Source organism: Dreissena polymorpha, chromosome 7 (genome assembly GCF_020536995.1).
Source record: "Dreissena polymorpha isolate Duluth1 chromosome 7, UMN_Dpol_1.0, whole genome shotgun sequence".
Classification (NCBI taxonomy): Eukaryota; Metazoa; Mollusca; class Bivalvia; order Myida; family Dreissenidae; genus Dreissena; species Dreissena polymorpha.
The window spans coordinates 40,040,100-40,288,287 of NC_068361.1; the positions used below are offsets into that span (position 1 = coordinate 40,040,100).

The 248,188-nt window shown below is 34.2% G+C and overlaps 8 protein-coding genes and 1 long non-coding RNA gene across 28 annotated transcripts in view; 4 read left to right on the forward strand and 5 right to left on the reverse strand.

Moving 5' to 3' along the window:
- The window catches only part of LOC127838884 (baculoviral IAP repeat-containing protein 3-like), a 219,464-nt gene extending 211,084 nt beyond the window's left edge, over positions 1 to 8,380 (forward strand). For 2 of the 4 annotated variants that reach the window (XM_052366930.1, XM_052366929.1), the window contains exons 2-12: positions 1,502 to 1,544; positions 2,563 to 2,612; positions 2,765 to 3,366; positions 3,556 to 3,670; positions 4,132 to 4,289; positions 4,472 to 4,541; positions 4,860 to 4,997; positions 6,425 to 6,597; positions 6,867 to 7,035; positions 7,152 to 7,277; positions 7,635 to 8,380. In XM_052366930.1, the coding sequence (XP_052222890.1) occupies positions 1,513 to 1,544; positions 2,563 to 2,612; positions 2,765 to 3,366; positions 3,556 to 3,670; positions 4,132 to 4,289; positions 4,472 to 4,541; positions 4,860 to 4,997; positions 6,425 to 6,597; positions 6,867 to 7,035; positions 7,152 to 7,277; positions 7,635 to 7,642 (1,641 nt within the window). In that variant the 5' untranslated portion in view covers positions 1,502 to 1,512 and the 3' untranslated portion in view covers positions 7,643 to 8,380. Of the gene's footprint in view, positions 1 to 1,118; positions 1,228 to 1,501; positions 1,545 to 2,168; positions 2,325 to 2,562; positions 2,613 to 2,764; positions 3,367 to 3,555; positions 3,671 to 4,131; positions 4,290 to 4,471; positions 4,542 to 4,859; positions 4,998 to 6,424; positions 6,598 to 6,866; positions 7,036 to 7,151; positions 7,278 to 7,634 lie in introns of those variants that run through there. The other 2 variants (XM_052366931.1, XM_052366932.1) reach the window with 2 other exon arrangements.
- A 19,576-nt stretch (positions 8,381 to 27,956) lies between these two features.
- Positions 27,957 to 40,734, reverse strand: LOC127837765 (uncharacterized). 11 transcript variants are annotated; one of them, XM_052365129.1, is made up of 6 exons: positions 38,723 to 38,830; positions 37,799 to 37,868; positions 35,943 to 37,087; positions 32,848 to 32,901; positions 29,877 to 29,960; positions 27,957 to 29,412 (listed from the first exon to the last, which is right to left on the reverse strand). In XM_052365129.1, the coding sequence occupies exons 5-6, from the start codon at positions 29,931 to 29,933 to the stop codon at positions 28,069 to 28,071; spliced, it is 1,401 nt and encodes a 466-aa protein (XP_052221089.1). In that variant the 5' UTR covers positions 29,934 to 29,960; positions 32,848 to 32,901; positions 35,943 to 37,087; positions 37,799 to 37,868; positions 38,723 to 38,830; the 3' UTR covers positions 27,957 to 28,068. The 11 variants fall into 11 exon arrangements, with proteins under 11 accessions (XP_052221089.1, XP_052221090.1, XP_052221088.1 ...); XM_052365130.1 differs by having other exon boundaries at positions 31,828 to 32,901; XM_052365128.1 differs by having other exon boundaries at positions 29,877 to 32,901; positions 35,943 to 36,117; positions 36,946 to 37,087; positions 38,723 to 38,829.
- A 10,126-nt stretch (positions 40,735 to 50,860) lies between these two features.
- On the forward strand, positions 50,861 to 68,843 carry LOC127838289 (deleted in malignant brain tumors 1 protein-like). The gene is made up of 20 exons (XM_052365932.1): positions 50,861 to 50,980; positions 54,520 to 54,561; positions 55,460 to 55,539; positions 55,853 to 55,921; positions 56,585 to 56,720; positions 56,879 to 57,124; positions 57,584 to 57,752; positions 58,169 to 58,290; positions 58,692 to 58,848; positions 59,332 to 59,441; positions 61,202 to 61,342; positions 61,879 to 62,029; positions 62,612 to 62,790; positions 63,391 to 63,535; positions 63,961 to 64,130; positions 65,009 to 65,168; positions 65,456 to 65,619; positions 66,528 to 66,678; positions 67,195 to 67,373; positions 68,686 to 68,843. Coding segments are annotated over exons 1-20 (2,580 nt in total). The 5' UTR covers positions 50,861 to 50,973; the 3' UTR covers positions 68,688 to 68,843.
- Positions 68,844 to 74,045: 5,202 nt separating this feature from the next.
- On the reverse strand, positions 74,046 to 89,723 carry LOC127838497 (interferon-induced protein 44-like). The gene is made up of 7 exons (XM_052366281.1): positions 89,607 to 89,723; positions 81,547 to 82,079; positions 79,805 to 79,884; positions 79,066 to 79,263; positions 78,482 to 78,625; positions 77,427 to 77,598; positions 74,046 to 75,271 (listed from the first exon to the last, which is right to left on the reverse strand). The coding sequence occupies exons 2-7, from the start codon at positions 82,070 to 82,072 to the stop codon at positions 74,925 to 74,927; spliced, it is 1,467 nt and encodes a 488-aa protein (XP_052222241.1). The 5' UTR covers positions 82,073 to 82,079; positions 89,607 to 89,723; the 3' UTR covers positions 74,046 to 74,924.
- Positions 84,138 to 87,011, forward strand: LOC127839654 (uncharacterized protein K02A2.6-like). The gene has a single exon (XM_052368037.1). It carries the CDS (start codon positions 84,138 to 84,140, stop codon positions 87,009 to 87,011), a length of 2,874 nt encoding a protein of 957 aa, XP_052223997.1.
- Positions 89,724 to 91,822: 2,099 nt separating the features above from the next.
- LOC127837406 (exonuclease mut-7 homolog) lies at positions 91,823 to 140,959 on the forward strand. Of its 7 annotated transcripts, none has more exons than XR_008029274.1 (21): positions 91,823 to 91,990; positions 103,246 to 103,419; positions 104,219 to 104,292; positions 105,230 to 106,432; positions 109,373 to 109,426; positions 110,146 to 110,285; positions 110,869 to 110,969; positions 115,591 to 115,664; positions 116,632 to 116,700; positions 119,343 to 119,470; positions 120,026 to 120,248; positions 121,775 to 121,914; positions 124,354 to 124,490; positions 133,023 to 133,132; positions 134,540 to 134,756; positions 135,715 to 135,893; positions 136,378 to 136,536; positions 137,313 to 137,366; positions 138,489 to 138,617; positions 139,495 to 139,653; positions 140,092 to 140,240. XR_008029274.1 is itself a non-coding variant. In XM_052364460.1 (21 exons), exons 1-21 carry the CDS (start codon positions 91,858 to 91,860, stop codon positions 140,444 to 140,446), a joined length of 3,957 nt encoding a protein of 1,318 aa, XP_052220420.1. In that variant the 5' UTR covers positions 91,823 to 91,857; the 3' UTR covers positions 140,447 to 140,959. The 7 variants fall into 7 exon arrangements, 6 of the variants coding, with proteins under 6 accessions (XP_052220420.1, XP_052220422.1, XP_052220424.1 ...); XM_052364460.1 differs by having other exon boundaries at positions 139,550 to 139,653; positions 140,092 to 140,959; XM_052364462.1 differs by lacking the exons at positions 139,495 to 139,653; positions 140,092 to 140,240 and adding an exon at positions 139,279 to 139,354.
- A 310-nt stretch (positions 140,960 to 141,269) lies between these two features.
- Positions 141,270 to 142,851, reverse strand: LOC127837409 (uncharacterized). The gene is made up of 2 exons (XR_008029275.1): positions 142,716 to 142,851; positions 141,270 to 142,495 (listed from the first exon to the last, which is right to left on the reverse strand). It is a non-coding gene; the product is annotated as an uncharacterized LOC127837409 (long non-coding RNA).
- Positions 142,852 to 150,724: 7,873 nt separating this feature from the next.
- Positions 150,725 to 157,942, reverse strand: LOC127839655 (uncharacterized). Its single transcript, XM_052368038.1, has 7 exons — positions 157,748 to 157,942; positions 155,870 to 155,995; positions 154,280 to 154,328; positions 153,984 to 154,012; positions 153,802 to 153,838; positions 153,599 to 153,657; positions 150,725 to 150,771 (listed from the first exon to the last, which is right to left on the reverse strand). Exons 2-7 carry the CDS (start codon positions 155,976 to 155,978, stop codon positions 150,725 to 150,727), a joined length of 330 nt encoding a protein of 109 aa, XP_052223998.1. The 5' UTR covers positions 155,979 to 155,995; positions 157,748 to 157,942.
- A 14,518-nt stretch (positions 157,943 to 172,460) lies between these two features.
- LOC127837408 (uncharacterized) lies at positions 172,461 to 230,450 on the reverse strand. The gene is made up of 4 exons (XM_052364472.1): positions 230,425 to 230,450; positions 225,243 to 225,311; positions 173,592 to 173,683; positions 172,461 to 173,009 (listed from the first exon to the last, which is right to left on the reverse strand). Exons 2-4 carry the CDS (start codon positions 225,308 to 225,310, stop codon positions 172,828 to 172,830), a joined length of 342 nt encoding a protein of 113 aa, XP_052220432.1. The 5' UTR covers position 225,311; positions 230,425 to 230,450; the 3' UTR covers positions 172,461 to 172,827.
- Positions 230,451 to 248,188: the final 17,738 nt, after the last annotated feature.

The window sequence follows — 248,188 nt, forward strand, 5'->3', positions numbered from 1 at the left end:
TGTGCGTGTTAATCATGCGAAACAGTGAAGAATAGTCATGAGCATGACTTTTAATATAATACAAGATTAATCGATTTATGGTATATCAACGGTATTTCCATTTAATATAATAAACTTGTAAGAACAATTCAAATTCCACATGTTCACACACATATTTGTCTAAGAATAACGATAATTATTCTCATTAAATCTTAATGAAGGGAATACATCCTTTAACAATATATATTTATCCGATTACGCTGGTGGAAAGATCGTTCTAAAATTAGATATGATGAAGCAATATTGGGATCCCAGTTAAGCCAGTCTACCTGGGTCAAATCTAGGAATTTCCAATATATCGTTCAATATACTTAAACATGTCAGAAGACTGACGCAATCTTTATTTCTTACGTGTTTCTTTGTTATTAGCGTGTTTTAAATGTCGTTTACGTCATAACGTTAGATATATTCAGCCTTATATTCGTGTTTTTTAAACGAAATTCTTTTGGGGCAATGTTTGTGCCTCCCATATTGTGAGTACTAGTACCTTCGTGTAACGATGCTTAAATGTTAATAGAATAATACTATTGTTACAATGAAAATGACTGTTATATATATACCAATAATTAGTTGTAAGTATAATGTTTGAAGGTCAGTAAAGTTACTCATTAAGTTAGCATTAAGTAAATTAATTATGTTGAATTGTAGTAGTAGAAGTATGAAAAATAGCAGTAGTATTAGTATTTTGTATATGTATCAATCAGTGTATAATCTATGATTATAAAAGCAAAAGCATTGAGTAGAATTTTATAACTCGCAAAGACAATTTAAATCGAGAAAATATAAATACGTTGAAATATATTTCATATTGAATGTAAATTTAATTAATAAAAATTATTAAAAAATGATAACAAATATTTTTTAGTTTTTTAGGAATCGCCGGGTTTAATAAAGCGTTACCGCGCAGTGGAACGTTCAATATTTAGTACGCGCGGTCCATATTTAGCACGCGCGGTCAATAGTAAGTACGCGCGATCAATTTTAAGTACGCGCGGTTAATATTTATTACGCGCGGTCAATATTTAGCACGCGCGGTCAATATTTAGTACGCGCGGTCAATATTTAGAATGCGCGGTCAACATGTAGCACATTCGTTCGTTAGCACAATAGTGAACGGTCCGTATTGCCTTTATCGTATTTTGAGGATTTTAAAGGGTTTTCTAGAAGAAGGATACACGTTTATTTGAGGTATAATGTTTTTTTATGATTATTATTATTATTATTATTATTATTATTATAATTATAATTATAATTATAATTATTTTTATTATTATTATTATAAGTAGTAGTAGTAGTAGTAGAAGTAGTAGTAGTAGTAGTAGTAGTAGTATAAGCAGTAGTTACTCTAGTAGAAGTATGATCGTAGCAGTAGAAGCGGTTGTTGTTGTTGTTGTTGTTATTGTTGTTTTTGTTGTTGTTGTTATATCCATAATGTGTAATCCCATTTTATTTTATTTTTTAGCATCAGGCATAATGACACTGATAGGCTGCTGTACTATTTCAAGGTGTTGTGAAATATTTTTCAATATATTATTGTATGCCAGTCTTTATTCTCTCATTATATTCATAATTCCATTCCAACAATATTATATCGTTATGAATATATATGTAGATATTGGAAGTTTTGAAATGCTGAATAGTGGTAAATGTTAAACAATATTACAACGCAGTAGCAATCTTAACGGATTGCGTCTGATATAATTATTGGAAGTAAAATATGAGAGACATGTATGAAGGAGTTGAATCTGTTAAAATGGATAATATAAGGTAAATATATATGCGGCATGTTAATTCTGTTCATTTACCATAGATCTTCAAAACTCTATATGGATTATTCTTGATTTATGTCTGTCAGTGGCACACATATTTAATTATTTATTAGAAGAAAACTTTTGATCAGCACGTGTACCGTAATTACGTAAGTGTTCGTCTCCGAAAATGTAGATACAAAAATATCGTTATTCGAAAATTTAGAAACACTAAAAATATTGCATTAACGATCGGATACGAGTATGCAATGTGTATAGCGTCAATTGTTTCAACGAATAGCACGTGCTTGTAAAATCAAATACCACGCCGTATAGTATACATATTATGTATGTTTCACTTTAAGTTGTTGGGTGAAACCATTGCCCATTACCGGAATACATGGTATTTACCTAATAACGAAAATGCAATGGTCAATTGCTTAAAGGAATTCGTCTGCCAGGTGTTATAACCTTAATCCGGTTGGAAAAACTCAGGATCGAAGTCTCACCAGATAAACGCCACAGGGCAGAATTCTGGTATAAAAGCATTGATACATAAACTGTCCGAAAATTTAGAGTCATTTATTATTGACGAAAACCCGTATATCCGAAGATTAAGAGTCACGAACAATAATAATTTTGGCTAAAAACATAGGTGTCCAAAAATGTAGAGTGTCCGAAAACTATGAGCAATTACGGTATGTACAATTGTAATCTTATATTACAAATTCAATATTTTCACGTAATTATCACGGGATTTTATTTCTCATTTCAGGAATTCAATGTATATAGGCAAAACTACACCCTGGCAAGGTTCGGTTACAGGTATGAATTGACATGTAAATGCATACACTTTTATAGAACATTTAATGGTTTTTGTAAAAAGGAAGTGCCAAATAGCAATATTGTATATGTTCACATTTTCGAACTTGTATACAGCATTAATTCTAATTAAAATGCATAACTCTCTGTTTCAGTCGTTTCAAGAGATTACTTTGACGACATTCCTGTTTTCAAAATTCAAGTAAGCAGAGGATTTCGCAACAAAAATACTAAAATGACCAGTATGGATACATCAAAGATTTTAGATGGCTTGTATGCTTTTGGTGTCAAATGTGGCTTGAACGCCCCTCCACTGTTGTACGCCAGCAAAATAAACACATATGCAGTGCTTTCACCGCCTTCGTTTTGGAAAAACCTACATTTCACAGAGGACAAACATCTAACAGATACGTTTTTAGCATACAAAAACGAGTATCGGCAATGTTTCTACTGTACAGATGCGGACTTCAGTGCGTTGGAGAAACGCGTTCGTGCTAGTACAATCCCTTTAATAAGGTTTGATGATATATCACAGGCTCATGTAACAGGTGGTTTTAATGAAAGTCAACGGAATGAATTTGTGTTTCCCGGTTCTGAAACGTTAAATCAGCCTCCTTACGGTGACAATACTGTTGGACTTTCCATCCAAGTCACCGATGGAAGAGAGAATGAAACCCCTACACAGCAACACAATGATCTTAGTAGACAAATGCAGTCAGGCGCTGGACAAGAGCAAAATAATAAACATAAATGGAAGGTATGGATTCATCATGTCAATATATTCTAAAGACTTGTCGGTTTCTTAATATTAAACAGTACGTGCATGGTTCATATAAAGATTTTGTTTTTCACGCAAGAAAACGTGTATATTTACATTTTTTATTCAAAGATTTCGTTGTACAATTGCAAATTATTTATTGATATTACATTTTATTTCATTTATTAGACAGCCAAATATCCAGATTTCCAGGATATTAAATACAGATTGGAATCATACCGAGGATGGCCACTGGCAGAACCGAACCCAAGGGCACTATGTGAAGCTGGATTCGTTTTCACCGGTAATACAGTAAATGAAAATTATAAATAAAAAAGAACAGGCTAATTCGTTTAATTGATATCCCCCGCCAATATGCTTCTGGACACAAAATCCGCTATTAACAGATGGTGCCATTTGGCGTGCATCATCCTCTTATCCATATATATACTCATACCAAAATATATACTCATACCAAGTTTCATTGAAATCCGCCAAAGCACTTCCAAGATATGGCTCCGGACGGACGGACGGATGGAAAGACGGCAGGACGGACGGACAACGCCAAAACAATATCCCTCCGCCTATTGCGGGGGATAATAACGTACGGACAACATTGCGCATAAATGAAACGATATATACTAAATAAGCGTGTGTGGCAAATTTTAATGTACCTTTAACTGTACCCGATTTACATTCTGTGCGTTCAATAATTGTCACTAATATGGCATGTTTTGATTAATATATGCATGCTGTTTATTGCAGGTCACAGCTACGACCTCGTGCGGTGTTTCTGCTGCGGCATCGGTCTAAAAGACTTCTCTGACACGGATGATCCAATGCTGGAACACGCAAAAAATTCATCGAACTGTCCGTTTATATTGGACCACTTTGGAAGTTTGGAAGCCTTAGAAAGATATAGGGTAACACTTTCCCACTTTCCGTAGGTTTATCATCTCGGTTTTCATTAAGCATCAGTATTGTATTGCAATAAGTACTCCCATATGACGAAAAACTCATATGACAATTTGTACTTGACAGACATATGCCAGAGTATGTTTCACGAAACATTATATAAATGCAATGTTCTGTACATCCATTTTAGCAAAGAATCGTAACTCAGGATCCTGAAAAGATAAGGCGAAGGCAACGTGACATCTTCCAAAGGCAACTAGGTATTACGCGTTCCAGTTAGCATAATTAGTTACATAATAGAGATATAACTTACATAAGTCGTGAACGGACTGTAGTTAGAATACGTACACAAGGCAGACAATTCCACACAAACAGTGTTAATAATCTGAACAAAGCGTATATAAAACATTACAATTTAAACGCACAATTCTGTATAGTACCAACTGCATTATTAATAAATTTCCATAATTAATGTTTGCTATCATTAATTAATTATTTAAATACCACTGGTTAGAAAACATACAACATTGTACATAAAACACCGTAGTGGCTCATGTATCATAATATAAACGTTCTAGGTCGAGAAGCCGCAAACTACAGAGCAAAGCACGAGTGGTTCCGAACGCTTCAATCCCGCCTAGATACGTACACACACTGGCCTCAACATTTGTCCCAGAGCCCAGAACAATTGGCAGAGGCAGGGATGTTCTACACAGGTAGTAATAGCCTTGCTGTAAATTCGAGAATAATACAGAGTATGTACCACAATTTTGTTGACAGTCAACGCAACACAATATTAATAACAGTATTACAATAATAGTCGAAATATTACATTTTTAGACTATTTAAGATTCTCTTCAAATGTTCAACAGATAATAATAATAATAAGGGGGTATATTGCTTTGCTCATGTCGGTCTGTCGGTCGGTCGGTCTGTCGGTCGGTCGGTCTGTCGGTCTGTCGGTCTACTGCTTATACTACTACTACTACTACTACTACTACTACCAGGTGGTTGTCAGATGATAACTCAAGAACGCTTGGGCCTAGGATCATGAAACTTCATAGGTACATTGATCATGACTCGCAGATGACCCCTGTTGATTTTGAGGTCACTAGGTCAAAGGTCACAGGTGAAGGTCACAGTTACTGGAAATAGGCATTTTTAGGATTTAGTATGGTTCAAACAAGGGAAACAACTACCGTTTATGCATGTTCTTTTTGTTACAGCATTTGCCTCCCTTGTAATATATTTAAATTTTACCAAATGTAAGGCTAACTGCATTTTTGTAATGCATTGTATCAATAACAACCACCACCACCACCACCACCACCACCACCACCACCACCACCACCACCACCACCACCACCACCACCACCACCACCACCACCTACACCACCACCACCACCATCACCACCACCACCACCACCACCACCACCACCACCACCACCACCACAACCACCACCCGTTGTTCACAGTGACAAAAACTTATTCACACAATACAACTTATAGCCCATATAGGGGGGCATGCATGTTTTACAAACAGCCCTTGTTATTGGTAAAACTGTAAGAAACATAAAACAAAAACTCGAAGCAATCGCAATCGAAATTCTAATCGTTAAACTGTGTCACACAAAATGAAATGTGACACTATGTACAACAACCGTTGCAATTTACCAAATGAGAAAAGTGTCGATGATGATCACAATCTTCATCACAACGACGACATACATTGTATGTTGGCCTTCCGTAGTTAAATTTACTTTAATCCTGGTTTGTGTCTAACGATGTAAATCTGTTATGTCCATTTATCAAATGCCGTTGACATTAGTAAAATAAACTTTATTTCATCATTTGATCTTATCGGTCCATGATACCCGTTCCGCTACATAGTATTTCACAAATCTACGTATTTCTTACCTCGTGTTCAAATTTTAAAATGGTTAACGATTTTCCATGTACACGTTTGTTATAAGTATGCGCCCACTAACTCCGTTATGTCATTTGTCTCGGTTATCCTTGGACAGTATCAAACTTCGAACCAATTACTATTAATTGTCAAGTGTTATACAGTTTAAAGAATTACAACCGTTGTGGTTTTGTTTTATATTGCATGTGATATTTACAAATTTTTATTCATTGCAAGGTGTTGATGATCATTGTCGCTGCTTTGCCTGTGACGGTGGCTTAAGAAAATGGGAACCTGGAGATGATCCCTGGATAGAACACTGTCGATGGTTTCCGGCTTGTCCTTATGCAAGAGAAATCAAGGGCGATGAATTTATCAACCTAGTCCAACTCTCTGCCGATCACGCCTTGGTGTGTTTTTTTAATGAAATTATTAGTTACATATTATAGAAAATAAAAAGTTTTATTAAGCTATCATTTGTTTGCCGCCGTTGTTATTTGTTCTGACACGAATTACAGGGCGTTTTTCAGTATTATAAAAACATGTTTAGTTTAGCAAAGAATACAGAAACCGTAACATGTTAAGTTGCACCTCTCTGACGTAACAAAGCACAATGAGGTATACGTGGATTCTTGTTGTTAAATGTGCTAATGCGTTTACTCTTTACTTTTTATTACAGGAAAATGTATCAAATTCTCAAGACGAAGCGAGTGGTGCTATGGCTGCTTTAAAAATTGACGATGCAAATATTGAAATACTAGTGGAACAAAATAAAGACATTCTAGTTAAGGACATGGGGTTTTCTATTTCCGATGTAAAAACCGCAATTTTCGAAGTATTACAACAAGGTACAATAAATACTGATATGGTAATTATATAAATGGATTGTGTTTTGTCTTGGAATAGATTGACATGATAATTTTACAACAATGAAACAACACAGTTACATGTTGAACTGTTACAGGCACCACTATCCCAGATATTGTTGATATAATCACTCGACTGGAGGTTATGAGTGAGAGAAAGCATCTAGAAGAACAATTAAAGCAAACACAAGTACCACTAGATCCGGAAGGTACATTTCCGACAGGTCTGTGATGGACATTAGAAGTTCTGAACGTTGTCGTGTATTCATTGAATTAGTTATACAATTACAGTTAGAAAAAAAAGTATATATATTAAGATATAAGTTCCAGTGTCTGAATGGCATCAATGTCCATGGTTTCAAATTTTTTCGTCATATGACAACACATCCAAGTCTGTCCACATTCTAATCACGTAGCCAGTTTTATTGTAAGCGCTCGTATTGCAAATACTGATTAAAATCACAATTCATGAAACAAAACTATGACACTTTTGATTGATAATATAGTTGTTTTTCTTGATGATTCAATATTTTGTAATGTGTTTAAAAATCGTGGTTGTTATATCACTATGTACTTTGCAGAAAGATAACTGGAAGAAAACCAACGATTGAAGAGCCTGCTGCTGTGCCATTTATGCAACAAAAACCAAGTGAATGCATTGTTTTTACCTTGCACCCATCACAAATACTGTTTGGACTGCACAGAACACAGCGATAAATGTCCAGACTGTAACAGAACTATTAAAGAGAGGATTCGCACATATATGACATGAACCATTATCCTTATTATGATAAGTCAATATATTATGAGAGCTTTTGAGGCATGAAATGACCAGATTTTCGTATTGTACAAGAATCATTTACTTTTTTATAATTAGAAGATTATATATATATATATATATATGTGTGTGTGTGTGTTGTGTGTGTGTGTGTGTGTGTGTGTGTGTGTGTGTGTGTGTGTGTGTGTGTGTGTGTGTGTGTGTGTGTGTGTGTGTGTGTGTGTGTGTGTGTGTGTGTGTGTGTGTGTGTGTGTGTGTGTGTGTGTGTGTGTGTGTGTGTGTGTGTGTGTGTGTGTGTGTGTGTGTGTGTGTGTGTGTGTGTGTGTGTGTGTGTGTGTAAGAACAACATGTGTAACACAATTTTGTTTCATTTTAGATGTCATTTTTACTTACTTTCAGAAAAACGAGTAACACTCGCATGCCCCCCCCCACCCACCTTAAGGTATTGCATTGACCCAAAAGTATGAGCATGATCTTCAAAGTTGGGACAACAGACACGTTTCATAAGTTGATTAACATGTGTGTTAATGATTGTTTTATATTCAAATAAATGTTATAAGGCTATGTTGTGGTTGTTTTTTTGTGTGCAAAATATACACATATATAAATATTGATGTGGTTTTTGTTTAATTTCAATTAACAAGTCACTTAAAAAAATATACATTATACTAAAGGAGTAATGCTATGCATAATAAGAGTTGACTAAAGGGCAATCCGAAAGAAAGAGGTACGGTTCTTGAACATGTACACAACGATTTTGATATATATCGTTTAATAACGTGTGTTTTACTGTATAATATGTCGATATACTTAAAAATAATATTTCCCAAACACAAATTTAAGGTCTTTAGGAGGCTCCGCAGAATAACGATCATTGCACTGTCTTCTCTTTCTTTTTCTATATGCGTCGTATTTAAATCTGAAGATCGGCGATATACCTTCAATTAAACAGAAAGTATCGAGTACCGGTTCTTTGGTTCCAGGCTTCAAATGAAATATTACTTTACAATAACAGGGTGCAGGGTCACGTGACAATTGAACGTTACTGGATGTAAACACAAGGGTATGTGGCGCCTTTCTTCAAATAACTTTCTAAGACAATTTTTCGTAAGAATTTCAACTAATGCAAGACAATTTTATGCTGTGTATGGCAAATTGAAATACATCAAAATGCCTGTATTAAATGAGCCTGTGTTCATGGCCTAATATTCGATGTGTAACGCATTCATATACACGGTTATGATGCACGCATCGTGAAGTTTGGGCACCGAATTCAGACGTATTTAATGATTTATTCTTTAATCTTAAGATATCGGCACACAGTGCAATACAAAACTGTCTTTTATTTGCTAAAGATTTTTGCAAATGTATTTCAATAACTTGAAATATTTGCACACATAAAGTTATTTACGGTGTGTTTACATTCTGTCCAGCCCTTGTGTACATTCCTGTGAACCCTGTTCATCCTGCAACCTGCATAGGCATTCGTTAACTACCATTTGCAAGCAAGCCTTTGCTTGTTTATTACAGATGTATTTAATTCACGAATTAGATGCAGAAATTAACATATCGGTTGTCATTTGTGTGATCAAACATGTTTAATGTCCTATGTTATTTACACAAATAAAATTTACAATTTATTTTTAAAAGTGTTGATCTAAAAGTCAGCAGTTGCAAAAATCTAAACTGTCATTAAATTGTGTATACATGCAAATGATGGTGTAGCGAATACAATCAAATCTACGTCAAGTGAACCTTCAGCTACACCAGCTGAGAGAAACCATAGTGTACAATGCAGTCTTTTATTTATTGCAAAGAACTCCTTGCCACACAACGAGGCAATGGACAAATTTAGTAGACAAGATACACACGTACACATACACAAGCGCACGCACACCCACACACCCGCGCTCGCGCGCACACACGCACACACCTATAAGCATATATAGTTGCAACCTGTGTGATTACCGGGTCGGAAATGAGTTTTAAAAATAAGTATCGAATGAGGATTTCTGTTTTCCTAAAAACGGGACCCCTTTTTTATCATATCAAATCTGGGACCCATTTAGATCATGCACGATTCTGGTTCATAAAACTGTATAAGACATGTTTTAAACGTCTACCCCATACCAGACCTCTGTATAAACATAAACATAATACTCGCATACGGTTTAAAAATATAAATATGTCTCTTTTTGTATGCAGGAGAGCAGTTTAATAAGTGAAAACCAGCAACGTTCATAAATGACATGGTGAACAGCTCCCGCTAAGGAATTTTACGGAGGGTAAAGTCGAGATATAGAGAAAATATTACTATGAAGTAAACGCATATCAATTTCTTGCTGCTATGGCTGGAAAGTGAGCGGCATAAAATAATTAAATAAAAGTAATAAAGGGTATAAAAAGGCGAAAAAATACCTGTTTTGGCACGGACATCGCCAATTTGACTTCCTTTTAGATAATCACGTGATTACCGCCTCTGTAAATGAATTCTTAGATGCAATCTATTTTCATAAATCTCTTCACAGAAGTGTCATCTATGTTTTTCATTTTACAACGTGAAATAACCACTTCTCGTTTTTACTTCTATAACAGCGTTTAGTCGAACTAAAGCTATCGAGTGTTTAGTTCTGTGTAATCACAATCAAATAATGCAAATCATAAAAAGAGCCGCATCCTGTGAAAAATGGGTTTTAAGTCATATGTAGTCAGCGAAGCTCCGGCTTGGCAAACGCGCTGTCTGGTCAGCAGCTACCCCTTCCGCTATAAAGTCATGCAGGGCTTAGTAGTCTTAAAGGACAAGGTAGCTCCTGAGCAGGTGTTTAGAGCTAGTCTAGCCTCACATGTAATAAGATCCATTTTTGCATGACACGGATCAATATAATCGTGTTGCTTGGCCCTTTGATCTCTAATGCATTATTCAGCATAATAATTTGCATATTAACATGGTATTGTTTCCGTTTGTTTTAGGAAAACACATCCCTTAATAAATTTAATCACGAATTCTTACAAAGGCGCGGAACTAAAAATTACATCTTAAACACCATAATTTTGCTATTATAATTAATATAGACAAATGAAACTCCGGAAACAATATCCATAGTAAATATTTATGTTAACATTATAATTTAATTTAACTTTTCGCGATACAATTCAGAATAATAAATACTAAATGCTTGTTATAGTGATTACAAATATCATGTGATGGTCATCCCCTGTATGAATTGCTTTATCTGAGTCAATAGTGGCATAAAAGTACATTTTAACCCTTCATAAAGCTTCAAATTGTTTATATTTCGTTTAAATTGTTTTAAATAACTGTTTCCTATGAGGTAGAATTGGTTTGTTAAATTGAAAAATCATTAGGTCTGAATAAGTCATGTTCACATATTAATTGTATCTTATAAAGCGGTCTTACTCACATTCTATCAATATAAAAACGTTTTATTTTTCATATAATTCCAAAATAATCTTATATATGAACTTTATAGCTCTTTCAGTCGGACTATTTGAAGACATTTTGACACCAACATTAACTGAACAACGCATGTTCGAACAAATGAAGCCTCCATTCCAAGGCAAAAAACATCTTTATTGACAAGTACCCGAACGACTTTATCTTTGTGTGTTACTCGATACTGTTTTAAATTGAGACATGTCTTTGTGCCAATATGTGTTACTAAAATTGATTTTCGTTAATTTGCAAACATCCAAGTATTAAATCATCTAAAATTTCTGCACATGGTCGTGTAGTGTGCTTTGTATCACGAAACTAAAAGAAAACCAAATGCCCTGAAATTGGTGGTAAATAAACATCTCCAAAAATGTCTTATGAGCAGAAATAATTAGTCCAAGTCACTCAAGAAAGTTGACAGCATGTTTTCCTCAGTAAATTTACAGCATTGCACTTTTATTTCTGTGTGCCATCTTATAGAATGACCAGATGAGTAATCCACTTGCATGCTGGGAAATTTGTCGTCTGCTAAAATGTCGTCTGCAGAATTTCTAAAATTAGCATTTTCTTCGATTTTTTTCAAAGAATACTATCAGAATAGCAAACAGTTTGGATCCTGATGAGACGCCTCTTTCTGTGGCGTCTTATCTGGATCCAAACTGTTTGCAAAGGTTTTATTTAATTTTGAATGAACCAATCATCAAACAAACATTATCAATTATTATATATCTCTATTTAAAAAAGGTAAAATACTTTAAGCATTCTCATAAAAGCATTATCATGACGACTATATCATATACATTGTTTTGAATACAATGTATAGCTTAGATACATATCAAATAATTATGCTTTGCTCTAATTTAAAGATTAGTCTTTCCAAATCTTTTTAGATGAATACTTTCATGTGAAGATGGTTTCACCGAAATGGTCGATGAAACGACCAGCGAACAACTTACCGAGTCAATGATCGTTTACGTGGGCATACATTAAAACTTAAATTCAATCATTAAACATGATTAAATTCAATAGAAACTAACATGAACAGAATACACAATTTAAAAAATACGACTGTGAAAGTAAATTTCTAATATCGGGTCGATGAAATCATGAGCACACTAGGTCCATTCGAGGGCCGATACAATATTTCAAAAAGTCATAGCACTATCATTCTATTTTCCCTGGCTGTAAATTAAAATAAACATAGTCCACAAATAATGCCAATCGTTATCACTTTTCTTTGAAAACTGGACGTTTCGGTATAAGAAAAAATGTGACGCATGTGCAAGTGTTATGTTAATGCTGTCCAAAACGAAACTGAAGCAATGTGAGCGTTTTATGATATTTTTACAAAGATAAAACGCTGATAAATACTAACACTAAAATAAAAGTTCAGACCCTTTTCAGAGGAATTGCACGAAAGAAAAATTTAATTCAATTGCAAATATATATTTTATGTACAGCAAAAAAACACTGCATGCACACAAAAGAGGTACACTGTTGGAAAACACAATATTGGCAGATTCGTTTGTGTTGTTCGTTAGCTTGATTATAAGTTGTATGTAACCTGACCGATTTTTACAACGCTATAATTTTTACAAAGAAATCGTTCGGTCACGTTCTACCATTTTTTAAACCCTTGCAAGCTTCATTGTCCAGGTAAACAAATAGAAAGAACATATATGATACTTTTTTATGTGTTTGATTAGTATACACACTATTTTTATTAGACTGTTCAGCATTGTTCTTACTTTTTTGCTGATAAGATGTTTTTGTTCGTACTAATGTGAAAATACTGAGCTCAGGCCGGGAATTGAACCCACGACCTCCAGAGTGGTAGTCAGACACTTACCACGGCCCTAAAGAGCTAGCCCAACAGCAAGGCTGTTGAAAGTGACCTTATTTCACTACACTTATACCCCTTTAATGTTTCAAGGCCCAGACACGCCCGCTACATCATGTCTTGCATCCGCATGGCCATCCCAGAAACCATTAAACAGCTCAGACCCATTCCCGCATTCACTGTTATGTTATTGCCTTGTCGCCATTAATGTGCAACTACTGACCTCAGGCCGGGGATTGAACCCACGACCTCCAGAGTGGTAGCCAGACACTTTAACCACGTCGCTTAAGAGCTAGCCCAACAGCAAGGCTGTTGGAAGTGACCTTATTTTACCACAGTGCTCTCATGATTTGTTCTATTTTTCGTTTCGGATTGTTATTTGTTCAATGTAAACTCTCCGGCTGAATCGTATGTAACTCATTATATGTGTAATACATAGATCAAGTTCGTTTTTATTTTCCAATGTTTTGTATCATTTTACATGCATCTACAATGCCATGCACACTTCTAGTTAAATCGAATTGGTCTCACCATTGTGTAAGTTATGTAGTAAATGTAGTAATTGCAAGATAGAGTATGATATGCTGTTATTTGGTTGTAATAACTCAACTAAATCAATCTTTCCTTAAACGTTCAGTACTGCCTCTTATTGTTTCGGATTCTAAATGCTCATAATGATGGACATCAACATCTTATGTACATCTACGCAACACTACTATAATGCTAAAGGCCTAAGATTACCTTTTTAATAGTTGTGTAACGCTCGTATTTTACGAATTATTTTGTCATTTTTACATTGTGTAAGTTTTTTGTATTGTGTGATTTCAGTTAAACGGGTTTGGTCCGTTATCTTGCTGTCCAATTAAATCCGGCTGAATGATTGAGGCGGTAAATCGTTTATACGACACTTTGACACAAAGTTTGTTCCTCAAAAAAACGAGTCAATGTATCGGAATAGGCGTAAACGTATTCGTTGCAAACTGACATAAAAATAACAATATTTCATCTTTGATACGATTAAAATATTATTTGTTAAAGGGATCTTTTCACGCTTTGGTAAATTGACAAAATTGAAAAAAGTTGTTTCAGATTCGCAAATTTTCGTTTAGGTTATGATATTTGTGAGGAAACAGTAATACTGAACATTTACCATGGTCTAATATAGCCATTATATGCATCTTTTGACGATTTTAAAACCTAAAAATTATAAAGCGTTGCAACGCGAAACGATTGAATAATTTGGAGAGTTCTGTTTTTGTCGTTAAATTTTGTGAAACTACGAAGATTGCTTATATAAGGTATAAAATACGTTAAATATGTGTACTCGGCGGAATAGCTCAGTAGGCTAAAGCGTTTTTACTTCAGGACTCTGCCAGGACTCCAGGGGTCACTGGTTCGAAACCTGCTCCGGGCAATGTTCTTTTCCTTTTTTAAATTGTATTCTTGATTTTTTACTGGAGCTTTTACGATCCAATGTTTACATTTATCAATATAAAGCATTTAATGAATAAGTTAAAAAATGCCAAAATCTGTGAAAAGGCCCCTTTAATTGATTATTCATATTATTGTCTGATTGTGAAAATAAAATGTTGAAATTCAAATCGTATGTATACGTTTTAAACCAAAACTGAATAAATATGTATGTGATATAAATTGCATATATTGGATTAAAGTCGTTTGAAATAGCTAAACTGATGAATATAGTGGAACTCCATTTGATATATCGATACGTTGAGGCTTAGTTTTAAAACGATTTTTCTTCATGAACGAGTATATCATATGCAACGATTCAAATACATACTATACAACTAGAAGGGATCTGAATACGGACAAATGTTTTAAGCACGATCAGAATATCTTACATTGAAGAATTAACCTAAACGTGAAGGGGTTTATGTTGTGTTCGTAAAACTGTTGATACGTAGACCATATCTTCTCAGTATGAACTCTCGAGGTGGATTGAACAGATACAGTGTATACTGTTTACTCCGTTAGACAATAAAAGGCAAATATAATGTTTGATAGTATTTTCTGTTAATAAATGTTCGTGCCCAAGAAAATTGAATGAAGTAAAACTTTTATTTGGACAGGCAATCCTGCTCTAAAGCAGACACGGACCATGAATGATAACAATCGAGAGACGTGTAACTTCATTCTAAGGTAACTGTTTTCTACGTAGCAAAAAAGGACATGTTGTCCAAGATAGAAAATTAAAGTCAATCGTTATTCCAGATATTCAGTAAAAGGTAACATATTGTATGAAAGATAAGTGAACATCAATGTTATTTTTGTAGAATTGTTAGTTCTAGAAAACGGTCTCTTGCGTCAAAAGGAGATTAAGTATTTGTAGTTAGCACGCCTTACGCGAGAAATACATATAAAATTGATGCAATACTACAATTTATTAAATTAATAAACGTTCTTAGGTTGTTTATATTCAAATGCTTCGTTGGTTATAAGTATTTTGCACACAACAAAAACTATTTTAAGTCACATTTACTTCTTGTAGTTAAATATTCATAACGTTCCTTTAAAGAACACATTTTCAAACACTTTACTTGTATTGCTTTTTTACCAAAGGTTAACACTATTTAGTCGTCAAATCGCAATCTGTTCCACATTCAAACAATTGGAAATCACAATAGAAAATGTTTGTTTCAGGTAGAGGGTCTTGCTTTTATAGTCATGTCTAGACCTATAATTAAACCTCAAAAGGCACATGAACAAAAGAGCTATTTATAACATGAATTATTAAACTACAGAAACGTCAGGAACAAATTATTGTTGAGATTGATAAGTTAACAATAAAGGTACAGAAATTATTGGTGTCTAGGTATATATTTTAATAAATGTACTATGAAAACATAATACATGCGTTGCTTGAAACTGGTTGTTAAGGCATTTTAAGTCATGCCATTTTAGTAAAGTAACTTGACAAAGTTATATATCTCTATGCAGTGAATTAAAAAGCAATAATACATGCGTTGTGTATTTATTCGCAAATGTAACTTTTCTTTTATTGAACGTGTGTTGTATTAGTTTGACTAATATTCAATTTAATAATGTATACGTATAGTTTACGTATACTTGTTAAATGTAAATTTATATTGATAAAATTACACCCGAGATGTAAATTCAGCTTTACCCATATAAACATACGTGCATTTGAACTTCGACACCTAAAAAAACTCAGTAGGCAATAGTGTTGATTATCACTTAATGGAATGCAATGTTTGGCTCAACAAGAATATCTATAAATTATTTAAGCGGCACTTCAATTAAAAATGACAAAGCATTATACAAGATACAAAGCTACCATTTTCCTTAAGCTCAGAAGGAATTTTAACTTACAGCATCAATAACAACAAACGACATTCAATCACGTAAGCTAATGTATGCAAAGTAGATAAACATTTCATTAGTTTTGTCAAACACATGTACTCAAATGTACGACATTTGACGGATATGAAATTCATTCTATGCAACTGAAACTCAACCTGGGCAACTGGCCTATAGTAAACCAATTAAATTTTAATGCATTCACTTCTGTATTTTGGCCTCGTATAAAACATTAATGTTTTTACGTAAACATGCTCATTATCAAATCAATACTCCATTTTATGTTGATCAAGTGTTTATTTTAAACAATATTGTGTTTTAGATATGCTTAATTCAGTTACGATTCTTGCGGCGGCGAATAACGATTCTTGATTTGCATTTGAATATACCCTCTTCGGTGAGTATGGTTGGTATTATATGGGTCCAAATACAAAGCATACATTAAAATAATGCATTTGTGAATGTTATTACTTGAAATAATGTGTGCACAAAAAATAACGTGTACATGTGCCTTGGTTTAAAACATTAAGGTATATTCACGCAAAAAATGAGATACTTTTGAATAGTATTACCTCTGGCGTCTGACTAATTTGATGAAAAAGAATTTCGAGGACGTGTGTTGTCTCCTATGTAGTAATATTCCAGATCGACATAAATGCAACAAACTAATAAATATTATGGCGCACTTAGCACTTTAGTGCATCCAACAATGACAATTAGTGGTTTTTCGACAAACAAATGGCGATGAAGTTTACGGTTTACAATGCATATACAAACACAAATGACACAAAAGCATGCGCGTTGTGTGGAAAGTGGCAAATAACGAAACCGATCCGTGTTTTTTGCATTTGCTGTAAGTTAAGGACATTAAACCACTACCAGAACGAAACTTGTTCCGATATGTCAAACTACACTCGTATATTGGAAGGTAAAAATTAATTATTAATATAACAATAAACATTGATAAGAAAAATTTACTCTTCGGGATAAAATAAGAACTTCTTTTGCAAGCTTTACAAGCGTCGTCGACAACCTTTTTTTATCCCGAAGAGTAAAGTATTCGTATAAATGTTTATTGTTAGATTAATAATTAATTTATGTATCGTGAAATCCGCAAAGTGTTTGGTTCTTGTATGTTATTTTCTCCATGGCTTGATCATTATTGTAGCCATGTCCTCTGGTTAACAACCTACATCGGGATGAACAATTTACTGAAATGTTGATTTATTATATAAAGGTAATGATTCGAAAAAACCTGCGCTTTACCTATGCATGATGCAAAATAAGTATTTTTAATTAAATGACTGCTTACTCGTCATTTAAAACTTACTGAAACGAACATTGTGAAACAGATCTCGATTAAATACAGGCATAGCATATTGCTGAACGCTACGTCCTTAATTGCATAACATGACGACATATGTATTTAAGTATTTGCGATCAAAATTAAATGTTCTTAGTTTAAAAAGAACACGAAGGCGAATGGAAGGTTTCAAAAATGCAATGAATGTAGTCATATACATGTTTTTTACTTCAATTATATTCATAACGACCATGTTTAAGCCGATAACGACAGCTTTATTCGTATGAAATGCAGAAACGAGCACTGCGTCATATGAACAAAACTTAACAGACAAGAAATAATAGTTATTTCTATTGTATATAGATACGTTTTCTAGTTAATAATAGGAATAATTGTCAATTGTATAAATCTCTAGTTTTCTTTATGTTCTTTTAACACTTTTCTGGACTTTTTATCATGTTTTTATTACAATATTCCGTTATCACTGGTGCTTTCGCGCTTTTAAAATAAATTATATCTGTTTCGAAAAACGTAACATCGTATTAGTACCGTGTTAACAAGTATTCATAGTTTATTTTTGTCTCTGTAATATAATTTCGCGATTTATATGCTTTTGTTTTACTTGAGACAACAAGTGGAACACATTTGCAAACCTGTTAACATGCCCTTTAATGTGTTCAACAATTTGAAGGATTAAGACTTGTTCACGATGAGATACACATATAAGTAAATTACAAATAATTTCATTAGACGTTTTTAGTATTGTTATCGATACAAAATGAAGCTTTATAATAATAACAAAAAAACGCAATGTACGGTCATATGTTTTCTTTAAATGCTCCATGTAATTTTCTCATTATTTACACATCGTCTTCTTTCTATGTTGATATTTCGTCTATATTGGCTTTGCTGTATGTTATTTTTCGTCTATCAACTATAACTATCGGTAGTGGTAACTGAGTTATATATATATTGAGACACTACCGAGTAATATCCTTAGCAGAATTAATGTCTGGTTTCAGGAGGAGAAATAAAACGCCAAAGATAAGCCATAAGAGATCGAACTTGGACTTACATGCATTGATAATAATAGTGTTATGGGGCGCATTTGTAGCTTTTTAAGCTTTGAATGCGTTGAAAAGCATTTGCGCACGTTTATTATGAACGCGCATATGCGGCGCTACACATCTTAATTGTATGTTTTATGAGAAACAAAACACGTGGTTGTAGCGCTTAACAAAAATTCGTCACACTTAATGTATGTATGAGAGATGTTTGAAGCTCCGACTCGTCATATAATTTATCCTCAGGTACAGAAGAGCGACCACACAAACTTTAATTTACACACACGTGTATTAATTTTAATACAAATTGTGAGTAAAAACAATATATAAAACAAAATACTATTCATCAGGTAACACGACAATTAATAAAGATATTTGAATCGGATTTAATTGAAACTTGAAATAATCGTAATTTGTCAATTGGTTCTGAGAAAATGCGTTTATATATGTACAATTTGAACTGTTATTACGATACTTGAATATTGCGTTGTTTATTCGAACGTATGTAATACTTGTCTTATTATTCACTGGGGTGGGATGAATGGGGGAAAATTATAACTATCTGACAATACAAACTTCAAATTGTGGCTTACAACCAATCAACATCTATATACCAAGTATTAATCGCCACTTCTAGTTCGCAAAACGCTTCACACTATATCCCCGACAGTACAACTTTCAGACAAAAAAGGTGTACGTATGCAATATTTGGAACATGAATACTTTTGTTCGGATACGTTGTCAGTCGATCAGCGGGATATATTGTCTGCTTAATCGTCAACTCAATCTATCACTTCGAACTGAAAATATATGTAAAGTCGAGAATTCCGTTCATTAAATGCTGGTCAAATATAGTAGGGTTGTGTATAAGGAGATTTTTTACTGACTTGCTATATGAGCTAGGTTAAATAGCGACGCAGTAGAAAGTCTGACTTGCAACCGAGAGGTCTCTGATGCAAACCCCATTTTGGTCGTGTTTTTGTTAAGATGGGTTACACGCGAATTATATGTCTGCTTTTTTACCTTGATATATATGTGTTGTTAAAATACGCCTTGTATGAAGTTGAAATGGGTGACAGGATATAATCTAGGAGTGCGTTTCACTAAGCTGCGTACGCAAATAATTTCCGTAAATAATTGAGTATGCAAATCTTGTTCTCAAAAACGCGTTTCACTAAACAGCGTAAATTAACGCAGTGCGTAAATTCTGTCGTAAATTTACGCCAGATATGTACTTCGCGTAAATCAGAAAAATTGGCGTAACGCCGATCTGTCTTGGATGACAGTTTGTTTTACTCGACATCGGGCCCGGGAAGGAATCGAGTCGAGATCGAACAAATATCGGACGATCAACGAATGGTTATCGCCCTGCGATCGCCCGACATCGGATTCACTGTACGTGTATCATAAAGAACATCGTCCGGCCGATGTATATGTCTCTGGGAAATAGCTTTACTGTTGCCGATACACGTTAAATGAATCCAATGGCGGGCGATTGCCGGGCAATACCCGTGCGTTGATCGTCCAATCTTGTTTCGATCTCAACTCGATTCCTTCCCGGGCCCGACGTCGGGTAAAATTTTAAGTGAGACTTAAAATTAATCCGGACGCCGCCCGATGTTACAAATTGGCCCGGTTTCTGTTCGATCATCGGCCGGTCGCCAGCACGATGAGCGGAAAGATACGTCGGCCGCTGATCGGACGGTGATCGGTGTCTATTTGTGACTGAGTAAGCGAAAAGGAAATCGTTGAAAGGTATCGTCTGTCGCCGGAGGGTATTATATAGGAGGTCTTGGCGTGACGTCACAAGAGGGGTTTTCCGTTACTAAAAATAGATTGGTCGTCTCACCTCTCGATCGCGGCCATTTACATATTATCAGAGTAAAGGTCGTCGGTAGACTTAATACTGATAATTTCACAAAATATAACGATAAATACCCGTTTTGTTTCTTAAAGTAAGACTTTTATAAATGCTCTTTCAAACATTATAAAAAATTTTGATTATAATTATAAGTGGTGTGGATGCGATATTGTTTTTTTTGATCAGCGATCGAAATTTAGAGTAAAAGGTGCATTGAATCAGTTATAAAACAAAGCCCTTAAAAATCGCAATACATTACAATCTTCAAATAGTTTCTTTTTTTTACATTTAATGAATTTTCGTTTCGTTTACATTCAATGAAAATATTAATAAAGTTCAACATTCAAATTAAAAACCAAAAACGTGCATCCGGGACCTGCATAATTGCAAATTGAATTGCAATTTCAGTCTAGAAAAAATAATCACATGTTATACTTTTACCACTAGCACCAGTTATAAGCTCCAAAAATGAAAACATACAAACGATAAAGAATAAATACATGTTTTAACACTGTAACTTAAATTTAGCAATGACACTACAAAAAGGGGCTTCAGAAAAAATGATCGATCATCAGTTACTCAAAAGTTTATATGTAAATTATTGTCTGAATTGTCTTTTGTTTTGTGTTGATATGATTAATCTGGGGCTTTGCATGTTCAACCACTTACGCGTCTATTTCATAACGCTTTCCCAGGCTTTTCGTTTGTCCGAACCAGTGAGGGAAACGGACGGATCACCCTCGAGCACGTCAAACTTGTTTTCATACTCGGAAACGAGCGTTTCAAACTCGTTTTTTGACAAAGTCGTTTTTTGCGATATCATGCTTCATGGGTTTGTAACTAATGAATAAACAGTGAAATAAATATTGTATGATATATAGTAAAAAGAGAATGATCAAGTTACTCGACATGTTATGGATTTTATTCGGTAACCTCTACTAGTGGTTTTCAACCAGGCATTGTAAAATATGGATAGATGGTCATCATTGCAGGTGAAGCCTCTTATGGGTACACTTACTCCATTGCCGCTCGGAGCTAAATCAAGTATATAATACATAGCTTGAACTCGACTGTTTTGGACTCATGTTTTATTCGAATTTGTAGCAAATTTACTATTATATTGTAAATACAAAGGCAAATTAACAGTATATTATATGTGTTTCGTCCTTGTGTATTATTTATTTAATCATTGTTTCGATAAAATTGGAAAAATAAATACGTTAACATGTATTCAGCAAAAAAAAAATATAGCTGAATATATGTTGATACTTCATATTTTTAACACGCTGATTAATGTCTATTATCTGATTCCAACAAAATGTAGAGCTAATACCTGTTAATAGTCTAATCATTTTGCAGTTCTATCGTTCTCAAAACAGTATTTCCAGACAGGAAAACACTGGTCAAAATAACATGTTTCAATTGTTCCAAGTATATAATACAGTTCACCTAAATGTCAGTAAACTAATCAGTACACAACTGGTTACAGCGATGTAATTTTTGTTGGAGTCGTTGATTTTCTAATGGTACACCTTACTAAAATCCTGATAGTCCACCATCATTAAGAACAACATTTGGTAAGACTCTATGAATATGGTCTATGCATTGTGAACAGTCGTCAGCTGTCAGGTTTGTCCAAATCTCTATAATTCCATGAACAAGTTGAGCCTTTGTTCTGGGCTTCACTTGTCTCTATAGGATTCAGGTCAGAACTCGATGCCGGTGCAGACATTGTCTTCACTCTATTCTCATTCAACCACTGCATAGTTGATCTACTGTTGTTTTTGTGCGTCATTATCTTTAAAATGAACACAATATATATATATATATATATATATATATATATATATATATATATATATATATATATATATATATATATATATATATATATATATATATCTTTGAGGTAAACCATACCAACAACATACTTGATTTGTACTGCACATGGACACAAAATATTAGCCTAACAATACATAACAATAACTGTACTCAGATGAAATGTTCTTCTGTATCCCTATGACTCATGACTTTGTCAATCGGATGATATAAAATCATTAGCAACACATCTTGTCTCAAAATCATTGAATGTTATTTATTACACACTTATTGTTCCAGGTGTTTATGTATTTTTCGTTCATTGGGCAACAATCGATGTGTACAAACACAAGCAAATTTGATGTATTCATATTCCCCGTTGAATGAAAATATCCTTCAGTCTTAATCTATTAACGGGTACAACTCTGAACAAACCAAATCACCCTGACGAAACTTTCGCAAAAACCACAGAACAATGAGTATACGCATTTTATTTTAGCTTCTTTGAGTTCCATACAACAGCAAAGACACACTCAATTTTAAATTCAAATCAATTAATTGTCCAAAGCTCTAGAGCTGAACCCAATAAAACTTGCAAGTGTTCCACCGCAATATGATATTAAAAAATATTTTAAATGTCATGACATATCATACAAACATTATTTAGAAACAGCTCGTGGCAGAAAAAAATTCAGTTCAATCAATTAAGGGGGCATAACTCTGAAAGTACTAAGTCAATCTGGACACAATGTATGCATGCACCACCACAGTATGATGATACACATTTATTTTTAGTTTCATTAACTTCCATGCAATGGTTACTAAGAAACATCTCTGAACTGACAAAATGCCTTAAATTTCAATTATTTAAGAGGGCATTACTCTGAAGTTACTAAAGCTCTCCAAACTGAACTTGCGCTTGCACAACCGCAGTATGATGATACATATTTTTTAAGTTCTATGCAATAATTACTGAGAAACAGATCTAAACTAAACAATTCCTTAATTGTAATCAACTAAGGAGACATAACATTAGAGTTACCAGGCCAATCACAACGAAATGTAAACTTACACCACCGCAGTATGATAATAGACATATGTGTTTTAGTTTCATGAAATTCCATGCAACTATGTCTAGTTTAACGATAATGATTTTTAGTGTGTTGTTTCATTTTGCATACGATAGTGTCGTATCACTGGTGTTTATATAATCATTTCTAAAATGTTGAACACGTCTAATTGGCTTATGGAAAGGTTCAGATATGTTTACCCACCAAAATAGTATAACAATGCCAGCATAATGTGCATATGTTTTCATTAGTTATTTTATACATTTATAAATTATCATTAAACAAGTATTTGTTTTAATCAATAAAAACACAATTTATAACAGCATCAAACATGAAAAAAATAGATAAAGTTAGTTCATCTATCATGTGACGATGTCATTAAAAACACATCTTATCAATTATTATTTCTTCACAATATATTCAAGTAAAAACATATTACTGTTCTGATATATCAATGTTATTCCGTTACATTATGAATTAATTATTGATGGTAAAACTATGTACCTTATTACTGGCGAAATCCATTTGGATATTTTATGTTGGCAAATGGCAAGAGACTTGATATCAAGATTTACTGGTATGAAAGGGAGTCCATTTTTCCAGTGAAAACACAAAAGCGTATTGGTCCTAGATAACTGATGCCTCCCCGCATGTGAACCTGACATTTAGAATGGAACAATAAGCATCTTGCCTTTTAAAACTATGATTTATTGTGAATAGATAAAGAGAAAGAAGTGAACTTGTTTCTAAGAGTTGTGTCATGCCAAAGTTATAACCCAGACATATGAGATAATACACAATGTTTAATCTTTGACCTCAGTGTGACCATGATCTTTGTTATAGCCACACAGTTCTTTGGCATGACACATCGTCTAATGATTGTGAACATTTAACAAAAAGTTATTTGAAATTCTGCTAATGACACATTTATAAGCTGAACAAGAACTTAATCCTATTTTTCAAACTCCATGTATTACTTTTAGCTTAAAGACGGGGCCATCGTCTTGCGCATGACACATGATCTCATATTGGTGAATATGTGGGCCGAGTAATTTTAAAATCATCCAAGGAATGAAACATAAAAAGCTGGAAAAGAATGGAAACCAATTTTTAAATCACACGCATTGACCTTTGACTAAGCCAAACAATTATTTCATATCACACACCTTCTCACGAGAATGGACATATACGGTAAGTCAATTAAAATTAATCAACTAATGGCATAGTTAGATTCCAGATAAACATAACCGGGACGGAAGGAAAACCATAGGACGGACCGTCACGGGCGCGCATATGCCAGCATTCCATTGTGACAATTATGTTGAGTTCACCGCAAGCGAGCTAAACAAAACTGTTTGCAAACTAAGAAATAGCCTATACAGTGAATTATCTATTCACACCTGGTTTTGAACTGTGAGGTGTTCAAAAAGAATGGCGTGGTGTTAGTGTATGTATCATGATACTAGAAACCAAAATAGTATCTCATAATATCTAAAGCTAATTATGTTGATAGTTTAATATCGATTATTTTATTTTATTAACTGGGAAACGATATATAAATCATAAATAATGTAAACAGGAATTTTTTGTAGAAAATTGTAATGATGATTTACTGATCCTTTGCAAGGCAATTGCTGCTTGCAAAGAACATATGTACATGTTAGTACCTATCAGGCATTCGGTCTGACATCAGGCATTCGGTCTGACAGACTTTGAAAATGTGTCATTTCAACAAAAAATCTGTAAGTCCGACTAGGTAAAAGCAAATACACATGTACTAGAAATGTTCAAAACTAAAATAATAAGACACTGTTTAATGAATTAGTTATATTGTATATAATAATGTATTATGTTTTTAGGCATCTTTATATGAGGACTATGTTCTTCTTTTTAGCAACTAATATATTAGCAACTGCATTTCTTGTCAGTCAATCCCACTGCTAGGCTTTGGTCGTTTGTCAGTCCTGCACAAAAAGTTACACATGTTTTGTTGTACAGAGGTGTCAGCATTATATTATTCACGCTCTCAAAATACTTAAAGAACCATTTGCAAAAGCTACAGGTATTTTTTTTTCATAAACCTTCAACGCATGCTTCGGCTTTGGACAATTCCTTGGAATACTGGCACATGATGAACTTCTCTTATAGAACTGGGAAGATCCGCTTGCTGATATTTCTATTGTCGTCTCATCTGTTATAAATATTCTGAGATAAATAATTTAAGCTTTAGTTATGATATATGCACCAATAAGACAGCAAATAGGCATTTATATAATAGGTATGCAAAGACTTCAATCAAAGCCAATACTCCTTTAAGCATTCAGTTGCTTGCATTTGAAAAACTATAACTATGAACAAACCAAGTCATTCCAAAGAAACTTGTGTGGGAACCAATATGTACAATAATGCACGTGTATATAATTTAAGTCATATTCATATACTTTAATTTTATACATCAGGTGGGAGCAGACACAATTGAGCAAGTGTAATCAATTAAAGACCTCTAGACTAGATCACAACACAACTTAAGAGCACTTTTACAGTTTAATTGTACACATGTATCTTTAAAAATAAAATATTTTCTAACAATACAGGGTAAGCTACCAAGAAACAGCAGCATTGGACAGATGAAATTGCTCAATTTCAATCCATTCAGTGCCATTTCTTCCTTTTAGCTACAAAGTTAATCCTGAAGAAACTTCAATGTGTGTACAAACACATATAAGGTAGTACTATTGATTAATAATTGTTAAATTTTCTTATTAATGGTCAATATTTAAACAGCATTCATATGATCTAGGAGATTAATTACAGTTTGATTTTCGTCTGGAACATATCATCATAAACAATACTCTAATAATAATATAATTTTGAGGAGATTACTAATGCACGGAGTTCGGTATTCACATGGGAATAGGAAATATAAATAACGTTTCCAACCTTGTTAAAGTTGTGATATTAACAATACATGATTGATTGGTTTGACTAGTGGGTTTTTAATGTAATAATTAAAAAGAAGCTATTGTATTTAAAGTAAACAAGTGGTGCTATTTTAAATGATAATTTATTTTAAAAGAAACAATTGTTTACTAAATAATAATTATTGTGGCCATTTATACAATCTATTAGTGTTTAATATGATATTCATATTGTATATTCATTTTTGTTATACAATATATTGTCATGAGATAAATACTGGCACTGATTAAGGGAATTCTTATCAAGTGTGCTTTGTACATAAAGATAAGTATAATATTATATAAAACATAGTTATTATATGCTTATTTTTATCAGCTGTTCATGTTGATTTTTATCCAGAATAGATATCTATTACTGTCATTATTAATACCCATGCTGTTAAAGTATTTATTACTATGAACGTGATAAGTTATTAAAATACTTTTCAATCAAATATAACCACATATTTGTTAGGATATCCAAGTTATTAAGCTAGACTGAGTGTGTAACTGGGTCGATCAGGATTACACTGAGTTTGTTTTCTGGCCCAGTTGACACCGACTATGTCCAACTACTACTAACGTCAAAAGGTATACTATACAAATATGTTAACATTTAAAACATACCTAGAAAAATTACATCTAGGAATTCTTCCATTGTCCGCACCATTTCCAATGCAAAATGCCTCCTCAGAGAATAATTTGTGGCGCTTATAAGTTGACAAAAAGAAGCTTTTTTGTAGGTCCACCCAAGTTTTTTTCCGTATTATTTTAACAGTCGCAATGGACATACTTACACCAAAAACACGTTATTTTTCTGTACAAACAATTTACAAACTCGTAATGTTTTTTAACCCTACTTCTTCGATGGGTGGGGCGCTGTTATTTTTCTAACTCCTCTGTCGTTAATTGTATACGAATTCTCCAATCTCAATCGGTTCGCAGTCACAACTGAATTGTATCAAACAGCAAATAACATCTTTATTTCGGCAGTAAAAAACCCGGAGTTTTGTAAGGCATTTTATAAAAGAATCTTGAGCTAGCGTCTTCTTCTTTTTTTGTTGTTTAACTTACTTCCGCCAAATAATTGATTGCTTTGTAAAAACAATCGAATAAAACATCCAAGGATACATTGCATGCTTAGTAGCTTGATAGTTTATTTATACTTAAGTTCTGCAAAATTTCGAATTTTATGTAAAATATTTATATTAAACGCATATTTTAGAAGAAGGTAATGATAGTCGTCTTTAATGACGTTCGCGATAATAACTCCGCATTTTCATCCCGAAGCATGCGCATTACAAGCAAACGCTTGCATTCGTAACATCGCTTTTCCACACGTACTCATGCGCAGAGAGCTAGCTGTCCTATTCAGCCATAACAATCCCAAACAATCCGTTTTCACCACAAGAATATCCCTAAAAATCACTAGAGTGGATTGTTAGAGATTTGCGGAACAAAATCCCCAACCCTACTGTATTGAACATATACTATGTTCTGTTAACAAACATATAATCGACAATGTACATTTTCAAAGTTCGTCCATTAATACTCTGTATATTAAACGGAAAACCAAATATACAATTGGTAAATCTGGTCCTTCTTCCGAACACTCCAAGACCTCACGCAATATCTCCACCATACGCCTTAATAATCCATTTCGAACGATTGGACCTAACACATTACCACCGATGTGTGGGGTAACACTTTTCAACATTTCTAGCACAATAATCTCCAGTTCGATTCTTCTCGCGTAAAACCAGAACAAAGGCTCCGGGTGGGAGATAATGGTTTGTCGTACCTTTGGCAACCTGCGTATTATATATGGTCCTTCATCAATCATGTCTGTGAGTGTTGCTATCCATGTTCGGTTCTGCATATCGGTCATTGCAGTGGCTGCCATTAGGTTCCTCTCTGGGAGCATATAGTATGGCAGTTGTTTTTGGGACAGTGCAGTTCTTACCTCAAGTAGTGATTCACGCACCCAGAAAAACAGACTCCTCTCATGAAATACTGACTGTGGGTTGTTCTCCGCCAACCATAAGATAATATTTTTCAACATGTACGATGTAATTTCTTTATGTTGTGGTTTGAGTACATGTTTCGCAATCATTTTAAGCAAAACGTATAATTTAAGTTGTGTGTCGTTAAGATTACTCATCAATTCTGTCTCACCTGTGTTGAAACAAATCCTCCATTCAATATGCTTATTTTCGCTATTTTTAAAGCCAACAGGAGTAAGAAATGCTTCCATTGATACGACCTTTTCCACAATATTTGGTGGCGGCCAATGTCGAGATCTTGCTGCCCATTTCTGGAGCAAGCTAGGACAATGGCAACGTAGCGCAGGTACTAATTCAAAGATTGAGTGTCCAAAACTGATTGGCAGTGACGGCCCCGAACGTTGATTAAAAAAGGGTTCTCGAACAAAGAAGTATTGACCCATTCTTAGTATATCTATAATCGCGTCACTGCTTAAAAGAACTCTTCCATATGCATTTTCGCACAATGCTAACAATAGGATTAACGGGAAACCTCGCTCAAGCAGAAGTATGCAGTGTCCCGGGTAACATATCTGTGTATCCATTCTAAACACGGATATGTTTTCTGGAATTGAGTTTACGTCACAACCGGCTTCTAGGCATTCGACATTATTTATCACAAGTAAGACGTCCCTATCACTTTCAAGAAAACGAGAAAGCCCCTCTGCCTTACTTCCGACTGTAATCCATTCGAAAGTGTTAAAGCTCCAAAATTCCTCACAGAGTCTGTCCAACTCCTTATAGCAATCCCGTCGTTTTTGTCTAAGCTCCTGCCCATAACCCAGGGTGTTTAACAAATTGCTCATTTCAACAGATGCATCTTCAATATTCAACTAAAAAGAAGTAAACACACATTAAATGGTGTATGAATAATTAATTATTTTACATATGCAAACAAAAAATTATTTATCTTAAAAAATAAGTCTGTAGTATTGTGATTGCTTACGCACAAAAATGTTAAGAGCTCAGTTATCAAACATATGCTTAATTGACAATTTCATTTTTTTTTCGCTTAATAATGTGTTATATTTTCCAAAATAAGCTCGAAACAAGAACACACAGAGTTATTTCATTTTTTTGTAATTTTAGTGTTTGTTTCACAAATATTAATATATCGTATATAATGTAACATATAGCATGATGTTGTAGGTTTGAGCAATGTCATTAATACTGAAATTGCTTCATTAACCTTCCGCAGTATCGGGAGTCTACAAATCGATGGAAATGGTTTTTAATGGCAGTTTTCATTGAATAACGCATGATGTTTGCTATTGAAAGATAGATGTGTGTTTCTTACCATAATTCGATCGCTGTGTACGAGGTTACAACCCGCCATTATGTCAGTTCTTAGCATTTAAGACTGCTCAGCGCCTTCTGCCATCTGTATGTAACACAATTTATGCACATATTTGAGTGACGAAATATTTTTCGAAGGGTTAGTTGTTATTAATTTTTTCAGTTTACGGTAAACGTATGTCAAATGAATTTACGATAATTAAATAATTCAATGGTCAAATATTTAACTCACAGCGACCGAGCAATGAAACTTATATGTTTACGATAACCACATGCATTTACGTCCAAATATTTTAAAATACTATGACACAAGTATGTAGTCTATATATATATGTCATTTTTGTTTGCATACACTATTATAAGTTTACACGCAACTATTAAATCGTTAAACTGGTTACACATTCCCCCCCCCTTTGAAAATGACATCCCGTCATAGTCATAATGTATATATATCCAGTTGTTAATTCTGTCCATTGTCAACATATTTAACAAATTATTAGAGCTACATAATTCGCACTTAATATTCAAATATTTGTTCACAATACATACAGATAAAACCTGAAAAACAAAAAATCAGTAAATTATTTGATAATGAATACAGATGCAGCAAATATATACTGTTCTATCTGCAACAAATCGACAATTCATTCAAACATTACTGTTTAATACAGCATCGCAATAATAATTAAATTACTCCTCCTTCTCTGAGAGAATTGTGTCATCACAAACATCTCAAATTCATCAAAAAATTACATTGATACAAATTGTCATAGAACTTTACTTCGTGATAGCAATTACTATCGTTCTTGCGATTTCACACTCCATACTCTTAAAAATTCCTGAAGACATTTATACTTCTTAAGCATGAAATATGTTACCAATTGGTCTGTTAATGGAACTTAACATATAAAAATCATCATATTTAGCTGGTAATTTTCTTTGCCGTTCCGATTTTCCTACAGGCTATAGAGGTAATTGTCTTCTCTTTCTTGGCGCTGTAATATTGCAATCTTGTTCTTGAACTGCAGTGTCCTGAGTCATGTTCTGCTCTGCTGTGCCTACTCATGGTTTTGTGGATCCATTCCCAGCCTCTGAGATACCTTCAACCCTTTAATTTTTTTCCTCCGCCTCACCCGTACTCGTATCAGATTCTCCCGCCGGATGGCCATTTTCAATCGCATATTCCTCCCTCTCTGTCACACTCACTTCTTCTCTAGCGGGTATGGACTGACTTTGTACAATATCATTCGAGTCCATTCTTCTGTTGCTACTCCTCTCCTTGAGTCTGTTGGCGTCCCCACATATACTAGTTCTGGGAACATGTTTTTTAAACTCGAACAATCATCATCGACGGTCTATCTGACGGTCTATTTTCTTCATTTATAAATCCACGTCCGGATGCATTCTTATCTATTCTTTAAGAAATCCCCGCTTGCTCAATCACCAACTGTTTACTCTCACTGTTCACATCTTCCTGAGTTTTTACTGGAAATAAATGATTCCTGTGTAAAGTTTTATGTGTTACCATTTTCTAAGCCTTTCAGCCTGAATACCGGGATATTTTCTCGCGATTGTTCTGTTATGACATATAGTTCTTCTTCATTTTTGTCAGCAAGTTTATGTTTTCCTTCACCATGATCCATAACTATAAACAGGACATGATCTCCTTTTTCAACCTTGGCTCCTCTTACTTTAAAGTCATATGAATGTTTTTGCTTTTCCTTTGCCTTCGAAATATACCTTTCTACAATTTCTCTTGTCATTTTTCAAATCTTGAATATATTTCTGACTAGTCTTATTATATGATTGTTCTTGTGATCTGTCAAATTTAGCATTAATGGGTAATTTAGGTTTTCTTCAAAACATCAACTCGAAAGGTGAATATTTAGTTGATTTATGCGGCGTGCAGTTTTTGGAAAATACTAATAAGTGAATATATTTCTGCAAGTTACCTTTCTGTTTGTTTTCCAAAGTTCCAAGCATTTCTAGTAGAGTTCTATTAAACTTTTCTGGTCCGGCATTTCCCTGGGGATGATATACAGATGTATGTGTTTTTTTTTCCATTTTGGTGATATAACATAGCTCTTTGATTAAATTTGATTCAAAATTGATCAGAATTGAGTGCTGTTTGGATACCGTAATGGATAATAAAATTGTTGAAGAAAGCTTTCTGCTGTTGTCTTAGCTGTCCGGTTCCTGGTCGAAATAGCTAGTGTGTACTTTGTAAAGTGGTCTGTAATTACTAATATGCTGTTGTATCCTCCTTTTGATGGTTCCTATGACGGATAATCAAACACACGAACTCTAGTGGGTAGGTTGTGTGTACGTTTACAAGTGGTGCTCTTGTGTTAGTTGCTGTTTTCCTTCTTAAACTTCTGTCACACTTAGACATGTATTGCTCTACTTCTAATGACACTCCGGGCCAAACAGAAATCGTTCTCCGATCAGTTTCAACGTTCGTTTCTTTCCCGGATGTCCAACTACTTAATGAAGACCTATCAAAATATCAGCTTTATACATTTCAGGGATAACTAATTGTTCTATATGTACGCCTTTAACTTGAATATCTCTGAACAAACTACCTCTTTTGATCTTCAAATGTAAAGAATTCTTCTTCATGTTAATGTCTTGTTTTCTATATATTTGTTTGGGAAGCATCTTATCTATTTCTGCTATTCTGCATTTTTTCGACAGTAGGGTCAGATCTCTGTGCTCTCCGAAGTTAACGCATTTCTATATGTGCCAATGGTTGTCCGAAATTGTCCGCTATGTCTATTACATTCAAAGAAAGACATGGCAAAGTCTCAAAATGACATTCAATACATTGAAGGGCATTGCGTATAGCTTAACCTATATTATTATCAATTACTACATGATTGTTAGGGTTTGTATCTTTTCCTTGTGGTTATCTACTTAAAGCATCAGCATCTGTGTTTTTCACGCCTGGTCTGTAACATATATCAAAATCATACTCTGCAAGTGCTGCTGCCCATCTAAGATTCTTTGACCTGTGACATCTAGTTTAGCTGAAGATAAAATATAAGTTAGTGGATTATTATCTGTGAACACTGTAAAATGACAATGTTATAAATATTCTGAAAATGTCTCTTTAATGGCCCACTTCAATATTCAATATTCTAGTTAAAAGGCGGAATAATTCCTTTCTGACTTTTTTAGTTGTCGGCTGGCATATGCTATTACACTTTTCCTTTTGTCATCTTGTTATTTGTAATATATTGCTCCTATTCCTTGTGTTGACGCATCTGCATAAAGTTCTCAAAGGTTTCTCAAAATCAGGATAAACTAAAATGGGTGGAGATGTATGTATTACTTTCAATTTCTTAAAGATAAGCTGGTTTTTGTTTGTCCATGTCCATTCTTTGGCATTTGTCTTTTGTAGTGATTTTTTACCTGTGGGGTGTGGACTTATTTATGTAAGATGTTTAGTAATTTTACTGAAATCTTTAGTAAAACTTCTATAGTAACCTGCAAATGCTAAGAAAGAATGCAGTTCACTAGGTTTATGAGGTGTTGGCCAATATCTTCCCAATCTTCCCGGGATCAGTTTCTACTCATTCGATGCAATCTATGTGAACTTAAGAGTTAACACGTTGTTTTAAATATAGACATTTTTCAGGACACAGTTTAAAGTTACACTCCTGCAAACTAGAAGGAACCAAAGAACTTATTCTAACCGTTCTAAATGTTCGGACACGGTGCGGCTGAAAATAAACAGGTGATCTAAAAAATAACACAAATTTTCATATTAAAATCACCTAAACACTCCTGCATTAGTCTTTGATAAATATCGGGGCTGTTAAGCAAACCAAAAGCCATTGTGTTAAATTCAAAGAAACCGAGTGGTTCCACTGTAAATCCTGTGCATTCATTGTGTTCTTCTTGAAATTCTACTTGGTGATATCCTGCTTTCATATCTACGGTTGTAAAGTACTTGGCCCGTTCTAAGCAGTCAAACATTTATTCTGTTCTTGGTAAGGCAATGAATTATTGATTGTTCTGTCATTTAACATACGGTAGTCCACATAAAGTCTCAGTTTTCCATTCTTCTTTCTTTCTATGACTATGTTGGATGAAAAGGGAGTTTTAGATGGTGTAATGATGTTGCAGGCTAGTAGTTGTTCTATATGTTGTCTCACTTAATTGATCATTCTTGTGTCTCGGAATTCTTGTGTCTCTGTTTAAATGGCCTTTCATCATGCAAATCTTTTTGGTGTTTAATTGAGTTACAGTTTCCAATATCTGTGCCGCTCGTAGAGAAAATAATCCTGTGTTTCATTAACAAATCATTGAAGGCCTGTTTTTGTTCAGAATCTAAAATGTTATCTTCATCAATGCTGAGTTCCTTTACTATATTTTTTCTTTTGATGTCTTGAACTTTTTCCTCTAATCTGTCAACAACTGCTGCTGTAACTTCTACTGGTTTTAACTCACATAGTATAGCCGTTGGTGCCAAACATACTGTGTTGTTAGATAGATTGGTCAATGTGACGGTTAAACTCTTCTTCCCATACATTACTAATGCTGGATTGACTTCTACATTATTGGGTAGACTACTCTCTGCACATTCCTAAATAAGAGCTGATGTGACTGGATAATCCATTTGTTATCTGTGTGGGCTTGTACTGTCACGGTTTCATTTGGTTTTATGATCACTTGATGTGGCACTCCGTTTCTGACGATAGCTATACAGTTGTTGTTGTGCTTTAATTTCCTTTTTATGTATACTATGTTACTAAAACATAAATACCATGGTTTATGAAGATCAGCTTTCTGCAAGAACCTCTATTCCTTTACATTAATTAAGAAGTTCAGATAAAATATTAGTTCCTAAAATAATCGGTGTTCTTGCTTAATAAGATGACTTTTAGATTTTGGAATACCTTTAACAGTGAAATCTACTTCAATGAAGCCTAAGTAGTGCAATGCACATTATACATGTAGAATTTCATTAAACGGCTGTAACTTGATATCTTGAAAGTTTTTGGTATAGAATGAGTTAGAAATCGCACTAACACAGCTGCCTGTATTTAATAGTGCTTGGGTTTCAATGTTGTTGATGGTGACGCGTGCTTCGTTGGATTCACCTACTAATTTGGGACCTCTAGATGAAGTGCCCGCATTTGATCCTAAATAAGAGCACTTAATCTTTTAAATGTATGTTTCCATTCTGCATATCATTGGGGAAGTCTCTTGCAATATGTCCTCAATCACCACGTGCATAACATGGTCCTCTCAAATAATAACTACCCAGTGGTCTGGTAGGTCTATACATTCCTCTTCCTCCCTTTTTTAGTGGTGGTTGTTGAAATCTGCCTCTTCTTTTACCTCTGCCTACATAATAGTTTTGATTGTTCTTTCCTTTCTGAATGTCTTCTATCTCCCTATTCAAATCATGAACCATAGCCGTTAATTCGTTAATTTCTGACTTCTCTTCTTTTTCTGTCTTCTGGGCAACATAGCAGGTCCTTTTCTTGTCTGCTGTTTGAAGATCTTGTTCTAGTCTTCTTAACTTGATCTTCAATCTATCGTAATCATCAATAGTGTCATACTTGTACTGGGCGATGTGTTTCAAGTCTAATTTCAACCCCTGGAATATAACTTGTTTCAAGATCTGATCATATCCTCGTTTGATTGCTTTCAATTATATGGCTCGGGCATAGAGATCTTCTAGTCTTGAAGCATATGGAGTCACTTCTTCTGCGCCTTGGGTACACGAATAAAACTTTCGCATCACAGACTCCTGGGATTCGATGTGACCATTAGTGCTCTCAAGCTTCTTCAGCACTTTGTGAAGAGATGCACCTGGTCCTAATCGGCGTAAAATATCACCTGCTGTACCTTTCATTTAACTTCGAAGTCCCAGCATAATTTGCTTCTCTGTAAATGTTCCTTTTGTCGTAAGTGCTGGTATTTCGTATCTAAAGGCATCCAAGGTTGCTTCACCTTTGTTGTCTTCTCCAGAGAATGATGAAAGTTTCGGGAAATGGTAGGTCCCTATTTCTGGATAACTTTGAAATCCTGGCATTGAATACTTAAATGGACTCACCCTAGGTTTCCTCTCTTCGTCTATTTTCTTTGTCAGTCGTCTCACTGTCTGAGGATCCATGTTTAAATCTTTTAGGGCATCTAGCAGCCTCTGTTCCTTTACTGTTAATGGACGCTCTTGTTCACCTCCACCACTTGATAGTCCAATCTTATACGAGTCATCCTCTTGCTGTGACCTACTAGCCATTATTTGTTAATATAATAACTACACATTAAAACAGACTTTTATATAAAATGATACTTTTATAATCAATACAAAACGGTGACAAATTACCAAAATTATTTTTTGGAAACATGCAAATCCAAAATTGTAAAACAAGTTAGAAATTAAATTAATATTCACACCATTTACAGCACGTAGGAAAACTAATTTAGCAATTCAGCTGCTAAACTGCAAAATAAAACACTTAATGAGTTATAAACTTTCTATACTTCCAGAAAATAACATCTCAAGGTCGAATAGTTGTTGTCAACAATTTCCTGACAAGGTCAAACTTAACGTGTCAACAATGAACTGTCAAGTAACCCCCCCCCCCAACGAAAAATACCAAGTAAGTGTAGCATTCAGCACGATTGAAAATGAACTTGCTGTTAAATAAATATTTGTGTCATTTGAATGCTGGTCACCTCCTCTGGACAATCAACACTTCTGAAATAAAACTAGTTGGCCACTGAAAAGTACTGCAATAACGAAAACAAATAAAATATATCCTGTTTTTTATGTTTTCAATATGATGGAAATATTATGAAGTATTTAAGAATAGTAAAGTTGCTTTAAAGAAACCTCTACCGAGGTATACGTATTAAAATTTCCTTAAAAAAAAGGTATCATGCAATTATTACTATGACTTCCCCAGTATATTTAAACAATTGCATTTATGAACAACGTTTCAAAACAACAACGAATTATTTACAGAACACTAACCACAAAGGATTATTTACAATTTAATAAAGAAATTCAACTGCAATTTAATAAATATTGGCCTTCCATTATTGGTACTCACAAATACAGGTTAAACAGTTTTCTCATGCACTCGGCCACTAGACTACAATGTAAATGTCACATGCTCCACAGTCACTTTGCAGGCACTGATGTTCCACTCGATGAATTTACCACTCGCTCCCAATGATCGCTCGGAATGCCACCTGAAGTATCCACAGTACACTCCAACTGCTCAACTGGCAACCGATGATATACACTTACTTTTAAGCTGTACATCCTCTTAAAAACTAAAAATTGTCCACATTCTTCAACGATTCTCAAAACTTATTTATTAAAATTAATGTTCAGTTCTTTAACTCAGAGAAACTTTAAGAAATGTTATCTCCTAAAATTAACCACGTTGGGAGCCATTTGTGGCTTGTTACTCTGTTATTAATATTATATTCTTAATACAAAATCCATATTTAAAACACCATGTGGGTTCTTACATGTTTAATACGTTTCTCTCTATAATTCATAATAATAAGCATATAATTATTAATCAGTCTTTAAGAACAAATAATGTAACCAAGCGAAGCCAAAGCTTCTCAAAGCCGTCGCAACGTTTCTCGCATAACTGCCACAAAACTGTCTAAGCCTTGAAATAACAATTTACAGATATTCTAAAATGATATTAATAAAGAAAGATTATCAATCACGAAAAAAGATGTTATCATAAATATCTATATAAATATACAGCTGATCACATGCATACCTTGTGGCCGTCAATATATGACATCTGCTATATTGTAGCAAAATATCACGACAACTTATCATAGATCAAACAGGCATTACAATTATAATGCGAAGCATCCAAATAATACAACATACAATTCTGAACATTATTTAGAATTTTTTTCAACAACATAACATACCAATTGTAGATTGGCCTCCTATGACAGCTTATGACTGAACCTGGTCTACAGATAAAACCCAGTGCGGTTACTGCAATATTAATCCATACGTGCATGCAAGTAGTAAAGAAAGTGTAATGACTGTTAAAGCCTCTGATCTTGACATGAAATGCATGTTAAGCAATACATATAGATGCAATTTCAAAGTTTGCAAAATTGTCATTTAATCTATAGCCTAGTGAGCAAGTAATTTATTATTTTTCAAACGGTACGCTTTTAAAACCGAAAGTAGGATTTCTATACGTATACGTCAATTTCGACACACTCGATTATTTTTAAGTATTTAAGCGCATAAAAGACAGGTTTCTTACTTGTAACCACCAGATACCTCCTAATTGGCATAGATAAAATTAAATCTATAGGCTTATTAGCAAGCATTTTATTACTTTTCAAACGGTACTGCTTTTAAACAACCGAAAGTAGGATTTCTATACGTATACGTCCATTTCGACAAACGCGATTATTTTTAAGTTTTCAAGCGCAAAAAAAGACGGATTTGTACCTTGTAACCGCCAGATATATTCTAATTGACATAGATAAAATTCAATATATATCCTAGTTAGCAAGTAATTGATTATTTTTTAAACGTTACCGCTTTTCAAACCGAAAGTAAGATTTCTAAACGTATACTTCCATTCGACAAACGCGATTATTTTTAAGTTTTAAAGCTCACAAAAGACGGATTGCTACCTTGTAACCACCAGACATATTCTAATTGGCATAGATAAATTATGTGTGTTATTTATACTTAAATTTACTATGCCAAATAAGTTGTGTGGCTTTAAACAACCAAATTTGTCAACGTCATACTGACAAAGACACTTCTAAATTGCCTTCTAGCCTAACATCCTAATAAAACATTGACATAGTTAAAATACAACATACCTTAATGGAAACTGAATAAAATTAAAGAATTACTACTGCGACCAATAATGTACGCCTTCTTTTCCGCAAATCTTGATAAACGCTGTGCTTGCTTAATATATACTCAATACAGGGTTACACGCAACTATTCAAATGTTAAACCAGTTACATAATACATATATATTATGTAAAGGATCTTTCATAATGCCCCGCATGAATATTATACGCGATTTATTAACATATATAACATTTCTTACACGTTTATACATATATAATTAGGAAAATTAATATAACGAATTACAAAGTGTGTTTTAATTACACTACTACTACAACTACAACTACTACAACTTCTACTACTACTACTACTAATACTACTACTACTACTACTACTACTACTACTACTTCTACTACTACTACTACTACTACTACTACTACTACTACTACTACTACTACTACTACTACTACTACTACTACTACTACTACTACTACTACTACTACTACTACTACTACTACTACTACTTTTGCTACTGCTGCTGTTGCTGCTGCTACTACTACTACTTTTTCTACTACTACTACTTGTACTACTACTACTACTAACACTTCTACTACTACTACTACTACTACTACTACTACTACTACTACTACTACTTCTACAACTACTTATTCTATTTGTACTACTACTACTACTACTACTACTACTACTACTACTACTACTACTACTACTACTACTACTACTACTACTACTACTACTACTACTACTACTACTGCTGCTACAACTTCTTCTTCTTTTACTACTACTTCTAGTACTACTACTACAATTACTACTACTACTACTACTACTACTACTACTACCACTACTACTACTACTACTACTACTACTACTACTAGTACTACTACTACTACTACTACTACTACTACTACTACTACTACTACTACTTCTACTACTACTACTACTACTACTACTACTACTACTACTACTACTGCTACTACTACTACTACTACTACTACTACTACTACTACTACTGCTACTACTACTACTACTACTACTTCTACTACTACTACTACTACTACTACTACTACTACTATTACTAGTACTACTACTACTACTACCACTATTACTACTACTACTAGTAGTAGTACTACTACTACTACTACTACTACTACTACTACTTCTACTACTACTACTACTACTACTACTACTACTACTACTACTACTACTACTTACTACTACTACTACTACTACTACTACTACTACTAGAACAAAAGAAACACAACTGTCAGTTATTTTGAGAAACAACGAAACGAAACTAAAACAGTATCAACTGCATCTTTTCCTTTATCGAGGATCTTTAGATATATCTTAAAAACTGACAAATATATTAAATTTATATCTGAAACAAAAAAAAAGTATTTACCTGATGAATTCAAATGTAGATTTATCCTTTCAACATTTATAAACGTTCATAGAATTTAGAGTACGAAACGGATTGTCTGGCTGGATTCGGCACCTAAATCAATCGAACTTTTTATATTTTATCATTTAAGTTCAAGTGGTAGCTCTCGACTAAATTCGGAAGTTGCAAAGCCTTATGAAATTAATAATTTGTATAACAAGTCTGTATTTATCGTTTGCACGTTCTTATTTTCAATAATCAATAGTTTAAATTTACTCAAGTCCTACTTCTCTTATCTTGTTTTTCTTGTTTTTCCTGAACCTTGTATAAACGACTGATCGAAAAATGTAATAGGCAAAAGGAAATATTTGAACATTTGAACATGAGTAAGAACAAATAGTGTCATACCGTATCGTTAAATATACATGTCTATAGTTGTGTTATCTATCTTCAAGATCATTTACCACATAAGTCTTTACGATAAATATGTATTGTCATTCGCGGCTTTATATTATCTACTATGATGGCGTTTCAGTGAATATAAATAAAAGTTTTAAAAAGTCGAGATTCGATGTAAATATTTACCATGTTGTACATGTTGCACAAGCATCAAAAGAGTGGCACGTGCCCAAAAATTCAGGAACAGCACAAAGCACAAACTTATACAAAGAAATGAGCAATTTAACAAGAAAGCTGGTCACTTTCATAATGAAAAATACCCCCTTCCGGACGCCGTATTTTTTCAATATCTAGAACGTTGATTTCATGTGGACTCCAACTGAAGTCTAATATAATAGATATATTTACTAATGTGCAGCCCCGTTATCGAAAGTGGGCATGCGAATGGCAGTGCCTCATGTATTTGTATTTTATTAAATACAAGTCCCCTACCACTAATGATATAATGCGCCTGAATAGTGTTCCCGGAGAACACATTTTCTGCAATATATAAGTCGTAATTTGACGTATTGTTACGAACGTCTTCATGGTCCATTACTTTCCAATAGTATTCATTAATTCCGATTTGTTTCATCATAAAATAATAATGTACTGATTTTCGCGTCTTTATTAAGTTACAGCACATATTATTTCGCAATACGCACGCTTTAATGCGTGGAACTTGACAGACGACAGAAGAAAATTCGAGTTCTCACTTAAAAAACGGTTTTACACGGCGTACATGGATATTGAATGATTTACGCTGAAGATGTGTAAAAAGGGACTTATAGCGGCAAATAATATCAGGTGGTTGAAGAAATACTGTATAAATCAGTTCTATAAATGGACATGAGGAAAAATACATATACTGGAATTAAATTCTACCGCGTATAATTGGTAAGGTAATTGTTTTCAAAATTGACGCCATAAGAAATGCATTGCTCACCATTTGCATATTCATAAGTAATGATTATTAACAGTATATGTACACTAATTGTTTACAGTAAACAGGTTTCATGATGATGTCCGACATCGTCTTTAATGTACTATCTACCGGTTTACCGACGTCAATCAAACATAATAGTCGCCAGTTAACCCCGCCCTGCAAAAGCATGCTTGTAACCGATTGGGCGGTGATCTTCACATTTTGCGACTGTAAAGTTACCTGAGAATTTTTCGTGACGCAGATGTGGGACCATACATGACTGGAATGTGGCTTCAATATTCGCTTGCATGTCATGATATCTCGTATCAGTCGATAATCTATTACCGCATATTGCGTTTCAGGCAGCTAAGCGCATAAATAGGTACTATGTGCTCTTTTAAAGTGGAGAATATTGATACATTAGACTGAGTTCAATGCTAAAAAACATATCACTGGATGCCTAAATAATCTAAAGAGAAAGCAGCTATGACGATTAAAATTTAACAAGAAATACAGGGAATACATTATGATGGATGCAAAACAAAACAAAGAGAACAAAACACGGGGGCGGGTGCCAAATATGGAGTTTTACGGAGCTGATGCCTATCGCCTGATGCCTAAAAAGAAGTTATATTGACAGACAATTGAAAGAGAAGCAGACGCCATATATTCGACCTAACACATCTTGTCTACATAACAACAGGAAGCACGTTAACAAAATGTTTAAATTTGATTGACAAAAGCGAATCAGTGCATCATGCAATGTTTGACTTATAGTATGATTAAAAGTGGGATGTGATGTCAAGTCAACATTATAACAAATACTTGTTTTAATAGTGAGCATTTGTCCCCTTAATTGCTTACCTGAGTGAAAGTGATACAAAAAAAATCGTACATTTTCCCCCATGACCTTGCTTTAAAATGCCGAAAACCAGTTTATAATTTGGTGTTCATATTACCAGTAGAAACATATACTCTTTACAATTTTTACGAAGATTGATTTACACATGTACCTCATAGAATGAACAAATAATTTTAAGTTTTTTTTCTATGATTAAAATGTATAAATCACTTGTATCCTCTCTTCATCTTATTTACACTATATCTTGATATCAGGATATATATTAGGAACATTTTTTTTATCAAGAATGATCCATAACATGCACGTTTAGGTTAAAACTATTAAATAAACCTTACATTCCTCTAAAGCCTAATACTTCATTAGTCATTATCGAGTTTGCATATGGGGTAGAAAAAGAAATTGATGTATTGTGTTAGGTCCAATATGAGGGGGCAAACCTGGTCGTTTGGCTGACTACATATCCATTACGCCACAGCAACATTAAAAAGTATAATTGTTGTGATACAATGTCTACCCAAATTCGACAAATAATGTATTTATATAAGAGACCCGATGGGCGCCCATACACGGCACTGTTTATGCAAGACCAAATAATAAAATAACCGTTTATTTATAAGTTGTGTTTCATATTACCTTCTCATACATGACGAATCCTCTAATGGTGTCTCTATCTAAGATGTGTCTGATCATTATCGCTTATTCCAATGCAGAACATAGTCACGTTGAGACAAATCAGGAAAAAGCGTCTTACAGGTTCACAGCTGACATCACATAGATCCTTATCGTGTTTTCATAATACCGCTTTAGGAACACCGTGACGGGGCATAGGTGCAATATTTGTGCATGACAATAAGTGGACGCCTATTGCCCACGCATTACTCAGCTTTGCGAAACATGCGACGCCGATGTTTTGATTGTCACTTGTCAATTTTTATTCTAGATTTTATAATTATAACAATTTCGTTTGAATCTCAATAACAAGTTATAATCATATAATACATTATAAACCTGTTTAATTTTTGTTTAATATATAAATCAGTAACTATTAAATTAGCGAATAAGAATTGTCGTTCTTTACATACTTAACACGCACACAAGAACGTTTGAGTAGTAATGCGCAATCTATGAAATCTAGCATTTCAATTCTCAGTTAAATCTTTGAAATAATCTCCATGTGGTTCTTGATAAGTCTGTTTAAATCATGTGCACCGATAGTATTGCGGCGATCGTGAGACGAATTTACTTTGCAATATATTTGTAGAATGTGATGTACAGTCAGCAATCCTCGATTTGTTTCACTTTATACCCAAACCAGGGCATCCCGTTTTGGTTCTGCAGATTCCATGCACTATGCCGTAAAATCAGGCGTAATAACATAAGCCAATCTAATTTCGTTTGTTAATAGTACTTTTGATAAGCATGCGTCCATTTATGATATCACACCGTAAAAATTAAACAACGTTAATAAATATTTGACTGTGTTGCATTCGTGGTTATATTTTTATAAAAATGTGTTATTACAATTTTCTTTGTAAAATACAAATACGAAACAGCGGCCTCCCACATCCCTATTATTCCATTTGTTAACAACATGAAAAAGATCAAGTGAACAATCATGAACAATTTCATGACTTCTTGTATCCTATACTAAATACAATAAATATCTAATATTCTACCTGGGGAATAATAACATGCAATACATGGTACATGCGAACAATAATATCTATATGCTAGTTTATTTATTTATTGTCAGTTTTATAACAAAATTGTTATAATAAAAATGATGACATAACATTTTAATTTTGGTTTTGGGCAAATAGTGGTTTGTTGATCCAGGTTAAATGTATGAAAACTCATAAATTGTGTATAGGTATATGGAGCATTCATATATTTATTATATATCTAACCAGTTACATTTGTCTTTGCAATATACTCTAGGAAAAGAGAAACAAATCACAAGAAATACAAACTTTACTGTTCATGTGGACTACCCAAACATAAGAACATATTTCCCATGAGATATGAATAAACGTTAGTTTCCTACTCGTATACTGGTATTCATGCTGAATCGGGATTACTGAAACATGTTAATAACAAAAATACGGTTATATCAAACGCGTTCAGAAACATTTTCCCAAAGTAAAGACAACTATTAAATGAAAAACATGTACAACTACTTGAGCAAACTATAATTGTAATATTATTTGCAAATACTTGTAGTGCAGCTAAAACTTCATGATCGTATAATATATATTCAATGACATGAGTCTGTTCATATTTGTTAAACAAAACTGTAACTTTAATATTGTGAATAGATACATTATTAACATAATTGCAGTTTATTCTTCTTTGGCGTTGTAATGTGTTGCTAATAAAAACTTGAAAATGTGCTTTTTTGCAGGCTAAACACTTGGAGTCTTTTCTAACGCAACACTTTTCAAACATATATCTCAGTAATGAATTAAGATTTTGATTTAAAATTGCACATATATATACTCTTTATTTCCACTTCTCAGTGATTTTGAGACATGCAATATAAACAAGCAACAAATATACATTCACATATATGAATATAGAATCAAGTACTATTTACATAAACCATAATTTACATATGAATATTATATATAAAGAGATCCACAAGACGTCTGTTTGTTTTAAAGCACATTACAGTTAATTTTACGTAACACACATATGAATGAAGTTACATATACTCCTGGTTGTCTCGTCATCGAGGGTGTTTGCCGCTGATAGCAACAGTGTCACCATATCATATGAGTTTGTATTGGGTAGAATGTTACACGCTCGTTAGGATTGTCAGTCTATAGTCTATTAATCTTTGACACGAGGCGATGGCATGAGTGTCGCTGTCTAGGGTTATGTGACCACAGTGTCTGCAATTGTTTTCGGAAGGCTGTTCCCGCGTGTTTACTAGGACACGCACAGCTGCCGAGGCTTCCGATGTTTCGCGAGGTGTCCTCGCCGCGTTCCAGATGCGGGTGGCCCTGATGTGAGGATGGACGACACTAAATCGCGCAAATTCTGGGTTCCCTGTGACGCGCACTGTCCACAGCTCCGTGTGATAGTTGCGGATCGCATTGTTTACAATACGTTTCCACATCAGTTTAGGAGGGATAATACTGGAATCGCGATAAACTGAATAATGGTTCAAAAGGCTATACTTTTCCATTACTGAGTAAATGTCTGGTATAAACCCTTGCTGTGATGATTTGCCCCGGATATTAAAAAGCGCAAGTCGGTACTCAAATAGTTGTTTTGTGAGATATTTACTGTTCATACAACAAAGTTTATGGAAGAACATCAGTTTTCTTGAGTCAATTTTTGCAATTATTGGTAGCCAACCGATTAAGCTTAATGACATGTCAGTTCTTGTGCGCGTTGGCAAATTTTGACACATTTTTGCTGCAAATCTCAGAAACCTTTCTAGTGTAAGGACATCATAGTTCGTCAGTGATGCCCAGAGTTCCGAACCGTACAGTGCTGTGGGGATGGATACCTTATCCACGATGTTGGCCATTTTTAGCGGATTAATGTCGAATCTGCTTTCCTTTATTGTCATTAGGAAATACACCGATGATCGACCTTTCCGTATTCGTTCGTCAACTGCGTGTGACGACTTCAGCGATCTGTGAAGCTTTATTCCTACGTGTTTTGTTGATTCTGCGGGGAGCAGTATTTTATTGTAGATTTTAACTGTAGTCTGTGGCAAGACTCTACTCTTTCCACAGACCATATACATGCATTTGTCTTCATTAAGTCTATATCCCCATGTGTTCGCATATCTCGTTACAATATTTAGCTGGCGCTGCAATGATTTAGCACTGCTTGAAATGAGCGTGAGATCGTCTGCTAGGGTTGGATTTCCGGTTTGTAGGTGGCCAACGGTGGTTCCATATCCAGATGACTCCAGATCACACAAAAGCTTGTCTATAAATAGGAGGTACAGCCAAGTTGATAAGACCCCGCCTTGTCTGATTCCCTGTCGCACCGAAAATGGCATTGAAAGTACCCCGTTAACGCAAACTGCGCTTTTTATGTCCGTGTAGCAATATATTAACGTCCGCAGCGTTGTTCCTTTTATTCCAAATTCTAGTAGTTTTAAAAATAATGCGTTGTGAAGGACGTTGTCAAATGCACCGGAAGTGCCCAGCAGTGCCACGTGCGAGGAGGAGTCGTATTCCATATTGGAATATATACATTCCTGTAAGTTGAACGACACGGTGATCGAACCCAGTTCTTTTTGGTAGGCGTTCTGTTGAAGGTTCGGAAATGTTTTCTCATTGTCGATGCACCACTTGCTTATTCTTGAATGGAGAAGTTTTTCAAAGAGTTTGTATAAAACCGGAAGTAGTGTGATAGGGCGATAGCTGCTGCTTTTAGTTTTCGGTTTCCCTTCCTTGAGAATTGGGATGATTATTCCAATCTTGCATCCAGATGGAACATACGTCGCTTGTAACATCAGAGTGAACAGTGTTTTGATGTAATGGAGCAGACAATCCCCGCCATGTATTAGGTGCTCGCTAACTAGTTTGTCGTGTCCAGGTGCTTTTTTCAATTTAAGCGTTTTCACTATTTCCGCAATTTCATTAATTGAAACGTCCTTGGCTAGGCACTTATCTTTCGAAATGTCATTTGATTGCAAGAATATTTGTATTTTATTGTCCAATTCAGCATGAAGATAGGTATTATGAACGTTTGAGTATTTAGGAGTAAACACGTCTTCATAATATGAACTGAAGGTACTTGTAATGTCATTTGGGTTTCGTAGGGTACCACTGCCGCTTTCTATTTCATTTATAGTCTCTTTTGTTTTATTTTGTTTCAAGCGAACCATTCTCCAAAAAGTACGCATGTCCATGCTATCGGCAGCCGTGTTTAGTTCACTGTAGAACAGTTCATTTGTATCGGCTATGGCTTTCTTTTGTAAATTAATAAATTTTCGTTTTGAATCCTTGTATTGTTAAAAGTACGGATTGTTTCTGCCGGGTAACTTTCCATTTTCGATCCAATGTTTTCTCGCTCGGCGTTGTTCATTGTGGGCTTCCTTTACAGAGCTATTCCAATACGGTTGAGCGTTTTTGTTAAATTTGCTTTTTGGCAAAGCTTGAGATGCACTTTTCATACATTTGACTATATGCTCGTACAGATTTTCAATGTCTGTCGAATGTGGTTGTAGCTGGGATGTATTAATGCACGAGAGATATGCTTTTAATAGTTCTTCATAGTTGTTTAAATTCAAACGGGTACATTTATTCCATGCAATTACATCATCACTTTTAATGTCAAAGTTTGTGACAGGTATTTTCAGCACAGTTTTTATAGGGAAGTGGTCCGACACTGAGCAACAGTCTTCGGTTACTATGTTATTGTAGTTTATGATATCAGTTTGCCAATCACCAATTATCACATAGTCCAGTGTTTTCTGCGTTGGTTTAAATGTAAAGTCGCGTTTGCTCATTGTTTTTAAAGCCGTTAATTTGTTTTTGATCAGAAATTCTCGTAATCGTGTGGAACGTTGATCCGTACCTATCGCATTATCACTCGTGATATCGGCATTCATGTCACCGCATATGAGAATGATACCTTCGTTGGAAAACCGATTTACGAGTCCTTGCAAACAATCTATGTATTCAATATACTCTTCAATTTCGTAATTCACAGGCGGCATATATACTGCAAACACAAAGATTGGTAATGATTTTTCAGTACATATTTTCACTCCGCATATATTTTTGTGTTCAGTTAAGCTGATGGTTTTGGTGGAGAAGGACAATGTATTTTTAAATAATATTCCGATTCCCCCTTTGCCGCATCTAGATAGTGGGGTCACTTCCGTTTCGCAGATGGAGTGTGCCGTGTAGTTTGCATGAATTGTTTCAAGGAAGTGTTGAGATTTTTTCATCAGCTTGTGTTCAGTCACGATTGCAATATCTACACTGTGTTTATCAAGGAGGTGGCTGAGGCTGCCTGCCGATATGATGCCGCGGACGTTCCATGTGAGAACATTGCATGAATGAGTTGTCGATTGTATTACAGACATTGTTTGGGTATCGGTGGAGGCAATTGAATGTTTGCGTCATATGCACTATTCTGCATTTTGGTTTCCGTATGGAGTAATGCGTTCCATTTTTGTTCTGAGTACCAGCGTCTACAATAAATGTTTTTCGGCCAGAAGTCTTTTTTCTCTATTCGTTGCCAATCGTTATGATAGAATGATATTTTAGCAGCTGAAGTTCCGCGGTTAGTGTTTATTAATTTGAGTTTCTCGGGTTCAACTCCTTTTTCAGTCAGGAAAGCTTTTATGCCAGCGTAGATCGAATTTTCTGAGATGCCACCAATGTAGTAACGGCGTGCGTGGATTGGGCGAACACTTTGGAATATCGGTTTTCCAGGTTTTCTTTATTGGCGCCACGTGTGTATGGTTTTGAGCTGTGTTCACTATGCATATTGTTATTGTCGACTGCGAGTGGAAAATTGTTCGATACCTTTGGTTTTGTCACAATATTCGTTTGATAAGGTAAAACATTTTCATCTGTTGTATCTTGTACACATAATGTGGTGTATTGGTTATATTGTCTACTGACAATCACAGGTATAGCATGTCCCTTCGGCGGTGATAATTTCACCATATCTGCGTAAGTTTGCTTTTGCTTGTTAGCTTGCGTGTGGTCGCTTTCGAGTGGTATTTGTACTGGACAGGAAATGTTTCGTTCTGCGATATCAGAATGAGTGGTTCCTTCTGTTTTTGACAACGTCGGGGATATGGTTGGCTTCTTATTGAATGAACGTGTATGTTGCTCTATTTCTTGTCGAAGTGTAGCCATTTCATTTTTCAACGTTTGTATTATGTTCACGTGATAAGTCGTTGTACGGTTGGATGCTTCGGCGAGATTTCGGCAGTACTGCTTCATTTCAATCAATTCTAATGATAATTGATTTGTGAGCTCAAGGTCCTTAAGTCGCATTTGTTTCATTTTCCACGATTGTTTGTTGCAAAATAGTGTGCTTAGATTGTAGCGACGCTATTTCCGTTTGCATATGCATTTGAGCCGTGTCGGTCGTACATGTACTCATTTTACTAAGTTGCGTTTGCGTTTTTTTCAGTGTGTCGTTCAGCATTTTTGGGTCATTGTTTTCGATGAATTGTTGGAGAGCATAACATTCGTTTGCATATTTTGTATGGCTTTTCTCTTGATCGGTTGTTCGTCTTTGCATGAGTGATCCGGCAGGACAGAGTGGCAATGTTTGTGCACGTTTGTATAGCATGTTCCTATATGTACATATATCATCATCTTTTTAGTCACACAGTTGCAATAATTTGCCAATGTAGAGCGTTTTTGGGAGATTTGAAAGGACGTTGTCGAGAAGTGTATAGTATTCATGGTTACATACTGTCATTGGTGGCTCGTTGTCCGTTTCATAATCCATTGCGGTTTCCTCGAGATTTGATTGCGTATTATTGATGGGGCATTCTCCGGTAAAATTATTGTAGTTTAACGGGACTTGTTTTAGCTCCGTGAACGATTGTTGCGATAGCGCGTCATAATTATCACAATAATCAGGAAAACATAAAATTAATTAAAAATTTAATATGTCTCGTAAACAATGTCAGGAGCGCCAAATCGCAATCGGCAAGTTGCAAGCTACCTTCTTCATCTCCTGAAGCATTCGATCGTCACGGATGAATGATGTTATCGTTTGCTTGCACAAACTGTAGTCAAATGACCACATGTACAATTTTAAATCAAAATATTTACTCATAACTGAGATATTTAAGTTGGAATAACGCTGCGTTCGAAAAGTCAACAAGTGTATTACAACGCTTTATAATTCCAATTAAATTTCAATTTCATCATTCAAGGTGGGATTTTACACCAGGAAAACATAACATTAATTAGAAAAACAATATGGATCGTATCAATTTTCATGAGTGCTGTGTTGCAAGCCGGTCGGTCATAATTACGTGTAAGTTAATGTGTTTAGTTTTTCACTTATTATTTTACGATGTACGAATTTGAGAATTTAACTTTTTCAGTGAATTTTTTAATTTGTTATGTTTGATATTTTAATGTCGACCAATTGTACATGAAGTATTAGATATGTGCTGAATTAGTCTGAGTCCAAATTGCAACAAAATCGGTTCTAAAATAAGGGAGCTATATTGGTTTGAATACGTGTTGCGTAAGAAAAGTCTCCAAGTGTATGCACCATTTGCTTAGCTAAAAATAGCGACGGCAGATAACCAGATGAACTATATACAGAGATAATGTAGTACTAAACCAATTTGTCAATCGAGAACAATTCTATTAATGGATTTATACAATATTTATAAGTAAACATATCATATGAAATTAAAGCTGAACAGTACATGTATTCCAAAAGTATTTATGCAAGTCCTGCTACATTTTAGCAAACACTATAACATATATTAACTCATGCGTTTGCAATAAGATATATCAAATGTAACATAATGTCAATTAATGCATCACCAACCGTCCGGCAACATAGACGTCTCAATTACAATCTTATCTTGCAGTTGTATGAGAATTGACACATTGTATAAAGACATGATAAAATCGCATGTCGAACACTATTTTTGCTCAGTTGGATTTCGCAAATTGGCTAATTGGCAAATATGAGAGGTATTATTGACGCTCGTTTTGTAGTATACAACCTAAATGTAACAACACGTGTGGACGTAAACGTGCAGTATATGCTAATAGATGAACTAAATAATGTTGATATATATACTTGAATGCATTTAAACTTATAAATATTGAATGTACAGTTACATTGTGCTAATATCATATATAGGAATATTACAATTCTATTATCGGAAGGTGAAGTATTGTTATTATCCGCTACTTTTAAAGACTATTAATCAATTATTTATGCCAAACTTAATAAAACAACATTAAACATGAATATATATGGCATCATCGCATTGGAACGGTCAATGCAAAGTAATGAGAATTTTAAATAGTTTAAAAACATGCTGAAGTAAATAATTCATCCTTAATACTTACAAAACAAAATAAATGTCAATAACCATTCGCAACATAGCATCGCAATAACAAAAAAAAACACGAACATTCCATTTAATTTAAATTTTCTTACTATTTACATGAGCAGTAGAAATACTACAAGTCATGATTAAATGAGTTAAATACAGCTATCAGCCCCTGGGTCAAAAGTTATAGGGGTAAAATGGGGTAAATTGAGGACATTTTCACTCATTTTACTTACAAAATGCGACTCACATGATAATAACTATTGACCCAGGGGTCAGATCAAAATTCCAAAAAGTGCACCGTCGCACATATGCTCATAGCTACAATGTATGTAAGTTTTAAGGTTCTAGTGCGAATAGTGTCCGAGGAGATAGTGGCAGACCAAAATTTCGCTTTAACATAACTTCTTCATTAATTCACCAATTGACTTCAAATTAATACTAAACATCTCTTATGACACCACAGTCTATCTCGACCATCCATGTCCACTTTTCCACCCTAGCGCCATTGATAAAGATAAAGGCAGCTTGGTTCCCGTCCTCTTTCAAATTAATCGAGAGGTTCACGGGTACTTTTTCCCCGTACCCTCAAATTACTTTCGTACCCAAAATTTTTCGTACCCAATTTTTTTTCGTACCCATTTTTTTTCGTACCCAATTTTTTTTCGGACACATTTTTTTCCTATCCCACATTTTTATTCGAACACAATTTTTTTTTCGAACCCAATTTTTTTTCGTACCCAAATTTTGTTTCGTACAAAAAAATTTTCGTACCCAATTTTTTTGTGCACCCAAATTTTTTTTCGTTCCCAAATTTTGTTCTTGCCATTTTTTTCGTACCCAATTTTTTTTCGTACCCAATTTTTGTTTCGTTCCCACATTTTTTGGGCATAATTTTTTCGTACCCAAAATTTGGATACCCAATTTTTTTTCGAACCCAAATTTTCTCCTATCCCACATTTTTATTCGAAAACAATTTTTTTTTCGAACCCAATTTTTTTTCGTACCCAAATTTTGTTTCGTACCAAATTTTTTTCGTACCCAATTTTTTTGTGCACCCAAATTTTTTTTCGTACCCAAATTTTGTTCTTGCCATTTTTTTCGTACCCAATTTTTTTTCGTACCCACATTTTTTGGGCGAAATTTTTTCGTACCCAAAATTTGAGTACCCAAATTTGTGTTCATATCCAATTTTTGTATGACAATACGGGCGATCTCAACTATGCATGGCCCCCCCCCCCCCCATTACCAACCCTGGTGCGCCCAGCCCAAATAGACCACGCCCACCCAACATTGTGTTTTAACATAACTTCTTCATGTATTCACCAACTGACTTCAAATTAACACCGAACATTTCTTATGACAACACGGTCTATCTCGACCATCCATGTCCACTTTCCCACCCCGCAGGGCCATTGATATAGGTAAAGGCAGCTTGGTTCCCGTCCTCTTTCAAATATATCGAGAGGTTAACGGGTAGTACTTCCCCGTACCCCCATTTTTTTTTCGTACACAAATTTTTTTCGTAACCATTTATTTTTGTATTCAAATTTGTTTTCGTACCCACATTTTTGTTCGTACCCAAATTTTTTTCTTACCAAAATTGTTTCGTACCCATATTTTTTTCGTACCGAAATTTTGTTTCGTACCCAATTTTTGTTCGTACTGATTTTTTTTTCGTACCAAAATTCGTTCGTACCCAAAAAAATTTGCGTACTCAAACTTTTTTTCCTACCCAAATTTATTTTTCGTACCCAATTATTTGTTCGTACCCCAATTTTTTTTCGTACCCACATTATTTCGTACCCACATTTTTTGGCATTATTTTTCGTACCCAAAATTGTAGTACCAAAATTTGCTTTCGTACCCAAAATTCCTTATAACAATACGGTCAATCTCAACTATGCATGGCCCCATTACTAAAACTGGTGCGCCCCGCCCACATAGACCATGCCCACCCAAAATTTTGTTTTAACATAACTTCTTCATTTATTCACCAATTGACTTCAAATGAACATGAACATCTCTTATGACAACACGGTCTATCTCGACCATCCATGTTCATATTACCCACCCCAGGGCTGCGCCCACATAGGCCACTTCCACCAAAAATTACCTTTCATCCGTCCTGGCCACTATCTCCTCCTACACTATAAGCACTAGAACCTTGACAATTTAACACATGGCAGCTATGAGCATATGTGCGACAGTGCACTATTTGAAAATTTGATCTGACCCCTGGGTCAAACATGCGGCCGCTGCCGCGCAATTTCTAGTGTTTACACTATTTTGGACACCAGACATATACAAAACAAATCATCGAAATGAAATGCGTAAAATAAACGACGTCATAACTTTTATATATACGCACACTTTACGTATTTCATGTTATCAAAAGTTTAACCGACCATCGCATACTGTCATAACAGTTTTAGAACTCTAAGGATTCAGTCACAAGATTATACAAACGTAGGAAATAATAGAGACTAAGAATTTAAAAAAAAGTCTAACACGCAACGATAATATGGGCTCAATATATAATGCAAAACAATATATCATGCAGTATTGAAAGATAATGCTTACACAAACGGTAATAAAACTCAAAAGATACCGCTGCTACCGACACATTTTGTCAGGAATGTATAAAATTAAAACAACGAACATACTCTGATCTATGAAAACACTCAAAACATGCACATTTCAACATCACATGCCATTTTACGTTTCTGATTTGAACAAAACACGAAGTGGTGGTAACATTGGTCATCGTTGTTTGAAATAAAGATTATTTTTTTTGCAAAGACGAGGAAATCCGGATAAAAACTATTCAGTCTGCTTAATCTTTGTGTAAACGATTCAGTGGTAAAGTTTACAAAACATTTTTTGAAACCAGTATTTCCTTTGGCGTTATAACTTTCGATTAAGAATGTTAACGAAAAAATAATAAAAAATGAAAAAAATAAAATTGTAAAATCATACCAGTAATAAAAAGTGGTTTACATTTCAAACCGTTATTATATCTTTTTATTTATTCACCTCTGTTTTACAATCGTAAAATAAAGGTCATAACCGATGACTCAATTATTTATAAGCTTATCTGAAAATCTTAAATTCAAAAGATGTTTAGGCAAAAGCATGGTACAAGTGAAATTTATTTTATGTCTTTTTCAGTGTTGGCGCCCGCTGTACTTTTTCTGTTTATCGACATAACTGGTAAGATAATACTTTAGCGATTAGTGTGTATTGAAATGCATGGTGAAAAAAGTATAGCGAATAAAAAAAACACAATACAACGTTTAAATTGGATTGATTATAAATTCAAAGTTATTTTCGTAACTTGTATTTCTTACGTACACAAATATTTACATAGAATGCCTATTCTGATTCCCATAATTTGTTCAACAGGTGTGCTTTCAAATGTATGAACATTAAATTTAATAGCATAGCCAATTTCACAACGTCTTAAGTCCGTTGTTACAAGATGAGCTTTATCTCTCTTTTGCTTTTTGTTATGGTGTTTGTATAATACATGTTGTATATAAATGTATACACAATTGTCTGAATCATAAGTGTGTGTTCGCTTATGAAAATAAACATGCTAAGCACTATATTATTCCATTACAACTAATAATATTAAGATGAAACTTGATAGATCTACATAGATCATTCTTTGGTAAGTGTTACACCAAACAATATTTATAAATCATTTAGGGAGTTATTTATCTTAATATTTTCAGTGTTAGTTACCCAATCCCGATAGCAATGTATCGTACAGCTAATAACATGAAAAGTAACACAAGGATTCGGTTTAACTTTGTCATAATGATAAACAACGTCGGCGTACGAAAATCCTAACAGTGTCTTTGGTTTTATGGAGTCATATTCTTCTGTTAATTTTCTTGTGTAAAGCATTAATAAAATGATAGCATTGATTGTAATGAACATTTATATATCGATATCGATCATGGATGTATCTGTTTGTTTAATAGATAACGAAAACTTGTACGTTTACCCAAACTTGGAAAGTAACGAATACACTTTTGAATCAGACCAATACTTAAGAGATATTTCGGCACCTTCCGTGACATATTATTTTAATTGGCTTCCACAGTTGGCTTAGACTGCTTTAGTTGCCAACATGTCAGGGATCCTACACTTTGCCGTTCGAACATCACGTGTTTAGCAAGCCAGGTAAACGTTTGATTTTTTTTGGTTCGTGTTTTGTTTATTTTTTGCCTTTTTCAACAGTATTTCAGGCATATTCATGCGGTCAATTAAACAACTCAGACTTATCCTGGCTAAACTGGTACTAAGTGCATCTAATTATGACATCAACGGGTAATTACCATCACCGAATTAGGAAAGGATTATCGTTGACATGATTTCATGACTTCCTCATAAGTTATTTTTGCCCGACCGGAATCTGGTTTACTTGTAAATCTTTAAATGAACATAATGTAATAAATATTTTTATTTTCTGGTGTATTCACTTTACATCGCCTAGTCTTGCTACCAGCAAAGCAGATCAACGCCATCCGGAATCGTATATGACATGGGCTGTAGGGATGCACAAGTAAGAGCACGTATCAAATATGAACTAAAATTCTGATTAAAGTCTGTGGAAAGCAGTCGTTCAAATAACAAGTATCGTAATATATCAATAATAAACAAAACTAAACATTTTTTCATTTGCATTTCAATGTTATATCAAATCTACACGATTTCATTCACAAAATTTTTCATTTACATAAAATCACCTTATATATTGTGTTGTCTACAGTCTGGAAATATGTGTCGCGTAACCAGACTTCGTCGTCAGTTTCGAATACTGAATGCGCAATTGTAGTCAGTCATTTGAAAACATTACTATTACATATCATGGATTTAGTAACAATATGGATTCAATTTGCAGTCTAAAAGTTGCTTCGTTTGTTGCATAATTAGATTTCGTTCTAAACCGACCGAAAAGTCAATGATATTTATTTTGGATTTAATAGCATACTAAACTAAAGGAATCTATAGTTTTGGTAGTCGTAAAATTTATATCAAATATTACACAATGCATGATTTTGCATTTGATAGATTGTTTTTATACAAAATATTGATAAAAATCGGATGATATAAAATGAATATCAGACCAATGCAAGCTCTTGTTTTGATCGAAGTATCATTAAGAATTAAATAAACAGTTTAATTTATTAACGTGAATTGAAAGATGATTTATTTATTTCTAAAGGTGTGCGCTGCACGTCTTACTGGAAATTTGGTTGGACGATCCGCAGAGAAACGTCAGGATATGATTTGCCATCAGTGCTGTTCAACCACATTTTGTAACACACAGCTGTGTTTAAAACTTAGATCAAACTCATCAAGTAAGAACTCTTAATTTTATAACATTTATTACACGAGTGGGAACCGTAGTACTGATTTAATAATGTATTATTTAAACCATATAGGAAATCAAACTTAACAATCAACAAGCTGAAGCTTAGATTTCATTGACCTAGTTTTGCATTCTTAACTTTGATAGGCAGTGGAAATGACGATGAATTGCTTATAATGGACAACAGCAGTAACCAGGTCATCTTCATGGATATCCGCACACAAAATTTTAAGGCTATCAGTCTGTCGCCAACGTCCGTCAATACTTCAATACAACATTTCGATTACGATCCTGTCTACAGAGACATCTATTGGGCAGACAATGACGAACACAAACTAGTGAGGACATCCGTGGATTCCTTAAGCACGACGGAACTATTAAGATTGTCATATAGTAAGAATACACTTGTGCATGTGATGCTAACTATGGTTTAAGACCTTCGAAAACAAACTCGCTGTTAATTTACTCAACGAAAACTTTCTCATGAACTCTAACCCATGAAACAAAAAAATCATAACTATTCTTGATATGGCTCGTACAATCCATGTTCATAATTTGCAGGCTTTGCTTAGCAATAATGAAACTCCAGACAGAAAAGAAATCTTTCAGGGGAGGAAATCTGTATGATGTTTTTGGAATGTCATTATTCTATGTTGGTATGACAGAAGCTTATTCGAGTCATAATATCTAGGCCAATAATTACCAACACAACATGAAATAAAACATGCGAAATTGTTAAAGATGTCCTGAGTCAAAATCTTGGTATACAAAAGCATTGATGCCGCAAAGCTTAGCTGGTTATATTCATAGCGGAATCTACTTAGCACAAACTGTCTGATGTAACTGTTGTAGCCTCTGTCGTCACAGCAATGGCAATAGATCCGGTATCTCGACTTCTTTTTGTTGGCTCCGATGGAACGGATACTATTGATGTGGTGAGTCTGCCGACATTGAAAAGGTCAACCATTATAGCCACAGATATAAACTATCCAACTGACATAGAGCTGGACATCCGACAGAGGTTTGATCTTGTTTAAAATTACGTAATGCCTTTTGTTATAAACCCGCTTTCACACGGACATGCACATGTTTTGTTGTACAAATATTAAATGAAATGATATGGAAAAAAGAAAAATAGCTTTAATTATTGCACATTTCGTTATACTGTATAATACATTATATTTCAGTTGTGCATGGAAATAATAAGCTAAAATTATAAATTTCATTGTTATACACATTAGTTAAAGGAATTAGGTTTGAACTTATGGTTTAAAAACAAACACTGATACAAGTATCACTAAACTGAATATAAAGTAGGACCGATCTTCGTTGTCGTTGAATATATAGAACACCTTTGATAATATAGAACACCTTTCATATATAATACAGTATGTTGGAAAGTAAATGCCGGCACACAAAACACATTTATAATTGCAGAAAACTGTATTGGAGTGACCGGTATTATAGTAAAATTGAAGTGACAGATTACGATGGAAAAAAGAGGAAGACTGTTTTAGCCGGTCTTTCAAATGTCTATGGACTTGCGTTGGATACAAATAGTAAGACAGCTTTGAAGGTCCATCATAGAAAGACATTTTTGTCAAAATAGTGACATAAAAATTTACGGGCCATGAGCATGAACACCGTTTTTTATCCCTATGAATACACATTCGTTATATAAATTCATGTGTCAATTACTTACAACATACTGAAGCTGCCATATACAATTTTTGCCAGATTTTAGTTCAAGTGTCTGTTTCAAGCATCAGTTTTACGTAAGCTTTTCGAAAGCTTACATACACTTTTGCCCAATGTCATCTATGTTGCTTCTTCTATTTACAACATATACAAAAGCTTTTTATAGTAATGTTTTGGCATAAGTTGTGTCCTTGGAACGATAAAACTCTATGTTGTGTGATTCACAAAAATTATCCAATACCGTAATGTTAAATATTTTCAGACAATTTTATTTACTGGGCCGATGCTAATACCCAAAGAATAGAGAAGGTAAACATTGATGGCTCGCAACGACAGAACGTTACGAAAATAAATGGAACCAACTTTGTGTCGCTGGAGGTGGACAGAAACATGCTTTATTATACTGACAGCAATGCGAAGTAATTCCAACAATTTACAAGAAATTAGCCATATATAACAAGCTATATTAATATTTTAAAAAAAACGAGATTGAGTTTTATAAGTTTGATTAAAAAAAATATAATCTTATTATTTTTAAAGTTAAAATAAAAGTAATGAAATAAGTCATAAAGTGGTATTCACAAACAATAATGATAAAGGATTTTATGTCACACCAGTTGTCTACGTGAGTCATATATTTATTTATACGTAAGTGACAAGTGCACCATTAATTATCATTCATAAGTGTTGTTTATTGGTCTCGACAAAACGTTATAATTCCATGAAAATAAATTTTTAAATGCATGTTTTATCTTTTTTATGCGTCGAAAACAATATTTACAAAATACTGAATACAGTACCAGTTTTAACAAAGAAATACTTAATGAAAATATGTACCAAGCGTTGTTATTAAATATCATGCAAAATAACATTTTAAAAGCGGTTTATTTTGCCAATAACAGGTCTGTCATGGCGGTACCAGTGAGCGGAGGTGCTCCCCATCTCTTCGGAAAGGATGGGATTGGTTCATTGATTGATATTAAAAAGAGTAAGGATATAGCCAGCACATCAGGTAGGCTGTCAATCTAATCTAGTAAATTAAATTCTGTATTTGCATGAAATGACTTTAGGTGCCATTCCGTTGTGTAGAAGCTTATATGGATATAAATACGCGTTCATCCTAAAGGTCATTTCAAGTTCCTAAAGTGTGTCTAAAATAGAAATTTAATATGCAATTGGTGTCAATCCAGAGTTATATAGCAACAGGGATATTCCGTTTCGATTGTACATAGTACTCGTTCTTGTATTTAGTTTTTTAGAGACATGGTACATCATCCATTCTTATAAACACGATTGTGAACAATGTATTCAGTTGAAATCGATTTTTCTTGCTACATGGCTTCGTCAATTTAAATATCCCTAAAAACTGTATTCGTAGGACCCGAAATATATTCTAACTAAAACGTGGTAATCCCTGATCAAGAGCATTTTGCTTAGCTATGTAGATGGCTTACGGGACACTCTATATTATACAATTGTGTGAATGTATTAAGTATACGCTTCAAATTTTAATTAAACTCATTATAAGAATAGCTTACGGTACACTCTACATTATACAATTGTATTAATTTATTAAGTATACGCTTACAATTTTAATTAATTTTATTATACGACTTGAAACAAAATGTGGATAATTTTACACAAGGCACATTTCCTTTGACAGTCTTGGTTAAAACAAATTTCATTTCATGAACACACATGAAAACATGAAAAGAGAAAACAACGTTGGATAACATTTGCGTTAAGTTAATGGATAAGAACGGAAGACATAGAGTATATTTGTTCGATTCGGGTATATCGATTTTAATTCACGAGTAATCATAGAAAACATATTTTTCTATAATCACGATTGAAATAAAATCCATTTTCCACCGAATATAATACATTTTCGTTTTTTTATATCCTTGTTTAACCGTTTATATACATTATTAAAGAGTTAAGCGGGATTATATTGTTTTATAATGACGTCATTTCGTAAAAAAACACGACGTCATTTCATATTAAAACAATGAAAATTATAATTTACACTTTAAATTTTAACTGTTTGGAACAGTAAATTATCAGTTTTAATTCACTTATATTTCTTTATCAAATCGAAAAGCATTAATTAATCAATCTTATAATGATCTCCTCCATTAATAACACTTTGAAAAAATAATGTATATATCAGAGTGGAATGTAAAATTTTTAACGTTTTCAAGTTTAATTAAATTCTGCAAGTTTGTAAATCGAAACGTAATGGGTTTTAGGTTTGAGTAATGGTTGCGCAAATAACAACGGTGGTTGTGACAATATATGCGTTCCTGTGCTTTAGGTTTGAGTAATGGTTGCGCAAATAACAACGGTGGTTGTGACCATATATGCGTTCCTGTGCTTTAGGTTTGAGTAATGGTTGCGCAAATAACAACGGTGGTTGTGACCATATATGCGTTCCTGTGCTTTAGGTTTGAGTAATGGTTGCGCAAATAACAACGGTGGTTGTGACCATATATGCGTTCCTGTGCTTTAGGTTTAAGTAATGGTTGCGCAAATAACAACGGTGGTTGTGACCATATATGCGTTCCTGTGCTTTAGGTTTGAGTAATGGTTGCGCAAATAATAACAACGGTGGTTGTGACCATATATGCGTTCCTGTGCTTTAGGTTTGAGTAATGGTTGCGCAAATTACAACGGTGGTTGTGACCATATATGCGTTCCTGTGCTTTAGGTTTGAGTAATGGTTGCGCAAATAACAACGGTGGTTGTGACCATATAAGCGTTCCTGTGCTTTAGGTTTGAGTAATGGTTGCGCAAATAACAACGGTGGTTGTGACCATATATGCGTTCCTGTGCCGGATACCACCATAATACGATCATGCTTATGTACAGACGGCTACAATCTGTCATCAAATGGCGTGACATGCGTTGGGTTTCGTAAGTACTTCGGACAAAGGCTCTTGAATGATATACAATGCAAGCCGTTTATAGTTAAACAAGAATATATAGGCCCCAAAATACTAATATAATTTAAATATAAAGAATGAAAAGTATGCTTCTTTATAAATTTGCTTATGTCGTAATGATTGATTACACACGTATGACGTCTATTTCTTCATTACTAAAAAGGAAACATTGTTTGTACTTCATAAAAGATAATGTCTGTTGAAATAAGATTGTGTCAAAATATTTCTCACAACTTTGACTATATACTGTTCAACGGTTGTAATTATTGACGTCTATGTTTATGCCGTGCTGTAGGGACTGATTGATCTGTATGCCTATAGAGCTATAATTTCATTAATATTCCATATGTTTATCTGAATGTTCTCACACATATATAGCCATATGTTGTCTAAATTGTTTAATGCGTGACGTCTTGTTTGTTTGTTAATCAAAACATTCAAAGAGTGTTGTTGTTTTTCCATTTATCGAATGTTCTTATTTTAAATATTTTATTTGTTTCATTGTAGCAATGATGGTTCGGCTTGCTGGTTCAGGAATAACATACCAAGGTCGGGTGGAAGTATCGATTGACAACGGAGCGACTTGGGGGACTGTGTGTGACAACTACTTTGACTCTAAAGAAGCAAGTGTTGTTTGCCAATCACTTGGATTGTCCAGGTTTGTGTCTTACAATAATCAGAACTAAGCTCTATTTTTTGACAATCGGCCTGTAAAGGCAATACATTATCACATATATTTTGCACATTTATTTCTAAATTCATCATACTGGTATTGTACTACTACTACTAGTTTTACTACTTCTACTACTACTACTACTACTACTACTATTACTACTACTACTACTACTACTACTACTACTACTACTACTACTACTACTACTACTACTACTACTACTACTACTACTACTACTACTACTACTACTACTACTACTACTACTACTACTACTACTACTACTACTACTACTACTTCTACTACTACTACTACTTCTACTATTACTATATTAATAGTAATAATAATAATAATAATAATAATAATAATAATAATAATAGTAATAATAATAGTAATAATAATAATAATAATAATAATAATAATAATAGTAATAATAGTAATAATAGTAATACTATTACTTTAACTTCTTCTACTACTACTGCTACTACTTAAAATAATGAGTTTCTGCATGTACCATATTGGTAAAATTAATTGCAAAAACTAGATACATATATAAATTTACTTTTTAAGTGTGAACAGTACTGCTACGCTGAATGCGTTCTTTGGTGCTGGTGTGTCCACGCAAGGACAACTAATATATGGTATTAATTGTGGCGGCCACGAAAGTACGTTCGCCGAATGTGGTCATGAAGCATTTGGCAAGCTCAATTGTGGTCACTCAGAGGACGCCGGTGTTATATGTACACGAGGTTTGTGACGTGGTATATTTCCTTTAGTTGTGTGATTGCCAATACAATGTTCCATTTGCAATTTCTAAATTTGCTTTGAATAATCTATCATTAAATTTCTATTGAGATAGTGTATTTTTATTTATCTCATACTTATAGCCACACACTACTCTTATAATTTAAGATATTATTCGTCAGTTTTGTTATTTCCTAAGTTTTCATTTGCAATTTCCAAATTTTCATAATAATTATATTGAAAGAACAGTTCAAATCAACATTCTTTCCAATAATCTATCATGATATTTCTCTAGACATAGTGTATCAATTTCGTTATGAAACAAGGCGTCAACGAAGAACGAAAACCCACTCATACACACAGCGCAATAAAATAACATTATACTCGTGCAAAAAAGAAAATATGTTGTAAAGTCATGAAAGAATCACTTGTAAATATAAATTGTAATATTATTAGTTTATCCATCAACAAACAAGATACTGTTTATCTCATACCTCGTGTATAACATCTTGCAATTAACCTCTCGCTTTTCATTTCGAACGTTTCAACATTCCAAATTGTTATCAATTGACAATTAAGTTTAAAAAAAATGATAATCATTGCAGAGGGCCCGGTAAGACTGGTTAATTCCAATTCCGCTGATCAAGGGAGGGTGGAAGTCTTCATAAATAACGAATGGGGAACGATTTGTGACGACGGATTTGATTGGGTAGAAGCTGGGGTAATTTGTGGAATGCTGGGATATTCAAGGTAGAAAAGATGTTTTTCAAGTCACATAACTTTAAATTTTATATCATTATCCCTAATAGCCTCACATCACTCTTATAATTTGAGTTATTTTGTATTAATTTTTAAGTTAAAATAAACACATGTTTTCAATTATTTATAGTTATACTCATATGAACATCTATCTTGTTTATTCATGCAAAGTAAATAACTCATACAATATGATTGCGTTTCAAGAAAACTTGTTAACCAGCAGATACTAGTGTACTGTCTATTACCACACTGTTTACCTTTTTTTCAACATCACAATCTCGTTAACAAGGTGTTGTTTATACTTCTTGTTTTATTGTAAATATACGTGTGTCATAATATATGTTTCAATACGTAATATTGGGGATAAATACTCACTTTATGCAGTATGTGTATTATGACGATGTCAATTTGTCAAGGAATGGGGCCGTGGCAGTAAGTTTTGGATCAGGGTCAAACTCTCAACCGATCCATTTGGACAATCTTGATTGTGACGGCAATGAGGAGACAATCCTAGAATGCAGGCACAATGTCATTGACAGAACAGACTGCTATCACAAAGAAGACGTGGGAGTTGTTTGCCAATCAGGTACACACAAAACCTAAATTGACTGCGAAAAACGATAATACTTTTTGATTGTTAATTTGTATTGACCTGTGTATATTATAGTTACTTTTATACATTTTATTAAATGTTTGATTAATTTTGTTTCCAATGTTTTAAATGCGTTTTCCTATGCAACGACCAGGGTCTGGGCTTTTATATTTGACATTTGACGAAAGATATTGGTCCTTATCAAAATATGTTCGATGCATGAATATGGAATAAAACGCATTCAACGTCATGTTGCCTCTGTGTCACACTTGAGCTATTGCCATTATAAGATGATCACTGTAACATGTTAGTTCCTGAAGCAGAAGATCCATAGATGTAATACTGTGTACACAAAATGGTTTTGTTTTCCTCACATATAATTATTTAATTTAAATCAAATCATTCCCATAAGATCAAAAGTAAATTGGTTTATATAGACTTATTATGAAAAACATTCTCCTCTAAAAACATTACTATGCAGAGCGGACTAGGGCCATCTTAGCCCTAATGTTGATTTTATAAATCTTCTTAAACATACAAGACCGTGTTTACATGTGCTGTTTTAGAGAAATATATATTAAGGATTATTTAGACAAAAAAATAATTTCCCTTAAACCTAAATATCAGAAGAATGTGAGGCCACATTGGTTTAGCAAATTCTTAATTTTCATTATTTTGAATGGTGGTTCTTTTGCAAAATTCGAGTCACTAAGTTCAGCAATTAATGCACTGATTAAAATTGCATACATTTCATATGTTTACCAAATACCAGTTCATTTTAAAACAATAGCGATAAATCCTGATAAATAAAAAAATTACTTCTTGTAATTTAACTATTTTTAAGTACAACAAATTCAATTAATTCATTTCAGCCTTGCATGCGCAGGTTCGCCTCGTTGGGAATGGATCAACCGAATTGGAAGGCAGAGTCGAGATTTCCCGAGATCACGGGATGTCATGGAGTACTGTATGTGATGACTACTTTGGTAATAATGAAGCCAGGGTGGTATGCAGAATGCTAGGTTTCAGAAGGTAGTAAACAAATGATTCTTTGAAAATAATATGTTGATATGAGGTTTCATGCATTACTCTATGCTACAGACAACATAACTTAAGCATTGATATGTTGGCTCTTATTTTACCTCAGTGCGGCTGTAAGTAAATGGTTGTATTAATTAATTGAATAATAATTAATTCCAATCTTGTAAATAATATTTTTCAAATGCACTTTAAGTTTAATCATTTTACATATTTATCGATATGTATACATTAAAAAAAAACGAAGTAAATCAACGGCACTGTGTTTGAACGAATTTTAGTGACGTTGCTGGTTACTGGACTAGTTCGTATTACGGACCAGGTTCTGCATATTCGTCGATCCTTAATTATGACTGTGCCGGGGATGAAACGTCCCTGTTGAATTGCAAACCGAAAGCCGCGTCCTGTTCGCATTCTGAAGATGCTGGCGTTGTCTGCAACACACGTATGTATTACTGGTATGCCCTCAGTAGGCAGCTAGGTGTTCTGTTATAAATTAATTGGATCAGAACACGAACTTCTCTCCTGACATGATTTCTGGAGTTTTATTGTTTGCTAAAAATAATTTACAATATTATTATATGAACCCCACCCGGTACTTTATAAAGATGGGTAAACTTTGATCGCCATTGACGTCTGTCATCCTGTCAGGCTGTCCATGTTCAATTGCCAACGTCCTAGGTTCGCTGCTAAAATAAATGCTCCGCTTTAAACTTTGATATGCTATAAATATTGATTATCAAATACATTTTGGGTATAATACTTTGTATGAAAGTTCCTCGGGTGATATAATTCGAATACAGCATCAAAGTGTAGTCCACCTCAAATGTTTTATCAAACTATGACCCTGTAATATAAACTTCCCAAGCGTAAAGATCGAAAGGTTAATTTAATAAGTGTTTCGATTTATTAATGTGTGCTGTATTAAAAGATCTGGTAAAGCTTAATAAAATTCGTTTTGTTATGAATAACTGAGCCTGGAGGTGAAATATTAATATAAACATCAATTTGTTGACGTCCACAAAATGTGTTCAAATCGTGCACATAGAGTAAATAGTGGCCAATGAGAAAACTGGTCACGTGCTTGGGGTCACAATGATAAAATAGACATATGTAGCTCAATGTATTAAAAGACATTGCTCTCTGAAACCTCTAGACCGACAGGTTTAATGTTTGCGTTATTCTTAGTAACTATTGTGACAATCTTTGCTAGTACATAAACATTTTCAGTAACTTTATTTACCTCATTTATGTCGTTAATTATGAATCCAAATAGAAACGAATACATCTTTTTACCATATTTAGAACGGATTAAACGCTTATGGTCAACTATTTAAGTAATATTGTTTAAAGGAGAAGTATTGCGCTTGGTTGGTGGAAGTTCGCCTTACGAAGGTCGGGTGGAAATTTCGCTGGATGGTGGCGTAACATGGGGAACCATCTGCAATGACCTATTTGATCCGGCAGATGCAGCGGTTGTCTGCAGTTTTCTCGGTTATCAGAGGTAAATGTTGCTGTAATTTTGTACTTTTCATTTAATTTTGTAAAGCAATTAATCAATTCAGCAAATAAAAATTATAAAAGTTATTTTTAACGCGCGTAACAATACACTTACGTAAGATAATATGCTATCGGTATCATAACACAATTTCATGCCTGTGCGAAATAAAATGAATATGTCATTATATAGCATATTAACGTAAAATAACATGAAGTACTAAAGGTTGATGCATGTAATGATTCTACAGAGAGGCTTCACAATAAAACCGATTTACTTTATGCATACTTGTTTGCTTGCATGTTGGAGTTCCATCGTTTTCAATGAACACGGTGGTATTAATAACGTGATAAACTATATATCTTATTCAAAAATATTCACGCGATAATCTGTTCGCTTTGTAAGGCCAGTCTTTATTTAATTCAAACAAATTGTCTTTCCATTAGCCGTCATTCGACTAGTATTGGAGTTATCATTAAGTAAAATGTGTTCGTATCAACGCATAGTTGCATCACATTCTAGAGTCGGCGCTGTCCCAAAAGCTGATGGCTTCTTTGGTCCAGGCCAGTTGACCCAGGAGATTCTACTCGACGACCTCGATTGCAGAGGCAGCGAGGAATCTCTCATGGATTGCACCCACCCAGCAGTTGGCTACAGCAACTGTAACCACAGCGAAGATGTCGGCGTCATATGTCTTCAATGTATGCCCATAGAGGACCTGAGTATTGCGAGCTCATGGTCAGCTCTTGAAACGCCTTTCGTCTGTTGGTGTTCGGTGTTAGATGGTCAATATTTACCTTGCGAATACCGAACAGGCTATAGTTATTTCCACATGTGTATGAAATTTAATATAATAATTGTCCAAATGATATTTTTAAATAAGGGTATGTGTAACAGATTGTCTATGCTAATTTGAAGAAAAACAAACATGCGTTAGATCACTATATACGTTACTGTGTTAACATTTAACACAGGTTTTTGCATATCAGGACAGGTTCGTTACAGTAGAAAAACCATAATACGTGAAAGTTGTCCTTATATGGCATTTGTACAACTCTGTAAACACTCTCGAAGTCATATTTTATAAAAACGTTTATGCAAATGATGTCTCAGTCTAGTTTAAAAACAGCTTCTGCTAATTTAAGAATTATATATTTTTAAGTCGCCGTTTTCAAGTATGTATTACACATTTAGGCAAAATTAATATGCATGGCCGCAGATGAATACATAAATTATACATAAGAACCTCAGCTGCTCTCATAATTTTCAACAATACACTGAAATAATAACTATGCAAATGTGCTTTTAACGCAGTGGTGAAGCATTTCGCTAATTTAGTTTTCTTCAATGTGCTTCACGTTTTAAATGTCATTATAAAATACGCATAAAATATTTTTCTACTGCTTTATGTTATTTTTCTACTATGTTATAAGACGTTTCACTGTACAATACGGATAGATATATTGTATAGATATCCCGAATTGTACACTTTTAAAGTATATTAAGCTTTTTATTCTATATTCCTTTCTTCAGCATTTTGATTATTTTAATGCTGCAAAAAACAACATAACCTAAACGCTTCCCAGTTAACAGATGCTCTTATTGCATCTATGCTATTTTTAAGACAAGCGCCTGTGTGAATCGATTATTGTACATTCGGATACATTTTCTCGGTAACGGCTTTTCTCGTTAAAAAACAATTGCTTTGTGCACTTGTACTCAACTGTGCAATATGGAAAAAAAACACTTTTTGGATCCGATACCCAAATATATTGGACGGTCATGTGGTACATATGACTAATGGCCATTGGATAAATGCATTGAATATAGAATGCAAATTTCTTTATAGTGGCAAAACAAAATGATATGCTCTCATAGACGACAGTTTTTGAGACCAAATGTTTCTGTGTTGCATCATAAAACATAACACGAGCACACACATAAGTATTTGATAAATGAACTTCATGAGAGTTATATACTAGTTAAAACTTAAAACAACATTTCTTATTGTAGAAACAACAAAACAACCAGACCGCCAACCAGTTTTCCATGACTTACATCAATAGGTGACTGCCACGGCAATTGCATCTGTACGTTAGACAGTGTATTGAAAAGGCAAAATAAATTTTGTATTGATTAAATTACCCGAAATAAATGGAAGCTTACTATTCCTTATGAATTGTTGCTCTTGGTTGGAGTAATTTAACCAAACGTCATTATAAATTAGTGTGCTTGGTTATTTTCTTAAACGAGTGCGGAATGAACTATTCTTGCATGACTGTATTAAATGCATTGTTATAGGCATTTATCCCGCATATGCAGTATTGTTTGCTTATTTATTTCTGTCCACTGGTCAATTTCGCCTAAACACATCTTCAATCTTACAAATTTAATGGCATGTGATTGAATTACTTTTTAATGTTATGAAAACGCATATTTTTGTTACAATTGATGGAAAGGCAATCATCTACTTTTGTTGGTAAATGTAATCAAACGGGTTTAAAGAGAACTACGGATTTTAAATGATAAGCTTTTGCAAAACTAGTTAAACAAACGAACAAACATGTGTTTTCAGTGTATCAAATACTTTTTTAAATGTTTGTATAAAAAAAGAAACCACTAGACTTTCAACTAAGCATACATTAGCTGTAAAATAAGCATTATAAAATGCAACATCGTGCAAAAATGAGCATTCATTTTAACATTTAGTTTAGTTTAAACCTATTTAGCTTGATTGCATCGAAAGCCTTATGCTTATATATACGCTCTCGAATCCGTTTTCTGGGCCTAGAACCAGTACTTGGTGTCTTTTGGGGAAATCTAGAGAACGCTCCCACGGTGGGGATCGAATCCATGACTTCCCGGTCGCTAGGCGGACACCATATCCCTTACACCACGGCGACTGTGATTTTAATATTTGCTGATGTACGTGCTTGTATACTCACTCGAACACATGTGTGACCTAACTGAAAGTTGTGATGTTCTTCATGTTTCAAACACAGTTGCCGTTGGAATAATTTTGGGGATATCTGATAAGGTATTTCGACTTTGCATTTAAAATTTTCTTTAATGAGAGAATAACGGGCTAGAGCCGTTATCAGATACACAAGTGTAAAATAAACAGAATATTGTTTGAAGATGTGCTTTATAAGTAAACACAGCTGACGAAATCGTTATCTTCGCAAGACCGACAGTTTCAATTTAGGGACAATCCAAATTCCTTTCTCTTGTTTATTTCATGAATATACCAGATAGTTATATTTATATATAATACTATGAATAACATATCTTAATTTTATATTAAAATGGTGTTGAAAATTTGTTATGATTTTGTTGAAAACTATTGCTGCTGTAACAAACTTACAATAAATACCTGTGTTCTGTATTGATGCTGTTATCTTTCATGAAAGTTTGTTTTGTGTGAAAGTTAACTACATGTATTCTGAAACATACACATGGTTATTTTGTTCGTCGCAATATTGTTTTCTTGCACAGTATACATATATAATGCAATAAAGTAATTATTTATCATATTGGTTCTGCTTTTTACAAGTCAATTTAGATTATGATGATAGCAAACATTAACGTTGAAAGTTCTTCTTAAACTGGCAGCTAATGCTCGAAATTATATTTGTTTGTATATACAATAAACAAAAGAATGATGTAGTAACGCTTTCATGCCACCAATCGACAACCACGATACACAGCACTGTATTCCTGTTTATGTCAACGGAGGGGGACATACAATAATCGTATAGTAGTTTTTTTGGTTGGAGTAGACGCAGTCATTCATGTTTTAGTACGGGTTATTATTTTACAACAAATAACGTTGTTAATTTCCGGCTTATATGTCTTATCCAAATTCCATCTCACTCGTTCAAAGATTGAGGTCACAATTCGTGGTAAAATATCAGTTTCCTCCACACCGTCTTACTTGTTAGTGGCCATTTCAAAATAAGTTTTAGTATTTGTTCCATTTGACTAGACAGTCGAGACATGAACAACGTCTGTACTAATTGTTAAAAGGTTGCGAATTCTTGTTATATTACAAAATTATTAAGGCATAACATTTATCGACAGCTTAATATTAAAAATGACAGTACAAATTTCAAAAACAATTAACGTGCTCGTCTATCATACACCATACTTCCGGGCAAACGCTCAGTGATTATAGTTTTGCTAGAAACCTTCTCAAATATCCATAAAAAGGTCAAGTGCGAAGGCACAATTCAATGTAAGATAACTTATTTCAAACATTTTGAAATTATTTGATGGGAATTATGCTCATTATGTGTGCAAATACAAAAAAAACAATGATTTAGCTAAAATATTAAGATATGTGTCCAAGGTATCTATGGTAGTCAGTTTCGCTACCCGGATACACATATGCTTCGTTCTGAAATAAAATAAATATTTTGGGTATTTGTCTCCCATATCAGTTTGTTTAGCCTTTCTTATGTTCATTTGATTTGGGTTGTAAATGAAGACATATGATTAGGACCTAATATCCAGATTAATGGAGATTATCTATGCACACAAACTTTCTTTAACTCGGTCATGTTTTATTTTAAAATTTAAAGTGTTCTTGTACATGTTAAAATCATGTATTAATGCATGCTAAAAAATCATCGTCTTGATAAAAACAAAAAACGTTTATGGCCAAAATAACAAATAGTTATATGTTTTTCAAAGATTACACCTAGTGACGTTTTGTTTGCACCAACGTGACACAGATTAGACGTTTGCATATATAAAATATGAAGTTACATATTCTTACCAATATAAACTGCTGGATCAGTATTTGATTCTTATTAAATACAATTACGTGGTCCTTTATAAAAGAATCATGAAAGGTGAGATATAAATTTGGTCGTTAGAGTCGTAAATAGGTTTTTTCTAAGATTTGGACGGATGATCTAGTTTTGGAGGTTTATGAGTCAGATTAAAACTCGGCTCAAACATAGGAAAGATAAGGATTCTGATGGTATTACATCCAGATTTAGTGATGAATGTGGCACTGCTTAAAAGGTTGTTCTAAGATTTGACCTCCTGGCCTAGTAAATGAATGCACATAAGCCAGATTAGAAATTGGTCTAGTCATTGTCCAGATATATATTCTGACACAGTTTCACCAGGATTGAACGTAGATTTTTGCCTCTAGTCTTGTATCTAGATAAAGTTAAAGACTCACACTGTGCACAGCACGCTGCTATGCGTGCGACGCACGACAGATGCCGGACATTGTGTACGGTAAATAAATATATTCTCCTGAAAATTGAATAACATTTCTTGAACAATCGTACAGCTGATTTAATCATGTATCGTGTGCTTATGTTATATTGATTAGAATCTACAGTTTCGTGCATTTAAATTGTGTTTGTACATATTTATGGTGATTTGCACAATAATTTCATTTCGTATGTGGATTTCAAAATGTATTGTAGAGAAAGTTTACAAATCGTACATGTAGTTTATACCTCATAACTGTGACACACATCTAAGTATACCAGCTACTCTAAATTATGCATGTATACTGTATTCTTTAATCGTACATGATGGTCTAAATAATGTATTGTGTACATTTCAGGACCTCAAAACAAGCTATGAATGTGTAAACAGTTCTTTCGATTTGGTTATCGTAGTAATTTTGAATTGTTCCTTTTCAACGTTTTATTCAAGCCATCTCAATGATAATTGTCGTCGTAGTTGTCCATTTGTTGATAATAATACTAAAGAGGATACATTTTACAGTTGAGAATCACTGGACATAAATCAGTAAATTGCTAATTGTATCGCGGTAGTCAGGATAAACATGCATGTTTAAAAGATTTTTCTATGGTAAAATTGAAGTTTGCAAATATCCTAATAAAGAAGAAACAATAATTGCATTATACAGTTATTATGCATGAAGAATATGAGTTTATGATTTGGAAATATACAGATTTATCTCGTTATCATTCTTGAGGATGTAATGTGTGTATTCGGGCTATTTGGTTGGGCACCTGTTGCATGTAATTACACACCTTTGCGCAACCGTAGGATTAAGCAAAATTGGTTCTTTTTATGTCCCAAGATGACAATAAAGACTTTGTTGTGTTTCATTCAGCGTTATCAGTGGCGTAGCTGCTATAAGGCACAGTGGCCCGGGCCTACAATTATTTTTAAAACATGAAAGAAATATAATGAAACGCATTAAAATATTGACCCTGATGGGAATGAGGTGTTAGAAATCTGCATTTTATATTGACATAATACTCAGGCAATGGATTATGTCCGTGTTCAAATGACATATCTTCCAGTTATCAACTCTACTTATTTCTATGTGCATAGATTCTAGCTCGCTTCTTTTCACGTGACTTGCTGTTACAAGTTTACGTAGATCTACATGTAGATCTACTTGTCTCCCTTTCAACACTACAGTAAGTTTTAATCGAGTATCGTTAGATTTTAACGAAACATTCCGAATGATGTTTTTGGCCGCGGAACATTAAAATGGAGCACTTGCCCCCGTACCCGATCCATTGACTGTATCCGGGTCGGTTCGGTCCCTTGATGCCGAACAAAAACGTGCCGTTATAGACATGCAGACAGTATTATTGGAAAGAATGCTCACGGTTTGACTTGTGAATAAGTGGAGTGTTACACTTTTAATTATTTCTCTGTTCCATATTGTTTTAAAATTTAGTTATATGGTATAAAGATAATACAGTAAAATTTAGTTCTCTGACATTGAAATAAATCAGTAAAATATCAAAGAAAAACAGACCAAAGTCTTATATTTTCTTATCTTATTATTTGTCTATATATGCTTTAAATCTCACCACAGACGTTATAGGATTTACAAATTTTCAGGGGGAGGACCCCCGCCCCCTCCATTTTATATATCATAGCCGGGCCTACAGCTAAAAAAAATGCTAGCTACGCCCCCGGTTATTGACCGAAGGTATCTATATAGGCATTTGTTTGTTTCGGTGTTATCGCCCAAAGGTATCGACACAGGCTTGAATTTATTTCAGTGTTATTGGCAAAATATAACTACACAGGCTTTGAGGCTCTTCATTGTTCTTGTCCGCACGCAACTATATATGCAATAGTAGTGTGTTTATTCTATATATATATATATATATATATATATATATATATATATATATATATATATATATATATATATATATATATATATATAGAATAAACACACTACTATTGCATATATATATATATATATATATATATATATATATATATATATATATATATATATATATATATATATATATATATATAAATATATATATATATATATATTGTCCCAATATAAATATATTGGTTTTGGTTTGCCTCACTGTTTTTTCCCACTTCCTAAGAACAATAAATGTTGTTTTGACTGATCTTATTCAATCAATGAGGTACACGTTATATACAATAGCAAATTTATAAAACCACATTTTGTTCAAAAACACACTTCTTAATTATCATAAGAACAATACATTTATTATATTCATATAGACATAGAAAACATCTTTAGACACCTGCCTAAGTAAGTTAAACAAAGAAACGAGCAGAGAAAACTTCAGCTTAAGAATACGAGACAAAATGGCATTTTCAAACGATACATTTTAAGAACAAAGAAGCGGATATTTTAAGTTCAGAAAATAAACACTTCTAAAAAAACAATATACAAAAGAAAAATCTTTAAAAACAATTTCCTCGGTTTCTACGTTGGGGTATGCATTATTGTTTAATAAAATGATCTGCATTGGAATGGTGACCTTAACATATATATGATATGTCGTATCATATGTGTATTCATGTTCATTTCTGCATCACTGTATTTCGAATCGGTAAACGTGTTTATCATTACAAAACTTACACAAATGCATGCATGTGCGAAGCTATATGTAGCGTTAATCATAAATAATAAGAACATTAATAGCAAAAACCACGAATTATTTCTTTAAAAAAAAAGAAAACGCCGTGTAAACCAATAATTATCGATACAATTAATCAATAATATTAAGTTGTCATGGATTGTGGCAACTATTTACATTCATAATACAACTCAAATAAGTTATTTCATTGTAACATATCGTTGACTTTAGTGACATAACTTCACCGTCACCAATACAAAATGAACGTTTAAATATTTTTTGACAACGAAATTATTAAAGTATCTTATTTACTTGTTACAATACCCAGATGTACACATTGATGGCATTTGAACGGAACCAGTTCGAGCAAAGCACTTCACTGGATCATTCTTTCTTGTCATTGCATTTTTCTAGTTGATCTCGGTTGTCCGGCTTTTCGTTGGAAAGATTGCATGCTTTCTGTTTGCCCTGAAGAACCTGCAAGTAATCTTCTGCAAAAAAAAGTAGCTGACGCAGTGCAAGCAATGCTAGAATGCTGATGCTGTCATCCAGCTCCATCTCATTCTCGTAGTTTTTCACCGGAAGTACATGGTTTCTAGGCAACCCAAACAGGTTGGCTGCTTTGTTCACAGCGTCTTCAATTTTCTTGCTGGTGAACACGTTTGAGATTGATCTGGCGACATCCTGACATGCCAGGTCGACTTTGGTGAGGAGAACCGCTAGCGGAATTCCTAAAATCGTAGATAACAAACAACAACATGATGCTTTAGTGCTCTAACAGAACATAACTAGAGCACTGCTGTTTTCTCCGAATGTGAAGTATGAGAAGTTCATATAAATTGAAAAAAACAATATAACATAATTTGCAGAAAAAAAGATAATTGGAAATGTTAAATGTTATTGAGAAGAAAACTCACACATTATTATTTGTCATGTAGTAATTTTATTTTTTATTATGATTTAAATCTTCCTCATTATGTTTATCTCGCATTAGATGAACCAATAACGGTGCATGAAATAAAGCCCACATAAAATCACTAAAACAATTTAGACTTTTGGAATTGACAACCTTGTAAATGAATATTTAATATAATTTATTGACACTCTGTCATCTCATTTATGTGATTTGTTTAACAAAATTCTAAATTCCGGTTATTTTCCGTACAAATGGACGGAAGGTTCTATTATCCCCCTTCATAAACATGTTCCAAATCCGATTTTAATAATAATAGAGACATTACGTTAGTTAGCTGTTTGTCAGAATTATTCACGACTGATCGTGAGTTGTTTTTTGCAAAATATTTTAGATTCAGGTTTTCTACTCGATTACATTGTTTTAATTTTATTACGTTTTTCAGACGACATGGCCATTGTGGGTAATTAACCAGAAGAAATCCAGAACCATTTCGATAATTTATATATATCTTGTAATACCTGAGAAATGACAGTTAATACTGATAAGACAAAGACAATGATTTTTACAAAAAAGGGGCGGACGATTTCGAAATGAAGTGTACATACAATGACCATGCTAAAGAAAATGTTAATGATTTAAACTATTCATGTGTTGTATTTAATTGTACGGTAGTTTTGATTTAAATCAAGGGCATTTAATTGACCAAGCTCTTAAAGCATTCAATGCATGGTTTTGCAAATGTCAAGATTTTGATTTAAAGCCATAAATTCTTTGTCAGCTATATGATGCATTCGTTGGGAAATCTAATTCGTTTACGAAATGTAAGGAATTAGAAAAGATACACGTGAAGTCTTGTTAAAGTTAAAACTAATACATGTAATGCATGTGTTGATGCAAGGAAGATATCTTCTCTTTATACAGAGATATATACGAATCGTACAATATCGGTTTAAAATAGCAGCCTCTGATAACATAATTCTCAAGACTGTATACAATATTTGAGTTTCAGATAACGCCAGAGGCTGCCGAAATAAGATAATGGGGCAATAAAACATCAACAAATAATTGGATGATTACGGGTTCAGTTATTTGAACTTATTTCTTGAACAGTTTTCATGATATTAATATTAACAATTTAAAACCCAATCTTATGTCCAGAATTATAGATTATTATAAACAAAAGTGATACCGTACACTAGAAGATGTTAAACATTTATAGAACATTCAAGTCAAATCTTGAATATGGAATTTACCTCAACTTAGGTCCGAAAAATGTCATATTTCATTTCTGACGAGTAAGATTCACACTCCATGTAGTAGGACTGGTAGATATAATGAAAACTATATTGCTAGACATGCAAGATAATGTCTTTGTTGTAATTCCACAGATATTAAGGACGAATTTCATTTTGTATGTATTTTTCATCATTTAAAAAATATTGCTATGATAATATATATGTTATTAAGTATGTACAATGGGTGCAATCAACCAATAGTTCTGAATTGATAAAACTGTGTTTATTTGTTAAGGAATCGTTGAGTATCGCGTTTCTAAAATCGTATTACGTCATTTACCAATATTCATTGGTTTTGTACATACTCATGTTTGTTGACGTTTTTTTCTGCGCTAATACATGTTGACACCCAGCAAAACCAACCACAAATCACAAAACAAATCATAATGAATATCAAACGTAAGATGTTTAAGAAAAAATCGAACGTTTTTAAAGTAACAAAAATCACGAATGCCAACTAACTACCAACAAATTAACCCGTATGGCGACACCCTGCAATGATGTTAATGGAGGATACTTTGATTTATCAGTAACCTAAAAGTACTCGATTGCAATGCCGTACACTAAAATGAAGATGGAAAAGGGTTTAATTGCAATCGGTAAAGGAATTTATACTCAAACTGGAAAGTGCTTTAGGATCATAGGCAAATCATGTTTAGAACACTTATATTTAACCTTTTTGATTCACAAGTCTCCGAATGTTGCTCATCTTGTCCACCAATTTCGGTGGTATGTCGCTTACAGCTACGGCGTCGATCACAAACACAGCGCAGTGAATCTTTTCGGTAACCCTCGGTTTATACACGAACGAAGAATGATCGGGGCCGAATTGCAAGACAGGGTTAAACTGTCAAAGATAGTTTTAACTTCTAAGGGTTTTGCTAATCATTTAAAAAATAATGTACAACATCTATTTGTGTATGTATACTCATGAACATTTTCTCATGATAACGGAACATAACATTTGGACATCAAATGAAATGCAATATTCACGTGTATCTTTTATACTTCTATAGTCGGCATCACGGATTACTACACGACTTTGAAACGTGGCATTCATTCAGGACAGTAGTAGTGGCCTCGAATCCCAAAGCGGTATTCTAATATAAGCGTTTTCATTCAACCGAATAAATAAAAATTCGAATGATTGGTATTATATACTGATTGACATAGGAGACATAGGAGACACTTTATAGCATTAACTTTGCATTTATGTACGAAATGTACAATATGGCCTGATATGCATATACAAATTGTGTTTTATCATTAATTAATTATAATCGAAACATTCACATATGCGGGACCCATTTGAAATGTGCTTGTCATAAAACATGATAAAGCTACAGAGCCGTATCTATACAAAAACTCCGATTATTATTATTGTTTTGATTCCCGTTGTTTTGGTACTGATTTCTCAAGTTTCAAGGCCCTTTTTGCAATAGCCAATGAATAGTGATTTCATACTACTGCTGAGGTGATTGTCGATTATTGTCGACCAAACTAGTGGCGTCCGAAACTTAGCTGTATATTTGAAAGCGAAGATCGAACAATGACATTAGAATCTTGAAATCAATTGATTGCTTTTCTATTGTGAACAACATGCTATATTTATGAAAACTTCTAAATACAAATGGATAAAATAAATTGAATTTTAACAATAACACAAAATTGAGAATATTTGAATAGGAATAATGTGATCGAATATTCAAATAGTTGTGTAATGCCCTTACCTGATAATAATCTGGGATGTTTCCATTCAGCAAATATCCGCACTCCAGTATGTCAAGACCTTGATTGATCTCTAAACCGCGTGTGTCACAGCAACGGAAATTCAACTTCGCTCCAGAACGGACATTGACTTCATACGGATTGTACTGCAGAACGTACGCGAAAATATTTATGGTATTGAATGAAAACTAACATTTGAACTGAGCGGTGCTGACATGTAAACAATTGGATGAAAATAACAACACTTGAACATAATGGATTTCATATGCATCAATATAAATATTATTGAAATAACAATAACTATTTAATAATTATACTTTCAGTTAGGATCGGGTTTTCGGTAGACGATCGGCTATTGACTGAAAATAAAATACCTCCGTCAAATGCTATGTTCAAAATGTGTCAAATGCGCTTTTAAAATCAATATGTATTCTATATTTGCCATTGCGATGGTCTCTCAAAATCTGGAAAAGTCAAAGATTAATCGTGTTATTATCTGCGATATTATCAATCATTGTTCAAATGCTTCAATTATCAGTCGAGGTCAAAACCATGCATTTGTCTCAATGTTTAACTGCTGAAATACCCCAATCGTGATGCCATTTGAATCGATTCCACACGAGGCACTATGAGAGATACGACCCTTGAACACCGAGTTGATGGTGTTGTAGAAGCTGGACTTGCCCGTCCCCACTGGACCCAGCATCAGGATGCGGACATCTGACAGTCCCATCTCCCCGGGTGGTTTGAACGATACAATACCCTCGGTAAGCGTGTCAAGATACTACAATCAGAACAATGCATAATTGCAAGAACACAAATATATATAACAAAAAACGCATAGCGGGTGCCAACGCTCGGCTGCGGGTGCAGTTTTGAATAAATGAAAGCTTGTCAGAATTTTGTTTAGAGGTCAGTGACCTTGACCTTTGACCTAGTGACCCAAAATGGGTGTGGCGTGTAGAACTCATCAAAGTGCAGCTACATATGAAGTTTTAATGTTGTAGATGGAAGCACTTTCATTTTAGAACCAATGTTCAAAAGGCTGACAAAGGTTAACAAAGTTTTAAGGTTTTAGGACACGACGAGCTGGCTATGACAATACCTCGGGTTTTCTCCGAAAACAGCCGAGCTAATAATAAAATAAGCATTGGTATATTGTCGCTGAATTCTTATTCTGGTGTAAGAAGTGTTGAATGGGCGTGTGATTTTTAACACGAAATATTTTAAAGTATTCTTGTACGTTTTACTTCGTTCCGAAATGCGTTTAATTTTGTTATGTACACAGACAAAAAAGCAATTCATTAAAAAGGGGAGACCCTCACCTTTTTATTCCACTCCAGAGTTTTTCTCCAAAATTGTGGTGGTAGTGGTGTTTGTTGAATAGTCTTTATCCGCTGCCCGTCTGTATATATAATTTATACAAAAACAGAACATTATTTATTTGTAATTAATTAACATCTGATACAATTATAAAAGTATAAACATTGTTATGTTGAAACACGACTATATGTTCTGAATTTAAAGGTACATCATCTTCCAATATCGCTAGACCAGAACGTAAAGTATAATGATGATCTACAAATCATATTACGTTATTGCGTATGCACATTTGTAAAGAAGCGTCATATAATTTATATCAATATAGCAAAAGCTTATGCGCAATACGCCAGTGTAAAGGAAATCGGTTATGATTATATGCTCGTAATAATTGTCACCACGTTTGATGATACTACAATTAAAACTATTTGAGTTAGAGAGCGAACAAGGATACACTGGGTTTTTGATATTTCCTGGGTTATTATAAAGAAGTGCTTCAGGGGATCTGGCGGGTTATCAAACTTGGCCGAGATTATTTTCCCACAAATATTGTCACAAGGTTTCATGATGAAACGATTAAAACTGTTTCAAGAATGTGGCCATTTTTTATAATTCAAGGGACGTTATTAAGAAACCTTCTGAGAAGCTGATGTACCAAAATAACGCTATTATAAATGAAAGTGACTTATACCAGAAATATTTTTTTGAGTAATTATCAATTAAAATTGATTTAATTTTAAATAGTTTCTCTTGTTTTCATATCTTCTAAATAACCGAGTTGATAAGGTGTTATTTTTTATTGCAAAGGAAACTGGTTCAGGGGTTGGTAGGGGTAAGTTTTTTTTCTAAAATTCTATTACTGTTATTATACAGGGACTATTAAGGCTCGATTGGTCATTGTCGGCTAGGGTACTACTTACATGTACCCCGGGTACGGTAAATATACTTAATCGTACCCGGTCGATATTAGACTGTATACGAGTTGTATTCCCGCCCAAAATCCGATGTCATAAAACGCGCTACCGATTATGTTAAACAAACTTTCTTTTCAAAAGCTGCATCAACATGCTTTTTGAGTATGCGTTTCGATAATATAGAGGCCATTTTACAGTAAATTGACATAAATGTGATTATAATTAATTTTTTAAAAAGCCAACAACGACCGATTAAGCGTTAAATTTCCCGGGTACATTTTAGTATATTTTCCGTACCCGGTGTACATGTAAGTACACTTAAGAGTACCCGGGGTTCGTGAAAGTAGTACCCGAGCCGACAATGACCAATCGAGCACTATTAAGCTCTTATGCTCAAACAAAAAAATTAAAATAATTTCTTGACAGTCTTAAAAAATGCAAAGTATAGTAAAACGTTGTGTTCAGACCTGACCGACTCTTATTTGCATTTAGAAATTCATAAAGCAACAACACCCTCAATAAACAATATTTCAACATTGAATATTGATGTATAGATCATTATTTAAAAAACCAATACCCCCCCCCCCCCCCCCACACACACACACACATTTGAGCCGATAACCTTTATAAAAAGAGCTAGAGTCATCTGATTTAAAATCATCGTTCAAACAAAGCATTTGTGTCTGAATTTTTACACTTTGCAAATACACGAGGCGCATGTGCACAAGTAACGCAAATCATCCTAAATAAGTCCAATTGATGTGTTGCTCGATATAAATTGAATGATAATGAGACCATCCAAAGCAATACTCATTTACAGTCTTTCCCCCTACCTGTAATGCCGTATACCTCCAGTTCGGTCACTTGCATGTTGCCATTGTTTATTTTGTCGGGAGTAAGTCCTTGGAAGTCGAAATATTGTGGTTGCATACTGCCGTTCAGAGCAAAATACCCACCAGAGCTGTTTACTGTACCACTGAATGCTGTCAGATCATTTCCACCAAATATTGGTCCGTACGTAGAATTTCCAATCAAGCTATATCCAGTATAGCTACTTTTTATTGGAAACTTGATTGGTTTATCGCTGCCTGAATACCTCAGTTGAAACATGAAAGCGTTCACGTCTGGTATAAAATGGCCGTTGCTGGTCCAGCTCGAACTCGCATAACCCCCATACAATGAGTCGTGTTGGTTGTAGAGAACAGTCACCGTGGGTCCCCGGCTGTCGCACTTCTGATGGAATGCTGTACCGCTACAGCCGTCTCTGGTTATCTTGTAGAGAAGGTTGAAGATTTTGGGCCCCGTTCCAATCCAGGACTCCAGCTGATCCATGTACTTATCTAGCAACTGTCCAGTCATTCTCTTTCTAAGCCAAAGTTAAAAACATACATATTATAAAACCAGTCCTTTAAGTTTGGGCAGTTTATGTTAAAGATTATTTATACGTTTACATGACCGATATTACTTTTGCCTCTTTTAAAATGTTATTGTACATATAATTTATATGACAACATCTGTTACAAATTCGTGTACATTTAAAGATTTAAGCAAGCGTTATTTGATTTTATGAACATCAAAGTAAGTTGACTGTGTGTTTAACTGGGTGTTGTTGGTGGTATTTTCAAAATTGGCATGGCACATATAATCCTACATTTGACAGATACTTAATATAGACATGAAGAGTTGTGTGACGTAAAATTAAGCTCGGTTAGTATCTCTCAATAGCTATTAAAAGAGATCTGTCCGATATGGTGACATAATACGTGCGTTTTTGTTTGAGAGAGCAATCGATGGTTTGAGTAGGAAGCAAGATTGTGAAAGAGTCAATTTGTGATTTTCTAATTTTTTGTCAAGTGAGGTTATAAAAATTTGATTAAGTGTGCATGTGAATGAGCGATTGCACGTTATAAAGTGATACGTGATTTGTATAGCATGATATTGACATACTCGTTTGCAAATTATGATAACAAATTTTCGCGTGATGTTTGAAAAAAATATGTGTTTAAGATCACTATACACAAATATAAAAGATGTATTTATGCACCATTTGTGTCAGTAATTTCTTATTACTCATCATTCGATTATCACAAGATTATATGTCGTAGGGATAAATTAGAACAGCGTTCGTGAGACATATTGAAAGGTATAAAAATGTTTATACATTAAAACTTACAGTAGCATGCACAAAAAAGCTTGTTTATGCTTTACGGTAGCGCACCCGTAATGAGCACCTTTCCAAATATAATATAATGTATTATTTTCTTAATCAGCATCATTTCACTGAACTACATGCACATTTTAGGTAGGCTTTCCGTGCTTTTTAAAAATATATACTGATTTTTTTCAAAACCACCCCACGCTCGGCTTTTGTCTAGTTTATTTGCACCCCTGAGGTATATGAAAGTTCCAGAATTCCTCCAGATTTCCAAATATGGGCATGCCGTTAATGTGTTCAGATGTAGTAAAGGTGTTTAAAGTTTAAACAAGATGAAATACGTATTCAGACATTTATTGTTTATAACTTGTTATCTATGGAAGAGCGCCATGAAATTTAAGTGGTTTCAGCCAAGTAGAAATTGGATTGGTTAAAAACAAAGTGTCATAAAATTCAAAATAGTATCATTTAAGTAACATTTTGAACTTAGTTTGTATAGATCCACTATATACAGCAAAATTACCAAGTAATAGACAGGTTTACCGTTTACTTTTTGAAATAAAAATAAAAATGCAACATGCATGATTCATATTTTCAGCAGTAAATCACCCAATTTAGCAATAACGTTGTTTTAATTTAAAAAAATAAAGAATGTGCATAAAAATTGCAACATATTTAACAATAAACATACCTTATATGCTATATTCAATCAAATTACGTTAGAAAAAAAGAAATAAAACGCGTCGCAAAAAGTATGCGTTGTCGGCAGGATTCGAACCTGCGCGGGAAGATCCCAAAAAATTAAAGTCCATCGCCTTAACCACTCGACTACGGCAACTTTAAAGAATGCATGCTTGAATTAGATATCCATAAGTAAACAGGTAAAAAGACTATTCGATCTTTGAAGAAAATCGCGGGAAATCATTACGGGTGCGCTACCTTCGGATAGTGACAAGTTTTATGGAGATAAGTTGTTGCGTTGTGTTATGTTTCACAAATCTGCAATTCTACGATTGTGGTATAGCTTGCACTGGCCACGCCTACTTGCAGGACACGCCTACGGCATGAATGCCTCTTTGATAGCATGTTCAGAGACAGACTGTTTTGTATGCTTGACGAGTACGGATGTAAATAAAACCAGTATAACCTTCAATGGTGTTTGTTCCTTAAAATGGAGTTCCTTTAATGGTGCTAACTAGTGTATTCTGTAGATGAAACGCTACAATTGGTGACGAGGATATTAAACGTTCAATAACATTGTCTTAAATGATGGAAAAAGAAAACGACTATTTGCCCCGATTCGATGTGCATGGTGAACCGTCGGGATTAGCGGCAAAGTGGAAGCGTTGGTTTCGAGCGTTTGAACTGTATGTTGTCGGGAAAGGAATTAAAGACAATGACCGTAAACATGCATTGTTGCTTCACATGGCTGGCATGGAAGTGCAGGATGTATTCTATACCTTGCCGCAAGGAGAGGGAGCAAACGTTTATGCTAGAGCAGTCGATGCGCTAAGCAAGCATTTCGCGCCACAATCGAATGTTCCTTACGAAAGACATATGTTCCGGAAGTTAGATCAGTCGCCGACAGAATCCGTAGATCAATATATCACACGGTTGCGACAGAAGGCAGAGACGTGTGCATTTGAGAACACAGATGAGCAAATTAGAGATCAGGTGATTGAGAAGTGCATTTCAAGTGAATTAAGACGGAAACTTCTGCAAAAAGGACGGGATTTAACCCTGACAGAATTGCGTTCCATTGCGAGAACTTTAGAAAATGCTGAACATCAGGCAAAATGCATTGAGCAAAGCCCACAGTCGGTAAACACAACAACAAGCCGAACAACAAAAGGTACGTTTGCACGGAAAAATCGTATTCAAAATGACGTTCAATGTTTTAAATGTGGGAAACGTGGTCACATTGCAAAAGACAGCACGTGTCCAGCGCGTGGAAAGCACTGTAATAAGTGTGGCAAGATAGGACATTTTGCGATTAAATGCCGATCGGGTGACAAGTCGAAAAAGAAACCGCCTACTGTGCGTCAAGTTGTGGACACAACTGATGACAAACAGTTCACGTTTACTGTACAAAATAAGTACCAGACAGCAACATCGATAATGGTCGAAATTGGTGGTGTACAAATAAAGGCGATCATTGATTCCGGTTCCAGCTGCAACATTGTGGATAGGAAAACGTGGGAGTTCTTGAAACGAAATGACATAAAATGCAGGGACGAGCCAAGGAAAACAGAACTGTATGCCTATGGATCTAAGGAACCACTGAAGACTGCTGGTGTATTTTGGTCAACGATTGTTTACAAGGGTGTAGCGGTAGATGACGCAGAATTTGTTGTCGTTGAGGGATCTGGACAGTCCTTATTAAGCTGTGATACAGCTATGCGACTTGGCGTACTTAAAATAGTGCGTCAAATGGAAACCCCGGGAATATCGGATGTTGTTAATAATTACAACGAATTATTTACGGGACTTGGAAAACTGAAAGGTTATCAACTTGAAGTGCCCATTGACCAGGCTGTAACACCTGTAGTGCAACCGACCAGACGCGTGCCATATCAGTTACGAGAGAAGTTGGAAGCTAAAATCAAAGAATTACTCGACTCAGATGTCATTGAACCCGTAAGTGGACCGTCGAAGTGGGTGTCCCCTGTCGTCATAATACCAAAGAATGATGGCGACATTCGACTTTGCGTTGACATGAGGCAGGCAAACAGAGCCATACAAAGGACTAGGTATCCAATACCAACAGTGGACGAAGTGTTGCAGGAAATGAATAACAGCAAGTATTTCAGCAAACTGGACATTAAAAACGCGTATCATCAAATTGAACTGTCCCCAGAATCACGAGAAATCACGACGTTTACAACACACAGTGGACTTTTCAGGTATAAACGTTTAATGTTTGGAATAACATGTGCTCCAGAGATGTACCAGATGATTTTGCAACAAACATTGCAAGGCTGTGAGGGTGTTAACAGCATTGCCGATGACATTATTGTCCATACTGCAACGAAAGAACAACATGATAAATGTTTAAATAATGTGCTATGTGTATTGAAAGACAAAGGTTTTACACTTAACAAGGAAAAATGTCAATTTTACATGAATAAGTTAGTGTTTATGGGTCATGAGCTGTCTGAGAGAGGGATAGGGGCAACGCAGGTCAAGGTCGATGCTGTAGTAAACGCGCCTGAGCCGCGAAACGCGAGCGAGGTTCGAAGTTTCCTCGGTTTAGTGAATTTTTGCGCAAGATTCATACCGAATTTGTCTACGATTTCCGCGCCGTTAAATGATCTGTTAAGAAAGAAAACGGTGTTTAAATGGGGTCGGTCTCAACAGGACGCGTTCAAAGAATTAAAAAGAAGGCTAGCATGTGCCGAAACATTGGGGTATTACGATAAAACCGCGCCGACAAAGGTCATAGTCGATGCGAGTCCAGTAGGACTAGGTGCTGTGCTCGTGCAGGTTCAAAATGGGGAAAACCGCGTAATAAGTTTTGCCAGTAAAAGCTTAACTGATGTTGAGAGGAGATACTCACAAACTGAAAAAGAGGGTTTAAGCGTAGTGTGGGCATTAGAGCGTTTTCATCCATGGCTTTATGGTATCGAGTTCGAGCTTCTTACTGACCACAAGCCACTTGAATACATTTACGGACCAAGGTCAAAACCGTGCGCTAGACTTAAGCGATGGGTTCTTAGGCTGCAACCGTACCGATCTACGGTTAAACATGTGAACGGTCGAGACAATATTGCAGACGCACTGTCGCGACTTCCGCTCAAGCACAGTTCTAGGACAATAGATAGTGTAGATGACCACGAATACATTAAATTTGTTGCGCGCGAAGCAACACCCAGTGCTATGACCACTCGAGAAATAGAAGAGGTATCATTTCGTGATGATGAGATAAGCAGATTACGCGAAAGCGTGACGAACGGGACGTGGGATAAACACGAGCAAAATCAGTTCATACATATCAAAGTTGAACTGTGTGTAATTGGTTACTTAGTACTTAGGGGTACGCGAATCGTTGTCCCGCGTGAATTACGCAAACGCGTATTAGACTTAGGTCACATAGGTCATCCGGGAATCGTGTTGATGAAAAGCAACTTGAGGACCAAAGTTTAGTGGCCGGGTATTGATAAGGAAATTGAAAATTACTGTAAAATGTGTTATGGCTGTCAGTTGGTAAGCCAGTCAACAAATCCCGAACCGATGACGAGAACCGAGCTACCAAGTGCCCCATGGCAAGATTTAGCCGCGGACGTATTAGGTCCGTTGCCATCAGGTGATTACATTTTTGTTTGTGTCGACTATTACAGTAGGTATGTAGAGCTTGAGGTCACCAAAGTAATAACTAGCGAAAAACTAGTGTCAATATTAAGGAAATGGTTTTTGACGCATGGCTTGCCATTATCTCTACGTACAGACAATGCTAGTAGTTTTGTTTGCGAGCATTTCGAAAATTATTTGCAGTCTCAAGGAATCGAACACAGGCGAAATACTCCCTTGTGGCCGCAAGCAAATGGGGAGGTTGAACGTCAGAACCGTTCAATACTAAAGAGATTACGCATATCTCAAAGTGAAAATCGTAATTGGCGATTAGACCTCGATGATTACCTGATAATGTATCGAAGCACACCCCATTCAGTAACGGGTATATCACCTGATGAGATGCTGTTCGGTCGTAAGATAAGAACATGTGTTCCTGAAATTAATACGTATAGGCGGGAAGATAGCGAAATACGTGATCGTGATTCCGAGAAAAAGGGGAAAGGGAAAGTATACTCCGACGCGAAACGAAATGCAAAAGAGAGCGAAATTGTACCAGGCGACAAGGTTCTTTTGAAGCAAAATAGAAACAATAAACTCGACACTCCGTTCAGTTCCGATAAGTACACAGTTATAGATAAGAACGGGAATAGCGTGGTTGTACGTGCCGATGATGGTACCGAGTATCGGCGAAATGTAACGCATATGAAAACAAGAGCGCCGCATGACGGAGCAATATACGCCCGATTCGTGTGCCATTGGAGATGATACACTGATGATTGATGTATTTGTTTTGGAAATAAGCAAAAAAAATTTGACCCAGCATGACCCATATTCGGACTTGACCTAGATATCAACTAGATGCAACTACTGACCAAGTTTGGTGAAGATCGGATGAATACAATTTGAATTAGAGTCCGGACAAAGTGGCGCCGTTGAAAATGCACTAATTGACCCTATGACCTAGTTTTTGACCCGGCATGACCCATATTCGAACTTGGCCTATATATCAACTAGATGCAACTGCTGACCAAGTTTGGTGAAGATCGGATGAATACAATTTGAAATAGAGTCCGGACAAAGTGGCCCCTTTGAAAATGCACTTATTGACCCTATGACCTAGTTTTTGACCCGGCATGACCCATATTCGAACTTGGCCTAGATATCAACTAGATGCAACTGCTGACCAAGTTTGGTGAAGATCGGATGAATACAATTTGAATTAGAGTCCGGACAAAGTGATGCCTTCCGCCCGCCGCCCGCCGCCCGCCGCCCGCCCGCCGCCCGCCCGCCCGCCAAGGGGTTTCACATAATACGTCCCGTATTTTATACGGGCGTATAAAAAATGAATGAACAAAATCCTCAGACAGACTCAAATGTAAACAATTCTAAAAGTGAACATTGTCAAATTAATGTATCATCTGCGGGTAAAGACAGACCGATAAGGGTTCGGAAAATGCCCGAGAAATTTAATGATTTCAAACTGGTGTAAATGCACCGCTAAATAGGCATGTAATTTACTGGTGTTCATTCGAGACAACACACGTGGCGCTTATCCCGCGGATGCTAGTAAATTTCTATTAAACTGACATGTGTATCATGCTCCGAGTGTAAAATGGCTTATAAACGGAAATTGATTAACAGCCAGTGTGGTCGCTCATTACTTTCATGTTAACGATAAAAGGGAATTGTGTGAGAACATTGCTAGTACAAGCGGCGTGCTATTTTATTTTCATTGATAAAATGTTTTCATTTGTGATGTTTTTGTTTTGATTAAATTTAGTTTAGATTGTTTCATAAATGCATGGTGTAATTGGTTATCATGAATTGTTTGTAAACGTATGGGTTTATGTTTAGAGTATGTATTTGTTGATCATGCATTATTTGGTTTGAAAAAAAGGAGGGATTGTGGTATAGCTTGCACTGGCCACGCCTACTTGCAGGACACGCCTACGGCATGAATGCCTCTTTGATAGCATGTTCAGAGACAGACTGTTTTGTATGCTTGACGAGTACGGATGTAAATAAAACCAGTATAACCTTCAATGGTGTTTGTTCCTTAAATGGAGTTCCTTTAATGGTGCTAACTAGTGTATTCTGTAGATGAAACACTACAACGATGCATACTATATAATTACAAAATGTATGCTTCGTCCGAATTTTTGCACTGTTCTCCCAAAGACCTTGCTAGAACATAAATTATTTTTAAATACACCCATTTTCCATGGATGCTTCATATATTATCGTCCTAAGCTTAATACATGATAACCATTTTCTGAAAATATTTCAACTGTAATATTTCATAAACAAAAAAGTAAACACGCTACAATTAAGGCGATTTAATACATACAAACATATCATTAATTGCGTATTTGAACATATTCATTCTAACCATATATTAACTTGTATCTAATATTACGAGGTCAAATAAAAGTACTTTAATTTGTTTACCTAATTAACCACAACTAAGACCGTTTAGTTTCGATTTTGTATACATGTGCACCCAGTCACTTCCGTGTTTTCATGCAAAACAGTATTTCAAAGTACTGATGTCACGTTATGGTTACATTACACTAAATCATTGTGTATCCCTCCGTGGCCCATTCGAAAGTAGTGCCTATTTCTAAAGAGTTCCTTTTCTCTTCTTGAATATAAGCTATTTGACAATGTGAGACATGTCTTTTGTGGTTATTTGTAATATCCTGTATGTGTCTGGAGTACTTAGATGCCTTGGATTGGAAGCTAACTTAAAAGATGAACTTTTGAGGGTGTGTTTTCTATTGTGTGGGGCTTTTGTCGAAATTAGGATTCCGAAACACGTTTTTCTACGATGGGTTCATTTGACAGCGATTTACTTTCTTAGAAATTGCGAGACGGTATGTTTTTGATTGCAATTATTGGAAGATGACAGATCCATCTTTAAAATGATACCAGGTTCGGAAAAATTGATACATCGAAAAGGCAAGAAAAATGCTGTGAAAGTTGTCAGTTTTATAATGGGACCCTATGGGAATCGGAATTAGTGTAATATAACCTTATCAAACTCAAAGGGAGTAAGTCGTTTTAAGTATATACTTGTGCATGTATCATTTAACTGCTAAAGCAAGTCTTGATTAAAACGATGTACATTTTATGCGTTAAAAATTTGGCTAATAAAATGCACTGACGAATGGTAATATTTTCATATTATAGGACCTAAATAAGAGTTATTGCCTTTGATGAATGGTAATATTTTAAAGTGACATTATGGGAATTACACTGTTGAATTGAGCTGAACAGAATTTACAGGTCAAAAGAGTTAGTTAAAATGTGGTTACTGACCAATTGTCTGCAACTCATCTTGCTACCAGTTGTTTATAAAAATATATATATTATATTCGATATTTGACATGACTCGATCACCCAGTCCTCTGCGCCGAAATGATCCGTAAAACGAAATAGTGTCTTTGTGTCGTATGAGTGAATCTGCACTAAAACTAAATTAAGATTCACATCGTAAATCGAATCATTTCTTTCGTCAGTTGTCAAAACGAAAGTACGGTTGATATTCAAATGCATTATTTTTCTCTTTCCGGGATATTGTTTTAGTATGTTGATGCTGCATTAACAAATATAAGTGTATATGAAGTGAAAACACCAAAAATAAACAACGGTTGCGATAGACGTACACGTATAAACTGTTAGATGCCCATTATATCACTTAATATTGTAGGACCTAAATAAGAGTTATTGCCTTTGATGAAGCCTCGGCAAACTCGAGTAAACGTTATTATTAACTGTCTATATTTATTTAATAATATTAATATCATTAGATAATGAATATTCCAATATATGACTTTCCCAGAAATTCAAGTTGATTAGAAATTTTAAGGAATAACCCGTGAGTGTATTTTTTAAGTTAAGCGCATTGTTGAGTTTGCGTTGTTGATGACCGTTGGAAATTAATGGAAATTAAAACACAGAGCCGTTTGTTTAAATATATACACGGCTATTAATCACGCGCGCCACCTCTTTTTTGAGATTTTTAATAAATGAGCCAATTCAACTTTTGAGGTGGCGCTCAGGCCCGGATGTTTTGAAATTTTTTGGATAATTTTACAGGGTGATTAGGTTTATATGTTGTTTTGAACATATTTCGCATTGGTTTTAAAATCGGGCAATGTAGTGCGATTCAGCGAAGATTAATTCATCCAAAAATGTACAGAAACATACATTATCAACCCATTTGTGAGAGGTGGCGCGCGTGATTAACGGCCGTGTTTATAGTTACTATGGACATTATGTATGTTCAATCATCCCTAAGATTTAATTGTTTATGATTACCAAAATAAATGTAAGTTGAGCATTGAGAGTGAATGAAAGACACAGAGCGTTTTTCCCTCAAAATGCCCCCCTCCCACGCGGTTTAACGATATATATGGCATTCACACGTGAAAATCTTAGAGATCTGAAAATATGTATTGTTTGTAAATTTTTCTTGATGCATGCAAATCATTGTTATTTTGTAAACTATATAAGCATGGTTTAAAGAAAGAAACATCCGAAAATCAACTTTTAATCGACCATCTATTAGAAGCACACGCAGAGTTGTCGTTCCTTACTCTCACCCGTCGTGCAAGAGTTTTTGTAGAGTTGCTTGTGTGTAACCTATTTCCATTTCGGCTTATTTCCGTTTAAATGCAAGAAAATGTGAAAGTTGGAAATGATCGTTTTCTTTCATTCTATTTTGCTGTCGCTATTTGATTTATATAAAAAAGCTCGTACAAAACGTTCTGAGAATAAAGGCACGCAAGTTTCAGAAGAAAAACTTGACAAATATCAAGCATTTTTGGCAGGTAAATTAAATGCAACATCATATATCGAACGGTAGGGGTTTTACGGACATATCATTTCGGACATTATTCTAGAAGGTAAGGGTGCACTCGGGCTTCCACCTCGAGCCAAACACCAATGTTTTATTGCAGAGTCTACACAAATATGTTGGCAACCTTGATATGAACACAGTTTCACTTTAAGTTCAACAAATGGCAATAATCCAGCTCCCAGGAATAGACCCTCTTCCTCTAGTCAATATTAATTGCCGCCTTAGAGTCTTTTGATGATTTTTGCTTTGGCAGACTCTTGGCGTCAATAGTCCACTCTATCTTTTTAATAGCAAGAGTTTTCCTTCTTTGTCTATATTGATGCGCAAGGAATTTGGTACGCAACATTCAAGCCCCGATATCAGACAGTTAATATCAACGGATTGCAATAATATTTACATACCTGTGTATATAATTCATTTCTCAATAATGTTCCGTAAGAATTATGTAATGACTCTTTCAATTTTGCACGCCTGACCAATTTAAATCAACACACTTCTCACATTTTCCATTCCAATCGCTGTGCCCGCTGTATAACGCAGCCTATTACACGGTAATGCCTTCTTCTGATTGGTTGATATTTAAATATTTCATAACATGGCGAGAGGTCAGTGATTGTATTGTGATTTAAGCAGAAGTTTAACTGAAACAAATTATGCCTTTTAACTTCAATTCGACGCTATTTGAGGTAAAAACGGACTTCTTAACTAAAACTTTATGAGTTGGTAATGTTATTTTGCAATTTTAAGCATATTGATATAATAGTATTGTATTTATTTTTCGTTATGGTTTTTACAGACCGGAGTTTCAGCGTTCAGATTTATTCTGAACGCGAATTATTTCAGCTACTCTTCCTCTGCAGGCTCTGGGTCACTGGGAGTTGCAAAAAACAAGATTTTTTATGAAAATTCTGCCGCATGGATACCAAGTGGCACTTTAATTGGGAAAATGAGCAACATTAACTATTATTAAATGTCGCCGTGGTGTAATGGATATGGTGTCCGCCTTGCGACCGGGAGGTCACGGGTTCGATCCCCACCGTGGGAGCGTTCTTTAGATCTCCCCCAAAGACACCAAGTACTGGTTCTAGGCCCAGGAAACGGACTCGAGAGCGTTTATATAAGCCTAAGGCTTTCGACGCAATCGAGCTAAAATAAATAGGTTTAAACTAACTATTTTCTGTCATAAATTACAGGGTTTTTTCTCCACTTTTTGGGAAGATAGCCCATGGCTTTGGAATTGGGAATTTTATCGGCATTTTCATGAAATTGGGAAAATAAATTCATTAGCCTTTTTTTCACACGAAAAGTCCACTGATTAGGGAAATACTAAATTTGATATAACTCTTTATAATCATTCAAATTAAAAGAACAAAATCATATAATACTTTGTTATATGTAATTGAATTAAAATTGAGATAAAATACGCATAAGACACTTCTTTCTAAAAAAAAATTTTTTTTTTGGAAATTGGGAATTTTTTGCCACATTTTGGGAAAAAAGTATACTTTTTGGGATTGGGAACATAGCCGAATTTCAGCTATAAAATCAGGCCAAAAAAACCTTTGAATTAACACAAACAGGTCATAAATTTATCCTTAATGCTCAAATTAAAACAACTTGCTTGATGCGGTGTGCTCGCAGAATAATATTTAAGTTTTTGCAATGGAAAACACAGAATATTCCAAAATTGAAAATATGCTTATGTGTAAATCATCTATCTCTGGAATCCTGGGCAAATCAACCAATGGTGCTATTTGCTACACCCACTTTCTCCGGAACCTCCGTAAGATAGACGAATCGTCAATTCAAGACTTCTGTTTTCAGTTTCATTTTTTTATCAACTTTTTGTGTTGAGCATACCCAAAAGTATTTTAAATCCACTGGAAAATCCGGTCCTGTGGACTTAGGTAACTTGCAGGACTGGGTTTCATAGGTCCGAAACGTTAACATACACAAATATACAGCGACACGAATTACCCAAATCTACCCAAATCTACATAAATCTTTGTAAAAATCATTATTTTGCATCATGTTTGTGTGTTGGGAACTATTGTTTTGTTTTATGCTTCATCTTTATTCCAGACAATATGTAATTTTTTTCAAAAAAGTACTTTAATAAATATAGGTAACACACCACTTACTTAATGATCTTCCCAAATCTACACCAACCAAAACTAATTCAAGCTACTTTTGTCATAAATTTTGAAACAAATATATTAACCTGTGGTTGCTATAGAATTGTGTCGCAAAGACCAACTAATGTCTTAAAAGTACAGAGTTAGAAAGATAGAGCTAAATCACGGTAAGTAATAAAACAAATAAAAGCCAATAACAGGCTTAACAGTGTACCGAAAGCGCAGTGTCAGTATCAAAAGTGAACTGTTAAATAATCAGATGACCTGTTAAATTTTCAATTAAAGAATAACATTAAAACTTTTTTTATAAATTAATTTTTCATAGACTTTATCATACAAATTCGATCTTAAACGCGCTACATAATTTTAGTTAACGATGTTAGCCTATAAAACAACATGCAACAATGATGACGGGAATCAATTGCGTGACAATAAAAGTATTAATAAAGCAACCAGCGAGCACCTTTGTTGTTACAGATAGGGGTAAAGTTTCGAAAATTGGTACCATTCTAATGGTTTAGTCGTTAAATTTAAATTGAGATAGGGGCGTTTAGCATAGACGTAAAGGGCACGTTTATTAACAACTATTAAAGGCACTCGATTTAGGCTTTCGTCTGATTATTTGATGTTTTGTAAACCAACTTGCAATACTGACTGCTCGCGTAAACATGCAGTCTGCGAAATAAGCGCACGCCCGGCGGCCTGGGCGTGTAAATTATAGCTCGGGCCTATTAAAATTGCCATATCGTACGTCCGTCGGGCCAGTAGAAATTCCGTGTATCAATATTGTTTACATTTTTAAGTGTGATAAACGTCATTATTTTATGAATACTTCGCGAAGATTTCCGAAAGAACTTCGTTCAAGTTCGCCTAAAATAAGAAATTTAAACGCGTTCTGATTGGTCCATACATTCATCTGTTATTTTCGAGTAGTGATCCATTCCACGTGGTGAATAATTTAGACTGGTTGTGTACTATTGGCACATGTCATGCTGATGTGTTTACTGCTGAAGTAAACCAATCGAAGACCGCTGCTTGCATTTCCGGAATAAACAGGTTATTTTGTAACCTTGTGTGTGTGTTTACGTTCCGTAAGTTTATTTCCAAAGTTGTAAGTCCCTAAGCGCGTAAGGCTGCATTATGCTTAAATACGTAGCTGAAGCGAAGCGTGGCAAGAAACTGCAAGCAAGTGAAGTCAATAAAGTCATGGTTGCTTGTTTTACAGGATATGGTTTCTGATGAAGATGATTTCCAGGATGACAGTGATGATGAGATGAACAAAGAAGTTGTTTATCAAAAAAAAAAATAGTTATGATTAATAAAGGACATATTTACCTTGACTTGTTATATTGTGTTGTAATTGTTGTTCCAATTGCAATAGGATTTACAGTTAACATTACCTGAGAACTTGTACTTTTTAATAGATTATCAGATAATGGGTTATCAAAGATGAAACCCATAAGCAGGGTGTATATTTTAACAAATTTACTTTGGGCTAGTAATTTTGCTGCTGGGCTTCTTGTCTTCACCATTCCAGAAGCCCGAAGGGCTAGTGGATAAAATGAACTATCGTGAAGACTGAACATGTGCATAGAAATATAAATTGTATCAAGATTATCACTTTTGTTGAAATCATGATCAGTTAGCGTCGTATTTGCTCTAGCAGAAATTAATATTATAAGTCTTATAGTCGAACTAACTTGCGTAATCAACAATTGAACCGCAACCGTTTAAGCGAGTTTTAATTGACCAGTCGCCAAATTATCGATCTCTCCGCCCACATAGTCACGTGGTCTAGTGATTAGAAAACTCCGACAAGCAGATCGCAATTATAGCGGATTACGTGAGGGAAATTCTATATTTGTAATGATGTATTATGCTCTTTTCTAAAAAATAAGTTATTAAAGCCGCACACTAACCTAAAGTGCTTTGTAAAACGTTAATACAATCATAAAAACTTTAGAGAGAAATGGCGTAATCAAAATAAATGAGTTAACGGCAGACTGACTATCAGAAACGTTTCTTATACATATTATATAGGGAGGTGATGAAAAATCCGTTGTAAAAATGAGCATTTATTTCATATTGATTTTGAACTTGTATTCAACCGTCTGACAGTGAATATATAATTTTGAAAATACTTTTATTAAATGCAAATGACATGTCCATATCATGATGGGTTTTTTGTTTATTAAAAATGTTTAGATCTTTGTTTTATTGTGTTATTTTTAAAAAGACACCGATTTTTTTTATTTGTAACCATAATTTAATACAGGCCTAATTTCGTGGTTTCATTAACAGATAGTCTAATATGCATTTTATTTCATTTATGTTTAATGCGAACCTGTTATATTTCACTATCAAAAAATGAAATGTTGGTATAACGGTGCTGTTCACGAACATTCGAATTGAATACATTTAGCATATTATGCATTTGCTTATTTATAACAAGATAGCCCTTATATGTTAATTGCAATTTTCGCTTTTCTCCCCGTATCAATATATGTTGTATTAGAAATGTTGTTGTTGTATTATAAACCGTACATTTACACTTGAAGTCGCTTTAAGCTGGCTAAGCCGCGTTGAAATCACCATTGTGTTGTTTTTACTTTAGTTAAAACAATATTTAAGTTAACAATTTATAATGATTTCCCTTGTTTATGATCCACAGAAAATAAATATATAATTGGAAAGCATTTAAGTAATTAAATAGTTTTCTTTTCTTGTGTACAGTACCTAACAATGCCTTAATGTTCCTTCATTCTGAGATCCACGCAACATACTGTTATTTATTAATCATCGACAATTACGCTGAGATTAAAAAGCACGTGTGGCAATTATTATGTTGCCCAAACTGCTTAATAATATTGTGCATCAAACGGTATAACACGTTTTATAGAACATACACCTGGTGTGGTTAAACTATTTATTGTGTTTGTTTTCTCATTACTCGTTCATATGTTCAAGAAATAAAGATAAAATAATAACCTTTTATAAAGTATGTTTAGCACCTACAATTTTGAATAATGATCGAACAGTAATGATCATGCATTTGATATAAAATCTGTGTAAACTCTTAAAAATTACGTCCATTCCATATGTACAACACGCTTTGTTTGTCGGACAAAATGGCGGCCAGATAAGCGTTGCTGAGGGGTGTGTGAAAAATCGATATCTGATTGGCTGATCGACAAAATGTGGGCGGAGTTGGCGACTGGTCAATTAAGAGCGAATCATTAAACAAATTAAGTTACAAACCAACACTCGTTAAGTCATTAAGATCATTACATAAACTATTTATTAAAAATTCTTTCAGTTACAGAAACTGGTGACATAAAAACGGACAATAAGCCAGTTCTCATTAAATGGAAAACATATATGTCTGTATACATTTAAACTTTAACACAAATTGTTTTTCTAAGCTGATAATTTGTACGATTACGTATTTGTTTTGTTAATTCACACCAGCCATTGTCCTTTCTCGATAACCAGTTCTAACCTGTGTTGATGTACACTGCGTATACACGTATACATTTTTTGGTTTAATAACACTTTGAATAGTTTGATGTATTGGCCCACAGTCTACAGTTTAAAGAATTAATTATCTAGAACGATTATTTTTAGCGACATAATTGTGAGTTTTTCTCTAAATTTTTTGGCATATTTGGCAAACGACAGGGGAAACCCTTAAAAAAGTAACAGACTCAAATTTGACTTAAAATTGACATTATGATAAATGGAAAAATTAAATGGGAATGAAAATAAACAACATAATACTAAACAATGAAAACTGAATAATCACAATTCACAAAATTCTCACTCAGTATTTTAAAGAAAAAATATTTGTACCTCGAATTATTTAAAAACGATACAATTACTCAATAGAAAATTCCAGAAATATACTGGTATGCAAATTGCAAGTAAAACAAATGTTTTAAGAAACTGATAGTTAAGCTTGACAGTGACTAAAAAATGTTAATAAATATTTACACAAAACGCACATAAATACTGGTAAGAAATTAATGAAGTGCCTTTATGAAAACAAAACACATGTCTGATATCAATTACGTAATGCAACAGACTCCGTTTTAAAAGCGCAAAGCATTTACATGTGTATCAGAATTTAGAAACTTTCATTGACAAAAATGTACGGGTCGCCAAATCATATGACAGAATTAACATAAAAATTTCAACAAACTGGCCAAAAAGATACATAAATCAATGAACAGAAAGTTGAACCTAAATTTGAACGGAAACAAACTGTATGTGCAAGGTTATACATGCCACCTTCCATGGCTTTACACATGGCACAGATTTGTATTCACTAACTTGGCAGTTGGAATTTTTTGCTGAAGCCAAATAGTGCAGCCAAAAGCTGTAAGACCTAGAACAAAATAAAATGTTACTGGCTAAAAAAACATAATTTACACTGGTAGGTAAATAAGACCCTTAATGTGAAAAAATTATAATTTAAGCCAAGATGCATGTCACTGTAACATGTAGAAGTGTTTCACCTATAAGTTTCGTAAGGTAATCGTGCTGTTTGTCAGATTTTGATTATGATATGTCACATCAACATTTACAAAGCTAGTTAATAATTTTCAGGTGTCCTGTCAATAAAAATGGGGGTCCCAATAAATATGCTGTCTGTGTCAAAGTCAATTAGTTAAAAGTATAGTAATCGATTATTTAAGTAAACAATAGCTGAGATTTAACACACACCGATACAATTAAAAATTGTATTTATTTTTATAGTTTAATCTGGCTTACCAGATAATTAGCTATCATATAAACCTCTGTAATCTTTTCTTTCATAGCGACATAAATAGCTCACATTTACGCAAAGTTATCTCAATTCGGGACTTTTCAACTAGCAACAGCGGGTGCACGATTGGTCGATAAATCAACAAGCGAAACAACTCATACATCCTTCAAGAAAATTACGCACTGCAGTTGTCTTTCAGAGTTTCTTGTTGATATTACGAGAACCAATACGTCAAAATGATTGTGCGTTAAATGGGACGCAAATTAACAAATATGACGGGTCCTGACTAGGATTTTATGCGTATTTGACGCAGAATATCGCTTCCCGTAAAACCCTGGGTTTTGAATTTAAGGTGTATGTACACAATTTAGAAAATGCAAAGTGAATTTTTTCAATCCTGTTATTTATCACTTTATTTTTCTTTTCAGAATGATTGTTGTGTTACTTGCTACATGTATTTTTATTACAATTTGCTAACTAAATTTACATAATTTGTTCAATTTCTCTACATTGTTTATCAGCTGATTTAATCATAAGTGTGCAAGATATTATGGCTCAGTAAGCAAAATTGACAAATCACTTGCACTTATTTCTTCGAGTCATGGAGTTGCTTTACGCTTTTCTAGAGCTTGATTGGTTGTTGTAGGCTTGGGTACGCTTAACCCTTTCCCACCCAGAAGCAAAGTTAAAATGGCTATGTGCAAACATCATAAAACCAGAACAGCCTGCAAGTTACTCGCAGTCTGTTCAGGTTTTATGCTGTTTGCTGCTGACGGGTTGGAAATTAAGAGTTTGAAACTTTAATCTAGTAAGAAAGGTCTTTAATTAAATTTAACTTTCTGAGGGACTACACATGTGTCAAAATACGTATCAAAGTGGTAAAGGGTTAAGAAAACTTATGTATCTTTGTCAGCTAATTTTTAGCGAGGCTGTTTTCGGAGAAAACCCGAGCTAGTTTCATAGCCAGCTCGTCCGCTGTCCGCCGTTGGCGTCGTGCTTAAACAGTGTTTTTTATGGCAATTTTGGGGCCGATATTCGGCCCCATTCCCCTCAAAAAAGAGTATATATTTTTCCCCCATTTTGTAAAAAAAATCCCCTCCAGAAGTAAAATTTTTTTTTGAGAAATAACTGTCTCATAATCATGATAAATATATCTAAAATTTATTTCATAAACAACTAACAAAGTATAAAACTATAATTTATATTATTTTGAATTATTATAAAGAGTTATACAGTGGATTTCGCTTAATTGAATAGCCCATTTGTCACGTCCGAATATTCAATTATCCGGAGTATTCAATTATATGGAATCAGTTATATTTTCAAATGTTTTCACTAACCAGGTGTAATCCTCCTGGAAATTGTGCTTTTCATGAATAATCAAAACATCGTTTCTACACGTAAAGCGCGTTTAAAAAAAGTTAATGTTGGAATTTAATATTGAATCCATTATAAATATAATATAAATGTTTTGTTGAATTCCCAAATGAGAATACAAATTTTGTAATCCAAAACACACTTTCTAGCTTTAAATAAAACGTCCACATGTATTTCCTTTGCCCCCAACAAAAAACTAGCGAAAACTATGCAGCAATGTACAATGTCACGCCATACGGTGCGTGTAATGATTTTTCCTATTTTCATTTTATTGCTTACCCAACGCTTATGCTAGCAATATCTATTGCTCATGTATTGTCCTGGTAAAAAGCGCGCGAAAATTAGCGTGGGTGTATATACACTGTCGAAGGAAAACTTTGTAGCGAAGAGAATGCTGTATCTTTGACGCCATGCACTTTCAGGTAGTTTAGTTTTGAAACAGGTAATGTACTGTGTACTGATTTACCGGAAAATCTGGTTAATACTGGATTTAATTTTGGGTATTGTGAAAACATGATCAGCAGTATTAAATAGTTTTTATACGCCCGTATAAAATACGGGACGTATTATGTGAAACCCCTTGGCGGGCGGCGGGCGGCGGGCGGCGGGCGGAAGGCATCACTTTGTCCGGACTCTAATTCAAATTGTATTCATCCGATCTTCACCAAACTTGGTCAGCAGTTGCATCTAGTTGATATCTAGGCCAAGTTCGAATATGGGTCATGCCGGGTCAAAAACTAGGTCATAGGGTCAATAAGTGCATTTTCAAAGGGGCCACTTTGTCCGGACTCTATTTCAAATTGTATTCATCCGATCTTCACCAAACTTGGTCAGCAGTTGCATCTAGTTGATATCTAGGCCAAGTTCGAATATGGGTCATGCCGGGTCAAAAACTAGGTCATAGGGTCAATAAGTGCATTTTCAAAGGGGCCACTTTGTCCGGACTCTATTTCAAATTGTATTCATCCGATCTTCACCAAACTTGGTCAGCAGTTGCATCTAGTTGATATATAGGCCAAGTTCGAATATGGGTCATGCCGGGTCAAAAACTAGGTCATAGGGTCAATTAGTGCATTTTCAACGGCGCCACTTTGTCCGGACTCTAATTCAAATTGTATTCATCCGATCTTCACCAAATTTGGTCAGAAGTTGTGTCTAGATGATATGTAGGTCAAGTTCAAATATGGGTCATGCCGGGTCAAAAACTAGGTCACGAGGTTACTTAGTGCATTTCAAGCATTTAGCATGGTGTCCGCTCTCTAATTGAAGTAGTTTTCATCTGATCTTCACCTAATTTGGTCAGAAGTTGTGTCTAGATGATATGTAGGTCAAGTTCGAACATGGGTCATGCCGGGTCAAAAACGAGGTCACATAGTGCATTTCAAGCATTAAGCATGTTGTCCGCTCTTTAATTGAAGTAGTTTTCATCTGATCTTCACCAAATTTAGTCAGATGTTACATCTAAGTGATATCTAGGTCAAGTTCAAATATGGGTCATGCCGGGTCAATAACTAGGTCTTGAGGACACTTTCAAGCATTGAGCATGGTGTCCAAAACCTTAGAACGGGCGTATCTTGTGACAGTTTGGCACTCTTGTTTCCAAATCAGTAGACTTTTCACATTAATTGCATTTTTCTCCCAAAATGGCCAGGAAATGGCCTGATGTATATATATTGTGTCAATACTTGTTGATAAAATCATTCCATTTTGGTCCATTTTATTGATAAAATAGTGCTCAAATTTGCCATTTTATCGATTTAAAAGATCCCAATTATACTCAAAATGGCTTGGAAAACTGAGACTGTGCATGAAGGCTGAATTGTCTGAAACTAATGTTGAGAAAATCATTGATATATATTTTTATTTTAAGAAAAAGGACAAAGACATTCAGCTGTGAATATTATATTCATACAAACATGTGTATTAATATAATAAATATCAATACATATAAACAAGTGAATTTTTTATTTTCCCCTTTTCCTAAAAAACGACGCATTTTTCCCCTTTGGACGGGCCCCGCCACCATTCCCCTATAAGTGAAAAAAAACCACTGTAAAACCTTAACATTGGCTCTAAAATCAAAGTGCTTCAACCTACAACTTTGAAACTTCATATGCAGATGCACCTTGATGAGTTCTACACGCCACACCCATTTTTGGGTCACTAGGTCAAAGGTCAAGGTCACTGTGACCTCTAATATCAAACTTTAACATAGGCTCTAAAATCAAAGTGCTTCCACCTACAACTTTGAAACTGAATATGTAGTTGCACCTTGATGAGTTCTACATGCCACACCCATTTTTGGGTCACTAGGTTTAAGGTCAAAGTCACTGTGACCTCTAATATAAAACTTTAACAAAAACCTTAACATTGCCTCTAAAATCAAAGTGCTACCACCTACAATTTTGAAACTTCATATGTAGATTCACCTTGATGAGTTCTACACCCCACACCCATTTTGGGTCACTTGGTCAAAGGTCAAGGTCACTGTGACCTCTAAACAAACAAACAAAAACTTTCTGACAAGCATTCACAGTGTGGCACCCGTTATGTGGTGCTCTTGTTTGAAATTACTTATGGTTATATTGTGTCAATATTATGTAAAATGGCCTCTATATTATCAAAACTCCTACTCAAAAAGCATGTTGATTCAGGTTTTGTTCAACAAGGATTTTGTTTCGTATTCCGTAGTGCTTTTTACGACATCGGACTTTAGTCGGGAATATAACTCGGGCACAGTCTAAATTTGCCGGGTATGTGTAAGAATATTTTCTGTACCTGGGTACATTTTCTAGGCTCATAAATTTGGATGCAAATGATTATGGTCCAACGTTAATGCAACTATCTTGTCACACATATTTAATTTTTTTAATCAAAACACTATTGCTTACACTGAATGTGTGCTAATACTTGTTACTAAATATGTTAAAATTGTATTTTTGGTTTCAGAAATAGAAAAATTGCAACAGAAAAGTGTGCATTCTAGCTCATGTTGTCAGAGAACAACCACAAAACGCATCATGTATGAAGACTTCTATTCAGACTCGGACTCTGATGGGTTTGAGGTCACGTCTGGACCAGCATCAGACTACCATGTCATAGCTGTTGCCGTGTCCGCTCCTGGTAACACTGCAGCCATCACTAAGAAGATAATTAATTTTCACATTAATATGGTTGGACACTGGTTGTTGTTGCAATACTGAAAAATAGCTCCAAAAAGTACTTGTATATACAGTTTCCTAAAAGTTACAGGTTCAATTTTCCTAACAACAGTTCTAACAACAATATATCATAACGATTGGATTATTCATTTTAGTTCAACATATACTGCATTCAATCATAAATTTTCATTTATTTAATTTAAAACAATATTAACCCAAGACGTTATTATGTCAATATAATTTTTAATATGATATTTGTACGCAAAAAAGGCACAACTAAATTTCTTTTCCCAATCCAATGAGCATCAGACCCATTCCCAAAGTGGTGGGAAAATACTTCAATGGGCAATAGACTTAATCTTGAGCTAGTAGTAAAAACACTCATATGTACTTCCATACAAAAAACGTTGACCCATTTTATCCACCAATGGTACATGTATTTTAATTCCGATAATAACGGATCATGCAGTATTTGAATTTGAAAGGAATTTTAATGGCTTGGCTTTGTTTGTAAGTGCAGATAAGAGGGTTTTTCCAAAAGCTACCTTATTCTGCAATTCTACAATAATATTAATGATAGCTAAAAATGTTCTACAAATTACATTATTGCCATAATTAACTTTAAGATCTAACAAGTAATGACATAGTTCACTTTGTAATTAAGTAACAAATTAATGCTTAAGGCATACAGTGCTCAATTGTAATTCTTAAAGCTTTTGCAAGCACAAGATGGTAGTATTTTTACTATTGACTCATTTCAGTATCAGCCTCCAGCTTAGCAAGTGGCCCACCAGCCATTGGAAGAGGAATCACCACCACAAATCATCAGACATCTGTGAGTCAATAGAAGTATTAGTTTAGATTGTTTTAGTACATGCTGTCAACTTTCTTTGCCCTGTGGCATTATTCCCACTTGGCCCTTTTAAAGTATATAATAAAACCTTTACCACTTCGATACATATTTTTATGCATTTGAAGTCCCTTAGAAAGTAAATATAATTGAATGTAAGACCTTTCTTACTTAATTCAAGTCTTAAAGGCTTCATTTCCAACCCTTAGATACTGATGGGCAGCAAAAACATCAAACCTGAACAGACAGCAAGTTACTCGCAGGCTGTTCTGGTTTTATGCTGTTTGCAAAAGCCATTTTAACTTAGCTTCTTATGGGGGGAAGGTTTAAGTACCTTAGCACTTCATTCAGCAAGTAGATTACATATATAATTTGATGAAGGTGGAGCTTAAGTTTTAAAAATTGTTATTACCCTATTAGTTACTTTATTAATATTGAGTCTTTACCTGGGTGAGTTTAGGAAAAGGTGTTCAGGGTTAAGGTCATGGTTGCTTATAATAAAAAAAAAATATTGTAGATTGATTTTAACATGCAATCTTCGATGGTATAGCCTCTATATTTTGAAAACATACATCCTTCTGTCTTGTAAAGACACTCAATTCAGTTGATAAATTATAAACTTATGCATACACTTGTAAACACAGATTTGCTTACGCCTTTCCCTCTCTGAAGTGAAAATGGCTATGTGCAAACAACATAAAACCAGAACAGCCTGCAAGTTACAGAGTAACTCGCAGTCTGTTCAGGTTTTATGCTGTTTGCTGCTCATCAATATCTAAGGGGTTGGAAATGAACCCCTTAAAACTTGAATCTAGTAGGAAAGGTCTTTAAATAAATTTATCTTTCTTAGAGACTACTAATGCGTAAAAATACGTATCTTAGTGGTAAAGGGTTACTCTAACCAGCAAGTTACCTGTTACAGACCAATACAGAGACACATCATCCGCTCCAGAGGCAAGGGTTTGGGCGAGGTATGACTGTATCTCAGCCTAATTATCATGGGAATAACACATGGAACCGCGGGGCCTCATCCAGTGCCCATATCAACCAAAGTCAGGATAGTTACAGCAATTGTAACCAAGGTCATGATAGTTATGGTCGTGGTTTGTCACACAAGTTCGGTTCTGGTTCACACGCACACTCACCACAGTACTCAAGCAAACCGTATAAATCACATGGCAGGGGCCTTTCAGTGCAGGCAGAGTCTCTGCATTCCAGGCAAGGCAAGCATGATACATGGACACCTGGTGTGCGAGCAAATCCTGGGCAGTGGCCTGCACAGTCTAGAGGGAGAGGGGTATGGCAGAAAAGTTCACAGAGTCCTCAAACTAAGGCAGAATCTTGTAGCACTTTTGTTGGAGCTCAAACTGTGGACACTGGAGTAGAGATCTGGGCCTCCAGTCAGCAGGAAACTAACCCACGCTCTGTGGTTAACCACTGGGATGATGATGGGACTGATCAGGTATTGACACATTCGGTGGCCAATGATGCCAAAGGTGAGGATAATACTGACAAGATTGATGCCATTTCAGAATGGAAACCAGAGGTGATACCTGGTGTGTATAAGCTGAAGCCAAAGGAAAACAAACCTTTTGAAGCAAAAGTTCTTGTGCCAACGGTCAAACAACAAGTGGATTCTTCCATTAAGGAGTCAGACACAGCAATGTGGGCAGCAAAAATACTGGCCTCAAACCCTGCCCAGCCAAGCTTTGAAAGCATGAAGAAAATCAGTTCACAGCTAGAACACATGTGGCAGGACGATTCAAATAAAGATCGTACCAACATTTCTCGATATCTTTCCCATCAGTTCAGCAATTCTGTCAATCCGTACGTCCTCTTGATTCACATCCTGCAATCAGCAGCTGATACGCATGTTCCCAAGACAACCACCCTGGCCTTTTGGGTCTTCAAAGAATTTGAAAAGTTTTGTAAGCAAAATAATTCAAGACTTTCAGTGGATACGTATGTCAGCAAACAAATGCAAATGGAGATTTTCAACCTGTGTACGGTGAAACATATGACGATGTTTGAGCTGGCAGTACGTTGCTTTGGTCTGTGTTATCCCGGCAACGACCAGTTTCTTCCGGCTGTGAGATCGTTTGTAGAGAACAAGAAATTCAAAGAGGTAAGACCAAATCAAAATCCTACCTTACCTACATCTATTGTTTTGATGACATTCTTGTTAATTAGATTGGAGGTATTTTCAATTATTGTTGATCAAATTTTGTAATAGTTTTATTTTTATATAAACGGTCCTAAATCCTTTCTGTTTGTTTTATTGTATAAAGATTCAAACCATAACATATGTCCAACATCTAAGTGTCACAGTTAACTGACATATTGGAATGATTGATATTGTATTTTTATTTTATGCTGTTAATACATGTACAACAGTTATGCCATTTATAGAGAAATGTCAGTGTAAAAAAATCAAGTGTTATGAACTAGGAAAAATAACAGTGAAAATATGGATAAATGTCCTTGCTCTTATGCAAAATGATATCATTAATTTATTATTATCCCGCGTCAAAGGGCGAAATGATATAGAATTGGCGTTGTCTGTCAGTCTGTCTGTCTGTCAGTACGTCCATCTTTTACAAATTTTTTTTTGGCGGGGGATATGGTTTCAAAGAATTCGCTTGTTCCGTCTAAATTCATTATTTTAACACATAAATATATAAACAAAGGGCAGCAAAGATTAATTTATAAAGAACGTTTATGTTTAGAGATTGATTACCTTTATACACTTTTGATCATAGAAAACAAATGGGCTGCACACTGTGTAAAGGGGGTTTAATGCATGTGCGTAATGTGTTGTACCAGATAAGCTTGTGCACTCTGTTTAGGCTTATCAGGGACGACACTTTTCCCTCTTGTTTTATTATGTTTAAAGGAAGACTGTTCTTAATGAAAATCCAGTTTAGGCTGAAAGTGCCGTCCCTGATTAGCCTGTGTGGACTGAACAGGCTAATCTAGGATGAAACTTTATGCACATGCATTAAACCCCCTTTTCACAGAGGACGGCCCAAATATATTTTCACTAGTGGCTGGGCTGCTCATGAAAATATAAATGTGTTTGATATCTCATTATTGAAATCAATTGACATGACGCCTTATCTATGATTGCTCCGCCCACTTAATCACGTGGCTCAGCGGGTAGCAAACCTAGACAAGCTACATGTAAAACCAAAATGGCTTCATTGCCTTTATACTGCATGTAGATTAATCAATTAATGCGATATTCCGGATTATTTTTATGGACTTTTTGACACCACATGAAACTTGTATAAGGGGTTTGTGTCATTAAGTTATTCTGTGAATGCAAAAAAAAATACGTTTATAGAGAACATCAGCTAATTATAACGGGTTTTTCGGTACATGAATAACGCTCTCAAACGCATGTGCGCTGACCGAAATCGAACCTGTTATTACGCGTGATGTTGGTATTAGCAATAAATAAACACTTCTTCAACGGCATTTACCCATGTTATTTACGTAACATTTCCACTTGTGTATTTGACATGAAATAGCGCTTTAAACTGGGATTTCGGTGAAGTTTTACACGCTTTCTGACACCGAGTGTACCAAAATCCCACCTGTTATTACGTATAAAAGTGATATTAATAATATTAAGCATTGCTTATGGGACATTTATCAATCACTATAATTGAAAGTGCAAGACAGCACAATAAGTTTGGTCATTGTCATATATAAAGTAGCGCTGTATGAAGGGGAATTCAGTAAAGCTACCTGTATCAGACGCTGGCGCAGGTACCGACTTCTCACAAGTTCGGCATTTATTGGTTATATCAGTAATAATAAATCTTATTATGTGGCATTTATCTATTCGATTCTATTAAAATAGAAACATATACCGGTAATCGTTTTCACTTGTTTCTGACACACAAAACTCGATTTATAACGGGGATTTCGTTAAGTTAAGCAAAGTTGGTACCAATCTTCTCCATTATTCTACAAGCACACGTGATATAATTCATACTTAATAATGCGTAGTAATTTCTAGCATAACATTTTTCAGTTTTTTAAATAAATAAATGCTCCATAAGGGTGATCTCGGTAATTCTACACATTGAAGCTTCCACTTGCTCTTGTCAAGACCGCATTTCCGCGTTTGAAATGGTATATATTTAATTAATCTAACTTATGGATACCGAATGTCAGAGTTACATAAAACCTATTTACACCGTTTTTGCCTTATTTCATTTCCGCTTTTTTATCGAACAAATCAAACGAAACTTGTTGAAAAAAATATGAACTAGGCATTCGATCTCAAAGGTGGATTAAAAGCGTTCATTGGTGACATCACATGTCTGCACATGTGTAGATACCGTTATTAATATAATATATCACGTGTCACCTTCTAATAACATGTATAATGGCAATAAAGTGCATTACTATCAGAGTAATAAAACACAGCACGAATAAGGCTTCATGCTGGGTTTTATTTCTCTTGAAGTAATGCAGATGAACCTCGCTTCTGTATATTAATTACCTAGTAACTGATAAAACTATTTTTTTTTTTAAACGTGAAATATTATGTGATAATCAGATCGATAACATAAACTATTTAAATCTGCTAGTATATCCGATAAAAATATATTGTAATTGTCTTTGACAGTGTTGACGTTCAGTTGTTCGTGGTGACGACCGCATGCATTTATACATCTTTTACACTTCTCAAGATCTCTTTTCGGCTTTGGAAACGATATAAATTAAATGTCACCAACTAATCTTTCAGGATATCGATTGTCCGAGTTACATAGTCCCCATCGACACCGTTTAACCATTTTTAATCTACTTTTTTAAAGAGGAAAACAAAGAACTTGATTGACAGGCTGCGTCATGTCAATTATCTACCAAAAGCATAATACATCCCTCTTATTTTTTATTATTATATAAAAGTAATATTTAGAAAATATTTATTATTATTTTTGCCAAGTAGTTATTTATGTTGCCAAAAGATGACAATATTATATTATAAATATTAGTGCAGTGCTTTTTAAACATGATATATCAGTACCTCTGTGTGCTCTTTCTGTTGCAGGCAGCTGTCTGTGTGGGCAGACTTGGGTTACAGCACCATTTTCAAATGCATGAGGTCAGTTATCGAGGAAACAGGAAAACAGGGCTTAATGCATGTGCCTAAAGTCTTGTCCCAGAATAGCCTGGGCTGTTCGAAGTCGGCAAACATGCAGTTTAGGCGGAAAGTTTTGTCCATGATAAACCTGTCTGGACTGCACAGGCTTATCAGGAATGCTTTGTAAAATAAGATTTATGAAAAACTAATAAATTGAGCAGTATTTTCTACTTTAAAGATGTTCATGTCAAATGACCTTAACACCTAAAACAAAACAGTGTGGGTTTTTTCCCTTCAAAATCAGGGCTTGTATATGGTCCCATGCTTAATTGAAAATTAATATATATATAAATATTTCCCAAAGAGAGGTTCCACCCCCACTTATTTTTTTAAATATTTGTTTTAACATTTAGTTCATCTTTCTTCCAGATTTTTAAATTGAACCTTAGTAAAAAAAACATTGAAAACACTTATTCTCAGTTTCTAAACATTTGTTAGCAAAACGACAACACTTATTCTAGGCATAACATGTGATTTTGCCCAATCTGAAAGGACCCGGCCCAAATTTTAAAATGGTGAAAAAAATCACTTCAAAACGAGATATTATACTGTTAAAATTATGGTTGTCAATATATCTTTGTGGAACTATTTTAAATACAAGCCAAGATGTTGTAAAAACACACACACACACACTTATTTGATACACACATCTGAATACCTAAGGTCATATTGTACTGCAGATTGTGTTACCTCTGCTGCTACAAGACAAGGTGAATCTTGTAGAGACGTACGTGTGTGGCTTCCCCGACCACCAGAGGATCCTAGTGCAGTACCTTGACCACCTGTGTGATAGAGAAACTGACCTTGACCTTGTAGTCAGGTAGGTCAATAGTTCAGTACCTTGACCACCTGTGTGATAGAGAGACTGACCTTGACCTTGTAGTCAGGTAGGTCAATAGTTCAGGACCTTGACCACTTGTGTGATAGAGAAACTGACCTTGACCTTGTTTTCAGGTAGGTCATCAGTTCAGCATCTTTGAGATAGGGACTGACCCTCAAGAGGTCAGGGCAAACCTGTATTTTCTATTGTTGAATCTGAATACCTCTTACCTGCACCCAGCAGTCATTTTTCTAAGAATACAATAGATGTTTAATTAATCAAATTCATTCAAGTTTAATCTCTTAGTTTAGTCGGTCTGTTTTTAAGTAATCATCAATTTACTCAACAATTGCACCTCTTTTATGCATGCATGTATATTTACTTTAATGATTTTGCCGTACATAGCCAATATCTTTCATAGAAGACATTTAACCTTACTTAACCCTTTCCTGCTCAGAAGCAATGCAAAACTTGATACTATTAAGAAGGGTCTTTATTTTAATTGGGTTTTCTAAGGGACTGCAAACAGGTCAAAATGCATATCTTAGTGGTGAAAGTTCTCTTGTGTTTTGTGCCTATCCAGATCTGTCAGCCACCTTCCAGGGGTGAGGCCCTCCAGGGCTCAGAGGAAACCCCTCAGCAAGCTGGCTGTCAGGCTCATGAAGTTGTACAAGATACCACAAGGTCAGAAGTGTACAATATTCGTTTTGTTTAGTCTAACTAAGATTGACTCTCGGAAGATTTCATAATCGTCTACTATTAAAAAGAGAAAAATATGTTAGAACGATAGAACTACACTTCAACACCGTTATTTCGAAGTCGTCGGGACCGTTAAAAAAACTTCGGATTAACGATAATTCGAAATAAACATTGTACAGAAGACTTCTTTGATTCTGTTAAAGTAAAACGTTGTGGAATTCGCATGGTTCGGTTACACGCTCACTTAAAAACGTAAACAAGTCAGATAGCAATAAATTCTACTTGTAACAAACGGAGGAATAAAACGATTCTATTTCTAGTTTTTATTTTTCTCTAATTTCAGAACATATAAAATATGACAGAACAGAACAGACAGTTTATTAAGACTTATACAAATGTACATCGTCTAAATACATGAAATATAATACACAATATTGTCATGTGTCTCTATATATCAACGTATGGGTTATAACAAAATGTAATCTTACAATTTGAAACAAAGTATAAATAAAGTATATAAAATATAACGAATAGCACAAAAGATCAGACATACATACATATGAATACATTTTTGGAAATGAATAAACATTTTTTTTAAATAATAAACGATGTCTCTCTGAACACCGGCGTTCGCGCAGACGACAAAGATGTAATTATCGGCTTTTGACGCGCCACGACAGAGGTGTGAAATTACAATCAGTATTTTGCAGTTTTGACTTCGGATTAAAGATTGATAATTAGGTGCGAATTAAAGTGTTGGGACCGACAGAATCACTTTGAGTAAACGATTTCCTCAGTTTAACGAAGTTCGGATTAACAATACAATTTTACATTAAACAAAGAAGAACCAAAATCGGAACCCGAAAAATACTTCGAAATAACAGTGACTTCGGATTATCGGTGTTCGAAATAACGGTGTTGAAGTGTACATTATTACAAGTGAAAAATAAACTGCTGGAGCACATCAGCCATTGGTTTATCACATTTACAGCTGCTTACATACATAGTTTTGAGGAATGCTACAATTTTTATGAATTTAATGCAGCAGGTTTTTTTTTGGCCCGATTTTATAGCCGAAATTCGGCTATGTTCCCAATCCCAAAAAGTATACTTTTTTCCCAAAATGTGGCAAAAAATTCTTAAATTCCAAAAAAAAAAAAAGAAAAAAAAAAAAAAATTTTTTTTTTTTTTTTTTTTTTTTGGAAAGAAGTCTTATGCGTATTTTATCTCAATTTCAATTCAATTACATATAACAAAGTATTATATGATTTTGTTCTTTTAATTTAAATGATTATAAAGAGTTATATCAAATTTAGTATTTCCCTAATCAGTGGACTTTTCATGTGGAAAAAAAGGCTAATGAATTTATTTTCCCAATTTCATGAAAATGCCGATAAAATTCCCAATTCCAAAGCCATGGGCTATCTTCCCAAAAAGTGGAAAAAAAACCCTGATGCAGATAAAAGACAAGTTTACACGTCAGGTTGGACCAACTGTTTAGGATTTTCTGTATTGACCTTCGTCGGTCTAGGACCAACAGAACTGAACAATTTTAGCCCACTGAATATGCCTCAGATACATTTTGTATTATTTTATCTATCTGACTTGTCTAGCCCCTTAAAATGCAAAAGATGCATTCATGAGTATATGGACCGGTGAATGTTTATACGTTGACCACACATGCTTACTGTTATAATTATGGACTGTTTTTACAAGATATTGGCAAATGATGTCACCACCCAGGTTACACACAGCTAAATTGCATTGTACTATAGTAGCTCATATTATACGCCCTTTACCATTGGTAATGGGGGCTATATAGGAGTCAATTTGTCGGTTGGTCAGTCGGTCTGTCCCGAAATTTCATCCGATCTTCACCAAACTTGGTCACAAGTTGTATCTAGATGATGTGTAGGTCAAGTTTGAATATGGGTCATGCCGGGTCAAAAACTAGGTCACTAGGTCACTTAGTGTGTTTTTAACCGAAAGTTTGTCCGGACCATAACTATGTCATTTAACGTTAGAATTAAAGATAACTTGGTACATTTGTTCACCATCATGGGACGGTGTGTCGTGTGAAAAATGTACGTCAATATCTCCAAGGTCAAGGTCACACTTGGAGTTCAAAGGTCAAATGCTTGTCCGGGCCTTAACTTTATCATTTATAGTGAGATTTTCAAATCTTTGGCAAATTTGTTCACCATCATTGGACGGTGTGTGGCGCGAAAGAGTTACGTCAATATCTCCAAGGTCAAGGTCACACATTGAGTTCAAAGATAAAAAATGGCGATAAATGAGCTTGTCTCGCAATAACTATGTCATTCATTGTGAGATATTAAAATCATTAGGCACATTTGTTCAACATCATTGGACGGTGTGTTGCGCAAAAGAATTATGTTAATATATTCAAGGTCAAGGTCGCGCTTTAAGTTCAAAGGTTAAAATGGCCATAAATGATCTTGTCCAAGCCATGACTATGTTGTTCATTGTGAGATTTTACAATCATTTGGCACATTTGTTCACCATCATTGGCTGGTCGGGCGCTCAAAAGAATTACGTCGATATCTCCAAGGTCAAGGTCACACTTTGAGTTTAAAGGTAAAAAATGGCCATAAATGAGCTTGTCCGGGCCATAACTATGTCATTCATTGTGAGATTTTAAAATCATTATGCACATTTGTTCACCATCATTGGACAGTGTGTCGCGCGAAAGAATTACTTTGACATCTCCAAGATCAAGGCCACACTATGAGTTCAAAGGTCAAAAATGGCCGTAAATGATCTTGTCAGGGCCATTTTAACTAGTTTGTCATTCATTGTGAGATTTTAAAAGTACGTGGTTCATTTCTTCACAATCATAGGAAAATGTGTCATGTGAAAGATTTATGTCGATATCTTCAAGGTCAAGGTCACACCTGGAGTTCAAAAGTGAAAATTGACCATAAATGAGCTTGTCCAGGCCATAACTATGTCATTAATTGTGAGATTTTAAAATGACGCTGTACACCAATTTTGTTCACAGTCATTGGACTGCGTGTCATATGAAAGAATTCAAGATTTCAAAGGTCAAAATGGCCATAAATAATAATGGCATAATAATTCTTAAAAATCGCCATTTAGATTCCCTTGTTTTGTGAAGACAGCATGCAATATACAATGTAGTCTGTGTCAATGCGGCAGGTGGGGGTATACGTCACGTCTGTGACAAAGCTCTAGTTGTGTATGGATGTTGTAACTGGTTATTGTTTAAAAATGATTTGTGATTTATCAAAATTACTTTAAAAAGTCTACAATATATACTATACATAGTTTGATATGTGAATATATTTTGGACATAAAAATACTTGAAGAGTTATTCAATCCTTGTCAATGTGTGTGGATACACAATATGAAAACATGCATAGGCACAATTAAGAGAAAAGAACCCCACTTTGTACCCAATGGCATTATAGTGACCAGCCAGCCAGCCCCAATGTGTATATTGATCTCAGCCTTTAGCATTGGTCCATACAATAATATGGGGCCTCCCGGCTTGTCACTATAAGCCATTGCGCCACATTGGGTTTCCTTGTTACTAACACACTATAATTGAGAAGACGGCAGTGCTCCAGCTAGGCCCAAATGGAAGGTCGGGCTGCCCTGCCCATCTGAAACCCCGCCCTGCCCTACTGAAGCCCCGCCCTGCCCTTCAAAAAAATAATATTTGTTTGTGTGTTTTTTTTGGAGACATTATAATGTATAAATCTGTTATTACATTGTTATTAATTTATTCCTTATTGTACATTGTTATTTATTTATTATGCCCCCCTTCAAAGAAGAGGGGGTATATTGCTTTGCACATGTCGGTCGGTCGGTCTGTCAGTCGGTCCGTCCACCAGGTGGTTTCCGGATGATAACTCAAGAACGCTTGGGGCTAGGATCATGAAACTTCATAGGTACATTGATCATGACTTGCAGATGACCCCTATTGATCTTGAGGTCACTAGGTCAAAGGTCAAGGTCACGGTGACCCAAAAAAGTAAAATGGTATCTGGATGATAACTCAAGAACGCATACGCCTAGGATCATGAAACTTCATAGGTAGATTGATCATGACTCGCAGATGACCCCTATTGATTTTGGGGTCACAAGGTCAAAGGTCAAGGTCATGGTGACCCGAAATAGTCAAATGATTTTCGGATGATAACTCAAGAACGCTTTTGCCTAGGATCATGACACTTCATAGGTACATCGATCATGAAACTTCATGGGTAGATTGATCATGACTCGCAGATGACCCCTATTGATTTTCAGGTCACTAGGTCAAAGGTCAAGGTCACAGTGACAAAAATCGTATTCACACAATGGCTGCCACTACAACGGACAGCCCATATGGGGGGCATGCATGTTTTATAAACAGCCCTTGTTCCTCATTGTAGACATTTTTTTTGCATGATTTAATAATGGAAATAATATATCCTAACAATTATTAATAATATAAAATTAATATGCAACAGAGAGCATTCTGAATACGACCACATGCTCGAAAGTGCCCTTTTGACAAAATAGCCTTCCTGCCCTTTTCAAATCCTAGCTGGAGCACTGAGATTGATTACTGGTGTTTCAGATCTGTGTCCCAATATTTTCAAAACTCGAGGTTGCGGTGCACTGAGATATCTGCTACACAAGCGATACATTGAGGTGGGGCTACTGTGAATGGTTGTCTTTTTCATAAGGAAACTATTTGTGCATTCTTTTGATAATGACTTTAGAAAAAAATACTGTCGTTGAGCCACTTATTAAAGCTTTGTTTTGCAAACAGTGTTGTTTCGTTTTGAAGAATAATGCATTGTACTAGTTTGTGTTATACATTTAATGTAAAACAATGTGTTGTTCTTCAAGGCTTGATGTGTCAGATTATCCAGCATCCCTTATTTAACAATCATTATTGAACACTCGGTTAGTATTCTCTATAATCACAACTTCATGTTACATGATTTATTAGGTTGACTTTGAAACCTTTTTGTTTGGAGGCATATCGGAGAACAGTTGTCAAACACCAGGCATATGGTGTTATTAACACTATGAACTGAAGTGCACTGTAAATAACATTAGAGATATACTTTAAAAAGAAATCTTGGCTGCAACATGGCAAACAATAATTTGCCATTTTAATTTTTTCCTATAGTTTGCTCTAAAATCATGCTTTTATGATTAAGGTAGTCCTAGCTGGTGTCTAAGACCTATATCTCTGTTAACAAAGAATATAGAACAACGTTTATCTTTTGGAGCATAGACAATACAACAATAATCCATTTGGTATATTATAACATTTATTGAGTGCACACATATATATATGAGCCTCATTCTGGGGAAAATGGGCATAATGCATGTGTGTAAGGTGTCATCTCAGATGAGCCTGTGCAGTCCACACTGGCTTATCAGGGAAGACACCTTTCATCTAAACTGGTTTTTTGCTAAGAAGATACTTCCTTTATACGAAAAATTCCATAAGAACAAAATAAGTCGTCCCTGATTAGTCTGCCCGGACTGTACAGGCTAATCTGAAATGACACTTTTGCTTATTTTGCTTACTGTGTATGTTCATATATCCCAGTTTCCCCAAATCCCCGCTATTTTGTATGCAAACCTTTATTTTCCATTACAGAAAAGCATGGGCTCTGGCAGCTGGGAGGAGATGATACAGGGAGCAGTGGGAGACCACTCCTATCTCAAGGTATTGACTAGACTCGGGTACGTGTGATGTAGCACCTCTCATTTGGATATTCTGTAGCTTGTGCTGGTCCATCATAAAATCTCCTATTTTACATGGGACCATAAAGACCATGTTTACCATTCGGTCTGAATTTTCTGATCATGTGTACCCATGTGCCTAAATTTCAATGAAATTCCCCTTGGTTGTGTTTGCACTGAAGGGAGGTAGAAATGTGTATAAGCCACATAAAGTTTAAAAGAAGTCGAACCGATTGCCAACTGTGAGCATTTGCCCTGAGCCATAACCAAGGAATGTACCTCTAAGCAAGCTAGTCCAAGGCTGAGTGCTCTGTTGCTGTTACAGGATCAACACACTGTTAACGCAGCAGGCTGTAGCTGAATGTGTTAAAGCCATTTCATAGAAAGATTTATATTTGCAAGATCACTGATAGAATATGTTTATTATCGTAGTTGAATGAAAAGCATAGCACTGAGTAATGCAATAAAAAGTGAAAGTTCCTTCACACAATTGATATCCTGTAATTTTTTGTTTTATTTGGTAAATGCAAAAACGTGCAAGTGTGGTTTTATTTGCTTTTGGGAACTGTATTCAGTAACCTACAGTTTTACTTGATATTAATATCAAATTATATTAAATGGAGAACATATATGGCAAATGTATTATTAAAAATTATTACTCGTGGTAACAGCCTAATTAAGAAACATACAATGTACAAAGGTCATCCTTTCCCCTTCAGACCCCCCGCCATTTTTTTTACATGTGGTCAAAACCTGACACTGTGTCTATTTATACGCCCGTTTTTTTTTAAACGGGACGTATTATAGTTTCACCCTTAACGGGCAGGTGGCATCCACAGTAGTGTCCGCTCTCTAATTCAAATAGTTTTCATCCGATTTTCACCAAACTTGGTCAGAAGTTGTGTCTAGACAATATCTAGGTCAAGTGCGAATATGGGTCATGCTGGGTCAAAAACTAGGTCACGGGGTCACTTAGTGCATTTCTAGGATTAAGCATGGTGTCCGCTCTCTAATTGAAGTAGTTTTCACTTGATCTTCACCAAATTTGGTCAGAAATTGTGTCTTGATAATATGTAGGTCAAGTTCAAATAAGGGTCATGCCGGGTCAAAAACTAGGTCAGAGGTCTTTTAGTGCATTTCAAGCATTTAGCATGGTGTCCGCTCTCTAATTTAAGTAGTTTTCATCTGATATTCACCGAGTTTAGTCAGATATTACGTCTAAATGATATCTAGATCAAGTTCAAATATGGGTCATGCCGGTTCAATAACTAGGTCTCGAGGTCACTTGGTGCATTTCAAGCATTTTGCATGGTGTTCGCTCTCTAATTGAAGTAGTTTTCATCTGAACTTCACCGAATTTAGTCAGTTGTTACGTCTTATTGATATCTAGGTCAAGTTCAAATATGGGTCATGCCGGGTCAATTACTAGGTCTCTAGGTCACCTGGTGCATTTCAAGCATTTAGCATGGTGACCAAAACCTTCGAACGGGCGTATCTTGTGACAGTTTGGCACTCTTGTTAGCTTTTAGTTTTAACAAAACTCGTTCTGATCATTCTGGAGTTTTTAACTATGTGTCATCACAACACTATGTTGTGATATACGATTGACTTGCTATGAGATCTATGAAACAAATTCACTTACTGCAATTCTTTCTATGATCACCTATTTATGCCCCCTTTGCAGAAGAGGGGGTATATTGTTTTGCACATGTCGGTCGGTCCGTCCGTCCACCGAATGGTTTCCGGATGAAACCCAAGAACGCTTACGCCTAGGATCATGAAACTTCATCGGTACATTGATCATGACGCGCAGATGACCCATATGGATTTTTAGGTCACTAGGTCAAAGGTCAGGGTCACAATGACAAAAACCTATTCACACAATGGCTGCCACTACAACTGACGGCCCATATGGGGGCATGCATGTTTTACAAACAGCCCTTGTTATGAAACAAAAGCACTGCAGTCTTTTTTTCTGGATTCATGTTTAATATCACATATTCATGGACAGCAGGTCTTTTTCTGGCAAAATTGGGAAAATTCGTGAGTGCAAATGTTTTCAGGCAAAAAATCCACTGATTTGATTTAAATCTGTTTAATCAGTAATACATGTAAGTATAAATTATACTTGTATAATTTGCTAGATGTAAATGAAATGAAATTGAGATATAATAATCATAAGATACTTTTAAGGGGATTTTTCAAATTGTGAGTCTTAATAAACTTTTTCCGATCATTCTGGAGTTTAACGATGTGTTATCACAACACTAATCTGTGAAACACATTCATGGACAGCAGGTCTTCTCCTGGCAAAGTTGGGAAAATTTGCGACTGTAAATGTTTTCAGGCGAAAATTCCACTGATTCTGGGAAAACTAATTAGATTTAAATCTGTTTAATCAGTAATGAGCATAAATTAAACTTGTATAATTTGCTAGATGTAAATGAAATAAATTTAAGATATAATAATCATGAGACACTTTTAAGGGAATTGATTTTTTGGGGATTTTTGTTCGTTCAAATTTGGAATTTTGATTACCTTTTTGCCTGGGAATGGGTAAGTTTAATGGACTCATACACCAGGAAAGGGCCTGGGTAGTCATATTTTGTGTGGGTTTGTTTCCAGGAGCATCTAGTGGAGCAGCTATGCTTGTATAATGACGTCAGTGAGGCATTGAAGTGGGCGGACTACTACAGTCTAGATGACTCTGTGATACCAGACACTGTCAGAAGTGCCAGGGAGGAAATCAAGAGGTCTCTATTGTGATCTATTTATTTAGATGAAACCTATTTATTTTAGCACAATTCCATCAAAAGCCTAAGGATTATTAAAACGCTTTCGAATCCATTGCTTGGGTAGAACCAATACTTGGTGTCTTTGGGGGAGATAGAAAGACACAGTAGGGATCAAACCATGATATCCCGGTCGATAGGCGGACACAATATCCACTATGCCAAGGTGACCTTTAAAATTTATATTATTTAATTGTTTATTTATTTGATCCTTTCTAAGATGGTGCTACGTGTATAAAAAAGTTGACTATTGTAAGTAAGCCACTTTTCTTTATGCTCTCTAAGTTCAACATTTTTTTATCAGTGTAAGTATTGGTCAGCACATTGTTTGACTTCAGTTTAAGAATTAATGCATATTTTAGAAATGTGAATAGTCTTAAATTACTTTCAGGTTGAGTCTTACTTTGCATTTAATACCACTATTTACATCATTTATCCTTCAGAAAATGTGCTTAAAGCTTATTTAGCATTTGCAGCCTGTATTTATTGAAACTCTTAGTTATTAATTTATCACAGCCGCCCAGAGTCTCAGCAACACCAGAGTCCAACAGTGGGGATAACTGGAACAGCCACTGGTGTTACATGGGGGGTGTCTGGAACAGCCATGGCTGCTACGTTGGAGGTACCTGGAACAGCCAGCAGTGGAACATGGGGTGTTCCTGGAACAGCCAGTGTGTCCGGGGAGGATTGGGACAGTGCCTGCTTCACAGAAGAGGAAATTAAAGCAGCTTATCACCAGGTAGATAGATTTCAAAGATTTACATCTGATAGGCTTTAACCCTTTCCCACTTGGAAGCAAAGTGAAAATGGCTATGTGCAAACAGCATAAAACCAGAATAGCCTGCAAGTATTTTGCAGTCTGTTTAGGTGTTATGCTGTTTGCTGCTCATCAGTATCTAAGGGTTGTACTTGACGCCTTAACTTTAAATCTAATAAGAAAGGTCTTTAATTAAATTAAACTTTCAAAGGGACTTAAAATGCATAAAAATACGTATCTAAGTGGTATAAGTTTAAATGTAAACATTTAATTCCCCAACATTTTTTACAGATGTGGAAATTCAAGAAAATTTGATTGTCCCGCATTTCTCACTACAAACAAAATGGGTTTAACTTATTAATTGTATTGGCTGGATTGTAAATCATTAAGCTTGTTGAGACGCTTTCAAGTCCATTTTCTGGGTAGAATCAGTACTTTGTGCTATTGTGTGAGATCTTTAGAACGTTACCAAAGTGAGGATTGAATTTGGAACCTTCTGATTGCTAGGGAAAATATTGAAATTCATTTGCTCAAGAAGAACTTCTGAATTTAAATGTTTTTGTTGTATACTTTTACAGTAAATAAAAACATTGAGGGATCATAACCATGAAATGAGAATTCATAAGCATAGCCTAAGATATCATAAGTGTAGCCTAAGATATCATAAGTGTAGCCTAAGGTATCATAAGTGTAGCCTAAGATATCATAAGTGTAGCCTAAGATATCATAAGTGTAGCCTAAGATATCATAAGTGTAGCCTAAGGTATCATAAGTGTAGCCTAAGATATCATAAGTGTGGCCTAAGATATCATAAGTGTAGCCTAAGATATCATAAGTGTAGCCTAAGGTAATATAAGTGTAGCCTAAGATATCATAAGTGTAGCCTAAGATATCATAAGTGTAGCCTAAGGTATCATAAGTGTAGCCTAAGGTATCATAAGTGTAGCCTAAGGTATCATAAGTGTAGCCTAAGGTATCATAAGTGTAGCCTAAGATATCATAAGTGTAGCCTAAGATATCATAAGTGTAGCCTAAGATATCATAAGTGTAGCCTAAGATATCATAAGTGTAGCCTAAGGTATCATATGTGTAGCCTAAGGTATCATAAGTGTAGCCTAAGATATCATAAGTGTAGCCTAAGATATCATAAGTGTAACCTAAGGTATCTTTAACATAGCTCATGAAAGAATAAGCACAAGCTAATGAGTCAAACACATAGAAAACATTTCATTACACATTAGAAAAATGTTTTTGCTCATTCTAGCTTCCAATGGGCAATAACAGGATTGTTGTACAAACATTTGTCCTGTTTCAGTTGTCCTATAGTCTAAAGAATCATAAGCTTTGCCTAATGTATCATACATGTAACCTAAGATATGATAAGCATAGCCTAAAGAAGCATAACCATAGCCTTAAGTATCATAAGCACATTAACAAGTAATATTGCTTATTATAGCTTCAAATGGACAATACACAGGTTTTTTGTACAAACAATTGTCCTGTTTCAGTTGTCTATTCCCCTTGAGTCAGTTCACCTGATTGACACTCTAGAGGCCTACTCCCAGTGTCTGGAGCACATAACTCAGCCGGGCAGTGTTGTGGGAATTGACTCGGAATGGAAACCTGCCTTCATGGGGCAGATTCAAAAGTATGCAGTTGCATGAGCTGCATTGTGTATTCATTATAATGTCATTTTGACTAAACTAGTGGACCCACCACCTACAAACTGTGTACTGGTATACTAATTTTAATGAAAAATTGTAAATGACCTAAGGGGCTTCTTGAAGAGTAAATACAAATAAAAAATACTAGAAGTTTGTAATGCTGAATGTAGTAGTTATTGTGTAGATATCTGAAACAATCGTTTACCATTTCAACAGTAAATACAAGGCTATTTGGCTGATGGACACAATTTATTTAAAGTTAGCAGTTTTTAGCTCATCTATTTTTTGAAAAAAAATTATGAGCTATTGTCATCACCTTGGCGTCGGCAATGGCGTCCGGTTAAGTTTTGCGTTTAGGTCCACTTTTCTCAGAAAGTATCAATGCTATTGCATTCAAACTTGGTACACTTACTTACTATCATGAGGGGACTGGGCAGGCAAAGTTAGATAACTCTGGCATGCATTTTGACAGAATTATGTGCCCTTTTTATACTTAGAAAATTGAAAATTTTGGTTAAGTTTTGCGTTTAGGTCCACTTTTCTCAGTGAGTATCAATGCTATTGCATTCAAACTTGTTACACTTACTTACTATCATGAGGGGACTGGGCAGGCAAAGTTAGATAACTCTGGCATGCATTTTGACAGAATTATGTGCCCTTTTTATACTTAGAAAATTGAAAATTTTGGTTAAGTTTTGTGTTTAGGTCCATTTTATTCCTTAAGCATCAAAGCTATTGCTTTCATACTTGCAACACTTACTAACTTTCATAAGGGGACTGTGCAGGCAAAGTAATGTAACTCTGACTGGCATTTTGACAGAATTATGTGCCCTTTTTATACTTAGAAAATTGAAAATTTGATTAAGTTTTGTGTTTAGGTCCACTTTATTCCTACAGTATCAAAGCTATTGCTTTCATACTTGCAACACTTATTAACTATCATAAGGGGACCGTGCAGGCAAAGTTATGTAACTCTGACTGGCATTTGGACGGAATTATGGGCCCTTTATACTTAGAAAGTTGAAAATTTTGTTAAGATTTATGTTTTGGTCCACTTTACCCCTAAAGTTTCATAGATATTGCTTTCATACTTGGAACACTCAAAAACTATCATAAGGGTACAGTAAAAGGACAAGTTGCATAACTCTGGTTGTCATTGTTACGGAACTATGGCCCTTTTTTGACTTAGTAACTTTTAATATATGGTTAAATTTTGTGTTTCGATCCACTTTACTTCTTAAGTATCAAGGCTATTGCTTTCAAACTTCAAATACTTTCATGCTATCATGAGGTTACTGTACCTGGCAAGTTGAATTTTACCTTGACCTTTGAATGACCTTGACTCTCAAGGTCAAATTATTAAATTTTGCTAAAATTGCCTTAACTTCTTTATTTATGATTAGATTTGATTGATACTTTGACGAAACTACTCTTACCTGACATACCACAATAGACTCCACCCAAACCGTCCCCCGTGCCCTCCCCCCCCCTCCCCCCCCACCTCCCCCCTCCCCCCCCCCTATTTTTTTTTTTTTTTTTTAAGATCATCTCACAAATGACCACCACACCCTCACACTATACCCCCCCCCCCACCCCCCCACCCACCCACCCCACCCCCGAATTTTTTTTTTTTAAACGGTTATGTTTGAAATACCGTCCAACCATCGCACCCAAAAAATCCCCCCCCATCGCCCTTCCCCCCACCCCCCCACCCACCCCACCCCCACCCCCCCCCCCCCCCCCCCGCCCCCTATTTTTTTTTTTTTTTTTTTTTTTTTTTTCGCTTTTTTGGAAGATAATGTAATAAATGTCCACAACCCCACACTATACACCCCTCTTCACTCCACCCCTCCCTCTTTGTGATTGAAAATGAGAGTCCCTTCACCTTCAAAAAGAAAATAGATGAGCGGTCTGCACCCGCAAGGCGGTGCTCTTGTTTTACCGTTGTCTCAGCTTGGAATTGTTCTCTAAGTTTGCTGTTTAGCAAAGCAAATTAAATTTGGAATCTGTTGACAATTGGACCATAGTGTCACCAGGTGCAGTTTTCAATGAATATTTAGTGTAATAAAAATAAGACAGACTGTAAAGTATGACATAGATTTTCTGAAGTAGAAATTCTCAAAAATAATAGCCTTATATTCCTAAAATTAGCCTGGTTTTGGGAAATCTGCACTTAATGCATATGCATATTTGTTATCCCAGATTAGCCTGTGAAATCCGCATAGGCTAGTCAGGTACAAAACTTTCCACCAACACTGGAATTTCGTTTTTGTAAAAAAACATCCTTTAAACGAAAAATTCCATAAATGTGGAAAGTCACATCCCTGATTACCCTGTGCAAACTGCACTGGCTAATCTGCGACGACACTTTAAGCACATGCATTAAACCCAGTTTTCGCAGAACAAGGCTGATAAACTTGCAGGGTGGCGCTACTCCAGTTGGCCCTCAGGGACCGGGTCTACCTGCTGGACCTGCTGGCTTTGGACCAGCTGTTCACAGAGGCCACGTGGAGTCAGTTTGCTGCACGCTTCCTCTGCTCTGAACATGTGCTCAAGCTAGGTATGAGATCGTTGTAGTGGATTACAAGGTCGTATTGTGTCTGGCTAGGGATCAGGAGATCACGGGTTTGATCCCCACTGTGTGAGCTGTTTTTTAGAGCTTTCGTAAAATACACCAATTACTTGTTCTTAACCTAAAGCTTTCGATGCAATCAATATGAAATAAATAGGTTTAAACTAAGTTGTTCTCTTGTTTTGTCTGCATTAATTGTTGTAAATTGGTGGTTCAAAATACTTGCACATCTCTCAATTCTTTATTAACCCTTACCCCAATACAAAGCAAAGTGACAATTGCTTTTGCAACCAGCATAAAATCAGAACAGCCTGTGAGTAACTCGTAGTCTGTTCAGGTTTTATGCTGCTTGCTGCTCATCAGTATCTAAAGGCTGGAAATGAAGCCTTTAAAACATGAATCTAGTAAGAAACTTCTTAAATTAAATATAACTTTATTAGGGGCTAAAAATGCATCAAAATATGTATCTAAGTGGGAAAGGGTTTAGTTGATGCTTCTAATATGTCATCACAATTAAGTGAAGTTGTGCAACACAATTTTTATTTATCACGATCCACACATCCCTAAGCTATTTTTTGCCATGAATAACATCTGACAAAGTGGTTTGGTAGTTTTTGTCAAGTTAGTAATTAAGCTTTAGTTTAGTGTGTGTATACTTTATGATGTGCATGCAGGGGCACTGTTTGATTCACTTCTTGTGGCAGTATGGATCTACACTGGTTCAGATGCTTGTAAGTTGGGTTGACCTTGACCTTGCCAAAAAGGTCACGATTCCACAGCATCATCATATACCAATATTTAAAGAAATGGTCATAAGTATCAGATAAGATTCTAATTTTGTCAACATTTATGTTTGTATTTTTGTATAAGGATAGACTCATGAAAGATGAAAAAATAACAGCTTCTCTGGAAAATTGTAATTGTTTTGTTATCTGTACATGTGAAGAGCAAAGCCTCAAGGAATCTTACAAATTGATATGTGTGTACTTTGCAATTGACATTGTGATCTTTCATATTTCTATCAGTATTATAAATACAATTTTAGAGGAGTATATGTCAGTCATTCTTTTTGTTGGTTTGTCTGTCAGTATCACCATCTATAATTAAGGTGAATGAACTATGTCTGCATTTCTCAAGGGATTCAAGGCATGTTTTTCGTGCCCAATTATTTTAACATGTACAGTACAGGCACCGTGTACTTAAACAAAAACGCCTGTCCGCAGTGTTCACTTTTCCCGATGGGTGACATTTTGCTGGGGACGAACACGCTACTGACCGCGGTGTTCAGCCAACACCCGAAATCGCTGCGATTGCACGCTATCGTTATCGGGAACACCCGTGATCATGGCGATGCTGCTCAGCCACCATAAACACCTGTCTGTGAGGGTCATTCACGCGTTTTAAATGTATCTGTACAAAAGAAAATCATTTATTACATGTAGATATTACATGTATGTGCACATGTTTGCTTACTTAAATTCGGACAGTACGTAAAGTCGGTACAAAAATGGCGACAATCACAGCTTCATTGCTTTATCAGTCCTTTTAACCGATTTTAATCGCTTAGAGGTTAAACGACCTTCGATAGCTAATTGCTGTTAATCTGTTGTGTAATCTGTTGTGTAATGTCAATAAAGATGTGAAAACTCGCGAATCAGTGTTATTTCATGTATTTCCTATCAGAGCAGTACGTGTAAGAAAAATAAAAGAAATAAACCAAACAATTTATTTACATGCTAACGCAGTGTAACTGTTAACAGATATTCACTTTCATCTTTACCCGTTATCAGGGAAGCACATTTTTTAGCTCGACTATTATATATGAAATATATATAGTGGAGCTATCCTACTCACCCCGGTGTCGGCGTTAGCGTGAGCGTGCAAATTTGTAAGTTTGTGAACCACCCAAAATATTTTCAATGTCCCTTGACATATTGCTTTAATATTTTGCATACTTCTTAATCAACATGACCCCAACCTATAAACAAGAGCAGACAACTGTATCAAGCATTTTGTAAGCATTATGGCCCTTTTTTCACTTAGAATGTGCATATGTGGACTGTTCTGAGATTTTGGGTCAAAACAGGGTACATGGACGAAATTGACTTATTTACATTTTCAGAAAGCTCCATGTACGGTGCACACGGTAAAATTAAAATTATCAGTTTAAGGTTAAAAGGGCTGATTTAGCAATCCCTATTAAAACACAAAAATAAACATTTCTTGATTTATTTTTATGTCAATAAATTGTTAATACATTTTTAATACGTCTACAACTGCATGAATAAATCAGTAACATATGATGTTATAAAATGATATACTTAATACTTCTCAAGAATTAGAAAACATTATAAACATTTTAAAATGTCTATTGGTTACCATGGAAACACCTTAAATAATTCAAACTATTAAAATTGTGTGTATGCAATGCACTTTTTAACTGTTGTTTGTTTAATAAATGATATATTGAAAAAAACATTCTTCCAAACCTAATGCAGATACAAAGTCTCAGTGTCTATTTCAATAGATAAAGACTCTTGTGGTTATTTGCGCTAAATTCGTTTGCATTAATTTGGATCGGATAGGATTACCTACAACTAGCAAAACAAGAAACCGTCGGAGACGGGCGATGCTCCCTTAAGTTTTTTTTGTCACAATATTGCACTATATATTCAGATAAAAGGAAACGTCTTGAGGGGCATAACTTTGGACAAAATAATACGATGGATGGTTTAGCAACTAAAAAATTTCAAAGGGCCATAACTCTCTAAAATAATCATCTAACCACAACTCACAAATAACATGCGCATCTCCCCAAGGTAGTTAAGATTCCCATAAAGCTTCTTTGAATTCCAGTCAGTAGTTGGGGAGAAATAGCCCGGACAAGAATTGCACTATATGTACAGTTCATAGAAAATTTCAAAGGGCCATAACTCTGTGAAAAATCATCCAACCATAACCGGCTGATAATTTGCACATCTCCTGTTGGTAGTGAAGCTTCCCATAAAGTTTCATTGAATTTCCATAATAAGTTGCTGAGAAATAGCTCAGACAAGAATTGCACTATATGTACAAAGGGCCATAACTCTGTGAAAAATCATCCGACGACAGCCGGCTGATAATATGCACATCTCCTCTTGGTAGTGAAGCTTCCCATAAAGCTTCATTGAATTCTAGTCATTAGTTGCTGAGAAATAGCCCAGGCAAGAATTGCACAATATGTACAGTTAATGGAAAATTTCAAAGGGCCATAACTCTCTGAAAAATCATCCGACCAAAACAGGCTGATAATATGCACATGTCCTCTTGGTAGTAAAGCTTCCCATAAAGTTTCATTGAATGCCGGTCATGAGTTGCTGAGAAATAGCCCGGACAAGAATTGCACTATATGTACAGTTAATGGAAAATTTCAAAGGGCCATAACTCTGTGAAAAATCATCCGACCAGGACCGGCTGATAATATGCACATCTCTTGGTAGTGAAGCCTCCCATAAAGTTTCATTGAACTCCGGTCATTAGTTGCTGAGAAATAGCCCGGACAACAGTTGCACACACACACGCACACACACACGCACGGACAGACAAAGCGGCGACTTTATGCTCCCCCCAAAATAAATTTTGGGGGAGCATACAAATAATTTTAACAAATTAAATGACACAACAAAATATGTTTTACAAACTGCACCATTATATTTCAAAATTTGAATCTACTGTTTTCCAAAAATAATCAGTATATAAAAGACGTGAACGTTAAATATTATGTTTATTTAACCTTGTAAACAAAAAACAAAAAAAGTGTTATTACAAATTGCAATTTAAAATCTCTTAGCAATTCAGATGTAATTGTAATTCAAGTATTATATACATCTTTAAAGAATTAAAACAGATCCCATTTAATTAAGTACATACATAGACAAACATTATTTTCTCAGAGTTGTTCAATGTTCATTTAATTGTACAATTAATTTACACATGGCTATCTTAAAACCTATTAAACGACAATACATTCAGGAATCATCAAATTTTAAGTGTTAGTTGCATGGCAATGAACACAACTTTGTGGTCACCATGGTTACCATTGTAAAAATAAAAAAATGCATACAGTTGTTTTAAGTTGACATATAATATTAGAATGGAATTAAAATGATAAAAACTGCATAAGAAAATGAGTATAGGTAAAATGTCTTATACATTCAAACATATTTCATAAATATGAGTGAGGTCTTGAGGCAGTTAACTCTTAAATCTACAATTGTTGCAGCACTTAATAATAGACTGCTCATGATTTGAAAATATTACAGCAACTAGGTGTACTATGAGTTATTAGTCACATATTGTTGGCATTGCTACATCTGCAAGTGGGATAGACAGGAATAGTTCCTTTTGCACAGCATTCTTATTCTTCCTCTTATAGCACAGGCATTAGGCAGAGAGGCTTAGTTTTTCCTGTTGGATTGTATACAATAGGTTATGAAACTTCTTCCCAAGAAGGTCAAGTATTCCATGACATCTTCTGCACATTGAACCTGTCTTGCTTTTTATCTTCCAGCTGGCATGCCTGATGTTATTCTGTGTACATGTAAAACAAAAATGAGATTTAATCAGTTTTCATGAAATAAAGCAAATTGAGGTCATTAATTTATGCTGCTAAATGGCAACATAAAATTTAAATTGCACTTTAACTTTTATACAGGGACAGACAATGAGTATAGGGGAATTTCCTGATAGGAATTTATCCAAAACAAAACTGTGATTTTTTTAAACAAATTTAGGTGGGAAATATCAATAATTAAGTGATGGAATTTCACAATCAATTACAATAAAACAAAAAAGAACTTCATTTATTAACTTAATGTAAACCAAATATAAGGAACTGGAAAATGTCACGGTCGCCATTTTTATTTTCATTTCAGTTGTAAATATATTGTTTTTTGTAAATATTTCGGACATATAAACATAAAAAGTGAATTTGATTAAAAGAATAACATTTACCTTTTCAAAGACGAGTTAAATCCAACATTATTATTAGCATCGAGCTGATATCGGTATCAGCACCTGTTGAAAAATTGTGTGTGGCTATAAACTAGCCGTGGCCAAGTTCGTTAAAAGAGGAGTAACAAGTCAGCTCATTGAAGTATTTCATGGCCGACTTTGGTAAAAGGGAAGTAATAACTCAGCTCATTATCCCCCGCCATAGGTGGAGGGATATGGTTTTGGCGTTGTCCATCCGTCTTTCCGTCCGTCCGTACGGAGCCATATCTTGGAAGTGCTTTGGCAGATTTCATTGAAACTTGGTATGAGTATATAAATGGATAAAAGGATGATGCAGGCCAAATGGCATTGAACACCATCTGTTAATAATGGAGTTATGGCCCTTTTTATCTTGAAAAAATGCTTTTTAATAAAAGCTTAGAGCTTTATCTCCATTAACACATGAGCCAGAGCCATGAAAATTGCCAAAGTTTTTCTCAATCATCTGGGGTTGCTTCACATTCAACACCCATAATCCTTTGAAATATTGCTTTCATATTTTGCAAACTTCTTTACCAACATGACCCTAATCTATAAACAAGAGCAGAAAACTTTATCAAGCATTTTGTAAGAATTATGGCCCTTTTTCAATTTAGAATATGCATATTATTGATAAAGCTATGTTAAAGTTTGCGTACCACCTCAAATATTGTCAATTTCCCTTGACAAATTGCTTTCATATTTTGAAAACTCTCTACCAACATGGCCCAAATCTATAAACAAGAGCAGACAACTGTATAAAGCATTTTGTAAGAATTAAGGCCCTTGTTTGTCTTAGTAACTGAATATTTTGTTAAATGTTGTGTTTAGATCCACTTGACTTCCTAAGTATCAAAGCTATTGCTTTCAAAGTTCAAATATTTACTTACTATCATGAGGGTACTGTACCTGGCAAGCTTAATTTTACCTTGACCTTTAAATGACCTTGACTCTCAAGGTCAAAAGAATACATTTTAGTTAATTTGCCATAACTTCTTTATTTATGATCAGATTTTATTAATACTTTGACAAAACAACACTTACCTGAATACCACTATTGATTCCACCCAAACAATACCCCATGCCCCAACCCAGAATCCCTGCCACCCTTCCCCAAAAAAAAAAAAATTTTAGCTCGACTTTTATACATGAATTATATATAGTGGAGCTATCCTACTAACATCGGCGTTCCGTTCCGTGCCGTGCCGTTAGCGTGCAAATGTTTAAGTTTTCGTTCTACCCCAATTATTTTCATTGTCCCTTGACATATTGCTTTCATATTTTGCATACTTGTTCACCAACATGACTCCAACCTATAAACAAGAGCAGGCAACTCTATCAAGCATTTTGTCTTAATTATTGCCCCTTTTATACTTAGAATATGCATATTATTGATAAATCTATGTTAAAGTTTGCATACTTCCAAATATTTCCTATATCCTTTGACTATTGCTTTTATATGTTGCAAACTTGTTTACCAACATGACCCCAACCTATAATCAAGAGCAAACCACTGTATCAAGCATTGAAATAATTATGGCCCCTTTTACACTTAGATAGTTGAACATTTTGCTTAAATTGCCATAACTTCTTCATTTATGATCACATTTTATTATTACTTTGACAAAACAACATTCACCTGAATACCACAATGGATTCCACCTAAACAATACCCCACGCCCCTACCCAGAATCCCTTCCCCCGCCCCCCCCCCAACCTCCCCTCCAATTTTTTTTTAAACATCATCTTATAAATTACCCCACCCCACAATATACCCCCTCTCACCCCTCCCCTCTCAACCCCCCCCCCCATTTTTTTTTAAACATCATCTAATAAATTACCACACCCCACATTATACCCCCCTCTCACCCTCCCTACCCCCCCTATGCCCCCCCCAAAAAAATTTTGTTTTCCTTTTTTATTTTTGAAAGATCGTCTAATAAATTATTGAATATGAACAATTTCCACATGATGGCTTACGTTATACTGTCAAGCACTCAAATAGTTGAGCGCGCTGTCCTCTGACAGCTCTTGGTTTTTCCCTTTTTTATTTTTAGCTCGACTATTATATATGAAATATAGATAGTGGAGCTATCCTACTCACCCCGGAGTTGGCGTTAGCGTTAGCGTTCCCGTTAGAGTGCAAATGTTAAAGTTTGCGTACTACCCCAAATATTTCTTTATTTATGATCACAATTGATTCATACTTTGACAAAACAACACTTACCTGACATACCACAATGCACTCCACCCAAACCATCCCTCATGCCCCACCCCAGAATCCCACCCCCCCCCCCCCCAAATTGTTTTTTTTTTTTTCCTTAGTTTTTAAAGATCATCTATTAAATGACCACACACCCACATTATACCCCCCCCCCCCCCCTCTTCATGATGGCTTACGTTATACTGTCAAGCACTCGAATAGTCAAGCGCGCTGTTGTCTGACAGCTCTTGTTGAAAGATCTTCTAATAAATGACTACACCCCACATTATACCCCCTCTCAACCCCCCTCCCTACCCAACCCAAAAAGAATAAAAAAAAATTGAAACATGGTTAAAAAATAAATAAGTATTTATTTACTTTATTTTTTAAGGACCGTCCAAACTTCCTTCCGAAGCTATTTCTATCAAACTTGAAATAAAACTTATTAGTTTGTTTTATGTCTTTTCAAATGTTCAATAGATTGTGGAAAATATACCTGAACTATTACCTTTACCTTATTGAATAATTTGAACAATTTCCCCATGATGGCTTACGTTATACTGTCAAGCACTCAAATAGTCGAGCGCGCTGTCCTTTGACAGCTCTTGTTACATACTGCGTATGATGCAATTCAACATTTTTTGTACATAATGGTATTGCATTCAATCTAAATTTAAATTTGCTCATCCAATTAAAGCGGTGTCCCATTATGCACTGTACTCTACACTTCTGAAAAATGGTGTACAGTAGGCATATGGTTGTGTTTATGAAATTCTTAAACGTTTTTATCATCAAAAATGTTTAAGATTATTTTTTCGTAAGTAATGTTGTAATTATATTGGATAATCGGATAAATGTGAAAATTAGAAAAGCGATATGTTTACAAATTTTGATACGATTCGGTTTATTAGCCACAGTGTTTAAACAAATAAGGTATCAATACAATACGTTTATGTTCAATTATTTTATTTTTAGCGAACACGATGAACACCGCAGTAGATATTATGGGTCTGCGGTGATTCGCGGTGTTCGCGTTATGGCAAACGGCCCCGACGACATTTGATCTGAACACCCAACGTGGGGTTTATATTGGTAAGTGATCTCACTGAGATGAACACCGAGTCTAGTGGCGTTTGTTTAAGTACACGGTGTCTGTACTGTACCCTTGAACAAAGCTGACATTCTTAAGTGTGTCACGTTCTCGTCAAAGCTCTTCTTATTTTGCTATTATTCTAGTTGACTCTGTGACATTGACCTGCTCGGGTTTAACTTTATATTTTACTTTGTTCTACTTATTCTTCCTGCAGGTTACGGTATAGAGTCTGACCTGAAGATGCTGTTGCGCTCGTTTCCATGCCTACAAGAGCCCATGATGAATGTCAAACGCATCGTGAATCTAGAGACACTCGTCAGACAGGTACACACAATCTAAGCTGCTGTTGAATTTCACACAAATCCAGGTTTAGAAAAAAATGTGGAGAACATTTATTCAAAGCAGTAGTGGAGGGATATGCTGAGATTAACTGAGATATTTGAATACATGAATAACTGAGATATTTGAATACATGATTAACTGAGATATTTGAATACATGAATAACTGAGATATTTGAATACATGTATACTTTCTGTCAATAAAGTTCTAGGTTACTTTTTCTAAAATATAAAAATGGTTTCCCCTTAATTACTCTAGAACAAATGCTGGCATTTTAAATGAACTTCTTCCATTGATGCCAGATATCAAGACCTCTCTTTTATTTTATGCTTTCATGTGGTTTATAGAGAAATATCAGTGAATTAAAACTGAGAAATCACTGTTTCAAAACAGTGAAAATTAACAGTGAATATTTTCAATATAATTTTCATTGTTTTACTTTGAAATGACGTAGTTTTTTATGTGATTACGTCTTTATTCTAGCGTAATTGTCCAGTTTGAATACACAAATAATCATTTGAGTTGGATTTGTTTGAATATTGATTTTAATTCACTTGTGATCATAGAAAAAATGTATTATTCGGTCAATGGTAAATTGAATTGACATTCCAGAAAATCCACCAAATATCCTCAATTTAATTGCTCAAGGTTATGTTTAGGTGATTGTCATGGTCACAGTTTCTATAGAAAGAAAAATAGTTGTGTTTTTATATTTTGTCAGGGTATTAAGGTCTTCAAATGAACCTCACATGCATAAGGTATTTTAAAACCTACCTCACAAATATACTTTATAAGGCATTGTTTAAAAGATGAAAACTAATAATCTAACATTGTAAAAGGAGTGATTTTCATTTTTCCACCCACCACAAGTGAATACACGTTAAGAAATAAGACATGGTCTGGATATCAAATACAGTAAAAAACTGTACATAGAAGGCCTGGAATAAACATACAGAAGGATACTGTAAAATTATTTATATTTGGCACAAACTTTGGTGGTTTTTCAAAACTGTCTTTTATTGACTTGCACATAAATGGATTTCTGATTTTTTTTTTAATGGGAAATGTGTGTGTGTCATATTTTGATAGGTTTTAATGGCTATGTGCAAACAGCATAAAACCAGAACAGCCTATGAGTAACTCGCAGTTCATTCAGGTTTTTTGCTGTTTGCTTCTCATCAGTATCTAAGGGTTGAAAATGAAGCCTTAAAAACTTGAATCTAGTAAGAAAGGTCTTTAAGTAAATGTAACTTTCTAAGGGACTATACATGCGTAAAAATACTTATCTAAGTGGTAAAGGGTTAAATATGCGGATATATCAACCCACAAAATCAACAAAAACTAATGTCCGAAGAATGATAATTATTTACAGTATTTAATCCTGCTATCAGTTGAAGCTCAAGGAGTCCCCAGCAGTGTTCCTGGTAGAGAACGATGACAGTGACCTGGTCTACAGACCAGAGCCCGAGGGTCAGGGGGACGGGGAGGGACAGGAGAGGGGACTCAGTGACGTTGTCAAACGTTGCATGGGACGACCACTGGACAAGTCTGAGCAGATGTCCAACTGGGAGCGGCGGCCATTGAGGACTGAGCAAGTCAAATATGCAGGTGAAAATAAGAGTGTTTATTGAGTGACCTTCACATCAACACATTTTATTGAATTGGTTGAGACAGTAGAAAAAAAACACAGTATTTAATATTTTCCAAATATTAGGGTTCCCTGTTGTTGTTTTGATATAATTTTGGTATACAATTAGATGGTGTTTATAACAATAATGTTTGTGCAAAAAGCATCTATGATACATCAATAAACATAATTTACAAATAATAATGTTTTTGCAAATGTTGATAGTATGTACAAAAAAAAACGCATGTAACACTCCTGTGAAAGATAACAAAAATATTTGCTGTATAAGAATAAAACAGTGTGTGACAAGATAACCATATATTGTGATGCTATGTTAACTGTCAAACGGACACATGAGTATTTTGTTTGTGGTCAGAATATGAGTCAGGTGTGTTTTTTTACAGTTGATCTTATTACTCACCACAGCATAAGATAAAATTGAATATTATTCAGTAAAAGCCTATTAATAGCTAGATATTGGGGCTATTATCTGAATATTGGTCAAGTAGTATATTCTGGGGAACATTAAGGGTCCTCACATAATGCAGCCCCATGGGATGTAGGACCTCATAAACTGTAAAATACTCGCACATAATGAACATTTGCAGTGCAGCTAGCATTGAGAACTTGAAATGAATATTTGTAGAATTTAGCCTTGCTTTGGGATAACGTAGCTTAATGCATGTGTGTAAATTATCGTCTCAGATTAGCCTGTGTGAACTGCACAGACTAATCAAAGACAACACTTTCCATTTTTATCGTATTTTTTGTTTCAGAAAGTCTCTTAGTTACAATTGTGTTTAGGCTGAAAGTGTTTTCGCTGATAAGCCTGATGCGGACTGCATAGGCTACTCTTGGACAGCACTTAACACACATGCATTAAGCGCTGTTTTTGAAGAGCGAGGCTAAATGGAATATTAAGTCTTTTCCATTTTCCAGCCCTCGATGCGTATGTCCTACTAGACTTATATGATGTGCTGATCAAGCTGGCCCAGGAACAGGGGGAGGATATTGACCTGGAGCCCAGTATTTCCAAAAAGTGGCTCAGACCCAGCAAAAATGAGAAAAAACGGGCAAAACAGAGGGGTGACCATAGACAGAAACCTGCCAGAAAATTGGTAACATGTTTCTGAGTTTAGTAATGCTACCCTTGTCTTGTGTAGTTTAACATGGTTTAAAAGAGCATTTTGATGGTATCTTTTATCTTAAGAGTTTTTAAACTGAAGTGTATTAAAAATGAATATGTTAATTATCTCAAATGTTTATTATGCAAATATCATTATATGAAATAGATTCTACAAACACATGGCAGCAATGTTTTCAATATATCATGAAATGGTTTACACATTCAAAATTTAATACATATTCAATTTGTTTTAAGAATCAAATGCTATCTCCACTCCAAAAACCAAGTACTGGTTCTACCCAGGAAATGGACTTGAGAACATTTATATAAGCCTTATGGTTTTGCTGCAATCAAGCTTAGATAAAAAGGTTTCAACTTAAGGTTAACTGCCAAATAATTCTACCAGCTTTAAGGATGTCAATCAGATACAACAGTACTGCAATCAACCATCATTTTTCCCATCACTCTCTCTCTAGCCCACCAAGCCACGCCCCTTTTCCGGTCAGCCCTGTTCACCAGGGGATCTACGGGTTGTCGTGGATACCATGCTTCAGGGCCTGGGCAGACAGCTGCGCAGCTGTGGTGTAGATGTTCACATCATGGACCCATATGTTGAACACTCTCAGGCCATAGAGGTACATGTGATCTTAAAAGTAGAATCCTTTTTATATTCTAATATCATGTTTAAGATTTTAAGTCTTTGTTTAAAGCTTAACATTCGGTTGACTTGATATTGGGGAAATTACATAAACAAAATCCAATGAGAAAATGTTTATAACATTATGAATTTATCAGAATATTACTGTTAACACATGTTAAATAAAAGATCAGAAACTCTTTGTCATTTCATTCTATATTTAACCAGGTTTCCCGAAGGAAAAAACTGGTTATTAGATTGGCGAATGTCAGCGGGCGGGCTGGTGGGCAGGCGGAAAAAGCTTTTCCGAGCCATGACTTTGTCGTTCATTGTGAGATTTAAAAATCATTTGGCACATTTGTTCACCATCATTGGACGGTGTGTCGCGTGAAAGAATTACGTCAATATCTCCAAGGTCAAGGTCACACTTTGATTCCAAAGGTCAAAAAATGGCCATACATGAGCTTGTCTGGGCCATAACTATGTCAATCATTGTGAGATTTTATAATCATTTGGCACGTTTGTTCACCATTTTTGGACGGTGTGTCGCAGTAAAAAATTACGTCAATATCTCCAAGGTCAAGGTCACAGTTCGAGTTGAAAACCTGGTTTTGTGACAATTTTGTCCCTTGTTTATGGTTAGAATTCCAAAGGCCCTATTCCTTACAAAATCCAATGCACTGTGGTATGAAATAAATGACGCATTCACTGCTAACATGTCTATGTCAAGTAGTTCCAATAGGTACAGTTCCAACAATACTGTGCTTGATGCAGGTCAGTCACCGTGAGAACAGGGTCATCCTATCAAGTGGCCTTCCCTATCACATGGTAAGACTTGTGAGCAAAATACATTTGAATTTTTGATAACATGAATATGCTTATTACGGAAAATGTAATAAGTATATTGATAAGTGTGTGGAAATTAAGCATCCAGGAAACATCTATAGGGCATGTATGCAAATAACCTGTCAACAATAAAATTTCATATACCCCTGGTAAATTTTAAGCACTGGATTTTAGTACCATTCCAGTTTGAGTGATGATAACTCAAGAACTCTAAGGCCTGGGATCAGGAAAGTTCATAGGTACATTTTCATGACTGGCAGATGACCCCTATTGATTTTCAGGTTACTAGGTCAAAGATCAAGGTCACAGTGACTCGAAACAGTAAAATGGGGTCACAGTGACTCGAAACAGTTAATGGTTTCCGGATGATAACATAAAAACACTTAAGCCTGGGATCAGGAAAGACCGTGGGGACATTGGTCATGACAGACAGATGATCCCTACTGATTTTCAGGACTCTAGGTCAAAGGTCAAGGTCACAGTGACTTGGAACAGTAAAAAAAGTTCCAGATCATAACTCACGAATGCTTAGAACTAGGATCAGGAAAGTTCATAGTGACGCTTAGACTTGCTATCATGAAGTTCATAGGGACATTGGTCATGACCAGCAGATGACCTGTATGGACTTTAAGGTCACTAGGTCAAAGTTCAAGGTCACAGTGACTCGAAACAGTATAATGGTTTCCGGATGATAACTCAAGAACGCTTAAGCCTGGGATCAGGAAAGTTCATAGGGACATAGGTCATGACTGGCAGATGACCCCTATTGATTTTCAGGTCACTAGGTCAAAGTTCAAGCTCACAGTGATTCAAATCGATTCTTCTTTTAATTGCCAATCATACTCTAACATATTCACACAATGGCTGCCACTACAACTGACAGCCCATTTGGGAGGCATGCGTGTTTTATTTTAAACAATCAGCAATAAACACATTTTAATGTGCCATGAATTTTTTCTTATACTTTTTTTACTTTATACTGATAAATGGATATAGTGAATATAGGCTCATGTTTGTAGTCACAATAGCAGCTATTGTTGATTCAGACATTAGCAGTCGATGAAGGCCTAGACATAATGACAATACATTCAGTTTATGTTGTAGATATCAGCCAATGTAGGTCCAGACATGTGTTACAATGTCATGTGTGACAAGGCCAAAGACCAGGTGGTGGAAGTGCTCAACCATTTTAACGTGCAGGTCAAACAGTCGGATATCTTCAGCAGATGCCAGGTTAGTGAAACTAGACGCATGTTCTATTAATGTTTATCTCACTTCTTTTTTTGGAATAAAGTAATAAATTTTATGTTTTGAAATATTGTATATTAATCAAGGTTTATTGCATTCGGATAATTTTTAAATTGACCCATGACAGATTGTAAATTTAAATTTTTACCACATTTGCCCATACTTCAATACATTTTGTAATAAGTGCATAGGAGATTTTGCTGATATATCTACATTTTTAGGAGCCATGTGTTGTGGGCTTTTTCTAATATATATATATACCCTGTTGATCTGCAATGGAATGTGTATGTTACCATTCCATCTGATATATCATTCCTTTAGATCAGCAATGGAAATGTGTATGTTACCATTCCATCTGATATATCATTTCCTTTAGATCTGCAATGGAAATGTGTATGTTACCATTCCATCTGATATATCATTCCTTTAGATCTGCAATGGAAATGTGTATGTTACCATTCCATCTGATATATCATTCCTTTAGATCTGCAATGGAAATGTGTATGCTACCATTCCATCTGATATATCATTCCTTTAGATCTGCAATGGAAATGTGTATGTTACCATTCCATCTGATATATCATTCCTTTAGATCTGCAATGGAAATGTGTATGTTACCATTCCATCTGATATATCATTCCTTTAGATCTGCAATGGAAATGTGTATGCTACCATTCCATCTGATATATCATTCCTTTAGATCTGCAATGGAAATGTGTATGTTACCATTCCATCTGATATATTATTCATTTAGATCTGCAATGGAAATGTGTATGTTACAATTCCATCTGATATATCATTCCTTTAGATCTGCAATGGAAATGTGTATGTTACAATTCCATCTGATATATCATGCGTTTAGATCTGCAATGGAAATGTGTATGTTACCATTCCATCTGATATCTCATTTCATCTAGATCTGCAATGGAAATGTGTATGCTACCATTCCATCTGAGGATATGAAACTGCTGTCTCAAAGGAAACTGCAGATCATCGCCCAGCACTCGGAGGCATTGCACAGGTACTGGGGATGTATTACATTTGGTGGTCAAGAAAATATATGTTAAAATTGTGCTTGTTACTGAATGCTGATTAATTTCAAAATGTGAAAGCATTCATGAATAAATAACCCGTCTAATTTAGGAGAATAATTTAAGTATTCATGAAATACCTAAAATCATATGTTATTGTTTCCTGCTAGATAAATGAAATACATTTTTCAGGTTCAACCTCTGAACCTGAATCGTTTGTAATGCGATTGTAATGATTTGCTAAAAAATATACAAAATTAGAAGTATAAAGATATAAGTATGTTTTCAGTTAGTTATTAAGTGCATTTGGAGAACCAATTGTTGGTTGTTTGAGACACCTCTGTTGTCATATTGTTTGGCTTCATGATGTTTTCAGGGTGATCTTATATCACGTATTTCATATTCAATAAAATTCTCACTTGTTTCAGTTCATCTGAACTAGGGCTGAATGGTGGCCGAGAAGGCTCCTCTACATATGGAGTGGGTAGCCAGTCTAATGATTGCTCTGAGGAGATGGTGTCAAGGTTCATTGAGTACAACATAGACTGGTGCACTGCCACTATTTTGTCAACGTCGGCCTCAGTTCAAACAGAGACTGTGCCTCCCAGTATGTTTGACAAAGTGGAGAAGTTTTTCTGTTGTCAGCAGTGTGGGAAGGTGTTCTGGGAGGGATCCCACTTTGAACGAGTTTGTGATCAGTTTTCACATGTTCTTAAGGCGCAAAAAGATGAAACGACAATTTATGATAAATTGAATGCAAACTTTGGAGTAAATTCTTTGTAGAAACTTTCGTGTCCCAAAGCCAGTTGAAATGAAGACACTTGTTAGTAAAAATTTCTAGTTTTTTAATGAGTGTTACTCGTAAATATCACATTACTTAACATCTAACTATTACAAAACAAATGGACTTGCTTAATGAAATTCAGGGAATTTAGGTGTGCATCAAATATTTGTGCAAGTTTGCAACAGCTGTTTTCTACATTGTACATTATTCATGGATCGATGTAAATTTTAAAATTGTTATGTCATGTTTTAATAGTGTTTGATTGACCACATCAATACATGCTATACTGGTTGTCAAGGACAAAATTTGTAACATACATGCATTACTTTGAAATCTATGATATTTGTCTGTGGTTTTTGAAGATCAATAGTGTTCTTATCATTTCATGCCTTCATTCAATAATGTTTTATTTTCTCTGTGGTTTTAGTTGCATAAACGATGTTTCTTAACATAATAAGTTTTAAGTTTGATTTGAAAGTCATATAATTCTATAAATAAAATGTACAATTATTTTATTGTGTTTATTTCATGTAATTGATGAGTGTATTTAGCCCACATTACATATTAGATAAAACCAGCCTCCTATGTTCAAGGTTAACACCCTTAGTTGATGATTTAGCAAACAAAGTTCATGCCCCTAGGTTGAATAACAAGGTCACACTTAAAATTCAATGCTTTATACACCTTACAGGTTGAACATTTGTGAATAGTTATTGGCCTGTACAGAATGTCTTTACACATGTAGGGATTCAAGCATCCCTTTGGAACAAACGATAATCACCAGCTTAGGTATAAGGCCAAGGTTTAAGTTCAAATGTGAAGTATACTACCAATATGTTTTATTTCATACCAACGTCAATATATACAAAGGAGAGAAATCTTAAAGCGTGTTGTCCTTTATCTTGGCAAGGAACCAATTGCAAAACAGTTAAATACACAGCAAATGTAATAGACAACTCAGAAATACACATTACAATGAATAAAATTGAGATTACCGGGATGGAACCGTCCATGAAGAGCGTAGGGGTTTAAAACGATTTTAAGGAGTTCCATAACCGCTCAATTTTGCTTGAGCTATTCATGAAACGTAAACATGAAATGCATATACTAATTTACATAATACCACTGCAATTTAATTTTAAGCAAAATACACTAGAATACATATCAACTTTATTACCGTTGTCTTTTCAATGGAAACCAGGGCAACACAATTGTAAAATTTTGATGCACAACTTATTGAAGTATCAACCACATCTCGTCTTTGATCAGACCTTATTAGAGACGTAGCATCATATATTTAAACGTTCAACTTCTTTATGCCCTCATTTTATTAATGTTTGAGTGCAAACCTTATATTACAAGGGTAATTCAATAAATCATTTCAATTGACTTACATTGTATAAGTACAGGATAAAAACAAACGGCCCAGATCTGCACTTATTCTACTCGTGACGCCATAAATTTACCGTTAACCAATTTGTTAGAGACAGCCGCAACTTTGGTTAAAAGTTCATAAACAAAGCTACAGAATAATTGTATCTTAAGTAAAAACATGAATGCGGAAGAAAATTGAATCGACCTCGATTTTAAAACAAGGTTATTAGATATGTGTTTCACTTGGTGTGGTAACTGTGTAAGATCAGTACTATTTTATAGAGACATATTCTAAAGTAGCTTCTTTCCAGTAGCATGCTTTTGTAGCACACACATTCACACTTCTTATGTAACACTGTTGGCTTGATACTGAAATAATCTTTTCAGTATTGACCTTTCAAAACATAAATTTGTTAGTCATCCGACAACATTACTTATGCCTGACACATGTTAAATAATACAGTAAGACAGATAGTGGGTGTTGGAATGATTAATCTCAGTCATTACTAGTCAAGTACAGTCACGATATTTGGCGAGGGCATTTACGTTAAGTCAAGAACGTTTACATAATTGTGTTTTCCTCAATGGCTGAAGCTACATTGTCCTCATTGGCTGAAGCTACAATGTCCTCAATGGCTGAAGCTGCATTGTCCATTATCACTGAAGCTGCTTTACTGCAAATACCAAACGCCATGATGTGAGATGTTTTGTTATATATTTTGAGAGTTACATCACACATGATAATAAACGACATATACGTCGAAAAAGTAAACCCATATTCAGTTTCTTACAATAATAGATTTGTATGATTTTCAAAATATTATGTTTACAACTTCATACTTTTGGAACTGAATTAAGTTTCTTTAGAAATTGCCCACCATTTTAGCCCCTTACCTGTTTGCTGACGTAAGCACCTTTCCTGTAAGACAAATTCAGAAAATTGTAAGAAGTATGTAGCAGAAACGTCGTTCAACATCATATCCATTAACTATAAGACCAATGATATGTTTTATAAAAAAAATACTTCTCTTTAAGTGGTTTGAAAAACAAAAGAAACAATTATCGTATCTCGTAATATAATTTATTTTATTTTATTTGAAACGTATAAAGCAATTTTCGACAAATTAAAACTTGATTTATCCTAAACTATCATCGTATGACAAAAGTAAAACGTACATTATTATTAAAGCGATTTTCGAATATCACCTGATTCGTTAATATAATTCGTTTATAAAGAATACATAATAATATAATTTTAAAGAAAGACATTTAAAACTGGAAACAAACTTACATTCTATTAAGCACCAACAAGTAGCAAGCAAGACGATACCATACATTTTTCAAATTTTGAAATGAAAGTCTATATTCCGAATTCTTTTCCGTCTGTTACTTCTTCGAAACTCGCATGTAGTCTAATGAAACACTAACGCATGTTTGACTTATTTAACAGTGTGGAGAGTTATAGCTAGCGTTTTCAAATGATATATTTTCCCTCATTGTCGCTGGAGCAATAGGGTAAATTAAAATAGAACGATTTCAAGTTCTTCGCGTCGTTCAACCGGTTTGAACCTCCAATAATTAACATTGTGATTTCTAAGTACATTTGTTTCCCGTTTGTCCTATACGATTTAAACTGATTTACATGATTTAAAATGTAAAAATCCTTCACACTGGCCATTAATCGTGCTTTAATATTGTATTCTTTAAATGGTCGTGTTAAATATTTTAAAAAGAATATAACCATTTCACTACAAAGCGATTTGTCTCATGGAATCAATTAATTATCAACATTGTACATTATGTTTTAATGTATGACACATGATAACGGCATATATGTGTACAGATTGACAAATTGAGTGTTTCCTTGTGTTCTAGATATATATAGTAATCATGACTAAATTGTTACTAACAATACATATAAAACATCGTCATTTGAAAACAGATAACAAATTAAGAGTTTGTAACGATATGATTCGCAATTTAGTTAACTTATATAATGAAACATCTGGTTCTATATTTGGCAATCTTGATTGCCGAATAGCAAAGACAATAGTTTATTGCTACCCCTGACGTAAAAGATTCAATTTTTCGTAAAAGAAATTTTCTTAATTGGTATATGAAATACTGTCTTCTTTATCAAATTACGAATGATTATTAAAATGCAAAAATACACTAAACTATATATGTATGTTCAAAAGCTTATTTTACGCTTAGCTTTACATGATTCATCTAAGATGACTTGTGATTAAAAACAGACTCATTTTTCTACAAAACTCTTAAGCCGATTTTAAAATGATGAACCTAAGCTCGTTTTGTTCATACATCACTACAGTTCGGAAAGCTTTCATTTTATAAATATTGCCAGCTTTATTTGAAACGTTTATGTAAATTAAACGACCTATACATTATTTCGTTCTACAACAAAAGTAAATTGAGATTTGAATCTTATCAGATTACTTCCGAAGTGGCCCTGGCTGTGTTCCATTATTTAGATCCTTTGACGAGGCTGCAGTTCACGAGTCAGCGATCATACAGCGGACACAATATCGTTAACGCCACCGAGACCAGACGAATGCAAATAGTAAAAAGACATTTCGATAGAAACGATTAAAAACTTAATAACAATTTTTATATTTATAATTTGATGTTTGGCATTATGTCGACTGTTTTTGTTTGGGATTATGTCGACTGTTGATGTTTGGCATTATGTCGACTGTTGATGTTTGGCATTATGTCGACTGTTGATGTTGTTTGTCATTATGTCGACTGTTGATGTTTGGCATTATGTCGACTGTTTGGCGAGGGACAAGCATGACAATTCGTGTACATACACTGGTGAAAGTCAGAAAGATCATACACTGGTGAAAGTCAGAAAGATAATTCCGTCTTGATGTTATAAATTATAATATGCTTCTACTTACACAATAAGTCTAACGAATAGTTTTTAAAGAAATAATCAAATAGCATATTCCACATAAAATAATTAAAAGAATGCTTGATGTACAATAAAACATGATCAACAAAAAATATGTTTCAAATACGCATTTTCTCACATTTTACATGAATTGTTATTATACTTATACTTATCACCATAATCAGCGTCGGTTATACCTCTGGTCTTGGGCTGACTGGTCTTTGTGAGGGTCTTGAGGGTGCGATAGGCCTTTAAAAGCTGCGTGTGGTCAGCTCTGTGTCAATGTCGATAGATTGCTATTGAATCCACTCCTCCATGCCCTCTTTCATCTTCTTCCTGACCTCATGGTTTGCTTTCTGGAATTCCGTCCTAGACTCCTGGCTGGTGTACTGTCCATGCCTCAGCTTTCTTCTCCTATCGCAAAGGTCAATTATCTTGGCGGTTTCCCATGGCTGGCTCTTTCCCAAGAACTTCTTCGGCCAATGGCAGCAGGACGTCTTTGATGTTGTTGGTGCTTATGTCATTGTCTACGATGTTCGGGGCTGCAAACTTACCACCTGGTCGTGTCAGCCCCCCTCATTTCGTTTTGCCCGCCAGTAGAAGTGGTTACTAAGATGTGGTTGGGTCAAGATCCCGGAACCAGAACTTGAAAATTAAATGTCTGGTGAGTACCAGCTGTGCCCCTCCTCCCGAGGGAGCTACAACCAAGAAACACAAAAACATCTCTACCCTGAACACCCCATACACGCCCGATATTATTTACAAGAACATTTTTTTATCAGTTTTTCTTAGAATATGTGAACCAACTTCACAATTTGTTATTTTATCCATTTTTATTCTCTTATTCTCAATGAATGATTTTTTCTTCTAAGTATAAAAAGTAAAAAACACACCTGTAAATTAATATAAGTCGTCATTTTACAAAATCGATTTTTTCCGAGCAAATGCTGATCCAAATATTGCAGTGTGACATATATACAGTCATTGTCACCAAACCAAAGCAATAATTGAATACATAATTATTTATTTGTTTGGATAAAGATCTATCAATATACATGTAATGTAGTATATTGATAGGTCTTTGGTTTGGACAAAAGTCCAAAAGTATGTATAAACCCTGTATGTTCACTTTATTTCTAAAGGTGTTATCATATGTTGATTTTCATCCAGAGTCGGCGTAATGCATGAAACGCTAATGCAAAACTTGCATTTTTGGTCAAACGATTGCTATTCAATGACATGTTTTTGCTACTTCCTTCAATCTTACTCGAGAGTGTGGTCTGCGCCGCGGATTTTCACATATATGTTCAAATCAGTTTTCACAGTCGACTGTAAAATTAAAGTGCTATTATTTCTTATGCAATATGACTTTGTGAGAAGAGTATTGTCTAAATAATTCAATGATAACCTGTTTGAAATCAAATTAAGGAATTCTATTATAAACTAACAAATTAACATGTAAACTATCAATACAAATTGCAATGTTTTACAGGTAAATATAGGCATATATCTTTAAAACAAACACATTTATAAACAGAGATCCAAAATTGCAATTTGTTTTCAAAGCATCATATAAAGTGTTTTGTACACGACTTTAAACATGAAGATATGTATTATACACACACGCAACTCGCGCTTTACACATTTTTTATTTTGATGTATACCTCCTTGTTTGTCAAATTTCATTGAACAAAAAGGCATTCCCTTATTAGAATATTTTATCGCTATTCAGGTTCTTACAAAACCCTACAGTCAAGTGTTCTATGGACGATAAGTACAAACGTGTTTAGTAAACTCTGACCCTGGTTAACCAATGATTTAAATGTATAGTTTAGTGACATACGAAGGTACGTAATTGTATAACTCGAGATATATACTGTTGATACTTACGAACATATATTTATATTAATTTAGCTCTTGTAATATACATCCAAACATACGTTATGTATTTATTTATTTTAATAACATAACACAATTGTCTCTATTTGATAAAATATGAGTATTGTTCTTCGGAGTGGACTTGGAAAATGGAACGATGTCAGAATTTGTGCATAGTTTCGACATTTATGGAATGCAAACTTCCTTAAATTCTCTAAAAACTGGTTACATACATTTTCATGGATCATGAATTGGGGATGTGTCTAAATCATCACTTACAATATTTAAACAAATAAGTGAACAGATCGACATTCACATTTATGAATTTGCTTTCGTATTTTGGGAACGTTTCGACAATTCAGTATAGGAAACACAAAGCATATATTTCCGGCCTAAATTGTTTAAAACATTACTGACAAAACTCTTAAGTCCACCTTCAATCTCACAAGAGTTTAACCTGATAAAAGATAGTGTATCTAAAGCAAAGTATATTTACTTCAATGCAAAATCTTAAATCTATGTTCATACGAAAATCATTGTCTTGATCTCTGTTAAATCGCCTAGTTGTGTAAAATCGTAAATGGGGAACCGTGATATTATATTCAAATAAATGTCAACCTTTGCTTTAATTTGGCTTTCAATACTAAACATAATTTGATGTTTATATTGTACATACTTCTTTATTCGTAAAAGATAGATGATTTATAGAGTTCTGAAACTGATGCCCTGCGAACGGTAACGATGTAATACGCTGTTAAAATGCCGTGATATTACTATCAACTTGGTCTTACAAGCATAGTATATACTGTAATTATACAAGCGTTTAATTATACCCCCATTACCATTGGTAATGGGGGCTATATAGGGGTCACTTTGTCGGTATGTCGGTCGGTCGGTCTGTCGGTCTGTCGGTCTGTCCCGAAATTTCATCCGATCTTTACCAAACATGGTCACAAGTTGTATCTTGATGATGTATATGTCAAGGTTGAATATGGGTCATGCCGGGTCAAAGACTAGATCACGGGGTCACTTAGTGTGTTTTAAACCGAAAGTTTGTCCGGACCATAACTATGTCATTTATCGTTAGATTTTTAAATAACTTGGTACATTTGTTCACCATCATGGGACGGTGTGTCGCGTGAAAAAAGTACGTCGATATCGCCAAGGTCAAGGTCACACTTGGAGTTCAAATGTGAGATTTTAAAATCATTTGGTACATTTGTTCACCATCATTGGACGGTGTGTAGCGCGAAAGAATTACGTTGATATCTCCAAGGTCAAGGTCACACTTTGAGTTCAAAGGTCATAAATGGCCATAAATAAGCTTGTCCGGGCCATAACTATGTCATTCATTGTGAGATTTTAAAATCATTTTGCATATTTGTTCACCATCATTGGACAGTGTGTCACGCGAAAGAATTACGTCGATTTCTCCAACGTCAAGGTCACAATTTGAGTTCAAAGGTCAAATATGGCCATTAATGAGCTTGTCCGGGCCATAACTATGTTGTTCATTGTGAGATTTTAAAATCATTTGGCACATTTGTTTACCATTATTGGACGGTGTGTCGCGCGAAAGAATTACGTCGATATCTGCAACGTCAAGGTCACAATGTGAGTTCAAAGGTCAAAAATGGCCATTAATGATCTTGTCCAGGCCATAACTATGTCATTTATTTTGAGATTTTAAAAATACCTGGTACATTTGTTCACAATCATTGGAATATGTGTCATGCGAAAGAATTATGTCGATAACTCCCAGGTCTAGGTCACACTTGGAGTTCAAAAGTAAAAAAATGGCCATAAATTTGGACGGCATGTCATGCGAAAGAATTCAAGAGTTCAAAGGTCGAAATGGCCATAAATGATGATGGCATTATAATTCTTAAAAATCACCCTAAATTTGATTCTCTTGTTTGTGAAGACAGCATGCAAAATAGTCTGTGTCAATGCGGCACGTGGGGGTATACGTCACGTCTGTGACAAAGCTCTAGTTACAATAAAGGTGTATGCACATAACAAAATATTTCGATCTTATCATGGACAAACTATAGGACCACACAATTGCGCATGCGCAGTAAGATAATATATTCCCAGCGTCATTTATTTGTATTATGTACTCGTTTAAATAGCGTCGAATAGACAACACAGGTTTTAAACATGTACAAGTAGCTGTATCAATCGAAATTTTGTCAATGTTGTTGATGGCGTCATCTGTATTGATCAAGACAACAAAAAACATTTTAAAATGCTAATTTGGATCAGGTGGATTTGGATTGAAGCACCGCACCAGTGCATAATTGTGTAAATAAATCAGTTAGAATAAATTTAAAAAAACAACACATAGGCCTATATACAACATATGCTCTAGAACTGAACATGTGTATGGATATTTTCCTCTTTGTGTATTTTGATCACATATTTGGGCAAACATTTAATGAACTATTTTGTTGAGCCTGCTTGTAAGCAATCACAGTGCTGATATAACGTATGAAGTCAATCATAACGTAGCGATCAGCCCCCGTCTGTGGTAAATTGATGTATTTCTTTAATACGCGAATTTGTATAATCTTCTTTCATAGAGCATATATTTACTTTGTTTTACCATTGTTCGCAGCAAGCATAGTGCGTTCTAACCGATGTTGTATCCAGTTAACATTTATATTTTCAATCGCGCGATCAGTAACCCAAGAATGATAAACTTATTGTTGATTTAAATTTCAAAAGTTTGAATTGTGTTTTCTTTTTTTCTTCTGTTTTTATGTAGAGCACCGCAAAACCGGATGACTGCGATGTTAGAATTATGTGTTTCAGATCATCATCCAGAGTTAGCCCAATTCATACTGATTGATTCTCATACAGAAAGCCCACCTTTCCCCAAATTATTAATTCGTTGTAATTTTTTTCGAACTGTTGTTTTGTGAAATAATTGTTTGTGAACTATATGTTCTTTTGTTGTCAAAATATATGTATCATGTATGTTGTGACATATTCTGATACAGATCTGTTCTGTACGAAAGCTTTTTCAATGATATGTTGAAATAAGTTACAACAAACCGTATGTTGGTTTTGAGAATGGACAATATTATTCTGCACAAGTAAACAGTTAATTTATCAAAGTAGGCAGTAGTGAATTATTTCCTGTACAAATATAATAAAGGTTGAAAATACGCACTTACAAAGCAATAACAAAGTTTAATTAGACGCCTTATCTTTACAGAGTATGGCGACATTATTATTTAAACTTTTCAACGTACATAAAGAATATAGCAACAGGGTATAACTATGCATATTTAATACAATCCGAAATTTTTGATCTGACCACCTTTATTTTATTTCTAGAAATGGTGACAAACACAGAATACGATACGATGAGTACATGCACGATAGATAAAATTAAATACAATATCAATCAAATATGTATTTCAAATAAAAGAAAAATATAAACATGGAAGATGTGACAAACATGTGTTTAGAGTTTATCTACGAAAAATGTAGGAAGTGTTGTCGAAAAATAATGCAGTGAATTACTTGTGATGGTAAATTCTCTTAGAATTTGTTCATGTAGATGCTACCCGAGTACATGCAACTTATCAAAGTTTAACGGATATGATTTCACATAATCTGTGTGGTTTGTACCTAACATAAGATACCATAAAACGGGAAAGCATTGCTCGACAGTATAAAAAATATTCAATCATATGTGTGTATGATAATAAAGAACTGTCATATACAGTTTAAGACATCTTATTGTAAGAAGAGTCCGAGGAATACATAAACGTGTAGTTTAATTGCATGTAGGAGCTATGTCGTTCGGGTAGAATATCCTTATTACATGGTAAATGCAAATGCCATTATGTCATAATATGTAAAACTCTAAACGTCATCGTATGATAATACATAAAAATGCATCGATCACTATAAACTTGTAATATAATTTATATCTTATGGGTATATTGGAATCATGGGCATAGTGCTTTTTTTTATAAATACAGATCTTTTTATATTTTTCTAAATACAGATCTTTCTATCTTTTTTTTTTCTAAATACAGATCTTTCTATCTAAAAACAAAACATATCGCATGCGGATTTATGATTATATATAAAATGGTTAGATGTTGTTTTTTTTTGCATTTTCGTAGAGGTTTTCTTTGTCACCTGAAATTAAATAAACAATAATACCTTTAGCTTTCGTATATAACATAAATCATTGATAATATTATAGTATCGTGTTCCCATATGAACGTCATCGAACTATCATAATACATTAAATATATTTCAAATCTATCATTATATAAGCTACACTAAGAAATAATGTAACAATACCAACATGTAATTACGCGAAACAATCTATTGAACATTTATACAAAGTTGGTCTCAAATAATGCGCAGAAGGTGCATACAAAAGTTACTTATTAGGTTAATACTTGTCATGGTATTTTCTGTGAAGTAACTGTATGATCATGTCCGACGCATTGCAAGACCAACAAGTCGTATATAATACATGACTATTTGTGCGAAAGATTTATTGATTACGTATAATATTACTCACCAAAATGCTGTTGAACGTGTTGTGATACGGTAGGTTATTTTAGTCTCTTATAGTATGTATAGATGTCGGAAGTTAATAAACTTGTTCTGTTATGTAACTTTGATAAACAGAACACTCGATTTGTCTTCAAAATGTGCGTTAACGTTATGTTTAAACTATTACTCGTACTTTGCATTACATCCTATAGCTGAGTACTTTTGTCCTGGTTGACATGAGAAAATAAAATGAGTTTGCAAGCTAGTTTGTGTATGGCTTTACATTTTTCGAAATCAGTTCTTGCGAGATCGTTTACGTGGCATGATACTTTTATTATAGTACAACTATCACGGGAATGCTTTTGTCCACTACGCCGCTACACAACAACTTGAGTTCACTTCGTTTATTGACAATTTTTTACTCGACAAAATCAAATGGTAGATGATTATGGTTCGAAATTCATAAATAAAACATAAAATCAAATGAATATATAAGTCAATTAAACATCCTTAGATGAACACAAAGGTAGCGCCAACAGACGTTTGTACAACAGGTAATTGTATCATATCCCTTTCTAAAAAAATAAACTACTGTATGCAAAAGTTTCGAGTTAAACAGGTCCTCACTAATTTCCAAACAAATATATACAACAACTATGTATATAATCATTAGAATTATGACACCATATTAAACTGAGTTGTTTCTTATCCCCCCCCCCCAAAAAAAAAATGTTAAACACTGAAAACATATATTTAAGCAATATATACTCAGAAGTAAAATTGTACAAGGTTTCCATAAAAAACGTGGAGATGAACAACCTTTTAGATTTATATTGACCTTATAATCCAGATAATTCGAATTGATATGTAAACAAACATCACCTTCCATACTTTTTTGTTATATTTTATATTAATATGAAAATTGCTTAAAGAAGACATTTAAAATTCAATGTTGTTGTAATTAGCACTGTTGCTGGCCTGCATACAAACATCCGTTATACCGCTCTGCCACATGACTTTGGAAGCTCATTTTTAATTGTGAGAGGTAGCGAGCAACTTATGTTATATTTTTTACCACTGGTGAAGTATATACAGGAAGTGGTTATCGTGGTAGTGGTGAGGTTCAAACAGGCAGTGGTTATCGTTCCTAGCGTAGCTAAGATACAGGCTCTCTGCAGTGTACCAGTGCTGCAGACAGCCTGTATGTAATCAATAGTGTTTAAGAGCTTGTGCGACGATATTGGAAAGTCTGGTGTTTATAACAGCTTGAGCGAAGGCATTGGCCAGTTTATCATTTAAATCTGTACATATCGGCTGCTTTCAGGGAAAACGGGGCTTAATGCATGTCAAATAAGATTAGCCTGTGCACAATTATTAGCTTGTGCAATGCGCACAAGCTTATCAAGGACGACAATTTCTGATTCTATGGCGTGTTTCGTTTAAAGAGCGTCTCTGGTACTGGGATGACAATTAATGCACAACCAATTGTGAAAAAAGAGACATATTGTTTTTTGTCTATGTTATCTCTATAACATTAATATGGGGATTAACAGTGCACACACATCTCGACCTGTGCTTTGAGACACACACTTTATAAATTAGAATGGTTTCTGTTCATTCCAAACTTGAGATATAAAAAGCTATAACATAATTTTGAAAAATGAGGTATGTCTAAGATAATGCAATAGCGAACACCTCAGTGCCTTCAGCGTTTTGATTAAGAAATGGTTTCCCAGCGATACAACCTTCCTACCTTTGTAGTTTCACTTGGCTACCTTATTGTGTAGGTGATTTTTCCAGCGCATAATGTCAGCAAGAACATTAAAAAGAGTCATTACTGTGCAGATTATGAAAGAAAACTAATGTATTGTGTGCACTTCATTGCAAGATTAGTCACAAGCATATACAATAAACTCTTATATATGCATACACGAGTTACGGCTTTAAAGTAATTAACTGTCCTCTGATGTATTTGACCTAGGTATTGAGTTTCTTGTTAAAACTTCTTATTGTTTAGTTTTTAAGACATGTCCCGGACAAAATATACTGCACTGCAATAACTTTAAACATATGGAAGAAAGAGATATGTATCTTGTGCATTCCACTGTTGTAAGTTCCGCTACGGACAATTAAACCGACGTCTGGACGTCAATAATAAACACATGGCATAAACGCTTAACATATGAAAGTCAGTGTTATGGCTCATAAGTACTCATTTATCCCTAAATAAGATCTATGTATCTGTCTAACAATGACATTTCAAGTCGTATAGTTTTATCACTGTTATAGTTGTTTTACTTTTGCACCGTACAATATTGTGGACGGCAAACTGACCGAATCAAGTATTTTTTTAGAGGGGGTATGTATATAGGAATAATTTAACTCCCGAAACAATAATTCTTAAAATTAATTACTATTTAAGACAACGGACAAAATATCTAACGGCCATGCTTTTTACCTGTCAACTGCTCATAGTCGCAATTGCTGGTAGACATTTCAATGCAGTCGTGGTTAGATCTAAAGGAAAATGAAAACACATTATAGTGGAGATGTTTATTCCTATATCATTAACAAATCTAACTCAAACAATTGCATCTGCATTTCAATTAGGTAATGTGTACAATACATTTCCATGTGTATATCTTAAAAACGTATGCTTACCCACATATCTCCAAAGATCGATAAATGTTTTCGTCATCTGAAACGATTTTACTTATTAAAGACCGTAATATATTTAATTGATATTGATATAAGCCAATTGGCGATAGGTATTTTCACATGAAAAGTCACGACAAGTTTCATTTAATGCAGGAGCCACAATTTATTTTCAAGTTCGATCTTACCAATGTGATTCCCAACAGCTGGATTAGGTCTGAAAGAAAAATAACAATATTTGTTTACAATACAATTGGTCAACCAGATAATAAAAACACTGTGTCTAAAATAATGTTTTTGTGTACAAATATTTTGTATGCTTAGCTTTCTATTTACCACTTTGACTACGTTAGCTGAATTATTGTTTGCTTGATTATAACGGTCTATGTTAAAAAGTCAAACAACCGTTTAGTTGCTTTAAGTCAATGTATGCATAATGTAAGTGCTATGTTATTGACATGAATACCAACTGTCGAACACTTACTCATCATATATACCTACACCGTTGTCAAGGCTGTCGGTCGCTCTGGATTCTGCAATAAATGGACACATTTTAAGTTGCTATTGATAGGGAACTAAATGGAAATCTGATCGACCAAACATTACAAAGCTATAAGGGACTGAAAGCGTACACATTAATGTTTGGATGTTTTTTTAAACAGTTCACTTTTACACCCGTTAAACATCCGTGTTGAATAACTTTTACTTAAAATCAAAATCAGACGAGATTATTCTAGCGAATACCAGCTCATTTTATTAAAGGCATTTGGATTATTGCTTAAACAACACAAATCAAAATATGAGACATAGCTTTACACATACAAACATGATTAAACATGTGGTAATCGCCCTTCAACGCTCTAAACAAAAGATTTGGGTTTAAATGGTCAAGTCACGCCGAATAAAACACAAGTTTGAATAAACATTAACTTCATAGCAATAACGCAAATATAAATTATATAGCAAAACAATTGTGTGCACATTCAATTTAACTGCAATTTAATTAATCCGTTTTTAAATGGCATTTTCACATGTATTGAAGTTTGTCATTAAATTCTTTATATTAATAAATGTCAAGATTGGATCTAAAAGCTCCAGTAAAAAAATAATGAAATTAAAGAAAGAAAAAAAATCACCATCAAATGAGCTCGAACCACTGACCCCTGGAGTAAAAGTATATCGCTTAGACCACTCGCCCATCCATGTTCATACAATGTGTGATGTAATTTATACTTTATATAAGCAATCTTCGTAGTATCTCAACATACAACGACAACAACAGAACTCTCCAAAATATTCATTTCTTTCGCGTTGCGCCGCTTTATAATTTTCAGGTTTTTAAATCGTCAAAAGATGCATATAAGAGATATTTTAGAGCATGGTAAATAAGGGATATTTTAGAGCATGGTAAATGTTCAGTATTACTGTTTCCTCGCAAATATCTTAACTACAACGATTATTTGCGAATCTGAAACACGTTTTTTTATTGTGTCGATTTACCAAAATGTGAAAATGCCCATAATATTGACCATATCAGCACAATACATAAAGGTCAAAATGGTGTAGTTTATATTGTGCCCGCCTTGCGACGAGGAGATCATGGTTTCGACCCCAAATGTTTCTCTTTTTTTTTGCAAAGACGCCAAGTACTGGTCCTTCCTATAAGACGGGCTAAAGAGTGCCTCTAATAAACCAAGCGAGCAAACCAAGCTAAATGAATGGTTTGAACAAAAAGAATACACACTGCTAAGTAACTATTAAAGGAAGTTAATACAATAATCATGTACATTTATTCTTGTCGACAATATTTTAGAACCAAGCATCATGTAAGAACAAAACACACGGTATAATGCTAAAATTTATTTTAGAACGTGAATCTTTTCACGAGATGAGTTTTCTTAAATAAGATTTTATAATGCATTTTATATCAGGAAAAATAAAAAACAAACACCAGAAGATTCAAAAAGATATAACTGTTATCCGCACAAGATTACTTTTATGACAAGCAACCAAAGCAAAAGCTGTACATGCATTAATACATATGGTTTTCGGTAGTAAAATAAGTACAACTTACTATCAGTTTGTTTTGCGTGTCGTAGTCTTCGTAATATCATCGCAGTAACCACGATAACTGTTACAAGAGCCACGGTAAGTGAAAGCCCTAGTGTCATTGCCGTTTTCATTGAAAAGGAAGACGTTTCTGGAAAAAGTAACCAATTACTCGAAACAAATTTATTAAATGGTGCATATAATATATTTTCTAAATACATGTTGTAGCATCAAACAGAACAGTTAAAGTGTTCGTAATAATGTTTTCTTGAATCACTTGAAAATAATGTTCAAACTTTAATCATGGAACCGGTTTTACATATAACTTGATCACGACTTTTGCTTAGAAGTGTGCTAGATTATAATGTGGTTTGGAAAACTGTCAAACATGAAAAGCCGGATGTTTTGTTTGGGAACAAAATTATAACACAAGTATGTCGCCGTGTGCTTAGAGAGCTAAGGGATTTTGAAACAACAACATTATATTGTAACACATGAAGGCAGGTTTGTATTTCTTTGCTAGTGGAATCCAAATTATTAGAAAAACTACATACATAAAAGATAATTAATTCAATGTTGAAATTAGGAAATGTATAATGCACATAATGTTTTAAAAAAGTTATATCTACAATCACGACATTTCTTAAAATTTGCGATGAGGGGAATTTTAAAATACTGTCTTCAAATAAGAACACATTTCCTACTAAAAACAAATTAATCAGATGCACCAGTTGGTATCTTCACTAGAGCTTGTTAACATTTAATAATGATATAACTAGCTATTTTATCATCAATATTATGTCATGTACAAACCTCTTTATATGTGAAACCTGTGACATTAACCTAAGACCTACTAAACCTAAAATACTTATGGGTCTTATCATACCTACCGAAGTATGTGAACTATGAAAACTCTACGATGAAAAATGTTCAATGGGTTGAACAAAAGTTCAGTATGACGGCGGACTTACTGACGAATGTCGGGATGGCCGGACGACTGATGTTTGTGCTCTCTATAAGACAAAAGTAAACATCTAATAGAAAGAGCACACTTCATAAAGTATCATACAAAACATATTTCGAAATACAATGAATTACTGGAACTTTACTAAAACTATCAATAAATAAATAAAGCATTGTACACTTCCTAACATCTGCATATAGAGGCACTAACATTCACATTAATATAATTTGCGTTTTATAATATATATATATATATATATATATATATATATATATATATATATATATATATATATATATATATATATTCTATATAACTATGAATAACGTTCTATATATAAATAAATATATATATATATATATATATATATATATATATATATATATATATATATATATATATATATATATATTCTATATATATGGTATGATATATATTTAAAAGCATGTGATAAAAAAGACCTGACACTCGTTGTCATATCATACCAAATTTTATTAAACTCGTCCAGGAAATTCGTTAGTAAGCTCGCGTCTATTATATATATATATATATATATATATATATATATATATATATATATATATATATATATATATTCGTTTATGGAACTAACCTCACTGAACTCCCGAACATTATCAGGATTTTTTTTCGTTCAGATAGTATGATACGATACAGCAAACAAATAATACGCTATATCAAACAATAATTCTATTTTGCATGATTAAAGCTGTGATCACAGTCTTGTTAAGATAATTCATGTCATGTTGAATAGAATTGGATTTTCATCTAAGCTACTTTATTATCCAAAAAAATGTATTAAACAACACTGTGAGAGAAATGTCTTAGACCGAGTTCACTTGCATAACAATAATAAAATAACTGCTTAGTGATTCTGAAATCTGAAAAATGGCAACGCTAAAAACCCAACTAAATCTTTACCTTTTTCGTCTTCATACACAAACACATCAACGTGTTCTGTGGTCGAAAGTAGCGCATTATTAGAGACAGTAATTGTGAAGAAATAACTTCTGTTGTTTTCCCCGATATGTTTGTCTGCCTCAATGAGTTTATTTAGAGAAATTGAATAGTTGAAGAATTCGCATCTACCAATGTCTGGGCAATAACAATGACACGATTCGTCTGGACTTGTTGTCTGAAATTCATGTTCAATAATCCATTTGTACATTAAGAATCATATATGTCCTTTAAAAAGTTATTCGGCGTAGTTTTGACAATACTCACATTCTCACATTTACACATTTGTTACCGTAAATTATTGTTTTCAACACTGTCGCACATTTAAATCGATTTTCTGGCATTTTCTCTAAAAACACACACGTTACTTTCATTGATTAAACGCTTAAAATAAAACCGATAACAAACTGGTTATACATACATATAGGATCTGGCACGAGTTGTCATACCATATTTTATTAAACGAGTTCAGAAATGTTGATAGTAAGCTCGCCTTTGGCGAGCTTAATAACGAATTTCCTGGACGAGTTTAATAAAATTTGGTATGATATGACAACGAGTGTCAGGTCTTTTTTATCACATGCTTTTAAATTAGCAAATTAAATAAATATTTACGCAAACATAATGATAAATCCCGAATGTTGTTTACATTTCGTGACGTCATTTGACGTTGCAACGTCATTTCAGCAAAATAACAAAATGCGATTGGTCAATAAACGAAAACTAAGCCAATGAAAATGCTTTAAAATCTTGTATTACCCATGTGTAATATAAAAAATATGTAATGGTTGTATTACATGGGAAACAGGGTATAGCATGTGATAAAAGCATTGTTTTAAAAGTGTGTTCTACTTGCGATTGATAACAAGACATTTGTATCGGTTATTGTGGTTGGTTAGCCTAATATTAATAAAGTTTCAATATATATTTAAGCACTGACATTGCCGTCCGATAATTAGTTGATGGAAATCATCAAACCTAAATTGCAGCAATCATGTACAAAGGAAGTAAAACTCTACTTTAATATGTAGTAGATCTGTAATATCATCTTCACTTCAATATCCTTAACTTAAAGGACATTCAATTAACAAGAGCTTTGTCACAGATAATACAGCAGACTCCTTAGGGTTGTCTTATGATACAAAGTATTATAAACCTAGCTTAAATGAATGTTCATTTATTGCAGGGTCCGGATGTTGGTTTTCAATAATTTATATCACCATAACAACCAATATTAATGAAAAAAATAGTTACATGACAAACGAAACTGAAATGACGTTTAAATACCAATGTGGATTTTAGTTTTTAATTATTTATGTAACGAAAGCATCTGCTACTATGGCAATCTATACCATCTATTTACATACCTTGTTTCATCAACTTAACGTTTTTGCTTTTTGAGTTGTCATAGATTGAAGATTAAAGTTTTCACTTATTTCCGTAAAACCACGATGTTTGTCTGACAACAAAACTAAAATAACGTGCATATTGCCAAAACACAAGATCTTTGATATATTCACAGCTAACAATGACACACGTTAAATTAAACAATTGAATAATAGCTGCACATATTTGTTAGTTTTTCTGTTCTGCGTTATTAAATTCCTGTGCATTAGAACATTATGTGTCAACGTAGCGAAATAGGGCACCGCACATTAAAATGGCTTATAATAATAAGCAAAATAAGCTTCCGCAATTTGCTGCACTACGTCACACGCGTTAAGCATATCAGATGCGACGTCTATGAACTGGCTTGGCTTCATTTAGGTAGTGAATAAAAAGTGCGCAATTGCAACCTCTGAGTTTGAAATCTGATGATAAATTAATAATATAGGGATACAACTATACTTGTTATTCTTGAGTCCCACATAAACAGCTGAATGGATATATTGTGACATTCATTTGAAATAGATGAAAATGCCTGTGTTTAAAAGTATTATTCTCAGATTGAAATTTGCATAGGATTAATTCATTCCTGTCTGCTGGTGATAAAATTCCATTCGATTTCATTGGCTGATATGAAAAGTAAAAGGGGGTTTAAATAACTACGCCGAAAAATGCATATTTTTCCCCTTAATTACATTTTCCCCTTAATAATATAAACGCTAATGGTAAACAATAGCTATAGAACTATTTAAAACGTACGTTTTGTGTATGACCAACTGCCAAGTAACCCTGCGATAGCTCTGTAGATGCATCGACTAGGCCAAATACCCATTTTATTGTACGCAGTCCACTGCGGAGATCTAGTGCGTCGAATGTCATCTGCATCTTTGACAAGTCGGTACTGTTGTGAACAAATACTGCTGACCCCTTCTTCAGCGTCATGTTAAAAATAAATGGCGGTGATCTATCTATGTGCAAGGATCTGCTCTCATTGTACGTGTTGTTAACTATATCCACTGAACGCATGTTGAACGTGTATGTTTGTCCATCGGTAACATTCAGTTTGGTGCAGAAACTCTGATTCTTGAAGTTAGGAATAAGTCTCTCTGTCGTAAATGAGTAATTATTAAGTTTCCAGGACACATAATATTTGATTATTCCGTGAACATTAGGTGTTCCATTAACTGAAAGAGGATCATGTGTCTGTTCATATATTCCACTCATAAGACCATGAGGATCTGGATCTATTGGATTTAAGAGGTTGCTGTTTAAATAAAACTTGTTTATGAAAAAATCATGCCAGCTGAGACAAATGTCACTGTAATGTGTTTGCCATAAGAAATTTGAAGCCGCAGACGCCGAATCGAAGCGGAAGTGTTTTTCTTTCCATGTTTCGATGAAGCTAGAATTGTCATAAAGCACGAATCGTCGAGCTTGACGAACATTATCTGCCACATCCTTTACCTCCAACGTGATACAATACAACCTCGGAGAAGATGATTGAATATTAAGTGACATGGTGCTGATGGAAAAATTAACTTTTTTGGAAAATATATTTTTTGTGTAATCGACTCTCAAGTATCCGATAGAAGGCGGAACTTCGTTTATGGTAATTTGGTAACTTTCAATTGATGATGATGTATATGTGTGTAGCCCATTTTGAATTGGGTCTGTCCATCCAATAAAATCAACCGTTAATTCACTAGATCTTGCGATTCGATATGGAAGGTTTAATGGCTCTGATTTGCAACTTCCGAATATAGAGCAGTGCTCTGGTGGGATACTGTCGTACCGGTAGCAGATCGTCTTTTGTTGCGTTAATTTTGTGTATTGTACTGTTCCAGACACAGGATTCGCTAAATAAGTATTTAAGCTTCTTAAATAGCCGCCTCCCTTTGCTTCAAACGACAAACAAAGCCTGAAACAAAATGTTTTGTAACACATGTAACAAATTGCAGAGCATGATCTGTTATTTAATACCATAATTAGTTTGATAAGGCTTAATTTATATTAATGAAATTTAAGTAAAAGCAACTACTAGAAAGTAATTCACTTATAAAGTCCATCGAATGATTTCGTTATTTAGTTAGCATTTGCTTGAATTTTTTTCTTTGTACGGTTCCGTTTAAGAGGCCATTTAACAGATTTTGGTATGTATTGAAGCTTGTCATTAAATGTTTTTATTGATAAATTTAAACATTTGACCTAAAAATCTCCAGTAAAAAACAAGAATACAATTTAAAAAAAAGAAATAAGTAACCTCAATAGGGCTCGAACCACTGACCCCTGGAGTCCTGGAGCAGAAAGACTCCAGCCTAGACCACTTGACCATCCATTCTCATGCGTATAGCAAATGTATTTTTTACCTATATAAGCAATCCTCGTAGTTTCCCAAAATATAAGGACAACGGCAGAACTTTCCAAATTATTCAATCGTTTTGCGTCGCACGACGTTTATAATTTTCAGGTTTTTAAATCGTCAAAAGATGCATATAATAGATATTTAAGAGCATGGTAAATGGTCAGTTTTACTATTTCCTAAAAAATATCATAACTAAAACGAAAATTTTCGAATCTGAAACAACTTTTTTCAATTTTGTCAATTTATCAAAACGTGAAGTCTGTTAAACGGCCCCTTTAAGTATACACACGCATGGATTCAGAAGAATCCTCTTAATGTAACTGAAATATTGTAGTATTCAAAAGCATATGTTAGAATAAAATATAAAGCTTGAATGTACAACTTACGCCTGTCCATTTTGTAAGTTATATTTTGTGTCAATGACGGATATGTTGCCTGCATCACGTCTTATTTGTGTCACCATTGCGCTTGATGAAGTGTCTACCAACAATTTATGGAACGATACGTCCGTATAAAAACCTGTCGTACTTTTCGCCTTTACATTTATTGTAGTATCGGTTATGCCGAAGTTTTCCTCGAGAATGAAATTGGGTCGCGGAGGGAAAAGACTACTGTTTACAAGGAATTCAGATTCCATAATGAATGCCATCCTGACTGGCCCAAAGTTCCCAAACATGTCAATCATTTGTTCACAAGCATTCGATGCATTTATGTTTTTGGCGCGTTTCTTTTCACCATTTGGACCCACTGCCACCGTATCGCATATCAAAATTTTAGGTTGCGTATTCGGTTGACATGTTGTTTCGCCGGCATTTAATGAGCTGTCGTCTATTGTTGACCGCTTGATAAAACCGTTGGCACACACGCAGTTCTCGGTCAAACCTCCAGTGCAAAACCCGGGCCAACAGAAGTGAATGTTCCAAGCGCACATGCCTGTTTGTAATACAAATGATTTTAACCGTTTAATAATCAAAGATAGATACAACATATAAGGATGATAATCAATTTATCCACAGATACGTCCATGTGTATATTTACAGATGTAAACGCCGCTGATGTATAACGTCTGTTTCAATCTTATAAAATTATATCTTACGTTTGCATTCTTTATCGTTATTCCACCTTTTGAATATCGCATTGTTTTCATCACATTCTTTGCACACAACATTGGTCCCACTAGTGCAGCTTCTGTGTTTACAATTTCTAATATCTGGGCATACTGAAAAAAGCAAAAACCTATATTTTTTATAACATATCACTACACAGATATCTAAATGTTGTTTACTACATTTATTACTTTATGTATGTATAATGTTACGATGATGTTTAAATAAACATTGACAGCAATGCCCATCGCTGCTGGCAAGTATTACGCAGTGTATTATTCCAAATGTCATGCGTTATAGATGAGCAAGTTTTGCAAAGTTCACGAGGGTGAAGGCGCTTCACAGACTAAAAAATATGTCGTAAAATACTTTGGTAGTCCCGATTAAGACGGTACAAAAAGGCACATCTTAAGGTATCTGCGACTGAAGAAACGTTGTAATACAAATATTCAGTTCCGTTCGATTTGTTCATCGTAAACCGTTTTGCAATATAAGAAAACAAATAATCTCAATACTTACGCTCTTTATGCATTATCGTAACACATTCTTTTTTTAAATTTAAACTGATACATAAAAGGGGTAACCTTTGCTTGTACCTAATTGTTAAGTGCTTTTGTTTTGTTCTAAAGTCGTTTAGCCATTCGTTCTCAGGTTAATTAACCGAAATAATTGGAGTACACACATCGACTTGCATAACGGAATAATTAACTTTTGTCTAGCTTAATATCGGCAATCTGTGTTAAAAATTGGCAATTATTTCGATTATTACTATTTCAAAATTTCCAACTTGGTCTTATGTTATACATTAGGACATAGAGGATATTTCTTGGATTGGGTGGGATATCGATTTTAATTCAAGAATAATCATATTAATTAATATTTTCACGAGTGGCGCAGTAACGAATAAAAATATTTTTTCTATGATCACGAGTAAATTAAAATTGATATTACATCGAATAAAACAAATTTTCTTTTAATTTTGTGCTTACAGATTATTACTTTTGTATTTTTTCCAACGTTTGTTAACATTGTAAAAGATTTTAACTGGCGAATGTCGCTGGGAAATTGACCTCATGACTTCAACAAACGGAAACAGTGATAATTATCGATAATTTTCACAGTTATTGTTTACAGTTTGAAACCATACATTATCAGTATTAATTCAATGATAAATAACAATAAACCACCAGAATGCATAAGATAGTATATTTAATTAAATTCATCAAGATATCGCTACGCAACCGAAAACCTAAAGCGGATACCGGACGCTGAAAGCCAACCAAGTAAAAGCTTTCTGTTTCGTCTAATTGTCGAACTTAATTACGTGTAAAGTATACACAAATTCGTCATATCTATCAGTCAATTCCAAATTAACGAAAATTAAACGTAAACGCTATCAAATTTATTGCAATATTTTCACTGCATTCTCAATGTTCAGTTACCGAGCACGATTAGATGAATTGGATAAAGGCATTATAATACCTAGACACCCCTGATTAAATCCTCCTGAATAGTAGGGATCCTGGCATTGTTGTCCAGAAACACCTGATGCAGATAAAACACAGTAGATAACATAGCGTTGATACAAGGTGTATTACTGCATATGGACAACTACAAAACGAAAACTTCTTTATTTAATATTTAGTACCAAATGTAAGAAATCAATTTATGTCGTCTTATTATTATAAAATGGCTGACGTATGAATTGTCAAATAAATTGCGATACGTAAATACGTGATACATAATTTCAAACATGTTAATGTAAGATATATAAAGATATTTACCTGACAATTTGATCAGCGTGAACAACAGTGATACATGAAGATTTGGAATCATCTCGTCCAAACTATATGTAAATCAGGTTACCCTCTATCCTTGTATAACAAGCTAAATAGACATATGTGTGCGAAAGCTGTTGCAACTTTATATTGACGTGGTATTTATGTAAATTTAGTGAAGACAGATTACTCGCTGGTATTGACCTTCAAGAACCTGTTTACCTAAATGTTATTATCAAATGCGCAATAACCGGACAGAAAAAATAAACCTCACAATCCATTTTATGACTTAATTGTCCGTGTTATTTTCCTTGTTTAATTTTGCTTTAAAGTAATGAACTAAGACTATATTTGTACACCATAAATCAAGATGATTTAAAACAACGCTATCAAGATCCCATGGGCGGTTAACGACATTCCCTACATATAACAGCGTGTGATCTTCAGTCAGAGAGCCGTCTAAATAAGTCTGATGATGCACATAATTTTGTTGAAAGAAGGCTAGTATATATATACATGTTTAATTTAAACAATTGAACTGAAGCATAAACTGTGTATAATTACTTGTTTATGCCATACACAATTATTTGATCTTTCTATAAGGGTAAATCAATATACTGGAAATGGAATACATATGAAATATATAGAAATGGGGATATAGGAAAATGTAAAACTACTAAATACGCCTCAGTGTCAGGTTTCATTAGTGCAATATCAGAATTGATTACGTCATTAGTGCAATATCAGAATTGATTACGTCATTAGTGCAATATCAGAATTGATTACGTATTTCGCAATTAATTCAGAAAAGGAACAATATATTATAATAATGTCAGTTAAGCACAAGTGTGTTTTATTCTTAAGTAAGTAGCTCTATGCTGTTCAGAGGTGGCGTTCAAAGTCGGTACTTTTCTTCTGAGCAGTCGTTGATTGAATTTAAAATACAAAACATTACTGCAAAATAACACAACATAGTTTTTATCATTAAATGGTATTTGGTAATACATACAAAACAAGTTTAATCATTTTCGTTTTAAGAGTAATTAAACTCAGCATGACTAAGGTCTTGATTGTCCATGATAATCTTATCTACATTCTGCAGAGAAGTGGTGTAAGATGCATACCGATTGGCGCATTCTTCCACACAAAGGACATCGTGTGCGGTTGGAGCTGATAAATTCGTTTTTCTAGCTCGTCTCAAACGCGGATGATTACTCAAGGCGTTTATCTTGCTTGAGTTTGATGAGCCATGATAAAGAAAGTTAAATTACAATGTTTGTTTCACGTTGTACATCTTTATCTTAAACTGTAGGCTTCATTTAGGACATGTATCTAAAAACCTACCAGGAAGTTTAAGTTAAATCCCAAAGCTTACTTCATACTAAAGATTTGTATAGTACCTTTAAATGATATAAGAAATACTAAGCTATTGTACAATTTAAGGAACGGGTAGATATGTACCTTTCTGTTTAAAAAAACAAGTCTGCCTCGGCCTGAAATCTTACAAAGCTTCCATAATGAATATTTTTTAATATTTATTTCAAAATCACAAAATTCATTTTTTGACAAAGACCTGTATAACACATTTAAAATGATACCTAAAGTATAAATACAGACATAAAACTGTTTAATGTGAGTGCAGCTTTGTACTTATAATAAATATGCCTCGGCGTCAAATCGCACAAAGCTTTTCCGAAGAACATCTACGGAACTGTTAGTCACAAACTAAATCTCGTTCCGACTACACATATGTATACTTCATTTGTATGATCTGTTAAATAAACAGTCTTCATCGGCCTGAAATCGTATTATTTATTATTCCTGGTTTTATAATTAATTTATGATTTAAAGCACAATCCATCATTTAAAATGCCACAAATGGGCAGATATCTATGTCAACGTGTAAGTCATCTTGATGTATAAATTTCATATTTCGAGTCTCGGTAAATTAGTCTATTGAAACTTAATGCACTTTGCGAGATTAAGTTCCACCAAGCGTTTTATCAGAATAAACTGTATTTATTAGTTTAAATATGCGACCATCAGGTGTTTGAATATTCAGCTTGGAAGTAAAACATGGTGTTGTTTGACCTCGATCATGTCACACAGGAAACTGAAAACATAAGCCAAAACCAGACATGAAAAGGTACTTTTTAACATTTTAGATTGAATGGGTCATTTAAAATTTAAAGTTAAAAAATAAAAAATAAACATATTAAGGTTAACAAATGATTTAATCAAAATAAACAAAAAGCTACAGAGAATGATAGCTGTTACACAAACAGATTGTGAAATTAAATTTTGCGAGTAAAATAATGAAACGAGACAAAAATGCTTTGTATCAAAACAATGATTTTGTGTGTTTTTAAACAAATGCAGACAAATACAAGTTGATTATCCACTTACTGATAATTTCCCTTCATGTTCAGATTTTGTTCTGTTACATTCAATCTAAATTTAATATTACTAGTCAATTTGTTGCGGTCATCAATCAAGTGGCGCACACATCGTGTTACATTTTTTACGCAAATCATGATAAATCTACTATATGCAGAAAATCCTCCGCATAAATCGTCTCCTGATCCAGAGTGTTTTACCCAGGTTAGATGGAAATATACCAACCCGGATTTGACGTTAAATCGATGCATATCGGCAATTAACTTTAAGTAGCTTACAATGCATCTGCGTGTTAACTTCCGAAATATATCGAATTATGAAGTGATTAATTTCATACATGCAATGATTCATCAGGTCCAAATCTAGACCATTCACAATTCCCTAGAAAAGTTATCTAATGACGATTCGACCTTAACGATAAATGTGTTTAAGAATTTAACGAACACAAACTTTCGGCAAGTTTTATGGTTTTTTTAAGTTTACTTATTATATTTGAAATGCTGCATCTTTACAGGCGAGTAGTAGAATGGGTCTCCTTAACCTCAGGTGGCATTCACTCGTAATTTAAAATTAGTATAACGTCTTTAAAATAAAAGACCGGCACAGGTTTATGGCTCTCATAAAACATTCAAATTATCAAATTAAGGAGTCATCAGGTCTAGATAAAAAAATTGACGTAAATAGTTAAACATGTTTTTTTCTCCATTTCAGAAACTTAATGATTATAAACTTACTTTTCTTTGAGAATATATTTATTTGATTAAAAATACAGTTTAAACCTGAACGACATTTTATAAATTTCGTATTAAAATTTAACAAATCTTAACATTATAAGCATGCACACATAGGAATAAAGTTGTAAATAATGAACTCCGTCGTAGTGCTATGGGCAAAAGTATACTCACCCTTGTATATGTATTGGTGAGGATTTCATCCGTTGGAACTACGGTGTTGTTGATCCACAGATATAATTCTAAGCTACAAACTAATACAGCCTTGCTGGGCGTGTTACAGGAAACCACAATCGCTGGTTAACTGGTTCATGGCTGAGTTGAAACATCAGTCAAAACGGCCCCAAGACGTTACGGTCAATGCCACCATATTCCTGCTCATTTTTAGCTCCTCCCCATCCTTCTACCTTTCACTATCAAACAATTTCTTCCGGGCCAATTAGTATGGGATGTGTACCTATCTATACATGTATCACTTAAAGGTCAGAGAAATTCAGGCATAGCTCCTTTGCCACACAACTTAAATTACATCTCATTCTATGATAAATTCATCGTTTGACCTTTATTGCTAATATTGCGTAGTCCGCATATTGGTCAAACATTTATCAAATCATGGCAACTATTTCTTAGTAGGACTTTACGCCATAACACAGTGTATACTACAAACAACGGAAGAATATCATTACAGTTTAACCATAACCCTTTAATTCAACTTTCCACGACCGAAACAACTAACCCAGTACCAGCCAGACAATTGGCATATTCCAGCTTAGTTATCAGTGTTCATGGTGGTCGACGACTTTATCTACCTTAGGCTCGCCATCAGCAGATCAGCAGAAACCAGTCCATCGAAGCTGAGCTTTGTTAGCGCATCGGAAAGGCTTCAGCTTCTATAGCCAGACTGGAAAGGAAGTTTAGAACAATAAGCTTCTTACAGAGAAGACCAAGATTAGGATATATCGGGCCTGTTTCCTCAGCAACCTGCTGTACGGTACCCAAACCTCGACGACCCTCATGCGACATGAATGACTCATCAAAACATTTAATATGCGGTGCTTAAAGCGTATTCTGGGATTAAGTGGTAGGATCGTATCGCGCTCAGTGAAATTCTAGAACGTGCTGAGATCGTAAGCCTATTACCCCTTTTTAAACAACGTCGCATCCGCTGTCACGTGCGCCGAATGGGGGTTGGACACATACTAAAGGACGTCATGAACGGCCAGCTTGCCACTGGCACGCGACCCGTGGGTCACCAAGCCCTCCGGTACAAGGATGCATGCAGGAGAAACTTCAAAGCCTATGGCATCGATACAGACACCTTCGGAAGACTCTGACCAAAGATCGCACCTCCTGGCAGAATATAATACAAAGAGACATCAATGTAGAAGAGGCAAGCAGATCAGAGAATGCAACTCGATAGAGAAGCCTGCGAAAAGCGCGCGCCGCCCTTTACCCGAGTGCAAGCCTCTTTGTGTACGTGACTTGCAACAAAGACTCTCACTTCCGCATCTGCTTGCTGAACCGCAGCAGGAAATTCCCCCAGAATTAAAAAACTCAAGAGCGCTTCATCATAGTTTCGCGAGACACAGCTTTGCAAACAATGCAAATCTTTAAAGATATGTTGTGGTTTTTAAGGAGAGGCATATTATTTTAGAAAATAATTTAATAATGTTTCCAGCTGCTCAACTTGACCGTCTAACATGTACCGATCTTCAAGACTATGTTTACATGATCCTCACCGATAAAAGAAGAACACAACTTCACCAACCGGCCAGACATCCGGACGAACTCGCTGCATTTAACGGAAAACAAAAATCTTAAAGCGATGATCCAAATGAAAGTTTTGCGCCCAGTTGGCACCGAACGAGCACACTCCCGTTCTCTGAACACAAGTGAAATATCATCGCAAGTTCATATTAGTTTGATATTCCCTCGTAATGAAAACTAATTTTAACACTGGAACCCAGGGTAACCGCCGCCTCAGTATCCACCATGACATGTAATATCGTTTTACATTTGTTGCGGCCCGTGTCAGTTTAACAGTTAAGCTTAAAAGAGATTTATAAATAGAAGTCGATATGACATCGATATAACATCGATACAGAAATCCAGTTTGCAACGCCCTAAAAACATGTAATTTGTAATGTTATCTGAAATACATCGTTTCGCTTTTTAAATATTATTTGATTTTTTGTATTACTTTGTTCAATTTATTAATATATAACAATTCACAGCAAATATCACACAACTTCGGCTTTCTAACGCTACCTGTCAATAATGAAAATAGATGTTTTGACAGTTTCGTACAAACAGGCTACACATATAACAAATACATATACATACAAAAAATAGTTGTACATCAATCGTTACCTTTTTTGTATGTCTTCATTTTTTTAAAGTTTATTATTTATAAAAGCATGGTAATTAGAAAAAAAATCATGTCTCTAGTATCGGTGTGTATGAATGGGTTGTTTTCACGGAACATTCATCTGAACAAATAAAAGGTGAATAATATATTAATTAAATATTAAAGATGATTCAAAAATGACATATATTCAAGAATGAAATATACGATATAACTTGCTATAAGTTCAACGATTGTAAAAAAAAACGCCTGTCCATCTTCAATCAAGAAATGACGTATGTAAAAACAATTTGAATTTCACGGAGTTAGTGTTCGTGTGTCGTATGAATAGATATCGTTGCAGGAAATTAAAATGATCCGTATAACTAAGTTTTAGATTAACATCGTGCATGTATGATATACATGCTGGCGAATTCGACTGTACAAAGATTTTCGAATGCAGAATAAAATATCTGGCTTATTTTGCAATTTTTGACACATATTCTTCTGAACTTTTATTAAAATGTAAATTAAAATATATGTATTAAACGTTTTTAACACATTTTATATAAATTCATAAATATTTGAAATCGTGCATACTCTTTTTAAGCGTACTACCAAAGCAAATGTTGTATTAAGTTAATTTCAACAATTTGCACCATATTTGTTTATATATTTATCTGTACCCTAAATACTCATTATAATGCGTTTAGATTATGTACAACTGACATTCAATAACGCAATCCCCTATGTTTGCATATAACGGCTTAAGGGAATCTAACCAATTCAAATAACGCAACACAGTTAGAAGTAGATCGTCTTAAACAAAACAGTAATCTTACATAATTAAGAATGTATTGAATCGAATTCAGGGTTGTCATCTATGCCCCATACTATAGGGCCATACAGTATAACTGGCGTTACTAAACAATCACATATAGCTAGTCGGTTTGACATCTGTTTTGACAAGGCAAAAAAGCAATGAAAGGTGATTGTATTATCCTAATGCTTGTTCCTTTATTCTTTTAACAGTATTGGAAATATGTATAATGTCGTGGAATTTTACTCTCAGGTACACAAAACCATTACGAATATTGATACCATCGTTATTTACTGAAAATGATTAAATTCCCCAGCTATTTAAAATATACCTATTTCGTTTTATTAAAATTTGTTTTAACATGCCATTTAAGAAGTTTATATGTTCATTTCGTTGAGTTTGTTCGGACGACTTACTGATTTAGTAGTAAATAAACAGTATATAGTTCGCAAATTATAGCATACAAACCAATAGCAAATGCAAATTTAGAAAATATTATTAACATTTATAGCATGTCTTATATAATTTTCAAGCAAAATAGCTATCGTATTTCATTGAAAGAAAATATGATATTTGTTTATATACATGATTAAACATGCATTTATATGTGTTATCATAGTTAGCATGTTGACAGATTAAATCATTGTACCTGTATTGCTTTGTGATAACTATATCAATTTCCTTGACATAGTCAATGAAACACAATATAACTTATGTTTTTGCAACAGTATATTTTGATAATGGTTTGTAAGATACAAATACAATCGGACGTACATCGTTTGTCTTTGAAATCGAATTTAATAGGATTAAATACAGATTCACATTAACTGTTCATTCAGTATCGTTAAAATGAAGAAAATATGTTTTGAAATGACATCAATTATAGGGAGATAAAATTCTTGCAAATCAATAAAGAAATCGGTTACATTATTGAACAATTCACGGCTTTTATAATGTTACATGTTAGATATCGCGTTTCTGACTTCGTCTACAGTAAAAGCACAAACATGCTTGTAAAATAGTGTAATACGCATGAATTGCATGTTATACACATAATTCGATTATTGTCTATAATGGTAGAAAAAAATCCCATGTTGATATCATAACTATTTGAACCATGTTTGTTTTGATATCTGTGTATGTGTCACCAACAATGTTTCGAATGGTATTTTCTTATTTTCTCTTATGTATTTTTTTCTTAATTGTAATAATCACGTTTGAAATTCCTTTTAAGGCAGACATTTTTATTTCTCGCATGTTTAAAACCCAGTATTGTTCACATTACAGAGCTAACATTTAGAGATTATCTTAAATCCATAAAACTCTCTTTTGTTATGCGTGCATGTCTCATTAAACCACAAAGCTTTTTTTTAAACATCGTTTTGCATTTGTTGCGGCCCGTGTCAGTTTAACATTTATGCTGAAAAGAGATTTAAAAATAGCTGTCGAACATTTAAGCTGAAAAGAGCTTTAAAAATAGCTGTCGATACAAAAATCCAGATCGCAACGCCTTATAACAGGTAATTTGTAATGTTATCGAAAATACATCTTTTCGCTTTTTAAATATTATTTGATTTGTTTATATTACTTTGTTCAATTTATTAATATATAAAAATTCACAGGGAATATCACACAACTTCGGCTAACTAACGCTATGTTTCAATAATGACAATAGATGTTTTAAGAGTTTCATACAAACATGCTAAACAGATAACACATACATATACAAACACAACATAGTTGTACAACAACCGTTGCCTCTTTTGTATGTCTTCATATTTTAAAAGTTTATTATTTAAAAAAAAGCATGTTAATTAGAAAAAAAAAGTCGTATTGAGACAAATGGATATAAAAATCATGTCTCTAGTATCGGTGTGTATGAATGGTTTGTTTTCGCGTAATAAATGGGTGAATAATATATTAAAGAACTATGCTTCAAAAATGACATATATTCGTATATTTGTATTTGTCGTCATGCATTATAATATATATGTTTTGTTTCATTTCGAAAAAAAATCAACGAATGTCCTTCTTCAATCAAGAAATGACGTTTGTAAAAGCAATTTAAATTTCACATGTGGTCAAAGCCTACTTTCCTGGCGAACAGAAGAAAAAGTGCTTCACTTATTGCCGTATTGTTTTCCAATTTCGATAACCAATTTTGAAACCCATTCAGAACCGCCTTTCGTCATCAGTTGTACCGCCTGTGAAAGTGCGAATGAGAATCCCTCGAAGTCCGCAGTCACAAACTTGCCATTGTGGGAGCTGCTACCACAGTTCCATCCCCACTTGCAGAGATCAGCTGAAAGGATCCAGTTTGTAATTCTATTATGTCAGTGTCAATAACTTTGATTACACTGGTTCGATATTTTAAGTATTGTTAAACCGCCGATGGATGTAATAGAGGTATCAGAGAATTTGACAAAAAATAATAAATAAGCAGCGACGACAGTACACATACTGTTCTACTGTAACATGAAACGATTAATTAAACCCATCCACTTCTTAGAAATACGTTTTGTGGGCATGACAGATTGCGCAATGCATTCGAATGATGGATTTTGTAAAGAGGTTAGTTATAACACTCGATTCGGTGAACCAAACTAAAAATAGAAAATGCCAAAGCTTAACCTTACAATTGTGTTTGGAAGTGTTTCAAACGATACGCATATGCTTTTTTAAAAAGAAATTTTTTAACCGATCAACCCGTTATATCCACTTTTCCTATGATGACATGATGATAACGTATACAACTGAATAAAATTCGCATTTATGCAAACGCAGTTTATATGAATAGTCTAAATGGTATTTCATAACTATGCATTATATAACTGATTATTCAGATTAAATCCAAAAGGATTAATTTGAGTTACAAGCTACTCACCAATGTGTGTACCATTGTAACACTTCATTTTTCCCAGTTCATTGATGTACATATCCGAATTATCTGTAGCACAGACCCATTTCCCTTTTGTTCTAATGAATATAAATGGTAAATTACATAAGGAATATGAGACAAACTTGTAAAATAATGCAAAAAGTTTGTTTTTGCTGCACACGTTATGTCGTCAAACATGCTTACAAAACACATAACATACATCGACGTTTAAATATATTTCTTAATCCCATACAATTGTAAATAATTTTTTTTCAAGCGGATCTTGCGATGAGTATTTATTATACACCTCAATACACTTGAGGCCTTAAGGAGGCTTGTTCAGGTTAAAAAAATATATTTTAAAAAGATGCATATATGATATTTAAACAGCCAACATAAATTACCTGACTACGAACATTTTTCAAAAAATCATCTATTTAATTCGGCATATTATATTACATGGATTGTATATACGTATGCTATTATAAAGTCTGAAATATTTGCGTGGTAAGTACGATGTCCTTTACCTTGCGCTACAACCAGCTGCTGGGCATGTGAAGCTGTCTAACTGTATCCAGGTTCCTTGATTCGTCATTCTGAAAGTATTAATTGCCAGAAAATCAATACAGACATATACCCATTTAGGCTATTTTAAAGTAGTTCTTTTATTTTACAAAAATTGCAAACGTTGGTATTTGTATGAAAATAACACACTTTACGGTGTGATTTTAAATAACGTAAAGTTTCTGATATAACTATTGTTCATCGTTTTATCTTCAACGTAATTATTTATCATCACACTTGCTTTTGATTATATATTTCTTGTAAAAGTTGAAAAATAAAAAAAGCTTGAAAGTTTTTGCAAATATAACATGACGCAGCGGTGAAATACGTAAATAATGGTAGTATGTTTGCTATTTACAAGGAACATGTTTAAGAAATGCAAATGCACAACATAAATTGTTTACTTTAAAACAATTACATACTATTAATGATTATACTACTTTGTCGTCTAAACGGTTGATATTTTGCTACGTTTATATCTTTCATTTTTACTTTTAAACTTACTTATACGCTAACAATTAATTTCATCAAATAACGAACCGCGAGCCATAAATACTTGTTGAATATATTGTGTTGCATAAAATAACAGACAAAACTTCATCCCGATATTATTTATGGACGCGTTTATGGTCATTTGTTCATCAATAATTTTCAGTTAAAATAGTCGCCTTCATTGTGTTTAAGAAAAAAACACCATGTGAGGTCAACTTTGCTAATGAACAGTCTATACAGCGATATCCCCGATAAAGAATTCATGGAACGATTCTTAGAGAAAAAAAGTTAGGTAGTATATTAATTGCTATACGTTATTATAATGAATCTGTCTAACTGAGCAAAGACACTATATTTGGAACTTTTGGCAGCAATACATTGCAACCATTTACACTAACACTGACCAGGTAGCTTAAAACAAAAGCGTTAAACATGAAATAATAAGTAACTAAATTATTGGTAATTGTTAACGCCGTGGACAAATACAAAAAGTAAAGAGTGAACCATATATAAGTGTGTGATTTAACTTTTAGATTTACTATACATTATTATCATTATTTATTGTATATTTTATCCAAAGTTACAATGAATGTGGTCCGTAGGGGACGATTCACACTTTGATGATTTAGCTAAATGAGATCACCAATTCATCCTTTCAAATCTAGAAAATCACTAACTCAGTTTTAGCAGCGTTACGGACGTTTTTCATTTCATGTAAAGATAGACTCTGTGCGTGAATCATATGCGTTCAAACGGTAAATCAACGTTTTTGTTCTACATACTTGTAAACTGTTTGTATACCAGTATATAGTTTTGAATAAAGAATAACCACCGAGTAATTTAAAAAAAATCAAATATTTTATACTTTGAAGAATATCACTCGTTACTACACTTTGTTACGGCAAGTGGCTAAACTACTTTAATGTTGAAACATTTTTATTTTAAAATAAGCAAGTTGTGATGTATGTGATTGTAATAAAATTAAGTATTATCTAGGGAGGAACTGGCTCTTGGTCAATCCCAAATCATCATCATGTTCGTATTCTCACAAACGTCCATACTGTAATCTTTACTATGCTCCTTATACAAAATTGACGTATTTAGAGTTCCGATGAATTTCCGCCAATACAGATCGGAACATCAAGTACGTATAAAGGTGATTATTTGTGAAGCGTATTTATACTTCAGTTTGCGACTAGACTGTTACCTATGTATAGTGCATTTGAATGGCAGGTGTAACGTGATATCCACGTATTATTTAAACAATGATTTACCAAAGCGTGTGTCATTATGAAGTGTATCGTATGTCAACTGTTTAACAATATTAGCTATAAAGGTTCTCATAGCATGAAGTAATACTTTATTACACAAATAATGTTGCACTGCAAAATATATTAACTTAAAAACAGTCGCATTATCTAGGGCGTATCGCCGATTAATACTTAACGCATGAGACGTGTTCTTTGTTTGGAAAACAACTCTTTTTAAAACTGTCTTATATTAAAAAAGACTTATGCATGACATTTTTGCTGCTATGAAAAATGTTAAACATGTATGTTCGTCTAATAAAAAAATCATTAATCAAAATTAGAAGGAAAAAAAGCATGATAATTGAGTTAAAACATGAATTACTAAAAAGCGTTTGAAGGAGAGCGTTTTAAAGTGATAGAGCTTTAGCTTTCGCTTATAGAATTCCTGGTTCAAATCTTCATACGACATCGTTTTGATTTCGAGGTTTCCTTGTTATAGAAATTATAGAAAAAATATTCCAAATATTATAGTTTTTAGTTAATTTAGTGAACGACATTTTTTTTTTAATACAAAAACAAGTTCATTTAAAGATTCAAACTGTTTACAAATAATACTTTGTTATTTTAAGCTTCAAAAGCTTTCCCTTGTTTTGATAAAGTCCGTATTTTCAATTTCGATTGTACGGTATTGTGAAATATTTGTTATACGTTTGCGAGCCTAATTTGAATAAAAAATGTAAACTGTTAATTTCATTTTAAGTAATGAATCTGTGAAAAATACAGTTGTCGTTAACACATTATTGTGGTTTGCTTTTTTTTTCTCCAGTAGCATATATGAGGATCCAAACTAAGATTAGATTAAACATTTATTTTCGAAAAAATACGAAAAAAGCATTTTTATTCTTTGCAGGCCTTCTTTAAAAAGTGTTTGTTTTCATACACAGGGCATTAAGGCAAGCTTCACGGGTATGTGTCAATTATGATTTAGTCTGCCATTGTGTTTCCTATAATTAACAAATTGTTCTTACTTCCGATACATGAAATATGTATAATTGCCATCAATCACCAAAACAATATTGAATGTTGTAATTATGCAATAATTGTGTCTAGTGTATGTTTTATAATAATGTTTCTGTTTCCAACAACACCTTATTTTCATAAGAATTATTGCGAGAAGAAAGTACTTACTGTACCACGTTGAATTGCTTCTGTGTGAGTTGTGGCCATTTAATCTTTGAAATAACATACGTAGATTGCGCCACAAACGCAATATATTTATAAATAGATAAAATGAAGATCTATTAAGTTTAAGTTTGAAACAGTTTGATAACCAATATCACTATTGAAATAGGCTTGGATTTGTAGATTCACTAATTTTAATAAGTCTTCTGATACAAAAATCTATTTCAAAACCATTTTATTTGTTTAGTGTATCCCATTTTTTCAATACATTATTATTTTTCATTTCAACCTTTACCTAAGTTTTTGCAAAAGAATCCCGTTGATTTATTTATAAAAGTCTTTCTTTCAGAACATTATTTTTGTGTAGCATTTTATCTATAACCAGATTAATCGCATTTTAAATACCTCTCGACTTGTACTGTGGGAAACAAAATAAGTATAATTATACCGCTTATAACAGATAAAACTTTTAAACGTTATAACGTATTAAGATAAGATAAAATAAGTTTTATTTAAAGTCGGCAAGACAGCAACATATACAAACATAAGCTCATGTGAGCTGTTGAACCGACTATAAACAAATACAAATGTTTTACAAATAAATCCCATAAACGTTACAGTAGAGCAAATTGTGACAAACTGTCATCACCAAACAGGACAATTCTTTCAAATACAATGTATACAAATATATTACATACGTATTCATTTATCAGCAGTAGAGTTTGTGGAGCTGTAAACTTTTTGCGACGGACATCTCAAAAGTTTAAGTTTCTTTTTATTGGGCGTATGTCGCATGACCTATAACTGTTATAGCTATTAGAAACTTATTCACTAGTATGTGCAATTGCGCACCTTGTTATTGCGGCTCAGTTATTACGACAACCGTAAGAATTAGTGCAAATCAGCACACTGACACATGTCAAATAAACCATCATTCTAATGAGTTTTTGTTTAATTTCCGATAACTAATAATAGTGGACTTATCTTGCAGTCGATATGAAACTTCAGTTTAAAGAGGTTGCATTCCGCTTTAAATACATTATTCGTTGTTTGTGAAGCATATTATAAGTTGAACATTGGTAAAATGCAAATACATACTTATCATAAACGTACTATATTCAGGGCTAACTAGCTCAACTACCTTTATCTTTTTGTTTATATCTTACAAATTTTGCTTATCAATTCAATGTATAGATATATGTGTTTTCTTTCAATTAATACTAATATTTACTATTTATGATTGAGAAAATCTTATAGCGTGTGAACGACGCAAGATAAACATAACTAACTTATTTAATTAAATTATGGAACAAAACATTACAGCAATTCAACCATTGTCAATTGCTGTTTTACTGTTGATAATTGAAGTTTTACAATAACAGCGAGAACATGAAGGCTACAACTCATCAATAAAATACATTATATAATAAGTACCTTACTTTGCGCCGCCTTCGTCCAAATAATCATTTACCGTAAAAAAGAGGAAGTATATTAGTTAAGATAAAATTCAGAGAATGTTCTTTTCGCCCTTATATGAAAGAGGAAGTTGATTACGTGTCGGAATAAATTTAACAAAAGTAAGAAATGTTACAAATATAAACGTGTGAAGGTATTAATAGCAAAACAAGGCCGAAGTATTTTATTTCAATGAAAATTATAAAAAATGTATCATAGCGCTTAAGATGGTAATTTCATTGAAAAATGCTTAACACATATACACGTGCCTTAAAATAATTACGTAACTTTTGTTTTTGGTTCGTTTTCTTATGGTATTTACTTCCAAACTAACAACGAATATGCATTTGCATACGGATAATTATTTGAGCATTGTAGATCACACTTTCCCATACAAAGCATACATACAAATTTAGAATTGAAGACATACATATCTAAGCGTTATATACAAAAAGGACATATAGTAATGGATAGTTGCGATATTGTTTTTTCCTACTGTAATACCATAAACACAACAATTAGGTAATTTCTATTTTTAAGCAAGGCATGTTTTAAAGACGTAATAAGGTGTTTTTATTTAAGTTGTTAATCCATCAAGGACACATTGACTGTTAAACAAAAAGTGATGGACCCTTCATGCGAAGTCGACAAGCGAGTCAGTGACCCATGCTAAATCTAAGAACGTCGGAAGAAGCTCATACCATATATGTTACAAGCACGCCGCGAAGATAAACGCTCATCCTTGATCTACGACAGGCTGTTGATCAATAACCAGTCATACACGGCCGATAATCCACCCCCAGGTCCCGTACCGGAAATGCCGCCGCGCCAACCCAGACACCCGTCGCAAAATCAGAGACGCCAATAACGCGACGAACCACCGATGGCACCAGGAAACCGCTCCTTCCGGTCGCAGAGAACGTAGGACAATAAAAAGAAGCACCTCAAATTTTAACTCTGGAATGTTCAGGGTATTGTAACTTTCTCAACTTAATTAATGACTGTGATATTATGCTGTTATGTGAAACATGGCATTCAAAAGATGTTAATATTGCTTTAGACAAATTTGATAATTTCTCTTGCCCAAGACCTAAACTCAATAAGAAAGCTAAACGTTGTAGTGGGGGGCTTATTGTATATTATAAGAAAACATATTCGGGTCACATTGAACTTGTCGATTTCAATGAGCTTTTCCATTAAGATTAAGAAATCGTTAATTGGTACTGAAAATGATCTTTATTTCATCCATTGCTATATCCCACCAGCAGATTCGAACGTATATAAATCAACTTATTCCCGACTCTTTGAGTATGATTTCTTTGAATATATTTCAAATCTTATACGGAAATATAAACAGGTCGGCGATGTTGTTGTAACTGGCGATTTAAATGCGCGAGTGGGTCAAAGGTCAGACTTAGTTGAAAATATTGATTTGTGTCAAATAATGATGAGGAATTGGGTGAAATATTTGGGTTTTCTTTATGTACGAAATATTGACAAGTATATCGAAAATATTAAATATTTGGATCTGGTGTATGTTTAACGACAAAGGGGTTACGATGCTGTTAACACAAGCCTTGGGCTGTATTTGCATTATTTATTGGTATCACAATGCTGATTAGCGGGTGCATACTTGAATAGTGACTTCACCAGTCCTACGTTGTAATTCAGCCAATCAGAAATAAACACGCATAGAACACTGACCAATGGGATTCATAACTGAGTTTCACGGGGCAGATGTTAGAGGGAAAAAGGCAGTTAGCGTTTAGACCTAGAGGTGGATAGTTGGAAAAAGACACAATCATGTAGCAATCACAACGTATTTGTATAACCGAAATATTAGTTAAGTTAGACATTAAATTGGACTAGAAACTGATACATGGTGTTGTTGAATATTTTATCCTACATTATGTAGAGAAACCAATATAATAGAGAGGGACCGACTTGTCCCATGCGTGACGCGAGAAAATGGTAGTTAATGCAAATCTCGTCATCTTGGCAATTCGCGCATGACGAGATATCGAATGATAGGCTACACACCGGTAATTTAAGAGTAATGAACATTGTTAGTAACTATGTGTCGTCCATGAACTATGAACGATTACGCGACACAGGACGTTAAATGGTGCTCGTGAACCAAGGATTCGAACAAAGAAATACTTCCACTTACGATTACGAAGCCATGAAAAACAACGCGAAGAAAATCCGTTTCGGCAACTTCTTTAACCAGTAACAACGACCGTGAGCCGGGAACAACGACATTAGACCGCACATATTCTGCAACTTCCGGTGAGTGACTGTTTTATTTCCTTACGCTCGTATCAAAATGGCAAATCAAATAATCCCTGAATTATTTCAAAATTTGAATGAACAAATTAAAGATGTTAAAACGGCCATAAGCACTCAGACTATTTCACTGGTTGTACAATCATTTGATGGAAATTCAAATGAATTTAAAAATTTGATTAAAAATATAGAAAAATATGGAACGCTTACCAATTTAGATGAGAATAAATTAAAATGTGTTGCTTACCAATCTAGTGAAGGGCTTGTTAGTGATTACATACATCGTTTTTAGACTGATGATCCGACAGGAACATGGACAGATTTAAAGGAACAGCTTAAATTAAGATTTGCGGAAATTCAAGACCCACAATACGCTTTCTCATTATTAAAGACGACTAAACAAAAGACCGACGAAAATGTTCAAATATACGCTGAGCGACTTTTATCTCTTGCGACTGATGCATACGAAAATATTGAAGGAAATTTAGACTATATAGAAAAACAGTTAGTAGAAATATTTATCGACGGATTATCGCACGACTATTTGAGACTTAAATTAATGCGCGAAAATCATACAATCCTATCAAATGCTTTAAAAAGCGCGATACAAGAGCAAAGTGTCAGAGCTAGATTTGAGTTGCGATCAAGGGTAAATAGACTTAATAACATTACGACCGATAATATTCAGACAGATATCGATTATATTAGGTCATCTATTGTTTGCACATATTGCAAGAAACACGGTCATTCTATTGAAATCTGTCGTCGTAGGCAACGCGAGATAAGTGCATATACGGTAGGGCGGAACGGTCATACGATAGATCAAAACGATAACAGGCGCAAGAACGAATATGACAAAAATAGGAAAGATAAAATTGATTGTTGGAATTGTGGTAAATTAGGACACTTTAGTAGAGAATGTACTCAAAGAAAAACGTACATTAATCGAAAAAACTAGGAAATTCTTACCAAAAAGGGGTCTATGGTAAGAATGAAAAAGTCGAGACATATAATATCGCTTTGTGTGGTAGTCCAAATTCTTGTGTTATTTCAACAGGTGGTTTTCATTTTAGGAGCTTAATAGATAGTTGAGCGGAAGTATCGTTGATAAACAAACATACTTATGATATGTTAAAACAAAAACCCGCACTAATAATTAAAAAAGTAAATCTAAAGTCGGTAAACGGAAATTCATTATATGTCCACGGATGTGTAACATTGAGATTCAAAATAGGGAGCATATAAAGAGCACATGTTTTTTGTAGTAAGTAACGTTAATAGAAATGTTATTTTAGGAAGAGACTTTTTACAAGATAATGGTGTCCGTTTATACTTTGATTTAGGATGTTTGAGGATTGATATTTGTTATATACCTCTAGAAGAAGATGTACACCTTTCAACGATAGCGAGATTAACTAGACATACTGTGTTAAAACCACAAACTGCATATAGACTCTTTGCTCAAGCTAAAAGAAACTGCATACGTTCAAATACAAATTATGAATTCAATGGAATAAGCAATTCTTTCTTTGATAATGAACCTGGTTTAACAATTGTTAATTCAGTAGTCAAGACAACGCGTGAAAGACAATTTCCCATTTTAATTATAAACAATACGCACAAAACAATAAGGATTAGACGACACTGTGCCATAGGGCGAATAAAATCGGTAAATGATAATGAAATATGCTCAGTACAAGAAGTTATCAAAAATAATCAGCCGAAATCAGGCCTATCTAAAGATGAAATCTTATCAGATTTACCTGTAGACGAAGATCAAAAAGAAAATATTCTACCGGTACTCTTAAAACACAGATCTCTCTTTGCAAGAAATAATTTAGAATTAACACAAACTTCAGCGATAGAATTTACCATAGTTACAGGGGATCATCCGCCCATTAAATTAAGGCCGTATCGAACACCATTAAACAATAAGGTATTCATAGATAAAGCCATCGACGAAATGCTAGCCGCAAACATAATAAGTCCATCAAGAAGTCCGTGGAGCTTCCCTATTGTTTTAGTAGATAAAAAGAAAAATAACCATGACTCAAACAAAGATAATAAAGACGAGATAAGGTTTTGCGTCGATTTCAGACAGCTTAATAAAATTACAAAACCAATTGCTTTTCCATTACCATTAATAGATGATATATTGGCGTTATTAGGTAAAAGTAAATATTTCACCAGTTTAGATTTGATATCGGGGTATTGGCAAATACCAATAAAAGAAGAGGACAGAGAAAAAACGGCTTTTGCTTCGGGATTCAGGGGTGTATTTCAATTTAATGTTATGCCCTTCGGTGCTATATTTCAAGAATTGGCTTATAAAGTACTCAAAGGTTGTGAGGACTTCGCTGTGGCGTATCTAGACGATATACTAATATCTCACTAAGCGCACGTAAATACGGTACTACAGAGTCTCAGTAAACATAACCTAAAGCTTAAACTATCAAAATGTCAATTCTTACAAAAAGAGACTAGATACCTAGGCTTCATCATAGATCAAAACGGTATAAGGCCGGATCCGTTAAAAGTAGAAGCGATCCGACAAGTCCCTAGGCCAAAGTGCGTGCGCGATGTACGATCTATCTTAGGCGCAGCGGGATTTTATAGGAGATTCTGTTCGTCGTATTCAGAAGTAGTCGAGCCTCTCATTAATCTCACGAGAAAGAATGTCCCATTTAAATGGTCAAAACAATGCGAAGATAGTTTCCTACAATTAAAAGACTCATTTACGCAAATCCCTTATCTTTCATACCCTGATCCAAAAAAGGTTATATTCTGTATACTGATGCATCTGATAAATGCGTCGGAGCCTGTTTGACTCAAAAATGCGACAATAACGAGACCGGGGATTATGTGGGCGAAAAGCCGATATTTTTCATATCGCACAGATTAAGCCCCACAAAATGCAAATATCGTACTATTGAAAAAGAATGTTACAGCATATTTTACAGTCTAAGTAAATTACACCATTATTTACACAATGCTGAATTTGTTATAAGGAGTGATCACAAGCCGCTTAAGTATTTATTTGAAAGTCCGATGCAAAACAAGAAAATACAATTATGGGCCTTAAGTATAGCGGGTTACAACTGCAAAATTGAATATATACCGGGAAAAAAAGAATATTATTGCCGACTTTCTAAGCCGACCTCCAAAAACCAAAATAAAGAATCATCAATGCGATCAAAAGGAACTAGAATGAGATATTTACGATAGACATTTTACGATTAATTCGCAAATAAATAAACAAGACCAAACACGCGAAATTAATGTAATCGACTCCACAAACATTGACCACAAGCAAATAATTGATAATATTATTACCCCGCAATCACTCCTAGTCGACGACACGGCGTCGAACGATAACATATCAGGGCTTAATATGCAAATAGAACAAGAAAAAGACCCTCTTATATCTGAGATTAAAGCGAGATTAAGATTAGGGAAACAGAACAAGAGAAAAGATGATAGATATATAACGGTTGATGGGATATTGTACTACATATCAAACGTAGATGAGGAACCTACTCTCAGGCTTTTTGTACCTAAACACCTGACTGGTTCAGTTGTCAAGCAATATCATGATGAAAACGGGCAGCCTGGGTCTCAAAGGCTTTTTCAGACACTAAAAGAGAAATATTACTGGCCTAAAATGTTCAAAGAATTGAATGATTATGTATCTAAGTGCATTATATGTCAAAGTAGAAACTTAAAAGCAATCAAAGCTCCCATATCGTCGGATACCTCAATACCGCCGTTTCCGTTTTCAGTTGTTTCCATAGATATATGCGGGCAATATCCGAAAACGCTTTCCGGAAATAGATATATAATATGTTTCGTAGATCAATACTCAGGATACATAGAAGGGTTTCCATCGCCGGATAAATCTTACGATAGCGTAATACACCTGTTAATGAACGAGATTTATTGCCGTCATAGTTGTCCTATAAGAATTATAACTGATAACGGAAAAGAATTCACTAGCACAGCGTTCACGGAAACATTAAAATCAATGAACATTGACCACGTAAAAACGACAATATATCATCCCGCGTCTAATGGCATGAACGAGCGTTCACATGGGACTATGGACAATATACTATCAAAACGGGTTCAAGAAAATGTACAACAATGGGACTTACATTTAAACATGTCTTTAGCGGAGTACATCCGAGACTTCGAAGCACACACCGTTCTTCTTACTTTTTAATAGAGACCCGATTCTTCCAATAGACAACTTGTTAAAGCCTAGACGTAAATATCACGGTGAAGATTATCATAAAATAATATTAGAAGAACAACACAAATATTTTTAAAAGCTATGTGCCCAAATTCAAAAATCGAAACGTAGACAAGCTGATTATGTGAATAAAAATACGAAAGATATTAAATTCGAAATCAATGACCCCGTTTACTACAAAAACTTTCAACGTACAAATAAATTAGACAGTAAATGGAGACCATATTATCGTATAATCGAACAAAAGTCGCCGTTAACATACGTAATAAAGAATCAGTTAGACAACTCAACTATTAAAGTTCACGCTGATCAAATAAGGCACGCAAATATCGATGAATGGCCAATGATAGATAAACCACTAGCGCGCCCGATTAGAAAAGCAATTTTAGCCTTTGCAGACGACACATTATCTTCCGATAGCGACTCAAATACGTCAGTACATGGGTTACCTGTTATTACGCAACATACCCGACAGATTAGAGATAAAACGGATGACGAGGAAAAAATTCCGCTTGCGGAACTGCAAAAACATTTGAGAAACAAACAATTCGAGGATATACAGTCAAGCTCCAGTGAATCAGATACGATGCATTCCGATAACAGTAATTCACAAAACTCACCTGTACGTAGGTTTGAAAATGATTCTTCAGATGATCAGATGCAAATTGACGCGGTAGCGTTAAAACACAAAAAACGAAAATTGACAAAAAAGACTTCACGTTAAAATAACGCAATGAAGAAAGCAATTTTCACGTGCCTTCAGACAATGGCTGAACACATGTGAATGGACTACTAAATAAAGCGTAAAAGATGTCGAGACTTAAAGACCCCAACATTTTGTATATAGAGAAATATGTTTTAAATGTATATGTATCAAATATGTAAAAAGAGGATTATAGAGGACGGTATCGTCCGATTTTGATAATATATCGTCATTAGCATCGATTTACGGGTTTAGAATGAAATGAAAATGTCATACTTTAGTATACGGGTGAAATGCCAATTACCCGTGCTCGAATAACGAATAGCTTCAAACGTAGCTGTATGTTGCGGGTAATTTAGGAATTAACATAACAGAGGTCAGTTCGGAAGAGATATAATGAAGTTTGAATAATTGATTATGGAAATATGGTTTCATTTCACCAATGTAGTTCAATTATCGGAAAACATGTTGATTTGTATTAGTCCTTGATTAACAATTAAGTTCGTATTACTTCAAACCAATACATAACGAGTCCCATTTCAGATATGGTATATAATGAAATTTAAATAATTGATTAGATAAGTGTAACTCCAATTTCCCAAGGTACATAACGATACAAGTTCGTATTGAATGTATATCGGGGTCTGCATATTTGATTGTAACAGTGTTACGTATCATATCACCTCGATCATGTACAAACATGACAAGAAAGACCACACCTGTCACAAAGGACAGTAAATACCCATATCGTATATCGACCTAATCCTATTGACCGACGCTTTTGTAGACCAGCTCATGATAACGCACTTGACAACGACATTAATTAACACTAGCTTATGCCCTACAGCGCTCAGGTAAACACCATTTTAGGCATAAATAACATTTTAATATAGTTTGTAAATATCCTTAAAAGCAACGCACTGTATCTTTTATTAGTATAATGCAAAAGATACAACTATATTGCTATGATTCATTAAAATTTTTATACTGATCGTATATGTAGTTTGTTCTTTTTCGTTTCTTTATAAGAACAAGGGATTTTGTTTGTAAATTTTTGTTCTCTAAGTTAATAAAACATAATAAAGCACAATGCATTTTATTGAATAGACAAATGCGTATAGTTTAAATCAAACAAAATAAATTTGTGTCATGAGAATAGCGTTTCGTTAGCACATTCATTTTATCTGGGTATACTATCACAGGTGTGATAAGTAATCTGAGTGCTTATATAGCAAATTCCATTAATATGTAAATAGAAGGCCCGTTTATCATTTCATGTAATTGAACCTTTAAGATTTGCCAATGCGATACAAGTTAAGGAGACAAACAGCGCTCCTGACATCGTTAGCGTGGTTTGCCTGCAGCAACATGCGTTCATAACGCATTTGAGATCGTGATCAGATCTTAACGCTCCGACAAAGAAGAAGAATATGTCATCGACATACAGATATCTTCGACGACGATGTATCCGTCGAGAATCAGATGACGTAACAGACGACTTCAATTAGGATCCAACATTGTCGACATTGATCCAACTTGTGAACCAGCATCAGTACCATACAACGAGTGGACTGTTAATGGACATTTCACGCGTCGTCGAAAATGATTTTTAAAGATACGATGATATGAAAAGACTTGATGATGAAAAATCGCGCGTACTTTGTACATATATTAAGTGAAAATTGTATCGTCTATGAACTTATATATATGTGTGTTACCTTAATTACGTGTACATAAACAATTATTATGATGCTACAGTCATGAGCGCAGTCATTCTTCAGAACTCTATATAATAAACGTTTGAAGTATTCTAAATCGTGCGACAACCGAGGACCAACAGCTTCTCCGACTGACAATCCTCGTCTTCATTCGGAAGCCGCCGTCTTCAATCGACTTCATGTTACCATCTACAACCAGATGTCACATACTCTCCAACCGGACGTCTCATCTCTTCACCTAGACGCCACATCGCCTCGAGCAAAGATGTCAAAAATGGACACTATTCGCATTGGATTTCCCAAATCAGTGACGCATTTCACTTCATTGTGATTGACATTGACTATTTAAATATTTCAACATTTTATTAATTCAGCAGAAACACTCGTAACAAATTTCATTAATAATTTACAGATTTTTATCATATATATGTTCTAGTCACTAATGTTTTCATGTTTGCATGGTTCATTTTCTACCTCATATGTGTTAATATGTTTCGTTTACTTCCATACTTGAATTCTTAAAGATTTTTCTGTATCCTAAAATACATAAAAATCAAATTGAGAGGATAAGTTGTGTCAAATAATGATGAGGAATTGGGTGAAATATTTGGGTTTTCTTTATGTACGAAATATTGACAAGTAATTCAAAAAGATTAAATATTTGGATCTGGTGTATGTTTAACGTCAAAGGGGTTACGATGCTGTTAACACAAGCCTTGGGCTGTATTTGCATTATTTATTGGTATCACAATGCTGATTAGCGGGTGCATACTTGAATAGTGACTTCTCCAGTCCTAAGTTGTAATTCAGCCAATCAGAAATAAACACGCATAGAACACTGACCAATGGGATTCATAACTGAGTTTCACGGGGCAGTTGTTAGAGGGAAATAGGCAGTTAGCGTTTAGACCTAGAGGTGGATAGTTGGAAAAAGACACAATCATGTAGCAATCACAACGTATTTGTATAACCGAAATATTAGTTAAGTTAGACATTAAATTGGACTAGAAACTGATACATGGTGTTGTTGAATATTTTATCCTACATTATGTAGAGAAACCAATATAATAGAGAGGGACCGACTTGTCCCATGCGTGACGCGAGAAAATGGTAGTTAATGCAAATCTCGTCATCTTGGCAATTCGCGCATGACGAGATATCGAATGATAGGCTACACACCGGTAATTTAAGAGTAATGAACATTGTTAGTAACTATGTGTCGTCCATGAACTATGAAAGATTACGCGACATTTACAGCGATTTATTAATCTGCCAGTGGAGGCCTTTGATGTTAATAGTTTACCGTTCCGGAACTCCAAGGATGATATTTCGAACGGGTTTGGTAACGAATTATTGAACTTGTGTAATGAATGTAGTGTTTGTATAGTTAACGGTAGAATTGAGCCGGGTCGTTTCACTTGCTACGATTTAAATAGAAGCACATTTGGTGCTAGCGTTGTTGACTATGTAATCGCGGATTATGATATATTTCCATTCTTTAATGTTATGACTGTTCATTACTTATCCTAATTTTCGGACCATTGCCTTATTGAATTTAGTATGAATTTTACTTGTATATCTGGTCCCGATTAATGTCTACATTCCGAAAAAATGGTATGGGATGATAACAACCAATCTGATTTAAATGAGAAATTAGCTTCAAAAACTGATTGTTTCAATAATGTTCTTCAGTCTTTTTTGAACAATGACATTGATTTAAATTCCTGTATTGATAGGATGTCTGACCTTATTTATAAGTTGTCTTATTCTGTACATGGCAAATCATTTACGTCGAAAAGTAGCTCACTTCCTATTAAAAAATTTAAATGGTTTAATACTGATTGCAAGTTATCCAAATCTAAATTTAATGAATGCAAAAGACTATTTAATTTAGTTAATAATGATGTTAACCGGGTTACATTTTTAAAGGCTAGAAGTGAGTATTGTTGTTTGAAGCGCAAAGTTTAGACTGCATATTATAATAAAGAAAAACACTCATTATGCGCTTGAGCAAATCTAACTCACGTTAGTTCTGGCAGTATATTAAAAAATATAGCAAAAATAAATCTGAGAAAAATATAATTAATGTGGATGAATTTATGAATCACTTTAAAAACATGTCTGCAATGCCCAACGACAATTGCTTTCGCGAGGACAGATTTCAGGACTCAGCGGATGGAGTATATATTGAGTGTTTAGATTGTCCTTTGTCAACTGATGAAGTAATTAAAGAGATTTCTTTTATGTCAAGACATAAAAGCAGTGATATTACAGGAAATGTTGCAGACTTTTTCATTGACTGCAAGAATTTTATTTCACCATATCTTGTACATATTTTCTAGTATATTTTTAACACAGGAATTTATCCAGAGTCATGGACAAAAGGCGCCATTGTTCCAATATATAAAAAGGGGACAAGAATAATAGAGGCATCACTTTGGTAAACATAATGTCAAAAATATTTTCATTAATCTTCCGTAATCGCATTAATAAGTGGTGTGAAAGTGAAAACATATTTAATGATGTTCAATTTGGATTTAGAGATAACCGTAGTACGGTTGACTGCATTTTCACACTTCCTTCTATTATCCAAAACGTCTTAGCAAATAATATAGATATAGCATTTATAGATTATGAAAAAGCATTCGACACGGTCATCCATGACGCATTGTTGGTAAAATTAGTTCAGTCGGGTGTAAGTTGTAAAATGCTCAATATGATTAAGTCAATCTATCAAAATGTCAAATCCTGTGTTAAAGATACTGATAACAATTCCTTTTCGCATTTTTTATATATTTCATTAGGGGTCAAACAAGAAGAGCCTCTTTCTCCTCTCCTATTTATACTTTTTATAAATGATATAATTGATAGTTTAGATTTTGAGAAACTCACTTGCCAGGAATAGACAGACTATCTTTGCATATGTTATTATTTGCTGATGATATAGCGTTATTTACAACATATCCATATAGCTTACAAACCCAGTTGAATTGTATATATACGTACTCTCGAAAATGGGATCTAAAAATAAATGTTAAAAAGACTAAAGTATGTATATTCTAAAAGAAGAACACTAGAAATAATTATCTATGATCATTGAATAATGAAATAATTGAAATTGTTGACAAATTTACTTACCTTGGTATCAAATTCAATTATAATGGTTCACTCAGTGACGCTGTCAAAACCCTGAATGAGCAAGCCTTAAAGGCATATAATCACCTTTTGTCTATATTTAGTAGAGTAAAACTTGATGTAAAAACAAAACTGTTACTTTTAGACAGTCTTGTTGTACCCATAATTACATACGGTTGTGAAGTTGGGGGGGGGGTCTATAAAAACAATGAGGTTTATAAAATACATCTCAAATTTTGTAAATACATATTAGGTGTACGTCAACAGACATCAAATGCAGCCGTCTTAGGCGAACTAGGACGTTTTCCATTATCTATTATATATCAAGAGAGGTCCCTCAAATTCTGATGCAAAGTAATTAATTCACCAAACTCACTTATACGATCTATACGATAAGAATATAACAGATAACACGTTTATAAACACTAATGTAAAACTATGCTGGTCAAAAGCTATCGAAGACCTTATTGACAATTTAGGCTTTAGTTATTTATTGCATGAACATGTTTACATAACAGAACATTATCCAAAACTTAAACAACGTCTTCGAGATCAATACGTCCAGTCATGGTATGATATGATAAATTCGCAAAGTAAATTATATTATTATGTTAAATTTAAAAAGGACTATAGATTTGAAAAATATATTGATTGTGTTGATAATGATTGTCATACAAAAGCTATTACAAGATTTAGACTAAGCGCTCATTCTTTTGAAATTGAAACTGGTAGATAAAATCACATTCCTAGATAAAACAGGACATGCAAACTGTGCAACAGTAACATGTTTGAAATAGAATATCACGTCTTATTTATATGTACGCTTTATCAAGATTTGATAATTAAGTATAATGTTAACCAGTCGTTTTACACTGTCAACAAGTTCACATCTATGATGCCCAGTAATAACTCTAGAACATTAAGAATTATTTCCAAATTTATTTATAATGCTATGTTAAAAAGAATTGATTACCTTGCTAGCTAGCTACTCTATTGCTTCTTGTTAACGTTGAAACCAATTATGTATTCACGTATTCATTACATTATCCATTTATGTGTAATGCTTTGTGTTGAGTATTTTATTTGTGTGGTCATCGTTATGTATATTTGCTTATTATGTGGCCAAAGGCATGTTTTTGCTGATTTTGCCAATAAACTGAAACTGAAACTGTTAATCCATCAATAAGCAACGAGGATGTTAAATATCCACGTATAAAAATGACACACTGTGGTTATAATTACTTTAAATAACGATACATAACGCGGGATGTTAAATGTTTTATTGTGGTTTCCTTATTAGAGTCCATTACATTAAAAACGGCATGTTTCGAGGACCAGCTCGATTCATTGCGCATAAATATCTGAATCGAATATCATAATATATATTAAAATAAAAACAAATTGAAATTTGCAGTCTAAAAAACGATTTTCATCGGTTAACTGAGGTGGTATATAATATTTTCTTTTCATATATTACTTTTTTACCCGAACTTGTGGTTTAAATATAAAATTTTGATAGTTGAATTCATTATATTGCAATTTTGTGTACAACAAACAGGTGCACGCTGTTTAAAAGTCGATAGAATTATATATTTATTTTTTTATTTCAATACCCTGGCTTATCTTTACATATCCAAAACCATATACAAATAGCAAATATCGAATTTTCAATTTCCATCAAGCCAGCCCAGACTCATAAAAATATTATTAAAAAGAAATTAATAAATCGCACTTTCTATGATAACGACGAGAGTACATTTGAAGTAAATTGCGCCATAAGGGTAAATAATTATCCCATGTTAATAGCGAACAAAAATATCAGCTTTTACTATATGTACATATTTCATAGAAATAATAATTATATGGTGCGAGAACGTTTGTCGTTCAAAATTCCGGAATAAGTGAAAACGAAATTAATTGGCTATATATTGTTGGAGAATTTCCGCTAACTGGTTTTAATTGACTATTTCATGAATTTCAGACAGCATCTACATTGCAATAACTTCAATTTTGATTTAATATCTATTAAAATGTGTTTCGATGGTGCAATAAGCACGCTAGAATTTCTGCTTTAATCGCAATACTGTCTTCTATTCAAAACAAATCAAATTCTACAACTATTATTTTACTATAACTGCTGCTGCTGCAGGTGCTCCTTCTCCTCCCCTACTACTAATTCTACTACTTTTACTACTTCTACTACTTCTACTACAACTACGACGACTACGACGACGACGACTACGACGACGACGACGACGACCACGACGACGACGACGACGACGACGACGACGACGACTACTACTACGACTACTACTACGACGACTACGACTACTACTACGACTACTACGACTACTACGACGACTACTACTACTACTACGAACGACGACTACTACTACGACCTACTACTACGACTATTCTACTACAACAACTACTACGACTACTACTACTACTACTACAACAACAACCTACTACTACTACTACTACTACTACTACTACTACTAACTTACTACTACTATACTTCTACTACTACTACTACTACTACTACAACAACAACCACTACTACTACTACTACTACTATTACTACTACTACTACTACAACTACTACTACTACTACAACAACAACTACTACTACTGCTACTACAACTACTACTACAACTACGACTTCTACTACTACTACTACTACTACTACTACTACTACTACTACTACTACTAATACTACTACTACTACTACTACTACTACTACTACTACTACTACTACTTCTTCTACTACTACTACTACGATTATTACTACTACTACTACTACTACAACTACTACTACTACTACGCGCGCATCTAATAGTACCCGTTAAAATGTTAGTTATTTGTAACATTTGTGCAAGTTGTACAACGCAAAGATTTTTCGAGTACTGTTTCCTTTGTTTACAAAAAATTCGTATTATTATTACTAGTAACTGATACAAATTGATGAAATTTATATTGTTTTATTTATTTTTATTTCTGTTGACATTTATCTGCAAAAAATGTTCGGTATTATATAAGAAATAGAAAACCTAACTTCAGGCCCAATCGCAGAATTGTGACTAGCCAAACAGGCCCAAATAGTACATGGACCTCAGCCGCATATACAATTTGGGGCTTCCTGGCTGGTCACTATTCTTCCCTAGGGCCCTTAATGCGGTTTTCTATTTCTTAAATATGAATCTTGTATTATTGCTACGAAGGAACATTAGTAAGTTACAAATTAACAATGGCAACTCGAGATAGCGACAAAGCTTTTTTTAAATGTGTATCACGATAAATTGTGTGCATCAATTTAAATAAAAAAGGACACTAATACTATTAATTCAAAAGATGAAAACAAACACATCATTATGTATTATTAATATGAGGATATGCTACGTTAAATCACGTTACAGTGCTGAGTTATTTGTAATAGCGGGTATTAGCCATTCTATATCTAAATGGATCGAGTTCTGAAAAAACGGAGCTTTATGCATGTGCGTAAAGTGTCGTCCATATAAGCATGTGTAGTCTAAACAAACTAATCAGGAACGACACTTTCCGCATTTATGGAATATTTCGTTTAAGTGAAGTGTCTTCTTAACTTAAGTCAATGCGGAAAGTGTCTTCCCCGATTAGCTTGTGCGAAATGCACATGCATTAAGCCCATTATTCGCATAATTAGGCCAAAATACTTATTCACAGTGCTTTTGCTTACCATAAACTCGAGGAAGAACTTGAACGTCCCCTGATACGCATCCCTCTCTGTTGCGTCTACGCGTATCTTCACAGATTGTCCAGTGGACGGGGCCGTACACATCCTCCTGTCTGCAGAGAAAATAGAGATAATAATATGAGCATTGTTCTAGAAAAATGGGCCTTAATACATGAGCTTAAAGTTTCGCCTAAGATAAATGTGTAACGAAAAATCAAAAGTAGGCAGAAAGTAGTTTGCCTGGCTAGCCTTTGCTGACTCATCATGTTAATCTATACGACTCTTTACGCACATCGATTTATCCCGGGGTTTTTCAGAGTGCGGCTCTTATATATAATTATATTTCAGCTACTTCAATAACTGTATTTTACTAAATATTTCAAAAATGCGTGCTATCCTTACCGCGTTGCCTTTCAAGAACCCGCATCAGCGCCATGTGATGACCCGGAGTGATGTCATAGATGTTGAAGGAATATCCATCGTCGTCATACAGGCATACCGCGGTTGTCCTCCCATAGTCCTCGAAAAGCAGGACAAGGTGACCCATCGGATAGTTCCATAAGAATGTACCATTCGTACAAGACTTTGGGACGGGTATTTCGGTAGTCCTGTTGGAATCATAGGGAATCCTTAACATGTAACTTTTTATAACCATTGTTTTGTGTAAAGAATTTGATTTAACAGATTGTAGTGTAAGGCTTATCATTTAACATAAAATAGAAAACATCAATAACTTTAAAATATGATTATGGACCATGTGCACATTCATCAATTAACGATTTTACCAGTATTAACGTTGTAAGATAATACCGCACAGACTTACTGTAATCTGCATAGCAAACATATTGACGTAAAAAAGTTGCGAACAATTATTTTGCAACAAATAATAAAACACCTACGAGTCAAAGATGAGGGGCGTGAGGTCACAAGGTCCTCTATCAAACATAAAAGCCCCGGAGATTGCGAACAGACCGTATAAGCACACAATCCTGATCATAGCTGCGTCTATATCAAATGATGTTTAGATGTATACATCAAGTACAGTTAACTCTTCTATATAAATGTAAATACACGGTAGTTACTCTAAGTTTTCAGACAAACTCTTTTTAGCCAACATAATTTTGCAATCCATAATTATGTTTGTCACTCTTTTTTAACAAGATTATCCAAATAGTTTTATAACCTAAATTGTTCGGACAGTTGCGATTGAGTTAATACGATGACACATCGCTCGAGTTTTTTACAATAATGTTGATGGTTTGTGAATCGTTTTATTTGCTTTATTCGGATATCGGTATATATCGGTATATCGACATATCGGTAGAAAACAAGTAATATGATCTCAATAATAAGTTAAAACGAACAAATTGAATTTCTGACTGAATCTCAGCTATGAAACACAAAAACGCAAATAAACGGTCGCATACAACATTATTTGTGTAGGCTTCTCAACGAATATTTTAGCAGGGTAGCAATTACTATATTTAAAATACAATATAATGCTATTTGAGATTTCATTTATTTGGATGATTATGATAAATATACTTAAGATGATGATAATGATAATAGACGTTATCAAGACTATTAACGATTGTCTCTTCTTATAACGACTATGATCTTTACGATTATTTGTATATGGTAGTATTAATATTATTATTAATTTATGAATATTATTTGTATAAGTATCATGAATAACAATGTAACATTTGTTATTTAGAGAACTCCAATATATCGATCATAAATACCCTTAATTGTTGGACGTTAATTATATTTTAAACTGTTAGCTGTATTACATTCTCCTTATTATACAATAATATACTTGGTAAAAAATAAACATGTTGTTCTGTTTTGTTCTGGCTATAGATCGTGATTTCAAGCTATAGCTTAATTAAAGTTGAGAGCTTCGTTGTAAGGAACAATTAAGATCTACCTTATTTATTTTAGCAGCTGTTGTGTTAATTGTTGCCAATTATGTTACTCTGATTGCTAGTGAACATTTGTGACTAGGTGCCCATAGATAACACAGTATCTAAGATAAAATATCCGTCTCGAAATGGTAATTGTGGCAAAATCGGCTCCAATTGTACTGTCCTATATATTTGATGTATTACAGACAAATATTATAGAGCAATCAGTAAGACCAAAGTTCCTCTGCATACGTAATTGTAGTTGAATTTAATAATTTTAGTTTACTGCTACAGTATATCAAATGCTCATCTTTGTACTATGTAGTCAACGTTTAACCTTGAGGTAACGTTCCGTATATCAATGTCAAACATTTGAGCATCGCTTTTTGAAAAGGGGTTTCATGAATATGCGTAAAATGAAGTCCGCACAGGCTAATTAAGGACGATAATTTCAGCCTAAACTTTATTTTTGCTAAGAAGAATTCCGTTTAATATAACATATCATAAAAGCAGAAAATGTCGTCCCTGATTAGCCTGTGCGGACTGCACAGGCTTACATGGGACGATACTTTACGCACATACATTAAACCCCCCTTTTCACAGAGCGCGTAAAATATTAAGTCAGTTTAAATTCATTTCAAATATAATAAAGTAATTAAAACTGAATGGTATTCAAAAGCAAAGGCTGCCATTGATCGATAAGATTCGGCTAGTGACATAATAACCAGATATATCCCTACCGTTTCTTGACAAAGGTATATTTTTAGATAATCAAAAAAGATGTTTTGATACTGTTTTTTGAGAATATATGTGTGTATCTAAAGTTTTGGACACGAAAAACGTCTATTATTATTTCCAAAATCTTAGAACAACTACGGTATTTAAACTATTTGTACATGATTTATCTTACTGCGAAATCAAAAATGCGTTATATATATAGTGTTCCGTAAGTGTCAGTTTAAATTTAAAATTAAATCCAGACCACGATGGTACTTGTATTATTGCATGATGATGATGACACGAGAGTTTGATGCTGATGGTTCGATTAACCGAACACTATGCCACGATGCTATGGCATGATGTGATTTGATGGTACGATGAAGATTAGACGATTGTGTTGGTGCAATTAAGCGATGCCTATGACTCGATGGAACAATAACAGGATAACATTGGGGACAGAAGGCACACATGAACAACATAATGGCAATGATGCGTTATATTATCGTACTGTCATATCATTGTCATCGTGCCATTTTGAAATTTAAGTATCCTTTCATTATATGGCATACATTTAACTGTAATTATTGAATATCTAATAAAGAAAACGATGACATAATGACGATGGTGCAATGTCTGTATGCCGATTGTCACGAGGATAATAACCGGATGGCATCATTGTAACCTCGTTCTTTTGTCATCGTGCAATGGTATCATCGAATTTATGATTTATTTAAAAATCAATAATGGCATATAAGGAACACCGTAGTAATCACAACCTATCCTTTACATGCGTCCCATAGCTACGTGTGTATACAGGAAGGCGATATGACTAACTAGAAGGAAGCGGTGAGTGCGCAGAAGAAGATAAAAGCAGTAGTTACAGTAACGTTAAAGTAACGATCACGCTAAAAAAAATCGAATATTTCGTAAAATAAAGCTTATCCATACAAACATCATTGTTCCATTTAGAAAAATGCAAAATTTCAACGTTAGATGTTGTCTGGTAGCATTGATTTAACGAGATACAAAATACTCGTTTTTATTTTTTTTGTGTCACAAATAATTCCATTCTTATTTCCCGCGAAATATCCGAACATTTACGGACAAACGCGAAATTTGAATCGGTCAGCGTCCGAAGCATGACGGCAGCAGATTTCTGTGATAGCTTGTATAAATTATACAAATGAACGCAACCCGAATGAATCCGATCCTGACTCGATATCATCCACAAAACGAAAGTAGATGACATCGTGGAACGATATTTAGATACTTAAAAGTTGCCAAATGTTTGTATTTTTACTTGTTTTCACCAATGTTACTTGTTTTTAGGGGCTTCCTATTGTAAATAACCATTCTATGGTACTGTTTGTTGTTGAAAATTTAATTTTTATATAGCATAATACAGTACGTATAAAGTATTGGTGAGCGTGAAAGTGGCTTTAAGTATATGCATACAGGAATGCGTTTAAACTGTGTTGTTTATACTTGATAAGATTCAAGTGTATCTACTTTACCTTCTGCGTTATAGGGAAACTCCTCTTGAGTCGATTTTGACCTTGAGTTAAGTTCAGATAAACACTAAAAGTGTCCATGTAATTTGTCCTCTTTTTATGATTTATTGTCGTCAACATGTTGACAAAATAATTTGCGTCAACATGTTGACAAAATAATAACCTTTTAACTGCAAAACAGGACTGTTACTGTGCAATTTGCATTTTTATAAATATCGGGAATGTATGACCAAATTAATGCTAAATACAAATATGTGTCCATGTTAAGGGTGAATGTGTCCGACTCATGGGCGAATTCAGTTGGTTTTGTTAATCAACTGTTTTCCAATGACCATAAGCTGGGAATCAAATAATTCTTTGTAAAATATGATATGATACTTATAGCCTATATTAATTGCTATATCGAATACATGTTGAATATATACTGCAGACAACAATTTAGGAGTATAAATGATTAAGTACCACATCAATGCTTTTACAATTTAGCTTGGTGTCACTAAAATAAAGACTAGCATCAATATTGATGCTATCAGATCATCATTTGACAAATCCATTATTCGTAATAGTATTATACTTTTTATTATATATTTGTCATGTATAATAAAAGTACTTTTAGAAGCAGAGTCATGAGTTTAGGTAGGTGATGTACATCCTACTTTCTCAACTATTCCTCTCTTCTGGTATTTGTTACAATCCTAAGATAACGACGACAAAAATCATTTAAGATTTTAGTCCCTAGAATGTTGATGCCACAGGTATACAGCGATTGTCTCGTCTCTCTATCCATGAACGGTTCAGTAGATTTTAAAGTTTCGTGTAGCACCCTCAGCGGTTACAAAATAGTTGCCTAAGGCCACTCATTATCCGTAAATATAACCCTATCTCACTTTGATCTTGAGCTCATATGTACAATTATTAAAACAGTCAATTTATTGACAAAACATATGTCAATGTTTTGTCTATAACCGCACACATGCACTCTTACATAGTTATTGTTTATGACCACCCAAAATGCATCCATATTAAACATCATCCCGTGTCATTGTAATAGACGTTATTTAGACTAAGAATAACTCAAACCATATATGTAATACATACACAGCTGTTGCTTATGATCATTAACCCTCACAAAATCTTATTTTGGCATTACCTTAGAAATCGGGAGAGTTATCACAAATCAGAGTAGTGTCTGTTTGCCAAATACAGATTTCTGTTATGTATGTCTTTAGCTTACCTGGGTACAACGGGTTCATGGTATTTTGTGTGATTGCCTTTTGTCTGTCACTCATCTTCTGCTGTCGATACCAAACATGGCCTGTATACCAAAATTTAGATCATGTTCATTTACACTCCTATATGTGTTTTCTACACAGTTAAATACTGTAATGTAAATGGGTAATAAATGGCAGACATATATTATAGTACCGAATACAAATAATTTACATTAACGCGTTATAAAAACAAATAACATGTTTTAGACGGCATACGTTCTTTTACTGGACTATTCTTACAGTTTCACTCTAGTTGGAAAAACGCTGCAAAACATTAAAATTAAGGAAATATTGTCATCCTGTCACGGGCAATATACAGTCAATTTTTCATTTTTACCCATTCAAATGTAAATAATGGGAAATAACTTCGAATAAACCACTGCAATGACAGTGAGCAGTTGCTTATCTTTAATAGCAGATTTAATACATTCTTCAGCGATTTAGAATCAAAGCGCTGAAGGCACTGTAGGTGTTCGCTGTTGTTTAAGTTTAGACGCAACTCAGTTTTAAAAAGTATGTTATAGCTTTTTAAATTGCAAGTTTTAAATAAACACAACCCATTTATAAAGAGTGTGTCTTAAAGCATAGGTCCAGATGTGTGTTTTTTAATCATTAACAACAAATATAATTTAAGCTTCATTTTGGGAAAACAGGGCTTAATGCATATGCATTAATTGTCATCCCAGTACCAGAGGCTCTCTTTAAACGAAAAACAGTATAAAATCAGATATGTCGTCCTGGATTAGCTTGTGCGCATTGCACAGGCTTATCAGTGTGCACAGGCTAATCTTATTTGACATGCATTAAGCCCCGTTTTCCCTGAAAGCAGCCAATATGTACAGATTTCAATGACACTATTAGTCATATACACACACTGCAGTGTACCAGTGGTAAACTATAAACAGACAGATGTGGTGGTTATCGTTCCTAGCAGACGCTCCTAGCATTTGTCGTCTGCATAATTTTACTGCAACAGGCAGTGTTTGTCTCTCCATAGCGTAGTTAAGCAGTTAAGCGCATACTGATTCGTAAAAATTGCTCTGTAACATTAGTGTGAGCTAACGTTCAATCTAAAAGCACATTTAAAGTTTTGTTTACATTGTTTCGTAGATTTTGAAAATGGCATTAAATATGTTGACTGACAAATCTATAATGTTTTGATCAGTGTTAAATAATTATGATAGAGCTAGCAATAAAAAAAAGTCGATAACATTATATAACTTTATCCGGGATTCGAACCAAGTACCTCTTGAAGCAAAAGCGAATGATCTACCATTCCGCCACACCGTCGTAACTTCCTCTAAGCGAAACATGAACGCTATGTTAGTACCCCTTGTTTTTACAATATATAGAGGAAAAGAATAGCAGAGCTTCATTGTTTAACCGATTTCGAATGATAAGTAACCATTATATTACCAATATTTCTTATAATTTATGTTTATTAGGAAGGAAAGTAATTTGTCTTGTTTTAACATCATTTAGACATACTTTGTTTAATCTATGACAATTATTTTGCAAATGGTCATTTGTTCTTATTGTGCACAAGTTCTTTTATTACAACATTTTTAAACAAGTATAAACATGCTTTAATGGCAGAATTAAATGTCTTACTGTATAAAAACACATTTTATATGAAAAACCAACGTTTCTGTCAAAGGCGAACTCATTAGACTCACGCTAGCCACTAAGCATTAAAAATAAAATTCAGTTAAAGGCATAATTATTATAATGCCACGGCCCTCCGGTAGGACACCCACTGAAGCTAGATTTTAATTCGACCAGAGGCACGATGCACGTCTATAAGGATAAACTAATGGAAAGTGGGAATTATAAATTCCACGAACGCAAATTGACAAGGGCGAAAGTTTGAAGCGGTTCCACTTTGTCCATATACTCTGAAAGTCTAGTGTAGCGTATGGTTTTTTACCGTTAAGTTTGTGATTATGGCTAATACGTGTTGATCTCTTGCTGATATGTCTGATTTTGCAAACAACGAAGACAATAAAAGCAATACTACATACACGAAACTACAGGAAACCACGCAATAGTTATTGCCGAGTGGTCTTGCGCGTTGCGAACATATTTACGTCTGTAATTAAACAATAACGTGACAAAATTGTTATTCGGTCATCCCAAGCAAATTAACATTATGAAAGCGACGTGTATGTTCAGTAATACACAACGGTACACTAGTTTTGTCCTCAAAAGTAAACACTTGGGAATAGTTTCGTTAGTTTTATCAACGTGTATAACGTCTGACAACGTTAATGGATATGTTAAATTGATCTAAGCTTTCTATAAGTAGTAAAATTTAGAACGTTCTGGTTCAGTAGATACAGGGTGTAAGGAGGTCATCAGACAATATAGAAATAATTTGTAATCTTTATTACACGTACCAACATATTGTTGGTACACTGATTGCAAAGTAAGTTTGCCAACACCAGCTGAAACTAATAATTTAATTAAATATACGTATGTATCAATTAAGAAGCATAGGTCATCTACATAATTCATTTTCGTCGGTTGCGTTAAAAAGTCTATAACAAAATGTTTAATGAACATTCGTTCAATTTCTTTCGATTTAGCATATCTCCAAACACACGTCAGCAACATAGTTTAACCAATAATGGCATCAGATAATTAACAATATTTTCTTTGGTTCAAATTAATACTTTAGGCATTTATAAATTAAAACAGTATTGCCTTAAAGGCTTTGTTGAGTAAGTGCTCATGATTAAACATTTTCTAAGAAATTAAAGGAAATAACTACACCGAATTGCCGACCATTATTTTCAATGTTTTGTTTGCAATATCCCCCTCCGACCCCTCTCCACCTTTTTCGTAATAACATGATTTAGCTCGGTAGAACATTCCCTATAATATCCATAACGTCGACAATAAGAAAAGTATTAGAACAATTTCATCAGCCAGCATAAACGATAATACATTTTGGATATACAATGCAATGTATTCAACAAAAAAAGGAAACACGAAAGAAGACGTTACCTCCTATTGACGTGAACCAACGGCATACCTAAATATTCAGAGTAATTTGAGCATGACTTAAAACAATATTTCACTTAACAATACATATCTCTAACAATTCTAAAGATTGTTTCTGTATTGCAGATTTCGAACATTTTAACATCTTTCTATAATTATAAAAACTATATAAACAATGTTTTGCTGTTGGTTAACGTCAGTAGGGAATAATGTCTCCTTTCTAATTTTCTTTTTTGTGTTTTTTTTTAAATATAATTTTGAATGATTTTCGTGATTGTTTTACAACATAATATTATATATAAAAAATATAAAACAATCTCGGAAATCATTCAAATTCATAGTTTCAATGTTCGACTTAAAAATAGTGAAATGCTTTCAAAAATCACGCAGGCGCTGTTACTAATTGACATCAAGGAATGCAGTCCTATTAATAATTTGGCACTTACTATTAGTTACATACTTTCTTTTTGACATTGAACTGCTAGGTCATGAACCGTCTTTAAACGAATATTAACAAATTGATTTATCAAGTGTTGTAACGGTCAGGATTGCAGAAGCTGTGATAACCCAGCGCAATATACCCTCCAGAACCAGATACAAACAAACATGAACAATAAATCAATTTATTTACAACATTGAAATAAACTATGTAGATGATAAAGTCGAACGGTAGATGTAGTGGTGGAGTAATATTGAGTGTCACGACCTGAACTTATGTCAAGCCGTCAATGACCAGAACCGGAACTGAACACCGGTCGTAGTGTTCTGCAAAGTAGCAAACTTCGAGCTGTATCAAGCCCGAAAGTAGAGTGCAGATAACCCGAGCTGTATCAAGCCCGAAGTAGACTGTAGATATCCGAGCTGTATCAAGCCCGGAAGTAGACTAAGTTACCCGAGCAGTATTAAGCCCGGAAGTAGACTGTAGATACCCGAGCAGACTATGCCCGGAAGTAGAACGTACTGATGACGTATTACGTGACCGGTCGTATACCGGTGCGAACGGTTCCCCGTATTTCTGCCTCATAACGAGGTGTCGTAGGTACAGTCAAGGAGTATGACGCCCTGTAGACTTGCGGATGCTCATGTAGCACTGGCGTAATGCTAACGGTGCGTTGACGACCTGACGTCTATCCTACCATACGACTCACCACATTGAAACGGCTAAAATAAATGACATTAGAAAATACTTTGTCATTAACGACTGTCTTACAGTCATACCGTATAAATATAAATGGTACAATGTCATACAATGTATCACAAACTTGTTTACTTCCACAAATGCACAAGTTCCTTATAAAGTATTGCTACTCGCTAGAATGCATATATTAACTGCACTGTGTGCATTAAAAAGTTGTACATATAATACAATTCACCAACTATCATCTACATGTTAAATGTGATACTCCACCGTTATGTGTAATATTGAATTAAATAAAACTCAAATGGTTTTTTAATCAATTGATACATAAAGCGTCTACACAAAATAAATGATATAAAGACACTTACACAGTCATTATCATACATGCCTCGCGTACCTAGGATTATATACACAAGCACACAAACGAAAAACGAGTATCAAACATGTAATGGAAAATAAAATAACTTACCCAAACGCCGTATGTTATGGACACTTACTTCCCAGCTAGTGCTCTAGTGTCAATGCTGTAACTGTCCGTGTATGTCAAATAGTCTGCCGATGTATACGTGTTACCGCCCAGCAGCGTTTACCGAAAAATAAAAAAACATGCTCTCCATGAACTCGAACTGAACAACTTTTCTTCAACTGACCAATACAATTAGATATAAATCGATCATGTACACATCACCCGATATCGTACGACTACAAGTGTAAATTACTGAGGTCCGTAAGTCGTACTTTACAAAAAAACATAACAATTTACAAAAATATACAGATCGAAGATTCTTAAAACTAAACGTATTTAATCGTGTTTTGGCTTAAAATGTATCTTCTGCCACACCGAATAATGTGCCTAACAAAAACTTGCTTATAACCCCTATTATAACCACCAAACAGAAAAATTCGAAAATTTACATAACTTGACAAATGTAAAGTCCTATACAAATGAGGCCCGATCATTAACATTAAATAACAAAGAAATGGGTTCTATCGTTAACAGTGTCATTTGTTCCCAAGCATCTATATAATAACACGACTAACGTTGTATATACAATGTATATAATGTTGTTATAGATTTCGTGCTTTCCTTTTTACTTTGAATTGCACAGACTTTAATAAAAGTTATAAACTCAAATGAACTTGTTTGTTTAAACCACATAAAGTTGAATGTCAGGAATATACTTTGACAGTTGCTTGTTGAAAATCGTGTTCACATTGCAACTGAGATTCATTTTATCTGAAATATAATAAAGAATGTTTAGTCACTAATTTAATGTCACTAGGATTCCATCAATAATATTAAATCTGCAAGCACTATATTTATCAAAACGTGACAATGAAAAATAAAATAATGATCGTTTTATGAATTATACGGTATTGATAATAATATACGGACTGTTACACAATATCGGTAGTAATAATCTATTAAATACGAAATAGAAAACAACTACTGTCTTCAACTCTATTACATAAGAAATTTCGGACTTGAACATGATTGCTATACGCTCAATGTCTATGACGCTGATTCCATTAATCACTGGCCCCAAAACAGAGGGTAGCAAACGAGACGTTGGGCAATTGAGAACAGTTGATCCAGAATTGGTGAGAGTTGCGTGGATTTATATCCGATGCGAGAACCCATTCCATTTGCTGGAAAGACCAAAATAGGCTTACAATAGTTTACCTTCTATTTTTCTTGAAATAACCAAATTGCATTAATAACATTTAGTGCTGGAAATTATTCTCTCTTTTTGTTTATTTTTATGTCATGTGTAATAGTTTAAAAATGTGAATACATATTCACGTGTCATACATTTGATACATTTACATCAATTAAATGAAGTGCGCGTACTCCAGTTGACTGTTAACCTTGGTACTAGTCATTTGACGAATCGCTGTGATAGACAATACCATAGATGTTTTCATAGAAACGGCAAACATGTTTTTATTTGAAAAATATTTTTTTATAAACAATTAATTCAGTTGTTTCATTTTGTTAGTAAAATGGATATACCGACTGTATGGGGGATATAGATAAATATCATGTTTTGAAGCTTAGAAACAGATGAGCGCTATGTCATTAATAATGCAAACGTTGCGGAGTTTTAAATTGTGTTAATTAGAACGTTAGATGCAACAATGCTAAGCATTGTTTACAAACAAATTATGAATGAAATTATTTAAACAAATGACTATCAGCACACAACCGATATTATTGAGAGCAGGAAGGATAACTGGTACAAGCACGAACTTAAGTCTAGAGAGGTTTACCTTCCGTGTTACTTGTTATTTATCTAATGGATAATACATTTAAAAAACATTGCAATATAACTGATATCTTTTAATTTCACAAATAATGATTAAAATAATATTTCAACACTTACTTGTGTCCCTTGCAGTAACTCGCTTTTTTAATTTTGATGTAAGTCATTGTTATCAAATCAATAAAACTGAAATGCACATATCAAGAGTTTTTTTTATTTGGTAACGAGTATATAAACGTATAAGTTCGGCAGAAAAGTGGCAATTTTTCACTAAACCCGACATTGAGGTGTATAGTAAATGTTAAAGTGTTTTTGTTAGGGGGCGTGTTACTGATGAAGAATCCAAGTGATGCCTGGCTGGCTTCTTTGGGGTTTTTGAGATATTCAAAATGGCGTCCAATATGGCGGCCGTTTTCAGTGTTAATTGATAAAAAATATTGATTTGAATAATTTTATGTATAATAATGTCTTTTTAAGATTGTTACACATGTTCAATATAAATGAAGATGCTCAAACGCGTGTTATATATAAAAAAGAAAGGAGGCGTCCAAAATGGCTGCCAGAATCAAGATGACTGCTCAATGATTGCGCCTAAAACCAAGATCATTACCAAATTTTATCACACGAATAATGATTATGGAAAAGTATTACAATTAAGTACACGCCTTTATGTAAATAAGTTTCACATTTTCATAGAATGCTTCTCTGGTTGGCGGCAATTTTGTTAGCGATGGTATAGCCTTACCCGACTTGCCTACCCTGGCTACCCAAAGGGTTTGTCTTGTAATATACATTTCCCATGTATCAGACATCCCATAGGATGCTGAGACAAATCTGGTCGCTTCCTTCACAGCTTCGTTCATTCAAGCTGTCGAAACGCCTAACAGTCTGATGGAGTTACATACATTCAGCATTATAATAACTGTAACCTAACCGATACCAAAATATCCAGCAACAGTGTTGCATCCAGAGATAGCATGAGTAGACAGCAAGTTGTTCGCGATATTTCTATGATTTTAGGCAGTTTTGCCAATATCTATAACTCCTCTTACTCTCACTGGTGGTTCCATGATGACCAATAATAAAATAATGAAAGTTTTACGACAACATAGTAATGTTACAACAAAACAAACATGTCTGTATCACCAGCTACCAAACAAATAGCACTGTATGCTGCTTCTACAGCATCAACCATTGGTCTTATCAAAATCATGTCAGCTTCTTCGTGTGTTTTAATTAGCTCGATTTGATTATGTCAGAGTGCGTATCATGATCGTCGTTAACGACCACCTTGTGTATTTGAGTGCACAATAGGTGAACTTCTTTATCCGTGCATAAAGAGGGATCAGTTGTTGTTTGTTCTCAGTGACACCTAGTAGAACATTATGTGGTGGTGATGCCATGTCACCCGCTAGTGTGGACACCCTTGAGACATTGGATTGTCTACCTGACCTTGCCACACTCTTGGTGCTGAACTCCATGTATCGATCAAACAATAAGTAGACATCGCATTTGTTCATATTTTTGATGTCTTATATAATACTTAAAGTTGTCAACATTGTTCTGTATCTTTCCGTCTCAGGGCCAGTGAATGACATACACGATAGCAGATCCATCTATTAATGTACATCTGATCTGGATTTTAATGTGCCGCTCTGACACATCTACTTTTACATGATAATTTAGCACCGTTTTGGGTTTTCTTATTCTGAATTCCCATGTTTCAGTAATCACATCAGTATGTACTGGAGCCCTTTTATGGTTAAGTATTGGTTGATGTACATTTCCCTACAATTAGCGTGTAAGCCAATCATTATTGAATAAATCAGATTGACGTCATACACTTAGGTGTCTGAAACCCTAATGTGCTTTCTAGACCCAACCTGTAATTCAACCTATTTAGACATTGGCCCATAAAAATTGTCCTGTAACGAGTTTTAAAATGTGTTGGTACTATTGTTCCAGTCATAATGCTCATTTCATTCGGTGGATATTTGCTTGGATTCAACCGATCATTACATTCTGTCAACTTTCTCCGAATACTTGCGTTATTCTTAGCAATTTCTTTAATCCTCTCCCGCTTTTCTTCATTGTTTTGTTCATCAATCCACTAAATTGACATTGCTCATTTATATCAGATCTTCTTCCACCATGCTGCAAATATGAACGCTCAAACTACAAACCTGGAGCGTTTCAGGTTTAATTGTCGAACCTATAATGCCCTTCTTGCCATGGCCATATCTCATAAGTCATTTCTATGAACATATCGCTCCATATGGCATTTTATACCCCCGAAACATGTCTCATTACATGCTCCCTTTAAGAACTTGTATTGTGCGTTTTCTGGCATTTTCTCCAATGACCTTAGATACTATAGGCCGTATCTCGCGTAGTTTGGGTGCAAAATGGAAAAAAAGTATGGTAACATGATAAATAGATAGATTCTTTATTTCCTCCATTCACGGAGAGCATAACACATTTACAACAAGTATTTATATCATAAATATGTACAATAGATAATTATATATTTATATTAATACATGTACATGCATACAAACAATAATAGAGAGACGATTTAACAATAAGCACACGAAACACTAACAAACTAGTCTCATCAATAGGATTGCTAAATGAGCATTCAGGCGATTGTCATCTATAGTTGCTAGCGTCATTTCAAACAACATTATGATTTGTTCTTATGGTGCCTTTCGTGTTAATTTTATAAAACTCTTAAACCCCTTTTGGTAAATGACAGCATCCCAAAGCGATTCACGTAACAGTTCCCTTTCCGAACAAAAACACACCGAGTGCCGTAGTTTGTTGTCCGTTTGTATCCCACACAATGAGCACATTGTTGGGTATGATCTAGAGAGGAATCCTTCCAGTTGTGCCATCAGGGAGGCTACTAAGGGCGATAGCTTAGGTGAAATCCGGGATATTTGCAAGAGGGACGCGGGCTTATCTACGTGTAGGACATCAGCCATGTTCAATGTGGGGCACACGTCCCGGATACTTTCCAGCTGTCTGTGATGTTCCTGAGCGGTTACCGATTGTTGGAGCATCTGTTTCCACGCTTGCTTAGACGGAAACAAGCCTGATTGTAAGTACTCGTTTAAACACGAGTGCAGTTGGTATTTATGCAGCAGTCCGTAGATTTCCGGAACGAAACCTTTAGTCTGTTTGCCGTTATTCAGGTATCGAACAAGTCTGTTAATGAACACTTGTTTGGCAAGGTATTGGTTTGGTAAACGAAATAATTGGTCAAAAAACACTAGCTTTTTCCTGTCAATGATATTCTCAATCGAGTTAACATTAATTGATGCTAATGCAAAATCCGTATTCGTTATGGGATGAAATTGCTACATAGATTTGATACAAAACCGTTGAGAGCGCTTAAGGCGTAACATATCGCTGGCGCCGATAACAGTCCACATTTTACAACCATATAATGCTTTTGGAACAACCACGGATTGATCGATTGTTCTTAAGGTGATTGGGCTGAGTGATGATGGATTAAAGCCGCTGCTGCATATGATCAGGTATGGACCTCGAAGCTTGATGCAAGCGTCTGCTATAAGCATTTTCGACAGAAGCCACGCATCGGCATTTATCCCTAAATGTGAATAACTTTCAGATTCTTTAACTGTTTCACTTCCAAGCCTAAACACGCGGGAGTTTCTGTTTTTGTACGCTCATTAAAGACGATGACGGCACATTTACTTGCGTTATATTCATAGCGCCATACTCTCGAGTATTTGTAGCATAAATCCATCATTTTATCAAGTCCCGTTTTTGAGTAGGATATTAAGACCATATCGTCTGCGACGGTTGGCGAACAGGTGTTCATGTTGTAAATACACATACCAAACCCTCTATCTACCAGTTGTTTGATAAGACCATTAATAAACACTAGGTACAGCAGCGGTGAGCTTTTACTACCCTGGCGGGTACCTTGCAAAACCGGGAACTCCTGGGAACGTCTTCCATGGGAAAGAACATAGTTTTTGGCGTTCATATAGAGTTCCTTAATCGCAATGAGGCTTGTATGGTCAATATTGCATTTCCACAATTTGTACAGAAGCCCTGCATGCCACACGTTGTCGAAAGCCTGTTTCTCGTCCAGGAAGCAGACATACATCTTGGAAGAATGCTCGCGTGAAAACTCAATGCATTCTCGTAAAATGAATGAAGTCATCATAGTGCCGAGTTGTTCTTGGAAGCCACCTTGTTGCATGCTTAAAGTCTCGGAAATAGTATTTTTACAACGAAACAAAATAACTGATTCATACAATTTTAAAACCGCCGAGGGAAGGGTAATTGCACGGTAATTATTTGGATCATCCTTTTTTTGTACCCCCTTTATGGGGAATTATTATAACACCACGTTTCATACAGTCCGGAATATAACCTAGCCTTAGCATGAACGTGAAAAGGTTAGCTAGTGCAGGGGCTACAACTGTCCGTGAACAAATTAAATGTTTATAAACGATATTGTCCTCGCCAGATGCCTTTCCTCTCGGTAGTGTATTGATGATATGTTCAATCACTTCAGGGGACACAGATGCGTTGGGGTCTGTGGTCGTGGAGAGAAGGGTACGTTCTACTTCGGTAGACGTTTTCAACAACCGCCATGAATCGGTTTGCACACACGCTATGTAGGCGTCTAAAATTACGCTTTGCCGCTTTGTAGTTGGTGTATTCAAAGCATTTCTGGTCTCGGGGCCGTCCGGCACGACACCACTGATACCAAGTGAGCTTAATGAGCGACAAATAACCTTCTCTTTCAGCTGGAACATATATCATTAAAAGAAATACTGCCTTAATCAAACAATCAACCCATGATCTAGACGTACGATCGGCAGATGCTTTGTTGTTCAGATACATTTCTAGATCATCACATGTCTGAACATTATTTTCAGTGAATACATTGCGGAATAATTCCCATGTCACTATTCGTAATACCCGCACATTCTGTGGATATTTTAACCCATTTAGGAGTTTGGAGACTCCGGCAAATGTTGACTCAGGCAGCTCTTTCAACCTGCTATTTGCCATAAGCGTCCCCTCTGACCCCACAAAACTCATCAGGAAGTGCATACCACCGAGACGTAGTATTACATCCTGAAACTTCCCATATAATATTGACTCCATATAGGTGTAGATCACCTGTGAAGACAGTGCAGTTCTGACCATACTGTAATGATAATACTTTCCATTTTTAGAGATAAAATTATCGTGTCTGGGTCTGCGGGTTTCATATCTATACGTTGCAAATAAGCTACATTTGTCTTGGGTCTGACTGTATGCCCCTGCTCTCGGCTTAACCACGTATTATTTCAATTGGATTCAGGACATTACTATGTGGTAAGTGTATCTTGAAGAAATCGAGATTGCTTTGCATGACTCACGGACACAATTATTTCGGCCAGATGTTTCAGTGGCAAAACCTGTTTTTGTGCCATTTCTACTGAAATCTGTGGTTTCTCCGGTCATTGAAATCGCCAAATTCCTACTTAACATTGACACTACATTTGCTGGATGAGCTGAAGAAACATTAATCCATATGTTTTTTCGACTTAAATTAATTATTAATTATTATTAATAATTATTTTTATTGTGTAGTCCAATCTTAACCGATGTGAATCAAACGGGTGTAAATCATTTGTGCTTAACGAGATGTGAACATGATGTGCACACTTATTGTACTATGCAGAACATTTGTGCGTTAATTATGGTTTCCTTGTCTGTAATCTCTTCATGTATATGTAAAATAATACATTTAATGGATTGCAGTGGATAATATAAAATGTTCTGTACAAAATGCCATTAAGGAATGCAGTTGGTTTAGTTTGTATAGATTGCTTTGCATGACTCACGGACACAATTATTTCGGCCAGATGTTTCAGTGGTAAAACCTGTTTTTGTGCCATTTCTACTGAAATCTGTGGTTTCTCCGGTCATTGAAATCGCCAAATTCCTACTTAGCTTTGACACTACATTTGCTGGATGAGCTGAAGGAACATTAATCCATATGTTTTTTCGACTTAAACATATTTCTACTAAAACAATAATGGTGAAAGCATCAACAAGGGACGTAACTAATATTTAAACAATCATCACTTATCAAAGGGAAGTAACTTGTGTAAACTGTTATTTAATGTATAAGGAACATAATTAAGACTTATAATTAATTTTCTTGTGTAGTCCAATCTTAACCGATGTGAATCAAACGGGTGTAAATCATTTGTGCTTAACGAAATGTGAACATGATGTGCACACTTATTGTACTATGCAGAACATTTGTGCGTTAATTATGGTTTCCTTGTCTGTAATCTCTTAATGTATATGTAAAATAATACATTTTATGGATTGAGGTGTATAATATAAAATGTTCTGTACAAAATGCCATTAAGGAATGCAGTTTGTTTAGTTTGTATAGCACGTAAATGTAAATTTCGATTAAATGTAGTGGAATTGATTTTTTAACTGCAATTATTTATATAAGCGTCCATTTTTAGTAGCCATCTTGCGAATAATCTTGGATTTAATTTCGATTAATTCACTTCTAAAACCTTAACCATCATTATATTATTCTATTTTAGGCTCAAAAGATTAAAAATAATGGATACAGTCATGATTATATCACCACATACGTTAAAATGCTGAAAGCGGCGGCCATCTTGGACGCAATCTTGGATTTCTGAAAACCCCTAAAGATACCAGCCCTGCCTCATTTGGAGTCTTCATCAGTAACATGTCCCCTGCCAAAAAACACTTAAACTATACACCTTAATGTCGGGTAAATGTCGTTTTCTGCCTGACTATATAGCGATTTCAGACGGTCATGATAAGCTTTGATATTCATTCGTATGCACACACTTTTAAGGTGAGGTTCATATATATTTGGTATTTTCCACCCGTGTGTCCTTCTTTCCGTCCGTACATACGTTAGTCCGTCATACTTAAAAAACAGTGCGTTTTATTTATTAGATCATACTTGGATGTAAACTAATCAAAATATACAGTTATATACTTAAAAAACGTCTTGCCCTGTATTGTTCGATAACAGGGTTTGTAGAGTTGTTCTTATTGTGATGTTATCGTTGTACGTGTTTATTCAACTTCACCTTTGCCTTCTTATTTCGGGTAATTACAGTTATGAGTAAATACACCCACGTGCATGTGTTCATCTCTCATAATCTTAGCTTCGCCTTTGATCTCGTCAGGAACATATGCCGCAGAACATCTCAATATAGGCGTATCTGTTATGGGCGAGTCTCAACAGCTTCCCCATGTCTTGCCCATATGCACCCGCATCCAGGTCTTGGTGCCAGGTGTATTTATGAAGACCTCTCGTCCAATTCTTGAATTCTTTGTTAGCTTCAGTTTCAAACAAACGACAAGAAGATTATGGTCCTAAGCAAAGACTGTTCCTTGCTTGACGCGTTCATCCTCAAGAGAGCATAGATACTTACTCACGATGCGCAGATGGTCAATCTGACGCTCCTTTAAAACGTCTTTTGACACCAATTGGGCCTTTTTTATCCATCTGTGGTAGAAAACTTTTCCTCCGATGACAAGGTTACTTGTGGCGCTCCGGTCGACAAATCTCTAACCGTTGTCGTTCATCTCGCCTTTGCATTTTTTTCCCTATGATCTCCTCATATTTTCGGTTGTCACTACCAATCTTGGGTCTTAGTAGCCAATTACACTAATGATGTTCCTTTATGGTTGAAAGTCTGTTGTAAGTGCTGTTTTGTTCCCCTTCCTGTTTCACTGTCGTTCGTCTAGGCGTAAATGTTATGTCAATGTTGACCCTGTTCTTTCTTGTTCGGAAATAGGCCGTCATGATCAATGGTCTGAGTGCTCCCTAACCGAAGGGCGCTCCCAAGCCGAATTTTTAAGCACCGAGGCTACTTAATGTGTGTGCCGCACAGCAGAAACTCGCTAGAGGTCAGTTGCATCTGCTTTTGGTTCGCTGATTCGTAGGACGGTAAGGTTGAACTTAATTAGCTCTGCGTTCACTCGCGCGCTCACTTACCGGCCTCGTACATGGTTGGACATTTCCATGTACTGATGATTGTTGTTATCCTAGCGGAGACGATTGTCTTCGGCCTGACGGCTTCACATTTACTATTGCTATCACTGTCCGTCTGTATGCACCTTCCAGCTTGAGATACATATTCCCGAAGGTGTGCGATGTATGTCCGTATGCAGTTTGCTTTTTCTTTAGATAACGGGTTTTTCACAGGGTAGGGTAGCTAGCCATACGCCTTATCTTCCCGTGCATATGTTAGTGTAAATACGTTGGATGTAAAACATTCGTTTTTGATAACTGCGTTTATATCGGAAATTGACATGAAACAAAATATAAGAGGTGGATTTAGAGGGTATTTCTTATAAACACGCACATACTTAAGATATGTACATTACCTTTTAGCGCGCAACGTTTTATCTACAATTATGATCTTGTTAAGCTTATGATTAAAAATACGCCCTAAGTGGAACTTGAACTTACCCCAATCGCAACTGAGTTTCTATTTACTTCGGTACTACTTTCCATATTGCTTGTACGTCTAGCGGTACTTTATGTAGATTGCTTTCATAAATATTTTCATATTACTTCTTGTCCTCCCGCGCACGCAAATGTGTCCCTAGCTACTTCTGACATTTATAAAACACACTTTAATGAGAGTTTCTTTAAAGTTACCATTAACTATGAAAGATATTCTCACATTTGCAAATATAAGACCATGTTTATCATCAATAACTCCCTTTGATGGATAACTACAAAAACAAGTGTAATGTTTGTGTTTATTTGTCCATAAAATGAACAAACTAAAATCCTCGATATAAAATACCTATCAGCAGTTACCTGATACACGTAGTCCACGTAAACACAATATAAAGTATAAGATACGCACTTAAATCGCTTTAGTTCTGTTCGTTTTTTTCCGCAAACGTGTTTAATAATTTTAACGATGGCGTTACAGTACGTGCAATGCGATATGTTTTTTATTCATGTATATCGATTTCGGTCCGGACAAACAATTCCCCGTCTAATCGATATTTAGATATACAGTCATGCAAACACTCAGTAGACAGATAAATAGTGGCGAGCAATACATAATCGTATACAAAACATTGTGTTTCAGAGACTTGGTCACAGATCTTGGCATTTAATGACTTAAACGGTTAGATTTAAACATCGGAGCTGAACAACTCAAATGTAAAAATTACGAAATAAAAATATCCAAACGTTAATCTTTAAGTAAAGGAAAACCGCAGTAATCTCTCATATATTTCGATTGTGGAAATCTTATACCTTATACAATCGATCCATATGCTTGACAAATTTAAAAAGAAACAGACAAAAAAATTATTTCGCGTTTGTTACGATTGAAACTTTATCCATTCAAATGATTAATCCTCAATAATGTATTTTTAGTATTGTCCTTTCATCTGTATTGTTACAACGCTTCCAGATGTTAGGTTTTGTTTTAATGATTTTGTCTTTTTGACAAAGAAGTTGATTTTTATTTGTAAATATTTTAACATGCCCTTTTAAACATTTTATGGCAAAAACGAACAAATGCCTTACTTGCGAAACTTATATTATAAATTGATTTTTATTTCATTTTTAAACAGTTTCGTGATTACATAAATACATGTTTTATGCATTCTCAAAATCAAAATGTCAGATCGTTTGAAGACGTTTCCCAGTTGATTTTTTCAATGATTAAATACTTAAAATAAATACGTTTAACGATCGACTTCATAGGTGTTAAAGAGTTTTGTGAAGAAGCTTAAGACATAGCTACTCTGCTTTAACACGATGGGTTAAATAAACACTGATGTATAGTTCGTTAAAGTTAGAACCGTACACTTAATATTGTTAGGTGAATATACGGTGGACATTAGTTGATATTAGACAAACATAATATAGACCAAACGGGTCTTTCATAATGTGCCATTCAATATCTATTTAATGACGTCCGCGCGAATTTCCAATAGCAGGTATTTACACTCTTTGTCACAACCTGAAATAATAAAGAACACAGTCTGCTTCTCGAGTTACATTTGTATTATGCACTGGCATTGATAATAAAACATTTTAACATTAGGTTCGTATAATGTCACGATATTGTCCATTAATTTATATTTCAACGTTTAATTGTGAATACGGTTGTCTTTATTTAAGCATTTGTATATACGTATGTTAGCCACTGAAAACCGTCAAGCAATGGAATATTCAAGTTTGTAAGTTGTGTATGTTTTAACTGTTGGATTTTTAGGGGATATATATTCAGGTAATTCACCTACTAATATTTGGGTATTTTTATCTACTTATTTACTACATAATTCATCAACAGTTAAGTTAATTAATATAGTATACATTTGAATTTAAAATCTAACATGGGGTAAACAGCTGATTGGATACGTGTAATTTCGGACTGATGATTTAAGCTCCCTATCAACGTGACTTCTAAGAAACTAGATTATCCGGGTACCATGACCCTTAATTTATTTGAGATAAACTCTAGCATTATTAATAAACTCTACAATGAATAATCCGAGCGTATACTGCCTCTCTTTTTCATCAGTTTCAATAACCTTAATCAGGTAATTTTCGAATTATTATTGAATCATAAATCATCATGCAAACCTAACAAATTAACAAATGTTCGGAGAATTATAGAGAGAGTAAATAAATGAATTCTATATCTGAAACTCGTTTAAAGATCAAGTTTTGCTAATAATATATTATACGCATAGTTCCTATTGAAAATTATCCCTCAATGTAAGGTACATACATGAACATTTAAACATTTTAACCAATTAAAACACGTCTGTCAACACATTTTACCTAAAAGAGAGGCGTTTAACATTATAGAGCCTATAACGTCTGCTGTGGAAGTTAAGTATTCATAAATTAAACAACTACCAAAATTTAAATAAAAATTGATTCGTATGCTTATTCATCGGTATATACACTTTCCAACTAGATTGAATTCAGTCAGTTTAAACGTGAAATATCATTTTTATACAACGATAATAGGCCATTTAAGCGCAGAGAATATCATTACGTATAAAATTACTTCCAAACCCGTGAATGCACAATTAAAAATACCATACTGAGTGTCTTTTTTGTTTGCTAAATTAAAAAAATCCTTGAATAAGTATAGCATTATTATCATAATCGATCACCATAACAACCAATATTAATGAAAAAAAAATATTTACATGACAAATGAGACTGAAATGACGTTTATATACCAATGTGGATTTTAGTTTTTAATTAATTGTGTAACCAAAGCATCTGCTACTATGGCAATCTATACCATCTATTTACATACCTTGTTTCATCAACTTAACGTTTTTGCTTTTTGAGTTGTCACTGATTGAAGATTAAAGTTTTCACTTATTTCCGTAAAACCATAATGTTTGTCTAACAACAAAACTAAAATAACGTGCATATTGCCAAAACACAAGATCCTTGATATATTCACAGCTAATAATGACACACATTTAATTGTACAATTGAGTAATAGCTGCACAGATTTGTTAGTTTTTCTCTTCTGCGTTATTCAATTCCTGTGCATTAGAAAATTATGTGTCAACGTAGCGAAATAGGGCACCGCATATTAAAATGGCTTATAATAATAAGCAAAATAAGCTTCCGCAATTTGCTGCACTACGTCACAGGCGTTAAGCATATCAGATGCGACGTCTATGAACTGGCTTGGCTTCATTTAGGTAGTGAATAAAAAGTGCGCAATTGCAACCTCTGAGTTTAAAATCTGATGATTAATTCATTAAACAGGGATACAACTATACTTGCTAACGTCGTTCCTTGAGTCCCACATAAACAGCTGAATGCATATATTGTGACATTCATTTGAAATAGATGAAAATGCCTGTGTTTAAAGTATTATTCTCAGATTGAAATTTGCATAGGATTAATTCATTCCTGTCTGCTGGTGATATAATTCCATTTGATTTCAGTGACTGATATGAAAAGTAAAAGGGGGTTTAAATAACTACGCCGAAAAATGTATATTTTCCCCTTAATTACATTTTCCCCTTAATAATATAAACGCTAATGGTAAACACTAGCTATAGAACTATTAAAAACGTACGTTTTGTGTTTGACCAACTGCCAAGTAACCCTGCGATAGCTCTGTAGATGCATCGACTAGGCCAAATACCCATTTTATTGTACGCAGTCCACTGTGGAGATCTAGTGCGTCGAATGTCATCTGCATCTTTGACAAGTCGGTACTGTTGTGAACAAATACTGCTGACCCCTTCTTCAGCGTCATGTTAAAAATAAATGGCGGTGATCTATCTATGTGCAAGGATCTGCTCTCAGTGTACGTGTTGTTAACTATATCCACTGAACGTATGTTGAACGTGTATGTTTGTCCATCGGTTACATTCAGTTTGGTACAGAAACTCTGATACTTGAAGTTAGGAATAAGTCTCTCTGTCGTAAATGAGTAATTATTAAGTTTCCAGGACACATAATATTTGATTATTCCGTGAACATTAGGTGTTCCATTAACTGAAAGAGGATCATGTGTCTGTTCATATATTCCACTCATAAGAACATTAGGATCTGGATCTATTGGATTTAAAAGGTTGTTGTTTAAATAAAACCGGTTTATGAAAAAATCATTTAAGCTGAGACAAATGTCACTGTAATGTGTTTGCCATAGGAAATTTGAAGCCGCAGACGCCGAATCGAAGCGGAAGTGTTTTTCTTTCCATGTTTCGATGAAGCTAGAATTGTCATAAAGCACGAATCGTCGAGCTTGACGAACATTATCTGCCACATCCTTTACCTCCAACGTGATACAATACAACCTCGGAAAAGATGATTGAAGATTAAGTGACATGGTGCTGATGGAAAAATTAACTTTTTTGTGAAATATATTTGTCGTGTAATCGACTCTCAAGTATCCGATAGAAGGCGGAACTTCGTTTATGGTAATTTGGTAACTTTCAATTGGTGATGCTGTATATGTGTGTAGCCCATTTTGAATTAGGTCTGTCCATCCAATAAAATCAACCGTTAATTCACTAGATCTTGTGATTCGATATGGAAGGTTTAATGGCTCTGATTTGCAACTTCCGAATATAGAGCAGTGCTCTGGTGGGATACTGTCATACCGGTAGCAGATCGTCTTTTGTTGCGTTACTTTTGTGTATTGTACTGTTTCAGACACAGGATTCGCTAAATAAGTATTTAAGCTTCTTAAATAGTCGCCTCCCTTTGCTTCAAACGACAAACAGAGCCTGAAACAAAGTGTTTTGTAACACATGTAACAAATTGCAGAGCATGATCTGTTATTTAATACCATAATAAGCATAATCAGGCTTAAGATATATTCATAAAATCTAAGCAAAAGCAACTACTAGAAAGTAATTCACTTATAAAGTTCATCGAATGATTTCGTTATTTAGTTAGCATTTGCTTGAATTTTTCTTTGTACGGTTCCTTTTAAAGGGGCCATTTAACAGATTTTGGTATGTATTGAAGCTTGTCATTAAATGCTTTATATTGATAAATTTAAACATTTGACCTAAAAATCTCCAGTAAAAAACAAGAATACCATTTAAAAAAAGAAAATAATTAACCCTCAACAGGGCTCGAACCACTGACCCCTGGAGTCCTGGAGCAGAAAGACTCCCGCCTAGACCACTCGACCATCCATGCTCATGCTTATAGCAAATGTATTTTTTACCTATATAAGCAATCCTCGTAGTTTCCCAAAATATAAGGACAACAGCAGAACTTTCCAAATTATCCAATCGTTTTGCGTCGCACGACGTTTATAATTTTCAGGTTTTTGAATCGTCAAAAGATGCATATAATAGATATTTAAGAGCATGGTAAATGGTCAGTTTTACTATTTCCTAAAAAATATCATAACTAAAACGAAAATTTTCGAATCTGAAACAACTTTTTTCAATTTTGTCAATTTACCAAAACGTGAAGTCTGTTAAACGGCCCCTTTAAGTATACACACGCATGGATTCAGAAGAATCCTCTTAATGTAACTGAAATATAGTAGTATTCAAAAGCATATGTTAGAATAAAATATAAAGCTTGAATGTACAACTTACGCCTGTCCATTTTGTAAGTTATATTTTGTGTCAATGACGGATATGTTGCCTGCCTCAAGTCTTATTTGTGTCACCATTGCGCTTGATGAAGTGTCTACCAACAATTTATGGAACGATACGTCCGTATATAAACCTGTCGTACTTTTCGCCTTTGCATTTATTGTAGTATCGGTTATGCCGAAGTTTTCCTCGAGAATGAAATTGGGTCGCGGAGGGAAAAGACTACTTTTTACAAGGAATTCAGATTCCATAATGAATACCATCCTGACTGGCTTAAAGTTCCCAAACATGTCAATCATGTGTTCACAAGCATTCGATGCATTTATGTTTATGGCGCGTTTCTTTTCACCATTTGGACCCATTGCCACCGTATCGCACATCAAAATTTTAGGTTGCGTATTCGGTTGACATGTTGTTTCGCCGGCATTTAATGAGCTGTCGTCTATTGTTGACCGCTTGATAAAACCGTTGGCACACACGCAGTTCTCGGTCAAACCTCCAGTGCAAAACCCGGGCCAACAGAAGTGAATGTTCCAAGCGCACATGCCTGTTTGAAATACAAATGATTTTAACCGTTTAATAATCAAAGATATATACAACATATAAGGATGATAATCAATTTATCCACAGATACGTCCATGTGTATATTTACAGATGTAAACGCCGCTGATGTATAACATCTGTTTCAATCTTATAAAATTATATCTTACGTTTGCATTCTTTATCGTTCAATCATGTCTCTAGTATCGGTGTGTATGAATGGTTTGTTTTCACGACCATTCATCTGAACAAATAATAGGTGAATAATATATTAATTAAATATTAAAGATGATTCAAAAATGACATATATTCAAGAATGAAATATACGATATAACTTGCTATATGTTCAACGATTGTAAAAGATTGTAAAAGAAACATCTGTCCATCTTCAATCAAGAAATGACGTATGTAAAAACAAATTGAATTTCACGGAGTTAGTGTTCGTGTGTCGTATGAATAGATATCGTTGCAGGAAATTAAAATGATTCGGATAACTAAGTTTTAGATTCACATCGTACATGTATGATATATATGCTGGCGAATTCGACCGTACAAAGATTTTCGAATGCAGAATAAAATATCTGGCTTATTTTGCAATTTTCGACACACATTCTTCTGAACTTTTATTAAAATGTAAATTAAAATATATGTATTAAACGTTTTTAACACATTTTATATAAATTCATAAATATTTGAAATCGTGCATACTCTTTTTAAGCGTACTACCAAAGCAAATGTTAATGTCTAAAGTTAATTTCAACAATTTGCACCATATTTGTTTATATATTTATCTGTACCCTAAATACTCATTATAATGCGTTTAGATTATGTACAACTGACATTCAATAACGCAATGCCCTATGTTTGCATATAACGGTTTAAGGGAATCTAACCAATTCAAATAACACAACACAGTTAGACGTAGATCGTCTTAAACAAAACAGTAATCTTACATAATTAATAATGTATTGTATCGAATTCAGGGTTGTCATCTATGCCCCATACTCTAGGGCCATACAGTATAACTGGCGTTACTAAACAATCACATATAGCTAGTCGGTTTTGACATCTGTTTTGACAAGGCTAAAAAGCAATAAAAGGTGATTGTAGTATCCTAATGCTTGTTCCTTTATTCTTTTAACAGTATTGGAAATATTTCTAATGTCGTGGAATTTTACTCTCAGGTACACAAAACCATTAAGAATATTGATACCATCGTTATTTACTGAAAATGATTAATTTCTCCAGCTATTTAAAATATACCTATTTCGTTTTATTAAAATTAGTTTTAAGATGCCATTTAAGAAGTTTATATGTTTATTTCGTTGAGTTTGTTCGGACGACTTACGGATTTAGTAGTAAATAAACAATATATAGTTCGCAAATTATAGCATACAAACCAATAGCAAATGCAAATTTAGAAAATATTATTAACATTTATAGCATGTCTTATATAATTTTCAAGCAAAATAGCTATCGTATTTCATTAAAAGAAAATATGATATTTGTTTATATACATGATTAAACATGCATTTATATGTGTTATCATAGTTAGCATGTTGACAGATTAAATCATTGTACCTGTATTGCTTTGTGATAACTATATCAAATTCCTTGACATAGTCAATGAAACACAACATAACTAATGTTTTTGCAACAGTATATTTTGATAATGGTTTGTAAGATACAAATACAATCGGACGTACATCGTTTGTCTTTGAAATCGAATTTAGTAGGATTAAATACAGATTCACTGTTCATTCAGTATCGTTAACATGAAGAAAATATGTTTTGAAATGACATCAATTATAGGGAGATAAAATTTTTGCAAATCAATAAAGAAATCGGCTACATTATTGAACAAGTCACGGCTTTTATAACGTTACATGTTAGATATCGTGTTTCTGACTTCGTTTTACAGTAAAAGCACAAACATGCTTGTTAAATAGTGTAATACGCATGAATTGCATGTTATACACATTATTCGATTATAATTGTCTATAATGGTAAAAAAAATTCCCATGTTGATATCATAACTATTTGAACCATGTTTGTTTTGATATGTGTGTATGTATCACCAACAATGTTTCGAATTGTATTTTCTTATTTTCTCTAATATATGTTTTTCTTAATTGTAATAATCACGTTTGAAATTCCTTTAAAGGCAGACATTTTTATTTCTCGCATATAAAAAACCAAGTCTTTTTCACATTACAGAGATAACATTCAGAGATTGTCTTAAATCCATAAAACTCTCTTTTGTTTTGAGTGCATGTCTCATTAAACCACAAAGCTTTTTTTTAAAACATCGTTTTACATTTGTTGCGGCCCGTGTCAGTTTAACATTTAAGCTGAAAAGAGATTTAAAAATAGCTGTCGAACATTTAAGCTGAAAAGAGATTTAAAAATAGCTGTCGATACAAAAATCCAGATTGCAACGCCCGATAACAGGTAATTTGTAATGTTATCGAAAATACATCTTTTCGCTTTTTAAATATTATTTGTTTTTTTTGTATTACTTTGTTCAATTAATAATATATTAAAATTCACAGGAAATATCACACAACTTCGGCTACCTAACGCTACGTTTCAATAATGACAATAGATGTTTTGAGAGTTTCATACAAACAGGCTAAACAGATAACACAAACATATAAATACACAAAATAGCTGTACATCAACCGTTGCCTCTTTTGTATGTCTTCATATTTTAAAAGTTTATTATTTAAAAAAAGCATGTTAATTAGAAAAAAATGTCGTATTGAGACAAATGGATATACATATCATGTCTCTAATATCGGTGTGTATGAATGGTTTGTTTTCGCGTAACAAATGGGTGAATAATATATTTAAGAACTATTAAAGATGCTTCAAAAATGACATATATTCGTATATTTGTATTTGTCTTCATGCATGTTTACATATTTTTAGTTTCATTTAGACCAAAAACAACGAATGTCTTTCTTCAATTAAGAAATGACGTTTGTAAAAACAATTTAAATTTCACATGTGGTCAAAGCCTACTTTCCTGACGAACGGATGAAAAAGTGCTTCACTTATTGCCGTATTGTTTTCCAATTTCAATAACCAATTTTGAAACCCATTCAGAACCGCCTTTCGTCATCAGTTGTACCGCCTGTGAGAGTGCGAATGAGAATCCCTCGAAGTCCGCAGTCACAAACTTGCCATTGTGGGAGCTGCTACCACAGTTCCATCCCCACCTGCAGAGATCAGCTGAAAGGATCCAGTTTGTAATTCGATTATGTCAGTGCCAATAACTTTGATTGCACTGGTTTGATATGTTAAGTTTTATTATACCGCCGATGGATGTATTAGAGGTATCAGAACATTTGACAAAAATAATAAATAAGCAGCGACGACAGTACACATACTGTTCTACTGTTACATGAAATGATGGATTTTGTAAAGAGGTTAGTTATAACACTCGATTGGGTGAACAAAATTAAAAAATAGAAAATGCTTAAGCTTAACCGTACACTTGTGTTTGGAAGTGTTTCAAACGAAACGCATATGCTTTTTTAAAAAGAAATATTTTAACCGATCAACCCGTTATATCCACTTTTCCTATGATGACATGATGATAACGTATACAACTGAATAAAATTCGCATTTATGCAAACGCAGTTTATATGAATAGCCTAAAATGGTGCTAGTGTGCTACCAACATGTAACGGACACCACAAATACAGTTATAATGAAACTCAATGAAAATTATCAGAAGAGTAACTCTTGATATCGCCAGCTTGTATTATACGATTAATGAAATTCATCAAACAAAAGTCTAGTTCAATTAGTAAAGCTAAGGTATTTAATAACTATGCATTATATAACTGATTATTCAGATTAAATCCAAAATGATTAATTTGAGTTACAAGCTACTTACCAATGTGTGTACCATTGTAACACTTCATTTTGCCCAGTTCATTGATGTACATATCCGAATTATCTGTAGCACAGACCCATTTCCCTTTTGTTCTAATGAATATAAATGGTAAATTACATAAAGAATATGAGACAGACTTGTAAAATAATGCAAAAAGTGTGTTTTTGCTGCACACGTTATGTCGTCAAACATGCTTACATTACACATAACATACATCGACGTTTAAATATATTTCTTAATCCCATACAATTGTAAAAATTGTTTATTTCAAGCGGATCTTGCGATGAGTATTTATTATTCACCTCAATACACTTGAGGCCTTAAGGAGGCTTGCTCCGTTTAAAAAATATATTTTAAAAAGATGCATATATGATATTTAAACAACCAACATGAATTACCTGACCGAACATTTTTCAAAAAATCATCTATTTAATTCGGCATAATAATATTACATAGATTGTATATACGAATGCTATTATAAAGTCTGAAATATTTGCGTGGTTAGTACGATGTCCTTTACCTTGCGCTACAACCAGCTGCTGGGCATGTGAAGCTGTCTAACTGTATCCAGGTTCCTTGATTCGTCATTCTGAAAATATTAATTGCCAGAAAATCAATACAGACATATACCCATTTAGGCTATTTTAAAGTAGTTCTTTATTTTTTTTAAAGTGCAAACGTTGGTATTTGTATGGAAATAACACACTTTACGGTGTGATGTTAAATAACGTAAAGTTTCTGATATAACTATTGTTCATCGTTTTATCTTCAACGTAATTATTTATCATCACTCTTGCTTTTGATTATATATTTCTTGTAAAAGTTGAAAAATAAAAAGCTTGAAAGTTTTTGCAATTATAACATGACGCAGCGGTGAAATACATAAATAATAGTAGTATGTTTGCTATTTACAAGGAACAAGTTTAAGAAATGCAAATTTACAATATAAATTGTTTACTTTAAAACAATTACATACTATTAATGATTATACTACTTTGTCGTCTAAACGGTTGATATTTTGCTACGTATATATCTTCCATTTTTACTTTTAAACAAACTTAAATGCTAACAATTAATTTCATCAAATAACGAACCGCGAGCCATAAATACTTGTAGAATATATTGTGTTGCATAAAATAACAGACCGAACTTCATCCCGATATTATTTATGGACGCGTATATATTCATTTGTTCATTAATAATTTTCATTTAAAATTGTCGCCTTCATTATGTTTCATAAAAAAACGCCATGTGAGCTCAACTTTGCTAATGAACAGTATATACAGCGACATCCCCGATAAAGAATTCATGGAACGATTCTAAGAGAAAAAAAGTTAGGTAGTATAATAATTGCTTTACGTTATTATAATGAATCTGTCATACTGAGCAAATACACTATATTTCAACTTTTGGCAGCAATACATTGCAACCATTTACACTAACACTGACCAGGTAGCCTAAAACAAAAGCGTTAAACATGAAATAATAAGTAACTAATTATTGGTAATTGTTAACGCCGAGGACAAATACAAAAAGTAAAGCGTGAACCATATATAAGTGTGTGATTTAACTTTTAGATTTACTATATACTATTATCATCATTTATTTATTATATATTCTATCCAAAGTTACAATGAATGTGGTCCGTTGGGGACGATTCACACTTTGATGATTTAGCTAAATGAGATCACCAATTCATCCTTTCAAATCTAGAAAATCATCAACTCAGTTTTAGCAGCGTTACGGACGTTTTTCATTTCATGTAAAGAAAGACTCTGTGCGTAAATCATATGCGTTCAAACGGTAAATCAACGTTTTTGTTCTACATACTTGTAAACTGTTTGTATACCAGTATATAGTTTTGAATAAAAAATAATCACCGAGTAATTCCAAAAAAAATCAAATATTTTATACTTTGAAGAATATCACTCGTTGCTTCACTTTGTTACTGCAAGTGGCTAAACTACTTTAATGTTGAAACATTTTTTTTTTAAAACAAGCACGTTGTGATGTCTGTGATTGTTATGAAATCAAGTATTATCTAGGGAGGAACTGGCACTTGGTCAATCCCAAATCATCATCATTTTCGTATTCTCACAAACGTCCATACTGTAATCTTTACTATGCTCCTTATACAAAATTGACGTATTTAGAGTTCCGATGAATTTCCGCCAATACAGATCGGAACATCAAGTACGTATAAAGGTGATTATTTTTGAAGCGTATTTATACTTCAGTTTGCGACTAGACTGTTACCTATATATAGTGCATTTGAATGGCAGGTGAAACGTGATATCCCCGTATTATTTAAACAATGATTTACCAAAACGTGTGTCATTATGAAGTGTATCGTATGTCAATGGTTTAAAAATAGTAGCTATAAAGGTTCTCCTAGCATGAAGTAATACTTTATTACACAAATAATGTTGCATTGCAAAATATATTTACTTAAAAACAGTCGCATTATCTAGGGCGTATCACCGAATAATATTTAACGTATGAGACGTGTTCTTTGTTTGGAAAACAACTCTTCTTAAAACTGTCTTATATTAAAAAAGAATTTATGCATGACATTTTTGCTGCTATGAAAAATGTTAAACATGTTTGTTCGTCGAATAAAAAAATCATTAATCGAAATTAGAAAAAAATATACATCATGATTATTGAGCTAAAACATGAATTACTAAAACAGCGTTTGAAGGATAGCGTTTTAAAGTGGTAGAGCTTTAGCTTTCGCTTATAGAATTCCTGGTTCAAATCCTCGACATCGTTTTGATTTCGGGATTTCCATGTTATAGAAATTATAGAAAAAACATTTCAAATATTATAGTTTTTAGTTAATTTAGTGAACGACATTTTTTTAAATACAAAAACAAGTTCATTTAAAGATTCAAACTGTTGACAAATAATACTTTGTTATTTTAAGCTTCAGAAAGCTTTCCTTTGTTTTGATAAAGTCCGTATTTTCAATTTCGATTGTACGTTATTGTCAAATATTTTTTATACGTTTGCGAGACTAATTTGAATAAAAAATGTAAACTGTTAATTTCAGTTTAAGTCATGAATCTTTGAAAAATACAGTTGTCGTTAACACATTATTGTGGTTTGCTTTTTTTTCTCCTGAAGCATATATGAGGATCCAAACTAAGATTAGATTATACATTTATTTTCGAAAAGATACGAAAAAAGCATATTGATTCTTTGCAGGCCTTCTTTAAATAGTGTATGTTTTCATACACAGGGCATCAAGGCAAGCTTCACGGGTATGTGTCAATTATGATTTAGTCTGCCATTGTGTTTCCTATAATTTAGCAAATTGTTCTTACTACCGATACATGAAATATGTATAATTGCCATCCATCACCAAAACAATATTGAATGTTGTAATTATGCAATAATTATGTCTAGTGAATGTTTTATAATAATGTTTCTGTTTCCAACAACACCTTATTATCATACGAATTATTGCGAGAAGTAAGTACTTACTGTACGACGTTGAATTGCTTCTGTGTGAGTTGTGGTCATTTAATCTTTGAAATAACATACGTAGATTGCGCATCATACGCAATATATTTATTAATAGATAAACATGAAGATCTATTAAGTTTAAGTTTAAAACAGTTTGATAAACATCATTATTGAAATAGGCTTGGATTTGTAGATTCACTAATTTAAATAAGTCTTCTGTTACAAAACTATATTTCAAAACCATTTTATTTGTTTAGTGTATCCCATTTTTCAATACACTATTTTTTTTTCATTTCAACCTTTACCTTAGTTTTTGCAAAACAATCCCGTTGAATTATTTTAAAAAGTCTTTCTTTCAGAACATTATTATTGTGTAGCATTTTATCTATAACCAGTCTAATCGCATTTTAAATACCTCTCGACTTGTACCGTGGGAAACAAAATAAGTATGATTATACCGCTTATAACAAATAAAACGTTTAAGCGTTATAATGTATTAAGATAAGATAAAATAAGTTTTATTTAAAGTCGGCAAGACAGCAACATATACAAACATAAGCTCATGCGAGCTTTTGAATCGACTATAAACAAATACAAATGTATTACAAATAAATCCCATAAACATTACAGTAGAGAAATTTGTGACAAACTTGCATCACCAAACAGGACAATTCTTTCAAATACAATGTATAAAAATATATTACATACGTATTTATTTACCAGCAGTAGAGTTTGTGGAGCTTTGAAATTTTTGCGACGGACATCTCAAAAGTTTAAGTTTCTTTTTATTGAGCGTATGTCGCATGAACTATAACTGTTATAGCTATTACAAGTATGTGCAATTGCGCACCTTGTTATTGCGGCTCAGTTATTACGACAACAGTAAGAATTAGTGCAAATCAGCACATTGACACATGTCAAATAAACCATCATTCTAATGAGTTTTTGTTTAATTGCCGCTAACAAATAATAGAGGACTTATCTTACAGTCGAAATGAAAATTCAGTTTAAAAGGTTGCATTCCGCTTCAAATACAGTATTCGTTGTTTGTGAAGGATATTATAAGTTGAACATTGGTAAAATGCAAATACATACTTATCATAAACGTACTTGAAACTTGAAACTTGCTAATTTGATGAAACACCTATTTATATAATTATATTCAATGGCGTTGTTCAAAACATATATATGTACATAAAATTAATAAAAAAATAAGAAGTATTGATAATATTATGCGGCATTAATTAAAGGATTAATGATCTTGAAATGTGTGATATAAATAAGAATGCTGTAAGGAACTTAAGCAATAAAACAATACCGGCTACACTATTAAAACACAGTAACAGTAAAATATTATGTAATAAATTGATATAACTAGAGTTAAGACAATAATTATAATGATAATATGAGCAAATATTTGGCAACATAAAGACACGGTTTTTCATTAACTAAAAGGATACGTAAAAGGATATTGCACTCTGGCTGTCGGATCCCACAGCTACCGGTCACCTGTCATACTTAAGGGCACTTCTTTTTGGTTTTAACCTTATTTGAACTATCGTGACTACAAGTCACAAATATACTGACCAAGTGTGACTACAAGACACAACTTGAAGGTTAAAATTACAGTGTGACTATAAGACACAACTAGAAGGCCTAAGCATGACTAAAAGACAGCTGGTTGATGTAATTCAATCATTGAGCAAAGAAGCCCTAATGATTCTTGGTTTCCAGTCACTTGTACAATAAATATCCTTTTCGAGCAAAGAAGCCCGCAAAATTCTTTAATTGTTTGGTCCTATGAGTCCTAGTGAAAAATAAGCCCGTACAACAGAGTCTCGATTATTTTTTTTATTTTTTTTTTATTTATTTTTATATTTTTTTTATTTTTTTATATATATCTTTTTTTAAATATAATTCATGGCTAACTAGCTCAACTACCTTTATCTTTTTGTTAATATCTTACAAATTTTGCTTATCAATCAAATGTATAGATATATGTGTTTTCTTTCAATTTATACTAATATTTACTATTTATGATTGAGAAAATCTTAAAGCGTGTGAACGATGCAAGATAAACATACCTAGCTTAATTAATAAAATCATGGAACAATACATAACAGTAATTCAACCATTGTCAATTGCTTTTTTACTGTTAATAATTGAGGTTTTACAATAGCAGCGAGAACATGAAGGCTACAACTCATCAATAAAATACATTATATAATAAGTACCTTACTTTGCGTCGCCTTCGTCCAAATAATCATTTACCGTAAAAAAGAGGAAGTATATTAGTTAAGATGAAATTCAGAGAATTTTCTTTTCGACCTTATATGAAAGTGAAAGTTGATTACGTGTCGGAATAAATTTAGCAAAAGTTGAAAATGTTAAAAATATAAAGGTGTGTAGGTATTAACAGCAAAACAAGGCCGAAGAATTTTATTTAAATGAAAATTATAAGAATTGTTTCATCGCGCTTAAGATGATAATTTCATTTGAAAAATGCTTAAAACATATACACGTGCCTTATAGTAATTAAGCAACTTTTGTTTTTGGTCGTTTTCTTATGGTATTTACTTCCAAACTAGCAATGAATATGCATTTGCATACGAATAATTATTTATGCATTGTAGATCACACTTTCCCATACAAAGTATACATACGAATTTAGAAATGAAGACATACATATCTAAGCGTTATATACAAAAAAGACATATTATAATGGATAGTTGCGATATTGTTTTTCCTGCTGTAATACCATAAACACAACAATTAGGATATATCTATTTTTAGGCAAGGCATGTTTTTAAGACGTAATAAGGTGTTCTACTTTGAGTTGTAGATCGATCAATAAGAAACGAGGATGTTAAAATATCCACGTATAAAAATGACACAGTAGTGGTTATGATGACTTTACATAACGATACCTAATGCGGGGTGTTAAATGTTTTATTTTAGTTTCCTTTAAAAGTCCATTACATTAAGAACGTCATATTTCAAGGGACAACTCTATTTCATGAGGATAAGTGTCTGTATCGAATATCATAATATACATTAAAACAAAAACAACTTAACATTTACAGTCTAAAACACGATTTTCATCGGTTAAACTGAGGTGGCAAATAACTTTGTTTCCATATATTACTTTGTGACCCGAATTTGATGGACAACTTGTGGTTTAAATATCAAATGTTGAAATTGAAATTATTTATGTTCGTGCACTATGTTAGATATTTTACATACTTAGATATCTTGTTATAATAATGATATCGACTTCAGTTGAATACATCATATTGCAATTTTTGTGTACAGCAAACAGTTGCACGCTGTTTTAAAGTCGATACAATATATTTATATTTTAAATACCCTGGTTTATCCAAGCATATCCAAAACCATATACAAATAGTAAATATCGAATTTTCAATTTCCATCAAGCCAGCCCAGACTCATGAAAAGATAAAAGTAATAAATCGCAATTTCTATGATAACGACGAGAGGACAATTGAAGTAAATTGCGCCATAAGGGTACATAAATTAAACTTTCCCATGTTAGTGTTGAATCAAAAATATCAGCTTTTACTATATGTACATATTGTATAGACATAATAATAATTTGGTGCGAGAACTTTTGTCGTTAAAAGTTCCGTATTAACTGAAAACGAAATTAATTGGCTATATATTTTTGGAGAGTTTCCGCTAACTGGTTTTAATTGACTCGCTATTTCATGGATTTAAGACAGCATTTACATTGCATTAACTTGAATTTTGTTTAATATCTATTATTATGTGTTTCGATGGTGCAATAAGCGGACTACTACTACTACTACTTCTACTACTACTACTACTACTACTACTACTACTACTTCTACTACTACTACTACTACTACTACTACTACTACTACTACTACTACTACAACTACTACTACTACTACTACTACTTCTACTACTTCTACTACTACTACTACTACTACTTCTACTACTACTACTACTACTACTACTACTACTACTACTACGTCTACTACTACTACTACTACTACTACTACTACTACTACTACTACTACTTCTACTACTACTACTACTACTACTACTACTACTACTACAACTACTACTATTACTACTACTACGTCTACTACTACTACTACGTCTACTACTACGTCTACTACTACGTCTACTACTACTACTACTACTACTACTACTACTACTACTACTACTACTACTACTACTACTACTACTACTACTACTACTACTACTACTACAACTACTACTACTACTACTACCACTACTACCACTACTACTACAACTACTACTACTACTACTACTTCTACTACTACTACTACTACTACTACTACTACTACTACTACTCCTACTTCTAGTACTAGTTCGAATACTACAACTTACACTAAACCTACTACTTTTACTAGTATTCCTACTTCTTAATAAGCTACGCAGTATTCAACATAGTAAATTTGGTATAATAATAAGGATTGTAGTTATAACAATACTGTTTACAAGTTAGGTATCGTTTTAATTGTGTGTCCTTATTCTTTCATCGGGTGGATTGTAGAAAGTAGGTATTTATAAAAAATAATAAGAATGTGCTCCTGTGAAATTCGGGGAATACACGCTGTCAAAAGTTTACTCAAAGAGAAATGCATTACAGTTATCAAGATTTTAAAACAAGCATGTACGCGTAATCAATTTTTGACCTCGTGACTTCTTTCAGATAACAAAACTAAAATGAGATAATTGAGTACTCGGTAAGTGTCGCGGACAAGGAAGTTATTTAGGCGACATGTTAACTTGAAACATTCACAATTGAAGCTCTTGACTCACTCAATAAATATACCTGTTTTTTTTATATCGGGTATGTTTATTTTTAAACAACACGTATTTACTGAAAGTAATACGATACCATATAGAGATCGATTTGAAAGATTTGTATCAAAAGAATACAATCATAAGATACATTCAAATACATTAATTTCTTTTCAGTTTATAACTTTTATCAACAGCGGAAAAAAAAAAATTTGTTTTTTAACGAAAATTAGCTTTCAAGTAAGGAAACGATAGATGCACCGGAAACGGACTATTCAGAGCTGTAATGCTCTTAGAATATCACAATTTTTCAAGACATTTTTTTTCCAGCTTTACCTTTTTTTCCAACAATTTAACGTTAATTTATTTTTAAAAGTCTTTCTCTTTGAAGATGATTATTTTGTAGAATTTTTTCCATCGCCAGATTTGTCGCATTTTAAAATATCTCTGGACTTGTACCGTGGGAAACAAAAGATGTATAATTATACCGTTTATAACAGCTAAAACGTTTAAACGTTATAATTTGTTACACATTAATCCAAGAAACATTATAGTAGGGAAATTTGTGACAAACTGTTCTCACCAAACAGGACAATCCATTCAAAGAAATATATGGAAATATATAACATACCTATTTATTTATCAGCAGTAGGGTTTGTAGTTTAAACTTTTGGCAACGGACCTATATATATATATATTTAAGGATTGATTCCTATTGTTCGGGCTTATATGCTGTATGAACGCTCAGGGCGAGTATTGAAAATTCCTTGAAGCGCGCTAGCGCTTCTCGGTAAATTTTCAATACTCGCCCTGAGCGTTCATACTGCATAAAAGCCCGACAAATAAGAATCAATCCTTATATATATATTTTTCTTTTGATTTGAAACAATAAAAACATATCCGAGCATAAAAAGCAACTCAGAATTGAATGCTTTAAGGGAGGCAACACCTGTTGTAATCTTGGTTTCGGGAACAGCTACTACCCGTCCCTTAAGGTTGTATTATTCATTATTCCTGCGCGAAGAAAAGCAGTTCTAAATTTTTACTCTTTGAATGTTTCTTTGAAGGTATAATATCGAGCTGTCTATAGATAAATGTTATTTTTTATTGTTGTTCGTAACACAGATAAAATGGAATTCAACGATTTCATAGAATATATTTACTTTTAATAATAGTCGAGCAGCAAACGCGCGACAAGAATGTCACGGTCACTTTACATCAGCTCGAGAGTTGAGTGGGAAGAGACTGTGTTCCGGAGTAATTTTAAATATATATATATACGGATTTTACTTTTCCAGAGGTAAAACTAGGATAACCTATTTATATCTCTGTTTAAGTATTTTAAGGTTGATATTTTACATAATAAATCATAATCAAATCATTGTGCATTCGCGAATTTCGGTGACAATTGGAGCGATGATAAAAAGTAACTCAAGCCAATGAGGTTAATTATTTCATCTGCAATTTATTACATTTGTATTTTATTCAACACATAAAACAAGTTTAAGGAACTCATTTTAAATTTTGAAACAATTGAACACGTTTATTCAACCTTTAACTTAGTAGGAACAAGTTTATTCAACTTTTAACTTGCTAGTAATTGTCAAGATCATAAACTTAAATCGTTTAACTTTAAATTTGTCTTAGATCTAATTGCTTTGATATTCAACTGCTAGATCTCATAGTCAACAATTTCTAGAGAAAACATATTATGTTAATTCTAATGTGGCTTTGTAATGTTAATAGTGCAATTGCTCAATGAAGCTCCCCTAAAGAGTTCCGTGCTGCAATAGTTTGTTGATTGCTTTGCACTAATTGGGAATTTGCAGACATTTCATCCCCGTTGTGTAAGTCCCGTATTTGCATTTCTATGACTGGTCTCACGGTTTGCTCGCTCGAAGATGTGGCTGATTGACACTTAACGAGCTTTTTTGCTGATTAACATGTAGGTTCTGTTAGAGCTGACAGGGTGTTGCTCATCGACTTTTTCTCGTTTATATTGCAGCCAAGGTTGTATGAACGAATGGAGGCCTTGTTTCGGTGACCATTTATGAACATGATGTGACGAGCTTCATGGCCAGCATCATTCATGGCGTGGATCGCTGTCGCTCGCAAGCAGTGACCAGTGTAACGTTGGGAAAGCTTGGCGATGGTGCTGATATTCTTCATAAAGTTTTCAAAAGACCGTTTTGCTAATGGCTTCTCTGTGTACCATGTATTTGATGATTCTGGAGAAGAATGGCGTTGTTGCGAAATTGATTGAAGAGCATAGTTGTATTAGGACTTTGTTTTTCAACCAATTATTTTAAGATCTCTACTGGACACAAACATTCACCTGTTGCATAGAGCTTTTTTCAGACATGGGATTCGTTGAGCTTGATCCTCCTTGGTGGTTTTTCTGTTTGATTTCTTGGTTTAAGACTATATACTGCGAGTCTGAATCCCCTTTGAAGTCAAGGCTCTTTATGCCCCTAATAACAAAATGCACTGCGATCACGTACCATACTGCTTCTCGTAGTATAACTGGAGAGTTTTCATACTTCTGAAGATAGGTTGCAGTTTTCTCCAGGTCTTCTTTTGTCAGGTTTTTTTTTGTGCTGCGTAGGCCTCGACAGCCCATCTTCTGTCCTGCTCCGTACAAATCCAATATCTCGAACTATATCAATGTTTCTGTAGATATCCTTAGATACCTGTTAATGGCGCTCCTGATATTGACCAATGTGTTCCTGTGGTATTCATTTCTGTGTTGCTCTGGCATTAACTGCTCTCTTATTTGTTGGGTTTAGGCGTGGTATCGCAATAAAACTTGCGCAGTTTTTCAGCCAAATCTTCCTTTCCCACTGTCTCGATATCTAAATTCTTGCCACGCCATATAGCTCCTGATGCCAGTCTGAAAAAAAAGACTCTATATAAGTATTTATTTTATATAAAAATTAGGAAATTATTTGTTTTAAACACACACTGTGATTGCATTCCCGACAGGTCTTCAGAGTTGTTTTTTTATCTTTCAATTGTTTTGTTTTTAAGGCTCTATTTGATATTGAACCAATTACTGTCAGATTAAAGGGGCACATTGATGCTATCTTTAAAACGGTATTTTATTTTCAGAAACAAATTTATAAATTGTAAACTACTTATTAGATGAGTTCTTATATCACAAACCTCATTTTGTAAATATTTGTTACATATTTATTTTAATGGCTGTAATTGAAAAAAGAGCTTTAAAAGGTACTGTATGCACTTGTATGATGTTAAATTGTCTTCTTGTAAAACTGTTGAGAATACATTTTGATAATTATATTGGTGCATAATTATAATCACTAAATTCCTTTGTGAAACGGATTGATATTGAATGGACGGTTTCAGGTAAGTGTGATTTTTATTTAAAATTATTAAAACCTGCTATATCATACCTTGAAACAACTTAACGCCCAATTGTGTGCTTTTCTTAGTAGCTGTAGACTGGTGCTTTGTCTCTAAGCTATCAATATCCGCCTCTGCCAGACACTTGAACCTTTTTTGCTGAGGTTCATAATTAGATTCAGTCTCATTTTTGACACACTCACTGTCCTGTTCATGTACCTCTGTCTCAGATTTGCTGGGTTTTTCAAATTTTACAATGTTCTTTTCAAGCGAGTTTATCAACGGGTTAAGCAAAATCAACTCGTTAATTTTTCTACAGAAAATTAAGAGTGAATGTAAATTATTGATTGTTGCAATATTTACAAATTTTTTGTTCCGGCTCTTGTAACAGCAAACAAAACCTTTTTTAAAAGAAATAATGTATTTGAAACGTATGAACCTGTGTTCTACTTTACTTTGTTAATCGGTTTATAAGAAACGATTTGGAGTGGATGTAAAATATCCGCGTATAAATACCAAACCAGCTTGTTAAAATGACTTTCAATAACGAAAGCTACTGCGGGATGATACAAGTTTTATTGTTGCTTCGTCCATACCATAGGGATAAGTATCGGACCCGTATTTCATTATATTTTATGAAATGAAAAAAAAAACAGCTTGAAATTTGAGGTCCAAAACACGACTTTTATCGTTTGAACTGAGGTACCATGAACACTTTAACCATTCGGTATCGAAGCTCAACACCATAAACAATAAATTACTGTTACCGTAAAATTTAATTATGAGTGTGTTCGACCATTAAATCTTATGACCCGTCCTCTTGCTCCACAAGCCGATTTTAAAAGACCACCAGTAGCTGAAAAGAACTCACTCGAGGCACAAAGCTCGGTATTGCAGTTACTACGTGGACATTGAATATTCCATTGTAGTTGATTTTTGAGTTGAGAAAACGTTATTCATGTATTAGTGAATGCAACATCTGGTATAACTCATGTTAAATGCTATCATCCTTATTGTGCATTTCTGAAAATGTGTATCTCTGAATTATATTATGTAATTTCAAGTTGCCCTAATTTGAAGTATGCATTGATTTATTCGCGTCAAGCGTTTTTAAATGCATATCGTATACAGATACATGTATACTAATTTTTGAGAAAACTTCATATACAGAAGCCTTACCTTTTTGAACATTAGCCGTCGCTAAAAATGAATCGAGGGGTGGGATGGCCGTTCTTTTGTCAGCTTTTAAAAAGTATTGAGTTGTTGGAAATTCGATTATATTTTAGAAAATATTAATAAATAATAATACACAATAAACACAAATAACTAAATCAAAAAGGCCCAAAACTTTGTTATTACCCCTTATAACTCCCTGGGAATTGTAGATGTTCACACCTTGCACCTGGTAACCAAATACAAGAGGTCTAGCAAATAACACCACGGAGTACCGAAATAACTATCCATCTCTTAACGAACGGTTTAGGGCTTTATTGCGCAAATGCCATTACTCCATAAGCGAGGATCTAATCCACAAAATTATTTTGTGCGGTCTCCACAAACTTTCCAAATATGCCGATATTGTGGGGGTCACATTACCTTGAAATATTTCCCCTTTAATTACCAAAACCTAGCCTGTTAATTCCATTGCGTATATTACATCAAAAGACAAGTTTATAATTTAAGGGACCAGAAGTCGAACCTTTCTTGCGTTAGCCGATTTGATAAGCCTGGAATATCGTCGACCAGGGGGTATTAATCCATTTGGGTGTTCAGATTAGGGTACAAGATTAATTTATTTTTTCACGCTGTATAGGTTCCCGACATTTTGGCACATAATCGTGTAGCCAAATATGTATATATTTTTTTATTTTGTGTCAATTCTCCCTAGAGATACGGATACGCAAGATGGCCTGAGTGAAAACATGCTAACGTTATTGTTTGGTGGTCTGAGATTAAAACAATACATATTTGGTAAGCACTTATTAATCGTGAATGCCTACACGCGCAATTAAAACAAATGAGCTGTTGTTTACTGCACCTCCGCGGTAGAATATAATTAAAAATCAATACAACAGTTTGACATTGAATTTATTCACAAGATGGGAACCTACCGATATAGATGTTGGACATGTTATATGTAGACATTAACTACCAGAAATGTTATTCTTTACGCACACTTGCAATCGGTTAAAAACAATTACCGGTAAGTGACGCGAAATTTGCACAAAACGTTCACAAATGTTGTAATACGCATACAATCGTACTCTGATGGAAACAATGCTTAAATGTAAAAGTAATTTATCTAAAGACATAATGAATTATGTGTCAAAATGGTAGTATCTTCAAAGGGCTTGAACAAGTTATCCGACCAGCTGAATTAGGGATGAACACGTAGGCCACTTAGGCAGCGAGAGAACAGCGAGGCCACAGAACATTGAGAAATCGTTTAAGCCAGAGATGTCATTTAAGCTAACGTAATATTTACTAACTTGATCGTTCGGCCATTCCTACTGAGGGTATGCTAAAACCATTTACAACTGGTCAGTAAATACAACTCCGTTAGTCATGGTATTATAATGAAAAGTGCACTCTTAATCATTTTGCTGTTCTTAATGATGGAGGATATTCGGAGTTTACATCTGGTGATATCATGTAATATGCCAATTCCAATGTATCTAACATGTTCATATCGTGGACCAAAGTAGTTACGTGCAACATTGTTATACAGATAACAATAGCTCAAGTATCTCTCTTTGAAATATATTGATGTTTTTTAAAACGGGTACGTGTGGCAGGAAAGGATAGGAAAAGACACTGTATGCATGGTTGGTATTTCATGGCTAGTAGAATATCACAGGGCATGGCAAGGCAGACATGTATTGCAGGGTAAAACCTCGACAAGGCAGTTTAGCGAAGGACTGTTTGTTGCTTGATTGGACAGATCACAAAAGAAAAGCAGAGCAGAAATAGTAGTTCTGAACTAGTAGTATAATACAAACGGGTGCCTACGATGCTTGATTGGATTTTTTATAAATGCTGATTATGTTCGACATTGTCTTGACTAAAAGAAAATTTGTGTTCCGAAAAACATTTTGTGTCCATGGCGTTCAAATACAAAAATGTCCGCAAAAAAAACATAGAAAAAACACTTTTTATGCACAATGACAAATACACATATACTTTTCACGATATTGGTCAGCTTTTAATTTAACAAATTGTTAACATAATATTCTTATGAAAAATAAATTTTTGGTGAAATATAATACATTCAATTAATGTAAAAATGATATTATACACGAACAATCAGTACAAAAAATAACTGTGTTATCCATTATTGTAATATATAAGACAAGACAAATGGGTGGTGTTAATAACAAATGTGCATGTTGAAATATTTTGAGATATACTAGCCCAATATAGCTTGTTTTGTCTATGTATGTGAATCTTTTTTTATACTCTCAGTTGCATTTACATCGGTTTAAATCATAAAATACATGTTTCTTCCAAATAATAGTAAAAATAAAGAACAAAAAGATCGTCTATCAACAAAGGGCATGTTTATCTCACTCATTGAGCACTAGTAAAAACGGTGAACGGGAACGGTGCATGACATGGAGGTTTAATTTAAATGTGCTGATGAGTTTTTAAATTGTCTAGGATCAAACATATGTTGTTACCACGAAAATGTGTGTTTCCATATGGTCTAAATCCATGATGGCCGCCATATGGCCGTAATTTCACAAATGACATTAACAACATACAATTTTCAAAATTTTGGTAAGCTTTTTGAATTAAATCAATTAAAAAAAATATTTTTTAAAAACAGAAAAGTTTTTGAAATATAATGCATTAAATGTATTAATTATTAAATACGTGAAAAATAACGAAAACAAATGTGTACCTGATACGCAGTTTAGATGTTATCATCATGAAAACTACATTTATACACAACAACGAGACTAGGAATAATGAGATATTATATTTGATGTGAATATGATCAATAAATGTGATATATAAGACAAACACGTGGGTTGGGTAAAAGGCGAATCTAAAGAAAAAATGCCTTTTGTGCATGTTGATATATCTAGATACACTAGCCTTTTTAACTTGTAATGTTCATGTATGTGGATTTTTGTATACTTATAAGTGCATTAAAGCGTATGTAATTAGCATAAAAATTTCATATCATCATGATATAATTATTAATGTAAACATATGACAAAAGTATCATATAAAAACGGATTAAAATCTGTCACAATAGATAAATAGCACACCTTTTTGTATGATGCCACTTAAATTGTTCAATAAAAACATACTTGTTTTGAAATAAACAGTGTCATTTTTGCCGATTAGATGATAATGGGCTTACTAAAACGGATACATTTCATAATATTCAATGTAGAGAAAAGCCCGTATAAAAATCTGTAAATATAAATAAATTCAATTTTACCCAACGGTCATGAAACATTTGTTGTGCGTTTATAGATTAGTTTTTGCCGTTTTTGACGAAAAAAAATACAAAAGCATTCTTATTTTTCGAATTTATCGGGTACCATACCACACAGGACAGGAAGTTTTTGACGAGGCCATTCACCGCTAGTAAACGACATGGCTGCTTAAAACTTTTTAACAATTTAAGCTTACAGACGCTGTTGTTTGGATCAAGTTATTTATGTGACGTTGTTTCTTAAAGGAAAATGTGTGCTTTTAATGTTTAGAAATAAATTAGATGAGTAGAGTTTAGATGTTTAATTAACCTTTTTGCGCCATCTTTGAAAATCGGGCCATGTAGTGCGTTAATAAGAAGATTCACTAATCGTGTAAAAGCAGATAACATTAAATCGCAATCATCTTTTTATCTACGAAGGGATATCTTACAGTTGCTTTCAAAATAAAGAACTTATAGCCTCAACAACATGGGGTCTTTTTCAATCAACGGATATTTTTGCATTTTTCTAAAAGACGAACCTATGCTACGGAGCTGACGCTAAGAACAAGAGGTGGTGCAAATACACATTTACCTATTGTTAATTTACAACGTTTTAACGTATTATGCTTACAGGATTTGCACTGCCATGTTATTGCATGCGTGTGTTTTTACAGGTGTTTATTGAGCAGAGTACGTTTTTGGCAAACAGGTAATCCTCACAAAGGAGTTCTGCCAAAACAGCCTTGAATGATTGAAACTTGAGTCTTTGTAATAGATACAAAAGGACAATGTCAACCACTTTTGAGGTCTTTGATCGAACGGATGTTCTTTGAATGGCATGTTTTAAAGACACACTAACTATAAAAAACAGACAATACAACCACGTCTATTTGTATAAGGATTAATCAAATTCTTATTGAACAAAAACTTAGTCTAGAACTGTCGGGTGTTGGATCGAACAATTTAATTTGGAATTGCTTGTGTTCAACCTTTAAATGGCACTTACGAGGTGGCGTACATTTTGTAAACCTTATTTCTTAGAGATATTAAACCAAACCTAACAAATCATTGCCTATCCTATTATAGATATATTTATTTTAACGCTTCAATACATGAAATTTAAGAAATTCTACATATTTAGTTGCGAGACCGATATAACTAATTTGTGGGAGCGACTTAATAATTCGTGGTAACGAGTACCTTAGGAGTGCTAGCGACTAAGCTGATTTATGAGAACGACTCATTAAGTCGTGGGATTGATATACCCTACAATTTTGATGAAGATTATCTATTCGTGGAAACCACATAATCAACCGAACACGAAACACATTGTTTTAAAAGAATTTAAATGCATGAATCTGTCCTATAATAACATACGGTGTTATGATAGTTTTCCTTGTATCATTCGTGTCATACAAACGAATATATACATTTTACAACGACCTACATGTTTCATTCCGGTGATTTGCTATGTCTTTTCGACGAGTTACTTATCTCGTTTAGCTCTTGATCCCACGACTTAAAAAATCGTAAGAACTATGTACTATTGTAAATTAAAAAAATATACATGCCCACGTCACATATGTGCTGGCATACAAGATGATCCAGATAATGCTTTCTTAATCGGCCGAGTAAATTGTAAGTTTCTCTATCATTATCATCAACACAATTTTTACAATAGGCTATATTTATCACAAGTTCTGTGCATGCATATAAACGTTAGTATATATTGAATCTGCTCATTAAAATTGAAATTCTTTCGAATTTTGTGCAGACGAAGTATATGGTAAAAATAATTGAGCATCGATCTTTATTTATAAAATGACGTTTGCAATGCTTTTTATTATTTTACAAAGTTAATGTAAATGATTTTTACCGAGTACTCAATAATGTTATGTTTAATTGTCACATTTCGTAATACAACCGTTTAGATCAGGGTATGAAACACATCGTGTCAGGGAGTAGTAGCATGTTTTTGACTAAAAAACTGGTATTGAAAAAGGATGTTTCACATATGTGACTATTTTTAAGTTGAGGAGTCATACAAAATTGAATGCTTTACCCAAAACGATCTTGTGGTTATTGGTGTCGCTCTGGAGAGCGGAGACTAGTATGTAATGCAATTTTTTTTCGCTTATGGGAGGAGAAGTTATTTTACGGATCAATGTATATATTTTTGTTTTAAGAATATCTTGCATAGTATCTTGATTTCAGCCGGAAAAGCTCAGTTGGGAGAGCGTTAGGCTGAAGTTGTTTAAGCAACAATCATCTAAAGGCCCCCGGTTCAATCCCGGGTTCCGGCACTAACGGAACAGTTCGGCGGCTGACAATGTTTTTCAGTCAGGTTTATAAATATAATACAGCTTTATTTTATGCAGACATTTTAAAATCCATTTTACTACAATCGGACATTTTTATTAAAATTAATGGACTCCGCGTGTTAACAATGTTAATTAGAATTTCTTACATCACTTAAATATCTTATAAAAATACACGTGTTTTTATATTAAAACATAAATGCAAACACCACATCTATTATCCATTTATTTTTATGATTGTCTATCATAGACCCTAAGTACTATCCTTACCACATATAGAACGCGAAGCGTGACACGTATTATTGATTGTAACAATTAGTTGCGATAAAGGAAGCAGCCGCTTATCAAGGAGGAGCTGTGTCCCAGCAACCCGTTTCCCTAGAATCAAGCACTCCTCGGATTTTTTTTAAGAACCACATATAGAGCGCGAAGCGCGACACGTATTACTATCCAGGTGGTATGGGCCCTTATGAATTATTCGACCATTACGTCCATAGTTATCTTCCTTAGAATTTGATAAAAATTTGAAATCGTTGTTCGAAGTTCAAAATTTTCATCCGATTGTTCCCAAACTTGCACAGGGTTTTTTTATCAATGAGGACCCAACCCAAACTCTCTATATGAGCAATATCGGACCATAAGTCCAGAATTATGTCTCTTTGAATTTAAAAATAAAAGTAAAAACTGCTTGGTTAGGTGTTATGTCAACATTTTTCATCAGATTCTTCATATCAATGAGCATTTTTACCTCATTAAAAATGAGAAACATCGGGACAATAAGTCCAGATTTTTTTTCTATTGAATTTGACAAAATAAACAATTTCCACTTGTTTAAAAGATTTCACAACTTTTGTCTGAATCTTTCCAAACTTGTTAAGTGTTTTTATATCAGTATTACTCGAACCCTATTGAAAATGATGAATATCGGAGCAATAAATCTATTATGATCTTTTACTGAATTTCAAAATATTGTGAAATGCAGCTTCTTTATGCAATTTACAGTTTTTATTCATTTTTTTTTTAACTTTTACAGTGTTTTCATATCAATGAGTACTCAACCCCTATCGTAAATGAGCAACGTAAGAATACGTTCAGAATCATCTCCCCTTTAAGTTGAGAAAAATATGAAATTACGCTTACAAGATGAAACATATTTTTTTTAAACCTGCACAGTTCTGTTCCATTAATGAAAACTGAACACGGATGCCAGTAAAAAAAGGAAAATGAACTATGCAATATTTGGAGGTTAAAACACAAAATCATAGATAATAGTTATTTGGGGGTTATAACACAACATCATAAATAATGGTTATTTGAGGGCTATAACACAACATTATCGATAATGGTTATACCAGTATCTTTTTCTATTTTGTTTAAAATAATCGGCCAATGTATTAATATTTACAGTAGAAAAAAATCGTTCCATGTAACTTCATTGAGTGCCTTTTACACTGAAATTCCCGACGCCCTTTGATGCTTTGCATCAATACTTATGTTTTAATATTGTGATACTCATGTCGGATTATGTACTGTGCATTGTTCTTAGTGCCATCTCCATTGCATTGGCTTCCGCTCGTATGGAAAATCTGCCGTGTCCAACTAGGTTGCGGTTAATTGGTTCGCAACTTCACCATGTCATAACAAATAAAGCTCCTCACGATTCTTGTTATGGGCAATAATGTTGATACATATTTTAATTCTGCTTATCATCATTAAAATGCATTGAAACATATTACGTGTAGCCAACAGTGAAAGCTTTAAGCAGTACAATACAAATGAAGAAAAAATACAACTTAAATATACTTAGCATTCCAATATTTTACAGGTAATACTATTCGGAACTTCAGCGATTGTAAAGCTTTCCCTTTCCCCGACAATATTGTTGACGACCCTAACACATTTTCGAGGCGATATCTCTTACATCATAATGAAACGTGTTGGCACGACAACAACTGGGAATGTTCGACCGAACGATTTTTCAAGAGACAAAATGTCGTTAAAGGTTGCATTTATAAAGTAATGTCGAATCCGTTTATTTGTATGCGTATTCTTTGTTTGTTATATGTCTTACCAAATTGAAAGTTCTATATGTTATTGTACTTTTAACATACGTGATTTGTTCTAAATATTTTCTGACGTTTATAGTGCATACTATATTATTTGTTCTGTATGCGTCGTTAATTATAATTTAGTCAACCAAAACCTTTTTTTGTTAATGTGAATATGAGCGAGAATCATATTAATGTCATTTTTTATTTCTTTAACTGTATGGATTATATTATCGTTGATTTTAGGTGAGAACATGTACACATACTAAAAGAAACGAATTCACGCCTTACGTTCAAAGAGGCAATATGAAATGTGTTTCCTATTTATAAGAGATGTTTCTTATAAATAAAAAGGCTGCACAACAGTTTAAAAAAAAATGTATCGCCCTTACATACACAAACTTGTAGAGAACAATTAGTTTGTTTTATTTCCACAGAAATAGCACAGCGGCTTTATATCTGGGTACATATAAACATATATCTAAACAACGAGTACTTTCGGCAATGAACACAATTAAGAAAACACTGTAAAAGATGCTGCAATCAATTAATTCATATTTGTTACAATATGAATATGCTGTTGTCCAATAGTACTTATGATGTACAACCACTTTGCAGAAGAAGTATTTTCTTTATGGATACGACGATATCGTGGTTGCAATCTAGGACTGAAAAGCCGCCACCTTTGCATAGACACTTTATTGCGCCATTAAATGTTGCATCGCCGTTATATATGGCAGGCTACGAGATTCGTCGCAACGTTGACGATACATGTCGTAAGGAACGATAAATGTCGCACATCCTACTCACGATATTTGTCGCAACTTTAACATTAAATGTCGCAAAAATTTCAACTGCCGATATATGTCGCAACATTAACGACAAATGACGCACACCTTTTTAAGTCATTTTAAACATTAAAAGTTGAAGTAAAATGACTAAATCTTTAAGGTTAGATCTAGATTACCCGACGCGGTTCTTTGGGCCGAATATCGCCAGAATGGTCAGTTTTTAGTTAGTATTGTCCGGAATGGTCAGTTGTGGTCAGTAGTGTCCATAATTGTCAATTGCGGTCAGTATTGTTTGAAATGGTCAGATGTGGTCAATATTGTCCCAATCAATTCTTATCATTCTTGGCTCGAGTAGCCAGTTGTTGATTTCCGTGTGCTAAATGGACTGGTGTTATCAAGATTGTCCAAAGGTTGTAAGATGTGATATAACTGTAACATTATTACAGTAACACAAATTACGATAAAATTGAATTGAATATTGTATTGCTTTTTAGATGCTGCAATCGGACGGAAATGTTATCAGTTAGTTGTGGCCTTATGGAATATCGAAAGCCCAACAACATTGGAAAACCATTAAGCGGTGCCTCTCATCTTAATAACGTAGAAGGATTCAACGAAGCGCTAAATTGTGTTATTATTATTATGTATATCAGCATATTGTTCGAGCGCTAAACTTTTTACATAGGCCTGTTTATATTTTGAATATTACATGATGGATGCTATGTAATAGTGTAACGCTTTGATTTACAATTTTAATATTTCATCTGGGCTATTTCATCTGTGCGTTGTTAGAGTCAAGTTCTGTAAGAGCTGTTTGCAGGATTCGATTGCTTTATATCAGTCACTTTAAATGTGGCGTTTTGCTGGAAGCTAATAACTGATGGTACAACTCTGAGTCGACTGATTCAAAGTATTTCTTTAATAGACGCTGACCTTCTGTGTTTGTTCCTCCATCACGGTAGTGTGGTGAAAAGTATTTGTTCTTCTTTTTCCGGAGTTATTCTGTTAAACATAATTTCAAAATAGATTCGTCTAATTTGGATTTGTGTTTGGATTTGAGAGAAATCGCATAGAGCTTAAATAAAGATTTAATATAATATAGAGCCAAATAAATCTAATTTTATACTGTTCATTGTGCATGTTTAAAATATGATAAATAATGTTTAGGTGAATAATGTTGATACATTTTGTAATGCTCATTATCATCATTACAATTCATTGAAACCTTTGCCGTATAGGCGAATGCTGTATGTTTATGCATAAATTGTTACATAAACAAACACCAGTGAACGGTTTAAGTAGTTATCTCCGCTATATGATTCATAAAATAGGGTTCACATACATGTACGTAGGTAAGTTGCGTTCGAACGTACAAACCATATGAAGAAAAAACACAACTTAAATATTCTTAGAATACCAATAGTTTACATGTTGCACTGTTGCCTTTTCGGGACTGCAGCAACTGTAAAACTTTCCCTTTCCTCTAAAATATTCTTGACGACCTGACACATTTGCGAGGCGATGTATTTTACAATATCATAATGAAATGTGTTTGGGATGACAACAACCGGGATGTCTTACAAAACTATTTTTTTTGCATGGGAATACATATCAATGAGGATTGTTCGTATATGGAAAAGTTGTATCCGTTTATCTGTATCTGTATTCTTTGTTGGTAACATGTCTTACCAAATTGAACGTTCTATAATTAATTGTACTTTTAACATATTTGATATATTCTGAATCATTTCGGACGCCCATAATGCATATTGTAATATATATTATGAATTCATTGTTAATTAGAATTAGTCGATGATAGTTTAGTTCTGTGTGAATATGAATATAGGCGAGTATCATGATTACATTATTTTCTAGATAATTAATTGTATGGGTTTTATTCTCGTTGAATTCGGGTGGGAACATACACATATAGCATAAAGGAATTTACGCCCTTCGTTCAAACATGTCACATGCGATGGCGATTCATAAGATTTGTTTCTTATTAAAAAAGAGCATCAAACTAGATTAAAACTAGAAAGGGTGCGGCCGCGGCCGACGCGTATCCCCACGCCGCATGTTTGGTGAATAAATGAAGAAGTTATGTTAACAAAAAATTGTGGGTGGGCGTGGTCTATGTGGGCGGTGCGCCTTCATAGGTGCGACGGTACACTATTTGGAATTTTGATCTAACTCCTGGGTAGAAAGTTCGCCGCATGTTGTTAGGAAAATGAGTG

Excerpts from the sequence above, each read along its gene's own strand:
- LOC127837406 (XM_052364460.1), top strand. The coding sequence starts at position 91,858 with ATGATCGTTTTCTTTCATTCTATTTTGCTGTCGCTATTTGATTTATAT. Across the intron at positions 104,293-105,229 it reads CCACAAATCATCAGACATCT|ACCAATACAGAGACACATCA; the intron begins GTGAGTCAATAG and ends TACCTGTTACAG. Across the intron at positions 137,367-138,488 it reads GTGGCCTTCCCTATCACATG|ATATCAGCCAATGTAGGTCC; the intron begins GTAAGACTTGTG and ends TTTATGTTGTAG.
- LOC127839654 (XM_052368037.1), top strand. The coding sequence starts at position 84,138 with ATGGAAAAAGAAAACGACTATTTGCCCCGATTCGATGTGCATGGTGAA.
- LOC127839655 (XM_052368038.1), bottom strand. The coding sequence starts at position 155,978 with ATGAAAACGGCAATGACACTAGGGCTTTCACTTACCGTGGCTCTTGTA. Across the intron at positions 154,329-155,869 it reads ACACGCAAAACAAACTGATA|AATCCAGAGCGACCGACAGC; the intron begins GTAAGTTGTACT and ends CATTTATTGCAG. Across the intron at positions 154,013-154,279 it reads GGTGTAGGTATATATGATGA|ACCTAATCCAGCTGTTGGGA; the intron begins GTAAGTGTTCGA and ends TTTTTCTTTCAG.
- LOC127838497 (XM_052366281.1), bottom strand. The coding sequence starts at position 82,072 with ATGACTGGACAGTTGCTAGATAAGTACATGGATCAGCTGGAGTCCTGG. Across the intron at positions 79,885-81,546 it reads GGAGGTATACGGCATTACAG|ACGGGCAGCGGATAAAGACT; the intron begins GTAGGGGGAAAG and ends TTATATATACAG. Across the intron at positions 75,272-77,426 it reads GAGACTTGTGAATCAAAAAG|GAATTCCGCTAGCGGTTCTC; the intron begins GTTAAATATAAG and ends CTACGATTTTAG.
- LOC127837765 (XM_052365123.1), bottom strand. The coding sequence starts at position 29,933 with ATGCTAAGAACTGACATAATGGCGGGTTGTAACCTCGTACACAGCGAT. Across the intron at positions 29,413-29,876 it reads TACACAGCGATCGAATTATG|TTGAATATTGAAGATGCATC; the intron begins GTAAGAAACACA and ends ACTTCTTTTTAG.
- LOC127838289 (XM_052365932.1), top strand. Across the intron at positions 55,540-55,852 it reads TCACGTGTTTAGCAAGCCAG|TCTTGCTACCAGCAAAGCAG; the intron begins GTAAACGTTTGA and ends TACATCGCCTAG. Across the intron at positions 55,922-56,584 it reads TGGGCTGTAGGGATGCACAA|GTGTGCGCTGCACGTCTTAC; the intron begins GTAAGAGCACGT and ends TTATTTCTAAAG.
- LOC127837408 (XM_052364472.1), bottom strand. The coding sequence starts at position 225,310 with ATGACGAATCAAGGAACCTGGATACAGTTAGACAGCTTCACATGCCCA. Across the intron at positions 173,684-225,242 it reads GCAGCTGGTTGTAGCGCAAG|AACAAAAGGGAAATGGGTCT; the intron begins GTAAAGGACATC and ends TATATTCATTAG. Across the intron at positions 173,010-173,591 it reads TTACAATGGTACACACATTG|CTGATCTCTGCAAGTGGGGA; the intron begins GTGAGTAGCTTG and ends GGATCCTTTCAG.